The following is a 288,358-nucleotide window of genomic DNA, read 5'->3' as shown; positions in this document are numbered from 1 at the left end:
CAAAATGATGACCGATGACGATTACTGGTTGGCCTGCCTCCTGGATCCACGATATAAAGGAAAATTACAAAATATCATGCCACATGAGAACCTTGAGCAAATAATGGCTACCAGACAAGCAACTCTTGTAGACCGTTTGGTTCAGGCATTCCGAGCACACAGCTGCGGTGTTGGTTCTCACATGAGCCGTAGTGGGCAACATGGCAGAGGTGTTAGAGGTGCACAAATCCAAAGTGGCATTGGACAGAGTGGTTTTATGACCAGGTTGTGGAGTGATTTCGCAACGACCGCTGACACGACAGGTACTGCTACATCGATTCAAGTGACAGGAGACAGCATTTGTCCAGTATGGTTACGAACTACTTTTCCGCCCTTATCGATGTTCTCCCTTACAGGTCATTCCCCTTTGATTACTGGGCATCTAAAATAGACACCTGACCTGAATTGGCAGAATATGCATTACAGGAGCTCGCATGCCCTGCTGCTAGTGTGCTATCAGAAAGAGTATTCAGTGCTGCTGGTTCAATACTGACTAGTGTTGAGCATTCCGATACTGCAAATATCGGGTATCGGCCGATATTCGCTGTATCGGAATTCTGATACCGAGTTCCGATATTTTTGCGTTATCGGAAATCGGAATCGGGATCCATATTCATGTAAAAAATAAAGAATAAAAATAAATAATATGGATATACTCACCCACCGACGGCCCCTGGCTCTCAGCGGTGCAACCGGCAGCCTCCGTTCCTAAGAATGCAGAGAGTGTAGGACCTGCGATGATGTCGCGGTCTTGTGATTGGTCGCGTGACCGCTCATGTGACCGCTCACGTGACCGCGACATCATCGAAGGTCCTTCACTCTGCATTCTTAGGAACGGAGGCAGACACTTGCAGCGGTGACAGCCAGGGGCCGTCCGAGGGTGAGTATATCCATATTTTTTATTTTTATTCTTTATTTTTTACATGAATATGTCTCCCAAGGCCTGAAGGAGAGTTTCCTCTCCTTCACACCCTGGGAACCATCTAGAATCGCTCCCTATTACGTTCCAATATTTGTGTCCCATTGACTTGTATTGGTATCGGGTCTCGGTATCGGCGATATCCGATATTTTTTGGATATCGGCCGATCCAATCCGATACCAATACTTTCAAATATTGGAAGGTATCCCTCAACACTAATACTGACCGAAAAAAGGACACGTCTGGCTACCCGAAATGTTCATGATCTAACCTTCATTAAAATGAACCAATCATGGATTTCAAATTATTTGGCCCCACCTTCCCCTGCTGACACGTAGCTTGCCTGAAAAATGTCTTGCTTTTGGGCTCCTCTTACTGACTTCTCCAATTCCTCCATTTGCAGCTGCTGAATGTCCTCCATAGGCCATTTATATACATCCCTAAATGGGCTGACTCCCCCTACAGGGCCATGGTCACCCCCTGGCGCAAGCACCCATGCGAGTGCCGTTTGCCTGGACAGGTGGGTGTGCCCACTCTTGGGCAATGGCACTGGCACAGGGTCCCTCATAGTACATTGAAGTGTCTTTGACGGTGGTGGTGCACAAGCAACGTCAGACACACCGTCATAATATTAGGGGCCCTGTGCCAGTACCTCAGCCCATGAGAGAGTGTTCCCCCAGCTCGAACAGTGCTCTACCACTTGCAATACTTACCTCTCCCTGCTCCACCACTGTGTAGTCTGTGCTGTTAAATCCTTCAATGGCACTGCCAATACAAATTTGTTGAAATGATAGATGATAGTTAAAATATACAGGGGCCCTGTCCTCCATTTAGACCAGTTAATACGTTGTGCCTTCTACCACTGTCTGCTACTCAGCAGAGGAGCCCACCACTGTACCTAGCTATGCCACCTGGTTATTTCTGAAAAAAAATTTGGCAGACATGTAGCCTACTTTATTATTAGGGCCTACTCACTGCGTCAGCCACTCCTTACAATTGTCCTCCGCTGAAAAAAGCAATGCCACCTGGTTAGTCCTGTTACCAATTTTGAACTGCATTTAGCCTACTTAATTATTTGGGCCTACTCACTGTGTCAGCCACTCCTTACAATTGTCCTCCGCTGAACCAAGCAATCCCGCCTGGTTAGTCCTGTTACCAATTTTGAACTGCATTTAGCCTACTTACTTATTTGGGCCTACTCACTGTGTCAGCCACTCCTTACAATTGTCCTCCGCTGAACCAAGCAATGCCGCCTGGTTATTCCTGTTACCAATTTTGAACTGCATTTAGCCCACTTACTTATTTGAGCCTACTCACTGTGTCAGCCACTCTTAACAATTGTCCTCCGCTGAAGCAAGCAATGCCGCCTGGTTATTCCTGTTACTAATTTTGAACTGCATTTAGCCTACTTACTTATTTCGGCCTACTCACTGTGTCAGCCTCTCATTACAGTTGTCCTCCGCTGAACAAAGCAATGCCGCCTGATTAGTCCTGTTACCAATTTTGAACTGCATTTAACCCACTTTATTATTTGGGCCTATATCTGTGTTTCCTCTTCATCCTGCCCATTGCCCAGCCACTGCTAGATGAGTCTGCTGGTACATTGACCCAGACCACTACATTCCCCTTGCACTCTACACAGCCAGAATCTGACCCTGCTGAAAGTCAGGTTCCCCTTCCTGCATACTATACCACCTTACACGGGGACAAATTGGAAGGTGCAGATGAAAGTGCAGGTTCCTTCATCAGGTGGGGGGGCATACTCGTTGGCGACATCACTGGCACGGGGCCCCTCATAGTACGCAAAAGTGTCTCTGCCGGTGGGAGGCGCCACCCGCCATGAAACACACCGCCGTACTATGAGGGGCCCTGTGCCAGTGCCAATGCCAACGAATGGGACGCCACTGCTTGCTCAGGATCACAGCACTTGCAAAGTAGAAATACTTTATTCTCCCTGCTCCACCGCCGTGACGTATTCCGCGTTTCCTGGGCCCACGAAAATCTTGAGCCAGCCCTACCCCCCCACAACTTTAGCCAAATGACCCCCAGTTTTTAATGCCTAACTATTATTATAAAGTAAATTAAGATTGACAAGCTTCAGTAATAAGAATTGATGTTTTTGACATTAAAATGGGCACTGCAGGTGTTTTCCTGTCCTTCACTCACTGCCGACTTTGATTCCCCATTGACTTGCATTGGGTTTCGTGTTTCAGTCGGCCCCCGACTTTTTGCAATAATCAGCCGATTTCACCCGACCCGATTTTTGACAAAGTCGGGTTTCGCAAAACCCAACTCGATCCTAAAAAAGTAAAAGTCACTCAACTCTATCCAGGACCCATTTAAGACTTTCAGTATGCCTCTACAAGTCGGCCTGCAGCTTTCAGGAATTATCCTACCTGCTTGTGGCTTCCAGAACTCTTTTAAAACTTTCAGTTTGCCTCTATGAGTCCACCTGCAGCTTTCAGGACGTCTTCTATCCGCTTGCTGCTTCCTTGCCCCTTTAAGACTTTTAGTTTGCCTCCAGTTACTCTGATATCTGTTTTCCGTATGCAACATCTGCCTGCTGGACCGATACCCGTGGCCTGTGTGCCCACCCGGATCATGTGCTTAGAGGATCCACCTCACCAAGTGTGCCCGCTTTTTGTAGCACAGTTTTTCCAGGCAGAAAATTGTCCAAGACATCAAATAGTCTCCTAAAGTTTCCTTGCTCCCAAAGTACATCCTGATGCAATTTCCACCTCAGATTAGTGATGGTGATGCACATGAACCACATGAGCATCAAAGAAATCATAATTGATCAGAACATCACACCTTTTTTCGCTTCTCCATGGTCTACAGTAGTATTGATGCTTATATGACCACTAAGGGTGTTTGCAGCGCCCCAGAGTCCTGGTTGTTGCAGTACTAATGCTCCGCCGCTAAGGGGAGTGATGGTACGTCTGATGGCACTGAAGGAGTTCACAGACACCAATACACTTCATAGTCTGGCCTCCAGGGGGAGCTAAGGGCGCTATGTATTAGGCCACTCCTCACAATCTGGTAAAACTGGTGGTTAGATAGAAAGTTAGGGAGAAGCTGACTGGGTTGGAACCAGTCAACATCCTGTGGCAGAGGGTGTTGCAGGGGAAGATTCAGGGGTGGTCCCTGTCAAGGGTGGGATCCTGACAGAGGCCTAGCGAAAAGGACAGAACGTTAAGGAACCGCGCCTGCACTACATCGCGGCGGTATCTCAAGAAAGGACAAGAAGCGAGGTTTATTGTGGAGAGTGAGAAACAAGATCAAAGCAAAAAGGAGATAACACCAGTAGGAGTCGTTCTGTAAGATCGAGGCAACATCCTACTGAGGCGCGTAGCCGGTGGCCGGTACGCCGAGGAAGTATCTGGCTCCAAGCAATACTTCAAACCAACGGCAGGACAGTTAATTATAGGTTGGCTGTCTCACCTAAATCACCTAAGCAGACATGGGGGGCAACTGTGGGAGAGGGGCGTCACTAGGGTCCCGGAAGAACTCCAAGCCTACCCGTCATACGGGTGTGTCCTATCCATATCATCTGGGGGACGGAGAAGAACATCAGAACAGACATAAGTTGTGGGAAAGAACATCAGAAGCAGACACAACAGTTGTGAGGACTATCCCATGGTGCCCAGCAGGGAAGTACTACAACACACAGGTGCTAGAAGGTAGGCACAGATTTCCACCTGCAAAGGGAACTCTGGAGGTGCCATCGGACTGGCCGGTCTCAGATAGCCCTGTTAACCGTACTCTGGATTGAGGATCTTGAAGCCTTCAGTAAAGAGGTAAAGAGACTGCAACCCTGTGTCCTTGTTATTCATTGCGACCTGCACCACGCACCACCACTTACAAACTTTCATTGGACGCCCCTTAGCAGGGTCACGGACCGGGTCTAGCCACCGTGACAACCCCAGAACCGAGACAGAGAGGCCCGGTACCGAGTACCCCGCGGTCCTGCGTCTGGAGGCGCTCCAATCTTGGTGTCACGAACAGGATCTACTTAAGCCTGAGGAAGCAGGTCATGTGTGCCTTGGAACTGTGATTTATTGTGCTTGGACTGTGACTTATTGCCAGGACTGTGGATTGCCACTTGCCGCCAAAAGTTTCCGCCAAAACCGCCGCCATTGCAGCACCACGGGGAGCGCAGAAGAAGAAGAAGAAGGGCGTGCCATGGGAGGAGACTATCAAAGCAGCGCCAAAAGTGGCGACCGCCCACTCCGACTACTGCTGCGAGATGACGACCTGCCAGGAAGCAGAGGAGAACCGCGCCCTGAGTTGCAACGGCGGGAACGAGAGGAAGAAGAAGCTACGCCCTCAGAAAATGGAGGAGCAACGTGCATGTGTCACCGAAGATCCCGGAGCAGGGATGGAGACCAGTGAGTCCCAGAGCGATGGTGAAGTGATCCCGGCCTGTCCTCGACTACCGGAGACAGATCCGAACCCACCGCAGCTGGAGGACCCTGACCTATTGGAGCCATGGGCAGCGGAGCCGGGCCGGCTTATCCCGAATCTGGAGCTAGCCGATGCGAAGCAATGGAAGTCGGAGCTGTGTCAGGAGACTGCCCTGGAAGAACCGCGGTCCGGGCTGCAGCCGATTCCAGTGTCCTTGTCAATGGAACAGATCGACATCAGTGGAATCACATCAGACGCAGGTATGGAAAGCGCCCCTGCTCCCCCGACCGATCCTGCTCCCGTGACCGCTCCCCAGCCTGACAATAACCGGGTTTTCACCGCTGAGCTAGTAATACTGACCCCAGGCACCATGGAGAAGTTGGTGCCCCCGTTACCAACAATGATGGGGAAACCCAAGCGCTTGAAAGACCTTAGATGATGTCGCGGCTTGTGATTGGTCACGTGGCGGTCACGTGACCGATCACAGGCCGCAACGTCATCTAAGGTCTTTCAAGCGCTCATTCTTAGGAACGGAAGCTGCCGGTTACAGCAGTAAGGTCCAGGCTGTGTCGGAGAGGTGAGTATATCAATATTTTTTATTTTTATTCTTTATTTTACACATTAATATGGATCCCAGGGCCTGAAGGAGAGTTTCCTCTCCTTCAGACCCTGGGAACCATACAGGATACCTTCCGATACTTGGTGTCCCATTGATTTGTATTGGTATCGGGTATCGGTATCGGCGATATCCGATACTTTTCGGGTATCGGCCGATACTATCCGATACCGATACTTTCAAGTATTGGACGGTATCGCTCAACACTACAGATCAGCGATCTGATGATATACCGTAATGTTCCATAATGGGACAATGTAAAAAATTAAAAATAATACACTGCTCAAAAAAATTAAGGGAACACTAAAATTGTTACGGTACTGCAACACAGGACTAGGGTAGAAGGGGGAAAACTGACCCTGCACTATGACTAGACTGATACCCTACGATGGAGTGGGTGACCCATTCCTAGCAAATAGACCCACCAAAAATCCTAGGTTAATCTCAAGCGAAGACCTATAGGTAGGGGGAAGGGGATCCCTGAAAGATAAAAGGACTGGGTACAAAAACGGATCACCTCCTAATAGAAGGTACAGAGAAGGTTGCAGAAACCAACTGAAAACAAAAACTAGACTAGCAGAACCAGAGGTCCCAGAACTGCACAAATTATATACACAGAAGACAAAGCAAAGCACCAAGCTAGAACTTAAGCAGATTAACACTGTTGTCCAGCAAGGACTGAGAAGCAGGTGCTAGTTAATAAAGAGTGATACAAACACCTGACCCAAGAACAACCCAGCACAAGAGGAAAAAGACCAGCAAACAAAACACCACAAGAAAATGGCGGATAGTCACAAACTAAACAGATTTTAACAAAAATCCCACATCCGAGATATCACTGAATGAAATATTCCAGTTGTAAATCTTTATTCAGTACATAGTGGAATGTGTTGAGAGCAATAAAACCTAAAAATTATCAATGCATATCATAACTAATATCCCATGGCGGTCTGGAGTTGCAATGATGCTCAAAATCAAAGTGGAAAATGAAGTTACAAGCTAATCCAACTTCAGTGGAAATGCCTCAAGACAAGGAACTCAGGGGCAACCGCACCAGCATATCATCTTACAAGGGGTCTGAGGCTTTCATATAGGTACCTAATGGCAGTCAGGCTACCTCTGGCGAGCACATGGAGGGCTGTGCGGCAGTGGCAAATTTGCCAATCCTGGTGTTCAGTGGCAAACCCCCATCTGTGGACATCAAGCACTCAGACCATCCTCATGGAGTTGGTTTCTAACCATTTGTGCAGACACATGCACATTTGTGGCCTGCCGGAGGTCATTTTGCATGGCTCTGGCAGTGCTCCTCCTGTTCCTCCTTGCACAAAGGCTGAGGTAGTGGTCCTGCTGCTGGGTTGGTGCCCTCCTATGGCCCCCTCCACATCTCCTAGTGTACTGGTCTGTCTCCTGGTAGCGCCTCCAGCCTCTGTACACTACACTGACAGACACAGCAAACCTTCTTGCCACGGCTCGCATTGATGTGCCGTCCATCCTGGATGAGCTGCACTACCTCAGCCACTTGTGTGGGTTGTAGAGTCCATCTCATGCTACCACGAGTGTGAAAGCACAACCAACATTCAAAAGTGACCAAAACATCAGCCAAAAAGCATGGGTACTGAGATGGGGTCTGTGGTCCCCACCTGCAGAACCACTCCTTTATTGAGTGGGTCTTGATACTTGCAAATAATTTCCATATGTTGTCTATTCCATTTGCACAACGGCATGTGAAATTGATGGTCAAACAGTGTTGCTTCCTATGTGGAGAGTTTGATTTCACAGAAGTTTGATTTACTTGGATTTATATTCTGTTGTTTAAGTGATCCCTTTATTTTTTTGAGCAGTGTATTAAAAGTGTAAAAATATTTTTTTTTAAATCCCCAAATAAAGAAAAAGAAAAGAAACAAATATTTTTCCATTAAATACATTTATTTATATAAATAAAAAAACAATAAAAGTACACATATTTGGTATCGCTGGGTCTGTAACAACCCGCTCTATAAAACTGTTCCACTAGTTAACTCCTTCAGTGAACACCGTAAAAAAAAGCAAAAACAATGCTTTACGATTGTATCACCAAACAATCAAAAAGACAAATGTAGATAAAAAAGAAATAGCTGAAAGCGTCATCTTGTCCCACAAAAAACAAGCCATCCTACAGCTCCATTAGCAGAAAAATAAAAAAGTTAAAGCTCTCAGAATAAAGCGATGAAAAAACAATTATTTTTTCTATAAAACAGTTTTTATTGTGTAAAAGCGCCAAAACATAAAAAAAATATATACTTGTTATCGTTGTAATCATACGGACCAGAAGAATAAAGCTGTCTTACCAATTTTACTATACGTGTAACGGTATAAATAAACAAAAAAAACAAAAAACAATTCCTGAATTGCTGGTTTTTCTTCATTCTGTCTCCTAAAAATCGGAATAGAAAGCAATCAAAAAATGTAATGTGTCAAAAAATGGTACCAATAAAAACGTCAGCTCATCCCTCAAAAAAACAAGCCATAGCATGACTGTGGGCCAAAATATAGAAAAATTATAGTTCTCAAAATATTGTGACGCAAAAACTAATTTTCGCAATAAAAAGCGTCTTTTCATGTGTGACTGCAGCCAAGCATAGCAACCCAATATAAATCTGGTATCGCTGTAGTCACACCGACCCGAAGAATAAAGTTGCCTAATCACTAATACTACACGAAGAATGGAATTAAAAATAAATAAAACCAATTCTTCACCTACTATGGATTTTTTAATTCGGCATCTCAAAGATCGCAGTGAGGCTTGGCACACAGTTTTCCTGTGCTTTGCACTGAGCTCTTACACCGGGGTTTCTGTGTAAATCTCTGAAATGCATGATTCAGATGGAACCCCTAGCAGAAGATTCCCCATAATGAGGCAGATGGAGGCACTGTAGATTCCATAGGACCTGTGATCCAACGGTGTTCATCTTTTTAGGATTGCATAAAAGTGCCTATGGCCATAGTTTTGTGCACTTCTGAAAAGAAAGAAAAAAAGAACATTGCTGAACAGAGGCCAGAAGAAGTCCAGAGTAACTTTCCTGCCTTATTAGTAAATGGATCCATCGGGGGTTTAATCTGTCACGTCATTTGGAGATTTAGATGGAAACCCCGATGTAAGTGTTCAGCTTAGATCGCAGGATAAATGTGATCATAAATGTTATGTAAAATGTTCCCAATAAAAGCTTCAACTCAATCCACAAAAAAGCAATTCCACACTCAAGTCCACCATCTGTTAACGGAAATATAGGGGCTTCCACATTACTGGTTGTACAAATGCTCTGGAAAAGCGAAATGGCTTCTCACCCCCTAAAAGAAATTCGGCAAATTCTCCACTCCCAAATCCAAATGCCCCCCTCACCCTTCTGAGCCCCAGTGTGCCTATACCACATTTAGTGTGCACATGTTTGACATTTCTGTAGTGATCAGAGCCTGCGTAATTTACAGGTGCGTGTCTCCAGAAGCATGAGCTGGGCATAAAGTACTAGTCACTAAAATGGCAGTTTGCAATTTTCACTCAGTAACATCCACTACTACTTGTTTCTGGAAAACACCTATGGAGTCAAAATCATCACTACATCTGTACATAAATTCCCAAGGGGTTACAATTTCCAAAATGGGGTTAATTGAGAGGGTATTCTGCTTTTCTAGCACTTAGGGGCTCTTTATATGGAATTTGCAAACTTCTAGGAAAATATCCGCATGGCTAAGTAGTACTGTACAGCCACATATGGGGTATTGCCACGTTCAGTAGAAATTGTGGGAAAAATTTTGGTGCTATTTTTACCCATTTACCGGTATGAAAATATAAAACTTAGGGCTAACACACAATCTTAGTGATAAAAATATAAATTATTTTATCTTCATTGCTCAATGGCGTAACAGTCTGTGGCACACCTGTGGTGTCAAAGTAATCACTGCACCCCTAGATGGATTCATTAAGAGGTTTAGTTTATAAAATGGGGTCACTTATGGGGGGTTCTGCTGTATTGGCTCCTCACAGGCTCTACCAGTGTAACATGGCACCCTCAAACAAGTGCAGTAAAATCTGCACTGTAAGATGGAGTTTCTTCTGAGCTTTGCACTGTGCCTCTAAAGTAGTTTTCAATGACATGTAGTGTATCGGTGAACTCAGAAGAAATTGCACAACAAACTTGGGGGTCCATTTTCTCCTGTTACCCTTGTGAAAATACAAAATTTGGAGCTAAAAAAGATTTTTGTGGAAAAAATGTGTTTTTTTTATTTTTATGGCTTAAAGTTATAAACTTCTGGGAAGCACCTGGGGGTTCAAAGTGTTCAATACATATCTAGATAAGTTCCCGAAGGAAAGTCTAGTTTCCAAAATGGTGTCACTTGTGGGGGGTTTCCACTGTTTAGGTGCATCAGTGGCTCTCCAAACGCGACATGGTGTTTGCTAATTATTCCAGCAAATTTTACATTCAAAAAGTTAAATAACACTACTTCCCTTCCAAGCCCTACTGTGCACCCAAATAGTTGTTTTCCTCCACACATTTGGTATTTGCACACCTAGTAGAAATTGCACAACAAATTGTATGGAGCAATTTCTGTTACCCTTATGAAAATACAAAATTTTGAGTGAAAAAATATTTATTTGGGAATAATTAGATTTTTTAATTTTCATGGCTCTACATTATAAACTTGTATGAAGAACCTGTGGGTTCAAGGTACTCAATACACATCTAGATAAGTTCTCTAAAGGGTCTAGTTTCAAAAATGGTGTCACTTGTTGGGGCTTTCTACTGCTTTGGCATATCAGGGGCTCTCCCAACATGATATGGCGTCCGCTAATTATGCCAGCAGATTTTACATCCAAAAAGTGCACTCCTTCGATTCCGAGACCTACCGTGTGCCCAAATAGTAGATTTCCCCCACATATGGGATATCGACATGCACAGCAAACTTTATGGCCCATTTTTTCCTGTTACCCTTGTGAAAGTAAAAAAAATAGGTCTAAAGGAAAATTTTTGTGAAAGCAAAGTAAATGTTTATTTTTTCCTTATACATTCCAAAAATTTCTGTGAGGCACCTGAAGGGTTAATAAATATCATGAATGTGGTTTTGAGTACCTTGAGGGGTGCAGTTTTTTGAATGGTGTTACTTTTGGGTATTTTTTGTCACATAGGCCCCTCAAAGTCACTTCAAATGTAAGGTGTTCCGTAAGAAATGGTTTTGAAAATTTTGTTGGAAAAATGAGAAATCGATGGTCAATTTTTAGCCCTTTTAAATTCCTAACAAAAAAATTATGTTTCAAAAATTGTGCCGATGTAAAGTAGATATGTGGGTAATGTTATTTATTAACTATTTTGTGCGATACGACTCTCTGATTTAAGGGCATAAAAAATGTAACTTTGAAAATTGTGAAATTTTCAAAATTTTAGCCAAATTTCCATTTTTTTCACAAATAAATGCAAGTCATATCAAATAAATTTTACCACTATCATGAAGTACAATATGTCACAAGAAAATAGAGAGTCATGAGAATAGCAAAAATTGGCCTGGTCAGGAAGGTGAAAACAGGCTTTGGGGCAAAGGGGATAAAAACTGACTAGCTGACTCCTTCAAATCATTATGTAGGAATAGGAGGTCAAAAGCCTTGAGTCACTGTAAAAGTTTGTAGCAGTGGGGAGAAAAGGAGCAGCAGGGTCAAGAGTTGAAGAGAGGGATGAGTCTTGCAGGACAAGAGACTTCCTGTGTCTACATATAAGCAATTTAAAATAAGCAATTGTAAGTTCACAGTGCTATATAATATGATGACTGCAATGTAGCCATTACAGCCGCCTTTCCAATACACAGTACTGCTTTTTTGACCTGAGTGCTCCTCTGTTCCCTATCCTATGACAGAGTTTTTGCCATGATTTACCTCATAGAGAATACCAGAATTGGTAATCTGAAATCGGGCATGACAATCTTCCTGACAATCAGTTGTCCGAGGGCGCAAAAAACATGAGACAGTCAGGTGAATACGTTGATATCGGTGTTCGGCAGGTTCAGCTGACATTAGTCTTATGTTTATGGTGTCTGGAAATTAATCAAATTCCCCACAGTATGTGATTTTAGCTCATTTAAAGGGGTTTTATGGAAGTATGCATTCTACCTTATCACTGCTTAGTACATCTTTCCCACTGTGACAAATCATTTTTAATCTGTTACATTGTTGACACAAATACAGATTTTCCAGCAGATCAATTCTAAATCGATGTAACTGGCCCCACTCCCATAGTAATCAATTAAGCTTTCCAAACGTTGACGGACCCTGGCAGCGAAATTATAATTTTTTTTAAGCAACACAGTAATGATTTATCATGTTACATATTTTTATCCAAGTCAGCCTTTATTAAAAGCGAAACATCATTATCCTTACACTGAGAAAGCAGCACCAGGGCTGGATATTTCTAATGTAATTTTAGTTAAATTTGTGCCCTATCTAATCATTTGAGCCTTAATGACCTATTTCACACTGAAGAGTAACCCAAATCAATCAACTGATGCAGAAAGATGAAGTATGTGTGCAACCAGGACTAATCTGGAAGGCAATAACATGGATTTCTGTTTTACACTGGCATCAGAGACACTGTCTGCATTCAGGTAGACATCAGTATGGCACTGTAAGCACAGTATACAGTATTTAATTCTTTTCCAGCCATTTTTGTTTAGCAATAACATTTGTTCCTAATCTGGAGAGGATATTATCTAAACGGAAAGCATTGAGTTGTATAGTTAAAACGAGCCGAGGACAAGGCGTTGTTTGTATAGTACCAACCCATCACAGAAATTCACAGCTCACTGTGGTAGCTGCCTGATAATTATTATTGATCCATCCTCAGACTGTCAATCTGGGGAAAGCTCTGGAGCAGCCAGTGATGGACAGAAAGAGGATTGGACAGCCACTATCCAACAAGGAAACTTCATCTTGAAAATGAACTTAGATGAGATGGTGCCGGTGGATAAGGGTAATTGATGACTGTTTCAAAACAGAAAAGCATAATAATAAAACACAAAGAAAATGCATGTGAAAAGCAAAAGTACATCCTGGCTTTCAAAGCAATATGTTAAAAAAAATATATATAAATATATATATATATATATATATATATATATATATATATATATATATATATATATATATATATATATATATAATTAGCTAGTAAATTTTGTATGGGATCTGATTCTGAATCAACACATTATTTGGCACTTGGACACATATTGTTCTAATTCTTCTAGGCTTTTGACAATATATTAATTTCTAGAGATTTCTTAACCCTAAAATGTTGAAGACTGAGACAAAGCTTATGGCAATTCCACGAGTTCCGCGTGCTCTTTGACAGACATTCAAAAACACAGCCTGATTGTTTTAAATAGACATTGATCTGATATGATACTTAACCTCAGAACACAGCTATGGAAAATAAACTGCGCGGAGCGATGACCCTGTCTGCAGACTGTCCTCTGTGACAGAAAAGGAGATGCTATGGATGGGCTCCTTATGTTTTTTTTGTTGCGCTGGCAATACATTGCACTCACTGATGAGGAACATGGTAATCACAGTAGAGATAGAGGTGGAGCCTCAGCTGCTCGTAGTCGTTTTAGACACGTCTACAGTCGTTTGGCTGACAGTCTAACAAAGAGGGAATGAACATCTGCACGTAAGCCACAAAAACCTTCTTAAATAGTAGGATTGTCACTAAGTGTTAAATGGAAACACTGCATTTGTTTTCCATGGCAATGATTTTCCCTTATAGAACCTGCCTGTAGTAGGATTCAGCAAACTACCCCCCGCAGGCCCATCATTTTGATTTTTTTTCCATAGAATCCAGGCAAAATTAAATTTGGAATTGTTTAATCACCTTAAATATTGATTAGATGCCATGTATTATGAAATATGCTATAAATGATGCTTTTTGAGGTTTAATTATCAGTGTAACATCACAAAAGCCGTAGCTGAGTTCTTTGTTACTCACAAATAAAGAGTGTCAGCTGAAATAAAGCTTATCGCATTATTGCTTATCCCCTTCCCAGGACAAGCACTTGTGTCTGTCCTGATGATGGTGTTGCTGTATTTGTTTTCCAATTACATCCTAAGAGAACTCAATAGAGTACAGGGCATGATGGGAGAAATCCACTTTGATTGCAATTACTGTTCACTTTGCACAGAGATGGACCTGCAGTCTTACTATCCAAATAGTACTATGTGGAGTTCAGAAGCAAGAGCTCATTATACTAAAATAATACATTTTGACTGTTCAAAAGTTCACGATGGCCATTAGATTTTTTTTTAATTGACTTTCACCTTCTTGGAGGTACATGTAAAGTAAAAGTGAAAATTAAAGTAATATATTTTAGCAGTGGCTAAAAGTTAATCATGTATAAGAAAATTAAATATAACTAAGCAAAAAATAGTTTCCTATTCTATTAATACAATGATATTAACAAATCATTTACTTTTCAGTTAAAAAGTCTAAAAATAATATTACTTTTGAAAATAAAAGTAACCATCATCCATAAAGAACATGTTGATATTGGCCCAACGCAATTACTGGTAAGAAATCCCAAAAATCAACAACATATGTAAATCTGGCAAATAACCTGGAAGAACTGGAAGCAGCAGTACAGACAGGCAAGAGGCATGAGTGTTTTTGATCTGCTGATTATTTTTTCTTTCTTGCAGACCGTTTATGGAAGATTTAGGTGAGGACATTTTTCAAGTTTAATTGGTGATTTCTTATATGGTTTGATATTATGAATTCAAATATAAGGCAAAAAATAAATTAATAAAAGATAGTCTACTTATTGCTTAATGGAGTGCTTCGAGACAGAAAATGTCTTTTATAAATATCCACTCTTACACCATAAGGACTTTTGACATTTGCTTTATTATAAAATACCCTTCAATTATCCCTATACAGTAAATCCCTAAATGTGTTTTTTACATTCTGTGATGTTTTGTTTGGGAAGAGTTATCAAAAAGTGGCACTGAGGTCTCTTAGGCTACGTTCACATTAGCGGCGGGCGCCGCAGCGGCGGGCGCCGCAGCGGCGCCGCATGCGTCATGCGCCGCAGCGGCGCCGCATGCGTCATGCGCCCCTATATTTAACATGGGGGGCGCATGGACATGCGTCGCACTTGTGTTTTGCGCCGCATGCGTCGCTGCGGCGCCCGCGTCCGGGCGCAGAGGACACAGCAAGTTGCATTTTTGCTGCGTCCAAAATCAATTAAAAAAAGGACGCATGCGGCGCAAAACGCAGCGTTGTGCATGCGTTTTGCTGCGTTTTTGTTTGCGTTGTGCGCTGCGGCGCCGACGCTGCGGCGCACAACGCAAATGTGAACGTAGCCTTACAACAGTTTCTAGCAGACAAAAGCACCTCCCCACAGCTTCTATCATCACCCTCAAACAAACTGTTATCAGAGAGCGGTGATGGCAGCAGAGTGAATAAAGGTACCGTCACATTTAGCGACGCTGCAGCGATATAGACAACGAGCCGATCGCTGCAGCGTCGCTGTTTAGGTCGCTGTAGAGACGTCAAACACAGCAGCTCCAGAACGATGCAGGAGCGATCCTGTGACGTAGCGGTGACTCACTTATCGTTCTCACAGGTCGTTAGCTCTATGTAAAACATTGCTGGCATCGTTGCTTTTGCTGTCAAACACGACGATATACGCCGACCTGACGACCAAATAAAGTTCTGGACTTCTAGCTCCGACCAGCGATATCACAGCGGGATCCAGATCGCTGCTGCGTGTCAAACACAACGAGATCGCTATCCAGGAGGCTGCAACGTCACGGATCGTTGTCGTTCTCCTTGTAAAGTTGCTGAGTGTGAAGGTACCTTAACAGCAATGCCGCCCCCTGGTGTTTGAGGGCCGTAAGGTCCTGTTTTGAGGGGGAGGTCCTAGAAACTACAGGGAAGTGAATGCTGCCCCAGCCTCCTGATGACACCTGGATTGAGACTCCCCCCAAACAAAATGTCACAGGAGGTGAAGTAAATTGAGCAATACATGATATTGGACCTCAATGGGGCTGACCCCTTATCAATGGCTCTGGATGCTGGATAAAGTAAGGAAAAACTATATTTAACTCCCAGACACACATCATTGCTTTGCTCTCAAATTCCACTGCTCTTGTGACTATAAAATCCTGTGACTTCTGCAGCCAATCAGTGGCCGTTAATCGGCTGCAATCTTCACAGTTTTGACCAAGCAAAAGAACAGCGTTTCTTCTATGCAGACAAAAATGTGAATGCTATAGCTGTCACATGACAGTGTTTATATCAAATGAGAGTGGAGAAGTGGAGCTCTTTTGGAACTTGAGAATAGATTTTTATTTTTACTGTTTTCAAACACCCTAGGGTCATTAATAAAAGATTGTCTAAAAGTGAACAACCCCTTTAAATCAACGTGATGTGAAAATGTGGACATTCAGTTTAATGGACTTTCATTGCTAAATACTATGGCGACCAAGGATGCCATGTATTTAGACTACTAGGTCTCCAAAGGAGCTATTTGGGGGAAAAAGATACATGATACACTCCTTATTCTTTGCTGAATTCTGTAATTAGACATCAGCACAGAAAAAACTGCTGGAGGATCTGCTTTCCAGATATCTCCTGATACTGGGGAAGAAAACTTGAGAATAGTAAATGGTTCAGTCTTTAGTTTTACATTTTTATGGGATCACTGATGGCAGCGCCTTGAAAAGACCAATTCTTGGTTGTATTGGTAGGGAATGTGTCCATAAATCCCCATCTCCAGATATATTCTAGATTTGTTAATTTGCATGGCCATGAGATGTTATTACTAGGGTTGAGCGAAACGGGTCGGCCATTTTCAGAAGTCGCCGACTTTTGGAAAAGTCGGGTTTCATGAAACCCGACCCGACCCCTGTGTGGTGTCGGCCATGAGGTCGGCGATCTTCTGAATCTGGTATCGGAATTCCGATACCGAGTTCCGATATGTTTGCGATATTGGAAATCGGTATCGGAATCCACATTTAAGTGTAAAATAAAGAATTAAAATAAAAAATATTGATATACTCACCTCTCCGGAGGCCCCTGGACATCGCCGCTGGTAACCGGCAGACTTCTTTGCTTAAAATGAGCGCGTTCAGGGCCTTAGATGACGTCACGGCTTGTGATTGGTCGCGGCCGCCCATGTGACCGCCACGCGACCAATCACAAGCCGTGACGTAATTCTCAGGTCCTAAATTCCTAATTCTAGGAATTTAGGACCTGAGAATTACGTCACGGCTTGTGATTGGTCGTGTGGCAGTCACATGGGCGGCCGCGACCAATCACAAGCCGTGATGTCATCTAAGGCCCTGAATGCGCTCATTCTTAAGAAGGAAGGCTGCCGGAAAGAAGCAGGGCACGTCCGAGGGTGAGTATATACCTAATAGGAATATGCTCACCCTCGGCTTCTTTCCGGCAGCCTTCCTTCCTAAGAATGAGCGCGTTCAGGGCCTTAAATGACGTCACGGCTTGTGATTGGTCGCGGCCGCCCATGTGACCGCCACGCGACCAATCACAAGCCGTGACGTAATTCTCAGGTCCTAAATTCCTAGAATTAGGAATTTAGGACCTGAGAATTATGTCACGGCTTGTGATTGGTTGCGTGGCGGTCACATGGGCAGCCGCGACCAATCACAAGCCGTGACGTCATCTAAGGCCCTGAACGCGCTCATTTTAAGCAAAGAAGGCTGCCGGTTACCAGCGGTAAGGTCCAGGCTGCGTCGGAGAGGTGAGTATATCAATATTTTTTATTTTAATTCTTTATTTTATACATTAATATGGATCCCAGGGCCTGAAGGAGAGTTTCCTCTCCTTCAGACCCTGGGAACCATAGTATCCCATTGCACTGCATTGGGTTTCGTGTTTCGGCCGACCCCGACTATTTTATAGGATCGGCCGATTTCACTTGACCCAACTTTTGAGAAAGTCGGGTTTCGTGAAACCTGACCCGATCCTATAAAAATAAAAGTCGCTCAACCCTAGTTATTACACTAAGGTTACATGCACATGTAGGATGATAGCAGGTGCGTAGGATGCAGTAACATACAGGAGGCAGAGCAAGGTTTAATACGTTCTTTATATATATATACAGTTGTGGCCAAAAGTATTGACACCCCTGCAATTTGGTCAGATAATACTCAGTTTCTTCCTGAAAATGATTGCAAACACAAATTCTTTGATATTATTATCTTCATTTAATTTGTCTTAAATGAAAAAACACAAAAAGAATTGTCCTTAAGCCAAATTGGATATAATTTCACACCAAACATAAAAAGGGGGCGGACAAAAGTATTGGCACTAGTGTTGAGCGATACCGTCCGATACTTGAAAGTATCGGTATCGGAAAGTATCGGCCGATACCGGCAAAGTATCAGATCCAATCCGATACCGATACCCGATACCAATACAAGTCAATGGGACTCAAGTATCGGACGGTATTCCAATCCTGATGGTTCTCAGGGTCTGAAGGAGAGGAAACTCTCCTTCAGGCCCTGGGATCCATATTAATGTGTAAAAGAAAGAATTAAAATAAAAAATATTGCTATACTCACCTCTCCGACGCAGCCTTTCTTTCCTTACGTGAAGTCCCGGCTTGTGATTGGTCGCGTGCCGCCCATGTGGCGGCGACGCAACCAATCACAGCAAGCCGTGACGTAATTTCAGGTCATTCAGTATTTTAAAATTACGCTCCGGCTTTGTGATTGGTTGCGTCGCAGTCACATGGGCGACGCAACCAATCACAGCAAGCCGTGACGTAATTTCAGGTCCTTAAGGATTTTAAAATTACGTCCCGGCTTTGTGATTGGTTGCGTCGCAGTCACATGGGCGACGCAACCAATCACAAGCCGTGACTAGGGTTGAGCGACTTTCATTTTTTTAAGATCGAGTAGGGTTTTGGGAAACCCGATTTTGTCCAGAGTCGAGTCGAGTGCAGTCGGCCGATTATCGCTAAAAGTCGGGGATCGACCGAAACACGAAACCCAATGCAAGTCAATGGGGAAGCATAGTCGGCAGTGAGTGGAGGCCAGGAAAACACCTACAGTGCCCATTTTAATGCCAAAAACATCCATTCTTGTTTCTGAAGCTTGCCAATCTTAATTAACTGTATAATAATAGTTGGGCATAGGGAATTGGGTGAAAGTTGTGGGGGGAGTAGGGCTGGCTCAAGTTTTTCGTGGGCCCAGGAAATGCGGACTACGTCACGGCGGTGTTGCAGGGAAAGGTAAGTATTTAAAAGTTGCAAGTGCTGTGATCCTGAGCAAGCAGGGGGGGGGCCCACTCGTTCGCATTGCCACTGGCACAGGGCCCCTCAAAGTACGGCGGTGTGTTTGCATGGCGGGGGCGCCTCCCACCAGCAGCGACACTTTTGCGTACTCTGAGGGGCCCTGTGCCAGTGACGTCGCCAACGAGTATGCCCCCCCACCTGATGAAGGAACCTGCACTTTCATCTGCACCTTCCTCTTTGTCCCTGTGTAAGGTGGTATAACATGCGGGAAGGGGAACCTTACTTTCAGCAGGGACAGATTCTGGCTGTGTAGAGTACAAGGGGAATGTAGTGGTCTAGGTCAATGTACCAGCAGACTCATTTAGCAGTGGCTGGGCAATGGGCAGGATGAGGAGGAAACAGATATAGGGCCAAAGAATAAAGTAGGCTACATGCAGTTCAAAATTGGTAACAGGACTAAACAGGCGGCATTGCTTTGTTCAGTGGAGTAGCAAACCCAAGAGCAGCAGACACTGTTTCAAGGGCCTAACCACACTAGTAGGCCAAATGCAGTTTAATATCTGATAGTATAGGGCGAAAGCCAGAATGTGGAAGCTCAGCTTTGTTCAGTTGAGGACAACACCAGGGAGGGGCAGACACCTTTAGTAGGCCGGAAAAGCCTATTGCATTTTTTAAAATGGTAATTTGGAGCAGAAGGTTGAAGCTCAGCTTTATTTACTTGAGGGCAACACCAGGGAGGGGCAGAAGCCGTTAGTAGGCCCTAACCACCATTTTTTTTTTTTAAACCACATAATGAGAGCCGGAAGGTTGAAGCTCAGCTTTATTTAGTTGAGGACAACACCAGGGAGGGGCACACAGACAGACACCTTTAGTAGGCCTGAAAAGCCTATTGCATTTTTCAAAATGGTAATTTGGAGCAGAAGGTTGAAGCTCAGCTTTATTTAGTTGAGGGCAACACCAGGGAGGGGCAGAAGCCGTTAGTAGGCCCTAACCACCATTTTTTTTTTAAAACCACATAATGAGAGCCGGAAGGTTGAAGCTCAGCTTTATTTAGTTGAGGACAACACCAGGGAGGGGCAGAAGCCGTTAGTAGGCCCTAACCACCATTTTTTTTTTTTAAACCACATAATGAGAGCCGGAAGGTTGAAGCTCAGCTTTATTTAGTTGAGGACAACACCAGGGAGGGGCACACAGACAGACACCTTTAGTAGGCCTGAAAAGCCTATTGCATTTTTCAAAATGGTAATTTGGAGCAGAAGGTTGAAGCTCAGCTTTATTTAGTTGAGGGCAACACCAGGGAGGGGCAGAAGCCGTTAGTAGGCCCTAACCACCATTTTTTTTTTAAAACCACATAATGAGAGCCGGAAGGTTGAAGCTCAGCTTTATTTAGTTGAGGACAACACCAGGGAGGGGCAGAAGCCGTTAGTAGGCCCTAACCACCATTTTTTTTTTTAAAACCACATAATGAGAGCCGGAAGGTTGAAGCTCAGCTTTATTTAGTTGAGGACAACACCAGGGAGGGGCAGAAGCCGTTAGTAGGCCCTAACCACCATTTTTTTTTTTAAAACCACATAATGAGAGCCGGAAGGTTGAAGCTCAGCTTTATTTAGTTGAGGACAACACCAGGGAGGGGCACACAGACAGACACCTTTTGTAGGCCTGAAAAGCCTATTGCATTTTTCAAAATGGTAATTTGGAGCAGAAGGTTGAAGCTCAGCTTTATTTAGTTGAGGGCAACACCAGGGAGGGGCAGAAGCCGTTAGTAGGCCCTAACCACCATTTTTTTTTTAAAACCACATAATGAGAGCCGGAAGGTTGAAGCTCAGCTTTATTTAGTTGAGGACAACACCAGGGAGGGGCAGAAGCCGTTAGTAGGCCCTAACCACCATTTTTTTTTTTAAAACCACATAATGAGAGCCGGAAGGTTGAAGCTCAGCTTTATTTAGTTGAGGACAACACCAGGGAGGGGCAGAAGCCGTTAGTAGGCCCTAACCACCATTTTTTTTTTTAAAACCACATAATGAGAGCCGGAAGGTTGAAGCTCAGCTTTATTTAGTTGAGGACAACACCAGGGAGGGGCAGAAGCCGTTAGTAGGCCCTAACCACCATTTTTTTTTTTAAAACCACATAATGAGAGCCGGAAGGTTGAAGCTCAGCTTTATTTAGTTGAGGACAACACCAGGGAGGGGCAGAAGCCGTTAGTAGGCCCTAACCACCATTTTTTTTTTTAAAACCACATAATGAGAGCCGGAAGGTTGAAGCTCAGCTTTATTTAGTTGAGGACAACACCAGGGAGGGGCAGAAGCCGTTAGTAGGCCCTAACCACCATTTTTTTTTTTAAAACCACATAATGAGAGCCGGAAGGTTGAAGCTCAGCTTTATTTAGTTGAGGACAACACCAGGGAGGGGCAGAAGCCGTTAGTAGGCCCTAACCACCATTTTTTTTTTTAAAACCACATAATGAGAGCCGGAAGGTTGAAGCTCAGCTTTATTTAGTTGAGGACAACACCAGGGAGGGGCACACAGACAGACACCTTTTGTAGGCCTGAAAAGCCTATTGCATTTTTCAAAATGGTAATTTGGAGCAGAAGGTTGAAGCTCAGCTTTATTTAGTTGAGGGCAACACCAGGGAGGGGCAGAAGCCGTTAGTAGGCCCTAACCACCATTTTTTTTTTAAAACCACATAATGAGAGCCGGAAGGTTGAAGCTCAGCTTTATTTAGTTGAGGACAACACCAGGGAGGGGCAGAAGCCGTTAGTAGGCCCTAACCACCATTTTTTTTTTTAAAACCACATAATGAGAGCCGGAAGGTTGAAGCTCAGCTTTATTTAGTTGAGGACAACACCAGGGAGGGGCAGAAGCCGTTAGTAGGCCCTAACCACCATTTTTTTTTTTAAAACCACATAATGAGAGCCGGAAGGTTGAAGCTCAGCTTTATTTAGTTGAGGACAACACCAGGGAGGGGCACACAGACAGACACCTTTAGTAGGCCTGAAAAGCCTATTGCATTTTTTAAAATGGTAATTTGGAGCAGAAGGTTGAAGCTCAGCTTTATTTAGTTGAGGGCAACACCAGGGAGGGGCAGAAGCCGTTAGTAGGCCCTAACCACCATTTTTTTTTTTAAACCACATAATGAGAGCCGGAAGGTTGAAGCTCAGCTTTATTTAGTTGAGGGCAACACCAGGGAGGGGCAGAAGCCGTTAGTAGGCCCTAACCAAAGTTGAAGGCCAAATGCAGTTTAATTTCTGATACTATAGGCCGAAAGCCAGAAGGTGGAAGTTCCGATTTAGACAGTGGAGGACAATTTGAATTAGGGACTGCAGACAGACTTAGTAGGCTGTCCCCTGTGGACCATGCATCCACCACATTAACCCATTGCGCCGTAATGGACACGTAATCTTCCGTGGCCATGCCTACAGGTCCATGCGTCTGTTGTCAGGTGCACCTTTGTACTCACAGATTGCCAGAGTGCATGGACAATGCGGTCTTCTACATGCTGGTGGAGGGTTGGGATGGCTTTTCTCGCAAAAGAAGTGTCGACTGGTTAGCTTGTAGCGTGGTACAGCGTAGTCCATCATGGCCTTATTAATAGTAAATAAAATATATAACTAGGCTCTATGAACTTTTAAATAGGTTCCAGGGGTACACGGGCAGCATTGGTGTGGTCAGTGGAGGAGTATTGCAAGTAGGGGCTGCAGACAGGCTATCAAAGGCCTAAAATAACAAACAGTAGGCAGTCATGGCAGTTTTACATCGGTTACATGGATACACAGGCAGGCACTCCAGGCAGCATTGTGGTCAGTGGAGGAGTATTGCAAGTAGGGGCCGCAGACAGGCTATCAAAGGCCTAAAATAACAAACAATAGGCTCATGGCAGTTTTACAGCGGTTACATGGATACACGGGCAGGCAGCTTGGTGGTCAGTGGAGGAGTATTTAAAGTAGGGACCGCAGACAGGCTTCAAAGGCCTAACATAAGAAAATGGGCTGGCTGTAGGCACTTTATAATTGGTTCCAGGGGTACACGGGCAGCAGTGGTCTGGTCAGTGGAGGAGTATTTAAAGTAGGGACCGCAGACAGGCTATCAAAGGCCTAACATAACAAACAATAGGCTCATGGCAGTTTCACAGCGGTTACATGGATACACGGGCAGGCAGCTTGGTGGTCAGTGGAGGAGTATTGCAAGTAGGGGCTGCAGACAGGCTATCAAAGGCCTAAAATAACAAACAGTAGGCAGTCATGGCAGTTTTACATCGGTTACATGGATACACAGGCAGGCACTCCAGGCAGCATTGTGGTCAGTGGAGGAGTATTGCAAGTAGGGGCCGCAGACAGGCTATCAAAGGCCTAAAATAACAAACAATAGGCTCATGGCAGTTTTACAGCGGTTACATGGATACACGGGCAGGCAGCTTGGTGGTCAGTGGAGGAGTATTTAAAGTAGGGACCGCAGACAGGCTTCAAAGGCCTAACATAAGAAAATGGGCTGGCTGTAGGCACTTTATAATTGGTTCCAGGGGTACACGGGCAGCAGTGGTCTGGTCAGTGGAGGAGTATTTAAAGTAGGGACCGCAGACAGGCTATCAAAGGCCTAACATAACAAACAATAGGCTCATGGCAGTTTCACAGCGGTTACATGGATACACGGGCAGGCAGCTTGGTGGTCAGTGGAGGAGTATTGCAAGTAGGGGCTGCAGACAGGCTATCAAAGGCCTAAAATAACAAACAGTAGGCAGTCATGGCAGTTTTACATCGGTTACATGGATACACAGGCAGGCACTCCAGGCAGCATTGTGGTCAGTGGAGGAGTATTGCAAGTAGGGGCCGCAGACAGGCTATCAAAGGCCTAAAATAACAAACAATAGGCTCATGGCAGTTTTACAGCGGTTACATGGATACACGGGCAGGCAGCTTGGTGGTCAGTGGAGGAGTATTTAAAGTAGGGACCGCAGACAGGCTTCAAAGGCCTAACATAAGAAAATGGGCTGGCTGTAGGCACTTTATAATTGGTTCCAGGGGTACACGGGCAGCAGTGGTCTGGTCAGTGGAGGAGTATTTAAAGTAGGGACCGCAGACAGGCTATCAAAGGCCTAACATAACAAACAATAGGCTCATGGCAGTTTCACAGCGGTTACATGGATACACGGGCAGGCAGCTTGGTGGTCAGTGGAGGAGTATTGCAAGTAGGGGCTGCAGACAGGCTATCAAAGGCCTAAAATAACAAACAGTAGGCAGTCATGGCAGTTTTACATCGGTTACATGGATACACAGGCAGGCACTCCAGGCAGCATTGTGGTCAGTGGAGGAGTATTGCAAGTAGGGGCCGCAGACAGGCTATCAAAGGCCTAAAATAACAAACAATAGGCTCATGGCAGTTTTACAGCGGTTACATGGATACACGGGCAGGCAGCTTGGTGGTCAGTGGAGGAGTATTTAAAGTAGGGACCGCAGACAGGCTTCAAAGGCCTAACATAAGAAAATGGGCTGGCTGTAGGCACTTTATAATTGGTTCCAGGGGTACACGGGCAGCAGTGGTCTGGTCAGTGGAGGAGTATTTAAAGTAGGGACCGCAGACAGGCTATCAAAGGCCTAACATAACAAACAATAGGCTCATGGCAGTTTCACAGCGGTTACATGGATACACGGGCAGGCAGCTTGGTGGTCAGTGGAGGAGTATTGCAAGTAGGGGCTGCAGACAGGCTATCAAAGGCCTAAAATAACAAACAGTAGGCAGTCATGGCAGTTTTACATCGGTTACATGGATACACAGGCAGGCACTCCAGGCAGCATTGTGGTCAGTGGAGGAGTATTGCAAGTAGGGGCCGCAGACAGGCTATCAAAGGCCTAAAATAACAAACAATAGGCTCATGGCAGTTTTACAGCGGTTACATGGATACACGGGCAGGCAGCTTGGTGGTCAGTGGAGGAGTATTTAAAGTAGGGACCGCAGACAGGCTTCAAAGGCCTAACATAAGAAAATGGGCTGGCTGTAGGCACTTTATAATTGGTTCCAGGGGTACACGGGCAGCAGTGGTCTGGTCAGTGGAGGAGTATTTAAAGTAGGGACCGCAGACAGGCTATCAAAGGCCTAACATAACAAACAATAGGCTCATGGCAGTTTCACAGCGGTTACATGGATACACGGGCAGGCAGCTTGGTGGTCAGTGGAGGAGTATTGCAAGTAGGGGCCGCAGACAGGCTATCAAAGGCCTAAAATAACAAACAGTAGGCAGTCATGGCAGTTTTACATCGGTTACATGGATACACAGGCAGGCACTCCAGGCAGCATTGTGGTCAGTGGAGGAGTATTGCAAGTAGGGGCCGCAGACAGGCTATCAAAGGCCTAAAATAACAAACAATAGGCTCATGGCAGTTTTACAGCGGTTACATGGATACACGGGCAGGCAGCTTGGTGGTCAGTGGAGGAGTATTTAAAGTAGGGACCGCAGACAGGCTTCAAAGGCCTAACATAAGAAAATGGGCTGGCTGTAGGCACTTTATAATTGGTTCCAGGGGTACACGGGCAGCAGTGGTCTGGTCAGTGGAGGAGTATTTAAAGTAGGGACCGCAGACAGGCTATCAAAGGCCTAACATAACAAACAATAGGCTCATGGCAGTTTCACAGCGGTTACATGGATACACGGGCAGGCAGCTTGGTGGTCAGTGGAGGAGTATTGCAAGTAGGGGCCGCAGACAGGCTATCAAAGGCCTAAAATAACAAACAATAGGCTCATGGCAGTTTTACAGCGGTTACATGGATACACAGGCAGGCACTCCAGGCAGCATTGTGGTCAGTGGAGGAGTATTGCAAGTAGGGGCCGCAGACAGGCTATCAAAGGCCTAAAATAACAAACAATAGGCTCATGGCAGTTTTACAGCGGTTACATGGATACACGGGCAGGCAGCTTGGTGGTCAGTGGAGGAGTATTTAAAGTAGGGACCGCAGACAGGCTTCAAAGGCCTAACATAAGAAAATGGGCTGGCTGTAGGCACTTTATAATTGGTTCCAGGGGTACACGGGCAGCAGTGGTCTGGTCAGTGGAGGAGTATTTAAAGTAGGGACCGCAGACAGGCTATCAAAGGCCTAACATAACAAACAATAGGCTCATGGCAGTTTCACAGCGGTTACATGGATACACGGGCAGGCAGCTTGGTGGTCAGTGGAGGAGTATTGCAAGTAGGGGCTGCAGACAGGCTATCAAAGGCCTAAAATAACAAACAGTAGGCAGTCATGGCAGTTTTACATCGGTTACATGGATACACAGGCAGGCACTCCAGGCAGCATTGTGGTCAGTGGAGGAGTATTGCAAGTAGGGACCGCAGACAGGCTTCAAAGGCCTAACATAAAAAAATGGGCTGGCTGTAGGCACTTTATAATTGGTTCCAGGGGTACACGGGCAGCAGTGGTCTGGTCAGTGGAGGAGTATTTAAAGTAGGGACCGCAGACAGGCTATCAAAGGCCTAAAATAACAAACAATAGGCTCATGGCAGTTTCACAGCGGTTACATGGATACACGGGCAGGCAGCTTGGTGGTCAGTGGAGGAGTATTGCAAGTAGGGGCCGCAGACAGGCTATCAAAGGCCTAAAATAACAAACAATAGGCTCATGGCAGTTTTACAGCGGTTACATGGATACACAGGCAGCTTGGTGGTGAGTGGAGGAGTAGTGCAAGGAGTGTCTGTCCCAGTACTCCCAAAATATAAATAGATGTTAATGTCTCGCAAAACAACCAAAACAAAAAAAAAAGGTGGCATACTTAGGTACAGGGGTGGGCTCATCTACTGAGTTTCTGACATAGTAATTTGGCAGTAACTATTTAATGGTGCCAATATAGGACACAGACACAGACTACTTTAAGTTGCATCATAGATGTCTACAAATTTGTATTGTCAGTGCCAGACATTGAATGATGTCAGCGAATAGACTAAAGATTGGTGGAGCTGTGCGACATAATTTTGCACGTGGTAGAGCACATTTTGAGCTGGGGTAGGGGGGAACTCTCTTGAGGCCGGCGGGACCGCCCCAGGGCCCCTCATGTTACAACGGTGTGTCTGACGTTGGGTGCGCACCACCACCGCCAGAGACACTACATTGTACTATGAGGGACCCAGTAGCAATGCCGTCAACCAAAAGCGAGCACACCCACCTCTTCAGACAAACAGCAGTCTCACGGGTGCTTGCGCCAAGTCGCGATACCACGGCCCCGTGTGGGGAGTTTTGCCATTTAGGGAGGTGTAAACATGTCGTATGCTGTACAATCAGCTGCAGCAAATTAGACATTAGAAAAGTAATTCACAGGCAAGAGCTTTTCATAGGAAAGCTAGGTGTCGGCCGGGCAAGGTGGGGCAAAAGATTTCGAAATCCAGTTGTGGTTCATTTTAATGAATGTTAGATCGTCAACATTTTGGGTAGCCAGACGAGTCCTTTTTTCGGTTAATATTGAACCTGCAGCACTGAATACTCTTTCTGATAGGACACTTGCTGCCGGGCAAGCAAGCTCCTGCAATGCATATTCTGCCAATTCTGGCCAGGTGTCTAATTTGGAGGCCCAGTAATCAAATGGGAATGACGGTTGAGGGAGAACATCGATAAGGGATGAAAAATAGTTAGTAACCATACTGGACAAATGTTGTCTCCTGTCACTTTCAATTGATGCAGCAGTACCTGTCCTGTCTGCGGTCATAGCAAAATCACTCCACAACCTGGTCAGAAAACCCCTCTGTCCAACGCCACTTCTGATGTGTGCACCCCTAACACTCCTAGTCTGCTGCCCCCTGGAGCTCGTGTGAGAACGATCACGTGCACTGTGTGCTGGGAATGCCTGAAGCAAACGGTCAACAAGAGTTGATTGTTTGGTTGCTAATATTAGTTCCAAGTTCTCATGTGGCATAATATTTTGCAATTTGCCTTTATAGCGTGGATCAAGGAGGCAGGCCAACCAGTAATCGTCATCGTTCATCATTTTCGTAATGCGTGTGTCCCTTTGTAGGATACGTAAGGCATAATCCGCCATGTGGGCCAAAGTTCCACTTGTCAAATCTCCGGTTGTGATTGGTTGAGGGGCAGTTGCAGGCAAATCTACGTCACTTGTGTCCCTCAAAAAACCAGAACCCGGCCGTGACACGCAACCAATTTCCTGTGCCCCCGTGAAAGTTTCCGCATTAAAAATATACTCATCCCCATCATCCTCCTCGTCCTCCACCTCCTCTTCGCCCGCTACCTCGTCCTGTACACTGCCCTGACCAGACAATGGCTGACTGTCATCAAGGCTTCCCTCTTCCTCTGGTGCAGACGCCTGCTCCTTTATGTGCGTCAAACTTTGCATCAGCAGACGCATTAGGGGGATGCTCATGCTTATTACGGCGTTGTCTGCACTAACCAGCCGTGTGCATTCCTCAAAACACTGAAGGACTTGACACATGTCTTGTATCTTCGACCACTGCACACCTGACAACTCCATGTCTGCCATCCTACTGCCTGCCCGTGTATCCTCCCACAAATAAATAACAGCACGCCTCTGTTCGCACAGTCTCTGAAGCATGTGCAGTGTTGAGTTCCACCTTGTTGCAACGTCTATGATTAGGCGATGCTGGGGAAGGTTCAAAGACCGCTGATAGGTCTGCATACGGCTGGCGTGTACAGGCGAACGTCGGATATGTGAGCAAAGTGCACGCACTTTGAGGAGCAGGTCGGAGAACCCAGGATAAGTTTTCAATAAGCACTGCACCACCAGGTTTAAGGTGTGAGCCAGGCAAGGAATGTGTTTCAGTTGGGAAAGGGAGATGGCAGCCATGAAATTCCTTCCGTTATCACTCACTACCTTGCCTGCCTCAAGATCTACTGTGCCCAGCCACGACTGCGTTTCTTGTTGCAAGAACTCGGACAGAACTTCCGCGGTGTGTCTGTTGTCGCCCAAACACTTCATAGCCAATACAGCCTGCTGACGCTTGGCAGTAGCTGGCCCATAATGGGACAACTGGTGTGCAACAGTGTCATCTGCCGATGGAGTGGTTGGCCGACTGCGTTCTGTGGAAGAGCTGTAGCTTCTGCAGGAGGACGAGGAGGAGGAGGAGGGGGTGCGAACGCCTACAGCCAACTGTTTCCTAGACCGTGGGCTAGGCACAACTGTCCCTAAATTGATGTCGCCTGTGGACCCTGCATCCACCACATTCACCCAGTGTGCCGTGATGGACACATAACGTCCCTGGCCATGCCTACTGGTCCATGCATCTGTAGTCAGGTGCACCTTTGTACTCACAGATTGCCTGAGTGCATGGACGATGCGCTGTTTAACATGCTGGTGCAGGGCTGGGATGGCTTTTCTGGAAAAAAAGTGTCGACTGGGTAGCTCGTATCGTGGTTCAGCGTACTCCATCAGGGCTTTGAAAGCTTCGCTTTCAACTAACCGGTAGGGCATCATCTCTAACGAGATTAGTCTAGCTATGTGGGCGTTAAAACCCTGTGTACGCGGATGCGAGGATAAGTACTTCCTTTTTCTAACCAGAGTCTCATGTAGGGTGAGCTGGACTGGAGAGCTGTAGATCGTGGAACTTTCGGGTGTGCCGGTGGACATGGCAGACTGAGAGACGGTTGGAGACGGTATTGTTTCCGCCGGTGCCCTACATGCAATATTTCCTCCTACAAAACTGGTGATTCCCTGACCCTGACTGCTTTTGGCTGGCAAAGAAACCTGCACAGATACTGCCGGTGGTGCGGAAAATGGTGGCCTTACAGTGACGGAAGGGATGTTGCGTTGCTGACTAGCTTCATTGGCCGAGGGTGCTACAACCTTGAGGGACGTTTGGTAGTTAGTCCAGGCTTGAGAATGCATGGTGGTTAAGTGTCTATGCATGCAACTAGTATTTAGACTTTTCAGATTCTGACCTCTGCTTAAGCTAGTTGAACATTTTTGACAGATGACTTTGCGCTGATCAGTTGGATGTTGTTTAAAAAAATGCCAGACTGCACTCTTCCTAGACTCTGATCCCTTTTCAGGGATTGCAGACTGAGCTTTAACCGGATGGCAACGCTGTGCTCCAACAGGTTTTGGCTTTGACACGCGTTTTGGTCCAGATACGGGCCCGGCAGATGGAACCTGTTGCGATGTTGATGCCTGCTGCGGCCCCTCCTCCACCTCCGCTTCTGAACTACTGCCGCCTGCACCCTGTTCCCCCAATGGCTGCCAATCGGGGTCAATAACTGGGTCATCTATTACCTCCTCTTCGAGCTCGTGTGCAACTTCGTCTGTGTCACTGTGTCGGTCGGTGGTATAGCGTTCGTGGCGGGGCAACATAGTCTCATCAGGGTCTGATTGTGGATCTGTACCCTGAGAGGGCAATGTGGTGGTCTGAGTCAAAGGAGCAGCATAGTACTCTGGCTGTGGCTGTGCATCAGTGCACTCCATGTCAGAATATACTTGTAATGGGCATGGCCTGTTAAATGTTTCACTTTCTAAGCCAGGGACGGTATGTGTAAAGAGCTCCATGGAGTGACCCGTTGTGTCGCCTGCTGCATCCTTCTCTCTTGTTGTAGTTTTTGCTGAGGAGGACAAGGAAGCGACTTGTCCCTGACCGTGAACATCCACAAGCGACGCGCTGCTTTTACATTTACCAGTTTCGGAAGAGGAGGCAAAAGAGCTAGAGGCTGAGTCTGCAATGTAAGCCAAAACTTGCTGTTGCTGCTCCGCCTTTAAAAGCGGTTTTCCTACTCCCAGAAAAGAGAGCGTTCGAGGCCTTGTGTAGCCTGACGACGAAACTGGCTCCACAGCTCCAGACTTAGGTGGAATATTTTTATCCCCACGACCACCTGATGCTCCACTACCACTACCATCATTACCAGCTGACAATGAACGCCCACGACGACCTCTTGCACCAGACTTCCTCATTGTTTTAAAATCTTAACCAAAGTAACTTTATTTGTTGCTATCAAACAACTTACACGGTGAGCTATAACTTCAGTATGATTTCAATATCCCTTAACAGGTTGGTGAGACCACAAGGAAAATCAGGCACAATGTTACACACTCTGTTTTCTGTGGCACAAAATCACAGAGATGACACACACGCAGGACTGTCACTCAAGCACTAATGTCAATATTAATCTCCCACCTAATTTATTTATTTTTTTTTCTCAGGGAGACTTTAGAAACCAAATAATATTAAAAAAAAAAAAAAAAAAGGCTTTCTATGGCCCACAATTAGAGAGAGAGAGGTGGCACAACCAGGAGTCAAGACTGGCGCACAAGCTGAAAGGGCAATATTACTCTCCCACTGTTTTTTATGTTTTTTTTGTTTTTTTCAGGGAGACTTTAGAAACCAAATAATATTAAAAAAACCAAAAAAAAAAAAGGCTTTCTATGGCCCACTGAATGAGAGGGAGAGAGGTGGCACACCCAGGAGTCAAGACTGGCACACAAGCTGAAAGGGCAATATTACTCTCCCACTGTTTTTTTATGTATTTTTTGTTTTTTCAGGGAGACTTTAGAAACCCAATAATATTTAAAAAAAAAAATAAATAGGCTTTCTATGGCCCACTGAATGAGAGGGAGAGAGGTGACACACCCAGGAGTCAAGACTGGCACACAAGCTGAAAGGGCAATATTACTCTCCCACTGTTTTTTTAGGTTTTTTTTTTTTTTTCAGGGAGAATTAGAAACCAAATAATATTAAAAAAAAAAAAAAAATAGGCTTTCTATGGCCCACTGAATGAAAGGGAGAGAGGTGGCACACCCAGGAGTCAAGACTGGCACACAAGCTGAAAGGGCAATATTACTCTCCCACTGTTTTTTTATGTATTTTTTGTTTTTTCAGGGAGACTTTAGAAACCCAATAATATTTAAAAAAAAAAATAAATAGGCTTTCTATGGCCCACTGAATGAGAGGGAGAGAGGTGGCACACCCAGGAGTCAAGACTGGCACACAAGCTGAAAGGGCAATATTACTCTCCCACTGTTTTTTTAGGTTTTTTTTTTTTTTCAGGGAGACTTTAGAAACCAAATAATATTAAAAAAAAAAAAAAAAAAAAAAAAATAGGCTTGCTATAGCCCACTGAATGAGAGATAGCACACACAGCAGTGGCACACAAGCCCTGACTGAGGCCAATATTTTTCTCCCACTGATTGATGTAGTGTTTTTGTGTTGAGGTAGAATTTAGAACACAAATCACGGAAAAAATAAATAGGCTTTCTATGGCCCACTGAATGAAAGGGAGAGAGGTGGCACACCCAGGAGTCAAGACTGGCACACAAGCTGAAAGGGCAATATTACTCTCCCACTGTTTTTTTATGTATTTTTTGTTTTTTCAGGGAGACTTTAGAAACCCAATAATATTTTAAAAAAAAAAAAAGGCTTTCTATGGCCCACAATTAGAGAGAGAGAGGTGGCACAACCAGGAGTCAAGACTGGCGCACAAGCTGAAAGGGCAATATTACTCTCCCACTGTTTTTTATGTTTTTTTTTGTTTTTTTCAGGGAGACTTTAGAAACCAAATAATATTAAAAAAACCAAAAAAAAAAAAGGCTTTCTATGGCCCACTGAATGAGAGGGAGAGAGGTGGCACACCCAGGAGTCAAGACTGGCACACAAGCTGAAAGGGCAATATTACTCTCCCACTGTTTTTTTAGGTTTTTTTTTTTTTTCAGGGAGACTTTAGAAACCAAATAATATTAAAAAAAAAAAAAAAAAAAAAAAATAGGCTTGCTATAGCCCACTGAATGAGAGATAGCACACACAGCAGTGGCACACAAGCCCTGACTGAGGCCAATATTTTTCTCCCACTGATTGATGTAGTGTTTTTGTGTTGAGGTAGAATTTAGAACACAAATCACGGAAAAAATAAATAGGCTTTCTATGGCCCACTGAATGAAAGGGAGAGAGGTGGCACACCCAGGAGTCAAGACTGGCACACAAGCTGAAAGGGCAATATTACTCTCCCACTGTTTTTTTATGTATTTTTTGTTTTTTTCAGGGAGACTTTAGAAACCCAATAATATTTAAAAAAAAAAATAAATAGGCTTTCTATGGCCCACTGAATGAGAGGGAGAGAGGTGGCACACCCAGGAGTCAAGACTGGCACACAAGCTGAAAGGGCAATATTACTCTCCCACTGTTTTTTTAGGTTTTTTTTTTTTTTCAGGGAGACTTTAGAAACCAAATAATATTAAAAAAAAAAAAAAAAAAAAAAAAATAGGCTTGCTATAGCCCACTGAATGAGAGATAGCACACACAGCAGTGGCACACAAGCCCTGACTGAGGCCAATATTTTTCTCCCACTGATTGATGTAGTGTTTTTGTGTTGAGGTAGAATTTAGAACACAAATCACGGAAAAAATAAATAGGCTTTCTATGGCCCACTGAATGAAAGGGAGAGAGGTGGCACACCCAGGAGTCAAGACTGGCACACAAGCTGAAAGGGCAATATTACTCTCCCACTGTTTTTTTATGTATTTTTTGTTTTTTTCAGGGAGACTTTAGAAACCCAATAATATTTAAAAAAAAAAATAAATAGGCTTTCTATGGCCCACTGAATGAGAGGGAGAGAGGTGGCACACCCAGGAGTCAAGACTGGCACACAAGCTGAAAGGGCAATATTACTCTCCCACTGTTTTTTTAGGTTTTTTTTGTTTTTTCAGGGAGACTTTAGAAACCCAATAATATTTAAAAAAAAAAATAAATAGGCTTTCTATGGCCCACTGAATGAAAGGGAGAGAGGTGGCACACCCAGGAGTCAAGACTGGCACACAAGCTGAAAGGGCAATATTACTCTCCCACTGTTTTTTTATGTATTTTTTGTTTTTTTCAGGGAGACTTTAGAAACCCAATAATATTTAAAAAAAAAAATAAATAGGCTTTCTATGGCCCACTGAATGAGAGGGAGAGAGGTGGCACACCCAGGAGTCAAGACTGGCACACAAGCTGAAAGGGCAATATTACTCTCCCACTGTTTTTTTAGGTTTTTTTTTTTTTTCAGGGAGACTTTTGAAACCAAATAATATTAAAAAAAAAAAAAAAAAAAAAATATAGGCTTGCTATAGCCCACTGAATGAGAGATAGCGCACACACAGCAGTGGCACACAAGCCCTGACTGAGGCCAATATTTTTCTCCCACTGATTGATGTAGTGTTTCTGTGTTGAGGTAGATTTTAGAACACAAATCACGGAAAAAATAAATAGGCTTTCTATGGCCCACTCAGTGAGAGATGGCACACACAGGGATGGCACTGTAGCAGAAATGCCAATCTTAATCTCCCCCAAAAAAAAATCAAAAAAAAAAAAAAAACTGTCCTACAATTACTATCTCCCTGCAGTAATGTAAGCCAGGTATGGCAGGCAGCAATAGGAGTGGACTGATGCACAAATTAAATAAAAAGTGTGGACAAACAAAAAAGATAGCTGTGCAGAAAGGAAGGAACAAGAGGATATGTGCTTTGAAAAAAGCAGTTGGTTTCCACAGTGGCGTACACACAGCAATACAGCTATCACGGAGCCTTCTAGGGCAGCCCAATGAGCTACAGCGCTGAGGGGAAAAAAAAAAAAAAATAGCTTCCACTGTTCCTGCACACCGAAGGTGGTGTTGGACAGTGGAAATCGCTGCAGCACAAGCGGTTTGGTGGTTAGTGGACCCTGCCTAACGCTCTCCCTGCTTCTGATGAAGCGGCAGCAACCTGTCCCTAAGCTCAGATCAGCAGCAGTAAGATGGCGGTCGGCGGGAACGCCCCTTTATAGCCCCTGTGACGCCGCAGACAGCAAGCCAATCACTGCAATGCCCTTCTCTAAGATGGTGGGGACCAGGATCTATGTCATCACGCTGCCCACACTCTGCGTTCACCTTCATTGGCTGAGAAATGGCGCTTTTCGCGTCATTGAAACGCGACTTTGGCGCGAAAGTCGCGTACCGCATGGCCGACAAGCACAGGGGTCGGATCGGGTTTCATGAGACGCCGACTTAGCCAAAAGTCGGCGACTTTTGAAAATGATCGACCCGTTTCGCTCAACCCTAGCCGTGACGTCACGGGAGGCTGGACACGCGCGCATTTTAAAATGCCCGCGAGTCCAGCCTCCCGTGACGTCCCGGCTTGTGATTGGTTGCGGCGCGGTCAACCAATCACAAGCCGGGACGTCACGGGAGGCTGGACTCGCGGGCATTTTAAAATGCGCGCGTGTCCAGCCTCCCGTGACGTCACGGCTTGTGATTGGTTGCGTCGCCCATGTGACTGCAACGCAACCAATCACAAAGCCGGGACGTAATTTTAAAATCCTTAAGGACCTGAAATTACGTCACGGCTTGCTGTGATTGGTTGCGTAGCCCATGTGACTGCGACGCAACCAATCACAAAGCCGGAGCGTAATTTTAAAATACTGAATGACCTGAAATTACGTCACGGCTTGCTGTGATTGGTTGCGTCGCCGCCACATGGGCGGCACGCGACCAATCACAAGCCGGGACTTCACGTAAGGAAAGAAAAGCGCGAATTTTAAACAAAGAACGCTGCCGCTTCCCTCGGTAAGGTGCAGGCTGCGTCGGAGAGGTGAGTATAGCAATATTTTTTATTTTAATTCTCTCTTTTACACATTTTTACATTAATGTTGTTTCGATACCGATACCCGATACCACAAAAGTATCGGATCTCGGTATCGGAATTCCGATACCCGCAAGTATCGGCCGATACCCGACACTTGCGGTATCGGAATGCTCAACACTAATTGGCACTGTTCGAAAAATCATGTGATGCTTCTCTAATTTGTGTAATTAACAGCACCTGTTACTTACCTGTGGCACCTAACAGGTGTTGGCAATAACTAAATCACACTTGCAGCCAGTTGACATGGATTAAAGTTGACTCAACCTCTGTCCTGTGTCCTTGTGTGTACCACATTGAGCATGGAGAAAAGAAAGAAGACCAAAGAACTGTCTGAGGACTTTTTGAAGCCAAAATGTGAGGAAGCATGAGCAATCTCAAGGCTACAAGTCCACCTCCAAAGACCTGAATGTTCCTGTGTCTACCATGCGCAGTGTCATCAAGAAGTTTAAAGCCCATGGCACTGTGGCTAACCTCCCTAGATGTGGACGGAAAAGAAAAATTGACAAGAGATTTCAACGCAAGATTGTGCGGATGTTGGATAAAGAACCTTGACTAACATCCAAACAAGTTCAAGCTGCCCTGCAATCCAAGGGTACAACAGTGTCAACCCGTACTATCCATCGGCGTCTGAAGGAAAAGGGACTGCATGGTAGGAGACCCATGAAGACCCCACTTCTTACCCCGAGACATAAAAAAGCCAGGCTGGAGTTTGCCAAAACTTACCTGAAAAAGCCTAAAATGTTTTGGAAGAATGTTCTCTGGTCAGATGAGACAAAAGTAGAGCTTTTTGGGAAAAGGCATCAACATAGAGTTTACAGGAGAAAAAAAGAGGCATTCAAAGAAAGGAACACGGTCCCTACAGTCAAACATGGCGGAGGTTCCCTGATGTATTGGGGTTGCTTTGCTGCCTCTGGCACTGGACTGCTTGACCATGTGCATGGCATTATGAAGTCTGAAGACTACCAACAAATTTTGCAGCATAATGTAGGGTCCAGTGTGAGAAAGCTGGGTCTCCCTCAAAGGTCATGGGTCCTCCAGCAGGACAATGTCCCAAAACACACTTCAAAAAGCACTAGAAAATGGTTTGAGAGAAAGCACTGGAGACTTCTAAGGTGGCCAGCAATGAGTCCAGACCTGAATCCCATAGAACACCTGTGGGGAGATCTAAAAATGGCAGTTTGGAGAAGGCGCCCTTCAAATATCAGGGACCTGGAGCAATTTGCCAAAGAAGAATGGTCTAAAATTCCAGCAGAGCAATGTAAGGAACTCATTGATGGTTACCGGAAGTGGTTGGTCACAGTTATTTTGGCTAAAAGTTGTGCAACCAAGTATTAGGCTGAGGGTGCCAATACTTTTGTCTTGCCCATTTTTGGAGTTTTGTGTGAAATGATCAATGTTTTGCTTTTTGCTTCATTCTCTTTTGTGTTTTTCCATTTAAGACAAATTAAATGAAAATAATAATACCTAAGAATTTGTGTTTTCAATCATTTTCAGGAAGCAACTGAGTATTATCTGACAGAATTGCAGGGGTGTCAATACTTTTGGCCACAACTGTAAATAGTTATGGTAGAAGCGGGGGGTAAAGGATGTGAACCTGAGGATGGGGGAAAGTCAAATGCAGAAGAAAATGGTTAACTTAGTCTCTGTGCACTGGAGGAAGGTGGCTGGAAGATCCCTCAGCGGTGCCACAGGCGGCACGAGATGTCTCCAATCCGGTCCCGCAGAATGGCGATGCACTGTCTCCTTGCAACAACGAATCCTCTGGGTCCTTCAGCACATGATCTCCTGATCTTGGCACACGGTGGGGTAGAGATGATGGTCGATAGCACAGTGGAAGAAGCGGAAAGTTCAGTAGATAAGGCTGCAGCAGACTCCTGTCAGCGTGGAGAATGAACGGTTGAGAGAAATCTGCATAAGCCAGGATAGGAGCTTCAGTGAGTGCCTTTTTGAGATCTTGAAAGGCTTCTTCTTGGGTCTCCTTCCAGCAAATTTTCCAGTTCTTGGCACCCAAGGGTACTTTTTTCAACAGTTCCTGTAAGGGCTTTGCCCATAGAGCGAAATTCTTCACAAACCGTCTGTAACAACCGGTCAGTCCCAGGAACGCTCGCACATCTTTCACGGTTTCTGGAGTGGGCCGATCTTGAATCATGGCGAACTTCTCTCTGGAGGGTCCTACACCTTCAGCAGAAAACATGGCTCTGGTATTCAATTTGCATGTGGAACAAATGGCACTTCTGGGACTTCACCTTTAGTTCATGTTTCTGATATAGGCCAACAATTTTTCCAGACGTTGCAGATGTTCTTCGAATGAAGCCGCAAAGACTATAATGTCGTCCAGATAGATGAGCATCGATTCAAAGTTCAAATCCCCTAGGCACCTCTCCATGAGATGTTGAAAATTCCCGGGAGCGTTGGCCAAGCCATACGGCATGCGGTTGAACTCGTACAGGCCCATGGGAAGAATGAAGGCAGTCTTTGCTCAATCTTGTTCAGACATGGAGACTTGCCAGTAGCCACTGGCAAGGTCCAATGTAGAGAAGAACCTGGCTTTCCCCAGAGCAGACAGGGACTCCTCAATCTGGGGTAACGGGTATGAGTCCCTCACTGTACAGGAGTTGAGTTTTCGGTAATCCACACAAAAACGCAAGGTGCCATCTTCTTTCTGTACCAGCACAATTGGGGCAGCCCACGGACTCTGGCTCTCCCAAATCACGCCGGCCTCCAACATCTGATTCAACATGCTCTTCACTTCCTGGTACAACTGTGGAGGAATTTGCCGGGAACGCTCTCTTATGGGCACTCGGATCCCAGTAGGTATTTTGTGTGTAATGGCCGTGGTGCAGCCAAAATCATCCTCGTGGAGGGCAAAAACATCTTTATATCTTCCCAGCAGAGCTTCTACCTGCTGAACCTGAGTGGGTTTGAGTTCGGCCAGCTCAGCCCGCATTCACTCCAGTATGGGTCAGCCCTCCTTGATGTAATGCGGTTCTGGCACAAAGATGGAGTTTACTGCCACCGTCCAGGCGTCTCCAGGTTGTACCTCCAGTTGTACTGTTTGGGGGGGCATTATTTCCTCAGGTGGGTTCATTATTCGGGCCACCACACTTCTGTGAACAACAGTAATGTCCTGATCCCCTAAGTTAATGCTCCGCACAGGAACAGTCCCTTCCTGCACAATGGCTAATGTATGCGCCACTAGGAGCCGTGTGGGTTGTTGTTCAAAAGAGGCTGGTTCAATTTGGACCTCAACCCCCTCCAAGGGGACACAAGTGCGAACGGGCAGAGACAGTACTGTTTATCCTGGTGGAAGAACAATTTTGGTGGAGGCCGGGATGATTACTTTTCCTAACACTCCTCCCTCACAGTTAGACTCCTTACCTGTGCCACTTGTGCTAGTTGTTGAAAAATTCTTCGCTTTGGTGTATGTGGGCCCCACTGTTTTAGGGTCTTGTTAGCGGGGTGTCTGAGAAGGCTTCCAAACTCCTTCAGCGCATTCATTCCCAAGGTGACAGCGGGTCCATAATTCACTCCTCCCTGTGTCAGCACCACGCCTTTCCTTCCCAGGTCTTTCCCACAGACAGACAATTGCATCCAAACCACTCCTGCGACCGGGATGGGCAGCTGGTTGGCCGCCATCAGCTTTATCTCAGTGCCCCATTCAGGCTGGTGTGCTCGGGGAAAGTGTTGCTGGTAGTAAACCTCTGGCATCATTGTCACCTGCGAGCCAGTGTCCACCAGGCATCACACTGCATGTCTGTCCATTTCTGCTCAAATCAGGGGCATGTTGACACTAAACTTGCGAGACTTCCACTACTCTTCCTCACCTGTTCTGGCTCCGGGTGGCATCCCCCCGGCTCGGAGCTCTCTAGTTTAACGAGCGGCGAGACGTCACTCTTCCTCGGCGAGTGCACTCCCGTGCAATGTGACCACTCTCTCCGCAGTTGTAACAAGTGATGAGCCTCAGCCAGCGAAGCATTCTGGAGTCACAGTGGGACTCTGAGCCTTCCCTGCTCTCCAGAGAATTACTGGTAGCCTCAGTTTCCTTCTTTATGTCAGACAGTTCTACTTTAACTCTCAGAAGCTCTCTCCTCAGATCTTCCACCCATTGGGGTTCAGCAATGGTGTTTGCAGACACCCCCACGCTCTGGTCCTTCCCCAATGGGACTGTCACCCCCTGCTCCTGTTTACGCATGCGTGCCTCACTCCCTACTTCAGGGAAAGTCATTTGGGAGTTCACCTGTACACAATCTCGCAGGGCTTGCTTTGTCAGCACGTCTCGTAAACCTGTCACTAGGAGGTCTCGTAACATTATGTCTGTGGGTCCTACTCCCCTGCCGTCTTTTCTAATAATTGCAGTGTGTAGCTCTTGTAATGCATTCATATATTAAGTTACGGTCTCCCCCTCCCTCTGGATTCTGCTAAAAAGATGTGTTCTCAGTTCCCCTACATCTGTGGGGTCTCTGTGAGTCTCCTCCAAGATCTGTAACACTTTGTTAAAGGTATTCCGGTCTTGTGGGGTCCGTAACATTACTGCATCCCTGGCGTCTCCGTCCAGTGCCATAATGGCCACCTCAGCCTCCAGTGAAGGGGTCATGGGGTGCATTCTCATCATGCCTCTAAGGTGTTCAATCCAGCTTCACAGCATAGTGTTGCTCCCCTTGAATTTGGCAAATTCCTCAGCATTGCCACCAGGAAAAGGCTAGTCCTGGGGTCACCCCCAACTGCTTGATCTGCTGCCTCCATGCTAATGGACTGCGTCCTGCCAACTACGCAAAGTGTAGGGTGCTAGCAGGTGTGTAGGATGCAGTGACACACAGGAGGCTGAGCAAAGGGTTAACAGGTTCTTTATATATAAACAATAATGGTACAAGTAGAGGGGTAAAGGATGTGAACTTGAGGATAGGGGAAAGTCAAATGCAGAAGAAAATAACAGGATAACTTATCAGTGCGCTGGAGGAAGGTGGCTAGAAGATTCCTCGGCGGCGCCACAATTGGTGCGAGATGTCTCCGATCCCGCAGAAGTACGATGAACTGTCTTCTTGCTAAGGCAAATCCTCTGGGTCCTTCAGCACATGATCTCCTGATCCGGGCACACGGTGGGGTAGAGATGATGGTCGGCATCACAGTGGAAGAAGCGGAAAGTTCAGTAAATAAAGCTGCAGTTGAAGCACACAGTCCAGAGGACACAGCCACAGGCCAGTCCTTAGCAGGCACCGCAAGGATGGGACTAAGCAGTGACTCCTCGGTGGTGAGCGGAGCCAAGGTATGCACTCTATCCTGGTCACTACCTGGTGTGGATGTCTCTCTGGGCTGGGGTTAGTATGTCTCAGCAGTATTGGTAGCTGGGGATACAGGCACAGCTAGCTGGTGTGGGTCCGTCGAGAGGGAGTCAACCGCCTCACTACTCACAAGCTCGTTCCCTGCCAAGTGTCCAGTGTTCCCGCTCAGACTGCTATTTATGTTGGACCAGCCCCCATCAGTCAGGTGTCCTGAACTGCTCCGGTCTGAAATCTCTTCACCCTGAAGCAATGGTGACAGCCCCGACAGTTCCGGCCCAGACACGCAAGAGATACCGCAAGTTTGGCTCTCCTCCCTACACACATGCATATTTAGTGCTGATTTTCCACATAGAAATGTATTGGGAAACTCTGCAGCATAATACAGTAAGAACTTACATAGTATTAATCCTATCTACACATTGTGGATATTTTCCATGCGTGAATTAAACTGCAGTGAAGACTTCTAAATCAGCATCATGACAATTTTTCTGTGCTTTATCATTGCAAATTTGTCCTTTTCTATTCCCTAAAATGAATACAATTTAACTCACGTGGATTTTCTTGTGTAAATGCCAGTGGAAAATACATAAAAAATGCAGTATTTGTGCAGAGACTCTTATATATAAATAATATGCTTCATAAGTAGATGACGCCTCATAATGATAAATGCCATCGTAGAGACATGGAACAGTGATTTTTACTAACATTTGCTCTCAACAAAGGTGAAAATGGCCTTTCAACAGGAAACTATGAAGATCTATGATTTATCAAATGTATTTATCTTAGACTGAGAACTTGCTCTAGTATAGTTGTCTTTTTGATGCCATTATGTTTTTTTTTCTTTGTATGACATTTAGGCTAGTTTCACATTTGCGTTAGAATCTGCAGCGTTTAATCCACATGCGTAAGTGCAGGAGAAAACACATAGAAACACGTCCAAATGCGACGTTTTTTTAGACGCATGCAGTTAAAAAAAAATGCAGCGTTTGCACGCTTTTCTATGCTTTTTTTCCTGCGTTTGCGTTTTTGGTGCGCATGGCAGGACAAATTTTACAGAAGAAAAATCTAGATAACTAGACACCGCCAATGGGACTACAGAGGGCGTGTATTATGGGATCTCTATATATAGACCCTAGGGCTGCTGAAATCTTAACAGTGCGCTACTGTATCCTGTGTCATGATGGATCTTTGCATGGAGAGCTTTTATTTCAACCTGGATTTAAGCATCAAGCTGTTTCTTGCCTGTGCCTTTGCTTTTGAGCAAGACAGAAATCGCGAAAGATGGAGAAGGAGACATCGTAGGCGTTTTTGGAGACACCCCATTATTGAATTACGTGAGAGCCGTGGAGCCTATCACGCGCTGTAAAGCGAGCTTAATGCCAACCCGGACAAATTCCCGGAATATACAAGGATGTCGCAAGACTCATTCCGGGATTTGCTTGCTCGTGTCCAAGGAGCCATACGGCGACAGGACACCCAGCTCCGTAGAGCGATTCCACCAGAGGAACGTCTGCTGGTTACATTAAGGTACGTAACCAATCTAAACCAATGGCAGTGCTAATTTTGGGTGTTCTGACATGTTTTTTTTTTGTATTTTCCTTTATGTCTTTAGCATAGCAACACCATAAATAGAATTGATAGTAATTGTTTTTTTGTTTTTTCTTTCTTCCAGATTTCTGGCAAACGGAGAGAGTTTATCATCCCTCCACTTGCAATGCCGGCTTGGAATTTCCACCCTGTCCGGAATTGTTGCTGACACCTGCCGGGCTTTGTGGAATGTACTCTGGGATGTGTTTATTCCCCTACCCACCTTGGACATGTGGATTGAAATTGCGGAAAAATTCTGGAGTGTGTGTGATTTCCCCAACTGTTTGGGAGTGGTGGATGGAAAGCAGCCAGAACAGGATCGGAGTACTTCAATTACAAAAAATATTTTTATGTTGTGCTCATGGCAATAGCCGATGCGGACTGTCGCTTCATCGCCGTGGACATTGGAGCTTTTGGCCGTGGCAACAATTCCCAGTCTTTTAAGAACTCTGATATGGGCCGCCGTGTGTATGGCAAAAATTTTAATTTTCCCCGGCCACGACCGCTCCCCAACACTCAAGTTCCACCAATGCCATTTGTTATGGTTGGTGATGAGGCCTTTCAGATGTGTGAAAACCTACTGAAGCCCTATTCCAGTCGTGACTTGAACCACACTAAAATGATTTTTAACTACAGACTGACCAGGGCACGAAGAACAGTAGAGTGTACCTTTGGGATTCTGGTCTCAAATTGGCGCATTCTTGCATCAGCCATTAATCTAAAAATGGAGACAGTCGACGAGGTGGTCAAAGCCAGTGTGGTTCTGCACAATTACATAATGGCTAAGGAGCGGCCCAACATTGAACTGGATGAACCAGTTGCACACCCACTGCCCGATTACCAATATCACCTGCTGTGGTTAAAAGCTGAAGTTGGGCACATGCGGGACCAATTTGCTGCCTTTTTTGATTCGGATATTGGGCGTGTGTCATGGCAGGACAATGTTGTGTAAATGTCCTGTTGGGATTTTATCTGTACCAGTTATTTTCTAAAATGTTACTAATATTTCTCGTTAATAAAATTTATTTTTTGGTGTCTTGTCCGTGTCTCCTATGTCCTCTACAAACCAAGGCTGTCCTCACACTAGCTGTATTTGCTCTGTATTTCATATCAGTATTTTTAATCTAAAACCACGAGTGGGTGATAATAGCTGAGGTGCTAGATACGTTATTATTATAATTTTCATCTTAACATTTTCCTCTAATTGTTCCAATCATTGTTTTGACTAACTGATATAAAATACTGACCACATACTGTTAATGTGATGACAGCCATGTTGTTTTAAAGGTTGTTGATGTCATTGCATCCGGATTCTGTTCTGCAGTATCCATTGGACACAGACTGAAGAGACAATGACTGTCATACAAAACAGATCTATACTCATCAAGACAGGTGTCAGAAATAATGAATTCATGATGCACATAGCCACATGAATTCACTATTTCTGACACATGTACAGGTGAGCATAGATATGCCGTGTATGACCGCCATCGTCCCTTCACTTTGTGTGAAATAGATTACGTACACAGAAGAGAAAATAGAGGTTATACAAGGCAGTTCTCTACTCACCAGGTCAGGTGCCCTAAAACTAATGAGTTTGTGGACACCTGACCTGTTGAGTATAGTTCAGCATTTTATTTCCGCCATTTTCTCTTCACTCTGCAACACTAGTCACAGACTAAGCAGAAGGAAGAGATTATGGAGATAATACAAGTATAAATATTTTGGCCCACCTCATATCTCTATACTAAAGACACACAAAGCTGCAGTCTTTTATTTGCTAAAACTACTGGAGCTATGATGTGGCCAAAAAATTAAGTGTTCGGTGGACGGTGTGTGTTGACGGCGGCAAAATACACAAGTAAACCACAATTAATTGGGGGCAAAAAACAATATTATTTATTTTGTTATAGACAAAATTTTTATTTACTGCGCCTGCTTGGGGTAGAGTGATGTAAATGGGGGGTGTGAAGCAGTGAGGCCTGGCTAACTGTGGACGACGCAGAGGAGGCAGGAGAAGGGGCAATGAAACTTGTGGGGTCTGGTAGTTCAGGGATAGGGCTTGACACATGAGAGGCTTGAGACACACTGGAAGGGTGACACAAACCTGACATTACAGACACACTGGGAGGTGAAGGGGGAGGAATACTAAGAGTCCGCTGTTTTTGTTTTTTTTGTTTGTTTCTGGGATTGCAGGGTTCTGGTAAGCCTCGGTGGGCTCATATGTCGTGGCATGGTCGTGCTGGGTGACCTGTCAGGGTCTGGCTGCACTGTGTCAGAGTCCATAGTGCTCGTAGAGGGTGCAGCCATGCCAGAGTCCATAGTGCTCATAGAGCGTGCAGCCATGCCAGAGTCCATAGTGCTCGTAGAGCATGCAGCCATGCCAGAGTCCATAGCGCTTGTAGAGCGGAAGGCCATGCCAGGGTCCTGCTGCATCGTGGTGGTGGTGGTTCAGAAGGCCATGCCAGGGTCCTGCTGCATTGTGGTGGTGGCGGTGCAGAAGGCCATGCCAGGGTCCTGCTGCATCATGGTGGTGGCGGTACGGAAGGCCATGCCAGGGTCCTGCTGCATCGTGGTGGTGGTGGTACGGAAGGCCATGCCTGGGTCTGGCTGCATCGTGGTGTCAGTGGAGGAGGTCCAAACAGGAGCAGCAGTTGTCATGGTGATGGCGGTGGGCTGTCCAACAGCACTCGGCATGGTGGTGGTGCTGTACTGGTGTCCGGCAGTGCTAGGAATAGAGGTGTCCGTGCAGTGGTATGCAGCAGAGGTCGGCATTGAGGTTAATCGTGACAGTGAAGGCACAGGTGGATATGCCACCACTGTCTGCTGAAAATACCGACTCTGCTGCATAGCCTGCACGTAACCAGCATTGCAGGCCTGCATGACACTAAGCTGGAGATCATGAGTAAGGTGTTCCGACATTCCCTGCTCAATTTGGTTAAAAAAATGATGTGCTGGCCTCTGGAGGTCAGCTTTTACTTGGTCAAGGCTTTTGGTGACCTCCTGGATACGTGTATTCATGTGGCTAAGGGAAATATCCATTCGGTCACCCAAAGCCTTGAGTCCTTTGTGAAAAACCGAGCTCAAGTGCAAAAACTCAGGCATGAGGGACCTGTCCGATGCCCTCTGCCGCTGCCGGGAGGAGCCCCAAAAAAAGGGGCAGTGGCAGAGGACTGGGAAAGGGGAAAACCTGATGGACCAGCTTCCTGGTCTCCAGTTTGTGTGGCAGGCCCACTTGCTGCAGCGCTGCTGGATGGCTGGGATGGGTCCATGGCTGTCTGATGAAGGACCGCTCCAGAACCTGGGTCAACAGTGCTGCTCCATGTGCTGTGAAAAAATGATTAAAAAATTAATACCACAAATTAACCAGACGCCAACTCCTGTGGAATAGAAACATACAGATTATGGCAATACAACACAACCTAATGCACGGAAGAAATACTTACGTTCTCTGGGCAAGAACCAGTCTTAAAATTGCCAGAACACGATGGTATTTGTACTTTCTGATCCTTGCTCCTGAACCACTGGGAACACGGCTCTCTTGACGCAGGTCCTTGTTGAAGCGGTCCTTCATCGAACGCCAACGTGATTTGGCTCTGGCCACTGTTAAAAAAACAAAACATAATGGTCAGACAATGGACTTTTGGCCGTGCTCACACAACTGTGTGTGATGAGAGAAACTTCTGAGAGTTTATCTCATCACACACAGTTGTGTGAGCACGGCCAAGGTCTCTGCTGCTTCACACTGCATTGCAATACTTACCAAATGCATTTCGGGCCCAAGTCGGGGCATTGTCCCAGCCATCCCACATCTCTTTGGCCACCTCATTCCATAGGCGCCGGGTCGTCACATTGTCCGAGTGCTGTGGAACCCGGGTGTCCCACAACGGGACTCGCTCCTGGACCAGGAAGATGAGGAGGTCATTTTCTATGAGGTCTTCATCCCGTTCTGGAACCTAAAAATTAAATAGGAAAATAAAGAAAACAGAGGCTGAGAAATGGCATGAATAAGGTAAGTCAAGATACAAAAGCATTCCAGAAGAAAAATGTAAAGAAAAATGTAAAGAAATAGGAATGTAAAGAAAGGAAGATTCAAGAATACTAAAGTGAGTATACGGTAAACAGTCAGCCTTGTATACGTACATGCTGCCGCCTTGACACCCGACCGTGACTCCGCTGCTCCTGCCCAGTCTCTGCCGCAGTAGAAGTGCTCTAAAAAAAATGAAAAACAAAAATTGTCATATGTGTAGATGTGACAGTGAATACTTACCAATCTGAGGAGGCGAGTACTCACTTCACTGACATGTTCTACTTCACAAGGCCCAGGACGTTGCTCCTCATCAGAAGAAGAAGACAGTCTGATGCATGCAGAAAGAAAGAAATGGCAGAAATTAGGACATGTAGAGACAGAAAATAGAAAATAAAGACATTGGATATACTCACATTGTTCAGAGGCTTGTTTGCTCCAAGGTGCTGTGGTCTGTCTGCTCTGCTTGGCTGTCTGATGAGTAGTGACCTGCAAATGCCACTCCCTCCCTTTATCACCTTGCATGTGGGGGGTGGCTTATCAGTGTCTAGACATGTTTTTCTCTGGTGCAATGCATGCGTTCACGAATGCAAGCAAACGCATGTGCCTGTGAAGGCATGCGTTCACATAGACAGCAATGCTTTTTTTTGGAGCATTCCTTACGCAATCGACCGCATACGTTTCTAGGCGGCAAATTGACGCCTCTAAAAATGACTACATGTAGCATTTCCGCGCCAAACCGCAGACGACGAAATTATGCATGTGTCGTCAAACGCGGCAAACAGCACCCGATCGCAGACGCATGCGTCCCTAATGTTAAATATAGAAATACACAACACATGCAGATATCTGCGGAAGAAACGCTGTGGACACAACCGCAAATGTGAAACCGGTCTTAGTCAGTATTGTATATAGCGTGATGTATTTAGAGACAGCAACATCACTACTTTACACTGTGTTGTCCTTTGATTTTTAGTCACTGGTATATTATAATACTTTTGGATAGTTTTTTGTTTTTTTATTTCATTATCCATCTTTTCTATAGATTTGAATGTTATACATTTAGATGTAATGTTAATATACTGAAGTTAGTACTTGTGTTAGTTTTACAATACACAAAAATATAATTTTCCTTGATTTATTCTGGTTATCAAATCAGTCATAGTTAGGGATGAGCGGACCCATGGATGTTCAGGTTCGTAGGATTCAGATGAACTTGAGTTCAAAGTTTGGTTCGGCATACAAATTTGACCCGGAGGTCAATAAAAGTCAATGGCGACCTGAACTTTGTGATTTAAAATGGCTGTAAATGGTCATAGTAAGGGGTAGGGGGCTGCAAAAGGAAGCAAAATGGGGGTAAGAGCAGGACAATTGCCCTGCAAACAAATGTGGAAAGGGAAATGACTTAAAGTAATATAATAGAAAAGGACCCCCACAGCGGAGGCAGGTCTAAGCCTTACAGAGGCACCACATAGGCCCCTATACCCTCATCCCCCTCTCCTGAGAAACCATGTGTGTCACCTTTACTTCACTTTAAATCCTTTGACCATCTATTCGAGGGCAAATTTGATGCCAGCAGCCACAGTAATTCCAGCTCCAGTAGCGTACACTAACGTCTCCCACTACTACCGCCACACACGGATGGTACAGTGAAACTGAATGGTCATTAAATTAGGTAATTTTGTCTGCTTGAATTAATTCCTGAGTAGAGATCATGGTAAAAACCATGACTCTGTCAATGAAATATGGATAATAGCCATCAAGTTATGGACTGTGGAATAGTATGTGACCAGAATGAACACTTATTTCCAGCAGATTTTACCGATATGAAGCAACAAAAAACACAACATGATGGCAAAAGCAAGAGTTTGATTTTCCTCTGAAACATTTTGGGACTAATTTAAAAAGATTGTGAAGTGGATTATATTTAAAAAATGTTGGAAGATGAGGCCCTATACTATGACTACTGTGTACACACGAATGTCAAACTGCGAATGGTTATTCAATTAGTTAATTTTGTCTGCTTTAATAGATTTCTGACAAGTTATGGACTGTGAAAGAGATGTAATACAGACAAGCTGCAGCAGCCTGTATTATGGACATACTCTGCTAGGCTGTATTACAGGCACACTAAGCCATCCACACCATGGCCATGGCCATGTCCCATAATTGAAGCTCTCTTCATTTTGTGAAGTGGTTTTTAGGCAAAGTACTACCATAGATATAGGGGCAGGTTAGAAAAAAAATGACTCCTACAGATGTGGGTGCAGAGTATTAAAAATTGGTTAGGCACAATACCTGCACAGACACAGATGCAGAGTATTAAAATTCAGTTAGGCACACTACTCACACAGACACAGACACAGGTGTAGAGTATAAAAAATTGGTTAGGCACATTACTCGCACAGACACAGGTGCATAGTATTAAAAATTGGTTAGGCACACTACTCCCACAGTCACGGGTGCAGAGTATAAAAAATTGGTTGCGCACACTACTCGCAGAGACAAAGGTGCAGAGCAGAAAAAATTGGTTACGCATACAACTCCCTCAGACACTGGTGCAGAGCAGAAAAATTGGTTGTAGGCACAATACTCCCACACACGTGTGCAGAGTAGAAAAAATTGTTTAGGCTCACTAGTAGTGTTGAGCGATACCGTCCGATACTTGAAAGTATCGGTATCGGAAAGTATCGGCCGATACCGGCAAAGTATCGGATCTAATCCTATACCGATACCCGATACCAATACAAGTCAATGGGACTCAAGTATCGGACGGTATCCCTGATGGTTCCCAGGGTCTGAAGGAGAGGAAACTCTCCTTCAGGCCCTGGGATCCATATTACTGTGTAAAAGAAAGAATTAAAATAAAAAAATATTGCTATACTCACCTCTCCGACGCAGCCTGGACCTCACTGAGGGAACCGGCAGCGTTCTTTGCTTAAAATGCGCGCTTTTACTTCCTTCCGTGACGTTACGGCTTGTGATTGGTCGCGTGCCGCCCATGTGGCCGCGACGCGACCAATCACAGCAAGCCGTGACGTAATTTTCAGGTCCTCAATGCCTAATTCTAGGCATTCAGGAATTTAAAATTACGTTCCGGCTTGTGATTGGTCGCGTCGCGGTCACATGGGCGACGCGACCAATCACAAGCCGTGATGTCACGGGAGGCAGGAGACGCGCGCATTTTTAAAATTACGTCACGGCTTTCGATTGGTTGCGTGCCGCCCATGTGACCGCGACGCGACCAATCACAGCAAGCCGTGACGTAATTTCAGGTCCTCTATGCAGAAATAGGCATCAGGACCTGAAATTACGTCACGGCTTGCTGTGATTGGTCGCGTCGCGGTCACATGGGCGGCACGCAACCAATCACAAGCCGTGACATAATTTTAAAAATGCGCGCGTCTCCTGCCTCCCGTGACGTCACGGCTTGTGATTGGTCGCGTCGCCCATGTGACCGCGACGCGACCAATCACAAGCCGGAACGTAATTTTAAATTCCTGAATGCCTAGAATTAGGCATTGAGGACCTGAAAATTACGTCACGGCTTGCTGTGATTGGTCGCGTCGCGGCCACATGGGCGGCACGCGACCAATCACAAGCCGTGACGTCACGGAAGGAAGTAAAAGCGCGCATTTTAAGCAAAGAACGCTGCCGGTTCCCTCGGTGAGGTCCAGGCTGCGTCGGAGAGGTGAGTATAGCAATATTTTTTATTTTAATTCTTAATTTTACACATTAATGTTGTTTCGATACCGATACCCGATACCACAAAAGTATCGGATCTTGGTATCGGAATTCCAATACCCGCAAGTATCGGCCGATACCCGATACTTGCGGTATCGGAATGCTCAACACTACTCACTAGTCCAACAGACACGTGTGCAGATTAGAACAAAAATTTATTGTATGCGCAATACTCCCACAGACACAGGTGCTGAGTACACACTGAGAGGCTTTTTGACAAACTGGGCACACACAAATTCTAATACTGTCCATCACTCTACCTGCATCCTGTTCCAACACTAAGCAGATCAGAATAGTGGTGGCTCCTGTGATGCAGAATTTATACAGTCTGGGTCATGTGGTGCGCTGGACAATCACAGCCATGCCAACACTTGACATAGCTGCAAAGGCTCTGAAAGTGCCTACAGCCTAAATGCTTGTTGATTGGCAATGCTGCAGCTTTTCAACACATTATAATAGGCATCTGAACTCAGTCAACTGAACTTCAGGTACAAATTCCGTGTTTGTGGTTCAGTAACGGACATTGGTTGTCCAATACGAACATCGAACTTTACAGTTCTGATTTGCTCATCCCTAGTCTTAGTATTAATATGGATACTATATTTTTTTAATACTGATTTATCCAAACAATATTAAAGAAGAGAAAAACTTTATCAGGGCTGATGTTTCTCATCATGACTAAAATTACAATATTTGCATCCAAACTGATGTATGTTGCTGTTTTTTATTTCAATAAAGCAAGAGCAGAGGAATACATGACAGACACAGATGTAAATAAATATTTAAAGGGAATCTGTCACCCCCCCAGGCATTTTTATCTAAAAGAGCCACCTTGTGCAGCAGTAATGCTGCATTCTGACAAAGTGGCTCTTTTAGTTCTGGGTGCTGTAACTGCCGAAATAATCAGTTTTGTAATTTGTCCTAAATACTATTTCTTCAGTCAAGGAAGCAGGCCTTTCCCCCCTGCTGCAGATGCCACACAGAAGTCACTCATATCTTCTTGGCGCCGGGCGCCGCCTCCTCACCGCTGTTTTGAAATGAGCCGGCGCCTGCGCTCTTTTCTCCTGCCTTGGGCAGGCGCAGTGAGTGCTGCCGTCTGTCCTCATATGCAGTCTAGCTGACTGTGCCTGTGCAGCTGCCCTGCCTGTGAATCCTGCCCCGCAGTGTCTTCTGATTTATTCTCACTGCGGGGCTGGTTTTCACAGGCTGGGCGGCTGCACAGGCGCAGTCAGCTAGACTGCATATGAGCACAGAGGATGGGCAGCGCTCACTGCACCTGCACAAGGCAGGAGAAAAGAGCGCAGGCGCCGGCTCATTTCAAAACAGTGGTGAGGAGGCGGCGCCCGGTGCCAAGAGGTTTTGAGTGACGGTTGTGTGGCGTCTGCAGCAGGGGGGAAAGGCCTGCCTCCTTGACTGAAGAAAAGGTATTTAGGACAAATTACAAAACTGATTATTTCGGCAGTTACAGCAACCAGAACTAAAAGAGCCACCTTGTCAGAATGCAGCATTACTGCTGCACAAGGTGGCTCTTTTAGTTAAAAACGCCTGGGGGGTGACAGGTTCCCTTTAAACTTTATTAGTGATCATTAAAAAAAGACATGACTGACATAAGGGAATATCTAAAGTACATACATGCATGGAGAGTGGCAATTACATTATAAAGTGATACCAGGACTGTGTAGTTACAATTAAGCAATGATTAAGATATACTATATAATTGTCTAAGGGTCACTTCCGTCTTTTTGTCTGTCCTTCTGTCTGTCTGTCACGGAAATCCCAAGTCGCTGATTGGTTGCAGCAAAACGGCCACGACCAATCAGCGACGGGCACAGTCCGGTGGCAAAATGGCCACTCCTTACTCCCCGCAGTCAGTGCCCGCTCCATAATCTCCTCCAGTCAGCGCTCACACAGGGTTAATGGCAGCGTTAATGGACCATGTTATGCCGCGTTGTAACGCACTCCGTTATCGCTGGTATTAACCCTGTGTGACCAACTTTTTACTATTGATGCTGCCTATGCAGCATCAATAGTAAAAAGCTCTAATGTTAAAAATAATAATAAAAAAAAATCATTATATACTCACCTTCTGTTGGCCCCCGGATCCAACCGAGGCCTTTCCCACTCCTCGCGATGCTCCGGTGACCGGTCCATGCATTGCGGTCTCGCGAGATGATGACGTAGCGTCTCGTGAGACGGCCACATCATCATCTCGCAAGACCGCAATGCACTCTTGGGACCGGAGCATCGCAAGGACCATCGGTAAACGCCTCGGCTGGATCCGGGGGGCCGACGGAGGGTGAGTATATTACTATTTTTTTTTATTCTTTTTTTAACAGGGATGTGGTGCCCACATTGCTATATACTACGTGGGCTGTGTTAGATACTGTGTGGGCTGTGTTATATACAACATCTCTATGCTATATACTATCTGGGCTGTGCTATATACTACTTGGCTGTGGTATATATTATGTGGCTGGGCAATATACTACATCGCTGTGCTATATACTACGTGGCCTGTGTTATATACTGCATGGGCAGTGTTATATAGTACATCTCTGTGCTATATACTATGTGGCTGAGCTATATACTACGTGGCTGGGCAATATACTACCTGTCTGTGATATATACTACGTGGCTGGGCAATATACTACGTGGCTGGGCAATATACTACGTGTCTGTGCTATATACTATGTGTCTGTGCTATATACTACGTGGCTGGGCAATATACTACATGTCTGTGCAATATACTATGTGTCTGTGTTATATACTATGTGGCTGGGCAATATACTACGTGTCTGTGCTATATGCTACATGTCTGTGCTATATACTACGTGTCTGTGCTATATACTACGTGGCTGGGCAATATACTACATGTCTGTGCTATATACTACGTGTCTGTGCTATCTACTATGTGTCTGGGCAATATACCATGTGGCTGGGCAATATAGTACGTGGCTGGGCAATATAGTACATGCCTGTGCAATATTCTACGTGGCTGGGCAATATACTATGTGGCTGGGCAATATACTACGTGTCTGTGCAATATACTACGTGGCTGGGCAATATACTATGTGGCTGGGCAATATACTATGTGGCTGGGCAATATACTTACGTGGCTGGGCAATATACTACGTGGCTGAGCAATATACTTCATGGCTGGACAATATACTACGTGGGCTGTGTTATATACTATGTTGCTGGGCAATATGCTACTTGGCTGGGCAATATACTACGTGGCTGTGTTATATACCACATGGCTGGGCAATATACTGTGCAGCTGGGCAATATACTACATGGGCTGTGTTATACGCTACTTGGCTGTGCTATATTTCTCTGCTGTATCTGTGCATCATGAATCGTGGTATGTGTTAAAGAGGGGGGCCCACTGAGACTTCTTTGGCCCAGGGCCCTCAAAAACCTGGAGCTGGCCCTGGCTTCACTGATTGATTACGCCCGGCTGCAAACAATCAGCGACAGTCGCAGTGGCTGCGGATTGGCGTGGAATTTGAACCACGCGTCGCTAATTGGTCGCAGCCGGCCGAATCCTGTGTATAAATTGCATTATTCTGAAAACGTCATAAATAAACTACATACATATTCTAGAATACCCGATGCTTGAGAATCGGGCCACCATCTAGTATATTATAAATAGTTTAGTATACCCATCTATACAGAAACACACCCAATGCACCTTTCTCTGGCCCCAGACGAAGCCTGAACGAAACATGCATCTGGTGTGTTTCCTTAGAGATGGGAATATATTCTTATTGCTGGATTTACAAATTGTTTGATATGTATATTGTCTGGCCGTGTGATCTTACTGGTGTCTACTAGGGTTGAGCGAAACGGGTCGATCATTTTCAAAAGTCGCCGACTTTTGGCTAAGTCGGCGTCTCATGAAACCCGATCCGACCCCTGTGCTTGTCGGCCATGCGGTACGCGACTTTCGCGCCAAAGTCGCGTTTCAATGACGCGAAAAGCGCCATTTCTCAGCCAATGAAGGTGAACGCAGAGTGTGGGCAGCGTGATGACATAGATCCTGGTCCCCACCATCTTAGAGAAGGGCATTGCAGTGATTGGCTTGCTGTCTGCGGCGTCACAGGGGCTATAAAGGGGCGTTCCCGCCGACCGCCATCTTACTGCTGCTGATCTGAGCTTAGGGACAGGTTGCTGCCGCTTCATCAGAAGCAGGGAGAGCGTTAGGCAGGGTCCACTAACCACCAAACCGCTTGTGCTGCAGCGATTTCCACTGTCCAACACCACCTTCGGTGTGCAGGGACTGTGGAAGCTATTTTTTTTTTTTTTTCCCCTCAGCGCTGTAGCTCATTGGGCTGCCCTAGAAGGCTCCGTGATAGCTGTATTGCTGTGTGTACGCCACTGTGGAAACCAACTGCTTTTTTCAAAGCACATATCCTCTTGTTCCTTCCTTTCTGCACAGCTATCTTTTCTGTTTGTCCACACTTTTTATTTAATTTGTGCATCAGTCCACTCCTATTGCTGCCTGCCATACCTGGCTTACATTACTGCAGGGAGATAGTAATTGTAGGACAGTTTTTTTTTTTTTTTTGTTTTTTTTTTGTGGGAGATTAAGATTGGCATTTCTGCTACAGTGCCATCCCTGTGTGTGCCATCTCTCACTGAGTGGGCCATAGAAAGCCTATTTATTTTTTCCGTGATTTGTGTTCTAAAATCTACCTCAACACAAAAACACTACATCAATCAGTGGGAGAAAAATATTGGCCTCAGTCAGGGCTTGTGTGCCACTGCTGTGTGTGCTATCTCTCATTCAGTGGGCTATAGCAAGCCTATTTTTTTTTTTTTTTTTTTTTTTAATATTATTTGGTTTCTAATTCTCCCTGAAAAAAAAAAAAAAAACCTAAAAAAACAGTGGGAGAATAATATTGCCCTTTCAGCTTGTGTGCCAGTCTTGACTCCTGGGTGTGCCACCTCTCTCCCTTTCATTCAGTGGGCCATAGAAAGCCTATTTATTTTTTTTTTTTAATATTATTGGGTTTCTAAAGTCTCCCTGAAAAAACAAAAAATACATAAAAAAACAGTGGGAGAGTAATATTGCCCTTTCAGCTTGTGTGCCAGTCTTGACTCCTGGGTGTGCCTCCTCTCTCCCTTTCATTCAGTGGGCCATAGAAAGCCTATTTATTTTTTCCGTGATTTGTGTTCTAAAATCTACCTCAACACAAAAACACTACATCAATCAGTGGGAGAAAAATATTGGCCTCAGTCAGGGCTTGTGTGCCACTGCTGTGTGTGCTATCTCTCATTCAGTGGGCTATAGCAAGCCTATTTTTTTTTTTTTTTTTTTTTTTAATATTATTTGGTTTCTAAAGTCTCCCTGAAAAAAAAAAAAAACCTAAAAAAACAGTGGGAGAGTAATATTGCCCTTTCAGCTTGTGTGCCAGTCTTGACTCCTGGGTGTGCCACCTCTCTCCCTCTCATTCAGTGGGCCATAGAAAGCCTATTTATTTTTTTTTTTAAATATTATTGGGTTTCTAAAGTCTCCCTGAAAAAACAAAAAATACATAAAAAAACAGTGGGAGAGTAATATTGCCCTTTCAGCTTGTGTGCCAGTCTTGACTCCTGGGTGTGCCACCTCTCTCCCTTTCATTCAGTGGGCCATAGAAAGCCTATTTATTTTTTTTTTTTAATATTATTTGGTTTCTAATTCTCCCTGAAAAAAAAAAAAAAAACCTAAAAAAACAGTGGGAGAATAATATTGCCCTTTCAGCTTGTGTGCCAGTCTTGACTCCTGGGTGTGCCACCTCTCTCCCTCTCATTCAGTGGGCCATAGAAAGCCTATTTATTTATTTTTTTAAATATTATTGGGTTTCTAAAGTCTCCCTGAAAAAACAAAAAATACATAAAAAAACAGTGGGAGAGTAATATTGCCCTTTCAGCTTGTGTGCCAGTCTTGACTCCTGGGTGTGCCACCTCTCTCCCTTTCATTCAGTGGGCCATAGAAAGCCTATTTATTTTTTCCGTGATTTGTGTTCTAAAATCTACCTCAACACAAAAACACTACATCAATCAGTGGGAGAAAAATATTGGCCTCAGTCAGGGCTTGTGTGCCACTGCTGTGTGTGCTATCTCTCATTCAGTGGGCTATAGCAAGCCTATTTTTTTTTTTTTTTTTTTTTTTTAATATTATTTGGTTTCTAAAGTCTCCCTGAAAAAAAAAAAAAACCTAAAAAAACAGTGGGAGAGTAATATTGCCCTTTCAGCTTGTGTGCCAGTCTTGACTCCTGGGTGTGCCACCTCTCTCCCTCTCATTCAGTGGGCCATAGAAAGCCTATTTATTTTTTTTTTTAAATATTATTGGGTTTCTAAAGTCTCCCTGAAAAAACAAAAAATACATAAAAAAACAGTGGGAGAGTAATATTGCCCTTTCAGCTTGTGTGCCAGTCTTGACTCCTGGGTGTGCCACCTCTCTCCCTTTCATTCAGTGGGCCATAGAAAGCCTATTTATTTTTTTTTTTTAATATTATTGGGTTTCTAATTCTCCCTGAAAAAAAAAAAAAAAACCTAAAAAAACAGTGGGAGAGTAATATTGCCCTTTCAGCTTGTGTGCCAGTCTTGACTCCTGGGTGTGCCACCTCTGTCCCTCTCATTCAGTGGGCCATAGAAAGCCTTGTTTTTTTTTTTTTTTTTAATATTATTTGGTTTCTAAAGTCTCCCTGAAAATAAAAAAAAAATACATAAAAAAACAGTGGGAGAGTAATATTGCCATTTCAGCTTGTGTGCCAGTCTTGACTCCTGGGTGTGCCACCTCTGTCCCTCTCATTCAGTGGGCCATAGAAAGCCTTGTTTTTTTGTTTTTTTTTTTAATATTATTTGGTTTCTAAAGTCTCCCTGAAAATAAAAAAAAAAAAAACATAAAAAAACAGTGGGAGAGTAATATTGCCCTTTCAGCTTGTGTGCCAGTCTTGACTCCTGGGTGTGCCACCTCTCTCTCTAATTGTGGGCCATAGAAAGCCTTTTTATTTTTTTCCTTCATTTGTGTTTTAAAATCAACCTCAACACAAAAACACTACATCAATCAGTGGGAGAAAAATATTGGCCTCAGTCAGGGCTTGTGTGCCACTCCTGTGCGTGCCATCTCTCATTCAGTGGGCCATAGAAAGCCTTGTTTTTTTGTTTTTTTTTAAATATTATTTGGTTTCTAAAGTCTCACAGAGAAAAAAAAAAAAAAAAATTAGGTGGGAGATTAATATTGACATTAGTGCTTGAGTGACAGTCCTGCGTGTGTGTCATCTCTGTGATTTGGTGTCACAGAAAACAGAGTGTGTAACATTGTGCCTGATTTTCCTTGTGGTCTCACCAACCTGTTAAGGGATATTGAAATCATACTGAAGTTATAGCTCACCGTGTAAGTTGTTTGACAGCAACAAATAAAGTTACTTTGGTTAAGATTTTAAAACAATGAGGAAGTCTGGTGCAAGAGGTCGTCGTGGGCGTTCATTGTCAGCTGGTAATGATGGTAGTGGTAGTGGAGCATCAGGTGGTCGTGGGGATAAAAATATTCCACCTAAGTCTGGAGCTGTGGAGCCAGTTTCGTCGTCAGGCTACACAAGGCCTCAAACGCTCTCTTTTCTGGGAGTAGGAAAACCGCTTTTAAAGGCGGAGCAGCAACAGCAAGTTTTGGCTTACATTGCAGACTCAGCCTCTAGCTCTTTTGCCTCCTCTTCCGAAACTGGTAAATGTAAAAGCAGCGCGTCGCTTGTGGATGTTCACGGTCAGGGACAAGTCGCTTCCTTGTCCTCCTCAGCAAAAACTACAACAAGAGAGAAGGATGCAGCAGGCGACACAACGGGTCACTCCATGGAGCTCTTTACACATACCGTCCCTGGCTTAGAAAGTGAAACATTTAACAGGCCATGCCCATTACAAGTAGATTCTGACATGGAGTGCACTGATGCACAGCCACAGCCAGAGTACTATGCTGCTCCTTTGACTCAGACCACCACATTGCCCTCTCAGGGTACAGATCCACAATCAGACCCTGATGAGACTATGTTGCCCCGCCACGAACGCTATACCACCGACCGACACAGTGACACAGACGAAGTTGCACACGAGCTCGAAGAGGAGGTAATAGATGACCCAGTTATTGACCCCGATTGGCAGCCATTGGGGGAACAGGGTGCAGGCGGCAGTAGTTCAGAAGCGGAGGTGGAGGAGGGGCCGCAGCAGGCATCAACATCGCAACAGGTTCCATCTGCCGGGCCCGTATCTGGCCCAAAACGCGTGTCAAAGCCAAAACCTGTTGGAGGACAGCGTGGCCATCCGGTTAAAGCTCAGTCTGCAATCCCTGAAAAGGGATCCGAGTCTAGGAAGAGTGCAGTCTGGCATTTTTTTAAACAACATCCAACTGATCAGCGCAAAGTCATCTGTCAAAAATGTTCAACTAGCTTAAGCAGAGGTCAGAATCTGAAAAGTCTAAATACTAGTTGCATGCATAGACACTTAACCACCATGCATTTTCAAGCCTGGACTAACTACCAAACGTCCCTTAAGGTTGTAGCACCCTCGGCCAATGAAGCTAGTCAGCAACGCAACATCCCTTCCGTCACTGTAAGGCCACCATTTTCCGCACCACCGGCAGTATCTGTGCAGGTTTCTTTGCCAGCCAAAAGCAGTCAGGGTCAGGGAATCACCAGTTTAGTAGGAGGAAATATTGCATCTAGGGCACCGGCGGAAACAATACCGTCTCCAACCGTCTCTCAGTCTGCCATGTACACCGGCACACCCGAAAGTTCCACGATCTCCTGCTCTCCAGTCCAGCTCACCCTACATGAGACTCTGGTTAGAAAAAGGAAGTACTTATCCTCGCATCCGCGTACACAGGGTTTTAACGCCCACATAGCTAGACTAATCTCGTTAGAGATGATGCCCTACCGTTTAGTTGAAAGCGAAGCTTTTAAAGCCCTGATGGAGTACGCTGAACCACGATACGAGCTACCTAGTCGACACTTTTTTTCCAGAAAAGCCATCCCAGCCCTGCACCAGCATGTTAAACAGCGCATCGTCCATGCACTTAGGCAATCTGTGAGTACAAAGGTGCACCTGACTACAGATGCATGGACCAGTAGGCATGGCCAGGGACGTTATGTGTCCATCACGGCACACTGGGTGAATGTGGTGGATGCAGGGTCCACAGGCGACATCAATTTAGGGACAGTTGTGCCTAGCCCACGGTCTAGGAAACAGTTGGCTGTAGGCGTTCGCACCCCCTCCTCCTCCTCCTCGTCCTCCTGCAGAAGCTACAGCTCTTCCACAGAACGCAGTCGGCCAACCACTCCATCGGCAGATGACACTGTTGCACACCAGTTGTCCCATTATGGGCCAGCTACTGCCAAGCGTCAGCAGGCTGTATTGGCTATGAAGTGTTTGGGCGACAACAGACACACCGCGGAAGTTCTGTCCGAGTTCTTGCAACAAGAAACGCAGTCGTGGCTGGGCACAGTAGATCTTGAGGCAGGCAAGGTAGTGAGTGATAACGGAAGGAATTTCATGGCTGCCATCTCCCTTTCCCAACTGAAACACATTCCTTGCCTGGCTCACACCTTAAACCTGGTGGTGCAGTGCTTATTGAAAACTTATCCTGGGTTCTCCGACCTGCTCCTCAAAGTGCGTGCACTTTGCTCACATATCCGACGTTCGCCTGTACACGCCAGCCGTATGCAGACCTATCAGCGGTCTTTGAACCTTCCCCAGCATCGCCTAATCATAGACGTTGCAACAAGGTGGAACTCAACACTGCACATGCTTCAGAGACTGTGCGAACAGAGGCGTGCTGTTATTTATTTGTGGGAGGATACACGGGCAGGCAGTAGGATGGCAGACATGGAGTTGTCAGGTGTGCAGTGGTCGAAGATACAAGACATGTGTCAAGTCCTTCAGTGTTTTGAGGAATGCACACGGCTGGTTAGTGCAGACAACGCCGTAATAAGCATGAGCATCCCCCTAATGCGTCTGCTGATGCAAAGTTTGACGCACATAAAGGAGCAGGCGTCTGCACCAGAGGAAGAGGGAAGCCTTGATGACAGTCAGCCATTGTCTGGTCAGGGCAGTGTACAGGACGAGGTAGCGGGCGAAGAGGAGGTGGAGGACGAGGAGGATGATGGGGATGAGTATATTTTTAATGCGGAAACTTTCACGGGGGCACAGGAAATTGGTTGCGTGTCACGGCCGGGTTCTGGTTTTTTGAGGGACACAAGTGACGTAGATTTGCCTGCAACTGCCCCTCAACCAATCACAACCGGAGATTTGACAACTGGAACTTTGGCCCACATGGCGGATTATGCCTTACGTATCCTAAAAAGGGACACACGCATTACGAAAATGATGAACGATGACGATTACTGGTTGGCCTGCCTCCTTGATCCACGCTATAAAGGCAAATTGCAAAATATTATGCCACATGAGAACTTGGAACTAATATTAGCAACCAAACAATCAACTCTTGTTGACCGTTTGCTTCAGGCATTCCCAGCACACAGCGCACGTGATCGTTCTCACACAAGCTCCAGGGGGCAGCAGACTAGGAGTGTTAGGGGTGCACACATCAGAAGTGGCGTTGGACAGAGGGGTTTTCTGACCAGGTTGTGGAGTGATTTTGCTATGACCGCAGACAGGACAGGTACTGCTGCATCAATTGAAAGTGACAGGAGACAACATTTGTCCAGTATGGTTACTAACTATTTTTCATCCCTTATCGATGTTCTCCCTCAACCGTCATTCCCATTTGATTACTGGGCCTCCAAATTAGACACCTGGCCAGAATTGGCAGAATATGCATTGCAGGAGCTTGCTTGCCCGGCAGCAAGTGTCCTATCAGAAAGAGTATTCAGTGCTGCAGGTTCAATATTAACCGAAAAAAGGACTCGTCTGGCTACCCAAAATGTTGACGATCTAACATTCATTAAAATGAACCACAACTGGATTTCGAAATCTTTTGCCCCACCTTGCCCGGCCGACACCTAGCTTTCCTATGAAAAGCTCTTGCCTGTGAATTACTTTTCTAATGTCTAATTTGCTGCAGCTGATTGTACAGCATACGACATGTTTACACCTCCCTAAATGGCAAAACTCCCCACACGGGGCCGTGGTATCGCGACTTGGCGCAAGCACCCGTGAGACTGCTGTTTGTCTGAAGAGGTGGGTGTGCTCGCTTTTGGTTGACGGCATTGCTACTGGGTCCCTCATAGTACAATGTAGTGTCTCTGGCGGTGGTGGTGCGCACCCAACGTCAGACACACCGTTGTAACATGAGGGGCCCTGGGGCGGTCCCGCCGGCCTCAAGAGAGTTCCCCCCTACCCCAGCTCAAAATGTGCTCTACCACGTGCAAAATTATGTCGCACAGCTCCACCAATCTTTAGTCTATTCGCTGACATCATTCAATGTCTGGCACTGACAATACAAATTTGTAGACATCTATGATGCAACTTAAAGTAGTCTGTGTCTGTGTCCTATATTGGCACCATTAAATAGTTACTGCCAAATTACTATGTCAGAAACTCAGTAGATGAGCCCACCCCTGTACCTAAGTATGCCACCTTTTTTTTTTGTTTTGGTTGTTTTGCGAGACATTAACATCTATTTATATTTTGGGAGTACTGGGACAGACACTCCTTGCACTACTCCTCCACTCACCACCAAGCTGCCTGTGTATCCATGTAACCGCTGTAAAACTGCCATGAGCCTATTGTTTGTTATTTTAGGCCTTTGATAGCCTGTCTGCGGTCCCTACTTTAAATACTCCTCCACTGACCACCAAGCTGCCTGCCCGTGTATCCATGTAACCGCTGTGAAACTGCCATGAGCCTATTGTTTGTTATGTTAGGCCTTTGATAGCCTGTCTGCGGTCCCTACTTTAAATACTCCTCCACTGACCAGACCACTGCTGCCCGTGTACCCCTGGAACCAATTATAAAGTGCCTACAGCCAGCCCATTTTCTTATGTTAGGCCTTTGAAGCCTGTCTGCGGTCCCTACTTTAAATACTCCTCCACTGACCAGACCACTGCTGCCCGTGTACCCCTGGAACCAATTATAAAGTGCCTACAGCCAGCCCATTTTCTTATGTTAGGCCTTTGAAGCCTGTCTGCGGTCCCTACTTTAAATACTCCTCCACTCACCACCACCAAGCTGCCTGCCCGTGTATCCATGTAACCGCTGTGAAACTGCCATGAGCCTATTGTTTGTTATTTTAGGCCTTTGATAGCCTGTCTGCGGTCCCTACTTTAAATACTCCTCCACTGACCACCAAGCTGCCTGCCCGTGTATCCATGTAACCGCTGTGAAACTGCCATGAGCCTATTGTTTGTTATTTTAGGCCTTTGATAGCCTGTCTGCGGTCCCTACTTTAAATACTCCTCCACTGACCACCAAGCTGCCTGCCCGTGTATCCATGTAACCGCTGTGAAACTGCCATGAGCCTATTGTTTGTTATGTTAGGCCTTTGATAGCCTGTCTGCGGTCCCTACTTTAAATACTCCTCCACTGACCAGACCACTGCTGCCCGTGTACCCCTGGAACCAATTATAAAGTGCCTACAGCCAGCCCATTTTCTTATGTTAGGCCTTTGAAGCCTGTCTGCGGTCCCTACTTTAAATACTCCTCCACTGACCAGACCACTGCTGCCCGTGTACCCCTGGAACCAATTATAAAGTGCCTACAGCCAGCCCATTTTCTTATGTTAGGCCTTTGAAGCCTGTCTGCGGTCCCTACTTTAAATACTCCTCCACTCACCACCACCAAGCTGCCTGCCCGTGTATCCATGTAACCGCTGTGAAACTGCCATGAGCCTATTGTTTGTTATTTTAGGCCTTTGATAGCCTGTCTGCGGTCCCTACTTTAAATACTCCTCCACTCACCACCAAGCTGCCTGTGTATCCATGTAACCGCTGTAAAACTGCCATGAGCCTATTGTTTGTTATTTTAGGCCTTTGATAGCCTGTCTGCGGTCCCTACTTTAAATACTCCTCCACTGACCACCAAGCTGCCTGCCCGTGTATCCATGTAACCGCTGTGAAACTGCCATGAGCCTATTGTTTGTTATGTTAGGCCTTTGATAGCCTGTCTGCGGTCCCTACTTTAAATACTCCTCCACTGACCAGACCACTGCTGCCCGTGTACCCCTGGAACCAATTATAAAGTGCCTACAGCCAGCCCATTTTCTTATGTTAGGCCTTTGAAGCCTGTCTGCGGTCCCTACTGTAAATACTCCTCCACTCACCACCACCAAGCTGCCTGCCCGTGTATCCATGTAACCGCTGTGAAACTGCCATGAGCCTATTGTTTGTTATTTTAGGCCTTTGATAGCCTGTCTGCGGTCCCTACTTTAAATACTCCTCCACTCACCACCAAGCTGCCTGTGTATCCATGTAACCGCTGTAAAACTGCCATGAGCCTATTGTTTGTTATTTTAGGCCTTTGATAGCCTGTCTGCGGTCCCTACTTTAAATACTCCTCCACTCACCACCAAGCTGCCTGTGTATCCATGTAACCGCTGTAAAACTGCCATGAGCCTATTGTTTGTTATTTTAGGCCTTTGATAGCCTGTCTGCGGTCCCTACTTTAAATACTCCTCCACTGACCACCAAGCTGCCTGCCCGTGTATCCATGTAACCGCTGTGAAACTGCCATGAGCCTATTGTTTGTTATGTTAGGCCTTTGATAGCCTGTCTGCGGTCCCTACTTTAAATACTCCTCCACTGACCAGACCACTGCTGCCCGTGTACCCCTGGAACCAATTATAAAGTGCCTACAGCCAGCCCATTTTCTTATGTTAGGCCTTTGAAGCCTGTCTGCGGTCCCTACTTTAAATACTCCTCCACTGACCAGACCACTGCTGCCCGTGTACCCCTGGAACCAATTATAAAGTGCCTACAGCCAGCCCATTTTCTTATGTTAGGCCTTTGAAGCCTGTCTGCGGTCCCTACTTTAAATACTCCTCCACTGACCAGACCACTGCTGCCCGTGTACCCCTGGAACCAATTATAAAGTGCCTACAGCCAGCCCATTTTCTTATGTTAGGCCTTTGAAGCCTGTCTGCGGTCCCTACTTTAAATACTCCTCCACTCACCACCACCAAGCTGCCTGCCCGTGTATCCATGTAACCGCTGTGAAACTGCCATGAGCCTATTGTTTGTTATTTTAGGCCTTTGATAGCCTGTCTGCGGTCCCTACTTTAAATACTCCTCCACTCACCACCAAGCTGCCTGTGTATCCATGTAACCGCTGTAAAACTGCCATGAGCCTATTGTTTGTTATTTTAGGCCTTTGATAGCCTGTCTGCGGTCCCTACTTTAAATACTCCTCCACTGACCACCAAGCTGCCTGCCCGTGTATCCATGTAACCGCTGTGAAACTGCCATGAGCCTATTGTTTGTTATGTTAGGCCTTTGATAGCCTGTCTGCGGTCCCTACTTTAAATACTCCTCCACTGACCAGACCACTGCTGCCCGTGTACCCCTGGAACCAATTATAAAGTGCCTACAGCCAGCCCATTTTCTTATGTTAGGCCTTTGAAGCCTGTCTGCGGTCCCTACTTTAAATACTCCTCCACTGACCAGACCACTGCTGCCCGTGTACCCCTGGAACCAATTATAAAGTGCCTACAGCCAGCCCATTTTCTTATGTTAGGCCTTTGAAGCCTGTCTGCGGTCCCTACTTTAAATACTCCTCCACTGACCAGACCACTGCTGCCCGTGTACCCCTGGAACCAATTATAAAGTGCCTACAGCCAGCCCATTTTCTTATGTTAGGCCTTTGAAGCCTGTCTGCGGTCCCTACTTTAAATACTCCTCCACTCACCACCACCAAGCTGCCTGCCCGTGTATCCATGTAACCGCTGTGAAACTGCCATGAGCCTATTGTTTGTTATTTTAGGCCTTTGATAGCCTGTCTGCGGTCCCTACTTTAAATACTCCTCCACTGACCACCAAGCTGCCTGCCCGTGTATCCATGTAACCGCTGTGAAACTGCCATGAGCCTATTGTTTGTTATTTTAGGCCTTTGATAGCCTGTCTGCGGCCCCTACTTGCAATACTCCTCCACTGACCACAATGCTGCCTGGAGTGCCTGCCTGTGTATCCATGTAACCGATGTAAAACTGCCATGACTGCCTACTGTTTGTTATTTTAGGCCTTTGATAGCCTGTCTGCAGCCCCTACTTGCAATACTCCTCCACTGACCACACCAATGCTGCCCGTGTACCCCTGGAACCTATTTAAAAGTTCATAGAGCCTAGTTATATATTTTATTTACTATTAATAAGGCCATGATGGACTACGCTGTACCACGCTACAAGCTAACCAGTCGACACTTCTTTTGCGAGAAAAGCCATCCCAACCCTCCACCAGCATGTAGAAGACCGCATTGTCCATGCACTCTGGCAATCTGTGAGTACAAAGGTGCACCTGACAACAGACGCATGGACCTGTAGGCATGGCCACGGAAGATTACGTGTCCATTACGGCGCAATGGGTTAATGTGGTGGATGCATGGTCCACAGGGGACAGCCTACTAAGTCTGTCTGCAGTCCCTAATTCAAATTGTCCTCCACTGTCTAAATCGGAACTTCCACCTTCTGGCTTTCGGCCTATAGTATCAGAAATTAAACTGCATTTGGCCTTCAACTTTGGTTAGGGCCTACTAACGGCTTCTGCCCCTCCCTGGTGTTGTCCTCAACTAAATAAAGCTGAGCTTCAACCTTCCGGCTCTCATTATGTGGTTTTAAAAAAAAAAATGGTGGTTAGGGCCTACTAACGGCTTCTGCCCCTCCCTGGTGTTGTCCTCAACTAAATAAAGCTGAGCTTCAACCTTCCGGCTCTCATTAAGTAGTTTTAAAAAAAAAATGGTGGTTAGGGCCTACTAACGGCTTCTGCCCCTCCCTGGTGTTGTCCTCAACTAAATAAAGCTGAGCTTCAACCTTCCGGCTCTCATTAAGTGGTTTTAAAACAAAAATGGTGGTTAGGGCCTACTAACGGCTTCTGCCCCTCCCTGGTGTTGTCCTCAACTAAATAAAGCTGAGCTTCAACCTTCCGGCTCTCATTATGTGGTTTTAAAAAAAAAAATGGTGGTTAGGGCCTACTAACGGCTTCTGCCCCTCCCTGGTGTTGTCCTCAACTAAATAAAGCTGAGCTTCAACCTTCCGGCTCTCATTAAGTGGTTTTAAAAAAAAAATGGTGGTTAGGGCCTACTAACGGCTTCTGCCCCTCCCTGGTGTTGTCCTCAACTAAATAAAGCTGAGCTTCAACCTTCCGGCTCTCATTAAGTGGTTTTAAAACAAAAATGGTGGTTAGGGCCTACTAACGGCTTCTGCCCCTCCCTGGTGTTGTCCTCAACTAAATAAAGCTGAGCTTCAACCTTCCGGCTCTCATTATGTGGTTTTAAAAAAAAAAATGGTGGTTAGGGCCTACTAACGGCTTCTGCCCCTCCCTGGTGTTGTCCTCAACTAAATAAAGCTGAGCTTCAACCTTCCGGCTCTCATTAAGTGGTTTTAAAAAAAAAATGGTGGTTAGGGCCTACTAACGGCTTCTGCCCCTCCCTGGTGTTGTCCTCAACTAAATAAAGCTGAGCTTCAACCTTCCGGCTCTCATTAAGTGGTTTTAAAACAAAAATGGTGGTTAGGGCCTACTAACGGCTTCTGCCCCTCCCTGGTGTTGTCCTCAACTAAATAAAGCTGAGCTTCAACCTTCCGGCTCTCATTATGTGGTTTTAAAAAAAAAAATGGTGGTTAGGGCCTACTAACGGCTTCTGCCCCTCCCTGGTGTTGTCCTCAACTAAATAAAGCTGAGCTTCAACCTTCCGGCTCTCATTAAGTGGTTTTAAAAAAAAAATGGTGGTTAGGGCCTACTAACGGCTTCTGCCCCTCCCTGGTGTTGTCCTCAACTAAATAAAGCTGAGCTTCAACCTTCCGGCTCTCATTAAGTGGTTTTAAAACAAAAATGGTGGTTAGGGCCTACTAACGGCTTCTGCCCCTCCCTGGTGTTGTCCTCAACTAAATAAAGCTGAGCTTCAACCTTCCGGCTCTCATTAAGTGGTTTTAAAAAAAAAATGGTGGTTAGGGCCTACTAACGGCTTCTGCCCCTCCCTGGTGTTGTCCTCAACTAAATAAAGCTGAGCTTCAACCTTCCGGCTCTCATTAAGTGGTTTTAAAACAAAAATGGTGGTTAGGGCCTACTAACGGCTTCTGCCCCTCCCTGGTGTTGTCCTCAACTAAATAAAGCTGAGCTTCAACCTTCCGGCTCTCATTATGTGGTTTTAAAAAAAAAAATGGTGGTTAGGGCCTACTAACGGCTTCTGCCCCTCCCTGGTGTTGTCCTCAACTAAATAAAGCTGAGCTTCAACCTTCCGGCTCTCATTAAGTGGTTTTAAAAAAAAAATGGTGGTTAGGGCCTACTAACGGCTTCTGCCCCTCCCTGGTGTTGTCCTCAACTAAATAAAGCTGAGCTTCAACCTTCCGGCTCTCATTAAGTGGTTTTAAAACAAAAATGGTGGTTAGGGCCTACTAACGGCTTCTGCCCCTCCCTGGTGTTGTCCTCAACTAAATAAAGCTGAGCTTCAAACTTCCGGCTCTCATTATGTGGTTTTAAAAAAAAAAATGGTGGTTAGGGCCTACTAACGGCTTCTGCCCCTCCCTGGTGTTGTCCTCAACTAAATAAAGCTGAGCTTCAACCTTCCGGCTCTCATTAAGTGGTTTTAAAACAAAAATGGTGGTTAGGGCCTACTAACGGCTTCTGCCCCTCCCTGGTGTTGTCCTCAACTAAATAAAGCTGAGCTTCAACCTTCCGGCTCTCATTAAGTGGTTTTAAAACAAAAATGGTGGTTAGGGCCTACTAACGGCTTCTGCCCCTCCCTGGTGTTGTCCTCAACTAAATAAAGCTGAGCTTCAACCTTCCGGCTCTCATTATGTGGTTTTAAAAAAAAAAATGGTGGTTAGGGCCTACTAACGGCTTCTGCCCCTCCCTGGTGTTGTCCTCAACTAAATAAAGCTGAGCTTCAACCTTCCGGCTCTCATTAAGTGGTTTTAAAACAAAAATGGTGGTTAGGGCCTACTAACGGCTTCTGCCCCTCCCTGGTGTTGTCCTCAACTAAATAAAGCTGAGCTTCAACCTTCCGGCTCTCATTATGTGGTTTTAAAAAAAAAAATGGTGGTTAGGGCCTACTAACGGCTTCTGCCCCTCCCTGGTGTTGTCCTCAACTAAATAAAGCTGAGCTTCAACCTTCCGGCTCTCATTAAGTGGTTTTAAAACAAAAATGGTGGTTAGGGCCTACTAACGGCTTCTGCCCCTCCCTGGTGTTGTCCTCAACTAAATAAAGCTGAGCTTCAACCTTCCGGCTCTCATTAAGTGGTTTTAAAACAAAAATGGTGGTTAGGGCCTACTAACGGCTTCTGCCCCTCCCTGGTGTTGTCCTCAACTAAATAAAGCTGAGCTTCAACCTTCCGGCTCTCATTATGTGGTTTTAAAAAAAAAAATGGTGGTTAGGGCCTACTAACGGCTTCTGCCCCTCCCTGGTGTTGTCCTCAACTAAATAAAGCTGAGCTTCAACCTTCCGGCTCTCATTATGTGGTTTTAAAAAAAAAAATGGTGGTTAGGGCCTACTAACGGCTTCTGCCCCTCCCTGGTGTTGTCCTCAACTAAATAAAGCTGAGCTTCAACCTTCCGGCTCTCATTAAGTGGTTTTAAAAAAAAAATGGTGGTTAGGGCCTACTAACGGCTTCTGCCCCTCCCTGGTGTTGCCCTCAACTAAATAAAGCTGAGCTTCAACCTTCTGCTCCAAATTACCATTTTAAAAAATGCAATAGGCTTTTCCGGCCTACTAAAGGTGTCTGCCACTCCCTGGTGTTGTCCTCAACTGAACAAAGCTGAGCTTCCACATTCTGGCTTTCGCCCTATACTATCAGATATTAAACTGCATTTGGCCTACTAGTGTGGTTAGGCCCTTGAAACAGTGTCTGCTGCTCTTGGGTTTGCTACTCCACTGAACAAAGCAATGCCGCCTGTTTAGTCCTGTTACCAATTTTGAACTGCATGTAGCCTACTTTATTCTTTGGCCCTATATCTGTTTCCTCCTCATCCTGCCCATTGCCCAGCCACTGCTAAATGAGTCTGCTGGTACATTGACCTAGACCACTACATTCCCCTTGTACTCTACACAGCCAGAATCTGTCCCTGCTGAAAGTAAGGTTCCCCTTCCCGCATGTTATACCACCTTACACAGGGACAAAGAGGAAGGTGCAGATGAAAGTGCAGGTTCCTTCATCAGGTGGGGGGGCATACTCGTTGGCGACGTCACTGGCACAGGGCCCCTCAGAGTACGCAAAAGTGTCGCTGCTGGTGGGAGGCGCCCCCGCCATGCAAACACACCGCCGTACTTTGAGGGGCCCTGTGCCAGTGGCAATGCGAACGAGTGGGCCCCCCCCCTGCTTGCTCAGGATCACAGCACTTGCAACTTTTAAATACTTACCTTTCCCTGCAACACCGCCGTGACGTAGTCCGCATTTCCTGGGCCCACGAAAAACTTGAGCCGGCCCTACTCCCCCCACAACTTTTGCCAAATGACCCCCAATTCCCTATGCCCAACTATTATTATAAAGTTAATTAAGATTGACAAGCTTCAGAAACAAGAATGGATGTTTTTGGCATTAAAATGGGCACTGTAGGTGTTTTCCTGGCCTCCACTCACTGCCGACTATGCTTCCCCATTGACTTGCATTGGGTTTCGTGTTTCGGTCGATCCCCGACTTTTAGCGATAATCGGCCGACTGCACTCGACTCGACTCTGGACAAAATCGGGTTTCCCAAAACCCTACTCGATCTTAAAAAAATGAAAGTCGCTCAACCCTAGTGTCTACTATTTATAATATATCTTAGTCATAGTTTGATTGTAAGCATGCAGTCCAGGTATTACCTTTAAAATGTAATGGCTACTCCCCATGCATATACTGTATGTACTTTACATATTACTTTATGTCAGTCAAATCTGTTTTTACCCTTGTTCTTAATGATGTTTAATCAAGGTTAAATGTTTATTTACATCTGTGTCTGGCATGTATTCCTCAGCTATTGCTTTATCTTCCTTATTTATGCCTTGAGGCAAACTACCTGGCTGTTTTTTTGCCCTCTAGGATTAATGATTTGTATTTCAGCTAACTCTAGAATGTTATACTCCTCCCACAATAATGTTATTCCTACTGTAGCAGACACTGACAGAAGTGGGTGTTGTGCAAGAACAGTATATAGGGTCATTTGGATCAAAAGCTGCGTGGAGCCTTGGAGGCAGTAGTGGGCCCCCTTATCTTTTGTGCCCCTGGACGGCTACACCAGTTGCTCCAAATAGTATATCTACCCCTGAATGTCCTACATCCTGAATCTTCACATGCTTCCGAATCTATCATGTCAGCTTTTTAATAATTCAGCCATTGCCTCTTATTATCTTCTATATCTTACATATGAAACCCACTTCAGTTTGTTACCCTAGTCAGTGGTTTGGGGTTTGGTAACTTTTTCTGTTCAAGGACTCCTGAAAATTAAGCTACTCATGAGGCATTCTCCTGCTGGGACTAACAGCAGCCCTACAGCACAAAGAATGAAGCATTGCACAGTTCCCATAGGAATCAATCGAGGGTCCATGAAATGCATAAGTGTGCCAGGTCCTCCAGCTCTTTACATGTTCTCTATTTTTCTTAATCGATTAGAGGGCGTAATGAGGATCCCTTGTATTAAAAATTCTCTAACTTTAGAGTTGATTTTATAAATTGGACCAATCCATTCCATATTCAAGACACTGCTCGCTCATCCAATGATAGATCAGTATGTATCAAATGACTGTAGATTACATCTGTGAAAGTTTAATAATATACACACAATCCATATTTTACTATGAAATATGTTTATTTCCATTTCCTCTGCATAGTATTAACAATTGTTATATCTTTATTTGACTGCTTCTATCCTTCTTCTACGGTATGTGTTATGTTGCAATGTACATATTGAAAGATATGAGCATGTGCATATTGTATGTGTGTGTATGTATGTTTGTAAATGTATTTTGCAATGATATTCATAAGATCTTTCTTTTTCACATGGTGAATCTGTGTAACAAAGGCGTCTTTGATTGTATGTGTACTTATATTTAGTTAGGCAGGAGGCCAATCAAAGATGCTTCCATCTTCCTTTGTTTTAATTTGGTATGTTGCTTTCCCATCAGGTTGTATTGACAGGCTTTCTCTTATGCTCAGATTGGTGTCCATTCAGTGATGAGCTAGCACTGGCTGGGTCGTGACCTCTTCTCTTATCTGGACAGCTCTCAGTTTCATGAATATTTTTTAGCTGCGGGGTGTTATTAATAGAGTGCTGTAGAACAAAGGGATACTGAAATAGGAGGGAAAGCAAGATATGAAATTTCCAATATTAGCCCTGGTTATGGGCTACATAATTCAGGTTTATATGCTTTATGCTGGATTCTTACAAAAGGAGTTTTATTATTGTGCATGGCCAACACATCCTTTGACCGAAAGCTGTACTGCGGCAATGTATGGCCATAATAACTATAATATAATTATATCAATTGTAAAAAGAGCAATTGTTTGAGTACATGCAATGGTAACTATCATAGTAGTGGTGAAATGGTAACAATAAAAAAGTAAATCACCTGATTCATGTATACGAGTGTCTTAAACTGTAACTCTCTAAACACTTATTATTTTCTATGACTTCTTAGCAGCATATTGCAAATTTCTAAGACCTCCATTTTTACCTTGTCACTAAGCATACTTACGTAATATATACATAAACGTAATCCATACCATAAGGATTATGCATCCATTGTAATCTGAGATAAACATTAAAGCACCAATCCAGCATTTTTTTAAAATTTTACTGCTCGAGTGGTTCTGCTAATCGAAGATCTCTGCCCCTATGCTTATACTCACCTGCTGCCATCTTCACCTTTTATCACCTGTGCTCCAGTCAGTTTGTGACCTGCCGGCAGCTCAAGTGTTTCATGGAGTGAACCAGAGGTCACAACTCATTACAAGTCTATGAGAGCCTCGTTCTGGCTCTCATAGACTTACATCGAGTACTTGTGATGTTATTTCTGACTTCTGGCCAGTCAGAAGTTACACTCACAAGCTGGCATCATGGGACCAGGAGCGGAGCCAAAAAAATGTGAAGACTCAGCAGGATAAGTATAAGAAAGGGGGAACAGGAACCTTACATTGGAAGAACCACTCCAGCTCCAAAAAAAATCTCCCTGGGGTGGCGCTTTAAATTGATATTGCTAAATTTTATCTCCCTCTAATGATATTATTTTAATGGTCAACCAATCGCATGTGTTTATTGTGATTCCCCTTTCCGCAAAAGTTGATCAACAGGTGAGACAGTCTTGTTGCATCAGTAGTCAGGATATTTCAACAAACTATAAGTAACCATTTTACCATTGTTACAGAAGGATCCAAGTGGTAAAGAGTTTGTTAGAGCTCTAGACTAGCATTTGGAGATGAGTAAATCTTCATGACTCAATTTGGCAGATTCACTCAAATTCCGATGGTAAATTAATTTGATGCAAATTAAATGACTCCCTATTACCGTTAAAAAAGCAGGTTATCATGATCTAAAGTTTCTTGACCAGAAATCCTAAATCTCAAATTGCGCTTCACCTGTTCCTGTGAATGCAGATCCTTATCGGTTCTCCTCTGAAACCCACTCTGAACGCAACTCTAGCGCTTCTTCACTCTTCAAGGGCTAGGCCTCAATGCACATCATGATGTGCAGCACGCCACTTACTACATGGGGCAATGCACATTATGATGGCATGATGTTGAAACATGCATCTCTAACACACAAGCCATTCCTTGACATCGATGAATCTTTGTAGTGGGCGACACGATGCAGAAACACAACAGTCCAGTTTAATTCCTGGGACTTTTGGTGCTTCCTGATCATTCTTTTGCCCTCTTATTTTGTACCTTGACTGCACACCTGGTTTGACCCCAATACCTGACTACTGCTGGCAGCCTGCAAAATTGTCAAGCCATTGACAATGTGGCTCCAGTCCAGGGGCCATTGCTTAAGTCCAGATCCATGGTAGGGATTGAAGGGTGAAGGGAGAAGGCCAGGACAATCCCTGAGATATAGTCAACTGTGTGGCTTGCGTTTAGTTTGTCTGTAGTAGCTATTTTTAAAGCTGCCAAGTGACCAGAGACAGCGACCTGTAACAGTGTCAAAGCTTAGCCAGCAAAGAAGAGACCAGAGAAAGAGCAGATGCCTTAAAAATCCAGGTAAGAAGCAGTTGGAAGCTGTGGCTATGGGGACAGGTAAAGGGTTAGGTGGATAAGATATTTTATTGTTTTTTTAACTTCTTTGTGACACAAATTAATGCATGCTGGCTTCTATTTTGGTGGATTCACACAAATTAATTTACCAAAAATTGAAATTTGCTGAAAGATAAAAATTTGGGAAATTCTAAAAAAAAAAATGTACGCTAATTTATAATTGATTTTCTCATGCTGACTTATATCCTTGATTTTTTTCCCATTGATAAATGTTTCTTTGTATATGTTTCTAACCAATAATCTGTTTAGTTGGTAATATTTGGATGTCTTCATATGTAGGTGGGGCTTGAAAGGGGCAATGAACATATAGGGAGGACACAATGTAAGGTATGCTTGAAATTTTGCCTATACAGTGCAGAGTGTATTTATTATAAATAACTGCTTAAAAATGTTTAAAATAAAACGTAAAATAATTGCATTATGATAAGAAAAGCTAATTATTCATAGTTTCATCTCCATTTTGCTATTCTATGCCATATTATTTATTTCTTTCTACCCATTTACCAAAGCCTTTCTGTCTTTGAACCAATATCAAGCTGAATAACGTATTTGTTTATCTTAGACTATGCTTTTTGAATAAGTGTAAAGAGTTGTTAGTGGGGTAGCATAACATTTTTCTGGAGTTTCATGATGTGACTGCAGATTGGTGAATCCTGACAATGTTCATTACATACACTGTTGCCAGGTTGAGTAGGCGGTCACAAACCAAATAGAATATTGAGAGAAGTGGATGATACTGGAGGTCACATAACTACCAGCTCTATCTGGCAATTGAGGGGAAATTTTGCTCAAGCCCGATTAATCCCTGCAATGATTTTACTAAAAAGGGTTTTATGCAATTGCAGAAACATGGATTTATCACACGCTTTGTGCCATATTGTAGCTCAGCCCAATTTAAGTGAGTTCACACAAGGAAAAGGCGAGAGCTGAAATCCATGTATTTTATTTCATACAACTCTTCTAACAAAACAAAAAAAGTAGCTTTTTTTTTGATAGATTTTGCAAAGCATGACTAGAGTGTTTGTATTATAGAACTTCCAAGTCCATAAAGTGTTATAGTACAAAGCTATATTCTGATGTTTTTTACTTTTACTAAGAACTGAACATTACTGGTTGAATATTTGCTTCTAATTTCTAATTAGACCTACGTTCGACTTGGGCCTTGATATCTTCAAATGTCATTTTACTTAAAGAACACATTTTACCTGTTAATATTGCAGAGCATCTATATCAATCTCTGCTTTAACATTACATATTTTATTTTTTTTGTCACAACTCTTAGTATGTCTAATGCCTACACAACAACACTCATATATATTGTACAGTAGGTTATTTTTCCATGTATATATAACCAGATGAACTAATAGAAAAAAGGAGCAGACCCCCTTTATTACAACATCTGGTATAGTAGTATTTGATATAATTTACCAATGTCCTATCCTGCCGCACAGACAGCCGGCAGTTCCCTGAAAGCAGGACAAGCCTCAGGTGGCTAATTTCTGGGATTAAAAGGAACTGACCCTGATAGTGAAAGAGGAGACGTTGACCTCTAACCATAGAGTGAAAGAAGAGAAGGTGAACGTCACTCTCTACTGTACTGTGCCATGAAACAGAATTGGAAAGAAGGTAAAGCTTACAAAGAGCAACACTTGGTATAAATACTTCACAAGGACATGGTTTTCCATTCTTCTCTGTAAACTGCGTCCTAAAGTCTTATTGCGTGCACAAAGCACAAAGCTTGGGAATTGTTTACACCAAGATTACATTAGATTTAAAGGTGCTAAAGCTGCCCTCAGATAGACATATTTCAGCAATCCTCCGAGGCTCAGTTGTTTAATTCCCATCTATTCTGGACATAGTCTGATTGTGTCAGGATTGTTTTCTATAGCACTCTCTGGTAGCACTTTCTTTTATCTCTGGACTTACTTGTTATTTGGGCACCTAGGAAAAGATCATTGATATGACCAAATACTGGGGTTTGTCCAAAGGAATAACAACTACTGCCAATCAGTTCTAATCTCAGAATAATGTACAAATGCAATTCTGTTATTGCTTTTTAATGATCATGCAATTTTTATTTATTATACATCTAAAGTAGAAAAAAAATTAATAAACTCATTTTGTCAGGTAGGGCCATTCATTTTTTCACCCATTGTTATTTGCTATGGCCAAACCAAGTGTTAAGTGTTACAACGATCATTCTGATGATTTGTTATTTAGTTTATCAATATTTATATAGCACCAACATACTCTATAGTGAAATCTCATTGATCCCTGTCCTGTGATCTAATTTCCCAATGCTAATTTCTAGACAAGAGTTATATCAATTGAAGCTGAACGTCACAGAAGAGCATTTAGCCTAAGAGATTAAAATTGGGTACCACAAGGATGCCTAGGAAATTTAGGCAAAACATATGCATTTTTTTGTTCTGATTTAACTGAAATGCAAAATTGGTGCAAACCAGTCATTCCTGGATTCTGTTCTGCCCCGATGTATTATTATTATTAATATTATACATTTTATTAGCGCCATTTATTCCATGGCGCTTTAAATGTGAAAAGGATGCAAATAAAGACAAATACCATTAAACATGAGCAAAAAAACAAGGCATACGTGTAAATAAGGAGGGGGGACCCGGCCCATGGGGGCTCACAGTCTGCAGAGGATGGGTGAGGATAAACTAGGAGAGGGTAGAGCTGGTTGTGCAGCGGTTCAGTAGGTTGAGGATCACTGCAGGCTGTAGGCTTGTCAGAAGAGGTGAGTCTTCAGGCTCTTTTTGAAGGTTTCTATGGTAGTCGAGAGTCTGATGTGTTGGGGTAGAGCATTCCAGAGTATGGGGGAAGCACGGGAGAAGTCTTGGATGCGGTTGTGGGAAGAAGAGATGAGAGCGGAGTAAAGAAGGAGATCTTGAGAGGATCGGAGGTTGCATGTAGGTAAGTACCGGGAGACCATGTCACAGATGTATGGAGGAGACAAGTTGTGGATGGCTTTGTATGTTATTGTAAGGGTTTTGAACTGGAGTCTCTGGGCAGTAGAAGGCCAGTGAAGGGCTTGGCATATTGGAGAGGCTGGGGAATAGCGGGGAGACAGGTAGATTAGTCGGGCAGCAGAGTGTAGGATGGATTGGAGTGGTGCCAGAATGCTAGAGGGGAGGCCAGAGAGTAGGAGGATGCAATAGTCAAGGCGGGAGATGATAAGGGCATGCACTAGTGTTTTTGTGGTGTCGCGGTCAAGGAATGCGCGGATCCGGGAGATATTTTTGAGTTTGAGATGGCAGGAGGAGGCAAGGGCTTGGATATGTGGCTTGAAAGAGAGGGCAGAGTCGAGGATCACCCCGAGGCACCGGGCATGTGGGACTGGGGAAAGTGAGCAGCCATTGACATTGATATATAGGTCTGGTGGAGGGGTAGAGTGAGATGGGGGAAAAATGATGAATTCTGTTTTGTCCATGTTCAGTTTTAGAAAGCGAGCAGAAAAGAAGGTCGAGATAGCAGACAGACAGTGTGGGATTTTGGTAAGTAAGGAGGTGAGGTCTGGCACACAGAGCGGTGAAATACTAGAGACCGGACCATCCTGATTTGGTATACCTTGTTGTGGTGTGATGGCTTTTATGCTTTTTTGATCAAAATATTATCAAACAAGTATCCTATGTTATATACAGTACAGACCAAAAGTTTGGACACACCTTCTCATTTAAAGATTTTTCAGTATTTTCAAGACTATGAAAATTGTACATTCACACTGAAGGCATCAAAACTGTGAATTAACACATGTGGAATTATATACGTAACAAAAAAGTGTGAAACAGCTGAAATTATGTCTTATATTCTAGGTTCTTCAAAGTAGCCATCTTTTGCTTTGATGACTGGTTTTCACACTCTTGGCATTCTCTTGATAAGCTTCAAGAGGTAGTCACCGGGAATGTTCTTCCAACAATCTTGAAGGAGTTCCCAGAGATGCTTAGCACTTGTTGACCCTTTTGCCTTCACTCTGCGGTCCAGCTCACCCCAAACCATCTCGATTGGGTTCAGGTCTTGTGGGGTAACACCCATCACTCTCCTTCTTGGTCAAATAGCCCTTACACAGCCTGGAGATGTGTTTGGGGTCATTGTCCTGTTGAAAAATAAATGATGGTCCAACTAAACATAAACCGGATGGAATAGTATGCTGCTGCAAGATGCTATGGTAGCCTCCTCCTCCATACTTCACGGTGGGAACCAGGCATGTAGAGTCCATCCATTCACTTTTTCTGCGTCGCAAAAAACACAGTGGTTGGAACCAAAGATCTAAAATTTGGACTCATCAGACCAGAGCACAGATTTCCACTGGTCTAATGTCCATTCCTTGTGTTCTTTAGCCCAAACAAGTCTCTTCTGCTTGTTGCCTGTCCTTAGCAGTGGTTTCCTAGCAGCTATTTTACCATGAAGGCCTGCTGCACAAAGTCTCCTCTTAACAGTTGTTGTAGAGATGTGTCTGCTGCTAGAACTCTGTGTGGCATTGACCTGGTCTCTAATCTGAGCTGCTGTTAACCTGCGATTTCTGAGGCTGGTGACTCAGATAAACTTATCCTCAGAAGCAGAGGTGACTCTTGGTCTTCCTTTCCTGGGGCGGTCCTCATGTGAGCCAGTTTCTTTGTAGTGCTTGATGGTTTTTGCCACTGCACTTGGGGACACTTTCAAAGTATTCCCAATTTTTCCGACTGACTGACCTTCATTTCTTAAATGATGGCCACTCCTTTTTCTTTACTTAGCTGCTTTTTTCTTGCCATAATACAAATTCTAACAGTCTATTCAGCAGGACTATCAGCTGTGTATCCACCAGACTTCTGCACAACAAAACTGATGGTCCCAAAACCATTTATAAGGCAAGAAATCCCACTTATTAAACTTGACAGGGCATACCTGTGAAGTGAAAACCATTCCCGGTGACTACCTCTTGAAGCTCATCAAGAGAATGCCAAGAGTGTGCAAACCAATCATCAAAGCAAAAGGTGGCTACTTTGAAGAATCTAGAATATAAGACATAATTTCAGTTGTTTCACACTTTTTTGTTAAGTATATAATTCCACATGTGTTAATTCATAGTTTTGATGCCTTCAGTGTGAATGTACAATTTTCATAGTCATGAAAATACAGAAAAATCCTTAAATGAGAAGGTGTGTCCAAGCTTTTGGTCTGTACTATACATGAACAATTTTAATATGTTTATGTAGTTGCTAGAAAGTGTTTTCCCATTTTTTTATCCTAGGTTTTTTTAAAATAGCAACATTGTGAATGTGCACCTATACATTACACTTATACCAACAAGCTCTTTCTCCAGTTTTGTAATACTTATACAGCACCAACAAAGTCTATTGTGTCTACAGGTGTATGATACACGAAGGGTGGATTTAGACTAGCCAACTGATGATGTCAAATGTCCATTGATAAGCTACATAGAAGCCAATTACTAGTCATTTAAAAACTTGTTTAGACAGGCCGACTGCATTTCAATGCGCAAAGAGCAATTGTTAACACTATCATTCTGGCTGCACAGACTGTCATTGTTCTCAGTAGCACATGGTCCTGTAACACAGTACTATGCTGCTGTGCATGATGATTCTTTAGCAAGCTTAAAACTCGTTTCACCTGACTAATGAGAATTTAATTGGACATAGTGTGACTGGCTGTTTGTTATACACCAGACGATTATCAGGAACAATGAAAATGCAACCTAAGGCTACGTTCACATTAGCGTCTTAGGGCGCAGCGTCGTCGACGCAACCCAAAACGCAGTACACAACGCAGCGTTTTTTGACGCATGCGGTCAATGCAGAACAATCCAATAAAAATTAAATAAACCACCATAAATTGCAAGAAAAAAAAATGTCACACACATAAAAAAACAAACAACAAACATTGCAAAGAATAAAAAAAATGGGCAGAGAAATTATATACTTACATCTCTTGAAGATAATGCGTTTTTAAATAACAACCACACATTTTAAAGTTAATAACACAATCATGTGCCAGAAAATATATATGGCAGGACTACTTCAACCCATCATCAAAACAAAGCCTTAGCTTAGTGGGTAGCAGTGGTGGTAGTTTAACCCCTTAGTGACAGAGCCAATTTGGTACTTAATGACCGAGCCAATTTTTACAATTCTGACCACTGTCACTTTAAGAGGTTACAACTCTGGAACGCTTTATCGGATCCCGCTGATTCTGAGACTGTTTTTTGTGACATATTGTACTTCAAGTTAGTGGTAACATTTCTTCGATATTACTTGTGATTATTTATGAAAAAACGGAAATATGGCAAAAAATTTTAGAATTTTGCAATTTTCAAACTTTGTATTTTTATGCCCTTAAATCAGAGAGATATGTCACAAAAAATAGTTAATAAATAACATTTCCCACATGTCTACTTTACATCAGCACAATTTTGGAAACAAAATTTTTTTTTGTTAGGGAGTTATAAGGGTTAAAATTTGACCAGCAATTTCTCATTTTTACAACACCATTTTTTTTAGGGACCACATCTCATTTTAAGTCATTTTGAGGGGTCTATATGATAGAAAATAACCAAGTGTGACACCATTCTAAAATCTGCACCCCTCAAGCTGCTCAAAACCACATTCAAGAAGTTTATTAACCCTTTACGTACTTCACAGGAACTGAAACAATGTGGAAGAAAAAAATGAACATTTAACTTTTTTTGCAAACATTTTAATTCAGAACCATTTTTTTTTATTTTCACAAGTGTAAAAACAGAAATTTAACCACAAATTTTGTTGTGCAATTTTTCCTGAGTACGCCGATACCCCATATGTGGAGGTAAACCACTGTTTGGGCGCACCGCAGAGCTTGGAAGAGAAGGAGTGCCGTTTGACTGTTTCAATGCAGAATTGGCTGGAATTGAGATTGGACGCCATGTCGCGTTTGGAGAGCCCCTGATGTGCCTAAACAGTGGAAACCCCCCACAAGTGACACCATTTTGGAAACTAGACCCCTTAAGGAACTTATCTAGATGTGTGGTGAGCACTTTGAACCCCCAAGTGCTTCACAGAAGTTTATAACGTAGAGCCGTGAAAATAAAAAATCGAATTTTTTCTACAAAAATGATCTTTTTGCCCCAAAATTTTTATTTTCACAAGGGTAACAGGAGAAATTAGACCACAAAAGTTGTTGTGAAATTTGTCTTGAGTATGTCGATACCCCATATGTGGGGGTAAACCACTTTTTGGGCGCACCGCAGAGCTTGGAAGAGAAGGAGTGTCGTTTTACTTTTTCAATGTAGAATTGGCTGGAATTGAAATCGGACGCCATGTCACGTTTGGAGAGCCCCTGTTGTGCCTAACCAGTGGAAACCCCCCACAAATGACACCATTTTGGAAACTAGACCCCTTAAGGAACTTATCTAGATGTGTGGTGAGCACTTTAAACCCCCAGGTGCTTCACAGAAGTTTATAATGTAGAGCCGTGAAAATAAAAAAATCGCATTTTTTCTACAAAAATGATCTTTTTGCATCCAAATTTTTATTTTACCAAGGGTAACAGGAGAAAATGGACCGCAGAAGTTGTTGTACAATTTGTCTTGAGTACGCCGACACCCCATATGTGGGGGTAAACCACTGTTTGGGCGCATGGCTGAGCTCGGAAGCAAAGGAGCGCCATTTGACTTTTCAATGCAAAATTGACTGGAATTGAGATCGGACGCCATGTCGCGTTTGGAGAGCCCCTGATGTGCCTAAACAGTAGAAACCCCCCAAAAGTGACCCCATTTTGGAAACTAAACCCCCCATGGAACTTATCTAGATGTGTAGTGAGAACTTTGAATGCCCAAGTGCATCACAGAAGTTTATAATGCAGAGTCGTGAAAATAAAAAATATTTTTTTTTTTAACAAAAAAGATTTTTTAGCCCCCAAGTTTTTATTTTCACAAGGGTAACAAGAGAAATTGGACCCCAAAAGTTGTTGTCCAATTTGTCCTGAGTATGCTGGTACCCCATATGTGGGGGTAAACCACTGTTTGGGCGCATGGCTGAGCTTGGAAAGGAAGGAGTGCAGTTTTGGAATGCAGACTTTGATAGAATTGTCTGCGGGCGTTATGTTGCGTTTGCAGACCCCTAATGTACCTAAACAGTAGAAACCCCCAACAAGTGACCCCATTTTGGAAAATAGACCCCCCAAGGAACTTATCTAGATATGTGGTGAGAACTTTGAATGCCAAGGTGCTTCACAGAAGTTTATAATGCAGAGTCGTGAAAATAAAAAATATATTTTTTTCCCACAAAAAAGATTTTTTAGCCCCCAAATTTTTATTTTCGCAAGGGTAACAAGAGAAATTGGACAACAAAAGTTGTTGTCCAATTTGTCCTGAGTATGCTGGTACCCAATATGTGGGGATAAACCACTGTTTGGGCACACGGCAGAGCTCGGAAGGGAAGGAGCGCCATTTTGGAATGCAGGCTTTTGATAGAATGGTCTGCGGGCGTTATGTAGCGTTTGCAGAGCCACTGATGTACCTAAACAGTAGAAACCCCCCAAAAGTGACCCAATTTTGGAAACTAGACCCCCCAAGGAACTTATCTAGATATGTGGTGAGAACTTTGAATGCCCAGGTGCTTCACAGAAGTTTATAATGCAGAGTAGTGAAAATAGAAAATATTTTTTTTTCCACAAAAAAGATTTTTTAGCCCCCAAGTTTTTATTTTCACAAGGGTAACAAGAGAAATTGGATGCCAATATTTGTTCTCCAGTTTGTCCTGAGTATTCTGGTACCCCATTTGTGGGGGTAAACCACTGTTTGGGCACACGGCAGAGCTCGGAAGAGAAGGAGCGCCATTTTGGAATTCAGACTTTGATAGAATTGTCTGTGGGTGTTATGTTGCGTTTGCAGAGCCCCTGATGTACCTAAACAGTAGAAACCCCCCACAAGTGACCAAATTTTGGAAACTATACCCCCTAAGAAACTTATCTAGATATGTGGTGAGAACTTTGAATGCTCAAGTGCTTCACAGAAGTTTATAATGCAGAGTAGTGAAAATAAAAAAAAAAAAAATTTTCCCACAAAAAAGATTTTTAGCCCCCAAGTTTTTATTTTCACAAGGGTAACAGGAGAAATTGGACCCCAAAAGTTGTTGTCCAATTTATCCCGAGTACGCTGATGCCCCATATGTGGGGGTAAACCACTGTTTGGGTGCACGGCAGAGTTCAGAAGGGAGGGAGCACCATTTGACTTTTTTAGCGCAAAATTGGCTGTCGTGTTTGGAGACCCCCTGATGTACCTAAACAGTGGAAACCCCCCAATTCTAACTCCAACCCTAACTCCAACACACCCCTAACCCTAATCTCGACACGGTCCATAATCCTAATCACAACCCTAACGATAATCACAACCCTAACCCCAAAACAGCCCTAATCTCAACCCTAACCATAACCCTAATCAAAACCCTAAATCCAACACACCCCTAACCCTAATCTCAACCATAACCTCAAACCTAACCCTAATCCCAATACACCCCTAACCCTAATCCCAACCCTAACCTTAACCCTAATCCCAACCCTAACCCTAATCCCAACCCTAATCCCAAACGTAACCCTAATCCCAACCCTAATCCCAAACGTAACCCTAATCCCAACCCTAATCCCAAACGTAACCCTAATACCAACCCTAATCCAAACCCTAACCCTAATCCCAACTCTAACCCTAACTTTAGCCCCAACCCTAACCCTAACTTTAGCCCCAACCCTAACCATAACTTTAGCCCCAACCCTAACCCTAACCCTAATTTTAGCCCCAACCCTAACCCTAAATTTAACCCTAACCCTAGCCCTAACTTTAGCCCCAACCCTAACCCTAAGGCTACTTTCACACTTGCGTTGTGTGGCATCCGTCGCAATCCGTCGTTTTGGACAAAAAACGGATCCTACAAATGTGCCCACAGGATGCCTTTTTTGCCCATAGACTTGTATTACCGACAGATGGCCACACGTCATGTCCATCGTGCACTGGATCCGTTGTGTTTTGGCGGACCGTCGTCACAAAATAAGTTCAATGTAACCTTTTTTTTGTACGTCGCGTCCGCCATTTCCACGCATGCGTGGCCGTAACTCTGCCCCCTCCTCCCCAGGACATAGACTGGGCAGCGGATGCGTTGAAAAACTGCATCCGCTGCCCACGTTGTGCACAATTTTCACAACGTGCGTCGGTACGTCGGGCCAACGCATTGCGACCGCCCCATACCGACGCAAGTGTGAAAGAAGCCTAAGGCTACTTTCACACTAGCGTCGTACTCGGCCCATCGCAGTGTGTCGGGCCGACGTACCGACGCTAGCGTTGTAAGCGCCGCACAATGGGTGCAGCGGATGCTGTTTTTTCAATGCATCCGCTGCCCCATTGTGAGGTGCGGGGAGGCGGGGGCGGAGTTCCGGCCGTGCATGCGCGGTCGGAAATGGCGGACACGTCGCACAAAAAAAGTTACATGTAGCGTTTGTTTTTTTGTGCTGACGGTCCGCCAAAGCACGACGCATCCGTCGCACGACGGATGCGACGTGTGGCAATCCGTCGCAATGTGTCGCTAATGCAAGTCAATGGAAAAAAAACGCATCCTGCAAGCACTTTTGCAGGATGCGTTTTTTCTCCAAAGACGCATTGCGATGGAAGCCAAAAAACGCTAGTGTGAAAGTAGCCTAACCCTAACCCTAAATTTAGCCCCAACCCTAACCCAAAATTTAGCCCCAACCCTAGCCCTAGCCCTAACCCTAGCCCTAGCCCTAACCCTAGCCCTAACCCTAACCCTAACCCTAACCCTAACCCTAATTTTAGCCCAAACTCGTCTCTCCTGCCAGCCGGCAGATGGCAGCAGATGGCGGGCTGTTATGATCCTTAGTGGTTGAGGATCACAAAATACTCCAGCTAAGTAACAAAACATAGGACAAGCTTTAGGGAGGTGGTAAACTGGACTGACCGCAAATCTGAACCTATCCAACACACAAGAGGTAGCCGGTGAACGTGACTAAAATCCTAGACGTCTCGAGCCAGCCTGAGGAACTAACTACCCCTAGAGAGAAAGAAAGACCTCACTTGCCTCCAGAGAAATAATCCCCAAAGATATAGAAGCCCCCAACAAATAATAACGGTGAGGTAAGAGGAAGGCACATACACAGGGGTGAAAGCAGATTCAGCAAATGAGGCCCACTAATACTAGATAGCAGAAAATAGAAAAGGGGTCTGTGCGGTCAGTAAAAAACCCTTACAAAATATCCACACTGAGATTTCAAGAACCCCCGCACCAACTAACGGTGTGGGGGGAGAAACTCAGTCCCCTAGAGCAACCAGCAAGCGAGGAAATCACATTTTAGCAAGCTGGACAAGAAACATGATGAATGCTGATAATCAAAAAATAAACAAACAAAAACTTAGCTTGTCTTGGAGAGACTGGGAGCAAGGTAATCACAAGGAATCTGAAGAGCACTGAATACATTGAGAGCAGGCAAGGAACTGAGTATCCAGGTGAGCTAAATAGGAAACCAACCAAGGATAACGAACCAGCTGATGCTGCCAACCTGCAGAAAGACAACACTACACAGTACCGCTTGTGACCACTAGAGGGAGCCCAAAATAGAGTTCACAACAGTACCCCCCCCTTGAGGAGGGGTCACCGAACCCTCATCAAGACACCCAGGGCGATCAGGATGAGCCGCGTGGAAGGCACGAACCAAATCGGCCGCATGAACATCAGAGGCGACAACCCAGGAGTTATCCTCCTGACCATAGCCCTTCCACTTAACCAAATACTGAAGCCTCCGTCTAGAGATACGAGAATCCAAAATCTTCTCCACCACGTACTCTAATTCGCCCTCGACCAGCACCGGAGCAGGAGGCTCAACAGAAGGAACCACAGGTACCACATACCTCCGCAACAAAGACCTATGGAAGACATTATGAATGGCAAACGATGCTGGGAGATCCAAACGAAAAGACACCGGGTTAAGGATTTCCAAGATCTTATAAGGACCGATGAAGCGAGGCTTGAATTTAGGAGAGGAGACCTTCATAGGAACATACCGAGAAGACAGCCACACCAAATCCCCAACACGAAGTCGGGGACCCACACCGCGGCGGCGGTTGGCAAAGCGCTGAGCCTTCTCCTGTGACAACCTCAAATTGTTCACCACATGGTTCCAAATCTGCTGCAACCTATCCACCACAGAATCCACCCCAGGACAGTCAGAAGACTCAACCTGACCCGAGGAAAAATGAGGATGGAAACCAGAATTGCAGAAAAAAGGCGAAACCAAAGTATCAGAACTAGCCCGATTATTAAGGGCAAACTCGGCCAATGGCAAAAAAGTCACCCATTCATCCTGATCAGCAGAAACAAAACATCTCAAATAAGTTTCCAACGTCTGATTAGTTCGCTCGGTTTGGCCATTAGTCTGAGGATGGAAGGCCGACGAAAAAGACAAATCAATGCCCATCTTAGCACAAAAAGTCCGACAAAACCTGGACACAAACTGGGATCCTCTATCAGACACAATATTTTCAGGAATGCCGTGCAAGCGAACCACATTCTGAAAAAATAGAGGAACCAAATCGGAGGAAGAAGGCAACTTAGGCAAGGGCACCAAATGGACCATCTTGGAAAAACGATCACACACCACCCAGATGACAGACATTTTCTGAGATACTGGAAGATCCGAAATAAAATCCATGGAAATGTGCATCCAAGGCCTTTTCGGAATAGGCAAAGGCAAAAGCAAACCGCTGGCACGAGAACAGCAAGGCTTAGCCCGAGCACAAATCCCACAAGACTGCACAAAGGAACGCACATCCCGCGACAAGGAAGGCCACCAGAAGGACCTAGCCACCAAATCTCTGGTACCAAAAATCCCAGGATGACCCGCCAACACCGAAGAATGAACCTCGGAAATAACTCTGCTGGTCCATCTATCCGGGACAAACAGTCTCTCTGGTGGACAACGGTCAGGTCTATCTGCCTGAAATTTCTGCAGCACTCGTAGCAAATCTGGGGAAATGGCAGACAAAATCACTCCCTCTCTGAGAATACCAGCCGGCTCAGAAGCTCCCGGAGAGTCAGGCACAAAACTCCTAGAAAGTGCATCAGCTTTCACGTTCTTCGAACCAGGCAGGTATGAGACCACAAAGTTGAAACGGGAGAAAAACAACGACCAACGAGCCTGTCTAGGATTCAGGCGCTTGGCAGATTCAAGGTAAATCAGATTTTTGTGATCAGTCAAGACCACCACACGATGTTTAGCTCCTTCGAGCCAATGTCGCCACTCCTCAAATGCCCACTTCATAGCCAACAACTCTCGATTACCAACATCATAATTCCGCTCGGCAGGCGAAAACTTTCTTGAAAAGAAAGCACATGGCTTCATCACAGAGCCATCAGAGCTTCTCTGCGACAAAACAGCCCCTGCTCCAATCTCAGAAGCATCAACCTCAACCTGGAAGGGGAGAGAGACATCTGGCTGACATAAGACTGGAGCTGAAGAAAACCGGTGCTTCAGCTCCCGAAAGGCCTCCACGGCCGCAGGAGACCAATTAGTCACATCAGAACCCTTCTTGGTCCAATCCGTCAAAGGTTTAACCACGCTAGAAAAATTAGCGATGAAACGACGGTAAAAATTAGCAAAACCCAAGAACTTCTGAAGACTCTTAACAGACGTGGGCTGAGTCCAGTCATGAAAAGCCTGGACCTTGACTGGGTCCATCTCCACAGTAGAAGGAGAAAAAATAAAACCCAAAAAGGAGACCTTCTGTACTCCGAAGAGGCATTTTGAGCCCTTCACAAATAAAGCATTAGCACGCAGGACCTGAAACACCATCCTGACCTGCTTCACATGGGACTCCCAATCATCAGAAAAGACCAAAATGTCATCCAGATAAACAATCATAAATTTATCCAGATATTCTCGGAAGATTCATGCATGAAGGACTGAAACACAGAAGGAGCATTAGAGAGTCCAAAAGGCATCACCAAGTACTCAAAATGGCCTTCAGGCGTATTAAATGCTGTTTTCCATTCATCTCCCTGCTTAATGCGCACAAGGTTATATGCACCACGGAGATCTATCTTGGTGAACCAACTGGCACCCTTAATCCGAGCAAACAAATCAGACAATAGTGGTAAAGGATACTGAAATTTGACTGTGATTTTATTCAGAAGACGATAATCTATACAAGGTCTCAAAGAACCGTCCTTCTTGGCCACAAAAAAAAATCCTGCACCAAGAGGGGAAGAGGATGGGGGAATATGTCCCTTCTCCAAAGACTCCTTTATATAACTCCGCATCGCGGCATGCTCTGGTATAGACAGATTAAAAAGTCGTCCCTTAGGGAATTTACTACCAGGAATTAAATTTATAGCACAGTCACAATCCCTATGAGGGGGCAGGGCACTGGACCTGGGCTCATCAAATACATCCTGGTAGTCAGACAAAAACTCAGGGACCTCAGAAGGAGTGGAAGAAGCAATAGACACCAACGGAGCATCGCCATGAATTCCCTGACAACCCCAACTTGACACAGACATAGCTTTCCAATCTAAAACTGGATTATGAGCCTGAAGCCATGGCAGACCCAAAACGACAACATCATGCAAATTATGCAGAACAAGAAAGCGAATCACCTCCTGATGTACGGGAGTCATGCACATGGTCATTTGCGTCCAATACTGAGGCTTATTCTCAGCCAATGGCGTAGCATCAATTCCCCTCAGAGGAATAGGAAATTCCAAAGGCTCCAGGACAAAACCACAGCGCCTGGCAAACGACAAATCCATCAGATTCAGGGCAGCACATGAATCCACAAAAGCCATAACCGGGTAGGACGGCAAAGAACAAATCAAAGTAACAGACAAAATAAATTTAGGCTGCAAAGTACCAATGGTGACAGGTTTAGCGATTTTTTTTAAGCATTTAGAGCATGCTGAGATAACATGAGTAGAATCACCACAGTAAAAGCACAACCCATTTTGACGTCTATGACTTTGTCGCTCAATTCTGGTCAGAGTTCGGTCACAATGCATAGACTCAGGTCTCTGTTCAGAAAATACCGCCAATGGATGAGCAGATTTGCGTTCCCGCAAACGCCGATCAACCTGAATGGCTAAAGCCATAGAATCACTCAGACTTGTAGGGGTGGGAAACCCCACCATAACATTCTTAACGGCCTCAGAAAGACCTTCTCTGAAATTTGCAGCCAGGGCACACTCATTCCATTGAGTAAGCACCGACCATTTCCGAAATTTTTGACAATACACCTCTGCTTCATCCTGACCTTGAGAGATAGCCAGCAACGCTTTTTCTGCCTGATTCTCAAGATTAGGCTCCTCATAAAGCAGTCCAAGAGCCAGAAAAAATGCATCTACATTAAGCAATGCAGGATCTCCTGGCGCCAGAGAGAAAGCCCAATCTTGAGGGTCGCAACGCAACAAGGAGATAACAATTTTAACTTGCTGAGCAGAATCACCAGAGGAACGAGGTCTCAGAGATAGAAATAACTTACAATTATTCTTAAAATTTAGAAACCTAGATCTATCTCCAGAAAACAACTCAGGAATGGGTATCTTTGGTTCTGACATAGGGCTATGAATAACAAAATCCTGAATACTTTGCACCCATGCAGTAAGATGATCCACACTAGAAGTCAGAGTCTGAACATCCATGTCTGCAGCTGAGCTCAAAACCACCCAGAGTTCAAGGCGATGAAAGAAGCTAAACAGACTGCAGCAAAGGAAAAGCGGGAGGAAAAAAAAAATGTACTCAGGTCTTCTTTTTATCCCACTTCTGCGATGCATTAAACACTTTTTTGGCCTGCTCTACTGTTATGATCCTTAGTGGTTGAGGATCACAAAATACTCCAGCTAAGTAACAAAACATAGGACAAGCTTTAGGGAGGTGGTAAACTGGACTGACCGCAAATCTGAACCTATCCAACACACAAGAGGTAGCCGGTGAACGTGACTAAAATCCTAGACGTCTCGAGCCAGCCTGAGGAACTAACTACCCCTAGAGAGAAAGAAAGACCTCACTTGCCTCCAGAGAAATAATCCCCAAAGATATAGAAGCCCCCAACAAATAATAACGGTGAGGTAAGAGGAAGGCACATACACAGGGGTGAAAGCAGATTCAGCAAATGAGGCCAACTAATACTAGATAGCAGAAAATAGAAAAGGGGTCTGTGCGGTCAGTAAAAAACCCTTACAAAATATCCACACTGAGATTTCAAGAACCCCCGCACCAACTAACGGTGTGGGGGGAGAAACTCAGTCCCCTAGAGCAACCAGCAAGCGAGGAAATCACATTTTAGCAAGCTGGACAAGAAACATGATGAATGCTGATAATCAAAAAATAAACAAACAAAAACTTAGCTTGTCTTGGAGAGACTGGGAGCAAGGTAGTCACAAGGAATCTGAAGAGCACTGAATACATTGAGAGCAGGCAAGGAACTGAGTATCCAGGTGAGCTAAATAGGAAACCAACCAAGGATAACGAACCAGCTGATGCTGCCAACCTGCAGAAAGACAACACTACACAGTACCGCTTGTGACCACTAGAGGGAGCCCAAAAATTGAGTTCACAACAGCGGGCGCACTGCGCATGCGCCCGCCATTTTCTTTGCCGAGGAAGAAGCCGGCCGGCAAGAGGAGATGCAGGAGGACCCGGGGACACCGGGTGAGTATGATAGGGTCCCCGAATCCCCCTATTTCTCTGCTCTCTGATGTGCGATCACATCAGAGGACAGAGAATTACAGATCGCTTTTTTTTTTTGCAGTCGCCGGTAAACAGTTAATTACCGGCGATCGCAAAACAGGGGTCGGTAAAAACCGACCCCGATCATGTTCTATGGGGTCTCGGCTACCCCCGGCAGCCGAGACCCCAAAGATCTCCCGGGTGCCGGGCGGCGGGCGCACTGCGCATGCGCCCGCCATTTTATTCCCGGAAAAAAGATGGCGGCGCCCATCGGGAGCCACGAAGAGCACCGGGGGAGATAGGTGAGTATTGGGGGCTATTGGGGGCCATCGGGGACACTATTTCTCTGTCCTCCGATGTGCGATCACATCGGAGGACAGAGAAATTAAATGGCAAATCGCGTTTTTTTTTTTGTTGCGACCGCCGGTAAACGGTTAATTACCAGCGATCGCAACTCGGGGGTCGGTAAAAACCCCCCAAATCATGTTCTCTGGGGTCTCGGCTACCCTCGGCAACCGAGACCCCAGAGAAAATCCGACTCTGGGGGGCGCTATTCACTTTTTCCACAGCGCCGTTAATTAACGGCGCTGTGGTTTAAGTACCCTTAGCGGCCGCCGTTAAAAGGCGTATCGGCAGTCGTTAAGGGGTTAAAGATATTTACCGATGAGTAGCGGGGTAGTAAGTATGGACCGGTACCCGGCTGGGTTGCTAAGACTGAGATGCAAATGTTGGATTGTCTCATGCTCCATATATTACTAGCGCGTAGGCTAATTTACTACCAGTAAAGATTTATACTATTCAGACTATTCATATTTAGCACCCAGCATTTTGGGAACACAATATTATGGTCATACTGGCATTTCTTGTGTAGCAGTGGTTGTTCTCACTAGGAGGCTTTCGGTGTAAGGGAGGGTGATTTATCTTATAAAGATGTGACCATTGTCATCCCCTGTATATGGTACCAGGTCCTGGTGTGGCCAAATTGTTTTTATTGCATTTCATGATGTGATCAATTATGTATATGTATTTTCATATCCCCATACACTATATTTTATTAATAAAGTTTTTTGTATTTTTCTAATTAACAAACGACCTTGGTATCATCTTTGTGTAGTAAATATTGCATCTCTTGAAGGCAGAGCTGTGTCTCGTGTACTCTCTGTCTCCAGACGTGCAGGCAAGTGAAATACAATGCAATCACCCTTTTTTATATCTATGGGGTGGTCTTGTCACTGTCTAGACAAGAGGTGTCAAACTGCATTCCTCGAGGGCTGCCAACAGGTCATGTTTTCTGGATTTCCTTAGCATTCCACAAGGTGCTGGAATCATTCTTTGCAGGTGATTAAATTATCACCTGTGCAATACAAGGAAATCCTGAAAACATAACCTGTTGGCGGCACTCGAGGAATACAGTTTGACACCTCTGGTCTAGACACTTCATCACTTGTTTTTTACTCAAAAGGCGCATGCGTCGAACAACGCGGGTCAACGCAGGCACCTGCGCCCTATGCGTTGTACAGTACATAGACAGTAATATGATTTTTTGGCGCATTTATGACGCAAGTGCGTTGCTTGTGTTGTTTACCGGAAATTTGGAGCAGGAAAAATGCAACATGTAGCGTCGGCCGCGCCCTGTCTGGTGCGCCCAAATGACGCATGCGTCGTACAACGCTTGACAACGCATACCGGCGCATGTCCATGCACCCCCCATGTTAAAGATAGGGGCGCATGACGCATGCGTCGGTATCCGTCGACGACACTGCACCCAAAGACGCTAATGTGAACGTAGCCTAACTGGTACCATATTATTTTGGGGGAATTTTTACTTGCAAAAATCCCCAAAGCACTCACTGTAAGGATAAGGTCACACTACCATATGAGAAATCTTTCAGCGTTGCAACTATAAAAGTGGGATGATTTTTTTATATCACTTTTCATCCATGTGCAGTCTGTGTGCAATCAGTTTATGTGAAATAATTTCAATTTATTCATAAAAATTGAAGGCTATGTTCTAAAAGCAGTATAGGAGGACCCTCCAGTACACCAAGAATGGGTTTCTTGCTGTCACATGGTCAGTGGTTGCTGTGCCCAGTACCTGGTGCTCCAGAGGCACTGTAATAAGGCACACAGCTGTGGGAGTGCGGGGGTTAAATAACACTTTTTACTGTTCCCTTTCTAATTGTGATATTGATGGCATTCCCCATGGAGTAGGTATGGAGGGAGACAGGAGAGTCAGGTTAATGGTGGAACAGGTTAACTTTGCTTGCACCACAGCCAAAAGGATAACAGCCAGAGATGGAACAATAAAACAGGTTCAGGTGACAAAAGTCCAAAAATCACATACAGCCACTGGTAGCAGAGGTAGAGAACGAGGTGCATAGGAAGAATGCATGGCAGCAAGTCCCTCCAGTGTCTAAGGCTGGCGTTCAATGCTAACACTATGAAATTTTCTTCCACCGTTCTAGGGCCATGACCTCTAGCTACCCTTCATATACTAGTCTCACTAATCTTCATTATGTGTGAGGTGCATTAGCAGACATTTTCCCCATAATTGCTATAAGTAACTTACAGTGGCATGTTAAAGTTTGAGCACAAGTTGTCAAAATTGCTGTAATTAAGAACAGTTAAGCAAGTTGGAGATGAAATGATCTCTAAAAGGGCTAAAGTTAAAGATTCCACATTTTCTGTATATTTTAGGAACAAAATATGTATATTGTAATTTTTTACATTTTAAAAATTACAAAAAGGAAGATGGGCCAATTCAAAAGTTTGGCCACTCTTGCAGATTTGTGTGCTCAGATAATGTTGACCAAGGTTTCAGACCTTAATTAGCCTGTTAGGGTTATGGATTGTTCAGTATCCCAGCCTCCTCTAACATTGTGCCTAAAAACTGCAGCCATGGGTTCTTCTAGCCAGCTGCCTAGGACTCTGAAAATGAGAGAAGGATATTAGAAGATAGCAAAGTGTATTCAAGATTCTAGAGTTTTGGTGTAATATGCTACTGTTCAGAGACACCTGCACAAATATGGCCTTCATGGAAGAGTCATCAGAAGAAAACCTCTTCTGTGTCCTCACCATAACATTCATCATAACAAGAATGCAAAAGAACATCTAAACATGCCTCACACATTTTGGAAACAAATCCTTTGGACTAATAAGGTTAAAATATAACTCTTTAGCTATAAAGGTATATGTGAAGAAAAAAGGGCACAGAATTTCATGAAAAGATTACCTGGTAGCCATTAAGCATGAGGGTTAATCAATCATGCTTTGGGGTTGTATTCCAGCCAATGGCATGGGGAACATTTCCTGGGTAGAGGGAAGAAAGGATTCAATGAAATTTCAACAACTTCTTCATGCAAACATAACAACATCTTTAAAAAAGCGGAAGTTGAAAAGAGGATGGCTTCTACAAATAGATAATGATCCAAAACACATGTCAAAATCCACAATAGACTACTTCAAAAGGCATAAACTAAAGGTTTTACAATGGCCCTTACAGTCCCCTGATCTAAACATCCTTGAAAGTCTGGACCTAGACCTCAAAATAGCAGTGCATACAAGACAACCCAGGAATCTCACAGAACTGAAGGATATTCTAAGGAAAAATGGATGAAAATCCCTCACACAAGAATTTGAAACAGTCTTGTCTAGCTACAAAATGCCTTTACAAGCTGTGATACTTGCAAAATGGGTGCTACTACGTACTAACCATGCAGGGTGCCCAAACTTTTGCATTGGCCCATTTTCCTTTTTGTAATTTTTAAAATGTAAAAGATTTTTTTTCCTAAAATACAAAGGAAATGTATAATCTTCATAAGAAATGTAAAAATTAAATCAAGCTAGCAAAGGAATCCACAGAGAAACAAACCACCAGCGACATTAAAATAAATCCCCCCAAATGTTATAAATATGTTAATGCCAAAAAGAAAAAAAACAGATAGTGTCAGCCCCTTAAAAGATGACAATAACAAGATAATTATAGAGGACAAAGAAAAAGCTGAGATATTAAACAGGCACTTTTGATCCATGTTCAGCAATGATCTGTCTGTTCCACCGATCTTTCATCCAGGCAAAAATCAAAGCTCACCACTAGTGATGAGCGAGTATACTCGTTGCTCGGGTTTTTCTGAGCATGCTCAGGTGGTCTCTGGGTATTTGTTAGTGCATAGCGAATCCAGCCTAGCCCTAAACGAGGGCAGGTGGGGAAGGAATCTCAGAACCAGCAGCTCCACTCACAGCCACCAGAGGGAGTCCACGGACAGAACTTACCGAAATACCATTCATGACCACAGGAGGGAGTACGAAAACGGAATTCACAACAGGACCTTCCCCTTGAGGAGGGGTCACCGAACCCTCACCAGAGCCCCCCGGCCGATCAGGATGAGACAAATGAAAGGCACAAACTAAATCGGCAGCATGGACATCAGAGGCAACAACCCAGGAATTATCCTCCTGACCATAGCCCTTCCATTTGACCAAGTACTGAAGTTTTCATCTCGAAATACGAGAATCCAAAATCTTCTCCACCACATACCCCAACTCCCCCTCGACCAACACAGGAGCAGGAGAATCAACGGAGGGAACCATAGGCGCCACATATCTCTGCAGCAACGACCTATGGAACACATTATGGATGGCAAAACGAAACGACACAGGATTGATAATTTCAGAAATCTTATAAGGACCAATGAAACAAGGCTTAAACTTAGGAGAAGAAACCTTCATAGGAACATAACGAGATGATAACCAAACCAAATCCCCAACACGAAGTCGGGGACCAACACGGCGACGGCGGTTAGCGAAACATTGAGCCTTCTCTTGGGACAAGGTCAAATTGTCCACCACATGAGTCCAAATTTGCTGCAACCTGTCCACCACAGAATCCACACCAGGACAGTCCGAAGGCTCAACCTGCCCTGAAGAAAAACGAGGATGAAAACCAGAATTACAAAAAAAAGGCGAAACCAAAGTAGCCGAACTGGCCCGATTATTAAGGGCGAACTCAGCCAATGGCAAGAAGGTCACCCAATCATCCTGATCCGCAGAAACAAAGCATCTCAGATAGGTTTCCAAAGTCTGATTGGTTCGTTCGGTTTGGCCATTTGTCTAAGGATGGAAAGCAGAAGAAAAAGACAAATCAATGCCCATCTTAGCACAAAAGGAACGCCAAAACCTTGAAACAAACTGGGAACCTCTGTCAGACACGATGTTCTCCGGAATGCCATGCAAACGAACCACATTTTGGAAAAATAATGGAACCAAATCAGAGGAAGAAGGCAATTTAGGCAAGGGTACCAAATGGACCATTTTAGAGAAGCGATCACAAACCACCCAGATGACCGACATTCCTTGAGAAACAGGAAGATCTGAAATAAAATCCATGGAAACATGCGTCCAGGGCAAAAGTAACCCACTGGCACGAGAACAGCAGGGCTTAGCCCGAGCACAAGTCCCACAAGACTGCACAAAAGAACGCACATCTTGCGACAAAGAAGGCCACCAAAAGGACCTAGCCACCAAATCTCTGGTACCAAAAATCCCAGGATGACCAGCCAACACCGAACAATGAACCTCAGAGATAACTCTATTAGTCCATCTATCAGGGACAAACAGTTTCTCCGCTGGACAACGGTCAGGTCTATCAGCCTGGAACTCCTGCAGCACCCGCCGCAAATCAGGGGAGATGGCAGACAGAACTACCCCCTCTCTGAGAATACCAGCTGGCTCAGGAACCCCAGGAGAATCAGGCACAAAACTCCTTGAAAGGGCTTCAGAAAGACCCTTTCTGAAAATTGCTGCCAGGGCACACTCATTCCACTGAGTAAGCACAGACCACTTTCTGAACTTCTGGCAATATACCTCCGCTTCATCCTGACCCTGACACAAAGCCAGCAAAATTTTCTCTGCTTGATCCACAGAATTCGGTTCATCATAAAGCAATCCCAGTGCCAGAAAAAACGCATCTACATTACGCAATGCAGGATCTCCTGGCGCCAGGGCGAATGCCCAGTCTTGAGGGTCGCCACGCAACAAAGAAATAATGATTCTCACTTGCTGAATAGGGTCACCAGAAGAGCGGGGTTTCAGAGCAAGAAACAGTTTACAATTGTTTTTGAAACTCAGAAATTTAGATCTATCCCCAGAAAACAAATCAGGAATTGGAATTCTAGGCTCCAACATAGGATTCTGAACAACATAATCTTGAATGTTTTGTACCCTTGCAGCGAGTTGATCTACACTAGAGGACAGACCTTGAATGTCCATATCCACACCTGAGTTCTGAACCACCCAGAGTTTAAGGGGAAAAGAAAGGCAAAACACACTGCAGAAAAAAAAATGGTCTCAGAGCTTCTCTTTTCCCTCTATTGAGATGCATTAACACTTTGTGGGCCAGCTGTACTGTTATGGACCTGGTGGTTAGGTGCACCAGGAATGACCTGATAGTTAAACACGGAATTGGGACGAGCTCTGGGGAAATGGGAACTCTGCTGACCTCAAACCCTACTCCTATCAACACAACTAGAAATAGCCGTGGAGCGTGCCTGACTCTGCCTAGACGCCTCTTCACAGCCTAAGAGCTAACTACCCCTAAAGAAAGGAAACAAAGCCTCACTTGCCTCAGAGAAATTTCCCCAAAGGTAAAAGCAGCCCCACACAAGTATTGACTGTGAGTTAAGAGGAAATCACAAACACAGGATGAAATAGGCTTTAGCAAAGAGAGGCCAGTCTAACTAAACAGATTGAGGATAGAAAAGGGATCTTTGCGGTCAACACAACAAACTACAAAAACCACGCAGAGTGTGCAAAAATTACCCCCACACTGACTCACAGTGCGGTGGTGCCACTCTGCACCCCCAGAGCTTCCAGCTAGCCAGGCAGTTTCAAGAAAGCCAGCTGGACTAGAACTTAGCAAGAAAAACCATAAGAACAAATGAACAAGCCGGAACTTAGCTTTTGCTGGAGTAGTCAGGTCCTCAGAAAGATCCAGGAGAGATCTGAACCAGTACTAGAACATTGACAGGAGTAATGATCTGAGTGGAGTTAAATAGCGAATCCAGCCTAGCCCTAAACGAGGGCAGGTGGGGAAGGAATCTCAGAACCAGCAGCTCCACTCACAGCCACCAGAGGGAGTCCAAGGACAGAACTCACCGAAGTACCATTCATGACCACAGGAGGGAGTTCGAGAACGGAATTCACAACAGACATGGTTACAGAGGGCAGGATAGTTGTGGAACAAGCAGGTTAGGTTAATGGTCAGTTGTCCATTAACCTAACCAGCTTGTTCCGCAACTATCCTGCCCTCTGTAACCATGTCCACAGCACTTTGTTGAAATAAAGGACAAAGGTTTTTTTATCGGAAGATTTGTGTGGTGCTGCTACTTTCTTTCCTATTTGGATTTCCACAATAAGAAGTATGCCTGCATCTAAGCAAATTAAACATTGACAAATCCCCTGGCCCAGATGGCATTCATCCAAGGATACTGAGCTCAGTAATTGACAGACCGCTGTATCTCATATTCTTAGACTCTCTTGGAACAGGGGTGATGCCACAGGATTGGAAGATGGCTGATATGCTACCGATATTTAAGAACGGTAAGAAGGTGGAGCCAGGCAACTACCATCCGGTATTCTGACATCAGTAGTGTGCAAAGTTTTTGAGGGTATCATAAGAGGTGACCTGCAGAGGTATATTGTAGAGAATAATATAATAAATAACAACCAGCATGGATTCATGAAAGATAGGTCGTGTCTAATCAACATGTTAGGTTTCTATGAGGAGGTAAGTGCAAATCTGGATTTATGTAATGTGGCTGATGTTATTTATCTGGACTTTTCAAAGACAATTGTTACTGTGCCACACAATAACCTTATACTGAAGCTACAGAATCAAGGACTGGGGAAATTATATGCAGACAGGTAAGGAATAGAGATGAATGAATATTTTAATGTTTGGTTCGGGTTATGATCACCAAATTTATGTGTTTATGTGTTGAATATTCGCCAAACACAGCCGAACGCCATTCAGGTCAATGGAAGGCAAAAACACACGCATACACAACACCTTCAAACTGACCCAAAAGCTCCAAAAAAACATCATATGAGGAGCAGACACCAGGAAAGTGGCCTCAATTTACCCACAGTACAAATTTTAGAATGGCACAGCAGCAATCTGTCATGCATGAGGTTTGAGGGTCTGGTCCAGCTTTTACAGCTTTGAACTGAACGTCAAATTAGGAAGAGGTGGGTGAGAGATCGGTGTAGGCCTGCTGTGCTGAGAGCCCTGATACCACATGCAACATCTCAACCTGCTTTCATGCTCAGCCACACTCAGGTGGCACAAATATCAGTTTCATACATAACTTTTGTCAGAAAAATCTAAGGATAGTGACACGGGTAGTTGACTCAAAGGAAGTGGAGGCCTGACTGTCTCGGAAGCCTACTGCCACAGGCAACATTGATGAAGGAGACCCAACCAGGAGTCTACACATTTCCAAAAATTAGTGGCAGTCACTAACAAAGTGGAATCAATTTTACCACAGTAGAAATAGTATAATAGGGACTGACACCTCTTACACTACAGACAACCCAGCAGATAGAGACCCAATCAGGAGTGTTCACGTTTCCAAAAATTTGGGCATGACACCACTGAAGTGGCACCAATTTCACAAAAGTAGAAATAGCATAATAGGGATCAACACATCTTCCACTATAGCCAACCCAGCAGATGGACACATTTCCAAAAAGTAGTGGCAGACACCAACAAAGTGGTATCAATTTCACAGCAGTAGAAATAGTATAATAGAGAGCGACATCCCTTCCACTACAGCCAACACAGCAGAGGGACACTGAACCAGGAGTGTTCACATTTCCAAAACTTAGGGCCTGACACCACCAAAGTGACATTAATTTCACAAGAGTAGAAATAGTATACTACAGAGAGACATCTCTTCCACTCCACCAACCCAGAAGATGGAGACCTAATCAGGAGTCTTCAAATTTAATTTGATTAGTGGCAGACACAAACAAAGTAGCAACAATTTCACCACAGTAGAAATAGTATAATGGGAAGCGATATCTCTTCCACTATACCAACTATACTATTAAACTATGCCAACCCAGCAGAGGGAGACAAAATCAGGAGTATTCACATTTCCAAAAAATAGGGCCTGACACCACCAAAGTGACATCAATTTTCATGAGTAGAAATAGTGTAAAAGGGACAGACACATCCTCCACTACAGCCAATCCAGCAGATGGACAGCCAACCAGGAGTGTTCACATTTAAACAAATAAGGGCCTTACACAACAGAAATGGCATCAATTCCACCACAGTAAAAATAGTATAATAGGGACCGACAAATCTTTCACTCTGCCCAATCCAGCAGATGGACACCTGAACAGGAGTTTTCAAATTTCAAAAAATGAGGGCTGGACACCACCAAAATGGCAGAAATTTCATGAAAGCAGAAAGAGTATATTAGGGACCAACATGTCTCCCAGTACAGCAACCCAGAAGATGGAGACCCAATCAGGAGTCTTCAAATTTAAAATAATTATGGGCAGCAGACACCACCAAAGTGGCATCAATTTCACCAGAGTAGAAATAGTATAACGGGATCAACATCTCTTCCTCTACAGCCAACTTAGCAGATGGACACCCAACAAGGAGTGTATACATTTCCAAATATTAGTGGCAGACACCAACAAAGTGCATCAATTTCATGATAGTAGAAATACTATAATAGGGACCAACATATCTTCCACTACAGCCAACCCAGCAGATGGACACCCAACAAGGAGTGTATACATTTCCAAAAATTAGTAGCAGACACAGATAAAGTGGCATCAATTTCACCAGATTAAAAATAGTATAATGGGGAGCGACATCTCTTCCACTACAGCCAAAACATCAGATGGACACCCAACCAGGATTATTAACATCCAAAAGTTAGTGGCAGAACCCACTAAATGGGCATAAATTTCACAAGAGTAGAAATAATATAATAGGGACCGACCCGTCTTCCATTACAGCCAACTCAGCAGATAGAGACCATGACTGTTCACATTTCCACAAAATTTTGTTAACATCTGCAGCAACAGCAGCAGCACACACAGCCACAGGATCCACACTAAAGATATCACAGAGTGCAATTACGTGAGGTCACTGCAGCACAGTAAAAACTTCAACATCGCCTAGTCTGTACAGTTTGCAACTAGGGTGCAAAAGTTCGTGGAGATCCATGACTTTTTCATGATGATGAAAATGAGGCGGTCCTCACTTTCAAGGGATAGCCGGCTGTGCTTATCCATCAGGACACCACCAGCAGTGCTGAAGACACGTTCTGAGAGAATGCTGGCTGCTGGGCATGATAAAACCTCCAAGGCGTGAGAGGCGAGCTCAGGCCACTCATCCATTTTTAAAGACCAAAATGTGAAAGGGTCCAAACTCTCCCTGATGGTATTGATATTCAGTTCGAGATAATCATGAACCATCCTCTCCATTCGTTCACCACTTGTCAGACATGGACTCTGTTGTCCTGGTGCATGAGCTGGTCTAAAAAAAAGTGTCAAAGGAATCACAGAAATTACTTCTGTCCCTTACACTACTGCTGCTGCTGCTAATGTTTTGGCAATGACGAATTGACGTGCCAGAGTTTGGAAGTCTAGAGCTGCAAAGCACACTGTGTGCCTCACTGCTATCTTGGGGAAATCCTTTCTTAAGGTTGTGTAAAAGCATGTTTCGACACTCCAGCATTCGTCGGTCCCTTTCCAGGGTGGGAAGAATCTGGCAATATTTTGTCTTATAACATGGGTCCAACAGAGTGGCAACCCAGTAGTCAGCACTATTTTGAATCATAATTACACGCAGATCATGTTGAAGATAGTGCAGGAAGAAGGCACTCATGTGTCTGGCTCTTCCATGAGGTCCAAGCCCATGCTGTTTTGGTGGCTGGGTAACAATGATACTTGTTCACTCTGTCCCCTCCTGCCAACCACGAACAGAGAGGAGATGATTATCCTTTTCATCTCCTGAAAGTTGCTCGCCCATCACCTCTTCCTCCTCCATTTGTTCCTCGAATTTCGCACCTTCACTAGCAGTTTGTCTGTTATCAATAGCCCAATCTAAAGCAGTAATATACCCTCCCTTGGCACCCACTTGTGTAATGACAGTCTAGAGCTTTGTGACAATGTTATCCCTTCCACATCCTCCTCTGCTTCCTCTGCTTCATCTGGAATTACCACCTCCTCCCGCAGGCTTTTCAAAATCTGCTCCAGCATATAGATGACCGGAATAGTGATGTGGATGATGGCATAATCAGTGCTAACCATCTTACTAGCCATTTTTAAACTGTGCAGAAGGGTGCAGAGGTTCTTAATCTGTACCCACTCCATGCGCCACATATATACTACATTGGCCCAGACTATATGACATAACATACTGCTTCAGTGCTTGTTGCTGCTTCAACAGTCACTTCAAAATGTGCAGCGTGGAATTCCATTGGCATGGACCAAGCTTTCTGTATCGATGCGAGTCGATGACCCGGGGTGTGAAAACGGCGAAAGTGAGCACACAAATTCCGTGCTTTTTGCAGCAGCTCACCCACGCCAGGATAGTGGCAAAGAAAACTTTGTACCACCAGCTTGGGGATGTGAGTCATGCAAGGCACATGTGAATTTGCTTCGGCATAGGGCCACCACCAGATTCGCATCATTATCGGACACAGCCTTCCCTGGATGCGGGTTCAGTGGAGACAGCCATTGCTCAAACTCTGCCTGGAGAGCTGATCACAACTCTTCAGCTGTATGATTGCGATCTTCAGGCATATCAATTTTAACACTGCCTGACTTGCAGTGAGCACTGGCTGTGCAGTACACAGGTGGTGGGGATTCGCTCTGCACTGTTGGAACTCATGTTTCATTAAGCCACAGGTTGATGGCGCATGTGGAGGCCCTAGAGGAGGTAGAGGGAAAGGCATAAGCAGTGTAGGAAGTGTAAAATATAAGGGTTTGTCCTGCAAACCTTGAAGATTCCAAGACTTGTGGAGCAGTACCTTCCCCACCTGCCCCCACAGTCACCACAGTCACACAGTGCCCAGTGAGCGAGATGTAGTGCCCTTGGCCAGGTTTAACTTTTTCCAAGTGTCTGTGGTGAAATGCACCCTGGCAGACATAGATTAGTCAAGGAACTGGTGATGTTTTCTGTGACATGCTGGTGTAGCGCAGGCACAGCTTTCATAGAAAATTAATGGCGACTGGGCAGCTGGTACTGGGAACTACGACAACCATCAACTTTCAGAAACCATCTGTATCTACCAGGAAGAAAGGCAGCATTTCTGTGGCCAACAGATTGGAGATGGTGGAATTCACTCTTAGCTTTGTCTTGTGTAGGAGGAAACGATATTTTACGTGACCACAACTGCAAGACTGTGGGCTGGCTGCAGTGCTGAGAGAGGGCGGAGTACAGTGAACCGGACAAACTGCTGGACTGTGAGGGAGGTGCAGGCGGAGATGTTATGGTGCATTGAGAAAGTTCTAGTGTGCTTGTTCTCTCAGATCTGTCAAAAACAGCAGGCATGTCCGATTCCATTACAGCAGACGGAGCGGGTAAAGAACCTGAGATTCTGAGGTCAGAGAAGTGCGTCACCGTACATTACATCATAGCAGTTGAGGAGAAAGAAGCAGCAGATGCGATTAATGGCACTGCTGATGGTTGTTGAGGTCCGCATGTCCGCAAATTATTGCACTTTTTCCCTCTACTCAGCTTTTTTTGCAAAAGTTGGCATATTACGTGAGTTGGCTCATTCTTTGCGGTGTAAAAAAAAGGCACAGGCTAGGCAACCCTTGCTGCCCCTGTGAGCTGTAGACCCGTGAATGCTGCTGGCCACAGCCACAGTTGTGGCTTAAGATGCATTGCTCATCGTGGCTCCATCACTATTTATCTGTGCCGTATGGTGCAACATAACCTCCTCATCTTTCTCCTCCTCCTTCATCTAGTCAGATGACCTACTCAGATATGGGCCTCTGTGTTCATGCCAACTGGTATCTACCACCTCATTATCAACCTCTGTGTTATCACCCTCATCCTTAGAGTCACTTTCCTCCTCTTCCTGCCCTGACAGCAGAGTAAAGTCTGCATGAGCCTCAGATATCAGAGTCTCATCAGGATCACCTACCCCCCAGGGGTTAACGTCTAGTCACAAGGGTCAGGATGCTGCTCGAACCCTACTTCGTCCTGCCCCAGATCCAAGCTAAAAACATTTTGGGCATCGGTGTAGACTATTTCCGCTCTTGACGCTGTGAAGCTTTTGAGTACACTTTTTTGCCTTCCTCTGGATCAACATGTTAGGGCATGTTAAGTTAGGCTATGGGTTGAACTAGATGGACTTAAAGTCTGCCTTCAACCTTAATAACTATGTTACTATGTTACTATGTTCTGATGCCCATGGCATTTAACGTGTGAACAGCTCTTCAAACTCACCCATGTGTTGTGACTACATGCTCCAAACAATTTCAAAGTGAGATCTCCCCTACTGTAGGACATTGGTAACAAAAGAAATTGTTTGAGTGGGGATGAGGCCTGTATGACAAAGAAGATATGCTCCAAACAATTTCAAAATGACATCTCCCCTATTGAATGACCTTAGAAGCTAAATAAATTAAGTATATAAAAGGTTGCCGCGCTGAACGGCACTCACAGAATGAAGTGTAGTCCTGTGCAAGGAATGGCCACTTGCATGCCGGTATCTTCGTCCACAGTTCAGTGATATTTACAATGGGAGCGTCCTCCCTAGGGTTGCAATCCCCCCGAAGAGACCCGCCGCCGTGATTCAGCGTTGGCCACGGCCGATGGCGCCGCTGACAGCGTGGCGAGGTGAGCGGGGGGCGTGGTAGGATGGTGACGTCACCTGTCCGTTAGTGACAGACGTGTGTAGGGGCCAATCCCGACGCGTTTCGAGGGCAACGTCCCTCTTTCTCAAGGTGTGGCGCCTGCACTGCCACTGTCACTAACGGACATGCAAGTGGCCATTCCTTGCACAGGACTACACTTCATTCTGTGAGTGCCGTTCAGCGTGGCAACCTTTTATATACTTTATTTGTTGACAGTTACACACACCACACTGGTTGGTTTGCCTGCTGCTGTTCTTTTAGGCACACGTGTTCAGCACCACTGTGACTTATAGTTTACTATTTAGCTAAATAAATTATTTTTGGCCTGTGGATGAGGCCTGTATAATACAGACTAGATGCTACAAACAATTTCAAACTGTGATCTCTCCTACTTTAGAATGTTAGCTACAGAACTTTTTTTGTGTGTGGATGAGGCCTGTATAAAATAGACTAGATGCTCCCAACAATTTCAAAGTGAAATCTACCCTATGGTATGACGTTAGTAACAGAAGAAAGAATTGTTTGAGTGGGGATGTCGCCTGTTATTTATTTGCAAAACTAATAGAAAACACACAGTGGTCCTGAGAAATTATTTATTTGGGCTGGAAATGGCAACTAGATGGTTTATGCTAATTACTTATTTCCCAGACTACTAAAAAAAAACACAGTGGTCCTGAAAAATTATTTATTTGGTCTGATAATAGCAATGACATGGCTGTTGCAAATTATTTATTTTGCTGATTACTAGAAAACATATAGATGGCTGATGTAAATTGTTTACTTCCCAGACTACTAAAAAGCACACAGCTGTCCTGAAAAATGATTTATTTGGTCTACTGAGGGGATTGAGAAGTCTGATGCCAATTATTTATTTGCGACACTACTAAAAAACACACAGCAGTCCTAAAAAAATATTTCCTTAGATTAGAAATGTCAACTAGACAGCTGATGACAATTATTTATTTCTCAAACTACTAGAAAACAAATAGCGGCTTAACAGAGTTGTACTCCCATTGGTGGGGGGTGCAAAGTACACACAGGGCTTAAAGGAACATTACTCCCATAGGTGGGGGGATGCAGAGTACATACAGTGGCTTAAAGTAGCAGTAATCCTACAGGCAGGGAAGTGCAGAATACACATATGCTGCTTAAGGGAACATTTATCCCACAGGCAGGGGGATACAGAGTGCACACAGTGGCTTAAAGAAACAGATCTGCCACAAGTGGGGTGTGCAGAGTACACACAGTGGCTTAAAGGAACAGTGCTCCCATGGGCGGAAAGGTGCAGAGTACACAGAGTGGCTTTCAGCACAATACTGTCATATGCATTTATTAATAATAAATAATAATAATAATACAGGTTTTCAGAGTACACACAGCGGCTTTTAGCACCGTACAAGTACAGTACTAAAACAGATATGGGTTGCAGAGTACACTCAGTGTTTTTTTTTTTGCAGAGTGTACAGTCAGCTGCTTCCTATTCTTGCACTAATAAGAGCGGAACAGATGCGGCACTAGTGATCCTGCATTTATACAGGCGGGGTCACTTGGTGCACCAGTTATTCACAGCCATGTCATTACTTGTGAAATAAAATCTAAGGAGTGCTGACTTCATAAATATAATGCAAAAAGTAGATCTAATAAATATAAATTACAGACAAGGTACAATACATAATTCAATGGGAGGTAATCAAAGAAGAATTCATATTATCACCCTAGTAATATAATATTAGATAGGGAGTTTTGGATGATCATGTGCTATATAGCCTGTGTTAAATTACTAAATTGAATTCAGCTCTATTAAATCAACCATTGGCTAAACATAAGGTAAAAGTAGTAATAAAGTGCAAAGTGCATATGTCACAAAGTCTCAGTACTTAGATCAATCTCACTTACCCATAGTAGTATGCAAGTGCACCATGTCCAGGACCCACCTTTTGCATTTAGCTTTTTCAGCAGGGATCCCTGTTGAAAAAGCTAACCGCGGGACCAGGGCTTCCCTGAGAATAGTGCACTTGCACACTACTATGGGTAAGTGAGACTGATCTAAGTACTAAGACTTTGTGGCATATGCACAGTGACCTCCAAGGCCTGGTTGTAGCCTGAAATACTCTTTTAAAGTGTAGAGGCTAGAGATGTATGTCATAAAACAATGGGCACAAAGGACCTTATGGTTGAAAATAGAGACAGTGGTGGTGCCAGGTCAGGTGTCTAGTGATGTATTATTTGTTTGTTTTTTTTAACCTGCTTCAGTCCATATTGCTGGATTTACATCGAGTAGATTACAAAAAAAATGTATTCTGCAAAAAATATTAATTATTATCAAATTTGAGTAGAATTCAATTCCACTTGAATGTATTAGTCCATCTCTAGTCCTAGGTCTTTAGAGCATAAAACTATATATAATCCTTTAAACTTTAAAGTAACAGATCTTTTCTTGTCTAGGAGCAATCAATACAAGCAACAATACTCACAAGAAATAACAGCATCACATTGCAAATAGAGAAATATTACATATGTGCATAGTTAGATTAGACTACACTCTGCATCATCTGCATCAGAGTTAACACAGTGCTTAAATCGTAATGTAAGTGCGGAGATGTTGCGAGATTTGCTTCACACGTGTTAACCATCTTTTCTTTAATTTAACAGCCAATGTATTGATCTTCCTTTCCTTCCTTCCCCGACTCCGCTTTCTGAGCACCAAGCTTGTCCAGGGGATGTAAGATTGGACATGCAATGTGTAAGGTAACACAAGCAAATTGTGGCTGATGTACTGATAATCTTGTGCTTTCATATTCACATTATGTGTTCTCACAGCTCTACATGATTGATTCGTTCCTTAGTCATGGAAAGATTTGAATTCACAGTGATTCCTTAGATGTCATGTTATACTCCAGTTTATAAACCAATCTGAAACGCACGGTAACATTAAGTTTGTTGGGTCTAGGCAAAAAAGAGGATTCTGTCCACAGGCCTGGGGCAACATGCATGCTTATTAGAGAACATAAAATAACAAGAAACATGGTCTTTTTATTTTTATGTTTTGTGCACATCCATCTAGATTCCAAAGGCAAAATACACTGACAAATATAAGTATTGTACAAGATTTAGTATTTATATAAGTATAAATCTATATACATAATAAAATATTGCACATACTCTATTTTACATTTTTTTGTATTTTCTGTGTTTTTATAAAGTTACACACAGAAAAGTTATATTCTACACTCACAGAAATATAATGCCTTGTGTCCTTTACCATTTATTATTTTGCACCCACTGAAATACACTTCTGTCCATACAGTATTGTTGTTTCTTGCCTGTTTTGATACAGATTGAGGCATAGAGGGAGCTAAAGACGAGCAATAAACAGAAACCAAGCTTTCCGTGACTGTTAAAGCAGCCTTCTATATCAGCATATATTTGTAAGTAAAGAGATATTCAGGTGCTGAAAGCCATAGACATGTAAGTGCATTAGTTTATGTGATTTATCTATACAATTCTGCTGATAGATATATAGAAAGAATTACAACAGAAATAGATAGATAGATAGATAGATAGATAGATAGATAGATAGATAGATAGATAGATAGATAGATAGATAGATAGAGCGGGTGAAATAAGTTTTGAACCCGTCACCAATTTTTAAATAAATATATTTATAAATGTGCTATTGACATGAAATTCTCACCAGATGTTGGTTGGTGACAAGTTAACAACCCATCCAATCCACACAAACAAAGAAATCAAACTATAAATGTCCATAAATTTAATTATGTGTAATCATAAGAAATGACACAAGGAAAAAGTATTGAACACATGAAGAAAGAGAGGTGCAAAAAGCCATGGAAAGTCATGACACCAGCTGAAATCTACCAGTAATTAGAAAGCATTCTGGCCATTAAGTGAAAAATAATATCATCTGGTTCAACAGATGGCCTATAAAAAGATGTCTCATTATCAAGGTGCCACAAAAGAAACATCTCATGATGGGTAAAACCAGTGAGCCGTCTCAAGACCTTTGCATCCTTATTGTTGCAAAACATACTGATGGCATTAGTTACAGAAACATTTCTAAACTACTGAAGGTTCCAGTTAGCACTGTTAGGGGTCATAATCCGGAAGTGAAAAGAACATCATTTCACCATAAACCAACCACGATCAGGTGCTCCCCGCAAGATTTCAGACAGAGGAGTGAAAATAATTATTAAAAGAATTATCCAAGAACAATGGACCACCTGTGGAGAGCTACAGAAAGACCTGAAATCATAAGTTGCAATTGTTTCAAAGAAAATTTTAAGTAATGCACTCAACCTCCATTACCCGTATGCACACACACTATGCATGTATCCATTGCTGAATGAAAAGCTTGTTCAAGCATGTTTTAAAGTTTGCTAAACAAAATTTACACAAGCCTCTGAAATGCTGGGTGAATATAGTCTGGTCAGATGGGATCAAAATTGAACTCATTGGATGTCAAAATACACACAGTGTTTGGAGGCCAAAATGCACTGCATATCATCCCAAAAACTTCATGCCAACAGTTAAGTTTGGAGGTGGGAACATAATGCCATGGAGCTGCTTTTCAGCATAGGGCACTGGCAAACTTAATATATTAGAGGAAAAATGTTTGGACAAATGTACAGAGACATTTTTGAAAAACAATTGCTGCCATCTACCAGGATGACGAGGGTGAACATTGCAGCAAGACAATGATCCCAAACACACAGCCAAGGAAATTTTCAATTGGTTTCAGTGAAAGAAATTAAAGCTCCTAGAATGATCCAGCCAATCACCTGACTTAAATTAAATAGAACTAAAGCTCAGAAACTTTACGATGTCAGGAGTGTTTGTGTGGAAGGATGGATCACGTATGAGCAATGCATGTGACTAGTTTCTCCATACAGTAGATATCTTGAACCTGTCATCACCAACAAAGGCTTTTGCATGAAGTATTAACCCCTTAAGCCCCAAGGGTGGTTTGCACGTTAATGACCGGGCCAATTTTTACAATTCTGACCACTGTCCCTTTATGAGGTTATAACTCTGGAACGTTTCAACAGATCCTGATGATTTTGACATTGTTTTCTCGTGACATATCCTGATGATTCTGACATTGTTTTCTCGTGACATATTGTACTTCATGATAGTGGTAAAATTTCTTTGATAACACTTGCGTTTATTTGTGAAAAAAATAAAAATTTGGCGAAAATTTTGAAAATTTTGCAATTTTTCAACTTTGAATTTTTATGCCCTTAAATCACAGAGATATGTCACACAAAATACTAAATAAGTAACATTTCCCACATGTCTACTTTACATTAGCACAATTTTGGAACCAAAATTTTTTTTTGTTAGGGAGTTATAAGGGTTAAAACTTGACCAGCAATTTCTCATTTTTACAACATCATTTTTTTTTAGGGACCTCATCTCATTTGAAGTCATTTTGAGGGGTCTATATGATAGAAAATAACCAAGTGTGACACCATTCTAAAATCTCCACCCCTCAAGGTGCTCAAAACCACATTCAAGAAGTTTATTAACCCTTCAGGTGTTTCATAGGAATTTTTGGAATGTTTAAATAAAAATGAACATTTAACTTTTTTTCACACAAAATTTAATTCAGCTCCAATTTGATTTATTTAACGAAGGGTAACAGGAGAAAATAGACCCCAAAAATTGTTGTACAATTTGTCTTGAGTACGCGGATACCCCATATGTGGGGGTAAACCACTGTTTGGGCACATGGCAGAGCTCAGAAGGGAAGGAGCGCCATTTGACTTTTCAATGCAAAATTGACAGGAATTGAGATAGGATGCCATGTTGCGTTTGGAGAGCCACTGATGTGCCTAAACATTGAAACCCCCCACAAGTGACACCATTTTGGAAAGTAGACCCATAAGGAACTTATCTAGATGTGTGCTGAGCACTTTGACCCACCAAGTGCTTCACGGAAGTTTATAATGCAGAGCCGTAAAAATAAAAAATCATATTTTTTCATAAAAATGATTTTTTCGGCTCAAATTTTTTATTTTCCCAAGGGTAAGAGAAGAAATTGGACCCCAAAAGTTGTTGTGCAATTTGTTCTGAGTACGCTGATATCCCATATGTGGGGGAGAATGGCAGAGCTCGGAAGGGAAGGAGCGCCATTTGGAATGCTGACTTAGATGTATTGGTCTGCAGGCGTCACATTGCATTTGCAGAGCCCCTGATGTAAACAGTAGAAACCCCCCACAAGTGACCCCATATTGGAAACTAGACCCCCCAAGGAACTTATCTAGATGTGTTGTGAGAACCTTGAACCCCCAAGTGTTTCACTACAGTTTATAACGCAGAGCCGTGAAAATAAAAAATCATTTTTTCCCACAAAAATGGTTTTTTAGCCCCCAAATTTTTATTTTCCCAAGGGTAACAAGAGTATGCTGATACCCCATATGTTGGGGTAAACCCCTGTTTGAGCGCACAGGAGAGCTCGGAAGGGAAGGAGCACTGCTTTACATTTTCAACGCAGAATTGGCTGGAATTGAGATCGGACGCCATGTCGCGTTTGAAGAGCACCTGATGTGCCTAAACAGTTGAAATCCCCAATTCTAACTGAAACACTAACCCTAGCCCCAACCCTAACCCTAACCCTAACCCTAGCCCTAACCCTAACCCTAGCCCTAACCCTAACCCTAGCCCTAACCCTAGACCTAACCCTAACCCTAGCCCTAACCCTAACCCTAGCCCTAACCCTAACCCTAGCCCTAACCCTAGCCCTAATCCTAACCCTAATCATAACCCTAGCCCTAACCCTAATGGGAACATGGAAATAAATGCATTTTTTTAATTTTATTATTTTTCCCTAAGTAAGGGGGTGATGAAGGGGGGTTTGATTTACTTTTATAGTGGTTTTTTTTAGCTTATGTTTATAATTGACAGCTGTCACACACTAAAAGACGCTTTTTATTGCAAAAAATAGTTTTTGCGTCTCCACATTTTGAGAGCTATAATTTTTCCATATTTCGGTCCACAGAGTCATGTGAGGTCTTGTTTTTTGCGGGTCGAGTTGATGTTTTTATTGGTAACATTTTCGGGCAGGTGACATTTTTTGATCGCTTTTTATTCCGATTTTTGTGAGGCAGAATGACCAAAACCAGCTATTCATGAATTTCTTTTTGAGGGGGCGTTTATACCATTCCACGTTTAGTAAAATTGATAAAGCATTTTTATTGTCTGGGTCAGTACGATTACAGCGATACCTCTTTTATATCATTTTTTGTTTGGCGCTTTTATACAATAAAAACTACTTTATAGAAAAAATAATTATTTTTGCATTGCTCTATTCTGAGGACTATAACTTTTTTATTTTTTCACTGATGATGCTGCATGGCAGCTCGTTTTTTGTGGGAAAATATGATGTTTTCAGCGGTACCATGGTAATTTATATCTGTTTTTTTGATCACGTGTTATTCCACTTTTTGTTCGGCGGTATGATAATAAAGTGTTGTTTTTTGCCTCGTTTTTTTTTTTTTTTACCGCGTTCACTGAAGGGGTTAACTGGTGGGACAGTTTTATAGGTGGGGTCGTTACGGATGCGGCGGTACTAAATATGTGTACTTTTATTGTTTTTTTTAAAATTATTTAGTTAAAGAAATGTATTTATGGGAACAAATTTTTTTTTTTCTTTATTTAGGATTTTTTTTTTTGGTTTTGTTACACATGTTAAAATTTTTTTTTTACTTTACAACATTGCCCCAGGGGGGGCATCATGTTATGGGGTCAGATATCCCCATGAGCGCAGCCGATCGCATATGACGTACTATCCTGTCACTGGGTATTAAGTCCCAGGTCACCTTGACGGGATAGTACGTCATATGGGATTAAGGGGTTAATTAATTGCAGTAAGAATGTTCAAAAATGTTTCCGTTTTCACTTCTTTTATTTATTTATTATTACACATAACCTAATTTATGGACATCTATGGTTTTATTTCTCATCCTGTGTGGATTGGATGAGTAGTTTCCAACATTGGGTGAGAATTTTATATCAATAGCACATTTAGAAATATATTTACTTAGAAAATTTGTAATGTGTTAAATACTTATTTCACCTGCTGTAAATATATAGATTAATAGATATAATCATGATAATCAATAACTACAAGCATATGAATGCTTCTGTTGATAAGCTGTTGCGTTTTCTCTAAGCCCATTTACACAATGCCAAGTGTGCGATATTACTTTTTTTTTTCACTTTTGTTTTTCCTCCCTTCTTCCAAGAGCCATAACTTTTTTATGTTTTCATCCACATAGCCGTATGAAGGTTTGCTTTTTGTGAGACAAGTAGTACTTTTGAAAGCCACTATTCATTTTATTATGTGATGCACTAGAAAGAAGGGAAAAAAATCCAAGTGCATTGAAATTGCATAAAACAGTGCAATTTCGTAATTGTTTTCTTTTTTATTATTTAGCATGTTCACTAGGGATGAGCGGACACACGGATGTTCGGGTTTGGCCGAACTGTAGTTCAAAGTTTGATATGGTATCTAACCATGACCCCGGACTTGACAATCGATAACGCTGTTTTTGTGCTTTGTTTTTTCATTGATTTTTTGGGGGTACTCTGAAAACAGGCAGTGTAATAATCTGCTGCTCACTTTCTCTGTATGCAGGCCGTGTAAGATTCTGCTCTTTTTGCGGTAAAAACTCTTATGACAGCATCAAATAGGCGACATTGCCATGTTGCTGCTTAGTGGTGATGTACCTGCTGTAGGGAGAAAGAGGATGTGGTCGATCTGTGCCTGCTGCATGCCCGAATGAAAAACCTACCTCTGGTTCATTCAGGCGATAGGACGTTATGTGTCATTTCGTAGGTCCGAGTAATCCTGAGTGAATGGTGAGGCCAAAACAAATAGAGGTGGTTTTAGATTGGATGGCTGACAGTGATTTAAGTTCCTCTGCTTTCCACCCAGACACCCTGCTCAAAGCGCAGATTTTTTACTTGCATCCCATGAGCATCTTTCTTCCATCTAACCCCCTTGCAAATCCTGCAAGCATTTTGAGCCACAAGTCATGCAACAGTCGCTTCTGCTTTTTGATAACTCTGCTAGCTATGGATCCTTGGGCATCCACCTGGACCTGCCCCACAATTGAAAGAGATTGAGTGCACTGATGCCCAACCACTTGTTCTGTTTGAGAAAGAGTATGTGGGAGGAGTAGTGCAAATGGTCAGTGGACCACCACAGCACATCTCTGATCATGATGATGGCAGGATACAGGTGCCAACTACTGCAGATTTCTGCTCTGCGTAGACTAGCAAAAAGGGCAGGGGTAAGTACTGGGTGGAACATTGTAAGGGGAATTATTTTTTTATAGCATCATTAATTCCATGGTGCTGTACACGAGAATAGGTTATATACAAAACACAAATAGAAGAAATTACAATGAACTGTCTAATAGTGACAGACAGATAAAGAGTGGAGAGGACCCTACCCTTGTGGCCTAACTTTCTACAGAATTATGGGGATGGAGACAGTAGGTTCGAGGGTTACAGCAGCTCTGGTGTTGGTGAAGTGGCAGCAGGGTCATTGCAGGCTGTAATCTGTTATGAAGACATGGGTCTTCAAGTTACGTTTGAAAGTTCTGAAGGTAGGGGATAATCATACGTTTTGGGCCATAGAATTCTACAGGATTGTGGATACTCAGGAGAAGTCTTGCAGGATATTGGATGAGGAATGCACAATTGTGGAGGAGAGAAGGAGGTTTTCGATGGACCAGAGATTACATGGTGGCAGATATCAGGAGATTAGTTCAGAAAAATATGGGTGAGACAGATTATGGACAGCTTTGTAGGCCAGTGTCAGTAGCTTGAAGCAGATATGTTGTGGATTTGGGAGACAATTAAGGGATTTGCAGAGGGAAAAAGCTAAGGAGTAGTGAGGACAGAAGTGGATTAGTGGGGCAGCAGAGTTAAAGGGGTTGTCCACTACTTTCAATTAACCCCCCAATGTATCCCCCCGGGGCCCCTGATGAATTGTGTAAATACCTTCCTTAGCCGTTTTCGCCTGTGAGCGGCGCTATGCTGGTGGCTGAGTCCGGGTCACGTGACCCCCAGGCTTCAGCCGCCGCTCATTTCTGCCGACGTCACGTCAATTTCCAGACTCTGGAAATTGACGTGACGTCAGTAGCAGGTGTGACCCCAGGCTCCACAGACAGCAGTCACTCATAAAGAGTGACTGGGCTGTGGGCGGGGCTGAGGCTGCCAGCTGGGCTGTGCTGGGGGTGGGCGGGGCTAGGCAGGGATGTGCGGGTGGACGCCGGTGCTGTGCGGTCCCCGGCGCCTGTGCTGTGCGGTCCTGGGCGCCTGTGCCGTGCGGTCCCCGGCGCCGGTGCTGTGCGGTCCCCGGCGCCGGTGCTGTGCGGTCCCCGGCACCTGTGCTGTGCGGTCCCGGGCGCCGGTGCTGTGTGGTCCCGGGCGCCGGCGCTATGTGGACCGGCGTCGTGCGGACCGGCGCTGGTATGTGCTGGGGTCTGCTGGGGGGTGGTCTTTGGGGTGTGTGTTGTGTGTTGTGTGTGTGTGTGGTGTGTGTGTGTCTCTGTGTGCAGGCATCGTCTCATGGGACTACAAGTCCCATCGGGCTCTGCCTGCTACAGTGGCAGTGAGTGACACATTAGCCAATGATGGGACAGTAGTAGTCCCATCATCCGGCTAATGTGTTGAATGTAAAAAAAAAAAAAAAAATACACATATACATATACAGTACATACATACATACAACAGACGCCATGCGACGACACTCACCATGCGACAGCATGCGACATGTACCATGCAATGACATCCGCCATGCGACGACATGCGCCATGCGATGACATGCGCCATGCGACGACATGCGACATGCATCATGCGGCGACATGCACCATGCGATGACATGCGCCATGCAACGACATGCGCAATGTGACGACATGCGCGATGCAACAACATGTGCCATGCGACTACATGCACCATGCGACTACATGCGACATGCAGCATGCGACGACATGCGCCATGCGACGACATGCAGCATGCGATGACATGCGACATGCAGCATGCAACATGCACCATGCGATGACATGCGCCATGCGATGACATGCAACATCATGCGACATGCCACATACAGTACATACATACAGTACATACATACATACATACAGTACATGTAACATAGAGTACATACTCACCATCACTTGTCACTTTGATCCCCGAAGCCATTGTCATCTGTAAAAAATATTAAAATAATAAACGAACACTATACTCCCTGATCCGCAGAAATCCAATTAAAATGAGTGTCCCTCGACGATCTCCCGTGGAGAGCAGGAGCATCAGATAATGCTACTGCTCTCCAGGGGCCCCAGGAACACAATGAGGGGAGGAAGGTATCCTTCCACAATGTATTCCCCACAATGTTTTCCTACGCCCCTGTGAGAAAATAGTCCCTAGTCTCACTTTATGGCATTGCTGTATGAGAAAGTTCCCACGCAGCTTTTTGCCATAAAGTGAGACCAGTGAACTATAGTAACCTCTCAGTGATGCACTGCAGGAGCCATTGTCTCCTGTCAGTGTGTCACTGAGGGTCCTATAGAGCAGTGACATCACCCGATGTCACTGTTCTATAGGGGAGATCATCGTGGGACACTCGTTATTAATTGGACTACGGCGGACAGGTAGTATACGGTTTATTATTTTACGTTTTTGCAGGCGCTGAAGTATGGTAAGTATGGTGAAATGAAGAATATTAAAATACTTTTTCCTAATGTGTGTGTGTTTTATTAACCCTTTTCTTACTATTGGATTAATAACTGATAGGCGTCTTATTAACGCCTCTCCGTTATTAACCCGGCTTAATGTCACCTTACAATAGCAAGGTGACATTAACCCCTTATTACCCCATATCCCACCGCTACACGGGAGTGGGAAGAGAGGGGCTAAGTGCCGGAATTGGCGCATCAAGATGCGCCATTTCTGGGGTGGCTGTGGACTGGTATTTGTAGCAGGGGGAGGCCAATATCCATGGCCCCTCTCTAGGCTATGAATATCAGCCCGCAGCTGTCTGCGTAGCCTTTCTGGCTATAAAATATAGGGGGACCCCACGTCATTTTTTTGGGGGGGTCTCCATATTTTAATAGCCAGTAAAGGCTATGCAGACAGCTGTGGGCTGATATTCATAGCAGGCTACAAATATTGGCCCCCGGCCGTCGGCTTTCCCCCTCTGGTGCAGAAAATTGCACGGGAGCCCATGCCGTTTGTTTCTGTTTTTTTATTAAATTAAATGCTCATAAAGGCCTATTTAACCCTTGCATCAGTACGGGTCCGTCGCTATGCGTCGGGCCTACGTACTGACGCACGTTGTGAAATTTGTGCACGTCGTGGGCAGCGGATGCAGTTTTTCAACGCATGCGCTGCCCATTCTGAAGTCCGGGGAGGAGGGGGCGGATTTTGGTCCGCGGATGTACGCTAGAAAATGGAGGACGCGTCAGACAAAAAAAACTTCCACTTGAACGTTTTTTCGTCCCAACGTGCCGCCAAAACATGACGCATCCATTGCACGACGGACGCGAAGTGTGGCCATCCGTCGCGATCCATCACTAATACAAGTCTATGGGTAAAAAACGCATCCTGCGAGCACATTTGCAGGATCCGTTTTTTTCCCAAAAAGATGGATTGCTAAAAACGCAAGTGTGAAAGTAGCCTTAGGCTGCTTTCACACTAGTGTCGGCCCGACGTACCGACGCATACTGGTCCAGTCTTAAGACGCTTCCGCTGCCCCATTGCAAGGTCCGGGGAGGAGGGGGCTGCGTTTCGCCCGTGCAAGCGCTGTCGAAAATGGCGGACTAGACGCACAAAAAACCGTTACATATAACTTTTTTTGTGCCGGCAGTGCGCCAAAACACGGCGAAACCGTCGCGCAACGGTTGCGACGTGTGGCACTGGGTCGCTAATAAAAGTCTATGGAGAAAAAACGCATCCTGCGGGCAACTTAGCAGGATGCATTTTTTCTCCACAACGACGCATTGCGACGTGCAGTGCACGACGCTAGTGTGAAAGTAGCCTTAGAAACATCGGCCTTTCTATTATATATCTATGGATATATCTATCTATAGATATATTTACAGATAGATATATCTGTAGATACATATATGTATCTATCCATATATTTGGCTGCTTTCACATCAGGTTTTTGCCGTCAGGCACAATCCGGCGAGTTTTGAAAAAAATGGATCCATTTTTTTTCCGCCGGATCCGTTTTTTTCTCATATAGTTGTATTAGCGCCGGATTGCACCTGATGGCCACACATTTCATCAGTTTTTTGCCGGATCGGTCAAAAAAGCTGTTTCCGCCGGACGGAAAACACATACAGAGGAACGTTTTTTCTGTCCAGCGAAAAACCGCACAGCGACAGATCCGGCAAAAAACGCATGAAACTGAGATGTGAAATGATGAATCCGGCCTTGGAATCCGTTTTTTCATGCATGTTTCCATTCAAATCATGCACATTTTCCGTTTACTTATTTATTTCCAAAAACGGCATTAAAACCGTGCATAAACCGCACCAAAAAAAGCATCAAAACTGCACCAAAAACTGCATCAAAACTGCATCAAAACCTGCAGTTTTGCAGTTTTGGTGCGGTTTTGATGCAGTTTTTGGTGCAGTTTTGGTGCGGTTTTGATGGAGTTTTTGGTGCGGCTTTGATACAGTTCTTGGTGCGGTTTTGATACAGTTTTTGGTGCGGTTTTGATGCAGTATTTGGTGCGGTTTTGATGCAGTTTTTGGTGCAGTTTTGGTGCGGTTTTGATGGAGTTTTTGGTGCGGCTTTGATACAATTCTTGGTGCGGTTTTGATACAGTTTTTGGTGCGGTTTTGATGCAGTTTTTGGTGCAGTTTTGATGCAGTTTTTGGTGCGTTTTTTGCGCAGTTTTGATGCAGTTTTTGGTGCGGTTTTGGTGCAGTGTTGTTGCAATTTTGGTGCGGTTTTGATGCAGTTTTTTGTGCAATTTTGATGCTTTTTTTGTGCAGTTTTGATACATTTTTTTATGCAGGTTTTTGCACGGTTTTGATGCATTTTTTAATTCGCTTTTGGTGCGGTTTTTATGCATTTTGGAAAGCTAAATAAAGGTGTATTATTGAACAAAAAAAAAAGATTTGTGATGTCATTATTGTCCAACCTCCTCTTTTACATTTGTCCAACCCACACTCCATTACACACACAAATAGATGATAGATGATAGATTAAATGGATAGACATATCTACATATAGATAAATCTATAGATGCATACATCTATCTATTCATATATCTATCTATAGATGTGTCTGGATAGATATATCTATTGATAGATGTATGGATAGCGTAGGGTGTGTGTCCACTGTCCGGATTACATCCGAATGAGCTGCAGATTGGATGCTGTGTACTTTTAGTCCCATCGGATGATGCCTGCACACACACCCCAAAAGACCCCCCGCACAGCCCCGCACACACCCGAAGAGACCCGCACAGGGCCGCACACATCTGAACAGTCCTGCACACATCCGAACAGCCCGCAGACCCCGCACACACCTGAACAGTCCCGCACAGCACCACACACATCCGAACAGCCCGCAGACCCTGCCCGCACACACATACACACACACCGTCACCACCCACACACTTCCCTCCTTCCGAACTGCAGCGTTTCTCGGACCCACATTCGCATCTAAACTGCAGATCTTTTTTACATCTGCAGTTTTGCTGTGGATGTGCCCAACTCAATGAAAGTCTATGGGTGCAGAAACGCTGCAGTTCTGCACAAAAGAAGTGACATGCTGCGTTTCGGTGCGGCTTTTTCCGCAGCATGTGCACAACAAGTCTGCGGCTCCCATAGACTTACATTGGTTGTGCACTACACTGCGGATTTGATGCAATTCAGTGCGGCAAAAAACCCTGCGGATCTGCAATCAAATCCGCAACGTGTGCACACAGCCTTAGCATTTAGTGAACCTAGCAAAAAAGCCAAGCAAAAAACAAGTGTGGGATTGCACTTTTTTGCAATTTCATTGCACTTTGAATTTTTTTCACATTTTCTGTTACACGACATCGTAAAACCAATGATGTCGTTCAAAAGTAGAACTTGTCCCGCAAAAAACAAGCCCTCACATGGCCATATTGACGGACAAATGATGGCTCTGGAAAGAAGGGGAGCGATAAACGAAAACAAAAATGGTCCAGGGGTGAAGGGGTTTAGAAACATGGATATGGACATAGCTATGGAAATAGACATAGATATATCTGTATCTATCTATCTATCTATCTATCTATCTATCTATCTATCTATCTATCTATCCATCTATCTGTGTGTAATGGAGTGTGGGTTGGACAAATGTAAAAGAGGAAGTTGGACAGAAATGACATCACAAATCTTTTTGAAGATAGAGGAGGGAGAGGAGGGAGTGGTTGGGGTGTGTTTTGGAGTGGGTGTGGTAGGTTCGGGCTTAGTGGCCAGTGCAATGCATCATGGAGCTTGTAGTATTAGAGCACAATAACTCAGGAGAAAGGAAGTTGTCGATTAACCCCATGAGAGCTGGATCCAGCACTAAAGATGTGCTGCTACAGCATGATAAAAGGTAATATTGCTAAAATAAACACAGTAGATGTTTTCAGTGGCACATAATAGCAAGATTTATGAAAAAAAAAAAAAGGTTATAGTAGTGGACAACTTCTTTAAGGACAGACTGGAGAGGTGCGATGATGTGATGGGGGATGACGAGGTCCTTTATCCTACATGGAGTCAAGGCCATCCAAGCGATGTGGGAAAAGGGGAAACAGCGTTGTCTGAACGGAGCGCTAAGGCAGAGATGATGCAAAGAAATATGATTTTAAAAGGCACAAACCTTTATTATCCACAATGCGTTTCAACAGCACTGCGCTGTCTTCATCAGGTGGTACCGATCACAGCTAAAGGACCTGCGATAGCGTGACTCCCAGTGTGCACCTCGGTAATATCCGAAGCTGGCAACATTACACACCACTGTGCTCACAGCAGACTGAACCATGATTTCTAAGGCATTACAGCCCTCCCTCCTCACTCTATACTGGGGTTATGCAGGGGTGCATAACCCTAGAAGGTTAGTGGCCTCTCGCCTGTCACAGCCATTATACTATCCATGGTTTCACTGGTCCTGCTCATGTGCGCTCCCTTCTCTTGTTTCTTTGCATCCGAGCAATGTTGGCAGGTTGAAGGAAGAGGTGTTGGTCACACTAGTCCAGCTGAAAATATACTGCATATGCAGCAAATCTATTCTCAGACCAGAAGAGGTATATATATATATATATATATATATATATATATATATATATATATATATATATATATATATATATATATAATTAATAACTAAATTATGAATAAAATTAATAAGAGAAAAGAGTAACAGCTGCACAAAAAAGTGAATGGCAGACCATTCGGAGTATTAATAGAGCAAAAACACCAAGTTTGGAAATCAAAAATAATAAACAATATATACAGAGTATATACTATAAGAATTAAGGCCAAGACATGTAGATGTATATAAAAGAATGCCTTTATTTATTTTATGGCAAATGGCACTACATAATGTGCCTGTACTTGGAAATATTAATTAAAAATATATTTTAACAAAAAAATAATTACCAGGCGGACGAGGATAAAAAATCATGTAAGACTTGGACCATGGTAGGCACAATACATGTATCTACTATGTAAGTGTTGTGCAAAAAAACAATGTGCAAAAAATGCAATAAATGCAATAATAATAAAACTAGACATGTGCAGTTGCTATACTGTGAAAATACAAATAATCTAGCTATAGGCTATCAAATTAAGATGTAATGATATAGGTATATATACCTACTGTATATCCTACATATATTATGCGCCAAGAGCGAGATATATGGAAAACAGTGATAATAACTGATAACAATGGCAAAACAGTGATATGTATCATGTAATATTCAAAATAAGAACCAATCAAGGATAGGATAGTGAGGATATATATGCCAAAATCCTACATGTAAAGTGCACCAAAGAGCAAGAACTATAGAAGTCCATCCCTCCAAGGACAGCGCACTCCGACGCGTGTTTCAGATAAATCCTTCGTCAGGGGGTGGTGTACTAGTGGACCGGAGGGTTTATATACATGTGTAGAAAAACGCCGATGAAAAGGAGCGGAAGCGTTAGTGGTGCATGCGCCCACAGGAGGAGCCGGAAGTGTACAGAGCCCGCGTCCCACCGCCTGGCAGCAGATGAGACATGAGACCATGACATGACCATGAAAACCAAGACGCGAGATCCACACACACCGGGACACAGACGGCGCACCCGCACAGCGACTGCAACCTTCAGATGGGCCAATGCAGGAGAAGCGATGTGCCGTCAGGAGGACCCAGAAGTGGACAGTGCCCGCTTCACACCGCCTGGCAGCAAATGAGAGCTGCCGCCATGGCAACACAACACGAGATACACACCCACCGGGACACAGACGTCGCTCGCGCACAATAACAGAAACCTACAGATGGGCAATTGCAGGAAAAGCAAGGGGAAATGATGGTAGAAAAAAGAGAAAATGTGCATATGGGGAACATATAAAAATGTAAAGAAGTAGCATAAATATGTATAATATTTAAGGTATGTAATATAACAGAATATATTACTATAAAAAATATATATATGAATATTTGAATAGACAAGGTAAAAATTATACATATAGAAATATGCAAATGAAAAAATACAAGTGTGCAAAGAAAAACACAAAAAAATACAAAAAATATAACATGTATATGATGTGAATAGAATTACAAAAGGTATATATCCCTACAAAATATAAACATCCAATTAAGGACATATCCACGCAAAAAAATAATAAATGTTACAAAATTCAAAGCAACAAATAATCAAGACATACCCCGTGAGGAACAATATATAGAGTAATAATTGTAAAAATTACACAAAAAATACCAAACAAAAAGAAGGAGGGTGTGTGAGGATCCAAACGACACTTTCAAGAAATAACAGTTCCTAATAAAAAATAATAAAAATAATACTTGTGATAACGACATCATTAATATTAGAAGTAGAACACTTTGTTCCTTTCAGACGAGTCAAAGACGGCGACCAACAAAGGAATCCGACTCCAATCCAGACACGCCCACTTCAGACATGGTAGGAACAAGGGAAACATCAGGAAAGGACCAACAGGGTATGTAAATAACTGAAATAGTAATGTAAAAAATAATTAAAATACAATGAAATCCTGCAAAAAAAATTATAAAAAATACTTAAAATCTAAAAAAGAAGAACATGCATGTCCCCAAGTATGGAGACACACACCAGTTCATAATTGTTCATATGTATATGAATAAAAACCATACCAGTTCAAATAAAACAGGGTTCACAAGAAAGACACAAAGCTAAAATTTTCATTTAAGCCTAAGGGTGAAACTGTTTTGAGGGTCCAGAACCATTTTGATTCTAATCTCGCCAGAGGTATACTAATCTTACCCCCTCTAATGGTGGGTTTGATTGTGTCAATCCCAATGACCCGTAACAAAGAGGCCTTGAGTGTAGATATATCCTCAATATCTTTAGCAGCAATAATACCATGAACATGTTCTCGAATTCTAACTTTTAAATGGCGAATAGTTAGACCAACGTATATTAGAGAACATGGGCAGGTAGCGTAATATATTACCGCCTTGGTGTTACAGGTTATGGGTTGGGTAATTTTAAAAGTCTTCAGGCCATCAGAACTTACAAACATCTGGGCCCTCTCAACATTAGGACAGGCCACACATTTACCGCAAGGACGGCAACCAGCAGACGGTTTAGAAGTCGATAAAAAGGATTTAAAATCTTCAGTATAGTGGCTTTTAACCAATTTGTCTCCCAAATTTGTAGACCTTCTAAATGTCATGCTAGGTTTCTGCCCAATATACTGGGTAATAATAGGACCTGTTTGGAGGATAGGCCAGGATTTCTCCAAATAGTACTGTATTAAGTTAGTCTGTCCATTGTACTGTGTTATATATCTAACCTGTTGGTTAGATATAGTTGATTTAGAGGAATACAGTACTTGATGTCTTGTAGTGTTCCTGGCACGATTGTATGCCTTTTTAATGGAGCGGTGACTACATCCTCTATCCAAAAATCTCAACCTAAGATCAGCTGCCTGTTTTTCAAAATCTTCATCAGTTGAGCAAATCCTGCGAAGATGCAGGAACTGGCCAATGGGGATAGACCGTATCATGGCTGGTGGATGCGAGGAAGATGCATGCAGCAAAGAATTGACTGCTGTAGATTTCCGATGTAGATCAGTTAGGCAGTCATTGGTTCCCTTAAAAACCCTAACGCCTAGAAACTCAATTTGGTCCATACTAGAGTGGTAAGTCAAACGTATATTATACGGATTCCGGTTGAGAAAGAGCATAAACTCATCCAGTGACTCCATTGATCCCTGCCAGATCAGGAAAATCTGGTCAATGTACCGCACCCAGAAAAGGACCCGGTCCATTGACGATGACTGATCCGACAGGAAGAGGTCCCTCTCCCACAGCCCCAGGAAGAGATTGGCATAAGCGGGTGCAAAGGAAGCACCCATAGCTGTCCCATGGAGCTGTAGGTAGAACCCCTTAAATAGAAAGAAATTGTGTGACAAAGTAAAAGATAATAGTTGTTCCACAAATGAGTTCTTATGGGAAGATGTAATAGATGACTGCAAAAAGAACTGGGTTGCCAGTATACCATCCTCATTCGTATATAGCAATTCAACATCGCATGTCACCAATATAGTACCAGTGCCAACATGTAGTCCATCAATTTTTTTAAGAAATCATTTGTGTCCTTGATAAAAGATGGCAAAGTTTCCACCAAGGATTGAAGTTCCGAGTCTACAAATTTGTTTACATTCTCCAGATAGTTTCTGCATCCGGAGATGATCGGTCTACCTGGAGGTACTGTTTGGTTTTTATGGATTTTTGGCAGCAGATTAAATGTGGGAATGGATGAGTAATGAATCTGTAAAGTAGTGAATAATTCCTTACTAATAATTCTGTCCTCCCTTGCCATTTGTAAAATAGATAACAATTCAGTCTGGAAATTAATTAGAGGATTATATGTTAGTTTTTTATAACAAGTGGTATCTTTTAATTGACAAAAGGCCTGTAGCTCATATTGTGATTTAGGCCAAATCAGCACATTCCCACCCTTATCTGCCGGCTTAAAAACCACATCCTTGATGCCCTGGATCTTACCTCCAGGTGGGGTATCATGTTCACGACTCCTAAAATTCCTCCTCTAAAAACTCCTCTAAAATTGCTAGCGCCTCCTGTTCCGTCTCTGCTGTAAATAATTTCAGAATGATCTCATCATGAAAATAACGTTTAAATATTAGCTTTCTAGCAAATAAGTGTAAATCCTTTATTGCCATAAACTTATCGAATTGTGCAGTTGGATAAAACATGAGACCTTTACAAAGTAACTCAATTTCGACAGATGAAAGTACATGTGTGCTCAAATTAACTACCTTAAGGCCACTCCTATAGTTTTCATGAGAATATCTAAAGGATCGTTTCAATGGTGGAAACCGTAGATCCCGTTTGCATTTAGGAGTAGAATCAGTTGCCGTTAGAGCAGAGATGGAAGAGGAGGTGCCAGAGACATCACTTGCTGGTGGATTTGATGACAATGACGGAGTACGAGTCGTAGTAGAATCAGGTACATTGTCTCCCAGATGTTGTTTCCGCCATTTATATATTCTCCCTTGGCTAAAGTCCCTCTGGTCTCTAATAAGTTTCTTACACTGATTAGTCTGTATGTAGTGTTGAGCATTCCGATACCGCAAGTATCGGGTATCGGACAATATTTGCGGTATCGGAATTCCGATACCGAGTTCCGATATTTTTGTGATATCGGAAATCGGAATCAGAAGTTCCCAGTGTATGGTTCCCAGGGTCTGGAGGAGAGGAGACTCTCCTTCAGGCCCTGGGATCCATATTCATGTAAAAAATAAAGAATTATAATAAAAAATATGGATATACTCACCTGTTATGACCTGGTGGTTAGGAGCACCCGAAGTGACATGATGGTTAAAACAGAAAACCTGGGACAAGCTCTGAGGAAGTGGTAACTCTACTGACCGCAATCCCTAATCCTATCACACACACTAGAAATAGCCGTGGAGCATACCTAACTCTCCCTAGACGCCTCTTCACAGCCTAAGAGCTAACTACCCCTAAAGATAGAAATAGTAGCCTACCTTGCCTCAGAGAAATTCCCCAAAGTAAAGGTAGCCCCCCACAAATATTAACTGTGAGTTAAGAGGGAAGTGACAAACACAGGAATGAAACAGATTTTAGCAAAGGAGGCCGAATCTTCTCTAGAAAGACAGAGGATAGGAAAGGGAACTATGCGGTCAGTATAAAAACTACAAAAACCACGCAGAGTGTGCAAAAAGACCTCCACACCGACTCACGGTGTGGAGGTGCAGCTCTGCACCCCCAGAGCTTCCAGCTAGCAAGGAAATATCATAATAGCAGGCTGGACTGAAACATAGCATGTACTGAAAAATATATTCAAAAACCAATGAACAGCAAATGACTAGCAAGGACTTAGCTTCTGCTGGAGTAGTCAGGTCATCTGAGAATTCCAAGAGAGATCTGAACCAGTACTGAGACATTGACAGCTGGCATGAACTAACGACCTGGGCAGAGTTAAATAGGGAAGCGAGCAGAAGCAATAAACGAGGGCAGCTGAGAAAGCCAACCTCAAAGATCAGCAGTTCCACTCAAAGCCACCAGAGGGTGTCCAAGGACAGAACTCACCAAAGTACCATTCACGACCACAGGAGGGAGCCCGAGAACGGAATTCACAACACTCACCCCTCCGGCGGCCCCTGGACCTTACCGATGTAACCGGCAGCCTCCGTTCCTAAGAATGAGGAGTTTAAGACCTTCGATGACGTTGTGACTTGTGATTGGTCACGTGACCGCTCATGTGACCACTCACGTGACCAATCACAAGCCGCGACGTCATCGCAGGTCCCAAACTCCTCATTCTTAGGAACGGAGGCTGCCGGTTACATCGGTAAGGTCCAGGGGCCGCCGGAGGGGTGAGTATATCCATATTTTTTATTTTAATTCTTTATTTTTTACATGAATATGAATCCCAGGGCCTGAAGGAGAGTTTCCTCTCCTTCAGACCCTGGGAACCATCCAGGATACCTTCCGATATTTGTGTCCCATTGACTTGTATTGGTATCGGGTATCGGTATCGGCGATATCCGATATTTTTCGGGTATCGGCCGATACTATCCGATACCGATACTTTCAAGGAAGGTATCGCTCAACACTATCTGTATGTCCTTTACCCATTGATTAATCAAACTATCCAACTGCACATCCAGTGATTTCAGTTGCTCCAAGGTAAGACATGTTTTGGCATCAACATATGCTGTATCCAAAGATTTATCAATTTCCAATGAGGAATTCAAATGAAATTTAATCAAGAGTTTCATTAAATTTTTTTTTAGATGTATCATTACAGATACCTTTCCAGTCCTTAATAAATCCATCATCATTGACCAAAAAAGCCGGAGTAACCTGGACCCTTAATCCCCCAGGGATGAGTTGTTTTTCAAAATAATTTTCCAAAAATGCTTGGCTCCACCAAGCCCGAGTTCTTCCATATGTCAAATTTTTAATAGATTAAATTTTTTTTATATAAATCTACATGTCTTGGCCTTAATTCTTATAGTATATACTCTCTATATATTGTTTATTATTTTTGATTTCCAAACTTGGTGTTTTTGTTCTATTAGTACTCTGAATGGTCTGCCATTCACTTTTTTCACTTTCTGAACAGGAATCCGTATAGTATATGTTTGACTTACCACTCTAGTATGGACCAAATTGAGTTTCTAGACATTAGGGATTTTAAGGAAACCAATGACTGCCTACAAATAGTGTTGAGCGATACCATCCGATACTTGAAAGTATCGGTATCGGATAGTATCGGCCGTCAACGTCATTCTCAGGTCCTAAATTCCTAGAATGAGGAGTTTAGGGCCTGAGAATGACGTCACGGCTTGTGATTGGTCGCGTGGCGGTCACATGAGCGGCACGCGACCAATCAGAAGCCGTGACGTCATGGAAGGCCCTAAACGTGCTCATTTTAAGCAAAGAAGGCTGCCGGTTACCAGCGGTGATGTCCAGGGGCCTCCGGAGAGGTGAGTATATCAATATTTTTTATTTTAATTCTTTATTTTACACAGTAATATGGATCCGATACCGATTCCCGATACCACAAAAGTATCGGATCTCTGTATCGGAATTCCGATACCGCAAGTATCGGCCGATACCCGATACTTGCGGTATCGGAATGCTCAACACTACCTACAAACTGATCTACATCGGAAATCTACAGCAGTCAATTCTTTCCTGCATGCATCTTCCTCGCATCCACCAGCCATGATACGGTCTATCCCCATTGGCCAGTTCCTGCGTCTTCGCAGGATTTGCTCAACTTATGAAGATTTTGAAAAACAGAGAAGATGTGACAGCACTGCCACCAGCAGTGTCACTGAACACCCCCACACCATTCCATTGAAGCTTTCAGCTGTACATCCCTTGAACACTGGATTCCATGTTATACATGTGGCTTCAAACGTGATTTCTAAAAGGCTAGCAATTCATTGGGATCAAGGGAACTACAGTACATGGTTCACAGCCGTCACTACTTTTCCAGGTCGGATATCCCTGCTTTGTATGAACATGATGCAGACAAAATCAGGTGTGCACTGTGCAACACCATCAATTTAAAGATCCACATAACCATCGATACATGGCTGGACTGTTGTGTACCTGGTCGCTGTTGGTATAGGAAACCATTTCCCAAGCCATGTGTGGATGACTGACCTGATAATTTTGTGAATATTCTGTGTTCCTCCTCCTCTCCCTCCTGTGCCACCACTTCATCCATCATTGCCTTAAGCTTTTTTTTATGAGGCATAGAAGTGGGATAGTACTATTGATGATGGCGTCATCAGAGCTAGCCATTCTCGTGGAATACTCGAAGCACATGCGTCCTGCATGGAAGCCCACTCGTTGGTCATGAAGTGGTGTTGTTCTGCTGAGCATTTTATCCATGCGTACTGCAGCTGAAACTCCAGTTTGACCTGATGCTGCTCTCACATTATCTCCAGTATGTGCAAGGTGGAGTTCACCCTTGTGGGTATGTCACAAATGGGTTGAATAATTATATAATTCTTTGTAATTACATAGGGATCATGTGTTAACATGGATGTATATAATTTGCTGTTAATTTGACATGTATTTTATGCTTTTACATTTTCACATTGCGGTATAAAATGATTGGCTCGAAGATGACAGGAATCAGTATATAAGGTTGATGGTTATGTCTATATGGTATGCAGTGACTAAAGGCCTTGGGGCTGAAATGCATCTGCCAGTGTGAACTCTCCCCTCTGGGGTTTGGGACTAGTATGCTGTGAAGGATTTTAAGAATTTTCAATAAATTATGCTTTATGGGATCCTTGGAGCTGGATTTTTTCTACATACAATTTGTATTCTATCAAGATGTGTGAAGAGCACTTTGAACCCCAGGTGCTGCACAGAAGTTTATAACGGGTCATTCATTGCTTCAATGCCTTCATCTTGCAGGAACTTCTGACACACTCCAGCCACATAAGGTCTGGCTTTGTCCTGCATTAGGAGGAACCCAGGATCAGCCGCACCAGCATATGGTCTCACAAGGGGTCTGAGGATCTTTTATCGGTACCTAATGGCAGTCAGGCTACCTCTGGCGAGCACATGGAGGGCTGTACGGCCCTCCAAAGAAATGCCAACCCACACCATTACTGACCCACTTCCAAACCGGTCATGCTGAAGGATGTTGCAGGCAGCAGATCGCTCTCCATGGCATCTCCAGACTCTGTCACGTCTGTCACATGTGCTCAGTGTGAACCTGCTTTCATCTGTGAAGAGCATAGGGCGCTAGTGGCAAATTTGCCAATCCTGGTGTTCTGTGGCAAATGCCAAGCATCTTGCACGGTGTTGGGCTGTGAGCACAACCCCCATCTGTGGACGTTGGGCATTCAGACCAGCCTCATGGAGTCGGTTTCTAACCGTTTGTGCTGACACATGCACATTTGTGGCCTGCTTGTGGTCATTTTGCAGGGCTCTAGCAGTGCTCCTCCTGTTCCTCCTTGCACAAAGGCTGAGGTAGCGGTCCTGCTGCTGGGTTGTTGCCCTTCTATGGCCCCCAGCACATCTCCTGGTGTACGGGCCTGTCTCCAGCCTCTGGACACTATGCTGACAGACACAGCAAACCTTCTTGCCACAGCTCGCATTGATGTGCCATCCTGGATGAGCTGCACTACCTGAGCCACTTGTGTGGGTTGCAGAGTCCGTCTCATGCTACCACAAGTGTGAAAGCACAACCAACATTCAAAAGTGACCAAAACATCAGCCAAAAAGCATTGGTACTGAGATGTGGTCTGTGGTCCCCACTTGCAGAACCACTCCTTTATTGAGTGTGTCTTGATGATTGGCATTAATTTCCATCTGTTGTCTATTCCATTTGCACAACAACATGTGAAATTGATTGTCAAACAGTGTTGCTTCCTAAGTGGACAGTTTGATTTCACAGAAGTTTGATTTACTTAGAGTTATATTCTGTTGTTTAAGTGTTCCTTTTATTTTTTTGAGCAGTGTATATTTTCATAGTTTCATCCTTGTCTCATGGATCTCCTTAGACTTTAATGGACAAGTCTGATTTGCAAAACAGATGAGTAAAGGACATTCTCTGAATCAATCTTAAGAACCAGTCAGTGTTTTATCCAAGAAAAATCTTTGGATTTGCAAATGAGGTCTAATTCAGAAAAAAAAACAGTACAATAAAGTTCTGACATGTTAAAAGGCTTAGTATTGAAGTTTAGTCATATTTAGTAATAGAGATAATAAAATATAATAATAATTTAAAAGGTTATTTCCATCTCAGCCATTCATGAATAAGACAGGAAAAATGGAATAATCTGTCAAAAATACAACAACAAAAAAAGTGTCTGAGCTATATTGTTTCCATAACTCCAATAGAAATGAAGCAGAGTTGCACAGGTACTCTTAGCTGTTTCTATAGCTCCACCCAAAGTTGGAGCAAGAGCATATTTTTCTCACCTCAGCTGTGAAACTCAGGCATGGGCATCCCAACTCCAGTTTCATCTTAGACTGGCATCTTCTAGGTTATGAACACAAGAATACTTTTATTAGGGCAATAAATTAAGTACAATTGATGGGGGCACTGTAAAAAATACCAAGGATAAATGGCTGGATCTACTCACCAGCATGCTATGGAACCATCCTTTAGCTGTTAAATACCATAACAATTGGCCTTTAATTTAGCATGGCATTAAAGGTTCTGGGACAACAGTGGGCAGCTATTTTTAGGCTTGGGAGGTCAATACCCATGGCCCCTTACCAGTCGGAGAATACCAGTCCCCAGCTGTTTGCATTAGCTAGACTGAGACTGGCTGTCAAAAATAGAGATGACCCCATGCCGTTTTTTTATTATTTGTTTAAATAATTTAAAGATCAGAGTGGGGACCCCTCTATTTTTGATAGCCAGCCATGATAAAGGTGACAGCTGAGGGTTGCAGCTCACAGCTGTCAGTTTTTCCTGTACTGGTTATCAAAAATAGAAGAGACCCCACTTTTTTTTATTTATTTAATTATTGCACAGGCGCCAGCTGATTGTCCCATAAGCGTCACCTACTCTTGATATTATACGTGACAATAGGCATAGGCTGATAAGTGAAGTACTCTCTCATCAGCCAACGCCTGGTAAAAAGTTTACTGCTGGTCACAGATGCTGGTTCACACTGTCATCTTACAGCATGGGAATCACAGCTCTCTGACCAGCGGTAATGATCTTACCGCCGATCAGAGCCCGTGTTTGCCTCGCTGTCATGTAGATGACAGCATGGCAAACAATGGATGTTTGTGCCTACTATAATTAAAACATATTCACAAGTTTAACTTATTTTCACTTGAAATACAGTACATTGTAACAACTTTTTCTTTAGATAGACAATTTAAAATGTTTTTGTAATGGTAGAAAAACTACAGGAACTCACTCAACTAAAAATAGGACATACTCTAAGCATGAAGGTTTTAAAGCCTGGCTATCATTGCTTAGTTTCATGCTTTGGAATCATATTAGAAACTTTGTGTTTAGTCTCCATTCAGATGTCTGTATATCATGGTATAAGCCTGGATTGCGATGCATGGACTAGCTGCATGTCTCCTGGCCCGTACTCCACATCCTCATAGGCATTTAAAAGACTGTGATTTTGGGTCAAGAAACCAATCTGTACATTGTAGTCCATATTCGGAGCATGATAAACAGATATCTAAATTTGTCCTTAGAGTATCAGAATTCCTAGAAAATTAGATGCCAGATTAGAAGAATTTATTTCTTATGTATAAATTAAAATGAATTGAATTTAAGTATCATCTTAAAAAGTACTTCTTTACATTTTAGATAATGCTCTTGTTCCCTGCATCGACCAGAAATTAATACTCTCATAGGTTTAAATAATCCTATCTAGTAACAAGCAAATGGACCAAATATAGCTATTAATGTTTTCTATACTTACAACCAAGTTAGCAGCAACATCTGATACCAAGTTAACTTCTAATTGACACAGTATAACTACCAATGTTAGTCAATTAACCCTTCATGGATAGATGCTGACCACTAGGCTCCCAGAAGGCATATGTGGCAGATGCTGATATAGATGTTAATTCTTATGATCTTATTTCAAATTGGTAACTTCGGTAAATACATTTCCATTGACAAAATCACTCTTTTCACAAATGAAATTGTAAAAGAGGTCCTCTTAGTTTAGAATAAAATAAACAAGTAGAAGAAATATAATTATCTGTAATTTCCCCCCAGGATCAATAAAGTGTATCATATCATATCGTATTAGAAATAAATAAATAATTAAATATCTTAAATCAAATAACAATTGAGTGCCATCAATTTATGGTGCTTGGACCTGGGTTTTAACCCCCTGCCAGCAGGAGTAGGTCCGGTCATTGGAAATCAAAAGCAACCAGAACCCGGTGGAGAAGTCAAAAGCAGTTTATTGCTGCCGCTGCTGCTTCTTTCTTTTCTTTTGGCAGCAACCCAGTGCTCAATAAGCATTTTTAATATTTCAAAAGCACTTGGTGATCATATGATCGCCTGGTTTCTTCAAGGGATTGCAGAGCTGCTGGGTCCTAGCAAACCGACATAAGCTCTGCCAGTGACTTCTTACATTAATACATAGGTTGAAAAGACCTAGGTCCATGAAGTTCAACCTTTCTCCACCAATTGTACACGTTTTCATTAATTTATCTATAACCCACAATAATATGTGTATCAAAGAAATCATCCAGCACTTTTTTAAAAAGCTGTCATAGTGTCTGCCATTACTACCTCCTGTGGTAGGGCATTCCACAGTCTGACTGCTCTAACAGTGAAGAACCCTTTGCTGTTTAGCTGTGGGAATCGCCTTTCTCCCACCTGTAATGAGTGTCCCCTAGGCCTTAGTATGGCCTTTGGAAGGAATAAGTCATGTGCAAGTCCTTTGTACTGGCCACACATATAATAATAATCTTTATTTTATAATCTTTATTTTTATATAACACTAACATATTCTGCAGCACTTAACAGTTTTGCACACATAATCATCGCTGTCCCCGATGGAGCTCGCAATCTAAATTCCCTATCATTATGTCTTTAGAATGTGCTAGGAAACCGAAGAACCCGGAGGAAACCCATGTAAACACGGGGAGAACATACAAACTCCTTGCAGATGTTGTCCTTGTTGGGATTTGAAGCCAGGACCCCAGCGCTGCAAGGCTGCAGTGCTAACCACTAGGGTTGAGCGAAACGGGTCGATCATTTTCAAAAGTCGCCGACTTTTGGCTAAGTCGGCGTCTCATGAAACCCGATCCGACCCCTGTGCTTGTCGGCCATGCGGTACGCGACTTTCGCGCCAAAGTCGCGTTTCAATGACGCGAAAAGCGCCATTTCTCAGCCAATGAAGGTGAACGCAGAGTGTGGGCAGCGTGATGACATAGATCCTGGTCCCCACCATCTTAGAGAAGGGCATTGCAGTGATTGGCTTGCTGTCTGCGGCGTCACAGGGGCTATAAAGGGGCGTTCCCGCCGACCGCCATCTTACTGCTGCTGATCTGAGCTTAGGGACAGGTTGCTGCCGCTTCATCAGAAGCAGGGAGAGCGTTAGGCAGGGTCCACTAACCACCAAACCGCTTGTGCTGCAGCGATTTCCACTGTCCAACACCACCTTCGGTGTGCAGGAACAGTGGAAGCTATTTTTTTTTTTTTTTCCCCTCAGCGCTGTAGCTCATTGGGCTGCCCTAGAAGGCTCCGTGATAGCTGTATTGCTGTGTGTACGCCACTGTGGAAACCAACTGCTTTTTTCAAAGCACATATCCTCTTGTTCCTTCCTTTCTGCACAGCTATCTTTTTTGTTTGTCCACACTTTTTATTTAATTTGTGCATCAGTCCACTCCTATTGCTGCCTGCCATACCTGGCTTACATTACTGCAGGGAGATAGTAATTGTAGGACAGTTTTTTTTTTTTTTTTGTTTTTTTTTTGGGGGAGATTAAGATTGGCATTTCTGCTACAGTGCCATCCCTGTGTGTGCCATCTCTCACTGAGTGGGCCATAGAAAGCCTATTTATTTTTTCCGTGATTTGTGTTCTAAAATCTACCTCAACACAGAAACACTACATCAATCAGTGGGAGAAAAATATTGGCCTCAGTCAGGGCTTGTGTGCCACTGCTGTGTGTGCGCTATCTCTCATTCAGTGGGCTATAGCAAGCCTATATTTTTTTTTTTTTTTTTTTTTTTAATATTATTTGGTTTCAAAAGTCTCCCTGAAAAAAAAAAAAAACCTAAAAAAACAGTGGGAGAGTAATATTGCCCTTTCAGCTTGTGTGCCAGTCTTGACTCCTGGGTGTGCCACCTCTCTCCCTCTCATTCAGTGGGCCATAGAAAGCCTATTTATTTTTTTTTTTAAATATTATTGGGTTTCTAAAGTCTCCCTGAAAAAAACAAAAAATACATAAAAAAACAGTGGGAGAGTAATATTGCCCTTTCAGCTTGTGTGCCAGTCTTGACTCCTGGGTGTGCCACCTCTCTCCCTCTCATTCAGTGGGCCATAGAAAGCCTTTTTTTTTTTTGGTTTTTTTAATATTATTTGGTTTCTAAAGTCTCCCTGAAAAAAACAAAAAAAAACATAAAAAACAGTGGGAGAGTAATATTGCCCTTTCAGCTTGTGCGCCAGTCTTGACTCCTGGTTGTGCCACCTCTCTCTCTCTAATTGTGGGCCATAGAAAGCCTTTTTTTTTTTTTAAAATATTATTGGGTTTCTAAAGTCTCCCTGAAAAAACAAAAAATACATAAAAAAACAGTGGGAGAGTAATATTGCCCTTTCAGCTTGTGTGCCAGTCTTGACTCCTGGGTGTGCCACCTCTCTCCCTTTCATTCAGTGGGCCATAGAAAGCCTATTTATTTTTTTTTTTAAATATTATTGGGTTTCTAAAGTCTCCCTGAAAAAAACAAAAAATACATAAAAAAACAGTGGGAGAGTAATATTGCCCTTTCAGCTTGTGTGCCAGTCTTGACTCCTGGGTGTGCCACCTCTCTCCCTCTCATTCAGTGGGCCATAGAAAGCCTTTTTTTTTTTTGGTTTTTTTAATATTATTTGGTTTCTAAAGTCTCCCTGAAAAAAACAAAAAAAAACATAAAAAACAGTGGGAGAGTAATATTGCCCTTTCAGCTTGTGCGCCAGTCTTGACTCCTGGTTGTGCCACCTCTCTCTCTCTAATTGTGGGCCATAGAAAGCCTTTTTTTTTTTTTAAAATATTATTGGGTTTCTAAAGTCTCCCTGAAAAAACAAAAAATACATAAAAAAACAGTGGGAGAGTAATATTGCCCTTTCAGCTTGTGTGCCAGTCTTGACTCCTGGGTGTGCCACCTCTCTCCCTTTCATTCAGTGGGCCATAGAAAGCCTATTTATTTTTTTTTTTAAATATTATTGGGTTTCTAAAGTCTCCCTGAAAAAAACAAAAAATACATAAAAAAACAGTGGGAGAGTAATATTGCCCTTTCAGCTTGTGTGCCAGTCTTGACTCCTGGGTGTGCCACCTCTCTCCCTCTCATTCAGTGGGCCATAGAAAGCCTTTTTTTTTTTTGGTTTTTTTAATATTATTTGGTTTCTAAAGTCTCCCTGAAAAAAACAAAAAAAAACATAAAAAACAGTGGGAGAGTAATATTGCCCTTTCAGCTTGTGCGCCAGTCTTGACTCCTGGTTGTGCCACCTCTCTCTCTCTAATTGTGGGCCATAGAAAGCCTTTTTTTTTTTTTAAAATATTATTGGGTTTCTAAAGTCTCCCTGAAAAAACAAAAAATACATAAAAAAACAGTGGGAGAGTAATATTGCCCTTTCAGCTTGTGTGCCAGTCTTGACTCCTGGGTGTGCCACCTCTCTCCCTTTCATTCAGTGGGCCATAGAAAGCCTATTTATTTTTTCCGTGATTTGTGTTCTAAATTCTACCTCAACACAAAAACACTACATCAATCAGTGGGAGAAAAATATTGGCCTCAGTCAGGGCTTGTGTGCCACTGCTGTGTGTGCTATCTCTCATTCAGTGGGCCATAGAAAGCCTATTTTTTTTTTTTTTAATATTATTTGGTTTCTAATTCTCCCTGAAAAAAAAAAAAAAACCTAAAAAAACAGTGGGAGAGTAATATTGCCCTTTCAGCTTGTGTGCCAGTCTTGACTCCTGGGTGTGCCACCTCTCTCTCTCTAATTGTGGGCCATAGAAAGCCTTTTTTTTTTTTTTTTTTAATATTATTTGGTTTCTAAAGTCTCCCTGAAAAAAACAAAAAAAACATAAAAAACAGTGGGAGAGTAATATTGCCCTTTCAGCTTGTGTGCCAGTCTTGACTCCTGGGTGTGCCACCTCTCTCTCTCTAATTGTGGGCCATAGAAAGCCTTTTTTTTTTTTTTTTTTAATATTATTTGGTTTCTAAAGTCTCCCTGAAAAAAACAAAAAAAACATAAAAAACAGTGGGAGAGTAATATTGCCCTTTCAGCTTGTGTGCCAGTCTTGACTCCTGGGTGTGCCACCTCTCTCTCTCTAATTGTGGGCCATAGAAAGCCTTTTTTTTTTTTTTTTTTAATATTATTTGGTTTCTAAAGTCTCCCTGAAAAAAACAAAAAAAACATAAAAAACAGTGGGAGAGTAATATTGCCCTTTCAGCTTGTGTGCCAGTCTTGACTCCTGGGTGTGCCACCTCTCTCTCTCTAATTGTGGGCCATAGAAAGCCTTTTTTTTTTTTTTTTTTAATATTATTTGGTTTCTAAAGTCTCCCTGAAAAAAACAAAAAAAACATAAAAAACAGTGGGAGAGTAATATTGCCCTTTCAGCTTGTGCGCCAGTCTTGACTCCTGGTTGTGCCACCTCTCTCTCTCTAATTGTGGGCCATAGAAAGCCTTTTTTTTTTTTTTTTTTAATATTATTTGGTTTCTAAAGTCTCCCTGAGAAAAAAAAATAAATAAATTAGGTGGGAGATTAATATTGACATTAGTGCTTGAGTGACAGTCCTGCGTGTGTGTCATCTCTGTGATTTTGTGCCACAGAAAACAGAGTGTGTAACATTGTGCCTGATTTTCCTTGTGGTCTCACCAACCTGTTAAGGGATATTGAAATCATACTGAAGTTATAGCTCACCGTGTAAGTTGTTTGATAGCAACAAATAAAGTTACTTTGGTTAAGATTTTAAAACAATGAGGAAGTCTGGTGCAAGAGGTCGTCGTGGGCGTTCATTGTCAGCTGGTAATGATGGTAGTGGTAGTGGAGCATCAGGTGGTCGTGGGGATAAAAATATTCCACCTAAGTCTGGAGCTGTGGAGCCAGTTTCGTCGTCAGGCTACACAAGGCCTCGAACGCTCTCTTTTCTGGGAGTAGGAAAACCGCTTTTAAAGGCGGAGCAGCAACAGCAAGTTTTGGCTTACATTGCAGACTCAGCCTCTAGCTCTTTTGCCTCCTCTTCCGAAACTGGTAAATGTAAAAGCAGCGCGTCGCTTGTGGATGTTCACGGTCAGGGACAAGTCGCTTCCTTGTCCTCCTCAGCAAAAACTACAACAAGAGAGAAGGATGCAGCAGGCGACACAACGGGTCACTCCATGGAGCTCTTTACACATACCGTCCCTGGCTTAGAAAGTGAAACATTTAACAGGCCATGCCCATTACAAGTATATTCTGACATGGAGTGCACTGATGCACAGCCACAGCCAGAGTACTATGCTGCTCCTTTGACTCAGACCACCACATTGCCCTCTCAGGGTACAGATCCACAATCAGACCCTGATGAGACTATGTTGCCCCGCCACGAACGCTATACCACCGACCGACACAGTGACACAGACGAAGTTGCACACGAGCTCGAAGAGGAGGTAATAGATGACCCAGTTATTGACCCCGATTGGCAGCCATTGGGGGAACAGGGTGCAGGCGGCAGTAGTTCAGAAGCGGAGGTGGAGGAGGGGCCGCAGCAGGCATCAACATCGCAACAGGTTCCATCTGCCGGGCCCGTATCTGGACCAAAACGCGTGTCAAAGCCAAAACCTGTTGGAGCACAGCGTTGCCATCCGGTTAAAGCTCAGTCTGCAATCCCTGAAAAGGGATCAGAGTCTAGGAAGAGTGCAGTCTGGCATTTTTTTAAACAACATCCAACTGATCAGCGCAAAGTCATCTGTCAAAAATGTTCAACTAGCTTAAGCAGAGGTCAGAATCTGAAAAGTCTAAATACTAGTTGCATGCATAGACACTTAACCACCATGCATTCTCAAGCCTGGACTAACTACCAAACGTCCCTCAAGGTTGTAGCACCCTCGGCCAATGAAGCTAGTCAGCAACGCAACATCCCTTCCGTCACTGTAAGGCCACCATTTTCCGCACCACCGGCAGTATCTGTGCAGGTTTCTTTGCCAGCCAAAAGCAGTCAGGGTCAGGGAATCACCAGTTTTGTAGGAGGAAATATTGCATGTAGGGCACCGGCGGAAACAATACCGTCTCCAACCGTCTCTCAGTCTGCCATGTCCACCGGCACACCCGAAAGTTCCACGATCTACAGCTCTCCAGTCCAGCTCACCCTACATGAGACTCTGGTTAGAAAAAGGAAGTACTTATCCTCGCATCCGCGTACACAGGGTTTTAACGCCCACATAGCTAGACTAATCTCGTTAGAGATGATGCCCTACCGGTTAGTTGAAAGCGAAGCTTTCAAAGCCCTGATGGAGTACGCTGAACCACGATACGAGCTACCCAGTCGACACTTTTTTTCCAGAAAAGCCATCCCAGCCCTGCACCAGCATGTTAAACAGCGCATCGTCCATGCACTCAGGCAATCTGTGAGTACAAAGGTGCACCTGACTACAGATGCATGGACCAGTAGGCATGGCCAGGGACGTTATGTGTCCATCACGGCACACTGGGTGAATGTGGTGGATGCAGGGTCCACAGGCGACATCAATTTAGGGACAGTTGTGCCTAGCCCACGGTCTAGGAAACAGTTGGCTGTAGGCGTTCGCACCCCCTCCTCCTCCTCCTCGTCCTCCTGCAGAAGCTACAGCTCTTCCACAGAACGCAGTCGGCCAACCACTCCATCGGCAGATGACACTGTTGCACACCAGTTGTCCCATTATGGGCCAGCTACTGCCAAGCGTCAGCAGGCTGTATTGGCTATGAAGTGTTTGGGCGACAACAGACACACCGCGGAAGTTCTGTCCGAGTTCTTGCAACAAGAAACGCAGTCGTGGCTGGGCACAGTAGATCTTGAGGCAGGCAAGGTAGTGAGTGATAACGGAAGGAATTTCATGGCTGCCATCTCCCTTTCCCAACTGAAACACATTCCTTGCCTGGCTCACACCTTAAACCTGGTGGTGCAGTGCTTATTGAAAACTTATCCTGGGTTCTCCGACCTGCTCCTCAAAGTGCGTGCACTTTGCTCACATATCCGACGTTCGCCTGTACACGCCAGCCGTATGCAGACCTATCAGCGGTCTTTGAACCTTCCCCAGCATCGCCTAATCATAGACGTTGCAACAAGGTGGAACTCAACACTGCACATGCTTCAGAGACTGTGCGAACAGAGGCGTGCTGTTATTTATTTGTGGGAGGATACACGGGCAGGCAGTAGGATGGCAGACATGGAGTTGTCAGGTGTGCAGTGGTCGAAGATACAAGACATGTGTCAAGTCCTTCAGTGTTTTGAGGAATGCACACGGCTGGTTAGTGCAGACAACGCCGTAATAAGCATGAGCATCCCCCTAATGCGTCTGCTGATGCAAAGTTTGACGCACATAAAGGAGCAGGCGTCTGCACCAGAGGAAGAGGGAAGCCTTGATGACAGTCAGCCATTGTCTGGTCAGGGCAGTGTACAGGACGAGGTAGCGGGCGAAGAGGAGGTGGAGGACGAGGAGGATGATGGGGATGAGTATATTTTTAATGCGGAAACTTTCACGGGGGCACAGGAAATTGGTTGCGTGTCACGGCCGGGTTCTGGTTTTTTGAGGGACACAAGTGACGTAGATTTGCCTGCAACTGCCCCTCAACCAATCACAACCGGAGATTTGACAAGTGGAACTTTGGCCCACATGGCGGATTATGCCTTACGTATCCTACAAAGGGACACACGCATTACGAAAATGATGAACGATGACGATTACTGGTTGGCCTGCCTCCTTGATCCACGCTATAAAGGCAAATTGCAAAATGTTATGCCACATGAGAACTTGGAACTAATATTAGCAACCAAACAATCAACTCTTGTTGACCGTTTGCTTCAGGCATTCCCAGCACACAGCGCACGTGATCGTTCTCACACGAGCTCCAGGGGGCAGCAGACTAGGAGTGTTAGGGGTGCACACATCAGAAGTGGCGTTGGACAGAGGGGTTTTCTGACCAGGTTGTGGAGTGATTTTGCTATGACCGCAGACAGGACAGGTACTGCTGCATCAATTGAAAGTGACAGGAGACAACATTTGTCCAGTATGGTTACTAACTATTTTTCATCCCTTATCGATGTTCTCCCTCAACCGTCATTCCCATTTGATTACTGGGCCTCCAAATTAGACACCTGGCCAGAATTGGCAGAATATGCATTGCAGGAGCTTGCTTGCCCGGCAGCAAGTGTCCTATCAGAAAGAGTATTCAGTGCTGCAGGGTCAATATTAACCGAAAAAAGGACTCGTCTGGCTACCCAAAATGTTGACGATCTAACATTCATTAAAATGAACCACAACTGGATTTCAAAATCTTTTGCCCCACCTTGCCCGGCCGACACCTAGCTTTCCTATGAAAAGCTCTTGCCTGTGAATTACTTTTCTAATGTCTAATTTGCTGCTGCAGATTGTACAGCATACGACATGTTTACACCTCCCTAAATGGCCAAACTCCCCACACGGGGCCGTGGTATCGCGACTTGGCGCAAGCACCCGTGAGACTGCTGTTTGTCTGAAGAGGTGGGTGTGCTCGCTTTTGGTTGACGGCATTGCTACTGGGTCCCTCATAGTACAATGTAGTGTCTCTGGCGGTGGTGGTGCGCACCCAACGTCAGACACACCGTTGTAACATGAGTGGCCCTGGGGCGGTCCCGCCGGCCTCAAGAGAGTTCCCCCCTACCCCAGCTCAAACTGGGCTGTACTACGTGCAAAATTATGTCGCACAGCTCCACCAATCTTTAGTCTATTCGCTGACATCATTCAATGTCTGGCACTGACAATACAAATTTGTAGACATCTATGATGCAACTTAAAGTAGTCTGTGTCTGTGTCCTATATTGGCACCATTAAATAGTTACTGCCAAATTACTATGTCAGAAACACAGCAGATGAGCCCACCCCTGTACCTAAGTATGCCATCTTTTTTTTTGTTTTGGTTGTTTTGCGAGACATTAACATCTATTTATATTTTGGGAGTACTGGGACAGACACTCCTTGCACTACTCCTCCACTCAGCACCAAGCTGCCTGCCCGTGTATCCATGTAACCGCTGTAAAACTGCCATGAGCCTATTGTTTGTTATTTTAGGCCTTTGATAGCCTGTCTGCGGTCCCTACTCCTCCACTGACCACCAAGCTGCCTGCCCGTGTATCCATGTAACCGCTGTAAAACTGCCATGAGCCTATTGTTTGTTATTTTAGGCCTTTGAAGCCTTTCTGCGCTCCCTCCTTCCACTAGTCCTCCACTGACCAGACCACTGCTGCCCGTGTACCCCTGGAACCAATTTTAAAGTGCCTACAGCCAGCCCATTTTATTGTGTTAGGCCTTCGAAGCCTGTCTGCGGTCCATACTTCCACTAGGCCTCCACTGACCAGACCACTGCTGCCCGTGTACCCCTGGAACCAATTTTAAAGTGCCTACAGCCAGCCCATTTTATTGTGTTAGGCCTTCGAAGCCTGTCTGCGGTCCCTCCTTCCACTAGGCCTCCACTGACCAGACCACTGCTGCCCGTGTACCCCTGGAACCAATTTTAAAGTGCCTACAGCCAGCCCATTTTATTGTGTTAGGCCTTCGAAGCCTGTCTGCGGTCCCTCCTTCCACTAGGCCTCCACTGACCAGACCACTGCTGCCCGTGTACCCCTGGAACCAATTTTAAAGTGCCTACAGCCAGCCCATTTTATTGTGTTAGGCCTTCGAAGCCTGTCTGCGGTCCCTCCTTCCACTAGGCCTCCACTGACCAGACCACTGCTGCCCGTGTACCCCTGGAACCAATTTTAAAGTGCCTACAGCCAGCCCATTTTATTGTGTTAGGCCTTCGAAGCCTGTCTGCGGTCCATACTTCCACTAGGCCTCCACTGACCAGACCACTGCTGCCCGTGTACCCCTGGAACCAATTTTAAAGTGCCTACAGCCAGCCCATTTTATTGTGTTAGGCCTTCGAAGCCTGTCTGCGGTCCATACTTCCACTAGGCCTCCACTGACCAGACCACTGCTGCCCGTGTACCCCTGGAACCAATTTTAAAGTGCCTACAGCCAGCCCATTTTATTGTGTTAGGCCTTCGAAGCCTGTCTGCGGTCCCTCCTTCCACTAGGCCTCCACTGACCAGACCACTGCTGCCCGTGTACCCCTGGAACCAATTTTAAAGTGCCTACAGCCAGCCCATTTTATTGTGTTAGGCCTTCGAAGCCTGTCTGCGGTCCCTCCTTCCACTAGGCCTCCACTGACCAGACCACTGCTGCCCGTGTACCCCTGGAACCAATTTTAAAGTGCCTACAGCCAGCCCATTTTATTGTGTTAGGCCTTCGAAGCCTGTCTGCGGTCCATACTTCCACTAGGCCTCCACTGACCAGACCACTGCTGCCCGTGTACCCCTGGAACCAATTTTAAAGTGCCTACAGCCAGCCCATTTTATTGTGTTAGGCCTTCGAAGCCTGTCTGCGGTCCCTCCTTCCACTAGGCCTCCACTGACCAGACCACTGCTGCCCGTGTACCCCTGGAACCAATTTTAAAGTGCCTACAGCCAGCCCATTTTATTGTGTTAGGCCTTCGAAGCCTGTCTGCGGTCCCTCCTTCCACTAGGCCTCCACTGACCAGACCACTGCTGCCCGTGTACCCCTGGAACCAATTTTAAAGTGCCTACAGCCAGCCCATTTTATTGTGTTAGGCCTTCGAAGCCTGTCTGCGGTCCCTCCTTCCACTAGGCCTCCACTGACCAGACCACTGCTGCCCGTGTACCCCTGGAACCAATTTTAAAGTGCCTACAGCCAGCCCATTTTATTGTGTTAGGCCTTCGAAGCCTGTCTGCGGTCCATACTTCCACTAGGCCTCCACTGACCAGACCACTGCTGCCCGTGTACCCCTGGAACCAATTTTAAAGTGCCTACAGCCAGCCCATTTTATTGTGTTAGGCCTTCGAAGCCTGTCTGCGGTCCATACTTCCACTAGGCCTCCACTGACCAGACCACTGCTGCCCGTGTACCCCTGGAACCAATTTTAAAGTGCCTACAGCCAGCCCATTTTATTGTGTTAGGCCTTCGAAGCCTGTCTGCGGTCCCTCCTTCCACTAGGCCTCCACTGACCAGACCACTGCTGCCCGTGTACCCCTGGAACCAATTTTAAAGTGCCTACAGCCAGCCCATTTTATTGTGTTAGGCCTTCGAAGCCTGTCTGCGGTCCCTCCTTCCACTAGGCCTCCACTGACCAGACCACTGCTGCCCGTGTACCCCTGGAACCAATTTTAAAGTGCCTACAGCCAGCCCATTTTATTGTGTTAGGCCTTCGAAGCCTGTCTGCGGTCCATACTTTAAATACTCCTCCACTCACCACCAAGCTGCCTGCCCGTGTATCCATGTAACCGCTGTAAAACTGCCATGAGCCTATTGTTTGTTATGTTAGGCCTTTGATAGCCTGTCTGCGGTCCTTACTTTAAATACTCCTCCACTCACCACCTAGCTGCCTGTGTATCCATGTAACCGATGTAAAACTGCCATGACTGCCTACTGTTTGTTATTTTAGGCCTTTGATAGCCTGTCTGCGGCCCCTACTTGCAATACTCCTCCACTGACCACAATGCTGCCTGGAGTGCCTGCCTGTGTATCCATGTAACCGATGTAAAACTGCCATGACTGCCTACTGTTTGTTATTTTAGGCCTTTGATAGCCTGTCTGCGGCCCCTACTTGCAATACTCCTCCACTGAGCACAATGCTGCCTGGAGTGCCTGCCTGTGTATCCATGTAACCGATGTAAAACTGCCATGACTGCCTACTGTTTGTTATTTTAGGCCTTTGATAGCCTGTCTGCAGCCCCTACTTGCAATACTCCTCCACTGACCACACCAATGCTGCCCGTGTACCCCTGGAACCTATTTAAAAGTTCATAGAGCCTAGTTATATATTTTATTTACTATTAATAAGGCCATGATGGACTACGCTGTACCACGCTACAAGCTAACCAGTCGACACTTCTTTTGCGAGAAAAGCCATCCCAACCCTCCACCAGCATGTAGAAGACCGCATTGTCCATGCACTCTGGCAATCTGTGAGTACAAAGGTGCACCTGACAACAGACGCATGGACCTGTAGGCATGGCCACGGAAGATTACGTGTCCATTACGGCGCAATGGGTTAATGTGGTGGATGCATGGTCCACAGGGGACAGCCTACTAAGTCTGTCTGCAGTCCCTAATTCAAATTGTCCTCCACTGTCTAAATCGGAACTTCCACCTTCTGGCTTTCGGCCTATAGTATCAGAAATTAAACTGCATTTGGCCTTCAACTTTGGTTAGGGCCTACTAACGGCTTCTGCCCCTCCCTGGTGTTGTCCTCAACTAAATAAAGCTGAGCTTCAACCTTCCGGCTCTCATTAAGTGGTTTTTAAAAAAAAAAAATTGGTGGTTAGGGCCTACTAACGGCTTCTGCCCCTCCCTGGTGTTGTCCTCAACTAAATAAAGCTGAGCTTCAACCTTCCGGCTCTCATTAAGTGGTTTTAAAAAAAAAATGGTGGTTAGGGCCTACTAACGGCTTCTGCCCCTCCCTGGTGTTGTCCTCAACTAAATAAAGCTGAGCTTCAACCTTCCGGCTCTCATTAAGTGGTTTTTAAAAAAAAATGGTGGTTAGGGCCTACTAACGGCTTCTGCCCCTCCCTGGTGTTGTCCTCAACTAAATAAAGCTGAGCTTCAACCTTCCGGCTCTCATTAAGTGGTTTTAAAAAAAAAATGGTGGTTAGGGCCTACTAACGGCTTCTGCCCCTCCCTGGTGTTGTCCTCAACTAAATAAAGCTGAGCTTCAACCTTCCGGCTCTCATTATGTGGTTTTAAAAAAAAAAAAAATGGTGGTTAGGGCCTACTAACGGCTTCTGCCCCTCCCTGGTGTTGTCCTCAACTAAATAAAGCTGAGCTTCAACCTTCCGGCTCTCATTAAGTGGTTTTAAAAAAAAAATGGTGGTTAGGGCCTACTAACGGCTTCTGCCCCTCCCTGGTGTTGTCCTCAACTAAATAAAGCTGAGCTTCAACCTTCCGGCTCTCATTATGTGGTTTTAAAAAAAAAATGGTGGTTAGGGCCTACTAACGGCTTCTGCCCCTCCCTGGTGTTGTCCTCAACTAAATAAAGCTGAGCTTCAACCTTCCGGCTCTCATTAAGTGGTTTTAAAAAAAAAAAAAATGGTGGTTAGGGCCTACTAACGGCTTCTGCCCCTCCCTGGTGTTGCCCTCAACTAAATAAAGCTGAGCTTCAACCTTCTGCTCCAAATTACCATTTTAAAAAATGCAATAGGCTTTTCCGGCCTACTAAAGGTGTCTGCCCCTCCCTGGTGTTGTCCTCAACTGAACAAAGCTGAGCTTCCACATTCTGGCTTTCGCCCTATACTATCAGATATTAAACTGCATTTGGCCTACTAGTGTGGTTAGGCCCTTGAAACAGTGTCTGCTGCTCTTGGGTTTGCTACTCCACTGAACAAAGCAATGCCGCCTGTTTAGTCCTGTTACCAATTTTGAACTGCATGTAGCCTACTTTATTCTTTGGCCCTATATCTGTTTCCTCCTCATCCTGCCCATTGCCCAGCCACTGCTAAATGAGTCTGCTGGTACATTGACCTAGACCACTACATTCCCCTTGTACTCTACACAGCCAGAATCTGACCCTGCTGAAAGTAAGGTTCCCCTTCCCGCATGTTATACCACCTTACACAGGGACAAAGAGGAAGGTGCAGATGAAAGTGCAGGTTCCTTCATCAGGTGGGGGGGCATACTCGTTGGCGACGTCACTGGCACAGGGCCCCTCAGAGTACGCAAAAGTGTCGCTGCTGGTGGGAGGCGCCCCCGCCATGCAAACACACCGCCGTACTTTGAGGGGCCCTGTGCCAGTGGCAATGCGAACGAGTGGGCCCCCCCTGCTTGCTCAGGATCACAGCACTTGCAACTTTTAAATACTTACCTTTCCCTGCAACACCGCCGTGACGTAGTCCGCATTTCCTGGGCCCACGAAAAACTTGAGCCAGCCCTACTCCCCCCACAACTTTCCCCCAATTCCCTATGCCCAACTATTATTATACAGTTAATTAAGATTGGCAAGCTTCAGAAACAAGAATGGATGTTTTTGGCATTAAAATGGGCACTGTAGGTGTTTTCCTGGCCTCCACTCACTGCCGACTATGCTTCCCCATTGACTTGCATTGGGTTTCGTGTTTCGGTCGATCCCCGACTTTTAGCGATAATCGGCCGACTGCACTCGACTCGACTCTGGACAAAATCGGGTTTCCCAAAACCCTACTCGATCTTAAAAAAATGAAAGTCGCTCAACCCTACTAACCACTGATCCACCGTGCTGCCCATGTATTTATATATGTAAATGAGAAATCATTTGGTGGTGTCTTTTTTTAGGCAAAAAACAAGCCGATCATATGAGAGGCTGCCCATCCCTTGTAATAATCTACTTGCCCACCTTTGAACTGACACTGAGTTCTCAATATCCTTTTTAAAATAGGGTGAGTATGCTATATTCACCTGTCCTGTTCCAGTGATGCGCGCTGCTCCGTCCTCCACATCCTTTGCCTGTGATGTTCAGTTCAGAGGGCACGATGACGCGCTTAATGCGTGCCGCCCTCTGACTGAACAGTCACAGCCAGAGGACCCAGAAGACAGAGCGGCACGTAGCACTGGATCAGGGCCAGGTGACTATAGCACGTGTCGGGGGCCTGAGCTTGCGGCGACTCCGGTACCTGACCCCCCACAGCGCGCCGGTGTCCCCGCCTGCTGAGGCCCCCCAGCACTCGGCGCCCAGCGACGATAGGTGAGTATGTTATTATTTTTTTTTATTGCAGCAGCATACAGGGCATATAATACTATGGAGCATCTTATGGGGGCCATCAACCTTTATGGATCAGCATACAGGGCATACACTATGGAGCATTTTATGGGGGCCATCAACCCTAATGGAGCAGCATATGAGGCATATACTATGGAGCATCTTATGGGGGCCATCAACCCTAATGGAGCAGCATATGAGGCATATACTATGGAGCATCTTATGGGGGCCATCAACCATAATGGAGCAGCATATGAGGCATATACTATGGAGCATCTTATGGGGGCCATCAACCCTAATGGAGCAGCATATGAGGCATATACTATGGAGCATCTTATGGGGGCCATCAACCCTAATGGAGCAGCATATGAGGCATATACTATGGAGCATCTTATGGGGGCCATCAACCATAATGGAGCAGCATATGAGGCATATACTATGGAGCATCTTATGGGGGCCATCAACCTTTATGGTGCAGCGTATGGGGCATATGGATGGGAGCAGCAAATTACAGAATGGTGGCGCAGGATGGGAGCAGCACATGACAGAACTGTGGCGCAGGATGGGAGCAGCACATTACAGAACTGTGGCGCAGGATGGGAGCAGCACATGACAGAATAGAGCAGCACATGACAGAATAGGGCAGCACATGACAGAACGGGGGTGCAGGATGGCAGCAGCACATGACAGAACGGGGGCGCAGGATGGGAGCAGCACAAGACAGGATGGGGGTGCAGGATGGGAGCAGCAAATGACAGAATGGAGGTGCAGGATGGGTGCAGCACATGTCAGAATGGGGGTGCAGGATGGGAGCAGCACATGACAGAATGGGGCTGCAGGATGGTAGCAGCACATGACAGAACTGGGGCGTAGGATGGAAGCAGCACATGACAGGATGGGGGCACAAGATAGGAGCAGCACATGGCAGGATAAGGGCGCAGGATGGGAGCAGCACCTGACAGGATGGGGGCGCAGGATGAGAGCAGCACATGAAAGGATGGGGCGCAGGATGGGAGCAGCACATGAAAGGATGGGGCGCAGGATGGGAGCAGCACATAACCAAAATGGGGGCGCAGGATGGGAGCAGCACATGACAGCATGTGGGTGCAGGATGCAAGCACTACATGACAGGATGAGGGCGCAGGATGGGGGCAGCACATGACAGCATGGGGGTGCAGGATGGGAGCACCACATGACAGCATGGGGCGCAGGATGGGAGCACATGACAGAATGAGGGCTCAGGAAGAGAGTAGCACATGACAGGATGGGGGCGCATGATGGTAGCAGTACATGACAGGATTGGGGTGGAGTATGGGAGCACCACATGACAGGATTGGGGTACAGGATGGGACCACCACATGACAGGATTGGGGTACAGGATGGGAGCACGTGATAGGATGAGTGCTCAGGAAGACAGTAGCACATCACAAGATGAAGGCACACAAAACAGGATGGGGGCTGCACATGACAGGATGGGGGCGCAAGATGGTAGCAGCACATGACAAGATTAGGGCGCAGGATGGAAGCAACACATAACAGGATGGAGACCATATACCAATATAAATGCTCGCCACCCGGGCATAGAACGGGTTCAATAGCTAGTTTAATGTATATGCAGCAATAGCATTACTCTGTCCTAGGTGCCTCACTCTACATTTATCTAGTTTACATCTCATTTGCCAAGAGTTTGTTCATTCAGTCATCTTACCCAGATCGTTTTGCAATATTGTAATGGCAAGGTCAGATTATAATATCCTACACAGTTTGATGTCATCAGCAAAGACTGACATTTTACTCTCAATAACATCTACTAATTAATAAAGAGGTTAAAAAAATATGTCCTAGTTCAACAGTCCTAGCATATCCCATTTAGAGAATGTACCATTTATGATGAGTCTTTGGTTCCTGTCATTTAGCCAATTCCTTACCCATCTGCATAGTTTCTCCCAGTCCTTGTTTCTGTAGTTTCAGTATAAGACGTTATGTGGTAAAATTTCAAATGCCTTTGCAAAGTCCAGATAAATTGCATCAGCCACATTATCAACATTCAGATTTGCCTTGCCTCCTTATAGAAACCCAACATGTTGGTTAGACATGACCTATCTTTCATAAATCCATGATGATTGTCATTTCATTATGCTTTTTTCTGCAATATATCTCTGCAGGTCATCTCTTATGATGCCCTCTAAAAGTTTGCTCACTACTAATGTCCATCTTACCGGATGGTAGTTACGTGGTCCACCTTCCTATCTTTCTTTAGTATCGGTATCAGCCATCCTTCAATCCTGTGGAAACACCCTTGTTACAATAGAGTCTAAGAATTTGAGATACATCTGTCTGTAAATTAATTATCTGTCTTTGTCCTCTATAATTATCCTGCTATTATTGTCTTTTAAGAGGCCGATACCATCTATTTTTTTTTACATTGATGTATTTATAACATTTTTGAGATTTATTTTAATACGCTGGCAATTTGTTTCTCTGTAGATGACTTTTATAGCTTGATTTCTTTTTTACATTTCTTATTTAGATCTTTATATTGCTGAAATTCTTATTTCGGTATTCTCTGCATTCAGGATTTTGAAAGTCCTTTGTTTTTGCCTTTTTAAATTTAGTGCTGTTTTACTTATCCATAATGGTTTATTTTTATTTTTTGACATTTTATAACCAGAGGTTTTAAGTTTTCTATAGGATTCTAGTATATTTCATTAAACATGCAATGTTTATGTTCGGTATCCCCAGTTGCCATGACATTGTACTAGTCTACTCGATTAAGCTCCTCCCTTAATTTGTTGAAATCAGTTTTGCAAACGTTTTTGCATTTCCCGTTTTGAACTTCTGTCACTGTAGAGAACTGTTTCCCCTGTAACTTGGGCTCCTATGAATGTTCCAGTACCAGTGGGACACATTAGCACAGGTTCTTCTTCTCCCTGTTTGTGATTTCCCGATCCCTCTTCCTGCCTACTGTTTTTAAATGAAAGGTCACTGCTGAGATTTCAGACAATCAAGGGCTGGAGGCAGGCGAAGGGGCTGAGGAATCACAAAGAGGGAGGAGAAAACCCAGTGCACAGTCTAGCCCCTGTGCACCAAAATCTAATTAGCAGAAAGCTTCAAATGATGATTAAAACCAATGAGGCGGATTTCCTCACCAAAGATATCAATGTAATCAGTATTACAGCCCCATTACAGTCATGTCTTCACTTCACATTACAAAATTGTGCTGACAAGTTCTCATTAAATACATTTATATGTACCCCAGAAAAGCACTAAAAATATTATAATTTGTGCCACATTAAAAAGCCTCATACAGGCATATCAAAGGAAAAATATATGACTGTTAAAAAGTGAAGGGGAACAAAAAAAAATTGCTCAGTCTTTAAAGCCAATTTAGGGCTGGTCACTGAGGGGTTAATTAGCAAATCACATTTGTCTATGGATGTAACAGTATAGTGTGTTAAAATTGCAGTGCCCCAGAGTCCTGGTCGTTGCAGTACTGTGGCTCCGCCACTATGGGGAGCTACGGTGCGTCCGATGGCACTGAAGGAGTTCATCTGATCAGGTATCACAGACACCAATACATTTCACAGCTGGGCCTCCGGGGGGAGCTAAGGGTGCTATTCATTAGGCCACTCCCCACCATAGTGGGTAAACTGGGGGTCAGGCAGGAAGTTAGATCAGAAAGCTGACTGGATTGGACGAAGCAACACCTGGTGGCAGAGGGTGTTGTGGAGGAAGAGACAGTAGGGTCTCTGTCAGGGGTGGGATCCTGACAGAGGCTTGGCATTGAAAAGAACGTAACGGGTCCGCGCCAGCTCCGGGAAGCGGCGGGACCCAAGAAAGAATTAGAAGCGAGATAGATTGTGCTGAGTGAGAAACGAGATCAAGCGATAGGAGAATACCAGTAGGGGTCGTGCTGTAAGACCGGAGCAACATCCTACTGAGGCGCACTACCGGTGGCCGGAACGCCGAGGGAGTATTACAATAACCAGCTTCAAGCAATACTCTAAACAGCGGCAGGACAGTCAGTCTCAGGCGGGCTGTCTCACCTAAATCTTCTATGAAGTCTTGGGAGGCAATTGCGGGAGAGGGGCGTCTCTAGGGTCCCGGAAGAACTCCAGGCCTATCCGACAAACGGGTGCCGTTCCAACCGTAACATCAGGGAGGGACGGAGGATTAGAAGAACATCATTTAATCGAGTTGTGAGGGAACACGAGGAACAGACACAACAGTTGTGGGGTACTTTCCGTAAGCACAGCAGGGAAGGAGTACAACACATAGCGCTAAGAAGGAAGGCACCGATTTCCACCTGTGAAGTGAACTCTGTAGGTGCCATTGGACCGGCCGGACTTGCGCAGCCTGGTGAACAATATTCTGGACTGAGGACTCAGAGATCTCCAGTAAAAAGGTAAAGAGACTGCAACCTGGTGTCCTCGTTATTTACTGCACCGCACCACCACCACTATCCACACCGATCATTCACTGTGCGCCCCACGGCAGGGTCACGGACCGGGGCCTAGCCGCCGTGACAACCCCAGAAGCAGAGACTCAGAGGCCCGGTACCGGGTACCCCTCGGCCCTGCGGCAGTGGGGGCGCTACAAAATCGCCACCAACTTGTCACACAGAAACCCATCCTAGAATGGTAGTAGGACAGGTGCAGGTGAGCAATATGTGGTATAGGATATTTTGTTCAAAAAGACAGGGTGGACAGCAGCTTGAGCAGTCTCGTCTTACCTAACTACTTGTGGTTTCTTCAGTGTTAGATCAAACAAATAGGGTGGACAGAAATGTGGGTGACCTCTTCTTATCTCAGCACTCTCCAGTGTTTAATCACATAGACATGATGGACAGCAGTGTGAGCAGCTTTTTCTTACATCAGGACTCCTAGTATCTCCAGTGTGAAATTAGAAAGACACGGTGGACAGCAGTGTTAGTAGCACCTTTGGAATATCCAGTAATAGATCAATATCATTAAATAGTTAGCTCAATATCTGTATACTTGGCATCTCCAGTATGAGATCAGAAAGACAAGGTGGACAGCAGTGTGAGTAGCACTTCTGGTATCTCCAGTAGTAGATCATAGATCAATATCATTAAACAGATCAATATCAACTCAACAACTCAATATCAACTCTGCCGCTTGCTTCATGCACATCTTCCTATACATGAAAGGAGAAGCAGAGCTTCCTACTGCACATGCTCAAGATGAGTGCCATTTTAATTCTATAGTGATTGGTCCTTGGTGAAAATGAGTGTGATTAGCTAATTAAAGGAATTATAATTATGCTGCCTTTTAGATTTTTATTTCTTCTATTCCTGGTGAGCCCGATGATAGAGAATTACAATATCTCACGCACGTATTTCCAGAACCACTAGCTACATATAGTTCATGGACAGAGAGGATAAATACAGTCATTATTAAAAAATCCACAAAAGAACTTAAACACCTTAAATGATGTCTCCAGTGTGCTGACAGCAACAACAGAAGAGGCATGGACTTAGATTATGTTGAAAAAAAATATATAACCATTCAGGCGTGGATTTTCAAAGTATGCACACCTTATCAGTTATAAGAGATAGGTTTAAAAATATATACAGATTGTTTCAAAATCTGGTGGCAGATCCACGTTAATATTAAATACTGTGCAGAAACCCTAATCCAGCTGCCGCATCAGATAGGAGCCCTGCGAAATTCCTTCAACCTAGAAGAATCCCTAGTGACTTTTTTAATTTGTATGCCCGTAGCAATGCCATCTTTGTGGGGTCATGCACACATGATGTCATGCTGTGACGTCCAGTGTTCTGTGAATTGATGTGCTTTTTCAATACTGTGGTTCTCTCTCTGGACTCCACTTTAGTTGCTAAAATTCACCCACTTCTATTGATAGTGAAACAGTCTATGAGTTCATACAGCTCCTACACATATAATTATGACCCAGTTTAAAACACATAAAAATAGTTTCCCAAATCTATTGACAAATCTGGTGAAGGCATAATAGAATATCAATTTACTTACAGTGGAAACTACCAAAATTCCCATTATTGTTCAATATCATTCTTTCCTTGACTACTATTATTAATTATTAATAGATCTCCCGCTCTAATACAAAAGCCCTTTTTTTTCTCCAAGTTATCCTAATGACAGTAGCCACATCTTTATATACAACTGCAACAACTATGCTTCTTCCCTTTGCCCGTCACTGCACTGGTTATTTATCCACTGCATCATTCTCACCCACAAAGATCTCCACAGTGCTGTACCACCTTGTATCCCCTAGTCAAAACCTCCCACTGTCTTGTCTCTAAGTTTTCTTCCCATGCTGCCCATTTCTCTGGAACATACTTCACCAGAAAATCAGATTTTTTCCTAACATTTCCAGTTTTAGTGGATCCTAAAAATACACATTTTAAAGAGAGCTAAACCATTGTAAAAGAAAATGTAATGATTTAACCCCTCAGTGTGTCTTAGGATGCAGTGATTGGCAACTCAGTCATCCAGTCTGGGGCAGTGGTGTCCAATCTGAGACAGGGAGGTGCTGAGCTCCCTTCAGGTGTTCCCTGTTCCAGTAATTGCATAGCTACTTAATTGAGCTGTCTGGCATGTTCCTCTGTGCCTTGTTCTAAGCATTCTGACTTTCTGATACTTTGTTGCCGGGCCCTGGACTTTCCTATTGACTACCCATTTGTATTACCTCTTTTTGCTCTGATCTGCTATCTTTCTGATATTCTGACCTCAGACCATTTCCTGACTATGCCTTTGTCTCCTCCCTCTGTTTAGAACGTAACCTCCTGGCTATTCACCTTGGACTCCTTGATTATTTTGAATCATGGCTTGTCCATCAGAAGTGATTCACATGACCAACAAGCATGTCAGCCAACTCTCTCATGAACAGAAGCGCTTATTTGGCAGAGCGCTCTTCATTGCTTTAAAAGAAAGACGCTGACTGATATGTCGGTTGGCAGCTTTTCTCCATGAAGAGCAATACTGCGATTGACAGTCTGAAATAGAACATGCTCGGCACCATCTCCCCAACAAATAGTTGGCTATCGTCCCCATGCCAATTAGACTGTTGGCCGAAACCAGCGATATTGGTGGTTTCGTCTGACATTAGTCTAACGTGTATGGCTACCGTTAATACTCTTGTTTGAACGTGCAGAAATTGTAAAATATTTTGGAGTACACTGCCACTATATAAATACAGATTCATATTTTTGCTTATAATGAAAGGATTTTAGAATGGCTCTGCAGTTATTAGTAATTCCACAAGTTGTATTTAACTCATGAAATTTTTTTTTGTGGAAGTGAGTATTCTATCTTCTCAAAAGTTTAATCAGTCAAGGAATCATGCACAGGATGAACTTTAGCTGCTTTCTTTATATGAGTCTGTGGCATGCTAAAGGGAGGAAAACCTCAGAATAAATAAAAGATTAATAAATAGCAACAATACAGTTGTTACATTTCCTTTCATTTGTTCATTTAATGCCAAAAATCAAACCAAATCAAAATCTTTTTTTTTCCAGCAGCAGAAGCTATAACGAAGCAAAGGTCATTATAATCCTTGATGTATTTAAATAAACTGAAATGGAAGTTCTTTTTTTTTTACTGAGAGTTATGATATGGCATCAACAGTATTATATCTTGAATAAGCAGCTTTGTGTTTTGTGCAACTTGTAAGAATGCAAAACAATACATCTCATTAAACCATACTATGTGGGGTTCTTCTTTTACTCATATCCGTGAATGTCAGATTGTGAAAGGCATTGTGCACGTGAAGGATCCTGTAAAAGATTATCTGGTACACACAGAGAATGGCCCTGCCCCCATTTGAAGGCAGAAAATCTCCTGAGATTATACTAGAAGGAATTGCTTGTGGTCAGCAGCAGAGGCAGTGAGAACAATAGAGACCGAAATGGACAACAGCAGCAGTTTGCTGGCCAGGGTGGGGCACTGACCCCTCACGTATTACAAAGTGAATCGCACTGTCATTGGAAGAAGACCTTAAATTTGCACTTTTTGTTAATACCCACGTCTGCTTTACCAGATTACAATGATTAATATTTAAGGATATTTGATGATAAAGGTTATATATAATCAATCATCACGCTTGTGTGTTTTAGTTATAGATATTGTGCTCATGAATAGTGATGTCTCATGATTCAACTATTCAGATGAGTTAATGTCTAAAACAAATGAAACACTACTACTCATAGTGACAGTAAAACTTCTATATTGCTTTACTATTAATGACAAATGCAAATTCAAAACATTTTAACACAGGATCCAATGACAGCAAGTGTAAGGGTATGTGCACACGTCCGGATTTCTTGCAGAAATTTCCTGAAGAAAACCGGAAATTTTCTGCAAGAAATCCGCATTTTTTTTTTTGCGTTTTTTTTCTGTTTTTTCCGCGTTTTTTTTAGCATTCTGCAAGCGTAATTAGCTTGCAGAATGCTAAAGTTTTCCAAGCGATCTGTAGCATCGCTTGGAAAACTGACTGACAGGTTGGTCACACTTGTCAAACATAGCGTTTGACAAGTGTGACCAACTTTTTACTATAGATGCTGCTTTTGCAGCATCTATAGTAAAAGATAGAATGTTTAAAAAAAATTAAAAAAATAAAAAAAATGCTTATACTCACCCGCAGATAGCTGATCTCCTCACCGGCGTCCGTTCCGTATAGATGGTGTGTGCGCGCAGGACCTTCCATGACGTCGCGGTCACGTGAGCGGTCACATGACCAGTCTCGACCAATCACAAGACAGCGACGTCATCGGCAGGTCCTTCACCGCACACCAGCTATATATAGGGATTATATGTTTAGTATTTAGGATTATTTACTGTTTGCTTAGTAATTAGTAGGAATATTTAGTATATTTTTCAAAATATTTCCTATATGTAATTATATAATGCAGAGATATATAACATATGTATTCTTATTGTAATTTGTAAACTCTATGTAACACTATGAAACGTCTCCAAAAAACCACCTCTATCTATCTCCCTATCTATCTGTCTATAATAAAAAAAATTGGATGCAATGCAACAGAATGAAATCTAGAGTATTTTAATAGCCCATATTGGTGATGTTTCGATTCTCAAGGGCCATGGCTTGAGAAAGGTCCTCATGTGGACCGAAATGTTGTAAATTTTGGCCGCTAAAATACCACTCTAGATTTGACTTTATTGCATTGCAGTGCTGCTTCCATCTTTTTATTATTTTTTTTTATTCCATATTTTTATTATATTTGGAGGACTGATTTTTGTACCTGGTGCTGCACCGATTTTTTTCTTTTTGTATCTATCATCTATCTATCTATCTATCTATCTGTCTGTCTGTCTGTCTGTCTGTCTGTCTATCTATCTATCTATCTATCTATCTATCTAGAGTTTACCTTTATCCTTAGTTTATAGATATTCAGCAGCCATTCCCAAGCAGTCCACATAAAAAGATTAATTTGGAAACACAGTATTTGTATGTATATAGAAACCAAAAGAACCATCAGCACAGTCCAGGAAGTGGGTGCAAAAGAAATCCTCCAAGGATAGTAGCCAGAAAACAATCTCCAATGCAAAAAAGTAGAGGTAGCACTCCAAGGATAGAAGGCGAACACGATGTATTTATTCACCCATTTTGGCTTCTATAATGAAACGTTTTTCAATTAACAGTATATACTCATAGGTGTTAAACTGGAAAAGATGATTGCATATATTCCAATTTATCTTTTCTGACGACTGGTATGAAATGGTTAATAAGAATGTGCCTCTTTACATTAGGGTCAAAGGTAAACTATTTTGTAATATGTCCTAGCAACTGAGATTACATTTCATCGTTAGCAAGAAATGTGAAAATCTTCATTAGCACATAGTTACAATAAAAAGAAAGAATATATTCTTTCACCTCAATTGCCATTCTCCCTCCAATAGAAACTAACAACCATTTTATCTCTATTAAGGATACCTTTTTTCCTTCAATCTATATAAGTGTTTTTGATTTGGTATGTGTGTAGACATTGTGCTGAGTCTAGATGAAACCCTTTTTGATGGAGGATGCATGCTGAACAGTAGATTTCTGAATTATGTTCTCTAAATTATCCCATGCTCGGAGAGCAAGTATTGATTTTGAAAATGACTGAGGCAGATCTTGCACTGCAGCCCACCCCCCCTTATCATCCCCCAAAGCACAACAAACAGGAGTCATGTGTTTTAGTCACCAAGGGGGACCAGAGCTGTTATTGTTTCAAAAATCAAAAACTCATCAATCTGCCGAACGATAATCAGAGGAAATTCTTAGTATGAAAACATTCAGTCTACAGAATTGTCTCTATTCTCTTGATACAATTCCCGGGCATTAAGCTGAGCTTATATTGCTTTATACTCTTATAATGAATCGTCAGTCTTAAAATTACTAAATAATCTTATTCAAACACATGTGGTATATAGAGTTCATACAGCTCTACAGGCAACCTATTATTCATGTGAACCATTTACTTGTCTACACAAAAACTACACAGTTTGGCTACTAGTCTGAATTCCTCCCCTATTTCTTTTTCCACAGCTTGCGTGAGAAATATAATGAAGAATCAGCACAATTCTAACTACTGTTTATACCACTGGACCACCAGGGTTCAGATACCTGTTTATATTGCACTATAATGGATCAGGTTACATTTTTTACACCACTATACCCAAAGGATCAAATTACCTTAAGTGGTTCTCAACAACAATGTGAGAGATGAGATAACTTGCGGATCACTGGGGGTCCGACGGCTGGGACTCCCAATTATCCGGAGATTGGGGCTTTAAAATACACAAGAACTTGGCTCTGTAGCTCTATCATGAACTGAGAAATAGGTGAACATGCACTCTCAATTCATTGTCTTTGGGACTAGATGAGCATTTCACTTGGCAGTCTCATAGACAATGAATGACACAATGTCCGCGCAGATCCACCTCATTCAGGATGGGACTGCAGATCCCAGTTTTTCAGGGTTCTAAAGCCCCAATCTCGGGATTGCTGAGGATAGCATTGACCTTAACCAGAACCCCAGCGATCAGCGAGTTATCTCTTATCCAGTGGATAAGTAATAACTTGTTTTTTGACACTTACTCTTTATAGGGTAACTGTACTTTTAGGTAATTTTTCAGAATAAGCTCACCTGTCCAAACAAGAGAAACTGCCATTATATTGCTTGGATCCTGTATTTTCAAAAGATTTCCCCTCTGCAGAATCTATTTATTTTTTTGCAGTCCATTCTGAGCTAGTGGTAGGAGACTAGCTGTAATGATCTCTGATTTACACACCAATGCACACAGACATGGATTCCTGACCATCTTTTCTTTTTTAGCACAGATAGACAAGCAGCAACATGGAAGAAATTCACAACCTCCCTAAGCGAATGTTAAATGCTCACTAGTGTTGAGTAGTGTTGAGCATTCCGATACCGCAAGTATCGGGTATCGGCCGATATTTGCTGTATCGGAATTCCGATACCGAGATCCGATATTTTTGTGGTATCGGGTATCGGTATCAAAACAACATTAATGTGTAAAATAAAGAATTAAAATAAAAAATATTGCTATACTCACCTCTCCGACGCAGCCTGGACCTCACCGAGGGAACCGGCAGCGTTCTTTGCTTAAAATGCGCGCTTTTCCTTCCTTCCGTGACGTCACGGCTTCTGATTGGTCGCGTGCCGCCCATGTGGCCGCGACGCGACCAATCACAGCAAGCCGTGACGTAATTTTCAGGTCCTTCTAGGCATTCAGTATTTTAAAATTACGTTCCGGCTTTGTGATTGGTCGCGTCGCGGTCACATGGGCGACGCGACCAATCACAAGCCGTGACGTCACGGGAGGCAGGACAAGCGCTCATTTTAAAATGCGCGCGTGTCCAGCCTCCCGTGACGTCACGGCTTGTGATTGGTCGCGTCGCCCATGTGACCGCGACGCGACCAATCACAAGCCAGAACGTAATTTTAAAATCCTGAAGGACCTGAAATTACGTCACGGCTTGCTGTGATTGGTCGCGTCGCGGCCACATGGGCGGCACGCGACCAATCACAAGCCGGGACTTCACGTAAGGAAGTAAACGCGCGAATTTTAAGCAAACAACGCTGCCGGTTCCCTCGGTGAGGTCCAGGCTGCGTCGGAGAGGTGAGCATAGCAATATTTTTTATTTTAATTCTTTCTTTTACACATTAATATGGATCCCAGGGCCTGAAGGAGAGTTTCCTCTCCTTCAGACCGTGGGAACCATCAGGGATACCGTCCGATACTTGAGTCCCATTGACTTGTATTGGTATCGGGTATCGGTATCGGATTGGATCCGATACTTTGCCGGTATCGGCCGATACTTTCCGATACCGATACTTTCAAGTATCGGACGGTATCGCTCAACACTAGTGTTGAGCGATACCGTCCGACACTTGAAAGTATCGGTATCGGATAGTATCGGCCGATACCCGAAAAGTATCGGATATCGCCGATACCGATACCCGATACCAATACAAGTCAATGGGACACCAAGTATCGGAAGGTATCCTGATGGTTCCCAGGGTCTGAAGGAGAGGAAACTCTCCTTCAGGCCCTGGGATCCATATTAATGTGTAAAATAAAGAATTAAAATAAAAAATATTGATATACTCACCTCTCCGGAGGCCCCTGCACCTCACCGCTGTTAACCGGCAGCCTTCTTTGCTTAAAATGAGCGCGTTCAGGGCCTTCCATGACGTCACGGCTTCTGATTGGTCGCGTGCCGCTCATGTGACCGCCAGGCGACCAATCACAAGCCGTGACGTCATTCTCAGATCCTAAATTCCTAGAATTAGGAATTTAGGACCTGAGAATGACGTCACGGCTTGTGATTGGTCGCCTGGCGGTCACATGAGTGGCACGCGACCAATCAGAAGCCGTGACGTCATGGAAGGTGCTGAACGCGCTCATTTTAAGCAAAGCAGGCTGCCGGTTACTACCAGGGAGCGTCAGAGGGTGAGTATATCCCTATTTTTTATTTTAATTCTTTATTTTTTACATGGATATGGATCCCAGGGCCTGAAGGAGAGTTTCCTCTCCTTCAGACCCTGGGAACCATACACTGGGAACTTCCGATTCCGATACCACAAAAGTATCGGATCTCGGTATCGGAATTCCGATACCGCAAGTATCGGCCGATACCCGATACTTGCGGTATCGGAATGCTCAACACTAATGCTCACCCTCGTAGATTGTCTTGCCAATATCCACAACACTATTGAAGGCTGTGTGTGGGGGGTTCTACTTGTCATTGCTTACTCAGTGGAAAAAATATCCATCTGTGGTGCAATAGAAAAGATGGGAAAATGTACCAGGGATCTGCACTTTCTGTGGTTGGTACATTTCCTAGAATTTCTATTGCACCACAGATATTAACTATTTTTTTTGAGTGGGTGACAAGTTCGGATGGCAGAGTTGGTGGAAAAGTGGCTCACAAGTGATGAAGGAAACAGACTTCTCTGTTAAGACACATTACCACATTTATAATATTTGTTTGTGCTATTGATTTATGCAAAGTGTTGAAAGTACAGGTCCATTTTAAAGTAAAAGCCTAGTGGTGCCTTGTGTAACTCAACTAAATGTACAGAATCAAAATATATAACATCTAGAATCTCATAGAATGTAAGTCCGCAAAGACAAAGTCCTCTCCCCTCTGTACCAGTCTGTCACTGTAAACTTGTTTACTGTAAACGATATCTATTACTCTGTATGTAACCCATTTCTCATGTACAGCACCATGGAATTAATGGTGCTATATAAATAAATAATAATAATAAACAATAATAATAATAACATCTGTTAATGGGAATGTGTGCCTTATATACCACTGACTTCTAGATACAGAGGGTATGGAAAGTATTCAGACCCCTTTAAATTTTTCACTCTTTGTTTCATTGCAGCCATTTGGTAAATTTGAAAAAGTTCATTTTTTTTCACATTAATGTACACTCTGCACCCCATCTTGAAAAAAAAAACCTCAGAAATTTAGTAATTTTTTGCAAATTTATTAAAAAAGAAAAACTGAAATATCACATGATCATAAGTATTCAGACCCTTTGCTCAGTATTGAGGAGAAGCACCCTTTTGAGCTAGTACAGCCATGAGTCTTCTTGGGAATGATGCAACAAGTTTTTCACACCTGGATTTGGGGATCCTCTGCCATTCTTCCTGCAGATCCTCTCCAGTTCCGTCAGGTTGGATTGTGAAAGTTGCTGGACAGCCATTTTCAGTTCTCTCCAGAGTTGCTCAAATGGGTTTATCTCGGGGCTCTGGCTTGCCCAGTCAAAAATGGTCACAGAATTGTTCTGAAGCCACTCCTTTGTTATTTTAGCTGTGTGGTTAGGGTCATTGTCTTGTTGGATGGTGAAGTCTAAAGACCAGAGCACTCTGGAAGAGGTTTTCATCCAGGATATCTCTGTACTTGACCGCATTCATGTTTCCTTCAGTGACAACCAGTGGTCCAGTCCCTGCAGCTGAAAAGCACTCCCATAGAATGTTGTTACCACCAACATGTTTCACTGTTGTGATTGTATTGGGTAGGTGATGAGCAGTGCCTGGTTTTCTCCACACATATAGCTTAGAATTATCACCAAAAAGGTCTGTCTTTGTCTGAACAGACCAGAGAATCTTATTTCTCATAGTTGGGAGTCCTTCGTGTGTTTTTTTAGCAAATTCTATGCAGTGTTTCATATGTCTTGCACTGAGGAGAAGCTTCCATCAGGCCACTCTGCTTAATGGCCCAACTGGTGGAGGGCTGCAGTGATAGTTGACTTTCTGGAACTTTCTCCCATCTCCTTACTGTATCTTTAGAGCTCAGCCACAGTGATCTTGGGATTCTTCTTTACCTCTCTCACAAGGCTCTTCTACCACAATTGTTCTGTTTGGCTGGACAGCCAGGTCTAGGAAGACTTCCTGTGGTCCCAAACTTCTTCCATTTAAGGATTCTGGAGGCCACTGTGCTTTTAGGAACCTTGTGTACTGCAGACATTCTGCTTTAGCCTTGGCCAGATCGTTGCTTTGCCACAATTCTGTCTATGAGCTCCTTGGCCAGTTCCTTTGATCCAGGGGCATAGCTGGGGTTTTGGTTCAGGGGGGGCAAAACTTGTGAGTGGGCCCCTAACCAGGTAACCTTGATTACAACTGGGTGACGCGTCATAATGGTGGAGGAGAGCCTCAGCAGGTGACCACGCTGTTACTGCAGATAATCTCTATATAAAGACCAATATGGATATTACCGCCATATGGTCAGTGGTAGATACCAGCACTACAGAACATATAACAGATCAATGCACAGTTACAGATAATGTCTTACCGCTGACTTTCTTTCTGATGGAATCGTTCACTTTTTCCATCTTTTCCATCTGGTCCAGACCGACATGACAACTTCTTCCAGCTACAGCTCATCTGCAGAGAATACAACAAAGACACGTTTCACTTCTCACATTCCAGCCCCATCACCATCTATTCCCAACCTGCACAAACTCCTCATCCTGCTGATACCCCAAATACTGAGCCACTGCTGCTGTATATGTCCCTATTGCTGCCCCTGATACCCCAATGCTGAGCCTTTGCTGCTGTATGTGTCCCTATTACTGTCCCTTATACCCCAATACTGAGATACTGCTGCCGTATGGGTCCCTATTACTGCCCCTGATAACCCAATGCTGAGCCGCTGCTGCCGTATGTGACCCTATTACTGCACCTGATACCCCAATACTGAGCCGCTGCTGCCATATGTGTCCCTATTACTGCCCCTGATACCCCAATACTGAGCCGCTGCTGCTGTGTGTGTCACTATTATTGCACCTGCTATGTGGTTCTCTGTGCCCTCTAAATTCTAAAGCAACCCTCTATAATATATTAATGTCAAGTGCAAGTGCCTAGAAAACAGTGCCCATATTTTGCCCCTAGAAAGTAATATTACCATGTGTGCCCCTTTGATAGCCACAGTAACCTGAGTTCCCCTATAACAACAAGTGCCCACTTTACATTTAATAATGTCCCGAGTCTCCTCCTGTACAGCTCCCCTGTACACAGTATGATGATGTAGTTTAATGCAGCACCCCCATAGTCAGACCCAGTTATAAGGCAGCACCCCCATAGTCAGACCCTGTAATATGGCAGCCCCCATAGTCAGATCCTGTAATAAGGCAGCCCCCATAGGCAGACACTGTAATAAGGCAGCACCCCCATAGGCAGACTCTGTAGTATAAGGCAGCACCCCCATAGGCAGACCCTGTAATAAGGCAGCACCCCCATAGTCAGACCCTGTAATAAGGCAGCCCCCATAGTCAGACCCTGTAATATGGCAGCCCCCATAGTCAGACCCTGTAATAAGGCAGCTCCCATAGTCAGACCCTGTAATAAGTCAGCACCCTTATAGTCAGACCCTGTAATAAGGCAGCACCCCCACAGTCAGACCCTGTAATAAGGCAGCCCCCATAGTAAGACCCTGAAATAAGGCAGCCCCCATAGTCAGACTCTGTAATAAAGCAGCACCCCATAGTTAGACCCTGTAATAAGGCAGTCCCCCCACAGGCAGACCCTGTAATAAGGCAGCCCCCCCACAGGCAGACCCTGTAATAAGGCGGCAGATCCCCATAGGCAGACTCTGTAGTAAGGCAGCAGTACACATTAAAAAAATAAATAAATACTCACCTCTCTTCTTCCTGGTTCCTGTGCTGCTCCCGCTGATCTCCTGACAGCAGGCGCCGGGCAGTGACGTCATCACACCCGCTGTCAGTGTTGGCGACGTCAGACGCTCCTTCTCCCATCATTGCGATCAGCTGTATCGGCTAAATGACGGTACAGCTGATCTTTCGATGATGGTGGGGGGCCCACTGCTGGCACCGGGCCCCCCTGCCTGCTCAGGGGCCCCATAGCAGCCTGGCGGCAGAGCAGGGAGATCGATTCTCCCTGCTCTGCCACAGGATGTAATTGTATCGGTGCACTGCACGCGCCGATACAGTTACAGTAGCGTAGCTCCAGGTGGGCCCCCTCAGAGCACCAGGCCCGGGGCGCCCGCACCCCCTACCCCCTGGTAGCTATGCTACTGCTATGACCTCATCATTCTCATTAAAGGTACCGTCACATTAAGCGACGCTGCAGCGATATCGACAACGATGCCGATCGCTGCAGCGTCGCTGTGTGGTCGCTGGAGAGCTGTCGCACAGACAGCTCTCCAGCGACCAACGATGCCGAAGTCCCCGGGTAACCAGGGTAAACATCGGGTTACTAAGCGCAGGGCCGCGCTTAGTAACCCGATGTTTACCCTGGTTACCATTGTAAATGTAAAAAAAAAACAGTACATACTTACCTTCTGATGTCTGTCAGGTCCCTGGCCGTCAGCTTCCCGCACTGACTGTGAGCGGCCGGCCGTAAAGTAAAAGCAGAGCACAGCAGTGACGTCACCACTGTGCTTTACGGCCGGCCGGAGCTCACAGTCAGTGCGGGAAGCAGACGGCCAGGGACGGCCACGACCAATCACAAGCCGTGACGTCATCTAAGGCCCTGAACGCGCTCATTCTTAGGAAGGAAGGCTGCCGGAAAGAAGCCGAGGGTGAGTATATTCCTATTAGGTATATACTCACCCTCGGACGCGCCCTGCTTCTTTCCGGCAGCCTTCCTTCTTAAGAATGAGCGCGTTCAGGGCCTTAGATGACGTCACGGCTTGTGATTGGTCGTGGCCGCCCATGTGACCGCCACGCGACCAATCACAAGCCGTGACGTAATTCTCAGGTCCTAAATTCCTAGAATTAGGAATTTAGGACCTGAGAATTACGTCACGGCTTGTGATTGGTCGCGTGGCGGTCACATGGGTGGCCGCGGCCAATCAGAAGCCGTGACGTCATGGAAGGCCCTGAACGTGCTCATTTTAAGCAAAGAAGGCTGCCGGTTACCAGCGGCGATGTCCAGGGGCCTCCGGAGAGGTGAGTATATCAATATTTTTTATTTTAATTCTTTATTTTACACTTAAATGTGGATTCCGATACCGATTTCCGATATCGCAAACATATCGGAACTCGGTATCGGAATTCCGATACCAGATTCAGAAGATCGCCGACCTCATGGCCGACCCCACACAGGGGTCGGGTTTCATGAAACCCGACTTTGCCAAAAGTCGGCGACTTCTGAAAATGGCCGACCCGTTTCGCTCAACCCTACTTATGACCATGTGATATTTCAGTTTTTCTTTTTTAATAAATTTGAAAAAAATTCTTTATTTCTGTTTTTTTTAAGTCAAGATGGGGTGCAGAGTACATTATTGTAAAAAAAAAAACGTTTTAGAAGTTACCAAATGGCTGCAATAAAACAAAGAGTGAAAAATTTAAAGGGGTCTGAATACTTTCCATACCCACTGTATATTAAATGCACTGGAGACTGGTTGTCAGATGTATGACTAAACATGAAAACATGGGCACACCTGTAACATACATAGAGGCACCAACAGTCTTTATAGTTCTCGTTGCATTGACAACTGTTATCATCACAGATCTCATCATAATTGATTGAAAACACTGAGGCTGTGTGCACACGTAGCATATTTTTCGCATTTTTTTTGTGGTTTTTCGCTATAAAAACGCTATAAAACCACGAAAAAAACGCTACCATTAAGCATCCTATGTAACAGAATGCATTCCGCATTTTTTGTGCACATGCTGCATTTTTTTCCTGAGCGGAATCGCATTCCAGAAAAAAACGCAGCATGTTCATTAAAATTGCGGAATTGCGGCGATTCTGCACCCATAGGAGTGCATTGATCTGCTTACTTCCCGCACGGGGCTGTGCACACCATGCGGGAAGTAAGCAGATCATGTGCGGTTGGTACCCAGGGTGGAGGAGAGGAGACTCTCCTCCACGCACTGGGCACCACATAATTGGTAAAAAATAAAAGAATTAAAATAAAAAGTAGCGATATACTCACCTTCGATGTCCCCCGCAGTCTTCCGGCCTCTCCGCTGCACGCTGCCGCTTCGGTTCCTATAGCTGCTGGGCGGTGAAGGACCTGCGATGACGTCACGGTCTTGTGATTGGTCGCGAGGCCGCATGTGATCGGTCACGTGACCAATCACAAACCATGACGTCATCACAGGCCCTTCACCGCACAACAGCTATAGGAACGGACGTCGCTGAGGTCTGCAGGTGAGTATAACCATGTTTTTTATTTTTTTATTATTTTTAAACATTTGATCTTTTACTATAGATGCGGCATAGGCAGCATCTATAGTAAAAAGTTGGTCACACTTGTCAAACACTATGTTTGACAAGTGTGACCAACCTGTCAATCAGTTTTCCAAGCGATGCTACAGATCGCTTAGAAAACTCTAGCATTCTGCAAGCTAATTATGCTTGCAAAACGCTATTTTTCTGCGGGTATATGCATGCTAATTCTGCATGCGATATACCCGCGGCAGGAGGCGCAGAATTGCTGTGGAAATTTCCGCGGCAATTCTGCAACGTGTGAACTTAGCCTGAATGTAGTAGTATTTAGCCTGTTAAAATGTTGGCACCTCAACAAAACCTGACAAACCTCATTAAAGGTCAGCCGCTGGTGTTTATCATGCAAAAGATCTGCTAAAGTGTTGTGGGCACTGATATAGACAGTGAACAGTCTTATGCTATTACTTTTAAAGACTGCAGACACCTTTTATAGGAAAACAATGATTTTTACATATGATATTAGTTAACTTTAGTTAATGAAATTGCTCTAAGCTTTAGTCTATAATCATTAGTTTAGATTTTTAGATTTTAGTCTTGTGGAAGTGTCTCTCCAGATAATATATGCTGGATGTCTGTGTGTATTCAGGGTGCTGTTGTCTTCATTAGCTTTATATTAGCACAGCTACTATCCTGCACTTATTTTCTCTTCATATACTCTCCTCCTTATTAAAAGCTTTTTTTATGCATTTTCTAAGATACTTTTCCTCCCCTTTCCTGCTAAAATCTTTAAAAAGGGTGGTCCTATACATATAATGCCCTTTTTAAATATCTATCTTTAAGCCCCAAACACTTTTATATTTTGCTCTATTATATAATTTCCTACCATTCTCCCCATATGTTTTTACCTTTACTTCCTGTGATATTTTGCTTGTGGTGAGTCGATAATGAGATATCACAGGATGATGGTCCTGCGGTCACTTACCAAAGCTGCTGTCGCCATCCCTGAGGAAGTCTTAGTTTATGGAAAGAAACAGCAGTGATCAAAGCAGTTGCTGTAGCCACAGAAGATGCGGGAGGGGAGCACAAGTGGGGTGGCATCCACTGAAGTTGCAGTTACTCCTCCATCACTTTCTGAAACAAGAATTCATCAGGGGACGGTGGTGACAGAAGATGTTGTAAATGACCGCAGCACCACCCCCCAATGATGTTCCATTTCGAGGAAGGGCTGCTGGATAATGATGGCAGAGCCATCCTCCTGTGATTTTCTGTTTGAGACGCCCTCAAACGAAATGTCACAGGAAGTAAAGTTAAAAAACACAGATATAGCAATTATCTGTGTAGGAATAATGGTAGGGATTGTATTAATAAGGCAAATTGTTAGGTGGTTAAGGGTTAAATATTAAAATTTATAAAGGGCACTACAGGTATGAGACCACCCCTTTAATAGTGGGAGAAGCAAGGAAGGAAAGCAGAGAGAGACATCAGAACTACAATAAAGAGTTCTGATGCATTTGTAACATATTTATAAAACGGCTCATCTAAAAAAAGATTTACAGAGACCCTACAGCAGTAAAGTGGAAGAAAATATTAAATCAAGAAACTTTAAAAATTTTACAAAGTTGCATAAAATGAGTGTCCAGTAGTAGAAAAACACAGCTTTTTTTTCAGAAGCAGCGCCACCACTGACAATGGATTGTGTATAGTATTGCAACTTAGCCCCACTGAAGTGAATATAACGCACAACCCATAATCAGGGCAATATTTTTTGTCTGTATTATTTAGAGGAACAGATGAACTTGAATTAATTTGCAAAATGGACCCATAGCAAAACTGATGCCATTGGCAGTTGAGAAGCCCCATTAAAATCATTGGTTACATCCGGATTGTGATGTTTGATTTTCAAGCAGAAGAAAAAGTTCTGGATGTGAACCTAGTCAGAGGGCATACTACTTTCAAAATGTTATGTAGATAATAACAATTTGATCTGTAAATCAATAAAAAATATTTTTACATAGGAATTTTAAGCATACAACTTGCGTTTGGTTGACTAGCAATATACTAAGTCACTAGTAGAAACCCAGCTTGAGCTGTGTGGCCTGAATCAAGCACTCAGTCAGCGATAATTATACTCATAATTAAGCCATGTATAAAGATGGTGTACCCAGACGGCTTTTTATAGTATACACACAAATTGCATGATTTAGACACATTGTATCTCAATGTGTCATTTCTATAAGTTTTACACTGTTTATGTCAAAGTTAATCATGGAAACAACCAGTATCCATTTGATACAGTATCTAGCCAGCGCTCGTGAACAATGAGCTGTCAATAGAATTAAAGTAATATGACATTCTTCCAAGTGTCTTGGATAAATGTGCAAGGATCACGCCTTAACAATTTTAACAAGCATGTTAGAATGTGATTTTTATTTCTACTTACAATGGTGTCCAGTGGATTGCTACCTATACAAGGACTGCTGTCTGGAGGTGAGAACTAGAAACTGAAATGGTCGCCAAGCAGAAGCAAAGCCGAGAAGTCACATAAAGGACAAAATCAGGCAAGACAGAACCAGAGAATGATAACCAGGGCCGGACTGGCCATCTGGCAATTCTGGCAAATGCCAGAAGGGCCTGTCTGGTCGTGAGCTGCCTTGTCTGCTACGTCGTTAGCAGAATCTGTGTTCTCAAGACACATACTGTTAAGAGTTGTGATGGAGCACAAAGTCGCTGACTCAGTCACTTACCCCAGCAGGCCACGGGAATCATTAGACATATTGGTCTTGTAGTAAATCTTGCTTTCCTCCATCCAGGGTAATATTAGTAATATATTCCCATCTGGTGCTTGGGGATGAGGACAGCATGGGCCTGTGTGATTTTAAATGTCAGGGCAGAATTTCAGCCCCAGTCCGTACCTGATCACAAGACTATAACGGGCAGCTTCCAGCAATAAGCTGGAAGCTTTTGAAGGGGGTGGGGTGCTCTCCAATGGCTGGAGCAGGGATAACTAGCTGGACAGCACACACACCCATATACCCAGACCAGACATCACTATAGGTCCCAGCCACCCTAAGTGGCTGGACAGAGGCTGTGTCATCCAGAGGCTTTGGTTCTAATGTTTCTTCTATCAATAGCACCGCCAGCAGAATGAATACAGCATCGCCTGACAACAGAAGCGGGTGTTGCAGGAGCAAGTCCTGGTGGAGATGTGACAGAATGCTTTTCACTATATACAGCAACTTGTTTATTGTTAATAATAATAATAATAATAATATTTTACTATACTATATAATTTATTTATTAATATATTTTATATTATCTATCTCTTATCTATGTATTTATCTATCTCTATATCTAGCTATCTATGTATCCATTCCTGGAATATCACACTTTTAGAAGGTATTGACAAGAGTGTTCAGTGGTGATATAATATAAGAAGCTCTTAGGAGGAGGAGGTTGTGCTTCGGGATCCTGGTTTCTACCTCAGAGGATAAGCAATAGGTCACATTGGTCATGGAAGCCTGCAGGATCTTTAAGAAGCTATTTTACCAGAGCATTGGCTCATTTTACCTTCAGGGCAAAACAGGCTACACAAGTATCAATTAGAAGTGTTTATCTCCTAAAAAAAACAACTACAATATATCACTTGAGATTCTCATTTATTCCACAAAGAGAATATGTCAAAAAATGAAACCGTGGTCTGCCTACTGTAACTACAAATACATTCCCAGTAAGTAACATATTGAAAGTAAGTACACTGCTCAAAAAAAATTAAGGGAACACTAAAATACCACATCCTAGATATCACTGAATGAACTATTTCAGTTGCAAATATTTATTCATTTTATAGTGGATTGTGTTGAGAACAATGAAACATAAAAATGATCCATGTAAATCAAAATGAATATCCCATGGAGGTCTGGATTTGGAATGATACTCGAAATCAAAGTGGAAAATCAAATTACAGACTGATCCTACTTCAGTGGAAATGCCTCAAGACAAGGAAATGATGCTCAGTAGTGTGTTGCCTCCATGTACCTGTATGTCCTCCCTACAATGCCTCGGCATGCTCCTGATGAGGCAGCGGATGGTTTCCTGAAGGATCTCCTCCTAGACCTGGACTAAAGCATCTGCCAACTACAGGACAGTCTGTGGTGCAACGTGACGGTGGATGGTGCGAGACATGATGTCCCAGATGTGTTCAACTGGAATCAGGTCTGAGGAACGGGCAGGCCAGTCCATAGCTTCAATGACTTCATCTTGCAGGAACTACTGACACACTCCAGCCACATGAGGTCTGGCATTGTCCTGCATTAGGAGGAACCCCGGGCCAACCGCACCAGCATTTGGTCTCACAAGGGGTCTGAGGATCTCATCTCGGTACCTATTGGCAGTCAGGCTACCTCTGGCGAGCACATGGAGGGCTCTGCCGCCCTCCAAAGAAATTCTACCCCACACCAATACTGGCCCACTGCCAAACTGGTCATGCTAAAGGATGCTGCAGGCAGAAGATCGCTCTCCATGGCGTCTTCAGACTCTGTCACGTCTGTCACATGTGCTCAGTGTGAACCTGCTTTCATCTGTGAAGAGCACAGGGCGCCAGTGACGAATTTGCCAATCCTGGTGTTCTGTGGCAAATGCCAATCATCCTGCATGGTGTTGGGTTGTGAGCACAACCCCCATCTGTGGACATCGGGCACTCAAACCATCCTCATGGAGTTGATTTCTAAAGATTTGTGCAGACACATGCACATTTGTGGCCTGCCGGAGGTCATTTTGCAGGCTCTGGCAGTGGTCCTCCTGGTCCTTCTTGCACATAGGCTGAGGTAGCGGTCCTGCTGCTAAGTTGTTGCCCTCCTACGGCCCCCTCCACGTCTCCTGGTATACTGGCCTGTCTCTTGGTAGTGCCTCCAGCCTCTGGACACTACGCTGACAGACACAGCAAACCTTCTTGCCACAGCTCACAATGATGTGCCATCCTGGATGAGCTGCACTACCTGAGCCACTTGTGTGGGTTGTAGATTCGGACTCATGCTACCACGAGTGTGAAAGCACAACCAACATTCAAAAGTGACCAAAACATCAGCCAGAAAGCAATGGTACTAAGACGTGGTCTGTGGTCCCCACCTGCAGAACTACTCCTTTATAGGGGGTGTCTTGATAATTGCCAATAATTTCCATCTGTTGTCTATTCCATTTGCACAACAGCATGTGAAATTGATTGTCAAATCGTGTTGCTTCATAAGTGGACAGCTTGATTTCACAGAAGTTTGATTTACTTGGAATTATATTATGTTGTTTAAGTGTTCCCTTTATTTTTTTGAGCAGTGTATATCAACATGATTAATATCCTTTTATATTTTCATCTACTGCTCATGAAATGTGTTGCTTCTTCATCTAAAATTGTTACCCAAGTTTATAATTTATAAGCATCAGCCTCAAATAATTTAAAGATCATAAAATACTAAGATATCAATAAACCCTGTTGAATTGCTGATATGATAATCAGAAATATTATATGTACCTTTCACCCAGAGCTTATATTTTTTTCTGAGAGTTCACATTGCATCAATTAATAAAGAAAATTAAATCACATTTGGTGCATGTAAAAGGTGCTTAAATATTTACATGCAGTGCTTATATAGTATTTACCACTTGGAAATGTCTTAAACAGGGATACAGCTAGGATTGTGCAGAGGTTATTGTGTACCTGGTCCTTGGTGCAAGATAATAGTATTTTAAATAGCAGTTAGAGAACCTGGTCAGTCTGTTCATATAAATCCATTGAATTAGGTTCAGCTTTTGAGCCTTAATCAACTCAACTCAATCAAAATTGACAGTAAAACTGATGCAAAAATGCATCTTATTCCAGACATCTTATCAGAGACATATCCGTTTTATCTCAGACACTTGTCTACAGCCTTATTACAAAGTTACATGAAGCAGTGGGATCCAGGAACTATAACAGATGCCAGGACCTGTCTAGTGCAACAACTGATGTGACGGCCAGATGTGAACGATCCCATTGTAAAAAATTTGATTAATTACCCCATCAGTTTCATCAGAAATTTTTCACAGACATTTGTTACATAGTTACATAGTTATTAGGGTTGAAGGAAGACTTTAAGTCCATCTAGTTCAACCCATAGCCTAACCTAACATGTTGATCCAGAGGCAGGCAAAAAAAACCCCATGTGGCAAAGAGTAAGCTCCACCTTGGGGAAACAAATTACTTCCTTTGTATGCGAAACCTTACAGATTACAATCCTTAAAGGAGTATTTCAGTAAGCTCGAGCTACCACCCATTACATCTACAGGTCCCGTGATAAGTGCTAGAACTGTTGAGGTCCAATTTCTAGAACGGGTGGAGTTTTGTCTCTTGTTTGAATAGATTGGCTGTCAAGTATCCATGCTGCTGTTTCATTTATCGTCTACAAGTTTGAGAGAGTGCTGAACTGCTATACAGTAATATTGAGCGAGCACTAAAATGCTCTGGTACTCATTCCTCGAGTTGAGAAAATCGTTCCACCTGAGTAACGAGTATAATGGAGGTCAAAGGGAAACTCAAGGTCTGGAGGAGGCCTAAAAATTGCTGAAAATGATGTAAACAGTGCTGAAATGGCATGGGAACAGCATGAGGAAGACCCCTGGAAGCCTCTGTAAGTCCCAGGTTGGTGCTGAGAACAATGTTGTCAGAGTATTACAGCATTACAGCATGGATTTTACTGAAAAAAAATGGTAAGAAACATTCTTTCCCGGGTACTGACTTGTAGAAAAGGTAAAATAAATAAAAGAAAAAAATGCTCTTCCACACCTAGGGCTATGTTCACATGTAGTGTTTTTGCTGCATTTTTTCACATTTGCATTGCTTTCAATGGTGAAAAAAACATGCAACAAGAAATGTAATTCTATCATTTTAATACCATATCTGGCCATGAGGTGTGTGAGACATGATCAGACACATTGAAAGTCACATTTTTTTTTAAGGGCAATCAGCCGGCCATCACTATTTGTAGAAGGCCTATTGCTAGAGGACCAACAGGTGTCTTGTAAGCAGATGAACCAACAAAGAGTTTTTTGGTAAAGCACATAAATCTACTGTTCTATTTAGTGTAAATAGAATGAGGTAATAAGCAATGGGTAAGATAGAAAACCACTAGGGATAATTAGTGGAGTAGCAGTTAGTGAGAGTGTTCCTTTTTGTGTCTTGTTTGATGCACGCTCTCATTAGTGAATGGTGTTATGTGTATGACCATCAGGTCAGATTGTATCTCATTATTTAGGTTGCTGTGATTACCAGCAATGGATCTATGACATATTATTATCTGACATGCATGTTCAGGTCGGTTGATATATTGTCTGCATGGTGTCATTTATTGCATGCTGCCAGGACTGGTACAATGCCTTTGCGAAAGTATTCGGCTCCCTGGTACTTTTCAACATTTTCCCACATATCATGCTTCAAACATAAAGATACCAAATGTAAATTTTTGGTGAAGAATCAACAACAAGTGGAACACAATTGTGAAGTTGAACAAAATGTATTGGTTATTTTTAATTTTTGTGGAAATTCAAAAACTGAAAAGTGGGGCATGCAATATTATTTGGCCCCTTTACTTTCAGTGCAGCAAACTCACTCCAGAAGTTCATTGGGGATCTCTGAATGATCCAGTGTTGTCCTAAATGTCTAATGATGATAAATATCATCATTTGAAGGACGTCATAAAACATTTTTTTCCCATTATTAAGGAGTTGGTATCCTAGACTGGTAATGCCCATGCACCAAGTGCATGGGCTGAAAAGCATTTACCCTGATGGGGTTATACATGTATATAAAAGAACTAGATGGTGGCCCGATTTTACCGCATCGGGTATTCTAGAATATGTATGTAGTTTATTTATGAAGTTTTCAGAATAATGCAATTTATACAAAGGATTCAGCCAGCCGGCCAGCCGGCCGCGACCAATTAGCGAAGCGTGGTTCAAATTCCAGGCCAATTCGTGGGCGGACTGCGACTGTCGCTGATTTTGCGGCCGGGCGTGACCAATCAGTGAAGCCAGGGCCGGCTCCAGGTTTTTGAGGGCCCCGGGCGAAAGAGTCTCAGTCTCACTCTTTAACACATACCGCGATTCATGATGCACAAATACAGCAGAGAAATATAGCACAGCCAAGTAGCGTATAACACAGCCCATGTAGTAAATAACACAGCCCACATAGTATATAGAACAGCCACGTAGTATATAACACAGCCCACGTAGTATATAACACAGCCGCGTAGTATATAGAACAGCCCACGTAGTATATAACACAGCCCACATAGTAAATAGCACAGACATGTAGTATATTGCCCAGCCACGTAGTATATTGCCCAGCCACGTAGTAATAATAATAATAATAATAATTTTTATTTATATAGCGCCAACATATTCCGCAGCGCTTTACAACTTATAGAGGGGACTTGTACAGACAATAGACATTACAGCATAACAGAAATCACAGTTCAAAATAGATACCAGGAGGAATGAGGGCCCTGCTTGCAAGCTTACAAACTATGAGGAAAAGGGGAGACACGAGAGGTGGATGGTAACAATTGCTTTAGTTATTTGGACCAGCAATAGTGTAAGGCTCGGGTGTTCATGTAAAGCTGCATGAACCAGTTAACTGCCTAAGTATGTAGCAGTACAGACACAGAGTGCTATTAACTGCATAAAGTGTATGTGAGCACGATGCAAGGAACCTGATTATGTGTTTGTTTGTTTTTTCTATTTTTAATAGGCCACACAGGAATAGTTAGGTTAATGCGTTGAGGCGGTAGGCCAGTCTGAACAACTGCGTTTTTAGGGCACGCTTAAAACTGTGGGGATTGGGGATTAATCGTATTAACCTAGGTAGTGCATTCCAAAGAATCGGCGCAGCATGTGTAAAGTCTTGGAGACGGGAGTGGGAGGTTCTGATTATTGAGGATGCTAACCTGAGGTCATTAGCGGAGCGGAGGGCACGGGTAGCGTGGTAGACTGAGACCAGAGAGGAGATGTAGGGTGGTGCTGAGCCATGGAGTGCTTTGTGGATGAGGGTAGTAGTTTTGTACTGGATTCTGGAGTGGATGGGTAGCCAGTGTAATGACTGGCACAAGGTAGAGGCATCGGTGTAACGGTTGGTGAGGAATATGATCCTGGCAGCAGCATTCAGGACAGATTGGAGCGGGGAGAGTTTGGTAAGAGGGAGGCCGATTAGTAGAGAGTTACAATAGTCCAGACGGGAATGAATAAGAGAAACAGTAAGAGTTTTTGCAGAGTCGAAAGTAAGAAAAGGGCGAATTCTAGAAATGTTTTTGAGATGCAAATAAGAAGAGCGAGCCAGTGATCGGATGTGGGGGGTGAATGAAAGCTCGGAATCAAGGATAACCCCAAGGCAGCGGGCATGTTGCTTTGGAGTAATGGTGGAACCACACACGGAGATGGCAATGTCAGGCAAAGGTAGGTTAGTAGAGGGAGAGAACACGAGGAGTTCAGTTTTTGACAGGTTCAGTTTCAGATAGAGGGAGGACATGATGTTAGAGACAGCGGTAAGACAATCACTGGTGTTTTCTAAGTATAGTATATTGCTAAGTATTCTAAGTACTAGTATATTGCCCAGCCACGTAGTATATTGCCCAGCCACGTAGCATATAGCACAGACATGTATTAAACACAAACAACCGGAGTAGAAAAATCCCAAAACACATGTTCATAAAGCATGTAAATCTCTTTATTTTACCAATAAATAACAATAATCATAGACATAGAATTGCTGCAATAGCACATATAAAACAGGAGAAAATACAAATGAGAACCCGTAGGTATGCCAGCGGCACAGGGGGGTCTAATAGTCCCGAAGGGAATGTACATCAATATCGTGATTTTATCCCAATAGCACAAAGGAGAGAGCCTGGAATCAAAAGCAGGCTATAAAGCGTTTAGTTATATCAATGATACATCCCCATAATATGCTCTGCTGGGATTATAAAGTGTCATAACTTACCCATTCAGGAAATAAAGAAGACTCTCCCCGTGTCACTGGCAGGCTCTCTGACGCACGTTTCGCGGTCAGCTTTCTCAAAGAGGGTTAAAAATTGACTGCTCACTGTGGACCTCTATCGTAAAGAAACATCAGTTAACTCTCTACTCCATGCATCCTCGGCACACAATTATTCTACCATCAAAGCCATCCCAGTTGGCCAATTCTTGAGGAACAGGCGTGTTTGCTCCGCAGAGGCCCGTTTTGAGGGACAGTCCGCGATCCTTATTGATAGATTCAAGGCCAGGGGGTATAGTCGCCGGTGCATTAGGGCAGGCTACGGTAGGGCAAAGGGCACTAGGAGAGAGGACCTTTTGATCCAACCCACTAAAAGGAATCGGGTGGGTGGATCGGAGATTAGGTTTATTTCCACATCCAACTGCCACTGGGATCGGATCCGTGACATTCTCAATAAACATTGGCCAATTCTGCAGACGGACAGTGTTCTAGCAGCACATTTACCTTCATTCCCACATATGGTGCAACGTAGAGGTAGAAATTTGAAGGACAGTCTGGTTGCGAGCCACTATGTGGCGAAACAGAAATCATCTTTTTTTGCTGGATCTGCCCCCAGGGATGGCTGTTTCCCTTGCGGCTCATGTGTCGCGTACCCCAACATATTGAGGAGTAAGAGCTTTAAATCATCTGATGGTAGCAGGGAATATAGAATTCGAGAATATATCTCATGCAGTACCACACATGTGGTATATTACGCTATCTGTCCCTGCTCCCTAATTTATGTCGGATTGACATCTAGAGAATTGAAGGTGCGGACACGCGAGCATGTTCGTGACATTATTGCTGCAAGGGAGATTACAGATGTATCTACATTAAAAACTATACCCCAACATTTTCGGGCGTGCCACGGATCTGATCCCAGTGGTTTGAAGGTGAGGGGGATTGACAGAATCCATGGGGGCATCAGGGGTGGCAATCTAAATCAACTTCTAGCACAATGCGAGTGCAGGTGGATTGTCACCCTTGATACCATGGCCCCTAAAGGATTAAATGAAAAATTAAGTTTTGCCCCCTTCTTGTAGATATTAGGAATTTGTATATTCATTCTCTGTCCCACCACTTCTTCGTCCTCTTAAATGTGACACATTTATGGGTGTTTGCTGTTATGTAACACCCATAGCGACATTTATTTACATTTTGGTCTTCTATTTCTCTGCCCCATAATGAGTTAACCTCCTACTCTGATTTTAATTTCGTTTTTAATTATTGTCTGTTCTTTGTCTTCTTTTTTACAGTTTGGTAGCATTAATTCTAATGCCGCAGTCCATCTAGTCTGGGATCGCATTTTTTGGCCGCCTGGGTTCACACATCTTCATTTCGTATATGGAGGGTTAAAGTGGATTCTCTCCATCATTAGCACTGTATTTTCGTTTTGAATACATTTCTAATTGTATTATATACTTTTTAGTGTTGTTGTATCACTTTTTATATGTGTTGTACTATTACACTTTTCCCATACACTTATGTCTAAATTAATATATCCGCTTTGTTTGTATTATATATGCGGTTATCTAAGTTGTATCTATTTCACTGCATAGTATGCACTTTATATGGTATCGGGGTATCCTCGATAATATGGCAGCCCACATGGTCTCCAATAGCATGGATGGCGGCTGTGCGCACGCGCGCTTGTGACTGAATGCTTTTCCGGCTTCCCGACGGCTATCTTTAACAGCTGCGCCTGTGTAATACGTGACGTCATCTGGCGGGTTTCTGCCCTACACAGGCGCGACTGTGACGGCCAGAGAGGGGGCCGGTGCCTGGTCCCGAGTGCACGTGCTCCGATACGCCGCTTGCACTTCCGGTGTGCTCTATATTTAAACCACAGTGAGCAGTCAATTTTTAACCCTCTTTGAGAAAGCTGACCGCGAAACATGCGTCAGAGGGCCTGCCAGTGACATGGGGAGAGTCTTCTTTATTTCCTGAATGGGTAAGTTATGACACTTTATAATCCCAGCAGAGCATATTATGGGGATGTATCATTGATATAACTAAACGCTTTATAGCCTGCTTTTGATTCCAGGCTCTCTCCTTTGTGCTATTGGGATAAAATCACGATATTTATGTACATTCCCTTCGGGACTATTAGACCCCCCTGTGCCGCTGGCATACCTACGGGTTCTCATTTGTATTTTCTCCTGTTTTATATGTGCTATTGCAGCAATTCTATGTCTATGATTATTGTTATTTATTGGTAAAATAAAGAGATTTACATGCTTTATGAACACGTGTTTTGGGATTTTTCTACTCCGGTTGTTTGTGTTTAATGCTTTTTGGAGTTTAACAAACCAGCCTTTTAGGTGTGGTCAGTATTAGTGGGGGAGCGACATTTTTGTGCTCTCAGCCACTAACCCATTATAGACTTTGTGGTTTTTGTGTAGCACAGACATGTAGTATATAGCACAGACACGTAGTATATAACACAGACACGTAGTATATAGCACAGACACATAGTATAGTGCCCAGCCACGTAGTATATTGCCCCACCATGTAGTATATTGCCTAGCCACATAGTATATTGCCCAGCCATGTAGTATATTGCCCATCCACGTAGTATATAGCACAGACACGTAGTATATAGCACAGACATGTAGTATATTGCCCAGCCACGTAATATATTGCACAGCCATGTAGTATATTGCACAGACACGTAATATATTGCACAGCCATGAAATATATAGCACAGAGACGTAGTATATAACACTGCCCATGCAGTATATAACCCAGGCCACGTAGTATAGAGCACAGCAATGTAGTATATTGCACAGCCATGTAATATATACCACAGCCACGTAGTATATAGCACAGCCCACATAGTATATAGCACAGAGATGTAGTATCTAACACAGCCCACGTAGTATATAGCAATGTGGGCACCATATCCCTGTTAAAAAAAATAATTAAAATAAAAAAATCATTATATACTCACCTTCCGTCGGCCCCAGGATCCAGCCCAGGCATTTACTGATGCTCCTCGAGATGCTCCGGTCCCAAGAGTGCATTGCGGTCTCGCGAGATGATGACGTAGTGGTCTCACGAGACCGCTACGTCATCATCTTGCGAGACCGCAATGCATGCACCGGACCGTCATAAGGAGCGGGAAAGGCCTGGGCTGGATCCGGGGGACGACAGAAGGTGAGTATATAATGATTTTTAATTTTTTTTATTATTTTTAACATTAGATCTTTTTACTATTGATGCTGCATAGGCAGCATCAATAGTAAAAAGTTGGTCACACAGGGTTAATAACAGCATTAACGAACTGCGTTACACAGTGGCTGGGTGCTCTTATCAATCAGGACAACACCATCAGCGCTGAAGACATGTTCTGAAGACCAAAATGCAAAAGGGTCCAACCTCCCCCCAATGGCATTGACACTGAGCTCTGAATATTCCTGCACTATCCTCTAGTTGTTCACAACTTGTCAGACTTGTACTCTGTTCTGCTGGTGCATAGGCTGGTCTAAAAAATGTGTTAAATGACTCACAGAAATTGTTTATGCTACTTACACTGCTGCTGCAAATGTTTTTGCGATGATGCCTTGACATTCCCGGGGTTGGATGTCTAGAATTGGGATGCACACTGTGTTCAACACTGCTGTCTTGGGGAAAACCACCCTAAGATTGTCTACAAGCGTGTTTCGATTCTCCAGCATTCTCGCATCCCTTTCCAGGAGGTAAGCATCTGGCTAAATTTACTCTTGAACTGTGGAATTAACAGAGTGGCAGCCCAGTAGTCAGCACTACTTCTAACCCTAATAATACGGGCATCAAGTTGAAGATAGCTCAGCAAGAAGGTAGTCATGTGTCAGGCGCTTCCATGAGGTTCCAAATCCATGGTGTAACACTCAAGGTTGCTTCCACCATCCCCATCCACCAACCACGGACAACAGAGAGGGGATCATTATCCTCTTCATCTCCTGACTGTTGCTTATCCATCATCTCATCCTTCTCTATTTGTTCCTCAGTTCCTGCACCTTCACTAACAGTTTGTCTGGTACCATGAGCTCACTTCAATCGCTGTAATCCACCCTCCCATGGTACCCACCTGTGCGATGACAGTCTGTAAATTTGAGATATTGTTATCCCTTCTACATCCTCCTCTGCTTCCACCTCTTCCTCTGGAACCACCACCACCTCACACAGACTATTGAAAGTGTGCTCCAGCATGTAAATGACCAGAATAGTGATACTGATGATGGAATCATTAGCGCTAACTATCTTAATAGCCATTTCAAAACTGTGCTGAAGAATGCTTCATCTGTGTCCACTCCGCAAGCTTGATTTTCACCACGTCCATACTGTTTTGGCCCAGGCTATGTAAAAGGACTAGTGATGAGCGAGTGTGCTCGTTACTCGAGTTTTCCGAGCATGCTCAGGTGTTCTCCGAGTGTCTTGGGCGTGCTTATAGATTATGTCTGTGTCATGATTTGCGGCTGTTAGACAACCTGAACACATGCAGGGATTTCCTGTTTGTTAGGGAATCCCCACATGTATTCAGGCAGTCTATCAGCCGCAAATCATGCAACTGCGGGGACTCAAACATAATCTACGAGCACGCCCAAGATACTCAGAGATCACCCGGACATGATCGAAAAACTCGAGTAATGAGCACACTCACTCATCACTAAAAAGGACATATTGCACCAGGGTTTGTCGCTACTGCCACAGCTGCTGCAACATGTGCAGAGTGTAATTCCACCAGGTTGGAACATCATAAATGAAATGGTTAACCAGTAGGCCAAAAGACCTCTATAGTGATTACCTGTGGAGTGCGATTCTGCATCCAGGCCGGGATACTGGCGAAGCAATAGCTGTATCACCAGGTTGAGGACATGAGCCATGCAAGGCTTTTGCGAGGTTGCCCCACCATAGGGCCGCCACCAGGTTTGCACCATTATCACACATGACTTTCACTGCTTCAGGTTTAGTGGAGATATCCATTGCCCTAACTTGGCAAGGTTAGCTGTCTAGAACTCTTGAGCTGTGTGGCTGCGATCTCCAAGGAAAATTAATTTGAGCACTGTCTGATGGTGAGCCATGGATGAGCAGTATGGAGAGAGTGCATCTGCACTGTTGAAATGCTTGCTTGATTAAGGGAGAGGTTGAGGGCACAGATAGAGGCCCCAAAGAAGATGGCGGTGCCAGAAGGTGGAAGAAGTGTTAGATACAAAGACCTGCAGAGCAGCTCCTAACTGCCTGCTCCCACAACCACCAGTGTCACCCAGTTCCCAGTCAGCCAGATATAATGGCCCTGCCCATGTTTGCTCATCCACATGTCAGTGGTGAAATGCACCCTGGCAGACTGATTTTTTCAGGGACTGGGTGATGTTGTTTGTGACATGCTGGTGTAGCGCAGGCACAGATTTCTTAGAGAAGTAATGGCAACTGGGCAACTTGTACTGGGGAACTGCAATGGCCACCAACTTTCTAAAACCGACTGTATCCACTGGGCAGAGTCAGCATTTCCATAGCTAACAGATTGGAGATGGTGGAGTTCAAGCTCTTAGCTTTAACATGTGTAAGGGGAAACATTCTTTTAAGTCACCACAACTGCGAAACTGAGGGCTGGCTGCTATGATGAGAGAGGGTGGAGAAGAGAAAAGGACAAACTGCTGGACTGTGAGGGAGTTGCAGATGGAGATGTTATGGTGGATTGAGATAGTTCTGCTAGGTGACACAAAAATAGCAGTCATGTCCACTTCCGTTACAGATGACAGGCTCTCACTCACCACGACTGGAGGGGGTAAAGTGGAGTTCCTGCTGCCAGAGACCTGAGTGAGTACACTTAGCACCTTGTGACAGTGCAGGAAGAAGCAGCAGATGTGGTTGATAGGACATCTGGTGGTTGCCGAGGCCCACCAATCCGTATTTGATCGCTCATGTGCCGGTTAATGCATGTACAGTAGTTCACAAGTTATTGCAATTTTTGCCTCTACTGAGGTTTTTTTGTTGCAAATTTGGCAGATAACTTGAGTTGGGTCATCCTTTGCAGTCTCGAAAGAGGTCCAAACTAGGCAACCCTTGTTGCCCCTGCGAACTGCACACTCTCAACATGTGCTGGTCACAGCCAGAGTTGGGGCTGAGTATGCAGTGCTTGTCATGGTTGCATCACTTCGTGTTTGTGTGGGAAGCTACAAAGTAACTCCCTTATCTTCCTCCTCCTCCACCTCCTCTGCTGAGCTACTCTGCTGCGTACCTCTGTGTTCACACCAAGTGGGATATACAACCTCATCATCATCCTCTCTCTTCTCACACTCCTCGCTCTTAGGCCTGGGTGACACTTACGTGTGCAATATGAGAAACTAGTGCAAGTTTCTCGCATCAATACCCGGTACTGCCGCCGGCACTCGGGACCAGATCATTCAACTGCATGTATTTCTATATAGCTGCACGCTCCGGTCCCAAGTGCCGGCGGCAGTGTCGGTTATTGATGCCAGAGACTTGTGTGAGTTTCTCACATTGCACACGCAATTGTGACCCCGGCCTGATAGTCACTCTCCTCCTCTTCCTGCCCTGACACCACAGTACAGTCCTTGTGTGCCTCTGGTATCTGAGTCTCATCAGAATCACGTCCACCCCGGTGGTTAACATCTGGTCATGAGGGTCTGGATTCTGAGCGGACCTTACTTCATCCAAACCCGATCCAACCTGAAAAAGTTTTGGCCATTGGCTTTCCTCCTCTGGATTCTGTGATTCTTTGGAGCAGACCTCTGATGCCCATGGAATAGAATATGTGAACAGCTCTGCAGAATGAACCATCTGTGGTTCCCCACAGTCAGTTGGGAATTTGGAAATTTGTGACGTTGGGGTAATCAAGGGTGATTGGAGTGCCACCTTTGAGGATTGTACTATGTGTGATGTTAAGGTGAAGGAAGAGGAGGAAAAGCCACTTGATGCAGCGCTTGCCATTCACTGGAGCATATGCTCTTTCTGATCCTCAACTACAAGGCGTACCCCTGTGCGGCTGCCAAAGAAAGAGAGTGGAGTAGCCCTTCCAGTAATAGATGTTGTCAGTGATCTTTGGATAGGACAAGGCAGTGTTTGTTCAGTTGAGCTTTCATTAACATTAGCACCTAACCAATGTACACGTCAAACACAGACCTATTCCCCCATCGACGAAGATCTCCCTTTTTCACATTTGTACATAACCTTCCCCTCTTTTAACCAGCTGTTTCACAACCTTAGGCCCACAGTTGTCAGTCACCTGTCACTAAATGAACAATCACTATTTCTTTTCTTAGATAGTGTGCCTGAACAACACTGTTAAACCTAATTTTTAAGTGGAAATCTGGCCTTATGATTTGCTACAGAAAGGCCATGTGCACACGTTCAGGATTTTTCGCGTTTTTTTCGCGTTTTTTCGCTATAAAACGTGATAAAAACGCGAAAAAAAGCTAACCTATGCCTCCTATTATTTACAGTGTATTCCGCATTTTTTGTGCAAATGTTGCGTTTTTTTCTGCGAAAAAATCGCATCGCGGAAAAAAAAGCAACATGTTCATTAAAATGCGGAATAGCGGGGATTCTGCACACCTAGGAGTGCATTGATCTGCTTACTTCCCGCACGGGGCTGTGCACACCATGCGGGAAGTAGGCAGATTATGTGCGGTTGGTACCCAGGGTGGAGGAGAGGAGACTCTCCTCCACGGACTGGGCACCATATAATTGGTCAAAAAAAAAGAATTAAAATAAAAAATAGTCATATACTCACCTTCGATGTCCCCGGAGTGTTCCCGCCTCTCACCGCTGCATGCTGCCGCTTCTGTTTCTATAGATGGTGTGGTTCAGGACCTGCGATGACGTCACTGTCTTGTGATTGGTCGCGTGACCGCTCATGTGACCGCTCGCGACAAATCACAAGCTGTGACGTCACCGAAGGTCCTGAACCACACCGGCATCTATAGGAACGGAGGCTGCAGAGGGTGAGTATAACCATTTTTTATTTTTTTTTATTATTTTTAAACATTCTATCTTTTACTATAGATGCTGCATAAGCAGCATCTATAGTAAAAAGTTGGTCACACTTGTCAAACACTATGTTTGACAAGTGTGACCAACCTGTCAGTCAGTTTTCCAAGCGATGCTACAGATCGCTTGGAAAACTTTAGCATTCTGCAAGCTAATTACGCTTGCAAAATGCTAAAAAAAACGCGAAAAAAACGGAAAAAAAACGCAAAAAAAAAAAATGCGGATTTCTTGCAGAAAATTTCCGGTTTTCTTCAGGAAATTTCTGCAAGAAATCCGGACATGTGCACATACCCAAACACAGTTTTATCACAAACGATTTGGATTAGCTAATTGGCCCAGCAGCCTACATCCCAATATAAGGCCTAATGATTTTTAAGTTTAAATATGGCCTTTTGATTTCTCACTGAAACACAGTTTTATCACAAAAAATAGTATTAGCTAATTGGACCTCCTGGCTGCACTCCAATATTAGGCCTAATGATTGTTAAGTGTAAATCTGTCATGATTTGTCACTGAAACACAGTTTTATCACAAACTATTGTTTAATAGCTAATTGTGCCTCCTAGCTGCACCATAATAGTAGGCCTAATGAGTGTGCCTGAACAACACTGTTACACCTAACGATTGTTAAGTGTAAATCTGGCCTTCTGATTTCTCACTGAAACACAGTTTTATCACAAATAATTTGGATTAGCTAATTGGGTCTCCTGTCTACACTCAAATATTAGGCCTATCGATTTTTAAGTAGAAATCAAACTTTCTGATTTGTCACTAAAACACAGTTTTAACACAAATGATTTGGATTAGCAAATGGGGCCTCCTGAGACTGCAACACAGTTTTTGCACAATCTAGTTAGATGCTGGAGGATCAATTTCACACAGGACTGGATCGTATCTAGCTAACTGACAAGTTCACTTGCAGCATTAACAGGAGAGGTTTCTCTGCACTGTGACACTGAAAAAATGGCGCCAGCAAAATAAGATGTCCACTTTTTATATGGGCAGAGACATGTGACTTTGTCAGCCAATCACAGAAGACCATGTGTCATGATGTTGTGGATGGTTTCTGCTCCCTAATTGGCTGCTAGACTCAACACACATAAAGTTAAAGGGGAAAAAATTTAAAAGAGCTCGCCGCTCCTCTAACCTCTCTGCTCCCCACCCCTCATTACACACGTCCCCCTGTCAACCCCACTCATCATAACCCTAGAACGCATACCCATAGAAATCTACACATTCACGCACCTGGGGCCTTTTAGGCCTGTTTACAATTATCATGGAATAACTCAAATAAAAATAGTTTTCAAAATTTATTTTACAATTGCAAGGTAAGGATGCATTCCAACTAGCGCTGGGATCCGCCAGGAGGGGATCCGTAATGGATCTGACTTCCTGGTGACCCCAGCTAAGGCTGGCGGAATCCTGGAGTTACCAGGAGGTCAGATTCATTATGGATCGCCTTCTGGCGAACCCCAGCGCTACTGGGAACACAGCCTAAGATGTGTATATTTCAAAACATAATTATGTGCATAAAACAACAAAAAAGTAAGTAAACGGGCATGCCAAATATAGGCATTCTATATGCAATTTTTTTATGAAAAAATTTTTTGGTTGTAGCAAACTTGGTGCAGGAATATTTATTTGTAACTTTACATATTCCCCCGACAATTCTCGCATATTATTTTTTCGGCTGAATGTTCCTTGCATACATTTTGTCCGCAAGTAGAACAGAAACGCTCCGATTTTCTTTCCTTCTTTGCTGGACAAATATAGCAGCGCTTTCTTTTTTTTCTCTTTGCTCTGGATGTTCCAGAAAGCGTATTCCACATCGGATCATTGCCTCCGTAATTTGATAAGCAAATCTGTGTATCACATGTAAACCTAGTACAGGCCTAAAAGGCCCCAGGTGCGTGAATATGGGGTAGTCCCAAAAAAAGGTTGTTATACCGAAATGTCTGTAACATAAAAATATATGAATAACTGGAAATTACTAACAACTATATACTTGAGGATTACCTAGATTTTCAAAATTCTAACTAAAGTACTTTTACAGAAAATAGAAAAAAAGCAACCTGGCAGGCCTGCAAAGCCCCAGGTATGCGTTCTAGGGATAAAGCACCACTATCCTAGCCAAAGTAATTGGGAAAGCATTAGTGGAAACGCAATGATTTGCCGAACTGTGATCGAATTTTGCTGACTCTGAGTAAAAATGCTCATGAAGCCGAACACAAATCCAAAAGTGCTACGCTCGTACCGAATTTGAGATTAAAGAATCATTTCCAAATAAGTTTGCTCATTTCTAATAGTGTTATCACACACCAGTCGGTGAGCTAGAAGTTGCAAACGCTGCTACAGTACTACCAGGGCAACTGTAGCTAAGTTGTGGAAATGGGCAGTTTCACAAGTAACTCAGGCAGACGTGTGTAGGCTTTGAGAAAACGCTTAACCACTAAGTTGAGAACGTGGGCCAGGCATGGTTGGTGTGCAAGGTTGCCAAGCTTCAGAGCTGCCACCATGTTAGGGCCATTGTCACACATGACCATGCCTGATTGTAGGTTTAGGGGCGAGAACTACAGGTCAGTTTATTCTGCTAAACCTTTCAACAACTCTGCTGTATGGTTTGTCACCTAAGCAGATTAGCTTCAGCAGATCTTGTTGTCGCTTGGCTGAGGAAGTGTTGCAGTGCTTCCAGCTTGCGAATGATGTTGACATTTGTGAGATGGAAGGTGAGGAGCAGGAGGTGCAGGAACTGCTGTAGAAGGTGGGAGCAACCCTGACTGAACAAGGTCCATAGTCCTCTATTTCGGTAGCACATGTTCCATCCCAGGGTCAGACTGGGAACCGGTTTCCACAATGTTCACCCAGTGTGCCGTAAGGAAAATGTAGTGTCCCTGGTGACAAGCACTTTTCCAGGTGTCCTTGGTTAAGTGGATCTTCCTAGTCACACCATTGGTCAGTGCACAGCTGATGACATTGGACAGGTGCTGTGTAAGGTAGGAATGCACACTGGGAGAAACAGAGGTGACTGGGTGCCAAGTACCGAGGGACGGATGCCGGCATGAGGTTGTAGAAAGCTTCCGTCTCTACAAGCCTAAATGGCAACATTTCTGTTCAGTCTGAAAATGTGACCATTTAGTATTGTAGCCTATGGGTGAGTGGCTACGTATTTATGCTTGCATTCCAAGTACTGTGGTAGGGACAACTGAAAGCTGCACTGGGACAACTGTGTGGACATGGTTGCTGATGATGGTTGCAAGTTGGCAATAGGTGCAGGGTGAGAGACATCGTCGCCTACATCATGGACATTGGATTGGCGTACCCGTAGAACAGGGGAAGAGGCAGTGTTGTGACCCGCAGATATTATTTCTGATAATTGGCATTTAACCCAAGAAGTCAGGTGCTTTGCTTGCATGTGCCTGAGTATGCTTGTGGTGATCAGACTGGTAGTTGTGTTGCCTCTGCTGATGCTGGCATGGCAGATGTGTTAGAATCTGTTTAGTTTGTGACTATCCACCATTTTCTTGTGGAGTTTTGGCTGCTGGTCTTTTTCCTCTGTTGCTTGGTTTGTCTTGGGTCAGGTGTTTGTATCACTCTTTATTAACCAGCACCTGCCTCCCAGTCCTTGCTGGACAACAGTGTTAATCTGCTTGAGCTCTAGGTTGGTGCTTTGCTTTGTCTTCTGTGGGTGTTATTTGTGCAGTACTGGTACCTCTGGCTCTGCTAGCCTTAGTTTCTGTGTTCTATTGGTTTCTGCGGCCTTCTCTGTGTTTTCTATTAGGAGGTGACCCGTTTTGTACCCAGTCCTTAGCTCTTTTAGGGAACTCCTTCCCCTTATCTATAGGTCTTCCCTTGAGATTAACCTAGGATTGTCGGTGGGTCTATTCACAAGGAATGGGTCGCCCACTCCATCGTAGGGTTTCAGCCTAGTCATAGTGCAGGGTCAGTTTTCCCCCTTCTACCTTAGTCATGTGTTCATTAACATAATCATAAAGCACCAGTGTATACTGTGGCCGGGAGCGAACAAAAAACGCTCTCCCAAGACACCCCAAAGGCTGCCGGTCGTGGTGGGGATGTTCCCCTGATCATTCAATGGGTAAGCATGCATTACTGAAATTACGTTTCAGTCTTACATCTAGACCTCCATCAGACTGCCCAGATCTTGGAACAAATGCACAAGAGAGTGCAGCCAGCCAGCTTGGCAGTCTGATGAAGGTCTAGATGTAAGACCGATGTAAATACTTTTCTGCCCAATGATGACAGAAGTATTCTAGGAGTGATACCTTTATTGGCTAACCAGAAAATAATATGTTTGTAAACTTTCAGAGCACAGTGGCTCCTTCTTCAGGCAAGATTACAAATAAATAATCTTGCCTGAAGAAGGAGCCACTGTGCTCTGAAAGCTTGCAAGCATATTATTTTCTGGTTAGCCAATAAAGGTATCACGCCTAGAATACTTCTGTCATCACTGGGCAGAAAAGTATTCACATCGATTTTTCTGGCTAATACGGTACCACAATACAATTTGTTATTGTACATCATAGATGTAAGACCAAAACGTTATGAATTTTGGGATTGCTTCACTTTTCTTGCATATTATACGAGTGCCGGAATTTTTGATGTTTATGTATTGAGGGAGTGGTATCCTTCGCCGAGCACCCACTTGAGTACAGAGTGATGTGTATCCAATTCTTTTTTTTATCATACATGTTAGGTGTCAGGATTCTCACACTGTACGAGATAGATTCCAAGCCTTATGTGCCTCTGCAGTCTTCCATTCAGGTCCGGTTGCTCAGATTGCTGCTCAGCATAGACATCATTCAGTCGTCTCGCTCAGGGTCCCGGTGTGTGCTTGGTTACTGCTGGCTCTCCAGCCAATCCTATAGTAACCAGTGTTGCACAGCTGCAGTCTTGTGCCCTGGAGCCTAAGTCCAGAAATCACCATATTGAGCATGTCCGTGAGGTGGTGTCTTCTCACTGGTGGTTGGACGTCAGCTGCTCTGGTGATGTGGCAGTGGCGGATTGTTCCATGGGCAAGGTGCTGTCCGACTGGACATGAGCCTAATGTATAAAAGGTTCTCAGAGGCACATGCTGGCGTGCTAGTATCATTTTTCTGCCATTTGCCAGTGGATACTATACTACTCTGTCTGCATGTGTTGTGTGTCTGTCTAGCCTTGGGACTGTACACATAGGCAGGCATCTAACATCAGTGGGGGCAAGTAGCCTTTGGCTTATCATCTGGTTCCTACATGTGTGCGGTTAGCACAGCAGAGTTTCAGAGCAAGCACAACCCTAGTCAGGGTATTAAGCTCAGAGCATCTGTTCCATTTCTGTGTGTGAGTGACACAGCTCAGTTGCAGAGCCTTTGTTTCGTTTCTGTGTGTGAGTGACACAGCTCAGTTGCAGAGTAGCTCTTTTGTTTCTATGTGTGAGTGACACAGCTCAGTTGCAGAGCATCTCTTTTGTTTTTGTGTGTTAGTGACACAGCTCAGTAGCAGAGCTTCTCTTTCTTTTCTGTACTGTTCCTCTCTGTGGAATAACAGAGGTTGGAACTTAGCGTCCTGTTCACATTCAGTGGCGTTTACCCAGTGCGTACAGGCAATTGCTCTCTGTGTGTTCCGTCTTTGTTTGCTAGCAGCAGTTTTCCATCTCTGCACTGTGGACCCCAGGTTGCGATTGTGCTTTATTATTTATTTTATTTAGCGCAATCCGCAAACCCTAACAATATATCCCTGTTGAGAAAACATTGCAGATAACATTACCATGCAAGAAAAGTTTGCCCACTACAATTTTTTTTTGAGGGGCCAGGGTTTTGAGGCCCAACTCTAGAATAATAAATGCTGTATAAAATGCCATGGTAGAAAAAATTGCAGAATTACAATACCAGCAAAATGTGCCCACTTCAGTATGACGTATGAGACTACAGTATAAATATAGTAATGCAATTTTTTTAAATATACAGTTTCTTTTTCTTTGAGTTTTGAGGCCCAACTGTAAAACAATCAATGCTGTATAAAATTTCACTGGTCAAAAAAAAAATGAAGTATTACAATGTCAGACAAATTTGCACACCTCATATGGATGTATAAGATAGATGATAACTCAAGATGCAGTGTAAGTCAATAGGAGAATAGCTATGGGCAAATGGACTATGAAGTCACTGGACAAGGTCTTCAAATTGAGGAACATTTCTCTGTAGAGGAAGACATGACTCGTACATGGTTTGGTCTTTTCTGTGGTAACATATGGATGCAAAATCTGGAAAATAAAAAAAATATCCAGTAGAATTATCAATGCCTTTGAAATGTGGTGCTGGAGAACAATATTATCAACACCATAGAAGGCAAGAAGAACAAATAAATCAATTTTGGAACAAATCAATCCAGACATGTCACTTGAAGCAAAGATCATCAAGCCACAACTTGCCTACTTTTTATACATCATATGAGGACAGCAATCAATTGAGAAGGACCTTATGGCCAAAAGAATAGAAAGAACAAGGCAAAGAGAAAGACCTGATGGCTATATACTATAAGATAATGGTAGAGAAGACCCTGTTGTAGCATTTTAGGTGTGCACAAGATCGATCTTCTTACAGATTTTTCATCCATTAAGTCGCTATGGCTTGAGATTGAGCCAAAGGCCGTTAAAAAAAACATGAAAAGTGAGCTTAACATATTTGAATGGAATAATAAGACCTAGAACCACAAAACATTGGGTACCAGATCCTGCTGGTGATGAAAAGCAGATCATACAATGAGTATGTAATGAGTATAGTGGTGGAACCACTGTGCAGTGGACCAAGGAGAGCCTGGAGGGGCATTACTAGGTGAACACCTGACTCTTTGCGAGAGCTCCTAAAGGTGTAGATAGACTTGGCTCCAGATTGACGTCCGGTGCCATTGGCTGGGGACACTTTTGAACTGTGCGCACTGTCTCTTTAAGAGACAGGGGGTGTACATGCCCTAAGCACAGTGCCCAGGGATGTGCCAGGCATGTGCAGACCCTGGGAAATAGAAGCAGGAGGATGTGCGGGAAGAGGGCCTGACATTGAGTTGACATTCCTGCTAGGAGGAAGAGAGAATACAAGGACTCCAATGTTACATAACCCCCCATTTATGCCCCCTCATCTTCAAGACCTCAAGAAATCTCTCTAGAATGACGGGGCATGGATGTTCTCCTAGAGCTCTCCTAACCCGTTCTCAGGGACGAACCCTTTCCATTCAACAATAAAAAAGGTTTTCCCTCTTACCCTTTTTGTGGTCAGAATATTCTCTACCTTGAAAAGATCTTCAGAACTGACTGAAGCAGGAGTGGTACAGAGATCTTTGAAGAAGGAGATGAATATGACAGTCTTGAGGAGAGACACGTGGAATGAAATGGGGTTCTGTAAATAGGCCGGGAGTTTGAGCATGTAAGCTACGGCATTAATCTGTTTGAGAACCTCGGACAGACCGATTAAGCAAGGCCCCAACTTATACAAAGGTACTTTGAGACAGACAAACTTTGAAGAAAGTCAAACCTTATCTCCAGGACGAAACATAGGTGAGTCCAGATGTCTCTTGTCCGCATGTCTCTTCATCTGTTCGGAAGATATTAATAATGTGGTCTTGGTGTCCTCCTCAGGAATGTTTGTGTTAGTAGACACAGGGAATGGAATATTGGGGTGTTGGCAATGCACAATGAAAAACGGAGATTTAATTGAGCATTCACTCACATGATTGTTATATGTGAATTCGGCCCAAGGCAGGAGACTCACCCAGTCACCGTAGTAGGCATTTACAAAATGCCATAGGAATCTGGTTAAGATCTGATTGACCAGCTCTTATCCATTGGATTGTGGATGGTAGGCTGGGGAGTAGTAGCTTGCAGGTTGCCCTCCATAAGTGAGTTGTAAACTGGATGCCTCTATCAGAAACGTTATTGAGAGGTAACCAAGCTCAGTAGCAGATAGGAGACCAGACAGCGGAGTAAAATGGGCCTTCTTAGAAATGTGATCCACAACTACTCAAATGACAGTACATCTGACCAATACTGGTAGATCAGTAATGAAGTCCATCTCAATATGCTGTCAGGGAGCTGATGGTACAGGGAGAGGAAGTAACCCACCGGTCAGAAGCTGCTTTGGAGTCTTATTCTGGGCACAGGAGGGACAGGCCGAAGTGAAATCCACAATATCTTTGCCCAGAGAAGGCCACCAATGCCGAGAAATTAGAAGAGTCTTTTTCTTCTGTCCGGCATGACCAGCCAATTTAGAAAAGTGACCCCAATGAAGGACCGGTTTCCTGTCTTGTTCAGCGACAAAGGTCTTTCTGTATGAAACCAGGGACAGATCCACTGGAGTGACAGTAACCATTTTGGAGGACTCAATGGTGTTTGGACCTCTTCCTCCTGGTCAGAAGAGAAAAAGACAGAGAAAGTGCATCAACCTTGACGTTCTTGTCTGTTGGCCGGAAATAAAGAATAAAATAAAAATGGGTGAAGAACACAGACCACTTGGCTTAACATTGATTTAGCTGCTGTTAAGACTGCAGATATGCTAAGTTCTTGTGATCAGTGTAAATAATTACTGGATTCATTGCTCTTTCAAGCAAAAAACGCCACTCGTCCAGTGCCAATTTAATCGCCAATAGTTCTCGTTCTGGAGCCGAGAAGGATTTGGAAACTAAACCACAGGTCACAATTTGGCCGGAAGGAGACTTCTGTATGAGGACGGCTCCGGCCCCTTAGCAAGAAGCATCCACCTCCAAGAAGAATTTATTTTTGTTGTCAGGTCGGTGAAGCCCTGGAGCGGAAGAGAAGACCTATTTTAAGAGACAACGGTGCTTTCAGCCTTCAAAATCCACACCTTAGGGTTAGCTCTTTTGCAGGTCAGAGCAGAAATTTGGACAGTACAAGAGAAAAATGTGGAATGAACTGGCAGTAGTAATTAGCAAATCAAAATTAGTAAAACCATTGAATAGCTTTCAGATCCTCAGAATGAGGCCACATCAAAATGACAGACACTTTCTCGAGATCCATTATCAGTCCAGTCTCAGAGATTATGTATTCTAGGAATGGAAGAGAGGTCTGCTCGAAGAAGCACTTTTCAAACTTGACGAACAAATGGTTATTCCTCAGTCTCTGCAGAACCTGGTTGACATCCCTCCTGTGCGCGGGCAGATCTGGAGAGAACACCAATATGTCATCCAGGTAAACCACTTTCTAAGAGTAGAGAAGGTCCTTGATGATATCGCTCACCATTTTTTGGCATTACAGAGCCCAAACAGCATTACACGATACTCCTAATGACCATCCTGGATGTTAAAGACAGCTTTCCAATCATCCTCCTGGTATATTCAGATCAGTTTATAAGCCCCCTCAGGTTTAGTAAAGACTCTGGAACTTTTGAGATGATCAAACAGCTCTAATATGAGGGGCAGAGGATATTTATTCCTGATAGTTAACTGGTTGAGATCCATATATTCAATATATGTTGAAAGAAAACCTTAAACAATGGTTTGGCCCAGGGATCAGTGCTGGCACCTCTCCTGTTTGCTTTGTACCTAGCTGACATTCCTGACACAATATCATGGAAATTTGGATACGCCGATGACTGTGCACTTGCTATAGTGAGCAAAACAATGGAGGAAGCAGAGGAGGTCCTAACAGAAGATCTTAGTGTAATGGGAACGTATTTTTGACAATGGAGGCTAAAGCCCAATCCATCAAAAATGGAAGTATGTTGCTTTCATTTACACAATGCAAGTGCTAAGACTGAACTCAAAGTACGTTTTGAAGTTCAACTTGTCAAACACAACTTCAATCCCAAGTATTTAGGCATAATCCTTGATAGAAGCCTAACCTTCAAATCTCACTTGGAAAAGACGGCACAGAAACTGAAAGCACGCAACAATATTATTCAGAAACTCTGCGGATCCTCCTGGGATTCCTCCACACCTGTCTTGCGAACGTCTACCCTTGCCTTGGTGTACTCTACCACTGAATATTGTGCTCCAGTATGGCTGAATAGTTGTCATGTGAATGCAATCGACAATCAGTTGAACAACTCTATGCGCATAATTTCTGGTGCTATCAGACCTACGCCCATCCACTGGTTACCTGTCTTGACCCATATCGCACCTGCAAATCTGAGAAGACAAAAGCTCCTACTTAAAGAATACACCAAAGTATTGAATAATGAAAATCTCCCAATACATCAAAATATACAAGATGTTCAAAAACAGCGACTGAAATCAAGACATTCACCCATCCGAACCGCAATTACCCTGTATGATCATGATTTCAATTTAGAAGAGAAATGGCGTGAACTTTGGGTCAGTGCAGTAGACGGTGAGCCTCAAGCGTTTCCTCACTTTCAAAATCCACCACCAGGCTTCAATCTGCCAAGGAAAACCTGGGTCACTTTGAATCGTATCAGAACAAACTTTGGTGTCTGTGCAGATCTTATGCATAAGTGGGGAAAATCTGACTCTCCTGCCTGTGACTGTGGAGCTGACATCAAACAATTCAGCACATTGTCGAGGAATGTCCCCTCAGAGCTTATACTGGTGACAAGAATGATTTCTATACTGGAAATGACAATGTTATTGCATACATAGAAAATCTCGATATCCGACTCTGATTTCTGCTCCTTTGTTCTTTTCAATCACTGTTTATCATTTATGTATTCCTTTATGATGTTTAAATATATGTTCATACGATTAATAATAATACAGGGATGAAGAGAGCGGTCCTTTTTCTTTGCGAAGGAGAATCCTGTTCCAACCGGCAAGGATGACTCCTCTTTGATATATTTGGACACAGCTTGGGTCTAATCCTGGGACACAGAGTAAATACAGCATCGTGGAGGAAAAGAGCCAGGAAGGTCTGTGAGGTGGTAGTGTCCTTTCATGTTTATCGAAGATATCCGCATAAGTCCAATAAGTGGAGGCAAGCCAGGTAATTTTGATGGAGTAGTAGGAGGTCGAGCAGTACGAATGGGGACTAGGCATCTCTAGTCAAAGGCCTAGTCCCAATGGCATATTTCTCCGGGTCTTCAATCCAAGACAGGTTCATATTTTCATAGCCATGGTAGGCCCAGGAGCAGGGGAACGGACAGACCTCATAGTACATATAGAGAGATCTTCTCTGAGTGCAACCTTCCTACTCGAAGTTCCACGGACTCGGAAACTGAAAGAATGGCATTGGATTGAGGTCTCCCATCCACGGACGATACACCAAAGGATTCTGTAGATGTTGGATGGGGATCTGATATTGCTCCACAATGGCCTTTTGAATTAAATTTCCTGTGGAACCAAAGTCCAGATAGGCCAATTCAATTAAATAGATGTTACCACATCAAATGGATACTGACAGAGTCAGTGGAGAAGAGGAGCAGTCCTCGCCCAGGGTAGCCTCTCCAATAGACCATAGGCTTTGAAGTTTCCTGATTTTTCAGGTGAGGAGCCAATTAAATGTTCGAGAAGCACCTCCTCTGAGAAAGACGAACTTCCTGATGATCCCTGGACAACGCAGTCAATTTGCATGTTTTCAGAGGAGGATATCACGGTTGGGGTCTATAGCATGATGGGCCATTGAAAGGTAGGAGCCAAGCGCACAAATATTCTCTCACTAATTATCTCATTGGAGCACTTCTGAATGCTGATGTTGATCCGAGTAGCCAGGGACACCAGATTGTCTAGCGAGGTGAGAATATCATAACCAGCCAGTTCGTCCTTAAATCTCCCAGAAAGGACACCCAGAATGCTGCCACTGGCACCTCAAGGTTCCAGGAGAGTTCGAGAGTTCGGAGGACAATGTGCAAAGTCAGACAGCATACTGGCCAACTGTGAGGTCTCCATGGTGTAACCTGAGGAGGGAGTATGCTGTGGAGAAAAGGCAGCCAGGCTTAACAAATACCTTGCAGAAGGCCTCAAAGAACATCTTGAGATTGGAAACATGAGGGTGCCCATTCTCCCATAGGCGATTGCGCCATGCCAGGGATTTGTCAGTAAGATGGGACATGATAAATGCCACTTTTTCCCAATCTGAAGCGATCTGATGTGCGAAAAGCTCAAAATGCAGAATGCATAAATAAATGAATCCATGGCATGGATTAGGATCACTGTCTTAACATGGTGGAGACAACATATAGAATCCAGAACCAGAAACATAGTTGGCAAGCTGGTGAGTCACAGCAGAAGATGCTGTAGCTTGGACCGGGTCATATGTGGCCTCAGATGTCAGCATGACCAAGCAGGTGGTCACTGTCCACAGATACAAGAAGATTTTGTCCTACTGGCCTTTCTGGCGGGAGACTTCCTGGTACAGGTCAGAGATAGAGGAAGATTGAAAATGAGTGGATTCCATGACCTGAGCAAACTGTAATGGGTATAGTGGTGGAACCACTGTGCCATGGGCAGAGGAGAGCCTGGAGGGGTATTACTGTGCAAACATCTGACTCTTCACTAGAGTCCCTAAAGGTGTTAGATTTGGCTCCAGATTTATGCTAGGTACTACTCCAGGATAGACCTCAGACACATGACAGCTGACCCCCAAAGGGGCAGGAAGTTGGAACGGCCATGGATGGATAGACCTTGACAAGAACAGGCAGGTGAAGGCCAGTATGGCCAGTAAAAACACTGACAAGGCAGGTGCAGGCAGGTACAGCTGGTATATAAATCGGCAGATGCTGAAAGGCACCAGCAGGGACAGGCAAGAATGAGAAGAAACAAGCTGGTACTGGTAGATATTGGCAGGTACTTGTGTAAACTAGCGGGTACTGGCAGGTACTAACAGACAGGGAACCTGAACACTAGCAAGCTAGACTATCTGGCTTAACACGTTGCTCAGGCACTTCCCAACAGGTGGAGGTGCCTTAAATATTAAGTGTCTCCCAGCCATTGGCTGGAGCCACTTTTGGGTGGAGTGCACTGTTTCTTTAAGAGACAGTGGGCGCACGTGCGCTTACCAAAAGTGCATTGCCTGGGGACCTGTCAGGCATGTGCAAACCCTGAGAAGCAGCAGAAGGAGGAGGACACATGAGACGAGGGTTGGGGCAGTGAGTGAGTCGGCATTCCTCTTGCCGGGGTAAGGGAATGTGCAGGGTCGCCGATGATACAAAGGAAAAAAAATGGATTTTTAGTACATCCACTGGTAAGATGATTAATCCTTTCTTGATGGTCCTTTAAAAAACAGGGTTCAGCTTGATTAGAAAAAAACTGACATGTTTGTGGTGTGAAAGAAGCCATTAGTCATAGTGCATCCCACAGAATCATGTGAACAACATTTAAACTGTTTACCACCAATCATGTGGTGACACATTCGAGAACAAACATAAAAAATAATGTAACATGCACATAGAAAATAATTAATAAAGAAAAGATCATTCTTAAAATGCATGCCATTTGGATCTTTTGTGTCAGATAATATTTTAAATGCTTCCCGGAGCATAAGGTGTTTCCTCCTCTGATATGGCATTTATCCTCCTCAATCCCATAAAACCTCAGGTTATTAATGTCTTAATTACAGTATGTATAATTAGGAAATATTTAACTCCACCAGAATGCAGCATACACACCGGACATTAAAACTTTTGCACTCTATACAGTAAACCACATGGTGGGAGTCTGTTATGACCTGGTGGTTAAGAGGCCACACGGATATGACCTGGTGGCTAAAACGCAACATGGGACAAGCTCTGAGAAGGTGGTATCTCTACTGACCGCAGTCCCTAATCCTAACAACAACAACACTAGTAATAGCCGTGGGATGTTCCTGACTCTCCCTAGACACCTCTTCACAGCCTAAGAACTAACTACCCCTAAAGAAGGAAATAGAAAGCTATCTTGCCTCAGAGAAAACCCCAAAAGGAAAGACAGCCCCCCACAAATATTGATTGTAAATGAAGAGGGAAATGACGTACACAGAAATGAAATCAGATTTCAGCAAAGGAGGCCAATACTAAACTTGATAGACAGAGAGAAAAGGATACTGTGCGGTCAGTATTAAAAACTACAAAATCCACGCAGAGTTTACAAAAATGAACTCCACACTGACTCACGGTGTGGAGGGGCAAATCTGCTTTCCCAGAGCTTCCAGCTAGCCTGAATATGACATAGTGACAAGCTGGACAAAAAGAGAAATATTTGCAGAGCAATAGAGTCCAGGAAAATGGACAAACAAAAACTTAGCAAAAACTTATCTTTTACAGACAAGGACAGGCCATATGAGAAATCCAAGGAGAGAACCAAATCCAACCCAGAACATTGACAGCTGGCATGAACTAAAGCCCAGAGCAGGTTTACATAACAAACCCAGGCAAGGTGATTAGTGAAGGCAGCTGCCACAGCTACCTAAAGGAGCAGCAGTTCCACTCGAAACCACCAGAGGGAGCCCAAGGGCAGAACTCACAAAAATACCATTAGCAACCACAGGAGGGAGCTCCAGAACGGAATTCACAACAGGAGTCGCAGTTGATAAATGTATACGTTTTGTGGCTCACTCCATGCGATACTGGTACAGATTTTTTTTTGTGGGAAAATCATACACATTGCATGGACTGCTTGCATATTTGTAAAAATGTTTTTGGGACAGCCATGTAAAATTGACAAATGAAAAGGCTAGGAGACATGATGCTGCCCAAAGATCATCATCTGCTGACCACACATCTACACCCACTTTTATTAGTATTTCCAAGTATGGAATATACAAAGAAGTATTTAAGAATGACATGTTTTTGAGAAGCTAAGTCACTTCTCATGGACACGCAGTGAGACAAAGAAGTCCAGGAGTCCTGGGTCAGATACCAGGAGAGCACATCAAAGGCAAAAGGGTAAGTGAAAAGAATGATCAAAAGGAAAAGTCCCAGATCAGGCAACAAATATCAGAGAACATCAAAGGAATAGGGGCAATATCAAAGAATGGTGAAAAAGCACAGTAAGAAGCATGGCAACAAAGATCTGAATAGCTGAGCACAATGCGCATACACCACCGAGCAAAGCTACAACTGGCAATGGTCTGACCATTATAAGCCAGCTAAATAGTCGGGTAATCACCCAAAATGGGTGACACCTGGTGGAAACCCAGAAAGCCCAGCTAGGTTAGGTGGCTAGGGTGTCACTCACAATACTGACAGCCCAGCACACCCCTGCCTCTGATTGGGCGACTGAGCTGTCATTGATAGGGTTGAGCGACCTTAGCTTTTTTAGGATCGAGGTGGGTTTTGTGAAACCCGACCTTCTCGGATGTCGGATCGTATGGAATCGGCCGATTCTACTGTAAAGTCGGGTTCCGGACCCGGAACACGAAACCCAATGTATGTCAATGAAATTATTTTTCTTTCTCTCTCTCTCTCTCTCTCTCTCTCTCTCTCTCTCTCTCTCTCTCTCTCTCTCTCTCTCTCTCTCTCTCTCTCTCTCTCTCTCTCTCTCTCTCTCTCTCCCTCTCTCTCTCTCTCTCTCTCTCCTCCGTGCAAGGCATATGTTATTTTTTGACTCCGGAAATTACTACGTCCGAAAACGTAACATAGCACTATGATGCCGCAGGAGCCGGAACCTATGTCATCACGCTGCCCACAATTAATTGGCTCAAAAAAATGGCGGGGAAGGCGTCATTCGAAACGCGACTTTGGCGCCAAGTTCGCGTTCCACGTGGCCGACCCACACTGGGATCGGATCGGGTTTCATGAGACGCCGACTTTGCCAAAAGTCGGCGACTTATGAAAATGAACGACCCGTTTCGCTCAACCCTAGTCATTGACAATACTGACAGGCCAGCATGCCCCTAATTATATAGAGCAGTGGTGCTATCATTCACTGCATCCCTAAGACACTGTGAGTGATGGAATTGTGACAGTTTTATCTTGTTGTAATATATGGTGACCTAAAAGTTACCTGTTCATGGAAGGTACTAGATTTCCAGTTAGACACGTTAGATTTATATCACGTTTCTAGATTTAGGCTTATCTCTAGCATAAACTACATTAACCAAGCATTTAGTGTATTCCCTGTTTACGAGTCTTATTTTGATGACTGTACTTTCAGCTTTGAAGGCACAGTCATCAAAATAAATAAGTCCAACTTGTAACAATTTGATACACGGAATGGCTATGGTAGAGTGAAAAGTGTGATAACTGAAAGCCTGAACAAAATAGTTAAAAATGGGTAGAATTTTTACCTCAGTCTTCTGGCTCTAGCAAACTATATGAATTAAACCTAAAATAACTATGACGTAAACCAATAAGGGATCCAGAGCAACAAGGATAAACAATTCTAGATCATTGGAATATGAGCTACACTATATCTGTTTAGATGATATTGTATGGCATTGAGAGCAATATTGTGTGGAATACAGGAATATAGTTTAACAACATCACATGTAAAAAAAAGAGTAATTTTTTAACCAGGTAAAGTTGTCAAGATGAAAGAAATATGTTGTAGGAAACCTAGATTACTCGAATAGAGTTGAGCGACTTTTACTATTTTCGTATCGAGTCGGGTTTCGTGAAACCCGACTTTGTCAAAAGTCGGGTTGGGTGAAATCGGCCGATTATTGCGAAAAGTCGGGGGTAGGGTTGAGCGACCTTAGCTTTTTTAGGATCGAGGTGGGTTTTGTGAAACCCGACCTTCTCGGATGTCGGATCGTATGGAATCGGCCGATTCTACTGTAAAGTCGGGTTCCGGACCCGGAACACGAAACCCAATGTATGTCAATGAAATTATTTTTTTTATTCTCTCTCTCTCTCTCTCTCTCTCTCTCTCTCTCTCTCTCTCTCTCTCTCTCTCTCTCTCTCCTCCGTGCAAGGCATATGTTATTTTTTGACTCCGGAAATTACTACGTCCGAAAACGTAACATAGCACTATGATGCCGCAGGAGCCGGAACCTATGTCATCACGCTGCCCACAATTAATTGGCTCAAAAAAATGGCGGGGAAGGCGTCATTCGAAACGCGACTTTGGCGCCAAGTTCGCGTTCCACGTGGCCGACCCACACTGGGATCGGATCGGGTTTCATGAGACGCCGACTTTGCCAAAAGTCGGCGACTTATGAAAATGAACGACCCGTTTCGCTCAACCCTAGTCGGGGGCCGACTGAAACACGAAACCCAATGCAAGTCAATGGGGAATCAAAGTCGGCAGTGAGTGGAGGACAGGAAAACACCTACAGTGCCCATTTTAATGCCAAAAACATCAATTCTTATTACTTAAGCTTGTCAATCTTAATTTACCTTATAATAATAGTTAGGCATTGAAAACTGGGGGTCATTTGGATAAAGTTGTGGGGGGTAGGGCTGGCTCAAGATTCTTGTGGGCCCAGGAAACGCGGAATACGTCATGGCGGTGGAGCAGAGAGAGGTAAGTATTTAAACTTTGCAAGTGCTGTGATCCTGAGCAAGCAGTGGGGGCCCACTCGTTGGCATTTGCACTGGAACAGCGCCCCTCATAGTACGGCTGTGTGTTTGACGGTGGGTGGCGCCTCCCACCGGCAGAGACACTTTTGCGTACTATGAGGGGCCCTGTGCCAGTGACGTCGCCAATGAGTATGCCCCCCCACCTGATGAAGGAGCCTGCACTTTCATCTGCACCTTCCTCTTTGTCCCCGTGTAAGGTGGTATAGTATGCGGGAAGGGGAACCTGACTTTCAGCAGGGTCAGATTCTGGCTGTGTAGAGTGCAAGGGGAATGTAGTGGTCTGGGTCAATGTACCAGCAGACTCATCTAGCAGTGGCTGGGCAATGGGCAGGATGAGAAGGAAACACAGATATAGGCCCAAAAAATAAAGTGGGCTAAATGCAGTTCAAATGTGGTAACAGGACTAAACAGGCATCATTGCTTTGTTCAGTGGAGAACAACTGCAATGAGCGGCAGACACAGTTAGTAGGCCCAAATAATAAAGTAGCCTAAATGCAGTTCAAAATTGGTAACAGGACTAAACAGGCGGCATTGCTTTGTTCAGTGGAGGAGAACTGTAATGAGTGGCAGACACAGTTAGTAGGCCCAAATAATAAAGTGGGCTAAATGCAGTTCAAATGTGGTAACAGGACAAAACAGGCGGCATTGCTTTGGTCAGTGGAGGACAACTGTAATGAGTGGCTGACGCAGTGACTAGGCCCTAATAATAAAGTAGGCTACATGTCTGCCAAAAAAATTTTCTGAAATAACCAGGTGACATAGCTAGGTACAGGGGTGGGCTCCTCTGCTGAGTAGCAGACAGTGGTAGTAGGTACAACGTATTAACTGGTCTAAATGGAGGCCAGGGCCCCTGTATATTTTAACTATCATCTATCATTTCAACAAATTTGTATTGGCAGTGCCATTGAAGTATTTAACTGCCAAGACTACACAGTGGTGGAGCAGGGAGAGGTAAGTATTGCAAGTGGTAGACCACTGTTTGAGCTGGGGGGGAACACTCTCTCGTGGACGGCGGTACTGGCACAGGGCCCCTCATATTACGACGGTGTGTCTGTGCACCACCACCATCAGAGACACTTCATTGTACTATGAGGGACCCTGTGCCAGTGCCGTCACCCAAGAGTGGGCACACCCACCTGTCCAGGCAAACGGCACTCGCACGGGTGCTTGCGCCAGGTGGTGACCACGGCCCTGTGGGGGGAGTCAGCCCATTTAGGGAGGTATAAAAATGGCCTATGGTGGACATTCAGCAGCTACAAATGGAGGAATTGGAGCAGTCAGTAAGAGGAGGGGAAGGTGGGGCCAAATAATTTGAAATCCATGATTGGTTCATTTTAATGAAGGTTAGATCATCAACATTTCGGGTACCCAGATGTGTCATTTTTTCGGTCAGTATTGAACCAGCAGCACTGAAGACTCTTTCTGATAGCACACTAGCAGCAGGGCAAGCGAGCTCCTGTAATGCATATTCTGCCAATTCAGGCCAGGTGTCTATTTTAGATGCCCAGTAATCAAAGGGGAATGACCTCTGAGGGAGAACATCGATAAGGGAGGAAAAGTAGTTGGTAACCATACTGGAGAAATGCTGTCTCCTGTCACTTTGAATCAATGCAGCAGTACCTGTCGTGTCAGCGGTCATTGCGAAACCACTCCACAACCTGGTCATAAAACCCCTCTGTCCAATGCCACTTCAGATTTGTGCACCTCTAACACCTCTGCCATGTTGCCCACTACGGCTCGTGTGAGAACCATCACCACCGCTGTGTGCTGGGAACGCCTGGACCAAACGGTCTACAAGAGTTGCTTGTTTGCTAGCCAATATTTGCTCAAGGTTCTCATGTGGCGTGATATTTTGTAACTTTCCTTTATATTGTGGATCCAGGAGGCAGGCCAACTGTTATGATCCAGTGACTTTGGAGCCGCATGAACTTTCTCTGGAGTAGGTGGAACCTGTACTGACCGCAAATCCTGAACTAACACCGCAACTAGAAGTAGCTGCAGCGCCCCAGAGTCCTGGTCGTTGCAGTACTGTGGCTCCGCCACTATGGGGAGCTATGGTACGTCTGATTGCACTAAAGGAGTTTCTCTGATCAGGTAACACCTCACTACACTTCACACTCCGGCCACCAGGGGGGTGGTCCTATCTAGTAGGCCACTCCTCACACTCTGGTAAAACTGGGGGTTGGACAGGAAGACAAGGAGAAGTAGCTGGGAAGAGCTAGTGAGAGGACCTGTCAGGGATGGGATCCTGACAGACTTCTCAGAGCAGAACTAACCAGTGCACAACGGGAATACAGTGAAGGGGAATTGGGACCAGAAGGAGTCGTGCTGTTAGATCGAGGCAACATCCTTCTGAGGCGCAAACAGTCGGTGGCCGGAACGCCGAGCAAGTAAGAGACTTTAAGTACTACTGCAAACCACGGCAGGACAGCCAATTACAGGTTGGCTGTCTCACTAAACACCTAAGCAGACAACGGAGGCAGCTGTGGGAGAGGGGCTACTCTAGGGTCCCGGAAGAACTCCAGGCCTACCCCGTCATACGGGTGCGTCCTACCATATCACCTGGAGGACGGAGAGAACGAACATCAGAGATAGACAGAACCAGTTGTGAGGACTATCCCGGGAGCTCAGCAGGGAAGAACTACAACACCCAGCGCTAGAAGGTAGACACTGATTCCCACCTGTAAAGAGAACTCCTGATGTGTCTTTAGACCGGCCGGTCTCTGACAGCCCTGGTAACAGCGCTCTGGACTGAGGACTTTAAAACCTTCAGTAAAGAGGTAAAGAGACTGCAACTTGGTGTCCTCGTTATTTACTGCACCGCACTACTACAGCATCACTACCATCATCCATATCTATTATTCACTGTGCGCCCCACGGCAGTGTCACGGACCGGGGCCTAGCCACCGTGACAACCCCAGAGCAGAGGCTCACAGGCCCGGTACCGGGTACCCCTCGGCCCTGCGGCAGTGGGGGCGCTCCATAGCCGTGGGGTGTGCCTAACAAACCCTAGACACCTCGACACAGCCGGAGGACTAAATACCCCTATAGATGGAAATAGGAATACTACCTTGCCTCAGAGCAGAACCCCAAAGGATAGGCAGCCCCCCACGAATATTGACTGTGAGTAGGAGAGGAAAGACACACGCAGGCAGAAAACAGGATTCAGTAAAAGAGGCCACTCTAGCTAAATAGGGAAAGATAGGACAGAATACTAAGCGGTCAGTATTAAAACCCTTCCAAAAATATCCACAGCAGATAATACAAAAAGTTCCACAATCTAACTAAAGACATGGAATGTATATCTGCCACTCCAGAGAATCCAACAAGACTGAGAAAATACTGACACAATCTAAGCTGGACAAAAAAAACACTGAATAGCACAGAATTATTAAGCACACAGCATGTGTGCCACAGAAACAAAACCAGACACTTATCTTTGCTGATTTGGCAGAAGGCAGAAGGAACCAAACCAGGACCAAAACCTCCCAACAACCATGGACAACTGGCAAGGACTAATGAATCCTGCATGCCTAAATACCCCAGTCAGAACTGCAATCAGCAGATACACCTGACCAGGACTGCAACTCAGGGACAACTGCATTACCACCTACAACCACCGGAGGGAGCCCAAAAGCAGAATTCACAACAGTACCCCCCCTTGAGGAGGGGTCACCAAACCCTCACCAGAGCCCACAGGCCGATCAGGGCGAGCCAGATGAAAAGCATGAACCAAATCAGGAGCATGGACATCAGAGGCAAAAACCCAAGAATTATCCTCCTGGCCATAACCCTTCCATTTGACAAGATACTGAAGCCTCCGCCTCGAAAAACCAGAATCCAAAATCTTCTCAACCACATACTCCAACTCCCCATCAACCAACACAGGGGCCGGAGGATCAACAGAGGGAACAACGGCTACCACATATTTCCGCAATAAAGATCTATGGAAGACATTATGGATAGCAAAAGAGGCAGGAAGTGCCAATCGAAAAGACACCGGATTAATAATCCCAGAAATCCTATAAGGACCAATAAACCGAGGCTTAAACTTAGGAGAAGAAACCTTCATAGGAACATGACGGGAAGACAACCAGACCAGATCCCCAACCTGAAGCCGGGAACCAACACACCGACGACGGTTAGCAAAACGTTGAGCCTCCTCTCGAGACAACACCAAATTGTCCACCACATGAGCCCAAATCTGCTGTAACCTGTCAACCACCGAATTCACACCAGGACAGTCAGAAGGCTCAACCTGCCCAGAAGAAAAACGAGGATGAAAACCAAAATTACAAAAAATAGGCGAAACCAAAGTAGCCGAACTAGCCCGATTATTAAGGGTAAACTCGGCCAATGGCAAAAAGGCCACCCAATCATCCTGATCAGCAGACACAAAGCATCTCAAATAAGTCTCCAAGGTCTGATTAGTTCGCTCAGTTTGGCCATTTGTCTGAGGATGACATGCAGAGGAAAAAGATAAATCAATGCCCAGCCTAGCACAAAAGGCCCGCCAAAACCTAGAAACAAACTGGGAACCTCTGTCAGACACAATATTCTCCGGAATACCATGCAAACGAACCACATGCTGAAAAAACAACGAAACTAAATCTGAAGAGGAAGGCAATTTAGGCAAAGGCACCAAATGAAACATCTTAGAAAACCGGTCACAAACAACCCAGATAACCGACATCCTCTGGGAAACCTGAAGATCAGAAATAAAATCCATAGAAATATGCGTCCAGGGCCTCTCAGGGACCAGCAATGGCAAAAGCAACCCACTAGCATGGGAACAACAGGGCTTGGCTCGCGCACAAGTCCCACAGGACTGCACAAAAGAACGCACATCACGTGATAAAGAAGGCCACCAAAAGGACCTACCAACCAAGTCTCTGGTATCAAAAATACCAGGATGACCAGCCAACACAGAACAGTGAACCTCAGAAATCACTCTACTAGTCCATCTGTCAGGAACAAACAGTTTCCCCACTGGACAACGATCAGGTCTGTCAGCCTGAAATTCCTGAAGAACCCGTCGTAAATCAGGGGAAATAGCAGAAAGAACCACCCCTTCTTTCAGAATGCCGACCGGTTCAAGGACCTCAGGAGAATCAGGCAAAAGACTCCTAGAAAGGGCATCAGCCTTAATATTCTTAGAACCCGGAAGATACGAGACCACGAAATCAAAACAGGAGAAAAACAAGGACCATCGAGCCTGTCTAGGATTCAGCCGCTTGGCAGACTCGAGGTAAATCAAATTCTTATGATCGGTCAAGACCACAATACGGTGCTTAGCTCCCTCCAGCCAATGTCGCCACTCCTCAAATGCCCACTTCATAGCCAACAACTCCCGATTGCCGACATCATAATTGCGTTCAGCAGGCGAAAATTTACGGGAAAAGAATGCACACGGTTTCATCAAGGAACCAACATGATCCCTCTGGGACAAAAAGGCCCCTGCGCCAATCTCAGAAGCGTCAATCTCAAACTGAAACGGAAGGGAAACTTCCGGTTGGCGCAACACCGGAGCAGAAGTAAATCGACGTTTAAGCTCCTGAAAGGCAGAAACAGCAGCAGAGGTGTTATGACCTGGTGGTTAAGAGGCCACACTGATATGACCTGATGGCTAAAACGCAACATGGGACGAGTGTTGTGAATTTGGATTCTGGGCTCCCCCGGTGGCTACTGGTGGAATTGAACTGGTGTCTTCATCTTCTCTGTTCACCTGTTCCCATCAAGATGTGGGAGTCGCTATATAGCCTTGCTGCTCTGTTAGATGCTTGCCGGTCAACAATGTTATCAGAAGCCTCTCTGTGCTTGTTCCTGCTCCTAGACAACTACTAGATAAGTTGGACTCTTGTCCATGTTTGTTTTTGCATTTTTGTTCCAGTTCACAGCTGTAGTTTCGTTACTGTGTCTGGAAAGCTCTTGTGAACAGGAATTGCCACTCTGGTGTTATGAGTTAATGCCAGAGTTTTAAAGTAATTTCTGGATGGTGTTTTGATAGGGTTTTCAGCTGACCATGAAAGTGTCCTTTCTGTCTTCTGCTATGTAGTAAGTGGACCTCAAATTTGCTAAACCTATTTTCATACTACGTTTGTTATTTCATCTTGATTCACCGCCAATACATGTGGGGGGCCTCTGTCTCCTTTCGGGGTATTTCTCTAGAGGTGAGCTAGGACTAATATTTTCCTCTGCTAGCTTTATTTAGTCCTCCGGCTGGTGCTGGGCATCTAGAATCAACGTAGGCATGCTACCCGGCCACTGCTAGTTGTGCGTTAGGTTTAGTTCATGGTCAGCTCAGTTTCCATCTTCCAAGAGCTAGTTCCTATATATGCTGATGCTATGATCTCTTGCCATTGAGATCATGACAGTTTGACCGGCCAGCAACTAACAGAGCAGCAAGGCTATATAGCGACTCCCACATCTTGATGGGAACAGGTGAACAGAGAAGATGAAGACACCAGTTCAATTCCACCAGTAGCCACCGGAGGAGCCCAGAATCCAAATTCACAACAGTAGTTTGACCGGCCCACTAAAGGGTTAAAATCCTTGGCTGAGAAAGGAGAGAAATAAGTAGTCTGCTGAAATTTTTTTTTTTTTTTTCTCTCTCTTTGAATGGCTCTGTGTTCACCTGTTTGCAATGGATCTTCAGAGTGTAACTGCAGGTTTGAATAATCTCGCCACGAAGGTACAAAATTTGCAAGATTTTGTTTGTCATGCACCTGTATCTGAGCCGAGAATTCCTTTGCCGGAATTTTTCTCGGGGAATAGATCTGGGTTTCAGAATTTTCGAAATAATTGCAAATTATTTTTGTCCCTGAAATCTCGCTCTGCCGGAGATCCTGCACAGCAGGTCAGGATTGTGATTTCCTTGCTCCGGGGCGACCCTCAAGACTGGGCTTTTTCATTGACACCAGGGGATCCTGCGTTGCTCAATGTGGATGCGTTTTTTCTGGCCTTGGGGTTGCTTTATGACGAACCTCATTTGGAGCTTCAGGCAGAAAAAACTTTGATGTCCCTATCTCAGGGGCAAGATGAAGCGGAAATTTACTGCCAAAGATTCCGTAAATGGTCTGTGCTTACTCAGTGGAATGAGTGCGCCCTGGCGGCGACTTTCAGAGAGGGTCTCTCTGATGCCATTAAGGATGTTATGGTGGGGTTCCCTGTGCCTGCGGGTCTGAATGAGTCCATGACAATGGCTATTCAGATCGATAGGCGTTTGCGGGAGCGCAAACCAGTGCACCATCTGGCGGTGTCCACTGAGAAATCGCCAGAGAGTATGCAGTGTGATAGAATTCTGTCCCGAAGCGAGCGGCAGAATTTTAGACGGAAAAATGGGTTGTGTTTCTATTGTGGTGATTCTACTCATGTTATATCAGCATGCTCTAAGCGCACTAAAAAGCTTGGTAAATCTGTTTCCATTTGCACCTTACCGTCTAAGTTTATTCTATCTGTGACCCTGATTTGCTCTTTGTCATCTATTACCACGGACGCCTATGTCGACTCTGGCGCCGCTTTGAGTCTTATGGATTGGTCCTTTGCCAAACGCTGTGGGTATGATTTAGAGCCTTTGGAGACTCCTATTCCTCTGAAGGGGATTGACTCCACCCCATTGGCTAATAATAAACCACAATACTGGACACAAGTAACTATGCGTATTAATCCGGATCACCAGGAGATTATTCGCTTTCTGGTGCTGTATAATCTACATGATGATTTGGTGCTAGGATTGCCTTGGCTGCAATCTCACAACCCAGTCCTCGACTGGAAAGCTATGTCTGTGTTGAGCTGGGGATGTAAGGGGGCTCATGGGGATGTACCTGTGGTTTCCATTTCATCATCTATTCCCTCTGAAATTCCTGAGTTCCTGTCTGACTATCGTGACGTCTTTGAAGAATCCAAGCTTGGTTCGTTACCTCCGCACCGAGAGTGCGATTGTGCCATAGATTTAATCCCGGGTAGTAAATACCCAAAGGGTCGTTTATTTAATCTGTCTGTGCCTGAACATGCTGCTATGCGTGAATATATAAAGGAGTCCTTGGAAAAGGGACATATTCGTCCATCGTCATCTCCCTTAGGAGCCGGTTTTTTCTTTGTGTCAAAAAAAGACGGCTCTTTGAGACCATGTATTGATTATCGGCTTTTGAATAAAATCACTGTTAAATATCAATACCCATTGCCGTTGCTGACTGATTTGTTTGCTCGCATAAAGGGGGCCAAGTGGTTCTCTAAGATTGACCTTCGTGGGGCGTATAATTTGGTGCGAATCAGGCAGGGGGATGAGTGGAAAACCGCATTTAATACGCCCGAGGGCCACTTTGAGTATTTAGTGATGCCTTTTGGTCTTTCAAATGCTCCGTCAGTTTTCCAGTCCTTTATGCATGATATTTTTCGCGATTATTTGGATAAATTTATGATTGTGTATCTGGATGATATTCTGATTTTTTCTGATGACTGGGACTCTCATGTCCAGCAAGTCAGGAGGGTTTTTCAGGTTTTGCGGTCTAATTCTTTGTGTGTGAAGGGTTCTAAGTGTGTTTTTGGGGTACAGAGGATTTCCTTTTTGGGATATATTTTTTCCCCCTCTTCCATTGAAATGGATCCTGTCAAGGTTCAAGCTATTTGTGATTGGACGCAGCCCTCTTCTCTTAAGAGTCTTCAGAAATTTTTGGGTTTTGCTAACTTTTATCGTCGATTTATTGCTGGTTTTTCGGATATTGCTAAGCCATTGACCGATTTGACTAAGAAGGGTGCTGATGTTGCTGATTGGTCCCCTGATGCTGTGGAGGCCTTTCGGGAGCTTAAGCGCCGTTTTTCCTCTGCCCCTGTGTTGCGTCAGCCTGATGTTGCTCTACCTTTTCAGGTTGAGGTCGACGCTTCTGAGATCGGAGCTGGGGCAGTGTTGTCGCAGAAAAGTTCTGACTGCTCCGTGATTAGGCCTTGTGCCTTCTTTTCCCGTAAATTTTCGCCCGCTGAGCGGAATTATGATGTTGGGAATCGGGAGCTTTTGGCCATGAAGTGGGCTTTTGAGGAGTGGCGCCATTGGCTTGAGGGGGCCAGACATCAGGTGGTGGTATTGACTGACCACAAAAATTTGATTTATCTTGAGACCGCCAGGCGCCTGAATCCTAGACAGGCGCGCTGGTCATTATTTTTCTCTCGGTTTAATTTTGTGGTGTCATACCTACCGGGTTCTAAGAATGTTAAGGCGGATGCCCTTTCTAGGAGTTTTGAGCCTGACTCGCCTGGTAACTCTGAGCCCACAGGTATCCTTAAGGATGGAGTGGTATTGTCAGCCGTTTCTCCAGACCTGCGGCGGGCCTTGCAGGAGTTTCAGGCGGATAGACCTGATCGTTGCCCACCTGATAAACTGTTTGTTCCTGATGATTGGACCAGTAGAGTCATCTCTGAGGTTCATTCTTCTGCGTTGGCAGGTCATCCTGGCATTTTTGGTACCAGGGATTTGGTGGCAAGGTCCTTCTGGTGGCCTTCCCTGTCACGAGATGTGCGAGGCTTTGTGCAGTCTTGTGACGTTTGTGCTCGGGCCAAGCCTTGTTGTTCTCGGGCTAGTGGATTGTTGTTGCCCTTGCCTATTCCTAAGAGGCCTTGGACGCACATCTCGATGGATTTTATTTCAGATCTGCCTGTTTCTCAGAAGATGTCTGTCATCTGGGTGGTGTGTGACCGTTTCTCTAAGATGGTCCATTTGGTTCCTCTGCCCAAGTTGCCTTCTTCTTCCGAGTTGGTTCCTCTGTTTTTTCAAAATGTTGTTCGTTTGCATGGTATTCCTGAGAATATCGTTTCTGACAGAGGGACCCAATTCGTGTCTAGATTTTGGCGGGCATTCTGTGCTAGGATGGGCATAGATTTATCTTTTTCGTCCGCTTTCCATCCTCAGACGAATGGCCAGACCGAGCGGATTAATCAGACCCTGGAGACATATCTGAGGTGTTTTGTGTCTGCTGACCAGGATGATTGGGTTGCTTTTTTGCCATTGGCAGAGTTTGCTCTCAATAATCGGGCCAGCTCTGCCACTTTGGTGTCCCCGTTTTTCTGTAATTCGAGGTTTCATCCTCGATTTTCCTCTGGTCAGGTGGAATCTTCGGATTGTCCTGGAGTGGATGCTGTGGTGGAGAGATTGCATCAGATCTGGGGGCAGGTGGTGGACAATTTGAGGTTGTCCCAGGAGAAGACTCAGCTTTTTGCCAACCGCCACCGTCGTGTTGGTCCTCGGCTTTGTGTTGGTTGAGGGTGAGTTGGAGTACGTTGTGGAGAAAATCTTAGACTCTCGTGTTTCCAGACGGAGACTCCAGTATCTGGTCAAGTGGAAGGGATACGGCCAGGAGGATAATTCTTGGGTGAATGCATCTGATGTTCATGCCTCTGATCTGGTTCGTACCTTTCATAGGGCCCATCCTGATCGCCCTGGTGGTTCTGGTGAGGGTTCGGTGCCCCCTCCTTGAGGGGGGGGTACTGTTGTGAATTTGGATTCTGGGCTCCCCCGGTGGCTACTGGTGGAATTGAACTGGTGTCTTCATCTTCTCTGTTCACCTGTTCCCATCAAGATGTGGGAGTCGCTATATAGCCTTGCTGCTCTGTTAGTTGCTTGCCGGTCAACAATGTTATCAGAAGCCTCTCTGTGCTTGTTCCTGCTCCTAGACAACTACTAGATAAGTTGGACTCTTGTCCATGTTTGTTTTTGCATTTTTGTTCCAGTTCACAGCTGTAGTTTCGTTACTGTGTCTGGAAAGCTCTTGTGAACAGGAATTGCCACTCTGGTGTTATGAGTTAATGCCAGAGTTTTAAAGTAATTTCTGGATGGTGTTTTGATAGGGTTTTCAGCTGACCATGAAAGTGTCCTTTCTGTCTTCTGCTATGTAGTAAGTGGACCTCAAATTTGCTAAACCTATTTTCATACTACGTTTGTTATTTCATCTTGATTCACCGCCAATACATGTGGGGGGCCTCTGTCTCCTTTCGGGGTATTTCTCTAGAGGTGAGCTAGGACTAATATTTTCCTCTGCTAGCTTTATTTAGTCCTCCGGCTGGTGCTGGGCATCTAGAATCAACGTAGGCATGCTACCCGGCCACTGCTAGTTGTGCGTTAGGTTTAGTTCATGGTCAGCTCAGTTTCCATCTTCCAAGAGCTAGTTCCTATATATGCTGATGCTATGATCTCTTGCCATTGAGATCATGACAGACGAGCTCTGAGGAGGTGGTATCTCTACTGACCGCAGTCCCTAATCCTAACAACAACACTAGTAATAGCCGCGGGATGTTCCTGACTCTCCCTAGACACCTCTTCACAGCCTAAGAACTAACTACCCCTAAAGTAGGAAATAGAAAGCTATCTTGCCTCAGAGAAAACCCCAAAAGGAAAGACAGCCCCCCACAAATATTGACTGTGAGTGGAGAGGGAAATGACGTACACAGAAATGAAATCAGATTTCAGCAAAGGAGGCCAATACTAAACTTGATAGACAGAGAGAAAAGGATACTGTGCGGTCAGTATAAAAAACTACAAAATCCACGCAGAGTTTACAAAAATGAACTCCACACCGACTCACGGTGTGGAGGGGCAAATCTGCAACCCCAGAGCTTCCAGCTAGCCTGAATATGACATAGTGACAAGCTGGACAAAAAGAGACATATTTGCAGAGCAATAGAGTCCAAAACAAATGGACAAACAAGAACTAGCAAAAACTTATCTTTTGCTGACAAGGACAGGCCATGTGAGAAATCCAAGGAGAGAACCAAATCCAACCAAGAACATTGACAGCTGGCATGAACTAAAGCCCAGAGCATGCTTAAATAACAAACCCAGGCAAGGCGATCAGTGAAGGCAGCTGCTACAGCTACCTAAAGGAGCAGCAGTTCCACTCGAAACCACCAGAGGGAGCCTAAGGGCAGAACTCACAAAAATACCATTAGCAACCACAGGAGGGAGCTCCAGAACGGAATTCACAACAGTACCCCCCCCCCCTTGAGGAGGGGTCACCGAACCCTCACCAGAGCTCCCAGGCCGATCAGGACGAGCCAAATGGAAAGCACGAACCAAATCGGCAGCATGAACATCGGAGGCAACAACCCAAGAATTATCCTCCTGGCCATAACCCTTCCACTTGACCAGATATTGAAGCTTCCGCCTCGAAAAACGAGAATCCAAAATCTTCTCCACCACATATTCCAATTCCCCCTCAACCAACACCGGAGCAGGAGGATCAACGGAGGGAACCGTAGGTACCACATATCTCCGCAACAAGGATCTATGGAACACATTATGAATGGAAAAAGAAGCTGGAAGGGCCAAATGAAAAGACACCGGATTGATAATTTCAGAAATCTTATAAGGCCCAATAAAGCGAGGTTTGAACTTAGGGGAAGAGACCTTCATAGGAACATGACAAGAAGACAACCAGACCAAATCCCCAACACGAAGCCGGGGACCAACACACTGACGACGGTTAGCAAAATGTTGAGCCTTTTCCTGAGACAACATCAAATTGTCCACCACATGAGTCCAAATTTGCTGCAACCTGTCCACCACAGAATCCACACCAGGACAGTCAGAAGGCTCAAGCTGCCCCGAAGAAAAACGAGGATGAAAACCAAAGTTACAAAAGAAAGGCGAAACCAAGGTAGCCGAACTAGCCCGATTATTAAGGGCAAACTCGGCCAACGGCAAAAAGGTCACCAAATCATCCTGATCAGCAGACACGAAGCATCTCAAATAGGTTTCCAAGGTCTGATTGGTTCGCTCCGTTTGGCCATTTGTCTGAGGATGGAATGCTGAAGAAAAAGACAAATCAATGCCCATTCTAGCACAAAAGGACCGCAAAAACCTAGAAACGAACTGGGAACCTCTGTCAGACACAATATTCTCCGGAATACCATGCAAACGAACCACATGCTGAAAAAATAATGGAACCAAATCAGAGGAGGAAGGCAACTTAGGCAACGGTACCAAATGGACCATCTTAGAAAACCGGTCACAAACCACCCAGATGACAGACATCTTCTGAGAAACAGGAAGATCAGAAATAAAATCCATGGAAATATGCGTCCAGGGCCTCTCAGGAATAGGCAAAGGCAAAAGCAACCCACTGGCACGGGAACAGCAAGGCTTAGCCCGAGCACAGGTCCCACAGGACTGCACAAACGAACGCACATCCCGCGACAAGGAAGGCCACCAAAAGGACCTAGCCACCAAATCTCTGGTACCGAAAATCCCAGGGTGACCAGCCAACACTGAACAATGAACCTCAGAAATTACCCTGCTACTCCATCTATCAGGAACAAACAATTTCCCCACTGGACAGCGGTCAGGTTTATCAGCCTGAAACTCCTGAAGTACCCGCCGCAAATCAGGGGAGATGGCAGAAAGAATCACCCCCTCCTTGAGGATCCCAGCCGGCTCAAGAACTCCCGGAGAATCAGGCAAAAAACTCCTAGAAAGGGCATCAGCCTTCACATTCTTAGATCCCGGCATATACGAGACCACAAAATCAAAACGGGAGAAAAACAGAGACCACCGAGCTTGTCTAGGATTCAACCGCTTAGCAGACTCGAGGTAAATCAGATTCTTATGATCTGTCAAGACCACCACGCGATGCTTGGCTCCCTCAAGCCAATGTCGCCACTCCTCAAATGCCCACTTCATAGCCAACAACTCCCGATTGCCGACATCATGATTACGCTCAGCAGGCGAAAACTTTCTGGAGAAGAAAGCACATGATTTCATCAAAGAGCCATCAGAATTTCTCTGAGACAAAACGGCCCCTGGCCCAATCTCAGAAGCATCAACCTCAACCTGAAAGGGGAGAGAAACATCTGGCTGATGCAACACAGGGGCAGAAGTAAAATGATGTTTAAGCTCCTGAAAGGCCTCAACAGCCGCAGAGGACCAATTCATCACATCAGCGCCTTTCTTGGTCAAATCGGTCAGAGGCTTCACCACACTAGAAAAATTAGCAATAAAGCGGCGATAAAAATTTGCAAAGCCCAAAAATTTCTGAAGGCTCTTTATAGATGTGGGTTGAGTCCAATCATGAATGGCCTGAACTTTAACAGGGTCCATTTCAATGGCTGAGGGAGAAAAAATGAAACCCAAAAAAGAAACCTTCTGAATTCCAAAGAGGCACTTAGACCCCTTCACAAACAACGCATTAGCACGAAGGACCTGAAATACCATCCTAACCTGCTTCACATGAGACTCCCAATCATCGGAAAAAAACAAAATATCATCCAAATACACAATCATGAATTTATCCAGATAATTCCGGAAGATATCATGCATAAAGGACTGAAATACCGATGGAGCATTAGAGAGCCCGAATGGCATCACAAGATATTCAAAATGGCCTTCGGGCGTATTAAATGCTGTTTTCCATTCATCACCTTGTTTAATACGCACGAGATTATACGCCTCTCGAAGGTCGATTTTAGTAAACCAACTGGCACCCTTAATCCGAGCAAACAAATCAGAAAGTAAAGGTAAAGGGTACTGGAATTTGACCGTGATCTTATTGAGAAGGCGATAATCTATACAGGGTCTCAAGGAGCCATCCTTGGCAACAAAAAAAAATCCCGCTCCCAACGGTGACGAAGACGGGCGAATATGCCCCTTCTCCAAGGACTCTTTTACATAACTCCACATAGCGGCATGCTCTGGCACAGACAGATTGAAAAGTCGGCCCTTAGGGAACTTACAGCCAGGATTCAAATTAATGGCACAATCGCAGTCCCTATGAGGAGGCAGGGAACTGGACTTGGGCTCATCAAATATATCCTGGAAATCCGACAAAAACTCAGGAACTTCAGAAGAAGGGGACGAGGAAATTGACATCAAAGGAATATCACTATGTATCCCCTGACAACCCCAACCAGTTACAGACATAGATCTCCAATCCAGCACTGGATTATGTACCTGTAACCATGGAAAACCCAGCACAACAACATCATGCAACACCAAAAAGCGAATATTTTCCTGATGTGCTGGAGCCATGTACATGGTTAACTGTGTCCAGTACTGAGGTTTATTCTTGGCCAATGGTGTAGCATCAATCCCCCTTAAGGGAATAGGGCTCTGCAAAGGCTCCAAGGAAAAACCACAGCGCTTGGCAAATTCTAAGTCCATTAAGTTCAGGGCAGCGCCAGAATCCACAAATGCCATAACAGAAAAGGACGACAATGAGCAAATCGGGGTAACAGACAAGAGAAATTTAGGCTGTACAGTACTAATGGTAACAGACCTAGGGACCCTCTTAGTATGCTTAGGGCAATCAGAAATAGCATGAGAAGAATCACCACAGTAAAAACACAGGCAGAATGGCTGAATTCCTGCCTTTCTGCTCTAGGCAGATGTCTGAATTTCTGCCTTTCTGCTCTAGTCAAAATCCTATCACATTGCATAGGCTCAGGACTCTGCTCAGAGGACACTGCCATATGGTGCACCACCTTGCGCTCGCGCAGACGCCGATCAATCTGAATGGCCAAAGACATTGACTTATTCAGACCAGCAGGCGTGGGAAACCCCACCATAACATCTTTAAGGGCTTCAGAAAGACCCTTTCTGAAAATCGCTGCCAGGGCATACTCATTCCATTTTGTGAGCACAGACCACTTTCTAAATTTCTGGCAGTATACTTCTGCTGCTTCCTGACCCTGACACAGAGCCAGCAAAGTTTTTTCTGCTTGATCCACAGAATTAGGCTCGTCATACAGCAATCCGAGCGCTTGAAAAAATGCGTCAATATTGAGCAATGCAGGATTTCCTGGCTCAAGGGAGAATGCCCAGTCCTGCGGGTCGCCACGCAGCAAAGAAATAACAATCTTCACCTGCTGAATGGGGTCACCAGAGGAACGGGGTCTCAGAGCAAAAAACAATCTGCAATTATTTTTAAAGTTCAAAAATTTAGATCTATCCCCAGAAAACAAATCAGGAATAGGAATTCTAGGCTCTAATACCGGAGTCTGGACAACATAATCTTGGATACTCTGTACCCTTGCAGCGAGTTGATCCACATGCAAGGACAGACCCTGAACCTCCATATCAGCACCAAAATCCTGAACCACCCAGAGATTAAGGGGAAAAAAAAGACAAAACAAGCTACAAAGGAAAAAAAAAATGACTCAGAACTTTCTTTTCCCTCTTTTGAGATGCATTTAACACATTGTTAGCCAGCTGTACTGTTATGACCTAGTGGTTAAGAGGCCACACTGATATGACCTGGTGGCTAAAACGCAACATGGGACGAGCTCTGAGGAGGTGGTATCTCTACTGACCGCAGTCCCTAATCCTAACAACAACACTAGTAATAGCCGTGGGATGTTCCTGACTCTCCCTAGACACCTCTTCACAGCCTAAGAACTAACTACCCCTAAAGTAGGAAATAGAAAGCTATCTTGCCTCAGAGAAAACCCCAAAAGGAAAGACAGCCCCCCACAAATATTGACTGTGAGTGGAGAGGGAAATGACGTACACAGAAATGAAATCAGATTTCAGCAAAGGAGGCCAATACTAAACTTGATAGACAGAGAGAAAAGGATACTGTGCGGTCAGTATAAAAAATTACAAAATCCACGCAGAGTTTACAAAAATGAACTCCACACCGACTCACGGTGTGGAGGGGCAAATCTGCAACCCCAGAGCTTCCAGCTAGCCTGAATATGACATAGTGACAAGCTGGACAAAAAGAGACATATTTGCAGAGCAATAGAGTCCAAAACAAATGGACAAACAAGAACTAGCAAAAACTTATCTTTTGCTGACAAGGACAGGCCATGTGAGAAATCCAAGGAGAGACCAAATCCAACCAAGAACATTGACAGCTGGCATGAACTAAAGCCCAGAGCACGTTTAAATAACAAACCCAGGCAAGGCGATCAGTGAAGGCAGCTGCTACAGCTACCTAAAGGAGCAGCAGTTCCACTCGAAACCACCAGAGGGAGCCCAAGGGCAGAACTCACAAAAATACCATTAGCAACCACAGGAGGGAGCTCCAGAATGGAATTCACAACACAGAGGACCAATTCGCCACATCAGTGCCTTTTTTTATCAAATCGGTCAAGGGTTTAACCATGCTGGAAAAGTTAGCAATGAAACGGCGATAAAAATTTACAAAACCCCAAAATTTCTGAAGGCTCTTTACGGACGTGGGTTGAATCCAATCATGAATGGCCTGAACCTTAACCGGATCCATCTCAATAGATGAAGGAGAGAAAATAAAACCCAAAAAAGAAACCTTCTGCACCCCAAAGAGACACTTAGACCCCTTCACAAACAAAGCATTGTCACGAAGGATCTGAAATACCATCCTGACCTGTTCCACATGAGACTCCCAATCATCAGAAAAAATCAAAATATCGTCCAAATATACAATCAAGATTTTATCAATATAAGTCCGGAAGATATCATGCATGAAAGATTGAAAAACAGATGGAGCATTAGTGAGCCCGAACGGCATCACAAGGTATTCAAAATGGCCCTCGGGCGTATTGAACGCAGTTTTACATTCATCACCCTGCTTAATACAAACAAGATTATACGCCCCCCGAAGGTCAATCTTTGTAAACCAACTAGCCCCCTTAATCCTAGCAAACAAATCGGAAAGCAAAGGTAAAGGGTATTGAAACTTGACCGTGATCTTATTCAAGAGGCGATAATCAATACAGGGTCTCAAGGAACCATCCTTCTTAGCAACAAAAAAAAATCCCGCTCCCATCGGTGAAGAAGATGGCCGAATATGCCCTTTCTCCAAAGACTCCTTAACATAACTCCGCATAGCGGTATGTTCAGGCACAGACAGATTGAAGAGTCGGCCCTTAGGAAACTTACAGCCTGGAATCTAATCAATAGCACAATCACAGTCCCTGTGCGGTGGAAGAGAACTGGACTTGGGCTCATCGAATACATCCTGAAAATCAGACAAAAACCTGGAATTTCGGAAGAGGAAGAAGAGGAGATGGACATTAAAGGAACATCATTATGTACCCCCTGACAACCCCAACTAGTCACAGACATAGACTTCCAATCCAACACAGGATTATGTACCTGCAACCACGGAAAACCCAACACGATAGCATCATGTAAATTATGCAATACCAGAAATCGACAATCTTCCTGATGGGCTGGCGCCATGCGCATGGTCACCTGTGTCCAAAACTGGGGCTTATTTTTAGCCAAAGGTGTAGCATCAATGCCCCTTAAAGGAATAAGGTTCTGCAAGGGCTGCAAGGGGAAACTCAAGGTCCATTAAGTTCAAGGCGGCGCCTGAATCCACAAACGCCAAGACAGAAAATGATGACAATGAGCAGATCAAGGACACCGATAACAGAAATTTAGGTTGTACAGTACTGACGGTAAATGAACTAGCGATCCTCTTTGTCCGTTTAGGGCAGACTGAAATGACATGAGAAGCGTCGCCATAATAACACAACCTATTCTGATGTCTGAGTCCTTGTCGTTCTGTCCTAGACAGAATCCTATCACACTGCATTGGTCAGGACTCTGCTCTGAGGACAACGCCACAGCACGCACAGTTCTGCGCTCCCGCAAGCGCCGATCAATCTGAATGGCCAAAGACATAGAATCACTCAGACCGACAGGCGTGGGAAACCCCACCATAACATCTTTAACAGATTCAGAAAGTCCCTTTCTGAAAATTGCAGCCAAAGCATCATCATTCCATTTAGTCAACACAGACCATTTTCTAAATTTCTGACAAAACAATTCTGCCACCTCTTGACCCTGAGATAGGGCCAACAAGGTCTTCTCCGCTTGATCCACAGAATTAGGTTCATCATATAATAGTCCTAAAGCCTGAAAAAAGGAATCTACATTAAGCAAAGCCGGATTCCCAGATTCCAGGGAAAATGCCCAATCCTGTGGATCACCACGCAGCAGGGAAATGACGATTTTAACCTGCTGAATAGAATCCCCAGAGGATCGAGGTCTCAAAGCAAAAAACAGTTTACAGTTGTTTTTAAAACTCAAAAATTTGGACCTGTCACCAAAAAAATCAGGAGTAGGAATCTTCGGCTCTAAAACAGGAGTCTGAACAATATAATCAGAAATTCCCTGTACCCTAGCAGCAAGCTGGTCTACACGAGAAGCTAATTCCTGAACATCCATGCTAACACAAGACTCCTTAGCCACCCAGAGAAAAAGAGGGAAGAAAAGGCAACGCAAACTGCAGAAAAAAAAATGACTCAACACCTTTCTTCCCTTCTTCTGAGATGCATTTAACTCATAGTGGGCCAGTTGTACTGTTATGATCCGGTGACTTTGGAGCCGCATGAACTTTCTCTGGAGTAGGTGGAAACTGTACTGACCGCAAAACCTGAACTAACACCGCAACTAGAAGTAGCCGTGGGGTGTGCCTAACAAACCCTAGACACCTCGACACAGCCGGAGGACTAAATACCCCTATAGATGGAAATAGGAATACTACCTTGCCTCAGAGCAGAACCCCAAAGGATAGGCAGCCCCCCACGAATATTGACTGTGAGTAGGAGAGGAAAGACACACGCAGGCAGAAAACAGGATTCAGCAAAAGAGGCCACTCTAGCTAAATAGGGAAAGATAGGACAGAATACTAAGCGGTCAGTATTAAAACCCTTCCAAAAATATCCACAGCAGATAATACAAAAAGTTCCACAATCTAACTAAAGACATGGAATGTATATCTGCCACTCCAGAGAATCCAACAAGACTGAGAAAATACTGACACAATCTAAGCTGGACAAAAAAAACACTGAATAGCACAGAATTATTAAGCACACAGCATGTGTGCCACAGAAACAAAACCAGACACTTATCTTTGCTGATTTGGCAGAAGGCAGAAGGAAGCAAACCAGGACCAAAACCTCCCAACAACCATGGACAACTGGCAAGGACTAATGAATCCTGCATGCCTAAATACCCCAGTCAGAACTGCAATCAGCAGATACACCTGACCAGGACTGCAACTCAGGGACAACTGCATTACCACCTACAACCACCGGAGGGATCCCAAAAGCAGAATTCACAACAGCCAACCAGTAATCGTCATCGGTCATCATTTTGATAATGCGGGGGTCCCTTTTTATGGTACGCAAGGCATACTCAGCCATGTGGGCCAATGCTCCAGGTGTCAATTCACTGCTTGTGCTGGGTTGAGGAGCACTTTCTTGCAAATCAACATCACTTGTGTCCCGCAAAAACCTTGTACCTGACCTTGCAACGCCACCAGTTTCTATTGCTCCCTGAGAAGCATCCTCCTCCCATAAATATTCATCCCCATCACCTTCCTCCTCCTCCTCTTCCTCTGCCACCTCGTCCAGGAGCGTTCACTGAGCAGACAATGGCTGACTGTCATCAAGGCTTCCCTCCTCCTCGGCTGCAGATGCCTGCTCCTTAATGTGCGTCAAACTTTGCATCAGCAGACGCATTAGTGGGATGCTCATGCTTATGATGGCGCCGTCTGCACTTACCAGCTGTGTGCATTCCTCAAAACACTGAAGGACTTGGCAGAGGTCTTGTAGCTTTGACCACTGCACACCAGACAACTCCATGTCTGCTATCCAAGTGCCTGCCCGTGTATGTGTATCCTCCCACAAATAAATTGCAGCACACCTCTGTTCGCACAGCCTCTGAAGCATGTGCAGTGTGGAGTTCCACCTTGTTGCAACGTCAATTATTAGGCGATGCTGGGGAAGATTCAGCGATCGCTGATGGTTCAGCATACGGCTGGAGTGTACGGACAACCGGCGGATGTGCGAGCAAAGTCTTCGCACCTTCAGGAGCAGGGCTGGTAACCCCAGATAATTTTTCAGGAAGCACTGCACCACCAGGTTCAAGGTGTGAGCCAGGCAAGGTATGTGTTTCAGTTCTGAAAGGGCTATGGCAGCCATAAAATTCCTTCCGTTATCACTGACTACCTTGCCTGCCTCAAGATGTACACTGCCCAGCCATGACTGAGTTTCTTGCTGCAAGTACTCGGCCAGTACTTCCGCGGTGTGTCTGTTGTCGCCCAAACACTTCATTTGTAACACAGCCTACTGACGCTTAGCACTAGCTGTTCGATAATGGGACACCTCATGCGCAACATTGGCAGCTGCGGATGGAGTGGTCATGCAACTGCGCTCTGTGGACGAGCTTTCATTTCTGGAGGAGGAGGGGTGGCGAATGCCTACAGCCAACTGTTTCCTAGACCGTGGGCTAGGCAGAACTGTCTCACTATGGCCGTCCCCTGTGGACCCAGCATCCACCACATTAACCCAGTGCGCCGTGATGGACACGTAACGTCCCTGGCCATGCCTACTGGTCCATGCATCTGTTGTGAGGTGCACCTTTCCACTGACTGATTGCCTCAGTGCATGGACAATGCAGTCTTTGACATGCTGGTGGAGGGCTGGGATGGCTTTTCTCACAAAGAAGTGCCAACTGGGTAGGTCATAGCGTGGTACTGCGTAGGCCAGCAGGTCTTTGAAAGCTTCGCTTTCAACCAACCCTTAGGGCATCATCTCTAACGAGATTAGTATAGCAATGTGGGCGTTCAAACCCTGTGTACGCGGATGAGAGGATGAGTACTTTCTTTTCCTAACGAGAGTCTCTTGTAGGGTGAGCTGGACTGGAGAGCTGCATATGGTGAAACTAGCTGTGGTGGTGGTGGTGGACATGGCAGATTGAGAGGGGGTTGGTGATGGTATTCTTGATGTTGGCCTATATACAGTGTTTCCTACCAAAAACCTTGTGATTCCCTGACTGCTTTGGCCTTATGACGATACCTCCATATTTGCTGCTGGTTGTGTCCTAACCGGTGGGCTTACAGTGAGGGAAGCAATGTAGCGTCGCTGACTACCTTCATTCTGAGCAGGTGCACCAACGGTATGGGACGTTTGGTAGTTAGTCCAGGCTTGCAAGTGCATACTGGTTAAATGTCTAAGCATGCATGTTGTATTTATATTTTGAAGATCCTTCCCCCTGCTAAAGGTCTTTGAGCATTTCTTACAGATAACTTTTGACTGATCATTCAGATCTTGGTTAAAAAATTGCCACACTGCACTCTTCCTACTATGGAATACCTTTTCAGGCATTGCACCCTGTGCTACTTTCACCGGATGGCCACGCTGTCCTAAAACTGTTTTTGTTTTTGACAAACGTTTTTGGCCTGATATGGGCCTGCCAGATGACAGCTGTTGCGATGTAGATGGCTGCTGCGGATCATCCTCCTCCGCTTCTGAGCTACTGGCAGCAGCACCCTCTCCCCTCAATGGCTGCCAATCTAGGTCAACAACTGGGTCATCTATCACCTTCTCTTCAATGTCATGTGCCCCTTCCTCTGTGTCACCATGTAAGGTGCTATAGCATTCGGGACGGGGCACCATAGTCTCATCAGGGTCACATTCTGGCTCAGTACACTGCGAGGGCAATGTAGTGATCTGAGTCAAAGGAACAGCATAATAATCTAGCTGTGGCTGTGCATCAGTGCACTCCATGTCCGATTCATCTTGTAATGGGTAGTTAACAATTTCCCTTTCTAACCCAGGCACGGTATGTGTAAAGAGCTCCATGGAGTAACCTGCAGTGTCACCTGACGCATCCTTTATTTTTGTTTTTTGGTGACGGACACAAGGAAATGTCTTTTCCTGACCGGGAGCATCCACTGATGACTCGCTGCTTTTATATTTGGAACTTTCTGAAGAGGAGGCGAAAGAGGTAGAGACTGAGTCAGCAAAGAAAGCCAAAACGTTTTCCTGCTGCTCCGGCTTTAAAAGCTGTTTTCCTACTCCCAGATAAGGGAGCCGTCAAGGCCTTGTGTAGCCTGATGATGACGCTGGCTCAACACTCCCAGCCTTAGGTGCTATTGTGCTTTTGCCACTACCACCAGATGCACCACCACCATCAGTACCAGCTGGCATCGACCGCCCACGGTCTCTTCCACCAGACTTCCTCATTTTTTGGAAAATCTAACCAAAATAACAACCGTCATATGGTACTGTAAAACAAGGTAGAAGGTGTATATAAACTTGTTGAGAATTTAAATCTCCCTTTTTTTTGGGAGACTGAACCAAAACTCAGGCCCAGTTTATAAAACAACACAATGTAAGTGGCAGAAAGTGGCTGGCTGATATACGACAAACTAACAGGACAGAAGTATATACACTTTGTGAGGATTTGAATCTCACTTTTTTTTGGGGGGAGACTGAACCAAAACTCAGGCCCAGTGTATAAAACAACACAATGTAAGTGGCAGAAAGTGGCTGGAAGATATATGAAAAAATACAAGGACTGTAGTACAATTTCAATCTCCCTACAATGATCTCAGGACAAGTATGGCAGCAATAAAAAGGACTGCTGCACGCAAAAGTGCACTGTGGACAAATAAACAAGATAACTGTGCTGAAAGGAGCAACAGGATTTTTGTTTTTAAAAAAGCAGTTGGTTTGCACAGCAGCGTGAAAACAGCAATGCAGCTATCAGGGAGCCTTATAAGGCAGCCTAATAAGCTACAGAGCTGATGCACAAAAATATAGCCTCCACTGTCCCTGCAAAAAAAAGGTGGGGTTGGACAGTGGAAATCGCTACAGCACAAGCGGTTTGGGGGTTAATCTTCCCTCCCTAACTATATCCCTTCTTCTGATAAGGCTGCAGCAACCTCTCCCTATGCTAAGATCGGCAGAAGTAAGATTGCGGTCGGCATGCACGCCCCTTTATACCTCCAGTTACGCCGCAGAAAGCAAGCCAATCATTGTCATGCCCTTCTCTAAGATGGTGGGGACCGAAACCTATGTCATCACGCTGCCCACACTCTACATCCTCCTTCATTGGTTGAAAAATGGTGGTGAAAGCGTCATATGAAACGCGACTTTGGCGCAGAGATCGCCGACCTCATGGCCGATCCCACACTAGGATCGGGTCGGGTTTCATGAAACCTGACTTTGCCGAAAGTCGGCGATTTTTGAATTTGTCCGATCCATTTCGCTCAACCCTAATTACGAAGGCTAGAGATATTTATCAATCTATGCACTAAGACCTTCAATAAGTGAATAAATGCCAAAAATAATCAGTACTGGTGGGGGAAAATGTGTGTTTTGATGATGTCTGGGACATTTGTTTATATATACATTACAATGCCCCTCATACGGGTCATCTTATGATTGGTACCAACCAGATTAAATGTCTTTCCCACGATTCTGTGTGATATACTATGACTAAGCTCATCTTGCACAGCAGGAAACATTCCATGTGTATTTTGCTCATCATGTGGCACCCTATTTTTTAATGGCTCATAATAAAGGATTTTTAATCATTTTAGCAGTTCATGGGCTAAAAATCCTTCTTTTTTTCACATTGTACAATTAAACTAACTAATACACAAAAAAGCAAAAAATAATTCAAACTAGGGTTGAGCGAAACGGATCGGACAAATTCAAAAATCGCCGACTTTCGGCAAAGTCGGGTTTCATGAAACCCGACCCGATCCTAGTGTGGGATTGGCCATGAGGTCGGCGATCTTCGCGCCAAAGTCACATTTCGTATGACTCGTTCAGCGCCATTTCTCAGCAAATGAAGGAGGACGCAGAGTGTGGGCAGCATGATGACATAGGTCTTGGTCCCCACCATCTTAGAGAAGGGCAAGACAGTGATTGGCTTGCTTTCTGCGGCATCACTGCACGCCGACCACCATCTTACTTCTGCCGATCTTGGCATAGGGAGAGATTGCTGCAGCTTCGTCAGAAGAAGGGACCTAGTTAGGGAGGGAAGATTAACCCCCAAACCGCTTGTGCTGTAGCAATTTCCACTATCCAACACCACCTTTGTTTTGCAGGGACAGTGGAGGCTATATCTTTGTGCATCAGCTCTGTAGCTTATTAGGCTGCCTTATAAGGCTCCCTGATAGCTGCATTGCTGTTTGCACCGCTGCTGTGCAAACCAACTGCTTTTTTAAAAGCAAATATCCTGTTGCTCCTTTCTGCACAGTTTTCTTGTTTATTTGTCAACACTTTTGTGTGCAGCAGTCCTTTTTATTGCTGCCATACTTGTCCTGAGATCATTGTAGGGAGATTGAAATTGTACTACAGTCCTTGTATTTTTCATATATCAGCCAGCCACTTGCTGCCACTTACATTGCGTTGTTTTATACACTGTGCCTGAGTTTGGGTTCAGTCTCCCCCCCCAAAAAAGGTGAGATTCAAATTCTCACAAAGTGGATATACCTCAGTCCTCTTAGTTTGTCGCATATCAGCCAGCCACTTGCTGCCACTCACATTGCATTGTTTTGTACACTGGGCCTGAGTTTGTGTTCAGTCTCCCCCCAAAAAAGTGAGATTCAAATTCTCACAAAGTGGATACACCTCAGTCCTCTTAGTTTGTTGTATATCAGCCAGCCACGTTATGCCACTTACATTGTGTTGTGTCATACACTGGGCCTGAGTTTTGGTTCAGTCTCCCCAAAATAAAAAGGGAGATTTAAATTCTCAACAAGTTTAGATACAGATTAGTCAGAATGAACACCGGCGCTAAAGTGAAACTGTGACCCCCCCTATCAAGCTGCAGGCACCTACGCAGGTGGTGTGTGCACACCTGCTAATACTGAAAACAGACTAATAACTACAAACTAAGATGCCGCGCTACAAGGGGATGTTGCTAGTTAGTAGTGCAACATAAACCATGCAATAAATAAATCCTAAGGTAAGTTATCTTATGGCTGTGCTAAGGTGCCTTGAGAAAGAGGGACGGTACCATCGAAACGCGTCAGGATGGCCCCTTGTTTGTGTCCGTCTATTGGGCAGGTGACATCACTGCTATAGCCACGCCCCCCGCACACCACGCTACTGCACGGCACCATCGGCCGGGACTGCTTGCCGGCATTTTCAGCAGCGTGCGCGCAGGGGTTTTTTACAGACCGGGAGGACGCTCCCTTGCTTGTGTGGTCTGTACAACGCCGCTCTCAACAGCACGGAGGGCACGGTCATTACAGCAGCCCACTGCCCGCTGCCTTCACGGGGACATTTCAGGTACAGCCATAAATTAACTTACCTTAAGTTTAGATACACCTTCTACCTTGTTTTACAGTACCATGTAATGGTTGTTATTTTGGTAACATTTTCCCAAAAATGAGGAAGTCGGTTGGAAGAGGCCGTGGGCGGTCATTGTCAGCTGGTACTGATGGTGGTGGTGGTGGTGAAGCATCTGGTAGTAGTGGGAAAAGCAAAATAGCACCTAAGGCTGGAGGTGTTGAGCCAGCGTCATCGTCTGGCTACACAAGGCCTCGAAGGTTTTCTTATCTTGGAGTAGGAAAACCGCTTTTAAAGCCGGAGCAGCAGGAAAAAGTTTTGGCTTTCCTTGCTGACTCAGCCTGTAGCTCTTTTGCCTCCTCTTCAGAAAGTTCCAAATATAAAAGCAGCGAGTTGTCAGTGGATGCTCCCGGTCAGGAACAAGACGTTTCCTTGTGTCCTTCACCCAAACCAAAAGTGAAGGATGCATCAGGCGACACCACAGGTTACTCCATGGAGCTCTTTACACATACCATGCCTGGGTTAGAAAGGGAAATTGTTAACTGCCCATTACAAGATGAATCGGACATGGAGTGCACTGATGCACAGCCACAGCAAGATTATTATGCTGTTCCATTGACTCAGATCACTACATTGCCCTCGCAGTGTACTGAGCCAGAATGTGACCCTGATGAAACTATTGTGCCCCATCCCGAATGCTATAGCACCTTACACGGTAACACAGAGGAAGGGGCACATGACATTGAACAGGAGGTGATAGATGACCCAGATGTTGACCCAGATTGGCAGCCATTGGGGGAAGAGGGTGCCGTTGCCAGTAGCTCAGAAGCGGAGGAGGATGATCCGCAGCAGCCATCTACATCGCAACAGCTGTCATCTGGCAGGCCCATATCAGGCCAAAAACGTGTGTCAAAAACAAAAACAGTTTTAGGACAGCGTGGCCATCCGGTGAAAGTAGCACAGCGTGCAATGCCTGAAAAGGTATTCCATAGTAGGAAGAGTGCAGTGTGGCAATTTTTTAACCAAGATCCGAATGATCAGTCAAAAGTTATCTGTAAGAAATGCTCAAAGACCTTTAGCAGAGGGAAGAATCTTCAAAATTGAAATACAACGTGCATGAGTAGACATTTAACCAGCATGCACTTGCAAGCCTGGACCAACTACCAAACATCACGAACCAATGGTGCACCTGCTCAGAATGAAGGTAGTCAGCGACGCTACATTGCTTCCCTCACTGTAAGCCCACCGGTTAGGACACCACCAGCAGCAAATGTGGAGGTATCGTCGCAAGGCCAAAGCAGTCAGGGAATCACAAGGTTATTGGTAGGAAACACTGTATGTAGGCCAACATCAAGAATACCATCACCAACCCTCTCTCAATCAGCCATGTCCACCACCACCACCACTGCTAGTTCCACCATATGAACAAAAATAGGAGAACCTGGAGCATAATATTTAAAAGATTACTTTATTGATACAAAAATTTAAAAAGGACAATAATCAGTAATATACAAGGTGCAGAATTAACCCATGACTAGCATAGATGGAGAAGGGGGAGCCCACCCCTCTGAAATCCCCATGCTGCACAGTAACTCAAGGAGGGGGATAAATAGGAAACCCCTTCCATGCAGTGTGATCTTATAATGGTAAGCCGATCATTAGCAAGGTGCCAAATCTAAACATCAAATTATTAACATCACAGGTCAACCTAAATCAGCTTACCAAGTCAAGGGGGAGACAGAGAAGAGGGAATCCTGCCAGAGTAACGTCCCCGACGCGCGTTTCGCGGCTGATACACGCCGCTTTTTCAAGGAGGTATATCCACCATATGCAGCTCTCCAGTTCATCTCACCCTACAAGAGACTCTCATTAGGAAAAGAAAGTACTCATCCACTCATCCGCGTACACAGGGTTTGAACGCCCACATTGCTATACTAATGTCATTAGAGATGATGCCCTACCGGTTGGTTGAAAGCAAAGCTTTCAAAGACCTGATGGCCTACGCAGTACCACGCTATGACCTACCCAGTCAGCACTTCTTTGTGAGAAAAGCCATCCCAGCCCTCCACCAGCATGTCAAAGACTGCATTGTCCATGCACTGAGGCAATCAGTCAGTGGAAAGGTGCACCTCACAACAGATGCATGGAACAGTAGGCATGGCCAGGGACGTTACATGTCCATCACGGTGCACTGGGTTAATGTGGTGGATGCAGGGTCCACTGGGAACAGCCATAGTGGGACAGTTCTGCCTAGCACACGGTCTAGGAAACAATTGGCTGTAGGCATTCGCCACCCCTCCTCCTCCTCCAGAATCGAAAGCTTGTCCATAGAGCGCAGTCACATGACCACTCCATCCACAGTTGCCAGTGTTGCACACGAGGTGTCCCATTATCGAACAGCTAGTGGTAAGTGTCAGCAGGCTGTGTTACAAATGAAGTGTTTGGGCGACAACAAACACACCGCGGAAGTACTGGCCGAGTACTTGCAGCAAGAAACTCAGTCATGGCTGGGCACTGTACATCTTGAGGCAGGCAAGGTAGTCAGTGATAATGGAAGGAATTTTATGGCTGCCATAGCCCTTTCAGAACTGAAACACATACCTTGCCTGGCTCACGCCTTGAACTTGGTGGTGCAGTGCTTCCTGAAAAATTATCTGGGGTTACCAGCCCTGCTCCTGAAGGTGCGAAGACTTTGCTCTCACATCCGCCGGTTGCCCGTACACTCCAGCCATATGCTGAACCATCAGCGATCGCTGAATCTTCCCCAGCACCGCCTAATAATCGATGTTGCAACTAGGTGGAACTCCACACTGCACATGCTTCAGAGGCTGTGCGAACTGAGGTGTGCTGTAATTTATTTGTGGGAGGATGCACATACACAGGCAGGCAATTGGATGGCAGACATGGAGTTGTCTGGTGTGCAGTGGTCGAAGCTACAAGACCTCTGTCAAGTCCTTCAGTGTTTTGTGGAATACACATGGCTGGTAAGTGCAGACGACACCATCATAAGCATGAGCATCCCACTAATGAGTCTGCTGATGCAAAGTTTGATGCACATTAAGGAGCAGGCGTCTACAGCCAAGGAGGAGGGAAGCCTTGATGACAGTCAGCCATTGTCTGCTCAGGGAACTGTCCTGGACGAGGTGGTGGACGAAGAGGAGGAGGAGGAGGATGATGGGGATGAATATTTTTGGGAGGAGGATGCTTCTTAGGGGGCAATAGAAACTGGTGGCGTTGCAAGGTCAGGTACAGGGTTTTTGTGGGACACAAATGATGTTGATTTGCAAGAAAGTGCTCCTCAACCCAGCACAAGCAGTGAATTGACACCTGGAACATTGGCCCACATGGCTGAGTATGCCTTGCGTACCATAAAAAGGGACACACGCCTTACCAAAATGATGACCGATGACGACTACTAGTTGGCCTGCCTCCTGGATCCACGATATAAAGGTAAATTACAAAATATCATGCCACATGAGAACCTTGAGCAAATATTGGCTACCAAACAAGCAACTCTTGTAGACCATTTGGTTCAGGCATTCCCAGCACACAGCGGTGGTGATGTTTCTCACACGAGCCATAGTGGGCAACATGGCAGAGGTGTTAGAGGTGCACAAATCCGAAGTGGCGTTGGACAGAGGGGTTTTATGACCATGTTGTGGAGTGATTTCGCAATGACCGCTGACACGACAGGTACTGCTGCATCGATTCAAAGTGACAGGAGACAGCATTTTTCCAGTATGGTTACGAACTACTTTTCCGCCCTTACCGATGTTCTCCCTCACAGGTCATTCCCCTTTGATTACTGGGCATCTAAAATAGACACCTGGCCTGAATTGGCAGAATATGCATTACAGGAGCTCGCTTGCCCTGCTGCTAGTGTGCTATCAGAAAGAGTGATCAGTGCTGCTGGTTCAATACTGACCGAATAAAGGACACGTCTGGCTACCCGAAATGTTGATGATCTAACCTTCATTAAAATGAACCAATCATGGATTTCAAATTATTTGGCCCCACCTTCCCCTGCTGGCACTGTTGTGAATTAGACTTTTTTGGCTCCCTCTTGTGGTCACTAGTGATATGACTCTGGGATTGTCTTTCCTCAGTTTGGCACCCACCTGGGTCGTTAGTCCAGGGGTGTTGCTATATAAACTTCCTGGTTTCTCAGTCCTGTGCCTGGCATCGTTGTAATCAGTTCCTTTCTGTTTGCTCCTGTCTGCTGGTCTTGGATCTTGCAAAATTAAGCTAAGTCCTGCTTCCTTGTTTTTTGGTTATTTGCTTTGCTCTTATTTTTTGTCCAGCTTGTACTAAATGTGATTCCTGATTTTGCTGGAAGCTCTAGGGGGCTGGTGTTCTCCCCCCGGGCCATTAGACGGTTCGGGGGTTCTTGAATATCCAGCGTGGAAATTTTGATAGGGTTTTTGCTGACCATATAAGTCATCTTACTATATTCTGCTATTAGTCAGTGGGCCTCTCTTTGCTAAATATCTAGTTCATTCTTACGTTTGTCTTTTCTCCTTACCTCACCGTTATTATTTGTTGGGGGCTTGTATCCAACTTTTGGGGTCTTTTCTCTGGAGGCAAGAAAGGTCTATCTTTTCCCTTCTAGGGTTAGTTAGTTCTCCGGCTGGCGCGAGACGTCTAGAACCAACGAAGGCACGTTCCCCGGCTGCTGCTATTTGTGGTGCTAGGATTAGATATATGGTCAGCCCAGTTACCACTGCCCTATGAGCTGATTTTTTGTGTTTGCAGACTTGGTATGTACTTTTGAGACCCTCTGCCATTGGGGTCATAACATGACACGTAGCTTGAATGAAAAATATCTTGCTTTTGGCCTCCTCTTACTGACTTCTCCAATTCCTCCATTTGCAGCTGCTGAATGTCCACCATAGGCCATTTTTATACCTCCCTAAATGGGCTGACTCCCCCCACAGGGCCGTGGTCACCACCTGGCGCAAGCACTTGTGCGAGTGCTGTTTGCCTGGACAGGTGGGTGGGCCCACTCTTGGGTGATGGCACTGGCACAGGGTCCCTCATAGTACAATGATGTGTCTCTGACGGTGGTGGTGCACAACCAACATCAGACACACCGTCGTAATATGAGGGGCCCTGTGCCAGTACCGCCGCCCATGAGAGAGTGTTCCCCCCAAGCTCGAACAGTGCTCTACCACTTGCAATACTTACTTCTCCCTGCTCCACCACTGTGTAGCCTGTGCTGTTAAACTCTTCAATGGCACTGCCAATACAAATTTGTTGAAATGATAGATGATAGTTAAAATATACAAGGGCCCTGGCCTCCATTTAGACTAGTTAATACTTTGCGCCTACTACTATCACTGTCTGCTACTCAGCAGAGGAGCCCACCCCTGTACCTAGCTATGCCACCTGGTTATTTATGAAAACATTTTTGGCAGACATTTAGCCTACTTTGTTATTAGGGTCTACTCACTGTGTCAGCCACTCCTTACAAATGTCCTCCGCAGAACAAAGCAAAGCCGACAGTTTAGTCCTGTTACCAATTTTGAACTGCATTTAGCCTACTTACTTATTTGGGCCTACTCACTGTGTCAGCCTTTCATTACAGTTGTCCTCCACTTAACAAAGCAATGCCGCCTGGTTAGTCCTGTTACCAATTTTGAACTGCATTTAGCCTACTTACTTATTTGGGCCTACTCACTGTGTCAGCCTCTCATTACAGTTGTCCTCCGCTGAACAAAGCAATGCTGCCTGGTTAGTACTGTTACCAATTTTGAACTGCTTTTAGCCTACTTACTTATTTGGGCCTACTCACTGTGTCAGCCTCTCATTACAGTTGTCCTCCGCTGAACAAAACAATGACGCCTGGTTAGTCCTGTTACCAATTTTGAACTGCATTTAGCCTACTTACTTATTTGGGCCTACTCAATGTGTCAGCCTATCATTACAGTTGTCCTCCACTGAACAAAGCAATGCCGCCTGTTTAGACCTGTTACCAATTTTGAACTGCTTTTAGCCTACTTACTTATTTGGGCCTACACACTGTGTCAGCCTTTCATTACAGTTGTCCTCCACTTAACAAAGCAATGCCGCCTGGTTAGTCCTGTTACCAATTTTGAACTGCATTTAGCCTACTTACTTATTTGGGCCTACTCACTGTGTCAGCCTATCATTACAGTTGTCCTCCACTGAACAAAGCAATGCCTCCTGTTTAGACCTGTTACCAATTTTGAACTGCTTTTAGCCTACTTACTTATTTGGGCCTACTCACTGTGTCAGCCACTCCTTACAATTGTCCTCCACTTAACAAAGCAATGCCACCAGTTTAGTCCTGTTACCAATTTTGAACTGCATTTAGCCTACTTACTTATTTGGGCCTACTCACTGTGTCAGCCTCTCATTACAGTTGTCCTCCGCTGAACACAGCAATGATGCCTGGTTAGTCCTTTTACCAATTTTGAACTGCATTTAGCCTACTTATATATGTGGGCCTACTCACTGTGTCAGCCTCTCATTACAGTTGTCCTCCGCTGAACAAAGCAATGCTGCCTGGTTAGTCCTGTTACCAATTTTGAACTGCTTTTAGCCTACTTACTTATTTGGGCCTACTCACTGTGTCAGCCTCTCATTACAGTTGTCCTCCGCTGAACAAAACAATGACGCCTGGTTAGTCCTGTTACCAATTTTGAACTGCATTTAGCCTACTTACTTATTTGGGCCTACTCAATGTGTCAGCCTATCATTACAGTTCTCCTTAACTGAACAATGCAATGCCGCCTGTTTAGACTTGTTACCAATTTTGAACTGCTTTTAGCCTCCTTACTTATTTGGGCCTACTCACTGTGTCAGCCTTTCATTACAGTTGTCCTCCACTTAACAAAGCAATGCCGCCTGGTTAGTCCTGTTACCAATTTTGAACTGCATTTAGCCTACTTACTTATTTGGGCCTACTCACTGTGTCAGCCTCTCATTACAGTTGTCCTCTGATGAACAAAGCAATGACGCCTGGTTAGTCCTGTTACCAATTTTGAACTGCATTTAGCCTACTTACTTATTTGGGCATACTCACTGTGTCAGCCACTCCTTATAATTGTCCCCATCTGAACAAAGCAATGCTGCCAGTTTAGTCCTGTTACCAATTTTGAACTGCATTTAGCCTACTTACTTATTTGGGCCTACTCACTGTGTCAGCCACTCCTTACAGTTGTCCTCCGCTGAACAAAGCAATTACGCCTGGTTAGTCCTGTTACCAATTTTGAACTGCATTTAGCCTATTTACTTATTTGGGCCTACTCACTGTGTCAGCCTCTAATTACAGTTGTCCTCCGCTGAATAAAGCAATGCTGCCTTATTAGTCCTGTTACCAATTTTGAACTGCTTTTAGCCTACTTACTTATTTGGGCCTACTCACTGTGTCAGCCTCTCATTACAGTTGTCCTCCGTTGAACACAGCAATGCCGCCTGGTTAGTCCTGTTACCAATTTTGAACTGCATTTACCCTACTTACTTATTTGGGCCTACTCACTGTGTCAGCCTCTCATTACAGCTGTCCTCCGCTGAACAAAGCAATGACGCCTTGTTAGTCCTGTTACTAGTGTTGAGCGATACCGTCCAATACTTGAAAGTATCGGTATCGGAAAGTATCGGCCGATACCGGCAAAGTATCGGATCTAATCCGATACCGATACCCGATACCAATACAAGTCAATGGGACTCAAGTATCGGACGGTATTCCTGATGGTTCCCAGGGTCTGAAGGAGAGGAAACTCTCCTTCAGGCCCTGGGATCTATATTAATGTGTAAAATAAAGAATTAAAATAAAAAATATTGCTATACTCACCTCTCCGACGCAGCCTGGACCTCACCGAGGGAACCGGCTGCGTTGTTTGCTTAAAATGCGCGCTTTTACTTCCTTCCGTGACGTCACGGCTTGTGATTGGTCGCGTGCCGCCCATGTGGCCACGAAGCGACCAATCACAGCAAGCCGTGACGTAATTTTCAGGTCCTCAATGCCTAATTCTAGGCATTCATGATTTTAAAATTACGTTCCGGCTTGTGATTGGTCGCGTCGCGGTCACATGGGCGATGCGACCAATCACAAGCCGTGACGTCACGGGAGGCAGGAGACGCGCGCATTTTTAAAATTACGTCACGGCTTGTGATTGGTTGCGTGCCGCCCATGTGACCGCGACGCGACCAATCACAGCAAGCCGTGACGTAATTTCAGGTCCTGAATGCAGAAATAGGCATCAGGACCTGAAATTACGTCACGGCTTGCTGTGATTGGTCGCGTCGCGGTCACATGGGCGGCACGCAACCAATCACAAGCCGTGACGTAATTTTAAAAATGCGCGCGTCTCCTGCCTCCCGTGACGTCACGGCTTGTGATTGGTCGCGTCGCCCATGTGACCGCGACCCGACCAATCACAAGCCAGAACGTAATTTTAAAATCCTGAATGCCTAGAATTAGGCATTGAGGACCTGAAAATTACGTCACGGCTTGCTGTGATTGGTCGCGTCTCGGCCACATGGGCGGCACGCGACCAATCACAAGCCGTGACGTCACGGAAGGAAGTAAAAGCGCGCATTTTAAGCAAACAACGCTGCCGGTTCCCTCGGTGAGGTCCAGGCTGCGTCGGAGAGGTGAGTATAGCAATATTTTTTATTTTAATTCTTTCTTTTACACATTAATGTTGTTTCGATACCGATACCCGATACCACAAAAGTATCGGATCTCGGTATCGGAATTCCGATACCCGCAAGTATCGGCCGATACCCGATATTTGCGGTATCGGAATGCTCAACACTACCTGTTACCAATTTAAACTGCATTTAGCCTATTTACTTATTTGGGCCTACTCACTGTGTCAGCCTCTCATTACAGTTGTCCTCCGCTGAACAAAGCAATGCCGCCTGGTTAGTCCTGTTACCAATTTTGAACTGTTTTTAGCCTACTTACTTATTTGGGCCTACTCACTGTGTCAGCCTCTCATTACAGTTGTCCTCCGCTGAACAAAGCAATGCCGCCTGGTTAGTCCTGTTACCAATTTTGAACTGCATTTAGCCCACTTTATTATTTGGGCCAATATCTGTGTTTCCTCCTCATCCTGCCCATTGCCCAGCCAATGCTAGATGAGTCTGCTGGTACATTGACCCAGACCACTACATTCCCCTTGCACTCTACACAGCCAGAATCTGACCCAGCTGAAAGTCAGGTTCCCCTTCCCGCATACTATACCACCTTACATGGGGACGAAGAGGAAGGTGCAGATGAAAGTGCAGGTTCCTTCATCAGGTGGGGGGGCATACTCATTGGCGACGTCACTGACACAGGGCCCCTCATAGTACACAAAAGTGTCTCTGCCGGTGGGAGGCGCCACCCGCCGTCAAACACACCGCCGTACTATGAGGGGCCCTGTGCCAGTGCCAATGCCAACGAGTGGGACCCCACTGCTTGCTCAGGATCACAGCACTTCCAAAGTTGAAATACTTACCTCTCCCTGCTCCACCGCTGTGACATATTCCGCATTTCCTGGGCCCACGAAAAACTTGAGCCAGCCCTACCCCCCACAACTTTAGCCAAATGACCGCCAGTTTTCAATGCCTAACTATTATTATAAAGTAAATTAAGATTGATAAGCTTCAGTAATAAGAATTGATGTTTTTTGCATTAAAATGGGCACTGTAGGTGTTTTCCTGTCCTCCACTCTCTGCTGACTTTTATTCCCCATTGACTTGCATTGGGTCTCGTGTTTCAGTCGGCCCCCGACTTTTCGCAACAATAGGCCGATTTCACCCGACGCGACTTTTGACAAAATCGGGTTTCACAAAACCCGACTTGATCCTAAAAAAGTCGCTCAACTCTAATTCAAACATATAAATGTACTGGTATATTGTACAGTGGGGGGAAAAAAGTATTTGATCCCTTGCTGATTTTGGAAGTTTGCCTACTGACAAAGACATGAACAGTCTATAATTTTAATTGTAGGTTAATTTTAACTTTGAGAGATACAATATCAAAAATAAAATCCAGAAAATCACATTGTATTAATTATATAAATTTATTTGCATTTTGCAGTGGAAAAAAAGTATTTGATCTCCTACCTAGCATTAAGAGTTTTGGCTTCTATAGACCATTTAGATGCTCCTAAACAACTCATTACCTGCATTAAACACAGCTGTCTTACATAGTGTTGAGCATTCCGATACCGCAAGTATCGGGTATCGGCCGATACTTGCGGGTATCGGAATCCCGATACCGAGATCCGATACTTTTGTGGTATCGGGTATCGGTATCGAAACAACATTAATGTGTAAAATACAACATTAATGTGTAAAATAAAGAATTAAAATAAAAAATATTGCTATACTCACCTCTCCGACGCAGCCTGGACCTCACCGAGGGAACCGGCAGCGTTGTTTGCTTAAAATGTGCGCGTTTCCTGCCTCCCGCGACGTCACGGCTTCTGATTGGTCGCGTGCCGCCCATGTGGCCGCGACGCGACCAATCACAGCAAGCTGTGACGTAATTTTGAGGTCCTGGAAGCTTAATTCTAGGCATTCAGGATTTTAAAATTACGTTCCGGCTTGTGATTGGTCGCGTCGCGGTCACATGGGCGACGCGACCAATCACAAGCCGTGACGTCACGGGAGGCAGGACACACGCGCATTTTAAAATTACGTCACGGCTTGTGATTGGTTGCGTGCCGCCCATGTGGCCGCGACGCGACCAATCACAGCAAGCCGTGACGTAATTTCAGGTCCTGAATGCCTATTTCTGCATTCAGGACGTTAAAAATTGGCCAAAACATACAGCCAAGGTCACAAAGGAGTGGCTCAAAAGAAGATGTCCACTTTTGGGAGGTTTTAATTTTTTAAGAGACAAAGGCATGAACAGTCTATAATTTTAAGAGTAGGTTAATTTTAACATTGAGAGATAGAATATCAAAAATAAAATCCAGAAAATTACATTGTATAAATTATATACCGTATATACTCGTGTTTAAGCTGACTGGAGTATAAGCCAAGGCACCTAATTTTGCCATGAAAAACTTGGAAAACGTATTGACTCGAGTAAAAGCCGAGTACAAATTGTCCCCTCATACCTATCCTGGTATGCATTTTTCCTCATCCCCATCCTTGTATGCATGGCTCCTTATTCTCCATCCTTGTCTGCATGGCTCCCCATCCCTGTCCTTGTATGCATTGCTCCCCATCCCTGCCCTGTTATTCATGGCTCTCCATCTCTGTCCTTGTATGCGTGACTCCCCATCCCTGTCCTTGTGCACTGCATCTCATTCCGGTGCCAGCAGCTCTTCCAGCCGAGCGATCACATGTCCCCCCACATTAAGATAATGAACATTTACCTCTCTCGACGCCTATGGGAGTGGAGTGCCAGTGCAGTGAATATTCATATCTCTTTAGCAGCGGGTAGTGATGAGCGAGTATACTCGTTACTTGAGATTTCCCGAGCACGCTCGGATGTCCTCCAAGTATTTTTTAGTGCTCGGAGATTTAGTTTTCATCTCCGCAGCTGAATGATTTATGTCATGTTCTCAATGGCAAGAGAACATAGCATCAGCATATATAGGAACTAGCTCTTGGAAGATGGGAACTGAGCTGACCATGAACTAAACCTAACGCACAACTAGCAGTGGCCGGGTAGCATGCCTACGTTGATTCTAGATGCCCAGCACCAGCCGGAGGACTAAATAATGCTAGCAGAGGAAAATATTAGTCCTAGCTCACCTCTAGAGAAATACCCCGAAAGGAGACAGAGGCCCCCCACATGTATTGGCGGTGAATTAAGATGAAATAACAAACGTAGTATGAAAATAGGTTTAGCAAATTTGAGGTCCACTTACTACATAGCAGAAGACAGAAAGGACACTTTCATGGTCAGCTGAAAACCCTATCAAAACACCATCCAGGAATTACTTTAAAACTCTGGCATTAACTCATAACACCAGAGTGGCAATTCCTGTTCACAAGAGCTTTCCAGACACAGTAACGAAACTACAGCTGTGAACTGGAACAAAAATGCAAAAACAAACATGGACAAGAGTCCAACTTATCTAGTAGTTGTCTAGGAGCAGGAACAAGCACAGAGAGGCTTCTGATAACATTGTTGACCGGCAAGCAACTAACAGAGCAGCAAGGTTATATAGCGACTCCCACATCTTGATGGGAACAGGTGAACAGAGAAGATGAAAACACCAGTTCAATTCCACCAGTAGCCACCGGGGGAGCCCAGAATCCAAATTCACAACAGTACCCCCCCCCTCAAGGAGGGGGCACCGAACCCTCACCAGAACCACCAGGGCGATCAGGATGGGCCCTATGAAAGGCACGAACCAGATCAGAGGCATGAACATCAGATGCATTCACCCAAGAATTATCCTCCTGGCCGTATCCCTTCCACTTGACCAGATACTGGAGTCTCCGTCTGGAAACACGAGAGTCTAAGATTTTCTCCACAACGTACTCCAACTCACCCTCAACCAACACCGGAGCAGGAGGCTCAACGGAAGGCACAACCGGTACCTCATACCTGCGCAATAATGACCGATGAAAAACGTTATGAATAGAGAAGGATGCAGGGAGGTCCAAACGGAAGGAAACAGGGTTAAGAATCTCCAATATCTTATACGGGCCGATGAACCGAGGCTTAAACTTAGGAGAAGAGACCCTCATAGGGACAAAACGAGAAGACAACCACACCAAATCCCCAACACAAAGCCGAGGACCAACACGACGGTGGCGGTTGGCAAAAAGCTGAGTCTTCTCCTGGGACAACCTCAAATTGTCCACCACCTGCCCCCAGATCTGATGCAATCTCTCCACCACAGCATCCACTCCAGGACAATCCGAAGATTCCACCTGACCAGAGGAAAATCGAGGATGAAACCCCGAATTACAGAAAAACGGGGACACCAAAGTGGCAGAGCTGGCCCGATTATTGAGAGCGAACTCTGCCAATGGCAAAAAAGCAACCCAATCATCCTGGTCAGCAGACACAAAACACCTCAGATATGTCTCCAGGGTCTGATTAGTCCGCTCGGTCTGGCCATTCGTCTGAGGATGGAAAGCGGACGAAAAAGATAAATCTATGCCAATCCTAGCACAGAATGCCCGCCAAAATCTAGACACGAATTGGGTCCCTCTGTCAGAAATGATATTCTCAGGAATACCATGCAAACGAACAACATTTTGAAAAAACAGAGGAACCAACTCGGAAGAAGAAGGCAACTTGGGCAGAGGAATCAAATGGACCATCTTAGAGAAACGGTCACACACCACCCAGATGACAGACATCTTCTGAGAAACAGGCAGATCTGAAATAAAATCCATCGAGATGTGCGTCCAAGGCCTCTTAGGAATGGGCAAGGGCAACAATAATCCACTAGCCCGAGAGCAACAAGGCTTGGCCCGAGCACAAACGTCACAAGACTGCACAAAGCCTCGCACATCTCGTGACAGGGAAGGCCACCAGAAGGACCTTGCCACCAAATCCCTGGTACCAAAAATGCCAGGATGACCTGCCAACGCAGAAGAATGAACCTCAGAGATGACTCTACTGGTCCAATCATCAGGAACAAACAGTTTATCAGGTGGGCAACGATCCGGTCTATCCGCCTGAAACTCCTGCAAGGCCCGCCGCAGGTCTGGAGAAACGGCTGACAATACCACTCCATCCTTAAGGATACCTGTGGGCTCAGAGTTACCAGGCGAGTCAGGCTCAAAACTCCTAGAAAGGGCATCCGCCTTAACATTCTTAGAACCCGGTAGGTATGACACCACAAAATTAAACCGAGAGAAAAATAATGACCAGCGCGCCTGTCTAGGATTCAGGCGCCTGGCGGTCTCAAGATAAATCAAGTTTTTGTGGTCAGTCAATACCACCACCTGATGTCTGGCCCCCTCAAGCCAATGGCGCCACTCCTCAAAAGCCCACTTCATGGCCAAAAGCTCCCGATTCCCAACATCATAATTCCGCTCAGCGGGCGAAAATTTACGGGAAAAGAAGGCACAAGGCCTCATCACGGAGCAGTCAGAACTTTTCTGCGACAACACTGCCCCAGCTCCGATCTCAGAAGCGTCGACCTCAACCTGAAAAGGTAGAGCAACATCAGGCTGACGCAACACAGGGGCAGAGGAAAAACGGCGCTTAAGCTCCCGAAAGGCCTCCACAGCGTCAGGGGACCAATCAGCAACATCAGCACCCTTCTTAGTCAAATCGGTCAATGGCTTAGCAATATCCGAAAAACCAGCAATAAATCGACGATAAAAGTTAGCAAAGCCCAAAAATTTCTGAAGACTCTTAAGAGAAGAGGGCTGCGTCCAATCACAAATAGCTTGAACCTTGACAGGATCCATTTCAATGGAAGAGGGAGAAAAAATATATCCCAAAAAGGAAATCCTCTGTACCCCAAAAACACACTTAGAACCCTTCACACACAAAGAATTAGACCGCAAAACCTGGAAAACCCTCCTGACTTGCTGGACATGAGAGTCCCAGTCATCCGAAAAAATCAGAATATCATCCAGATACACAATCATAAATTTATCCAAATAATCGCGAAAAATATCATGCATAAAGGACTGGAAAACTGACGGAGCATTTGAAAGACCAAAAGGCATCACTAAATACTCAAAGTGGCCCTCGGGCGTATTAAATGCGGTTTTCCACTCATCCCCCTGCCTGATTCGCACCAAATTATACGCCCCACGAAGGTCAATCTTAGAGAACCACTTGGCCCCCTTTATGCGAGCAAACAAATCAGTCAGCAACGGCAATGGGTATTGATATTTTACAGTGATTTTATTCAAAAGCCGATAATCGATACATGGTCTCAAAGAGCCGTCTTTTTTTGACACAAAGAAAAAACCGGCTCCTAAGGGAGATGACGATGGACGAATATGTCCCTTTTCCAAGGACTCCTTTATATATTCTCGCATAGCAGCATGTTCAGGCACAGACAGATTAAATAAACGACCCTTTGGGTATTTACTACCCGGGATTAAATCTATGGCACAATCGCACTCTCGGTGCGGAGGTAATGAACCAAGCTTGGATTCTTCAAAGACGTCACGATAGTCAGACAGGAACTCAGGAATTTCAGAGGGAATAGATGATGAAATGGAAACCACAGGTACATCCCCATGAGCCCCCTTACATCCCCAGCTCAACACAGACATAGCTCTCCAGTCGAGGACTGGGTTGTGAGATTGCAGCCAAGGCAATCCTAGCACCAAATCATCATGTAGATTATACAGCACCAGAAAGCGAATAATCTCCTGGTGATCCGGATTAATACGCATAGTTACTTGTGTCCAGTATTGTGGTTTATTATTAGCCAATGGGGTGGAGTCAATCCCCTTCAGAGGAATAAGAGTCTCCAAAGGCTCTAAATCATACCCACAGCGTTTGGCAAAGGACCAATCCATAAGACTCAAAGCGGCGCCAGAGTCGACATAGGCGTCCGTGGTAATAGATGACAAAGAGCAAATCAAGGTCACAGATAGAATAAACTTAGACGGTAAGGTGCAAATGGAAACAGATTTATCAAGCTTTTTAGTGCGCTTAGAGCATGCTGATATAACATGAGTAGAATCACCACAATAGAAACACAACCCATTTTTCCGTCTAAAATTCTGCCGCTCGCTTCGGGACAGAATTCTATCACACTGCATACTCTCTGGCGACTTCTCAGTGGACACCGCCAGATGGTGCACTGGTTTGCGCTCCCGCAAACGCCTATCGATCTGAATAGCCATTGTCATGGACTCATTCAAACCCGCAGGCACAGGGAACCCCACCATAACATCCTTAATGGCATCAGAGAGACCCTCTCTGAAAGTCGCCGCCAGGGCGCACTCATTCCACTGAGTAAGCACAGACCATTTACGGAATCTTTGACAGTAAATTTCCGCTTCATCTTGCCCCTGAGATAGGGACATCAAAGTTTTTTCTGCCTGAAGCTCCAAATGAGGTTCGTCATAAAGCAACCCCAAGGCCAGAAAAAACGCATCCACATTGAGCAACGCAGGATCCCCTGGTGTCAATGAAAAAGCCCAGTCTTGAGGGTCGCCCCGGAGCAAGGAAATCACAATCCTGACCTGCTGTGCAGGGTCTCCGGCAGAGCGAAATTTCAGGGACAAAAATAATTTGCAATTATTTCGAAAATTCTGAAACCCAGATCTATTCCCCGAGAAAAATTCCGGCCAAGGAATTCTCGGCTCAGATACAGGTGCATGACAAACAAAGTCTTGCAAATTTTGTACCTTCGTGGCGAGATTATTCAACCCTGCAGTTACACTCTGAAGATCCATTACAAACAGGTGGACACAGAGCCATTCAAGGGTTAAGAGGAGGTAAGAAGCAGCTAGACAGCAATTAAGGGCTAGGCAGCAAAACTCTGAGGGGAAAAAAAAAAAAAAAATTCCCTTAAACACTTCTTTTTCTCCTGCTTCAGCCCAAACAATTAACACTTTGTGGGCCGGTCAAACTGTCATGTTCTCAATGGCAAGAGAACATAGCATCAGCATATATAGGAACTAGCTCTTGGAAGATGGGAACTGAGCTGACCATGAACTAAACCTAACGCACAACTAGCAGTGGCCGGGTAGCATGCCTACGTTGATTCTAGATGCCCAGCACCAGCCGGAGGACTAAATAATGCTAGCAGAGGAAAATATTAGTCCTAGCTCACCTCTAGAGAAATACCCCGAAAGGAGACAGAGGCCCCCCACATGTATTGGCGGTGAATTAAGATGAAATAACAAACGTAGTATGAAAATAGGTTTAGCAAATTTGAGGTCCACTTACTACATAGCAGAAGACAGAAAGGACACTTTCATGGTCAGCTGAAAACCCTATCAAAACACCATCCAGGAATTACTTTAAAACTCTGGCATTAACTCATAACACCAGAGTGGCAATTCCTGTTCACAAGAGCTTTCCAGACACAGTAACGAAACTACAGCTGTGAACTGGAACAAAAATGCAAAAACAAACATGGACAAGAGTCCAACTTATCTAGTAGTTGTCTAGGAGCAGGAACAAGCACAGAGAGGCTTCTGATAACATTGTTGACCGGCAAGCAACTAACAGAGCAGCAAGGTTATATAGCGACTCCCACATCTTGATGGGAACAGGTGAACAGAGAAGATGAAAACACCAGTTCAATTCCACCAGTAGCCACCGGGGGAGCCCAGAATCCAAATTCACAACAGATTTACATCTGTTAGCCAGCTTGATTACATGTGGGGATTCCCTAGCAACCAGGCAACTGTTATGATCCTTAGTGGCTGAGGATCACGAATAGACCCGCAAGTGAATAAACTAAGGACAAGCTCTAGGGAGATGGTAACTGAACTGATCGCAAATCTGAACCTATCCAAAATAACTAGAGGTAGCCGGTGAACGTGCCTAAAAAATTCCTAGACGTCTCGAGCCAGCCTGAGGAACTAGCTACCCCTAAAGAGAAAGAAAGACCTCGCTTGCCTCCAGAGAAATAATCCCCAAAGATATAGAAGCCCCCAACAAATATTAACGGTGAAGTAAGAAGAAGGCACATATGTAGGGATGAAATCAGATTCAGCAAAAGAGGCCCACTAGTACTAAAAAGCAGAAAAATAGAGCAGGGGTCTATGCGATCAATAAAAAACCCTTACAAAATATCCATCCTGAGATTTCAAGAACCCACGCACCAACTAATGGTGTGTGGGGAGAAATTCAGTCCACTAGAGCATCCAGAAAGCGAGGGAATCACATTTTAGCAAGCTGGACAAGAAAACATGATAAACACTGCTGATAAAAAAAAAAGCAAACAAAACTTAGCTTGTCCTGGATGGACTGGGAGCAAGGTAGTCAGAAGGAATCTGAGTAGCACTGATTACATCGACAGCCGGCAACAAGTGGAAGTAAAACAGAGCTATATAGGAACCTCCCAGAGGATAACGAACCAGCTGATAGCCAGAGACCAGCAGGATAACAAACAAAGCCAACAGGGGGAGCCCAAAGCAAAAGTCACACCATACCACCAGTGACCACAAGAGGGAGCCCGAAAACAGAGTTCACAACAGTACCCCCCCCTTAAGGAGGGGTCACCGAACCCTCATGAAAACCCCCAGGGTGATCAGGATGAGCCACATGGAAGGCACGAACCAAATCGGCCGCATGAACATCAGAGGCGACAACCCAAGAATTATCCTCCTGACCATAGCCCTTCCACTTGACCAAATACTGGAGCCTCCGTCTAGAAACACGAGAATCCAAGATCTTCTCCACCACGTATTCCAATTCTCCCTCAACCAGCACCGGGGCAGGAGGCTCAACCGGAGGAACCACAGGTACCACATACCTCCGCAACAACGAGCGATGGAACACATTCTGAATAGCAAATGATGCCGGGAGGTCCAGACGGAATGACACAGGGCCAAGGACTTCCAGAATCTTATAAGGACCGATAGACCGAGGCTTGAACTTAGGAGAGGAGACCTTCATAGGAACGAAGCGAGAAGACAACCACACCAAGTCCCCAAAGCGAAGTCGGGGACCCACACAGCGACGGCGGTTGGCAAAGAGCTGAGCCTTCTCTTGTGACAACTTCAAATTGTCCACCACATGATTCCAAATCGGATGCAACCTATCCACCACAATATCCACTCCAGGACAGTCAGAAGGCTCCACCTGACCCGAGGAAAAACGAGGATGAAACCCCGAATTACAAAAAAAAGGAGAAACCAAAGTAGCAGAACTAGCCCGATTATTAAGGACAAACTCGGCCAACGGTAAAAAAGTAACCCAGTCGTCCTGGTCAGCAGAAAAAAAACATCTTAAATAAGTCTCCAAGGTCTGATTAGTTCGCTCGGTTTGGCCATTCGTCTGAGGATGGAAGGCTGACGAAAAAGACAATTCAATGCCCAACTTAGCACAAAAGGTCCGCCAAAATCTAGACACATACTGGGATCCTCTGTCAGAAACAATGTTCTCAGGAATCCCGTGCAAACGAACCACATTTTGAAAAAACAGTGGAACCAACTCGGAGGAGGAAGGCAACTTAGGCAAGGGCACCAAATGGACCATCTTAGAAAAACGATCACACACCACCCAGATGACAGACATTCTCTGAGAGACAGGGAGATCTGAAATAAAATCCATGGAAATGTTCATCCAAGGCCTCTTCGGGACAGGCAAAGGTAACAGCAAACCACTGGCACGAGAACAGCAAGGCTTCGCCCGAGCACAAATTCCACAAGACTGCACAAAGGAACGCACATCCCGCGACAAGGAAGGCCACCAAAAAGACCTGGCCACCAAGTCTCTGGTACCAAATATTCCAGGATGGCCCGCCAACACCGAAGAATGAACCTCGGAGATGACTCTGTTGGTCCATCTATCCGGGACAAACAGTCTCTCCGGTGGACAGCGGTCAGGTCTATCCGCCTGAAACTCTTGCAGCACACGTCACAAATCTGGGGAGATGGCAGACAAAATCACCCCTTCTCTAAGGATACCAGCTGACTCTGAATCTCCAGGAGAGTCAGGCACAAAACTCCTAGAAAGAGCATCAGCCTTCACATTCTTCGAACCCGGCAGGTACGAGACCATGAAATCAAAACGAGAGAAAAACAACGACCAACGAGCCTGTCTGGGATTCAGCCGCTTGGCTGACTCGAGATAAATCAAATTCTTGTGGTCAGTCAAGACCACCACACGATGTTTAGCTCCCTCGAGCCAATGTCGCCACTCCTCAAATGCCCACTTCATAGCCAACAGCTCCCGATTACCGACATCATAATTCCGCTCGGCAGGCGAAAACTTTCTTGAAAAGAAAGCACATGGCTTCATCACAGAGCCATCAGGGCTTCTCTGCGACAAAACAGCCCCCGCTCCAATCTCGGAAGCATCAACCTCCACCTGGAAGGGAAGTGAGACAACTGGCTGACATAAGACCGGAGCCGAAGAAAACCGACGCTTCAGCTCCCGAAAGGCCTCCACAGCCGCAGAAGACCAATTAGTCACATCAGAACCCTTCTTGGTCAAATCCGTCAAAGGCTTAACAACGCCAGAAAAATTAGCTATGAAGCGACGGTAAAAATTAGCAAAACCCAAGAACTTCTGAAGACTCTTAACAGATGTAGGCTGCGTCCAGTCGTGAATAGCCTGAACCTTGACTGGGTCCATCTCAATAGTAGAAGGAGAAAAAATGAAACCCAAAAAAGAAATCTTCTGGACTCCAAAAAGACATTTTGAGCCCTTCACAAATAAAGGATTGCCACGTAGGACCTGAAAGACCATCCTGACCTGCTTAACATGAGACTCCCAATCATCCGAAAAAAACAGAATATCATCCAGATACACAATCATAAACTTATCCAGATATTCACGGAAGATGTCATGCATAAAGGACTGAAAGACTGAAGGAGCATTAGAAAGTCCAAAAGGCATCACCAAGTACTCAAAATGGCCTTCAGGCGTATTAAATGCAGTTTTCCATTCATCACCCTGTTTTATACGCACAAGGTTATACGCACCACGAAGATCTATCTTGGTGAACCAACTAGACCCCCTAATGCGAGCAAACAAATCAGTCAACAATGGGAAAGGATACTGAAATTTGACCGTGATTTTATTCAAAAGGCGATAATCAATACAGGGTCTCAGGGAACCATCCTTTTTAGCCACAAAAAAGAATCCTGCACCAAGAGGGGATGAGGACGGGCGAATATGTCCCTTCTCTAAAGACTCCTTTATATAACTCCGCATGGCAGCATGCTCCGGCACAGGCAAATTGAAAAGTCGTCCCTTAGGAAACTTACTACCAGGAATCAAATTTATAGCACAATCACAGTCCCTATGAGGAGGTAGAGAATTGAGTTTGGGCTCCTCAAATACATCCTGGTAGTCTGACAAAAACGTAGGGACATCAGAAGGAGTGGACGAAGCAACTGACACCACAGGAGCGTCACCATGAATTCCCTGACAACCCCAACTTGACACCGACATAGCTTTCCAATCCAGGACTGGATTATGAGTCTGCAACCATGGTAGACCCAACATGATGACATCATGCAAATTATGCAGTACAAGAAAGCGAATCACCTCCTGATGAACAGGAGTCATGCACATGGTCACTTGTGTCCAGTACTGAGGTCTATTCGTAGCCAATGGTGTAGAATCAATTCCCCTTAGTGGAATAGGGAATTTTAAAGGCTCCAAATCAAAACCACAGCGCCTGGCAAATGACCAATCCATCAGACTCAGGGCGGCACCTGAATCTACAAAAGCATTAACCGGGTAAGATGACAGGGAACAAATCAGGGTAACAGACAAAATGAACTTAGGCTGTAAAGTACCAATGGTGACAGATTTATCAACCTTTTTTTTGCGCTTAGAGCATGCTGAGATAACATGAGCTGAGTCACCACAGTAAAAGCACAACCCATTTTGCCGTCTATAATTTTGCCGTTCACTTCTGGTCAGAATTCTGTCACATTGCATAGATTCAGGTGTCTGTTCAGAAGACACCGCCAAATGGTGCACAGGTTTGCGCTCCCGCATACGCCGATCAATCTGAATGGCCAGAGTCATTGACTCATTCAGACCTGCAGGCGTAGGGAACCCCACCATGACATTCTTAATGGCTTCAGAAAGACCTTCTCTGAAATTTGCAGCCAGGGCACACTCATTCCACTGAGTAAGCACCGACCATTTCCGAAATTTCTGGCAGTACACCTCTGCTTCATCTTGCCCCTGCGAGAGGGCCAATAACGTTTTTTCAGCCTGGTTCTCAAGATTAGGTTCCTCATAGAGCAATCCAAGGGCTAGAAAAAACGCATCTACACTAAGCAATGCAGGATCCCCTGGCGCCAATGCGAAGGCCCAATCTTGGGGGTCACCACGCAAAAAGGAAATGATAATCTTAACTTGCTGAACGGCATCACCAGAGGAACGAGGTTTCAAAGAAAGAAACAACTTACAATTGTTCCTAAAATTCAGGAACCTAGATCTATCTCCAGAAAACAACTCCAGAATAGGTATTCTAGGCTCTGACATAGGACTGTGAACAACAAAATCCTGAATACTTTGAACCCTAGCAGCAAGATGATCCAGACTGGAAGCCAAGCTCTGGACATCCATGTCAGCAGCTGAACTCAGAGCCACACCAAGATTAAGAGGAGGAGAGAAGCTAGCCACAGCAGCTAGACACACGGCCCTGCAATTAACACCTTACAGGCCGGCTGTACTGTTATGATCCTTAGTGGCTGAGGATCACGAATAGACCAGCAAGTGAATAAACTAAGGACAAGCTCTAGGGAGATGGTAACTGAACTGATCGCAAATCTGAACCTATCCAATACAACTAGAGGTAGCCGGTGAACGTGCCTAAAAAATTCCTAGATGTCTCGAGCCAGCCTGAGGAACTAGCTACCCCTAAAGAGAAAGAAAGACCTCGCTTGCCTCCAGAGAAATAATCCCCAAAGATATAGAAGCCCCCAACAAATATTAACGGTGAAGTAAGAAGAAGGCACATACGTAGGGATGAAATCAGATTCAGCAAAAGAGGCCCACTAGTACTAGAAAGCAGAAAAATAGAGCAGGGGTCTATGCGATCAATAAAAAACCCTTACAAAATATCCATCCTGAGATTTCAAGAACCCACGCACCAACTAATGGTGTGTGGGGAGAAACTCAGTCCACTAGAGCATCCAGAAAGCGAGGGAATCACATTTTAGCAAGCTGGACAAGAAAACATGATAAACACTGCTGATAAAAAAAAAAGCAAACAAAACTTAGCTTGTCCTGGATGGACTGGGAGCAAGGTAGTCAGAAGGAATCTGAGTAGCACTGATTACATCGACAGCCGGCAACAAGTGGAAGTAAAACAGAGCTATATAGGAACCTCCCAGAGGATAACGAACCAGCTGATAGCCAGAGACCAGCAGGATAACAAACAAAGCCACCAGGGGGAGCCCAAAGCAAAAGTCACACCATACCACCAGTGACCACAAGAGGGAGCCCGAAAACAGAGTTCACAACAGCAAACCCCCACATATACTTAAGCTGGCTAGCAGCTGTAAATCATGCAGCTGCCTCAACAAAAGCTAAATCTCCGAGCACTTTCCAAATACTCGGAGACTACCAAGCATGCTCTGGAAATCTCGAGCAACGAGTATACTCACTCATCACTAGCAGCGGGCATAGACTTTAGCAGCAGCCGCTGGCTCTTGCCTCCTGTGATCTGCTGCTGCTCTGCCACTCCCTCTCCCCCACCTTCTTCAGGGTCAATGACTCATGTATCAGACGATGGGGGGGCGTTTTCAGCACAAAAAATTGTGCTGAAAAATTTGGCTTATACATGAGTATATACAGCAAATTTATTTACATTTTGCAGTGAGAAATAAGTATTTGATCCCTCTGGCAAACAAGACTTAATACTTGGTGGCAAAATCCTTGGTGGCAAGCAATTGTAATTGATGATGAGGTGTGCGCACATGTCAGGAGGAATTTTGGTCCACTCTTTGCAGATCATCTCTAAATCATTAAGATTTTGAGGCTGTCGCTTTGCAACTGAGAACTTCAACTCCCTCCATAAGTTTTCTATGGGATTAAGGTCTGGAGACTGGCTAAGCCACTCCATGACCTTAATGTGCTTCTTTTTGAGTCATTCCTTTGTTGCCTTGGCTGTATGTTTTGTGTTATTGTCTTGCTGGAAGACCCAATCACGACCCATTTTTAATGTTCTGGCGGAAGGAAGGAGGTTGTCACTCAGGATTTTACGGTACATGGCTCCATCCATTCTCCCATTGATGCTGTGAAGCAGTGTTGTGCCCTTAGCAAAGAAACACCCCAAAAACATGATGTTTCCACCTCCATGCTTGACAGTGGGAACAGTGTTCTTTGGGTCATAGGCAGCATTTCTCTTTCTTAAAACATGCCGAGTTGAGTTAATGCCAAAGACCTCAATTTTTGTCTCATTTGACCACAGCACTTAATTCCAATCACTCACAGAATCATCAAGGTGTTCATTGGCAAACTTCACATGGGTTTGTACATGTTCTTCCTTGAGCAGGTGGACCATGTGAGCAATGCAGGATTTTAAACCTTTACGGCGTAATGTGTTACCAATGGTTTTCTTGTTGACTGTGGTCCCAGCTGCCTTGTTATCATTAACAAATTACCCCAGTGTAGGTTTAGGTGGATACCTCACCTTCCTCATGATCAAGGATACCCCACAAGGTGAGATTTTACATGGTGCCCTAGATCAATGTCAATTGACAGTCATTTTGAATTTCTTCCATTATCTTACTAGTGCACCAACAGTTGTCTCCTTCTCATCCAGCGTCTCACTTATGGTTTTGTAGCCCATTCCGACTTTGTGCAGGTCTATGATCTTGTCCCTGACATCCTTATAAAGCTCTTTGGTCTTGCCCATGTTGTAGAGGTTAGATTCTGATTAATTGAGTCTGTGAACAGGAGACTTTTATAAAGGTGACTATGTAAGACAGCTGTCTTTAATGCAAGTAACGAGTTGATTAGGAGCGTCTAACTGATCTGTAGGAACCAGAACTCTTAATGGTTTGTAGGGGGTCAAATACTTATTTCTCGCTGCAATATGCAAATAAATTTATATAATTTATACAATGTGATTTTCTGGATTTTATTTTTGATATCCTATCTCTCAATGTTAAAATTAACCTACCCTTAAAATTATAGACTGTTCATGTCTTTGTCAGTGGGCAAACATACAAAATCAGCAAGGGATCAAATACTTATTTCCACCACTGTATATACTATATTAATAGAATGAAGTATTATATATTAATTGAATAAAACTGTTGATTAAATGAATATATACTACATAATTTGTTATTCTTTATAATATTCTCGTAACTTTTATTAGATTTTTTTAATAATAGAAATGAAGGCCATTTCTCTTTGAGAAAGGAGAACACTTATGTTTTGTGATCTTCATTTTTTTATCCTGCAAATGATGATAAATGAAGGCAAATGATTTTTTCTTTTAAGGCTGCAACATGGCACAAAACATGTTACTTTGCTTTAAGGCACAAAGGGAAAAAAATCAATACAGCAAGGTTCAATTACAACATTTAAGTCACATGACTTCCAGCAAAATTACCCATTTTTATAAAAAATTCATACAGCAGCTCAAAAATTCATCTCAGCAGATAAGAAGTAAATTGTGGCTGAAGCCTCACAACAATATATGACAAATAGAGCAGTGTATGTAGTTTGGTTCCAGGTTTTCTTGCTTGGAAAGCAATTAGCATACACAAGTGAAAGCGCATGTCTGAGAGGCTAATATATAATCTCAGAAAAACACATCTATATTTATGCTTTAGGTGCTTGCTTTCCTGAATCTATTAGAATTGATTGAAGTCAAAAACATCCTGTCATTCTTTTTGTTAATGGTGCAGAAAAGGACTGAACGATCCCTTAATAAGTACATATAGGCTTGTATTTGAGCTGAGAGACAACGTGAGAACTGATGCTGACGTTTGCAGCTATCCTGGGAAACTTGTAAAAGGTACATTTTTTATCATTTGTTTTATTGAATGACGTGCTTGATTTACTATATTTTATTTATTATCCTTTTTCTTATTGTTTTCTGTACTCAATGCTAACCAATAAAATACTAACATAAAACGTTACAGTGACATTACTATTGACCATCAGAATTGCAAAATATTTGGTCAATCACCAGACAGCCCACTATGATAGCAGCTCAGTAAATCAGTAATATATCAAAATATATTATATAGAATAATAGAAATTTATCTTATAGTCTATGGGCACCTTTGACATGAGAATTTATTTTTTATGTTTATACATAGCAGTAGCCTTTACTTAATAAAGTTGCATTAAGAGTTGGTCCTCATTCTTCATCCCTTTATTTGTTTATAGTCTGAGACCTAAAACAAATTTTGGATTTCTCTCTTGTTAGAATATCCCTCTCTGAAATTCATGCAGGATATAAGGTCTACGTATGTATCCTGAGTTCTGCAGTCTTTACTTATCTTTATGTATCAGCACTGCTCCAGAACTCCATTTATTTCCTTTCACTGTGCTTTACTCCATGTCTATAGTCTGTTTTCTCTGCTCTAAACAAAACTCTAGATCAGTGTTCCCCAACTCCAGTCCTCAAGAGCCACCCACAGGTCATGTTTTCAGGATTTCCTTAGTATTGCACAGGTGATTGAATGCTTGCCTGTCCAGGTGATGCAATTATTACCTGGGCAATACTAAGGAAATCCTGAAAACATGACCTGTTGGTGGCTCTTGAGGACCGGAGTTGGGGAACACTGCTCTAGATACTTTCTCCCCCCCCAATCCAGTGCAGATCTGTGTAAACTACCCTCTTTTCTGCTATCTCTAAGGTCTCATTCACATGCCAATTTTCACCTATGAGTACCTGTGATAGTCTATGGGGCCATTCACATGTCCATGATTTTGTGGAGATGTGTCCGATTTTGATCCAAGGGATCTGCTGCTGTTCCACCTTTAGTCTCTGCTGGGCCGGAAGCAGTGATGTCACTGGCCACCAGTAATCTAACCATTATAATGGCCAGGGCAAGCCTTTAACCCCTTAAGCCCCAAGGGTGGTTTGCACGTTAATGACGGGCCAATTTTTACAATTCTGACCACTGTCCCTTTATCTAATATATAATTGCCTAGAATACTACTTCCTGCAATTTGTGCCAACTTCCGTGGCTTTGTCCGGAGCTAATGTCCGGAGATAATGTCCGGAGCTAATGTCCGGAGATAATGTCCGGAGCTAATGTCCGGAGCTAATGTCCGGAGATAAGTGACGTCACCAGTGTCCTACACCCAGGCAGAGCACAGGGGCCCCAGGCAGCATATGGGGCCCCAGGCAGAGCACAGTGGCCCCAGGCAGAGCACAGGGGCCCCAGGCAGCATATGAGGCCCCAGGCAGAGCACAGTGGTCCCAGGCAGAGCACAGGGGCCCCAGGCAGCCTATGGGGCCCCAGGCAGAGCACAGTGGCCCCAGGCAGAGCACAGGGGCCCCAGGCAGCATATGGAGCCCCAGGCAGAGCACAGGGGCCCCAGGCAGCATATGGGGCCCCAGGCAGAGCACAGTGGCCCCAGGCAGAGCACAGGGGCCCCAGGCAGAACATGGGGCCCCAGGCAGAGCACAGGGGCCCCAGGCAGAGCACAGGGGCCCCAGGCAGCATATGGGGCCCCAGGCAGAGCACAGGGGCCCCAGGCAGAGCACAGGGGCCCCAGGCAGCATATGGGGCCCCAGGCAGAGCACAGGGGCCCCAGGCAGCATATGGGGCCCCAGGCAGAGCACAGTGGTCCCAGGCAGAGCACAGGGGCCCCAGGCAGCTTATGGGGCCCCAGGCAGAGCACAGTGGCCCCAGGCAGAATATGGGGCCCCAGGCAGAGCACAGGGGCCCCAGGCAGAACATGGGGCCCCAGGCAGAGCACAGGGGCCCCAGGCAGAGCACAGGGGCCCCAGGCAGCATATGGGGCCCCAGGCAGAGCACAGGGGCCCCAGGCAGAGCACAGGGGCCCCAGGCAGCATATGGGGCCCCAGGCAGAGCACAGGGGCCCCAGGCAGCATATGGGGCCCCAGGCAGAGCACAGTGGCCCCAGGCAGAGCACAGGGGCCCCAGGCAGAACATGGGGCCCCAGGCAGAGCACAGGGGCCCCAGGCAGAACATGGGGCCCCAGGCAGAGCACAGGGGCCCCAGGCAGCATATGGGGCCCCAGGCAGAGCACAGGGGCCCCAGGCAGCATATGGGGCCCCAGGCAGAGCACAGTGGCCCCAGGCAGCATATAGGGCCCCAGGCAGAGCACAGGGGCCCCAGGCAGCATATGGGGCCCCAGGCAGAGCACAGTGATCCCAGGCAGAGCACAGGGGCCCCAGGCAGCTTATGGGGCCCCAGGCAGAGCACAGTGGCCCCAGGCAGAACATGGGGCTTCAGGCAGAGCACAGTGGCCCCAGGCAGAGCACAGGGGCCCCAGGCAGAACATGGGGCCCCAGGCAGAGCACAGGGGCCCCAGGCAGCATATGGGGCCCCAGGCAGAGCACAGGGGCCCCAGGCAGCATATGGGGCCCCAGGCAGAGCACAGTGGCCCAAGGCAGAGCACAGGGGCCCCAGGCAGCATATGGGGCCCCAGGCAGAGCACAGTGGTCCCAGGCAGAGCACAGGGGCCCCAGGCAGCCTATGGGGCCCCAGGCAGAGCACAGTGGCCCCAGGCAGAACATGGGGCCCCAGGCAGAGCACAGGGGCCCCAGGCAGAGCACAGGGGCCCCAGGCAGCATATGGGGCCCCAGGCAGAGCACAGTGGTCCCAGGTAGAGCACAGGGGCTCCAGGCAGCCTATAGGGCCCCAGGCAGAGCACAGGGGCCCCAGGCAGCATATGGGGCCCCAGGCAGAGCACAGAGGCCCCAGGCAGCATATGGGGCCCCAGGCAGAGCACAGGGGCCCCAGGCAGAACATGGGGCCCCAGGCAGAGCACAGGGGCCCCAGGCAGAGCACAGGGGCCCCAGGCAGCATATGGGGCCCCAGGCAGAGCACAGCGATATTTTGGACCACTGTGCGGTGTTTCAGACCCCCTGTGTGATGTCTGGGGCCCTGTTCTTAAGTATATTAAAGATTAAAGTAACGTATATTAAAGTATATTATAGATCAAATTTGACACGTTTATGAGCACCATTGAGTGATATACTCAAGAATGACATAATTTTTCAACATTTTATGGTTTCAAACTGTAAACACTCAGAGTTTTTTTTACTTCAACCAGAAAACCTTAACCGTTCATAAAAAACTTGACTGTTCAGGATATGATAAAAGTCATAGTATTCTGAATCTTTAACTTATAAAGATACCTTTACATGGGGTGATTATTGGTTCCAGAGAGGCTTTCGGCCGATAATCGTACACATGGCTGGTGACAGGACAATACAATATAAACGTTCAAAGGTAAACACTGATAACATTAAAATCTAATATATAATTGCCTAGAATACTACTTCCGGCAATTTGTGCCAACTTCCGTGGCTTTGTCCGGAGATAATGTCCGGAGATAAGTGACGTCACCAGCGTCCTACACCCGCTCAGGGTGGACAAAGATATATGCCTTCGTGGTGCGCGGCACTTTTCTGATTGGTTGCCGCCTGCCGCGAGCGACCAATCAGAAATGTGCCGTACTGTCAAGAATTGTCAAGAGCTGGTGAGTGCAGCCATTTTTTGTTCTTTCTTACTATTATTTATTAATTGTATTATTCTTACATTTGAATAAATAAAGTATATATGGATTCTAGACTCCCGATTCTTTAGAATCGGGCTGCCATCTAGTGAGGTTATAACAGTGGAACGCTTCAAAGGATCCCGGTGATTCTGACACGGTTTTCTCGTGACATATTGGACTTCATGATAGTGGTAAAATTTGTTTGATATTACCTGCGTTTATTTGTGAAAAAAATGGAAATTTGGCAAAAATTTCACAATTTTCCAAATTTGAATTTTTACGCCCTTAAATCACAGAGATATGTCACACAAAATACTTAATAAGTAATATTTCCCACATGTCTACTTTACATCAGCACAATTTTGGAACCAACATTTTTTTTGTTAGGGATTTATAAGGGTTAAATTTGACCAGCAATTTCTCATATTTACAACACCATTTTTTGTAAGTACCACATCACATTTGAAGTCATTTTGAGGGGTCTATATGATAGAAAATAACCAAGTGTGACACCATTCTAAAAACTGCACCCCTCAAGGTGCTCAAAACCACATTCAAGAAGTTTATTAACCCTTCAGGTGTTTCACAGTAATTTTTGGAATGTTTAAAAAAAATGAACATTTAACTTTTTTTTCACAAAAAATGTACTTCAGCTCCAATTTGTTTTATTTTACCAAGAGTAACAGGAGAAAATGGACCCCAAAAGTTGTTGTACAATTTGTCCTGAGTATGCCGATACCCTATATGTGGGGGTAAACCACTGTTTGGGCGCATGGCAGAGCTCGGAAGGGAAGGAGCACCATTTGACTTTTCAATGCAAAATTGACTGGAATTGAGATGGGACACCATGTTGTGTTTGGAGAGCCACTGATGTGGCTAAATATTGAAACCCCCCACAAGTGACACCATTTTGGAAAGTAGACCCCCTAAGGAACTTATCTAGATGTGTGGTGAGCACTTTGACCCACCAAGTGCTTCACAGAAGTTTATAATGTAGAGCCGTAAAAATAAAAAATCATATTTTTTCACCAAAATGATTTTTTGCCCCCAATTTTTTATTTTACCAAGGGTACCAGAAGAAATTGCACCCCAAAACTTGTTGTGCAATTTGTCTTGAGTACGCTGATACCCCATATGTGGGGGTGAACCACTGTTTGAGCGCATGGCAGAGCTTGGAAGGGAAGGAGCGCCATTTGGAATGCAGACTTAGATGGATTGGTCTGCAGACATCACGTTGCATTTGCAGAGCCCTTGATGTACCTAAACAGTAGAAACCTCCACTACTGACACCATTTTGGAAAGTAGACCCCCTAAGGAACTTATCTAGATGTGTTGTGAGAACTTTAAACCCCCAAGTGTTTCACTACAATTTATAACGCAGAGCCATGAAAATAAAAAATCATTTTTTCCCACAAAAATGATTTTTTAGCCCCTAGTTTTGTATTTTCACAAGGGTAACAGGATAAATTGGACCCCAATAGTTGTTGTGCAATTTGTCCTGAGTACGCTGATACCCCATATGTTGGGGGAACCACTGTTTGGGAGCACGGGAGAACTCGGAAGGGAAGGAGCACTGTTTTACTTTTTCAACACACACATAATTGGCTGGAATTGAGATCGGACGCCATGTCGCGTTTGGAGACCCCTGATGTGCCTAAACAGTGACACCCCCAATTGTAACTGAAACCCTAACCCAAACAAACCCCTAGCCCTAATCCCAACCACACCCCTAACCTCAACACACCCCTAATCCCAACCCTAACCACACCACTAACTCCAACACACCCCCAACCCTAACCCTAACTTTAGCCCCATCCCTAACCCTAACTTTAGCCCCAACCCTAACTGTAGCCCCAACCCTAACTGTAGCCCCAACCCTAACCCTAGCCCCAACCCTAACCCTAGCACCAACCCTAACCCCAACCCTAACCCTAGCCCTAACCCTAACCCTAGCCCTAATACTAGCCCTAACCCTAACCCTTAGCCCTAACCCTAACCCTAGCCCTAGCCCTGACCCTAGCCCTATCCCTAATGGGAAAATGGAAATAAATACTTTTTTTAATTTTATTATTTCTCCCTAACTAAGGGGGTGATGAAAGGGGGTTTGATTTACACACACTAAAAGACGCTTTTTATTGCAAAAAATAGTTTTTGCGTCTCCACATTTTGGGAGCTATAATTTTTCCATATTTTGGTCCACAGAGTCATGTGAGGTCTTGTTTTTTGTGGCATGAGTTGATGTTTTTATTGGTAATATTTTCGGGCACGTGACATTTTTTGATCGCTTTTTATTCTGATTTTTGTGAGGCAGAATGACCAAAAACCAGCTATTCAAGAATTTCTTTTGTGGAGGGCTTTTATACTGTTCCATGTTTGGAAAAATTGATAAAGCAGTTTTATTCTTCACAAATAAAGAAAATAATGGGACGGCACTAGAACCATACAAGTTCTTTAGCTTGACGCTAATGAAGGACCGCTGATTAGCAGGTTTCACGACAGCTGTGGGTATCTGGTGCTCAGCATGAAAACAGCAATGATGTAGAAATGCACAAAGAAATGAAAAAATGCGGCACTCACCCAATTTGTTGCTGTGTAATTTCGTGAAATTTATTAAAGACAAGCTTTAAAATCCATCAGGACAGCAGGTACATATAGAGGGTGTGGTAAATGGAGTATGGACGACGGCCGTTTCGCACTACAAGTGCGAAACGGGTCCAGAGGACCCGTCGAAGCATTTGCAGTGCGAAACGGCCGTCGTCCGTACTCCATTTACCGCACCCTCTATATGTACCTGCTGTCCTGATGGATTTTAAAGCTTGTCTTTAATAAATTTCACGAAATTACACAGCAACAAATTGGGTGAGTGCCGCATTTTTTCATTTCTTTGTGCAGTTTTATTCTTCAGGTCAGTACAATTACAGCGATACCTCATTTATATTTTTTTATGTTTTGGCGCTTTTATACGATAAAATCTATTTTATAGAAAAAATAATTATTTTTGCATCGCTTTATTCTGAGGTTGTTTTTTGCCTCTTTTTTTTATCGGTGTTCACTGAATGGGTTAACTAGTGGGACAGTTTTATAGGTTGGGTCGTTACGGACGCGGCGATACTAAATATGTGAACTTTTATTGTTTTTTTTATTTAGAAAAATAAATGTATTTATGGGAACAATATTTTTTTTTCTTTATTTAGGAATTATTTATTTATTTTTTTACACATCTAAATATTTTTTTTTTTACATTATCACATGTCCAGGGGGGGCATCACTATATAGTGACAGATCGCTTTGCAGAGCACTGTGTCAGATTAGCGATCTAACGTACACTGCTCCTGGCTTACCAGCACCTGCTCTGAGTAGGCAATGTAAGCCACCGCCCTGCAGGACCCGGAAGTAGCCCCGTGGCCATTTTGGATCTGGGGCCAGCAGGGAGGAGACACTCGGTACAAGATGAGCACATCGTCTTGTACCAAGGGTCTAAGGGAAGCCCGCAGGGAGCCCCCTCCCTGTGCAATGCTTCCCTATGCCCCTGAAATGCTGCGATCATGTTTGATCGCAGTGTGCCAGGGGCGGTCCATGACCGCTCCTGGCACATAGTGCCGGATGTCAGCTGTGATAGTCAGCTGATACTCGGCGGCGATCGGCTGCACTCCCCCATGAGCGCGGCCGATTGCATATGACGTACTATCCCGTCACTGGGAATTAAGTCCCAGGTCACCTCGACGGGATAGAACGTCATATGGGATTAAGGGGTTAATAGCCAAACTGATCAGTTCACTGATGGTCAGTGATGTTTCTGAGTCTAGCCCAGCAGAGACTACTGCAGTTGCTGATTGCAGGATCATGGCCAGGAAATCAATGGCTAAAATGCTTAGGTCAATGTTGGTCAACCATTCTATGAGCAAAGCCTAGCAGAGAATGTCAGGACAGCAGCAGAAAACCAAGTGTGTGTGAGGAGATGGACATATTGCCCTAGTTTTCCCCTTGGAGAACTAGTGTGTTATCGTAATGTGTAATGTGAATTGTGCTGTATGTTAATGATGGTAATGATGTGGGTTGTAGGGGCCAAAATGAAGGGACAGAGACTGCTTCTTGTTAGGAAGTCAGAAAGAACCCAGTGTGCATAGAAAGCAGACCTATGGTCTAATGTGAGCAGTGCTGCCTGACGTGAGTGTCCTTAATGTGAGGGGAGGTCAATCTAAAAGGTAGAAGAAGGTAGAAGAAAGTAGAAGAGAAATAACCAAGGGAACAGAGTGATTGATTGGAGATGGGTCCTGGTTAAGGATGCCTAGGAGTAAGGCCAAGAGATTATAACTCATAAATGTAATGGGTCTAGACGGGACAGAGTATGTAAGATGAAGAGAGTGCCCTGGGCAGGAGTTGCAGAGCGTCAGGGAAAGAGAAGATAAGCGTCAACCATACTGGCAATATACAGTAGTTCCCTAGAGAGGAAAGAAGATGCAGAACCGCGGGTTGAGAATAGGACTCTTGCTAACAGGACTGTAGTACTGAGCTGGGATGTGGTGAAGTAGAAAGGAATGTTGAAGGTGGAGGAGTAAAGAGGAAGGAATTGAAACTGTGTGTGTAAAATGCACCGTATTAAAAAGGAAACATTCATCAAGTTGTGTATCTATCTACTGTATATAAACCCCCAAGTTATTGTTGAGTAAAAACTTTATGTTTGACTGGTGGTCTCCCTCATTAAACTGTCAATCATCTGGTCCTGGCCAATCAAAGTCACCAGTTACATGACCGGCTTAGCACCCCCATATCACAAGTTCACACATCAAGTCAGGACCTTCACCATCATATAACATGTGAGGGTGTAAGAGACAAGTTCCTCTCCCACGGCTACTGCCCTGTACCACATTACATTTGTTTATGAGATTGCATTACTTTACAGTTTTAAACATTTTATTACCCACTGTCCGATTAACCTTTTGAACTGAGAAACCCTCACTAATTTTTAAAACATTCTGCTATACAGAAATATTAGCTAAAAAAAAAAAAAAAAAAAAAAAAGAAATATTAGCTAAATATATGGATCTCTTCTTTACCAAGCATGATAGTAATGACATATTATTCATATCTGGTAAGTTTGCTATACTCTCAATCTAGTCATGGTTCATGAAATCTCGACTGGAAACTTACCTAACCCATAGTACCTTCCAAAAGGAAGATAAGATTTCCATGAGTAGAAGCCAAGAACATTCCCCAAATTACAGTAGAGATGATAGATAGATAGATAGATAGATAGATAGATAGATAGATAGATAGATAGATAGTAAATGCTTGTAAAAGGTGCAAAAAAAAGGACTTTTACTAGCCCTGGTGGCGTGGCAATGTTTCAGATACTGTGAGCCGTTCTCAAGCAATGTTAAGGGTGTACATTCAGATATTTAAAATGATGTTACAAATAAATATTGTTAACATATCAAGTGAAAAATATTACATTAATTAATTATATAAACATTGCAGTAAAGTGCATACTAGTGACCTAGTATACTAAAATGACAGTGCAAAAGTACTTATATCAAATCTTTAACAGTACAATATACAAAAGTGCTATTTCATTGAATTGATATAAATTATATCATGTGTTTAATATTACATTTGGGAGCTCACCCAGCTGTATAGTGTTGTGGGATATATGACATATTCTCACACGCCAATTTCTGCATCCTAGCATGTTCATTGTGCATGGCTAGTTCATTTGCCAATCTGAAGACGTCTAGGTCAATCTATCATCGCGCATGCACAGTACATATCCAGGATCGCAACCGCCATCTAGGTTACTGGACTAAGTTTGCCCTTTCTTTAGTTACTAAACTGTAACAGTTTTCTTTCATTATTGGGGAAGTGTGATAAATAGGGTTGAGCGACTTTCATTTTTTTAAGATCGAGTCGGGTTTTGCGAAACCCGACTTTGTCCAGAGTCGAGCCGAGTGCAGTCGGCCGATTATCGCTAAAAGTCGGGGATCGACCGAAGCACGAAACCCAATGCAAGTCAATGGGGAAGCATAGTCGACAGTGAGTGGAGGCCAGGAAAACACCTACAGTGCCCATTTTAATGCCAAAAACATCCATTCTTGTTTCTGAAGCTTGTCAATCTTAATTAACTTTATAATAATAGTTGGGCATTGGAAATTGGGGGTCATTTGGCAAAAGTTGTGGGGGGTAGGGCTGGTTCAAGGTTTTAGTGGGCCCAGGAAATGTGGACTACGTCACGGCGGTGGAGCAGTGAGAGGTAAGTATGTCAAGTTTGCAAGTGCTGTGATCCTAAGCAAGCAGGGGGGGCCCACTCGTTGGCATTGGCACTGGCACAGGGCCCCTCAAAGTACAGCGGTGTGTTTGCACGGCGGGGGCGCCTCCCACCAGCAGCGACACTTTTGCGTACTCTGAGGGGCCCTGTGCCAGTGACGTCGCCAAGGAGTATGCCCCCCCACCTGATGAAGGAACCTGCACTTTCATCTGCACCTTCCTCTTTGTCCCTGTGTAAGGTGGTATAACATGCGGGAAGAGGAACCTTACTATCAGCAGGGTCAGATTCTGGATGTGTAGAGTGCAAGGGGAATGTAGTGGTCTAGGTCAATGTACCAGCAGACTCATCTAGCAGTGGCTGGGCAATGGGCAGGATGAGGAGGAAACACAGATATAGGGCCAAAGAATAAAGTAGGCTAAAGGCAGTTCAAAATTGGTAACAGGACTAAACAGGCGGCATTGCTTTGTTCAGTGGAGTAGCAAACCCAGGAGCAGCAGACACTGTTTTAAGGGCCCAACCACACTAGTAGGCCAAATGCAGTTTAATATCTGCTACTATAGGCCAAAAGCCTAAAGACTGAAGCTCAGCTTTATACAGTGGAGGACAACACCAGGGAGCGGCAGACCCCGTTAGTAGGCCGCAACCACCAAGCTTTTTAAAAACAGCACTTAATGAGAGCCAGAAGGTTGAAGCTCAGCTTTATTCAGTTGAGGTCAACACCAGGGAGCGGTAGACACCGTTAGTAGGCCCTAACCACCAAATTTTTAAAAAAACATCACTTAATGAGAGCCAGAAGGTTGAAGCTCAGATTTATTCAGTTGAGGACAAACACCAGGGAGGGGCAGACACCGTTAGTAGGCCCTAACCACCAAATTTTTTTTAAAAAATCACTTAATGAGAGCCAGAAGGTTGAAGCTCAGATTTATTCAGTTGAGGAAAACACCAGGGAGCGGCAGACACCGTTACTAGGCCGTAACCAAAGTTGAAGGCCAAATGCAGTTTAATATCTGGTACTATAGGCCGAAAGCCAGAAGGTTGAAACTCAGCTTTATTCAGTTGAGGACAAACACCAGGGAGGGGCAGACACCGTTAGTAGGCCCTAACCACCAAATTTTTTAAAAAAACAGCACTTAATGAGAGCCAGAAGGTTGAAGCTCAGATTTATTCAGTTGAGGATAGTGTTGAGCATTCCGATACCGCAAGTATCGGGTATCGGCCGATACTTGCGGGTATCGGAATTCCGATACCGAGATCCGATACTTTTGTGGTATCGGGAATCGGTATCGGGATTAATATCAATGTGTAAAATAAAGAATTAAAATAAAAAATAGGGATATACTCACCTCTCCGGCGGCTCCTGGACTTTACCGCCGTAACCGGGAGCCGTTGTACCTAAGAATGCGCGCTTGCAGGGCCTTAGATGAGGTCACTGCGCTCTGATTGGTCCGTAGCGGTCACGTGACCGCTACGCGATTAATCACAAAGCAGTGACGTCACCTAAGGTCTTTCAAGTGCTTGAAATACCTTAGAAGACGTCACTGCATTGTGATTGGTCGCGTAGCGGTCATGCGACCGCTACGCGACCAATCAGAAGCTGCGGACGTCTTCTAAGGTATTTCAAGCGCTTGAAAGACCTTAGGTGATGTCACTGCTTTGTGATTGGTCGCGTAGCGGTCACGCGACCGCTACGGACCAATCAGAGTGCAGTGACCTCATCTAAGGCCCTGCAAGCGCGCATTCTTAGGTACAACGGCTCCCGGTTACGGCGCTAAAGTCCAGGCTGCGTCGGAGGGTGAGTATATCCCTATTTTTTATTTTAATTCTTTCTTTTACACATTGATATGGATCCCAGGACCTGAAGGAGAAATTCCTCTCCTTCAGACCCTGGGAACCATCAGGGATACCGTCCGATACTTGAGTCCCATTGACTTGTATTGGTATCGGGTATCGGTATCGGATTAGATCCGATACTTTGCCGGTATCAGCCGATACTTTCCGATACCGATACTTTCAAGTATCGGACGGTATCGCTCAACACTAGTTGAGGACAAACACCAGGGAGCGTCAGACACCGTTAGTAGGCCGTAACCAAAGTTGAAGGCCAAATGCAGTTTAATATCTGATACTATAGGCCGAAAGCCAGAAGGTTGAAGCTCAGCTTTATACAGTTGAGGACAAACACCAGGGAGCGGCAAACAGAGGTATTAGGCCACAAACACCAATTTTTTTTAAAAAAGCAGTTAAGGAGAGCCAGAAGGTTGAAGCTCTGATTTAGACAGTGGAGGACAATTTGAATTAGGGACTGCAGACAGACTTAGTAGACTGTCCCCTGTGGACCATGCATCCACCACATTAACCCATTGCGCCGTAATGGACACGTAACCTTCCGTGGCCATGCCTACAGGTCCATGCGTCTGTTGTCAGGTGCACCTTTGTACTCACAGATTGCCAGAGTGCATGGACAATGCGGTCTTTTACATGCTGGTGGAGGGTTTGGGATGGCTTTTCTCGCAAAAGAAGTGTCGATTGGTTAGCTTGTAGCGTGGTACAGCGTAGTCCATCATGGCTTTATTAATATTAAATAAAATATATAAATAGGCTCTATGAACTTTTAAATAGGTTCCAGGGGTACACGGGCAGCATTGGTGTGGTCAGCGGAGGAGGATTGCAAGGAGGGACCGCAGACAGGCTAATGAAGGCCCGCAGACAGGCTAATGAAGGCCTAAAATAACAAAAGATAGGCTCATGGCAGTTTTAAATCGGTTACATGGATACACAGGCAGCATTGTGGTCAGTGGAGGAGTATTGCAAGGAGGGACCGCAGACAGGCTAACGAAGGCCTAAAATAACAAAAGATAGGCTCATGGCAGTTTTAAATCGGTTACATGGATACACAGGCAGCATTGTGGTCAGTGGAGGAATATTGCAAGGAGGGACCGGAGACAGGCTAATGAAGGCCCGCAGGCAGGCTAACGAAGGCCTAAAATAACAAAAGATAGGCTCATGGCAGTTTTAAATCGGTTACATGGATACACAGGCAGCATTGTGGTCAGTGGAGTATTGCAAGGAGGGACCGCAGACAGGCTAACGAAGGCCTAAAATAACAAAAGATAGGCTCATGGCAGTTTTAAATTGGTTACATGGATACACAGGCAGCATTGTGGTCAGTGGAGGAGTATTGCAAGGAGGGACCGCAGACAGGCTAACGAAGGCCTAAAATAACAAAAGATAGGCTCATGGCAGTTTTAAATCGGTTACATGGATACAGAGGCAGCATTGTGGTCAGTGGAGGAGTATTGCAAGGAGGGACCGCAGACAGGCTAATGAAGGCCCGCAGACAGGCTAACGAAGGCCTAAAATAACAAAAGATAGGCTCGTGGCAGTTTTAAATCGGTTACATGGATACACAGGCAGCATTGCGGTCAGTGGAGGAGGATTGCAAGGAGTGTCTGACACAGTTAGTACTCACTCACAAAAAATAAATAGATGTTAATGTCTCGCAAAACAACAAAAAAAAATGTGTGGCATACTTATGTACAGAGGTGGGCTCATCTGCTGAGTTTCTGACAAAGTAATTTGGCAGTAAGTATTTACTGGTGTCAATATAGGACACTGACCCAGACTACTTTAACTAGCATCATAGATGTCAACAAATTGGTATTGTCAGTGCCAGGCATTGAATGATGTCAGCGCATAGACTAAACATTGGTGGAGCTGTGCGAGATAATTTTGCACGTGTTAGAGCACAGTTTGAGCTGGGGGGGTGAACTCTCTTGTGGCCGGCGGTACCGTCCCAGGGCCCCTCATGTTACAACGGTGTGTCTGACGTTGGGTGCGCACCACCACCGCCAGAGACACTTCATTGTACTATGAGGGACCCAGTGCCAGTGCCGTCGACGAAAAGCGGGCACACCCACCTCTTCAGACAAACAGCACTGTAACGGGTGCTTGCACCAAGTGGCGAGACCACGGCCCCGTGGGGGGAATTTTCCCATTGAGGGAGGTGTAAACATGTCGTATGCTAGACAAACAGCTGCTGCAAATTAAGAGATTGGAACACTCAGTAAGACCAGTCCACAAGCAAGACCTTTTTATAGGAAAGCTAGGTGTCAGCCGGGAAAGGTGGGGCAAAATAATTTGAAATCCAGGAGTGGTTCATTTTAATGAAGGTGAGATCATCCACATTTTGGGTAGCCAGACGAGTCCTTTTTTCGGATAATATTGAACCAGCAGCACTGAATACTCTTTCTGATAGCACACTAGCTGCTGGGCAAGCAAGCTCCTGCAATGCATATTCTGCCAATTCAGGCCAGGTGTCTAATTTGGATGCCCAGTAATCAAATGGGAATGACGGTTGAGGGAGAACATCGATAAGGGATGAAAAATAGTTAGTAACCATACTGGACAATTGTTGTCTCCTGTCACTTTGAATAGATGCTGCAGTACCTGTCCTGTCTGCGGTCATTGCGAAATCACTCCACAACCTGGTCAGAAAACCATTGTCTAACGCCACTTCTGATCTGTGCACCTCTAACACCTCTGCCCTGTAGACCCCTGCAGCTCATGTGAGAACCATCACCGGCACTGTGTGCTGGGAATGCCTGAATCAAACGGTCTACAAGAGTTGCTTGTTTGGTTGCTAATATTTGTTCGAGGTTCTCATGTGGCATAATATTTTGCAATTTGCCTTTATAGCAAGGGTCAAGGATGCAGGCCAACCAGTAATCGTCATCGGTCATCATTTTAATAATGCGTGGGTCCCTTTTGAGGATACGTAAGGCATAATCCGCCATGTGGGCCAAAGTTCCAGTTGTCAAATCTGCGGTTGTGCTGGTTTGAGGGGCAGTTACAGGCAAATCTACGTCACTTGTCTCCCTTTAAAAAACAGAACCCGGCCTTGCAACGCCACTAATTTCTGTTGGCCCAGGAGAAGCTTCCTCATTAAAAAAGTACTCATCCCCATCATCCTCCTCGTCCTCCTCATCCTCTTCGCCCGCTACCGCGTCCTCTACACGGCCCTGACCAGACAATGGCTGACTGTCATCAAGGCTTTCCTCTTCCTCGGCTGCAGATGCCTGCTCCTTTATGTGCGTTAAACTTTGCATCAGCAGACGCATTAGGGGGATGCTCATGGTTATTATGGCGTTGTCTGCACTAACCAGCCGTGTGCATTCCTCAAAACACTGAAGGACTTGACACAGGTCTTGTAGCTTCGACCACTGCACACCTGACAACTCCATGTCTGCCATCCAACTGCCTGCCCGTGTATCCTCCCACAAATACATAACAGCACGCCTCTGTTCGCACACTCTCTGAAGCATGTGCAGTGTGGAGTTCCACCTTGTTGCAACGTCGATGATTAGGCGATGCTGAGGAAGGTTCAAAGAACGCTGATAGTTCTGCATACGGCTGGAGTGTACGGGCGAACGGCGGATATGCGAGCAAAGTCTGCACTGTTGTGAATTTGGATTCTGGGCTCCCCCGGTGGCTACTGGTGGAATTGAACTTGTGACATCATCTTCCCTGTTCACCTGTTCTGATTAGATCTGGGTGTCGCTATATAACCTGGCTTCTCTGTTAGATGCTTGCCGGTCAACAATGTTATCAGAAGCCTCTCTGTGCTTGTTCCTGCTCCCAGACATCTACTAGATAAGTGGGACATTCGTCCATGTTTTGTTTTTGTATTTTGGTTCCAGTTCACAGCTGCAGTTTCGTTACTGTGTCTGGAAAGCTCTTGTTGATCAGGAATTGCCACTCTGGTATTATGAGTTAATGCCAGAGTCCTAAAGTAATTTCTGGATGTGTTTTGTTAGGGTTTTCTACTGACCATGAAAGTATGCTTTCTGTCTTCTGCTATCTAGAAAGCGGACCTCAAATTTGCTAAAACTATTTTCCTGCTGCGTTTGTTATTTCTTCTAAAATCACCGCCAATATATGTGGGGGGCCTCTGTCTCCTTTTTTTGGGCATTTCTCTAGAGGTGAGTCAGGTCTTATATTTCCCTCTGCTAGCATTATTTAGTTCTCCGGCCGGCGCTGGGCATATAGGGATAAAAAGTAGGACATGCTACCTGGCTACTTCTAGATGATGCGGTAGGTTTAGTTCATGGTCAGTATAGTTACATCTTCCAAGAGCTTGTTCCTATAGAGGCTTATGCTAGTTCTCTGGCCATGGAGATCATGACAGTTTGACCGGCCCACTAAAGGGTTAAAATCCTTGGCTGAGAAAGGAGAGAAATAAGAAGTCTGCTGAGAGTTTTTTTTTTTTTCTCTGTGCTCTTAATTGGATCACTTGCCAGTCTGTCTATGCTGCAGTCTTTCTTTTTTTTCTCTCTCCTTATAATCTTTGAATGGCTTTGTGTTCACCTGTTAATAATGGATCTTCAGAGTGTAACTGCAGGTTTGAATAATCTCACCACGAAAGTACAAAATTTGCAAGATTTTATTATTCATGCTCCGGTATCTGAGCCGAGAATTCCTTTGCCGGAATTCTTCTCAGGGAATAGATCTAGCTTTCAGAATTTTAGAAATAATTGTAAGCTATTTTTGTCCCTGAAATCTCGTTCTGCTAGAGACCCTGCACAGCAGGTTGGGATTGTGATTTCCTTGCTCCGCGGCGACCCTCAAGACTGGGCTTTTGCATTGGCACCAGGGGATCCTGCGTTGCGCAATGTGGATGCGTTTTTTTTGGCCTTGGGCTTGCTGTATGAGGAACCTCATTTGGAACTTCAGGCAGAAAAAACTTTGATGTCCCTATTGCAGGGGCAAGATGAAGCTGAAATTTACTGCCAAAGATTCCGTAAATGGTCTGTGCTTACTCAGTGGAATGAGTGTGCCTTGGCGGCTACTTTCAGAGAGGGTCTCTCTGATGCCATTAAGGATGTTATGGTGGGGTTCCCTGTGCCTGCGGGTCTGAATGAGTCCATGACAATGGCCATTCAGATCGATAGGCGTCTGCGGGAGCGCAAACCAGTGCACCATCTGGCGGTGTCCACTGAGAAGACGCCAGAAAGCATGCAGTGTGATAGAATTCTGTCCAGAAGCGAGCGGCAGAATTTTAGACGGAAAAATGGGTTGTGTTTCTATTGTGGGGATTCTACTCATGTTATATCAGCATGCTCTAAGCGTACTAAAAAGCTTGATAAATCCGTTTCCATTGGCACTTTACAGTCTAAATTTATTTTGTCTGTGACCCTGATTTGCTCTTTGTCATCTATTACTACTGACGCCTATATCGACTCTGGCGCCGCTTTGAGTCTTATGGATTGGTCCTTTGCCAATCGTTGTGGGTATGATTTAGAGCCTTTGGAAACTCTTATTCCTCTGAAGGGGATTGACTCCACCCCATTGGCTAATAATAAACCACAATACTGGACACAAGTGACTATGTGTATTAATCCGGATCACCAGGAGACTATTCGTTTTCTGGTGCTGTATAATCTACATGATGATTTGGTGCTGGGATTGCCATGGCTGCAGTCTCACAACCCAGTCCTTGACTGGAGAGCTATGTCTGTGTTGAGCTGGGGATGTAAGGGGACTCATGGGGACGTACCTTTGGTGTCCATTTCATCATCTATTCCCTCTGAAATCCCTGAGTTCCTGTCTGATTATCGTGACGTCTTTGAAGAACCCAAGCTGGGTTCACTACCTCCGCACCGTGAGTGCGATTGTGCTATAGATTTAATTCCGGGTAGTAAATACCCAAAGGGTCGTTTATTTAATCTGTCTGTGCCTGAACATACTGCTATGCGAGAATATATAAAGGAGTCCTTGGAAAAGGGACATATTCGTCCATCGTCATCTCCCTTAGGAGCCGGTTTTTTCTTTGTGTCAAAAAAGGACTGCTCTTTGAGACCATGTATTGATTATCGGCTTTTGAATAAAATCACGGTTAAATATCAATACCCATTGCCGTTGCTGACTGATTTGTTTGCTCGCATAAAGGGGGCCAAGTGGTTCTCTAAGATTGATCTCCGTGGGGCGTATAATTTGGTGCGGATCAGGCAGGGGGATGAGTGGAAAACCGCATTTAATACGCCCGAGGGCCACTTTGAGTATTTGGTGATGCCTTTTGGTCTTTCTAATGCCCCTTCAGTCTTCCAGTCCTTTATGCATGATATTTTCCGCGATTTTTTGGATAAATTTATGATAGTGTATCTGGATGATATTCTGATTTTTTCGGATGACTGGGACTCTCATGTCCGGCAAGTTAAGAGGGTTTTTCAGGTTTTGCGGTCTAATTCTCTGTGTGTCAAGGGTTCTAAGTGCGTTTTTGGGGTTCAGAGAATTTCCTTTTTGGGATATATTTTTTCTCCCTCTTCCATTGAGATGGATCCTGTCAAGGTTCAAGCTATTTGTGATTGGACGCAGCCCTCTTCTCTTAAAAGTCTTCAGAAATTTTTGGGCTTTGCCAACTTTTATCGTCGATTTATTTCTGGTTTTTCGGATGTCGTTAAGCCATTGACCGATTTGACTAGACAGGGTGCTGATGTTGCTAATTGGTCCCCTGATGCTGTGGAGGCCTTTCAGGAGCTTAAGCGCTGTTTTTCTTCTGCCCCTGTGTTGCGTCAGCCTGATGTGACTCTTCCTTTTCAGGTTGAGGTCGACGCTTCTGAGATCGGAGCTGGGGCAGTGTTGTCGCAGAAAAGTTCTGACTGCGCCGTGATGAGGCCTTGTGCCTTCTTTTCCCGTAAATTTTCGCCCGCTGAGCGGAATTATGATGTTGGGAATCGGGAGCTTTTGGCCATGAAGTGGGCGTTTGAGGAGTGGCGCCATTGGCTCGAGGGGGCCAGACATCAGGTGGTGGTATTGACTGACCACAAAAATTTGATTTATCTTGAGACCGCCAGGCGCCTGAATCCTAGACAGGCGCGCTGGTCATTATTTTTTTCTCGGTTTAATTTTGTGGTATCGTACCTACCAGGTTCTAAGAATGTTAAGGCGGATGCCCTTTCTAGGAGTTTTGAGCCTGATTCACCTGGCAACTCTGACCCCACAGGTATTCTTAAGGAGGGAGTTATCTTGTCAGCCGTTTCTCCAGACCTGCGGCGGGCCTTGCAGGAGTTTCAGGCGGATAGACCGGATCGTTGTCCGCCTGATAGGCTGTTTGTTCCTGATGATTGGACCAGTAAAGTCATCTCTGAGGTGCATTCTTCTGCGTTGGCAGGTCATCCTGGAATTTTTGGTACCAGGGATTTGGTGGCAAGATCCTTCTGGTGGCCTTCCCTGTCACGAGATGTGCGAGGCTTTGTGCAGTCTTGTGACGTTTGTGCTCGGGCCAAGCCTTGTTGTTCTCGGGCTAGTGGATTATTGTTGCCCTTGCCTATTCCTAAGAGGCCTTGGACACACATCTCGATGGATTTTATTTCAGATCTGCCTGTTTCTCAGAAGATGTCTGTCATCTGGGTGGTGTGTGACCGTTTTTCTAAGATGGTTCATTTGGTTCCCCTGCCCAAATTGCCTTCTTCTTCCGAGTTGGTGCCCCTGTTTTTTCAAAATGTTGTTCGTTTGCATGGTATTCCTGAGAATATCGTTTCTGACAGAGGAACCCAATTTGTGTCTAGATTTTGGCGGGCATTTTGTGCTAGGATGGGCATAGATTTGTCTTTTTCGTCTGCTTTTCACCCTCAGACTAATGGCCAGACCGAGCGGACTAATCAGACCCTGGAGACATATCTGAGGTGTTTTGTGTCTGCTGACCAGGATGATTGGGTTGCTTTTTTGCCATTGGCGGAGTTCGCCCTCAATAATCGGGCCAGCTCTGCCACCTTGGTTTCCCCGTTTTTCTGTAATTCGGGGTTCCATCCTCGATTTTCCTCCGGTCAGATGGAATCCTCGGATTGTCCTGGAGTGGATGCGGTGGTGGAGAGATTGCATCATATCTGGGGGCAGGTGATGGACAATTTAAAGTTGTCCCAGGAGAAGACTCAGCTTTTTGCCAACCGTCACCGTCGTGTTGGTCCTCGGCTTTGTGTTGGAGATTTGGTGTGGTTGTCTTCTCGTTTTGTCCCTATGAGGGTCTCATCTCCTAAGTTTAAGCCTCGGTTCATCGGTCCGTATAAAATATTGGAGATTCTTAACCCTGTTTCCTTCCGTTTGGACCTCCCTGCATCCTTTTCTATTCATAACGTTTTTCATCGGTCGTTATTGCGCAGGTATGAGGCACCGGTTGTGCCTTCCGTTGAGCCTCCTGCTCCGGTGTTGGTTGAGGGTGAGTTGGAGTACGTTGTGGAAAAAATCCTAGACTCCCGTGTTTCCAGACGGAGACTCCAGTATCTGGTCAAGTGGAAGGGATATGGCCAGGAGGATAATTCTTGGGTCACTGCATCTGATGTTCATGCCTCTGATCTGGTTCGTGCCTTTCATAGGGCCCATCCTGATCGCCCTGGTGGTTCTGGTGAGGGTTCGGTGCCCCCTCCTTGAGGGGGGGGTACTGTTGTGAATTTGGATTCTGGGCTCCCCCGGTGGCTACTGGTGGAATTGAACTTGTGACATCATCTTCCCTGTTCACCTGTTCTGATTAGATCTGGGTGTCGCTATATAACCTGGCTTCTCTGTTAGATGCTTGCCGGTCAACAATGTTATCAGAAGCCTCTCTGTGCTTGTTCCTGCTCCCAGACATCTACTAGATAAGTGGGACATTCGTCCATGTTTTGTTTTTGTATTTTGGTTCCAGTTCACAGCTGCAGTTTCGTTACTGTGTCTGGAAAGCTCTTGTTGATCAGGAATTGCCACTCTGGTATTATGAGTTAATGCCAGAGTCCTAAAGTAATTTCTGGATGTGTTTTGTTAGGGTTTTCTACTGACCATGAAAGTATGCTTTCTGTCTTCTGCTATCTAGAAAGCGGACCTCAAATTTGCTAAAACTATTTTCCTGCTGCGTTTGTTATTTCTTCTAAAATCACCGCCAATATATGTGGGGGGCCTCTGTCTCCTTTTTTTGGGCATTTCTCTAGAGGTGAGTCAGGTCTTATATTTCCCTCTGCTAGCATTATTTAGTTCTCCGGCCGGCGCTGGGCATATAGGGATAAAAAGTAGGACATGCTACCTGGCTACTTCTAGATGATGCGGTAGGTTTAGTTCATGGTCAGTATAGTTACATCTTCCAAGAGCTTGTTCCTATAGAGGCTTATGCTAGTTCTCTGGCCATGGAGATCATGACACTGCACACTTTGAGGAGCAGGTCGGGTAACCCCGGATAACTTTTCAGGAAGCACTGCACCACCAGGTTTAAGGTGTGAGCCAGGCAAGGAATGTGTTTCAGTTGGGAAAGGGCTATGGCAGCCATGAAATTCCTTCCGTTATCACTCACTACCTTGCCTGCCTCAAGATGTACAGTGCCCAGCCATGACTGAGTTTCTTTCTGCAAGAACTCGGACAGAACTTCCGCGGTGTGTCTGTTGTTGCCCAAACACTTCATTGCCAATACAGCCTGCTGACGCTTGCCACTAGCTGTCCCATAATGGCACACCTGGTGTGCAACAGTGGCAGCTGCGGATGGAGTGGATGTGCGACTGCGGTCTGTGGATGAGCTCTCGCTTCTGCAGGAGGAGGAGGAAGAGGAGGTGGGGGGCGAACGCCTACAGCCAACTCTTTCCTTGACCGTGGGCTAGGCAGAACTGTCCCAATATTGCTGTCCCCTGTGGACCCTGCATCCACCACATTCACCCAGTGTGCCGTGATGGACACGTAACGTCCCTGGCCATGCCTACTGGTCCATGCATGTGTTGTCAGGTGCACCTTTGTAGTCACAGACTGCCTGAGTGCATGGACGATGCTATCTTTAACATGCTGTTGGAGGGCTGGGATGGCTTTTCTAGAAAAGAAGGGTCGACTGGGTAGCTCGTAGCGTGGTACAGCGTAGTCCATCAGCGCTTTGAAAGCTTTGCTTTCAACTCACCGGTAGGGCATCATCTCTAATGAGATTAGTCTAGCAATGTGGGCGTTCAAACCCTGTGTACGCGGATGCGAGGATGAGTACTTCCTTTTCCTAACAAGAGTCTCATGTAGGGTGAGCTGGACTGGAGAGCTGGAGATCGTGAAACTAGCGGTGGTGCCGGTGGACATGGGTGACTGAGAGAGGGTTGGAGATGGTATTCTTGCCGGTGCCCTACATGCAGTGTTTCCTGCTGCAAACCTGGTGATTCCCTGACTGCTTTGGCCTGGCGACGAAAGCTGCACAGATACTGCAGGTGGTGCGGGAAATGGTGGGTTTACAGTGAGGGAAGGGATGTAGCGTTGCTGACTAGCTTCATTTCCCGAGGGTGCTGCAACCTTTAGGGACGTTTGGTAGTTAGTCCAGGCTTGCAAATGCATGGTGGATAAGTGTCTATGCATGCAACTTGTATTTAGACTTTTAAGATTCTAACCTCTGCTTAAGGTAGTTGAACATTTTTGACAGATGACTTTGCGCTGATCATTTGGATGTTGTTTAAAAAAATGCCAGACTGCACTCTTTCTACTATCGGATACCTTTTCAGGCATTGCAGACTGAGCTTCTTTAACCGGATGGCCACGCTGTCCTCCAACTGGTTTTGGTTTTGCCACGCGTTTTTGGCCAGATACGGACCCGGCAGATGGAACCTGTTGTGATGTTGATGCCTGCTGTGGCTCCTCCTCCTCCGCTTCAGAACTACTGCCGCCTGCACCCTGTTCCCCCAATGGCTGCCAATCGGGGTCAACAACTGGGTCATCTATGACCTCCTCTTCTATGTCGTGTGCAACTTCGTCTGTGTCACCGTGTAAGCCGGTGGTATTGCGTTCGAGACGGGGCACCATAGTCTCCGCTGGGTTTGATTCTGCCTCAGTACACTGCGAGGGCAATGTTCTGGTCTGAGTCAAAGGAACAGCATAGTAATCTGGCTGTGGCTGTGCATCTGTGCACTCCATGTCCGATTCAACTTCGAATGGGCATGGCCTGTTAACTGTTTCACTGTCTAACCCAGGAACGGTATGTGTAAAGAGCTCCATGGAGTAACCTGTTCTGTCGACTGACGCATCCTTCACTGTTGTTCTGGGTGAAGGACACAAGGAAGCGACTTGCTCCTGACCGGGAGCATCCACTGACGATGCACTGCTCTGACATTTGGCACTTTCCGAGAGGAGGCGAAAGAGCTAGAGGCAGAGTCAGCAATGAAAGCCATTACTTGTTCCTCCTGCTCCGGCTTCAAATGTGGTTTTCCTACTCCCAGAAAAGAGAGCGTTCGAGGCCTTGTGTAGCCAGACAACGAACCTGGCTCAACAACTAGAGACTTAGGTGCTGTACTGCTTTTACCATGACCACCTGATGCTCCACCACCACTACCATCATTACCAGCTGACAATGACCGCCCACGGCCACGACCTCTTCCACTAGACTTCCTCATTGTTTGCAAAACGTAACCAAAGTAACGGTATTTGCTACTGTAAAACGACTTATAAGGTGAACTCAAACTTCTGTTGGATTTATATATACCTTTATAGGTGCCTGACACTGAAAGGAAAATCAGGCCCAATGTTACACACTAGGTTTTCTGTGCCCCAATAATTTGAGACAGATGGCACACACAGGACCAGCACTCAAGCAGAAATGCCAATCTTAATCTCCCACTATTTTTTTTTTTATGGGAGAATTTAAAAAAAAAAAAAACAATATTACACACTAGGTTTTCGGTGGCACACAATGAAAGACAGATGCCACACACAGGACTGGCACAGCGGCAGACTTGCCAATCTTTATCTCCCACTAATAATTTTTTTTTTACAGGGAGAATTTACCCCCCAAAAAATATGGCCCACTATTACACAGTGGTTTTCGGTGGCACACAATGAGAGACAGATGCCACACACAGGACTGGCACAGCGGCAGACTTGCCAATCTTTATCTCCCACTAATTATTTTTTTTTTACAGGGAGAATTTACCCCCAAAAAACAAATGGCCAAGCATTACACAGTGGTTTTCTGTGGCACACAATGAGAGACAGATGCCACACACAGGACTGGCACAGCGGCAGACTTGCCAATCTTTATCTCCCACTAATAATTATTTTTTTTACAGGGAGAATTTACCCCAAAAAATAAATGGCCAAGTATTACACAGTGGTTTTCGGTGGCACACAATGAGAGACAGATGCCACACACAGGACTGTCACAGAGGCAGACTTGCCAATCTTTATCTCCCACTAATTATTTTTTTTTACAGGGAGAATTTACCCCCAAAAAATAAATGGCCAAGTATTACACAGTGGTTTTCGGTGGCACACAATGAGAGACAGATGCCACACACAGCAATGGCACAGAGGCAGACTTGCCAATCTTTATCTCCCACTAATTATTATTTTTTTTCTGGGAGAATTAAAAAAAAAAAATATTACACACTAGGTTTTCTGTGGCACACAATGAGATACAGATGCCACACACAGGACTGGCACAGAGGCAGACTTGCCAATCTTTATCTCCCACTAATAATTTTTTTTTTTACAGGGAGAATTTACCCCCCCCCAAAAAAAGGCCAAGTATTACACAGTGGTTTTCGGTGGCACACAAGGAGAGACAGATGCCACACACAGGACTGGCACAGCGGCAGACTTGCCAATTTTTATCTCCCACTAATAATTTTCTTTTTTACAGGGAGAATTTACCCAAAAAAATAAATGGCCAAGTATTACACAGTGGCTTTCGGTGGCACACAATGAGAGACAGATGCCACACACAGGACTGGCACAGCGGCAGACTTGCCAATCTTTATCTCCCACTAATTATTTTTTTTTTTCAGGGAGAATTTACTTAAAAAAATAAATGGTCAAGTATTACACAGTGGTTTTCGGTGGCACACAATGAGAGACAGATGCCACACACAGAACTGGCACAGAGGCAGACTTGCCAATCTTTATCTCCCACTAATTATTTTTTTTTACAGGGAGAATTTACCCAAAAAAATAAATGGCCAACTATTACACAGTGGTTTTCGGTGGCACACAATGAGAGACAGATGCCACACACAGGACTGGCACAGAGGCAGACTTGCCAATCTTTATCTCCCACTAATTATTTTTTTTTTTACAGGGAGAATTTACCCCCCCCCCAAAAAAATGGCCAAGTATTACACAGTGGTTTTCGGTGGCACACAATGAGAGACAGATGCCACACACAGCAATGGCACAGAGGCAGACTTGCCAATCTTTATCTCCCACTAATTATTTTTTTATTACAGGGAGAATTTACCCCCCCCCCAAAAAAAGGCCAAGTATTACACAGTGGTTTTCGGTGGCACACAATGAGAGACAGATGCCACACACAGGACTGGCACAGCGGCAGACTTGCCAATCTTTATCTCCCACTAATAATTTTTTTTTTTTACAGGGAGAATTTACCCAAAAAAATAAATGGCCAAGTATTACACAGTGGTTTTTGGTGGCACACAATGAGAGACAGATGCCACACACAGGACTGGCACAGCGGCAGACTTGCCAATCTTTATCTCCCACTAAATATTTTTTTTTTTACAGGGAGAATTTACCCAAAAAAATAAATGTCCAAGTATTACACAGTGGTTTTCGGTGGCACACAATCAGAGACAGATGCCACACACAGGACTGGCACAGAGGCAGACTTGCCAATCTTTACCTCCCACTAATTATTTTTTTTTTTTACAGGGAGAATTTACCCAAAAAAATAAATGGCCAAGTATTTCACAGTGGTTTTCGGTGGCACACAATGAGAGACAGATGCCACACACAGGACTGGCACAGAGGCAGACTTGCCAAACTTTATCTCCCACTAATTATTTTTTTTTTTTACAGGGAGAATTTACCCCCAAAAAATAAATGGCCAAGTATTACACAGTGGCTTTCGGTGGCAAACAATGAGAGACAGATGCCACACACAGGACTGTCACAGAGGCAGACTTGCCAATCTTTATCTCCCACTAATTATTTTTTTTTTACAGGGAGAATTTACCCCCCCAAAAAAAAGGCCAAGTATTACACAGTGGTTTTCGGTGGCACACAATGAGAGACAGATGCCACACACAGGACTGGCACAGCGGCAGACTTGCCAATCTTTATCTCCCACTAATAATTTTTTTTTTTACAGGGAGAATTTACCCAAAAAAATAAATGGCCAAGTATTACACAGTGGTTTTCGGTGGCACACAATGAGAGACAGATGCCACACACAGGACTGGCACAGAGGCAGACTTGCCAATCTTTATCTCCCACTAATTATTTTTTTTTTTACAGGGAGAATTTACCCCCCAAAAATAAATGGCCAAGTATTACACAGTGGTTTTCGGTGGCACACAATGAGAGACAGATGCCATGCACAGGACTGGCACAGAGGCAGACTTGCCAATCTTTATCTCCCACTAATTATTTTTTTTTTACAGGGAGAATTTACCCCCAAAAAATAAATGGCCAAGTATTACACAGTGGTTTTCTGTGGCACACAATGAGAGACAGATGCTACACACAGCAATGGCACAGAGGCAGACTTGCCAATCTTTATCTCCCACTAATTATTTTTTTTTTCTGGGAGAATTTAAAAAAAAATAAAAAGAAATTACACACTAGGTTTTCTGTGGCACACAATGAGAGACAGATGCCACACACAGGACTGGCACAGAGGCAGACTTGCCAATCTTTATCTCCCACTAATTATTTTTTTTTTTTCAGGGAGAATTTACTTAAAAAAATAAATGGCCAAGTATTACACAGTGGTTTTCGGTGGCACACAATGAGAGACAGATGCCACACACAGAACTGGCACAGAGGCAGACTTGCCAATCTTTATCTCCCACTAATTATTTTTTTTTTACAGGGAGAATTTACCCCAAAAAAATAAATGGCCAAGTATTACACAGTGGTTTTCGGTGGCACACAATGAGAGACAGATGCCACACACAGGACTGGCACAGAGGCAGACTTGCCAATCTTTATCTCCCACTAATTATTTTTTTTTACAGGGAGAATTTACCCCCCCCCAAAAAAAGGCCAAGTATTACACAGTGGTTTTCGGTGGCACACAATGAGAGACAGATGCCACACACAGGACTGGCACAGCGGCAGACTTGCCAATCTTTATCTCCCACTAATAATTTTTTTTTTTACAGGGAGAATTTACCCAAAAAAATAAATGGCCAAGTATTACACAGTGGTTTTCGGTGGCACACAATGAGAGACAGATGCCACACACAGGACTGGCACAGAGGCAGACTTGCCAATCTTTATCTCCCACTAATTATTTTTTTTTTTACAGGGAGAATTTACCCCCCAAAAATAAATGGCCAAGTATTACACAGTGGTTTTCGGTGGCACACAATGAGAGACAGATGCCATGCACAGGACTGGCACAGAGGCAGACTTGCCAATCTTTATCTCCCACTAATTTTTTTTTTTTTACAGGGAGAATTTACCCCCAAAATATAAATGGCCAAGTATTACACAGTGGTTTTCTGTGGCACACAATGAGAGACAGATGCTACACACAGCAATGGCACAGAGGCAGACTTGCCAATCTTTATCTCCCACTAATTATTTTTTTTTTCTGGGAGAATTTAAAAAAAAATAAAAAGAAATTACACACTAGGTTTTCTGTGGCACACAATGAGAGACAGATGCCACACACAGGACTGGCACAGAGGCAGACTTGCCAATCTTTATCTCCCACTAATTATTTATTTTTTTTACAGGGAGAATTTACCCCCAAAAAATAAATGGCCAAGTATTACACAGTGGTTTTTGGTGGCACACAATGAGAGACAGATGCCACACACAGCAATGGCACAGAGGCAGACTTGCCAATCTTTATCTCCCACTAATTATTTTTTTTTTACAGGGAGAATTTACCCCAAAAAATAAATGGCCAAGTATTACACAGTGGTTTTTGGTGGCACACAATGAGAGACAGATGCCACACACAGGACTGGCACAGAGGCAGACTTGCCAATCTTTATCTCCCACTAATTATTTTTTTTTTACAGGGAGAATTTACCCCCAAAAAATAAATGGCCAAGTATTACACAGTGGTTTTCTGTGGCACACAATGAGAGACAGATGCTACAAACAGCAATGGCACAGAGGCAGACTTGCCAATCTTTATCTCCCACTAATTATTTTTTTTTTCTGGGAGAATTTAAAAAAAAATAAAAAAAAATTACACACTAGGTTTTCTGTGGCACACAATGAGAGACAGATGCCACACACAGAACTGGCACAGAGGCAGACTTGCCAATCTTTATCTCCCACTAATAATTTTTTTTTTACAGGGAGAATTTACCCAAAAAAATAAATGGCCAAGTATTACACAGTGGTTTTCGGTGGCACACAATGAGAGACAGATGCCACACACAGGACTGGCACAGCGGCAGACTTGCCAATCTTTATCTCCCACTAAATATTTTTTTTTTACAGGGAAAATTTACCCCAAAAAATAAATGGCCAAGTATTACACAGTGGTTTTCGGTGGCACACAATCAGAGACAGATGCCACACACAGGACTGGCACAGAGGCAGACTTGCCAATCTTTATCTCCCACTAATTATTTTTTTTTTTACAGGGAGAATTTACCCAAAAAAATAAATGGCCAAGTATTACACAGTGGTTTTCGGTGGCACACAATGAGAGACAGATGCCACACACAGGACTGGCACAGAGGCAGACTTGCCAATCTTTATCTCCCACTAATTATTTTTTTTTTTTACAGGGAGAATTTACCCCCAAAAAATAAATGGCCAAGTATTACACAGTGGTTTTTGGTGGCACACAATGAGAGACAGATGCCACACACAGCAATGGCACAGAGGCAGACTTGCCAATCTTTATCTCCCACTAATTATTTTTTTTTTACAGGGAGAATTTACCCCAAAAAATAAATGGCCAAGTATTACACAGTGGTTTTTGGTGGCACACAATGAGAGACAGATGCCACACACAGGACTGGCACAGAGGCAGACTTGCCAATCTTTATCTCCCACTAATTATTTTTTTTTTACAGGGAGAATTTACCCCCAAAAAATAAATGGCCAAGTATTACACAGTGGTTTTCTGTGGCACACAATGAGAGACAGATGCTACACACAGCAATGGCACAGAGGCAGACTTGCCAATCTTTATCTCCCACTAATTATTTTTTTTTTCTGGGAAAATTTAAAAAAAAAAAAAAAAAAATTACACACTAGGTTTTCTGTGGCACACAATGAGAGACAGATGCCACACACAGAACTGGCACAGAGGCAGACTTGCCAATCTTTATCTCCCACTAACAATTTTTTTTTTACAGGGAGAATTTACCCAAAAAAATAAATGGCCAAGTATTACACTACAGCTGCTTTTTATAAGCAAGTCTCCCCCTCTGACTAATCATTAATGAGAGTGTCCCCACATTTGGCGATGCGGTGTTCGTACTATGATGGTAGCTAAACAGGGCCAAGAGAGGCAACCTTTATACAGATCTCAAAACAAAAGTCAACACTGGCGCTCGCCCAAACAGGTACAAAGACTACTTAGCTGCGAGCTTCAACGCCGGGTAGTACCCACCCGCATAAACACCAAAATACACAAATAAACTAGAAGCCGCGCTTCAATGAGGAGGATATAATAAGACGAAACACACATGTAATGCTCAAATGCAGGCGTGGCTGCTGCTATTCTTAAAAATATCAGTCGCAGTGGACTCACGCTGTGCTAGTAATTAATAGTTACCCGCACATACTCAAAGGTAACACTGAAGCTGCCACGCTTACCTATTGTAGCGTGTCCAGAACCTCTTGGTTACTTCCGTGATGCGTGGTGGAGCCCTGTATGCAGTATGGGTAGTTGTCCGGGGTGTGTATAGCACGTTGTGCCAGATGTAAAGGCACACTGTGGCACCAGGAGCACCCCGGCCGGTAGCGCTTCCTGGATACCACGAGGGGAAACAAAAGTGAAAGTAGGATGGCTGATAGGCCCCGCCTACTAGTGACGTCACTAACAGTACGGATCGCCGTAGCGTTCCACAGAAAGGGGAGAAAAAGGTTCAACCAACGCGTTTCGAAGAGACTAAGCTCTTCTTCATCAGGGTTACCGGAATACCTCACCCCACTAGGTTATATACGGCCATACACATGTCCCACCCATCCTGTTTAACCCCGGACTTCCCAGTCAGTATCAAATGCCATACACATGCACTCAACAGAATTAGACATCATAGATAGTAGGTTATAATGTGTAGAGAACCTCTACGCCACCACACTTGTACTAATTACTGTAATGTTTACCACAATTAAAACCATAAACCTTTATTAGCTGTAAATACAAAATGAGACATTAAAATTAAAACCATAAATAGTATCTAATTAAAAAACAGGATCAGAGCATCTGCAATTTAGCGTCAAATCCACCTATGCCTCCACAAGGGAGTGCTGGGAAGAAAATGTTCGCCCAGAGGATGACCTGCAGATGTATAAATATCTAAAAATCTAAAAATACACTCAATATACACTCCCATATTAGATTAAATCCGGTTGTAGACCCCAGTGTTCCACACTGTGAATATTACCAGCTCTAGAAGTTGTATCAACCTCAATCATATCATTACATGAATATTAGATTAATATTAATATCAAAATTAGATTAATATTAAAAATTAGATTAATATTAAAAAATGGCGCCGTGATGTCACCGTTATCCCCAATAGGATACGGTCCAAGAAAACGTCATCATTGGAAAGCAAATAATTCTAACTCCTGGTTTAAACCTCCTGGGGCCAGGCTGTCCAGGGTGAAAATCCACTGTGTTTCCACCCTCGACATTTTCCTGATAAAGTCCCCCCCTCTCGGATTTTGATAAACCTTTGCTATACCCATGAAGAATACTCCTTTAATCCGTCCATTGTGTTTATCCACGAAGTGTTTCGATAAAGGATGGCCTAGGTGACCCTTTTGAATATTTTTCAGATGTTCACTAATTCGGGTCATCAGGCACCTTTTGGTCCGTCCCACATACAATTTGTTACAGGGGCATCGGATCAAATAGATGACCCCTGTTGAAAAACAGGTGATATTTTCCTTAATGGCGAACTCCCTGCTGCCACATGTGTCCCTAAAAGTAAATTGTCGCTCCTTCTTAAAACTGGTATTTATGCATCCGAAGCAGGTGCCGCACGGTGTAAAACCTGTATTGGTTTGAGAGGAAGTTGTTGATCGTTTTAATCCTTTCCCTATGGCCAGCTTGGTAGTGGGGGCCAGCATAAGTCCCAAGGATTGGGCTTTTCTAAATACAAAACGTGGGTGTGAAGGCAAGTATTCCCCCACCAGTTTATCATTACGTAAAATTGCCCAATGTCTCTCAATTATTTTTCTAAAATGAGAATACCCCATATGGAACTGAGTAACAAACGGTAATTGACCTATCTGGTCCCTAATGTCACCCAATTCAAAAGTGGCTGGCTTAGTCGGGTGAATTAACTCCCTCCTCGGTATCACTGCCATTTCCCTTTTTGCTCGTTCCAATAGGGTAGGTGAATAACCCTTCTCGAGAAACTGTTGAGTTAAGATTTCCGATTCATCTCTATAATCAGTCTCCTTTGTGCAATTACGCTTTATGCGGGTAAACTGGCTCTTCGGGACATTAGTGAGCCATACAGGGAGGTGACAACTTGTAACGTGGATGAAGCTATTCACATCCACCTCTTTGCGATAGCATTTGGTGCACAGTTGGTTGCCCTCAACAAAAATGTTGAGGTCCAAAAAGTTGACACTTGTGTTGCTGACTGTGGGGGTGAATTCCAGGCCATATTCATTTTCATTTAAATTTGATATGAACCCGTCAAGGTCATTTCGTGCACCCTCCCATATAAACAGGATATCGTCGATAAATCTTCGCCAAAATATTAGACCCTCCCGGAGTTGTCCATTTAAGTAGATCTTTGACTCCTCCCAGTTGGCTACATATAGGTTCGCATAGCTAGGGGCAAAACGAGTCCCCATAGCCGTGCCCCACCTTTGTAGAAAAAATTGATCCTCGTATAGAAAATAATTATGGTGTAAAATAAATCTGATACAATCCTGAATGAATAAGGTTTGCGTTTGGGTGTAAATGCCTAATAGCTCCAGATAGTGACCGGCCACCTCACAACCCCTGTCCTGGTTTATCACCGTATATAGCGACTTTATATCCAGCGTTCCTAGAATGTAGTTGGGTTTCCACTTCACCGTTTCTAGAACCTGCAACGCATGACCCGTGTCCTTTAAGTAGGCCGGGATTAGGGGCATGCACTTCTGTAAGTGGATATCAACGTATCTAGAGAGATTGGAAGTGAGACTACCAATCCCTGAGATGATTGGCCTTCCAGGGGGGCATGTTGGATCTTTATGCAATTTGGGGATGTGGTAAAAGACCGCTATGTTCGGAGTACGATTCATTACAAACTCAAATTCTTTTTTGCTCAAAATACCCAAAGATTTTCCTTTTAAACACAGAATGTCCAGTTTTTTGACAAAACGTGAAGTTGGGTCAGAGCCCAGTTTTTTGTATGTAACTTCATCGTTAAGTAGTCTCATAGACTCCTCCCGGTACATAGATCTATTCAAAATCACTATACCCCCACCCTTGTCCGCCGGCCGTACCACAATTTCATTATTGTCCTGCAAAGCCTTTATGGCTGCTCGTTCGTGCACAGTTAGGTTATGGGACACACTCTTATAACGTTTTTTCCCCCCTATTTTCCTAATGTCCGCCGTCACCAATGTGTCGAACGTGCGGAAAGCGCTAGAGAACTCCTGCACAGGGGTGAATTTAGAGGGGTTCGCCAGTGACGTGTGGATGAATGCGGACCCAGTTGTATTGGCGTTCACAATAGTTGTATTTTCCTTTTTTAAAAAGTGTTTTTTTACCGCTAAATTGCGCAGATATTTTTTCACGGAGATGTACAGGTTGAATGGGTTGGCTGTAGTGGTGGGGGAGAATTTCAATCCCTTTTGCAACAAAGATATTTCACTGCCTGATAGCTGATAATTACTCAAATTATATATTTTTTGTTGTTGTTGTTGCTCGTGGCCACTCTCCTGGCTATCTATTTTCTTTTTGGAGCGTTTCCCCCCCCTCCTACCTCTTTTGCTTTTGCTGTTCTTACCCCTTTTTTTTGCCCCTAGCTATGCGAACCTATATGTAGCCAACTGGGAGGAGTCAAAGATCTACTTAAATGGACAACTCCGGGAGGGTCTAATATTTTGGCGAAGATTTATCGACGATATCCTGTTTATATGGGAGGGTGCACGAAATGACCTTGACGGGTTCATATCAAATTTAAATGAAAATGAATATGGCCTGGAATTCACCCCCACAGTCAGCAACACAAGTGTCAACTTTTTGGACCTCAACATTTTTGTTGAGGGCAACCAACTGTGCACCAAATGCTATCGCAAAGAGGTGGATGTGAATAGCTTCATCCACGTTACAAGTTGTCACCTCCCTGTATGGCTCACTAATGTCCCGAAGAGCCAGTTTACCCGCATAAAGCGTAATTGCACAAAGGAGACTGATTATAGAGATGAATCGGAAATCTTAACTCAACAGTTTCTCGAGAAGGGTTATTCACCTACCCTATTGGAACGAGCAAAAAGGGAAATGGCAGTGATACCGAGGAGGGAGTTAATTCACCCGACTAAGCCAGCCACTTTTGAATTGGGTGACATTAGGGACCAGATAGGTCAATTACCGTTTGTTACTCAGTTCCATATGGGGTATTCTCATTTTAGAAAAATAATTGAGAGACATTGGGCAATTTTACGTAATGATAAACTGGTGGGGGAATACTTGCCTTCACACCCACGTTTTGTATTTAGAAAAGCCCAATCCTTGGGACTTATGCTGGCCCCCACTACCAAGCTGGCCATAGGGAAAGGATTAAAACGATCAACAACTTCCTCTCAAACCAATACAGGTTTTACACCGTGCGGCACCTGCTTCGGATGCATAAATACCAGTTTTAAGAAGGAGCGACAATTTACTTTTAGGGACACATGTGGCAGCAGGGAGTTCGCCATTAAGGAAAATATCACCTGTTTTTCAACAGGGGTCATCTATTTGATCCGATGCCCCTGTAACAAATTGTATGTGGGACGGACCAAAAGGTGCCTGATGACCCGAATTAGTGAACATCTGAAAAATATTCAAAAGGGTCACCTAGGCCATCCTTTATCGAAACACTTCGTGGATAAACACAATGGACGGATTAAAGGAGTATTCTTCATGGGTATAGCAAAGGGTTATCAAAATCCGAGAGGGGGGGACTTTATCAGGAAAATGTCGAGGGTGGAAACACAGTGGATTTTCACCCTGGACAGCCTGGCCCCAGGAGGTTTAAACCAGGAGTTAGAATTATTTGCTTTCCAATGATGACGTTTTCTTGGACCGTATCCTATTGGGGATAACGGTGACATCACGGCGCCATTTTTTAATATTAATCTAATTTTTAATATTAATCTAATTTTGATATTAATATTAATCTAATATTCATGTAATGATATGATTGAGGTTGATACAACTTCTAGAGCTGGTAATATTCACAGTGTGGAACACTGGGGTCTACAACCGGATTTAATCTAATATGGGAGTGTATATTGAGTGTATTTTTAGATTTTTAGATATTTATACATCTGCAGGTCATCCTCTGGGCGAACATTTTCTTCCCAGCACTCCCTTGTGGAGGCATAGGTGGATTTGACGCTAAATTGCAGATGCTCTGATCCTGTTTTTTAATTAGATACTATTTATGGTTTTAATTTTAATGTCTCATTTTGTATTTACAGCTAATAAAGGTTTATGGTTTTAATTGTGGTAAACATTACAGTAATTAGTACAAGTGTGGTGGCGTAGAGGTTCTCTACACATTATAACCTACTATCTATGATGTCTAATTCTGTTGAGTGCAT

Source organism: Ranitomeya variabilis, chromosome 5, assembly GCF_051348905.1.
Source record: "Ranitomeya variabilis isolate aRanVar5 chromosome 5, aRanVar5.hap1, whole genome shotgun sequence".
NCBI classification, from domain to species: Eukaryota; Metazoa; Chordata; class Amphibia; order Anura; family Dendrobatidae; genus Ranitomeya; species Ranitomeya variabilis.
This window is presented reverse-complemented; position numbering follows the sequence as displayed.